Source organism: Oncorhynchus tshawytscha, linkage group LG05 (genome assembly GCF_018296145.1).
Source record: "Oncorhynchus tshawytscha isolate Ot180627B linkage group LG05, Otsh_v2.0, whole genome shotgun sequence".
Classification (NCBI taxonomy): domain Eukaryota; kingdom Metazoa; phylum Chordata; class Actinopteri; order Salmoniformes; family Salmonidae; genus Oncorhynchus; species Oncorhynchus tshawytscha.
The window spans coordinates 47054107-47342464 of NC_056433.1; the positions used below are offsets into that span (position 1 = coordinate 47054107).

Consider the following 288358-nt stretch of genomic DNA (forward strand, 5'->3'; position numbering starts at 1 on the left):
CAAAACCCACATGACAAGCCTAAATAGCTGCTAGACATACCTTAATAGGAGAAAAAGCTCCTGTAGAAACGACAGGATTCCTGGGACAGAGCACTGTAATGGCACGGTCTGTGATTTAGCGCACCATGCCTCAAACACTTTCCATGTACAATTATAAAGTGACCTGGTGGATGAGGCTCTAGCACTGAATAGTCAAAATTACATTTTGGGGAAGCCCGGCAGTGTTCAAGTTGAACCATTCACGGTCCAGGCCCAGAGTGCCAACCGTTCCGGGTGAGGATGGAAAATCTCCTTTCGCGCCTGGTATAGTAGGTCCCCACGCAGGGGAGAGGGCCACGGATGACCGCATAGTAGTCGAGTGATCTCTGCTAGCCACTTTTTCTCCTGACAATATGGCGCAATTAGTATGAGCGATGGCCCCTTCTCCCACACCCTAGCTAGGGTGGAGGAAATCAGGGCCAGTGGGGGGAATGCATACAGGAGGATGCGTGTCTACTCGTGCACCAACTCCCATCTATGCATTCCGATCCCTCGGGAAAAGAACAGTGGACACTGAATATTCTCCATTGATGCATAAAGATCCACTGCTGGAATGCTGAAGTGCATCCAAACCTGATTGGCTACCTCCGGGTGAAGCTTCCACTCTCTGTATAGTGGATTCCCCCTGGAAATTCCCCCCAGATTCAGTACTCCCGGTACATGAGTAGCTCTCAGTGACTGGAGATGCACACTGCTCCACACAATTAGTCTGTGTGACAGTGTGTGTAAGTGAGGGGATCGCAGTCCCCCTTGTCTGTTTATGTAAGCCACAACAGTGGTATTGTCTGTTCTGACTAGAACATGACGACTCTCCAGAAATGGGAAGAATTACTTTAATGCCAGGGACACTGCAAGGAGTTCCAGGCAGTTTATGTGAGTAGAACGGAGATGGGGTCCCCATGCCCCGTTGATTGTTCTGCCCTCGTGGGTCGCACCCCTTGAATCAGGGCGGGGTGACAGCGAATTGTAGTCTGTACCCCCTGTCTATTGTCCCCTGTACTCAATTTGACACTGTGCATGCCTGCCAATTCTCTCTCCGCTCCAAAGGCTGACCGGGCTTTCTCCCATAGATGGTGTAGCAGCACCCTCCGTCAGGGGGAGGGTGTACGAATGTCTGCAACGCACTGTGCATGTCCGTCTGGCTCGTAGTGGGAGCACACTTATGTGGCCTGTCACCACATAAAGAGTGGTAGTTCCCTCTGGCGGCATTATAGGTGTAATATTTGTGTTGTGGAGAAATGACCAGGCAGGAGACTGGAGTACAGTTAAGTTTTCGTTTAGTCAAAACCCCTCGTGCTCTACAGTTCCCGGCACCCCAGTGCGCATGTGCATTTCCTATTAGGTGTAGTAACGTAACACTGCCGTAATGCATTACTGCTTAGTAACAGCACAGTAACTAATATAAACAGATGTAGATCCCAGATACTACACTCCTCCCCCATAGTGTTTAACTCCCAGAGAACAAGGTAAATATGTTAGGTAACTACTAATGCAATATCTGAACAATGCATTCTTAAACATTTTTCAACTACTGGGTTGAAGCAGACTTTTCAGAGCCCAGCACAAATCCAGGGGATTATTCTGCCCCGTAGATGGAGTTTGTGTCCTAATAACTAACCCAGGTAATGTCCTTTTTCTTTCCTTTTATCTAGGACATATTACAGTGTTTATTTTACTGTCTGTTACCTCCTTAACCAGCTCAACTCACAGGTCAAGCTTTTGAGGTGCCCTTCACTGTCGAATAGGATATCTCCGCTCCTCCTGGGCTTCCTGTGGTGGGCCAGGTTCGGGTGGAAGGTCAGGCTCTGTCTCTCCCGTACGTCCACAGTCAGGAGAATAGTCCTGGGGGTCGTTATTGTTCTTGTTCTCTCGGTATGTCTCTGCTGGGGCGTTGGACCGTAGCAGATGATCCACATGAACGTTGACCTGGCGATGACCAATTTGGACTTGCTAAGTCAAAGGTCCTCTGCGTTGCAAGATCACACCTGAGTTCCACAGGCGCTTAGGGTGTCTGAAATCACGTACCATCACCATCTCTTCCTCTTTGAATTTGTGAGGTACCACCACCCTTGATCCCCACAGAACACACCCTTGATCAGTGGATAACTGGTCTTTCTTGTCGATGAATGGACGAAGGTTATCGTCATTTACGAAGGTTGGCCAACCGCCTAATGTTAAGTCCAAGACTTTGGAAAGCACTGGGTCTTTCCTTGTTTCCTCTGCTATGTCAGAAGCAGATATGGGCAGTTCATCAATGAGAGAGATCTGGAAGACTGATCTATCATCTTCACTGTCGGAGTCACTATTGCATGGTAGTCTTGATAGTGCATCGGCATTTGCGTGATCACTGGATCGTCTGTACTCAATCTCGTAGTCGTAGGCTAACAATATCAGAGCCCAACGTTGCATTCGAAGTGCAGCAAGGGTTGGTATAGCTGATTTTGGTCCAAGGATGGCCAACAGAGGCTTATGATCTGTCAGCAGTTGGAACTTCCTTCCGTAGAGGTATTTGTGAAACTTCTTCACTCCGAATATTATGCTCAGGGCTTCCTTCTCAATTTGAGCATAATTTTTCTCACTTGGTGACAGAGTCCGTGATGCAAATGCAATAGGGTGTTCTTCACCTGACGGTAGAACATGTGAGATGACGGCTCCTACTCCGTATGGAGATGCATCACACGCGAGTCTCAGCTTCATCTCTGTGTTGTAGTGGGCAAGCCACTTACTCTTTAGCAGACGCTGTTTGCAAGTCTTGAATGCTTCTTCGCATTGTGGGGACCAATTCCACTTTGTATCGGCCTGCAGCAGTTGGTGAAGCGGATGCAACAATGTGGACAAGTTTGCCACAAACTTTCCGTAATAGTTCAGGAGCCCCCAAAATGACCTCAGCTCTGAGATATTTGTGGGTGCTGGTGCATTTACGATTGCTTCCACCTTGCTGTTGGTTGGGTGCAGGCCTTGTGCATCAATCTTGTATCCAAGATATTCCACTGAGTCCTGGAGGAACTCACACTTGCTGCATTTCATTCTCAATCCATATTTCTCCAGTCTTGACATCACTTTGTCCAGCACTACAAGGTGCTCTCCAATGGTTGGTGCTGACACGAGGATGTCGTCCATGAAGCACACAACATGGTCTATACCGTCCAAGATCTGATCCATTATGTGTTGGAATATCGCTGGAGCTGTCGAGATTCCATAGGCCAGGCGATTGAATCTGAATAGCCCCTTGTGTGTATTGATGGTCAGACACTGTTCTGACTCCGGATCCAGCTTCAGTTGCTGATAAACGAATGCCAGGTCCAGCTTACTGAAAACCTTCCCACCAGCTAGAGTGGCAAACAGATCTTCAGCGTTTGGTAGTGGATATTCCTCTGGTAGTATGCAGCGATTTACTGTGACCTTGTAGTCACCGCACATTCTGAAGGTCTTGTCTTTCTTTGGGACTACAACAATCGGAGCAGCCCAGTCGCTCCTCGCTACTTTCGTGATAATGTTATTCTTCTGTAGGCGTTCCAGTTCCTTCTCTACTGCTTCCTTAAGAGCATAGGGAACCGGACGTGGTTTGTGAAAGATAGGCTTGGTTCCTTCTTGCACTCTGACTTTTGCTGTGAAGTCTTGTATTTCATCGTAGCCATCTTTGAAAAGTTCTTTGTCCAGCATGTTAGTGAGTGTAGCCTGACTCACTGGTTTGTCATTTCTGAGACTGAAGATTTCTCCCCAGTTCAACTTGATCTTTTGTAGCCAGTTTCTGCCTAGCAAGGCTGATTTTTCTCCTTTAACAATGACAAGCGGTAGCATCCACTCCTTTCCCTCATACCGGACTGGTACCTGGATCTGCCCTAACACAGGAATAGTGTCACCAGTGTAGGAAGAAAGGCGGATGGACGCGGGCTGAAGAGGGCAGTCTTTCAGTTTTTCTTTGTAGAGTCTCTCTGGAACCAGAGATACAGATGCTCCAGTGTCCAGCTGCATTTTTACTGGTTTTCCCGCTAACTCCATGTTGAGATAGATTCCATCTTTTAGTTGTTGAGCTGTGTACACTGTGAACAGTTCCACTACTGTTTCAGTTCTACCTTCCTCTTCTTGTACTGCGTCTGACACTTTGTGCGCTCTTGCTGTGTGTTTTGAGGCTTTACACACTCTCTGTATATGTCCAACCTTTCCACAATTGTGGCACTTTTCCTTTTGGAATCGACATTCACTGTGCTGATGATTATCTCCCCCACATCTGTATCAACTTGGCTTAGACCTTTGAGATGTGGGCTGCTTTGTTCTTGTGTTACCTTGAGGACGGGACTGAAAAAAAGAGTGACTTTTGTGAGCTTTTTCCACCACGTGCATCACTGACCTTGTGAACACCTTTCTGACGTTCTGCATGTCCCGATAGCTCAATAGTATCCCTGTGGGCAAGCTCGAGTCCAAGTGCTATAGGTCAGGTCCTTCTCTGACAGGAGCCTTCTGTGATATGCTTCACCTGTGAGACCACATACAGACTTGTCTCGGAGAGCATCATCAAGAAATCGTGCAAACTCACATGTACTTGCCAGCCTTTTCAAAGCAAGGATGTAGTCAGCCACGGTTTCCCCTTGACTCTGGTGACGTTGGTCAAATCTGAAACGTTCTGCAATGAGAATTGGCTTAGGCTTGAAATACCTTGAAAGAGTTTCAGTCAGTTCTGCATAGTTCAACTCCACTGCTTTTATTGGTTCAATGAGACCTTTCAGCAATCCATACTCAGTTGGACCCAAAACACTGAGAAATATGTCTGCTTTCTTTTCATCTTTGATTTCATTGCAGCCAGCCAACACTCAAAACGCTCCAAATAGGAATCAAAATCCTCTTTTGTAGCCCCAAACTCTGGTACTCGACCAATGGTTGCCATTTTCACAGTTAATTGTTCAGTTTCCTTATATTCCTTAATTTTCTGAATTTTCATCTAATTCTTCACTTCAGAAGTTTCTGCAATTACTTCATTCACTGCACTCATTTGTATTAATGTATACACCGTGTTACGTCTCTTCTTCCTTTTTTTTCTTGACAATATTTCTCCACTGAGATCGCCTAATTTCAATGGGTTCAATGACAGTTTCTTTTTTTTTTTTACCACCAGAGGGCAGTGTCGCTATTCTGGACTCCAATAGTCTTGCTACTTGGCAGCTCCTGAATACTGTACTAGCAGTGCTAGCAGTGCTTAGCCTTTTCTACTGGCGAAAGAAAATTTAAAAAATAACTGACGAATTACATAATTATTTTGAGTTTCATTACTCACGCAACATTCTTCCCTTCAAGCAATGTGACCATCCTCGTCGCCACTGTAATATTTGTGTTGTGGAGAAATGACCAGGCAGGAGACGGGAGTACAGTTAGTTTTCGTTTAGTCAAAACCCCTCGTGCTCTACAGTTCCCGGCACCCCAGTGCGCATGTGCATTTCCTATTAGGTGTAGTAACGTAACACTGCCGTAATGCATTACTGCTTAGTAACAGCACAGTAACTAATATAAACAGATGTAGATCCCAGATACTACAATACGGAGGCACCCTGTTTGTTCACACCCTAGTATGGACATTTTTTATGTGAACTGACATTGGGGTGTGTTTGTGAGACAAGAGGGGGGCTTTGTAGGAGCATCCATCTGAGCATTGTCTCTTCTCCTCTTTGGGCTGTACCCTGTCACCACCGACTGAAGTACCTGGGAACTTGCACCCTGGAACAGGCTCAGGATTGGCAGAGGGGATAGAACAGCGCTTGGGGGAGGCTGTTCTCCCTTCTTTGGCAATGGGGACATCGCTAGGCCATTTGCTTCTTCCTCCTGACCCCCTGGGTGTAGTTAGGGGCAGGCTGGCCCCTTGGTGCCATGGGTGGGAAAGGGAGGCTTCTTAGACCAGGGGCCCTTAGGGTCCAAGGTTCTCTGCTGCCCTGGGTTCGCAGCCTGGGGGGAATGGGGTCTGGGGATCTTAAAGGGCGGGGGAGGTCAACCTGCTGCAGCCTGGGTGATGGTGCGGCGAGGTACAGGGGCGGCACTGGGTTGTGTCTTCCTGGGCAGGCAGACCTTTCATCTTTTTGTCCTCGCACCGTTACATCTCGACGGTGGGACCGAAAAGGCCTTTAGGATATACTGGAGCATCCAGGATCTTCAGCTTCTCACTATCTCTTCTCACTTCTCTACTACCTGGGATATCATGAGCCCCATTGCTCTTCCTGACACCTGGACAGCGGCCTTGAGCAGACGCAGGTTGAGTTCTGTGGCAATAAAGATCTCATCCCATAGACCCGGCTCCGGTGTGACCACTAGCTCCTCCTGTAGCTCAGCTTGGTATCCCGAAATCACCGAGGCGGTGCGGAGAGCCCTCGCCGATGTGGTGACCGACCTGTAAACCTTCTCTGTCACAGACAACTGGAAGCGCTCATACTTGGTTGGTAAGGTGGGGCCAGTCGAGGTTATGGAGAACTTCTTGCTGGGGTGTAGATGGGAAGCCACCAGGGGTTCGATGGGGGGCATGTGGGCAAGCACAATCCCCGTCATGTTAACACAGTCCAACACCAACCCACCCTTGAACAGGGTTCTTGGAGGAGAAAGGTGTACTCCAGGCTCATTTAGCTTTGGGTATCCTCTTACCTTTGTAGTGGGACGTGGTGGTCTCTGCTACTGCTTTGGGCCAGGGAATCACCTGTTTATTTGCAGCGAGTTTACACACGTCCTGCAGATCCACACCCCTGCGTGACCGGTTTGGGATTCCCCGGCAGGAGGCTTGGTGGCCTGGCCTGAGGGGATGAAGGAGTCTTCATCTCCCTCCGATGATTCCGAAAGGAGGCTGTCGGAAAACCCTGTGGAGTCGTTGTCTCCACTCAGGAAGCCCAGCAGGCGGGTCATAAGGTCATTGCTGGAGTCTTCCAACAGCGGGGAAATGGAGTCAACCTGGTTGCCCCAGCTTGCGCTAGCCATCGCTCCATCACCTATGGTGAGCCATCGTTGACGCCGGCCCCCATATCAGGGTCCTGTTGACTCAGGCTAGATTGGCGTGTTAGCCTGCGACCGGAGGCTCTTCAGAGTGGAGAAAGCACAGTGTGGACAGGTGCCGGGGGAGTCTAATGCTTCTTGTGCATGTTGCAGCCCAAGGCAAGCGGAGCACACCGAGTGGGTGTCCTTGGCAGATATCTTGTTTCCACAGGAGCAGATTCGTGCAGGGAGATACTCCTCTTTTGGAGTGTCAGATGCTTTTGTCGCCATAGATTGGATGCTATGTTTTTAGTTGTCAGAAAAAAACTAGCGTGGTAGGGTAGTCCGATAACCCACTAATTACTAGCTATCTCCAACGATGGCTCTCGGTGTGATAGCCGAATACCGAAGGACAGGTTATAAAAGATAGCTCGGTGTAGTTAGTAAAAACCTTTCTTGCCAAAGTAAAAAAAAAAAGATAGCTAGCGTGATGCCTAGCTTTTCCAGTGTCTAGTCACTGTTTGGATACGGCTAACTTGGTTGTGAATGAGTTAGCCGTGTCACAGCTGTACCCGTTTCTCCCTTGAATAATCCTCCTTTAGCTATGGTGAAGGAAAATAGACAGTCCCGAGAATAGCGCCCGGCGAGCGAGTTGTAAGCTCACGTCTGTGGACAGTTTAGCTCTTTCTGGAAAATGCAGTAGTGTCGAGGTAAGCTTTCTGATGAAAAGTGAGAAGAGGATTTTGAATGACGCAGAGACGCTGCGTTCGGCCTTTTATAAGGTAGGAGGGACACCCTTCCCAGACATGGCTGGTGTAGCGTAATAAAGGCTTCTCACTAATACGCTGGGGACGCTGGGGATCTCATAAGTGAAACACCGAAACGAATACCTGAAAGAGAAAATTCATGCCCCTTGGGTGCTGCCATAGAGTTACATTAGAAGTGCCCATCCAAGAAGGCACAAGTTCATTGGCCAGAGATAAAATGACCTCAAATCACATTTTATCTTCAGTAGCTTTGATTGGACTGATCATGTCAGCATCATACTTTCAAAATCTTAGCTAGCAGTCATCATCATGAATGAAGTCGACAATCTACCGGCAAATCCTTTTTAATCCTTGTCATATACAGAGAAATAATGTAGATAAATTATAGATAAAACGTATCGGTTCTCATCGGCCATTGGATATAAACATTACACAACAAATTGGAAATCGCAAATTCAACAATGAGTGGTTTGGAAGGAATCAGTGGCAAACTGCAAACATTGCAAAGCAATCACTAGCCTGCAATTCAGTGGAGTGGGTGTGTGGTCTCAATTCTGGGTTTAAGGGTCTCTTTTACAAGTTTAAAATGATAAACATTCAACATTGGCCATACTGTCAATATAGTCTGATTTCTGCCACGCTCAAAACAACCGTTAACTCGGAACTGGGAAATCTGACTTCAATGACTTCAAGACAACTGGGAACTCTGGGGAAAAAATTAGCTCCGATTGGGACAATACGTTCTGAATGGTCATCTAACTCAAAATTGTAAGTTGGGAACTTGGGCCTCTTTCTAGAGCTACGACCTGAAGATCACTGACGTCATCATGATTCAACCTTGTTTTTTTTCCAGAGTTCCCATTTGTCTTGAAAGCACCATAAATCCAAAGAATGGCCAATGAAGGACTGCTGCTCCACCTTCCTAATCAAGTGAGCACAGCACAACAAGGTGAGTCCAAAAATGTATTGTACGCTGCTGCATAAATTATGTAATACTCAACGTCAACAAAACTAAGGAGATGATTGTGGACTTCAGGAAACAGCAGAGGGAACACCCCCCCATCCACATCGATGGAACAGTAGTGGAGAGGGTAGCAAGTTTTAAGTTCCTCGGCATACACATCACAGACAAACTGAATTGGTCCACTCACACAGACAGCATCGTGAGGAAGGCGCAGCAGCGCCTCTTCAACCTCAGGAGGCTGAAGAAATTTGGCTTGTCACCAAAAGCACTCACAAACTTCTACAGATGCACAATCGAGAGCACCCTGGCGGGCTGTATCACCGCCTGGTATGGCAACTGCACCGCCCTCAACCGTAAGGCTCTCCAGAGGGTAGTGAGGTCTGCACAACGCATCACCGGGGGAAAACTACCTGCCCTCCAGGACACCTACACCACCCGATGCTACAGGAAGGCCATAAAGATCATCAAGGACATCAACCACCCGAGCCACTGCCTGTTCACCCCGCTGTCATCCAGAAGGCGAGGTCAGTACAGGTGCATCAAAGCTGGGACCGAGAGACTGAAAAACAGCTTCTATCTCAAGGCCATCAGACTGTTAAACAGCCACCACTAACATTGAGTGGCTACTGCCAACACACTGTCAATGACACTGACTCTACTCCAGCCACTTTAATAATGGGAATTGATGGGAAATGATGTAAATATATCACTAGCCACTTTAAACAATGCTACCTTATATAATGTTACTTACCCTACATTATTCATCTCATATGCATACGTAGATACTGTACTCTATATCATCGACTGCATCCTTATGTAATACATGTATCACTAGCCACTTTAACTATGCCACTTGGTTTACATACTCATCTCATATGTATATACTGTACTCAATATCATCTACTGTATCTTGCCTATGCTGCTCTGTACCATCACTCATTCATATATCCTTATGTACATATTCTTTATCCCCTTACACTGTGTATAAGACAGTAGTTTTTTTGGAATTGTTAGTTAGATTACTTGTTCGTTATTACTGCATTGTCGGAACTAGAAGCACAAGCATTTCGCTACACTCGCATTAACATCTGCTAACCATGTGTATGTGACAAATAAAATTTGATTTGATTTGATTTGATTTGTAATATGCCAGGGAGATATGTATGCTGTGGCTAAGAAATGAATACTAAGTGTATGTTGTGTAGTAAGCTGTTAGTAGCCCATGTGCCTCAACCTAATAATTTTGTCTATTTTCCCCTCTTAATTTCACCTACTTTCTGACTTAGTGGTGCACATGTAGCCTATAACCAGTTTTAGAGAAATGTAATCATCGAATATTGTAAGAGCTTTCATTAGCTGCAAATATGACCCCTTTATTTATCAAAAGTTTCTGACTTGGTGTACAGGGAGAACACTAAGAATGGCCCATGTTCTGAATTCTGTCGCTGTACATTTCAAAAGTGCTAAACAAATAGTTATATTGACTACATTTGTCCTAGTCTTAATCAAACTACTGGATTGCCTCTTATTTGCTTGTCGTCCCATTATGCCATAGTTTGTACAGCTCAATTGTCAGTAGAAACCACATTTGTTTAAGCAAGTCAGCCATATCAGCTATGTTTTTTTTAAAGGCAGTAAATGAGGCTGAATTGACTGTTTTGCTGCCAAACAAGGCTCCGCTGATAGCCAGGTGTAACAGTGTTAAGTTGTTGGGACTGCTGTTGGGACAGCTTTATGTAGGCCCTAACAGTTTGTGGGCACAGTTTGTCACCGTTATAGTGCAATTAATATATTGTGGCTTTGCTGGCATGGATCCCCAACATTTTTGGTTGTTTGCCCCACCAAGATTTACATGCTCAAATCGCCACGGAGTACATCACACCACCACCTTTGACCATCCGAATGAAACGGGTGCAATAAAACCAAGACTACGGGCTCGCTCTCGTGCCTTGCGCCTGGAGCAGTGACTGCGCCGTGAACGTGCATGGAACCGGTGGGCTCGCGGAGGAGCTGTACCTCACACATATGTGAAGCTAGCCACAATAGTGGAATTTGAGGTTCGCCCTCAAAATAAAAGTCACCAATTGAAAGGGATTTAAAACGGACACAAATAGAGTAAGTGGAAATGCCATATTTTGACTAGATAATGCTAAACAGGGTCGGAATACTGTTATATAAATTCAACAAAAAAACAATAATTTGTTAATTTGACACCAGAAATGTAAAAATCTGTTGTAATTGCACTGTGGATGTATTACACTCCAGAATTGCATTGGGGAATACTTAAATGCACTGCACAGCCTAACTAACCTATGGATGTTGCACCCATGAAATGGAGTATCAACCTACTCAATGACACTAAAATAACCAACAGACTGACTGGAATTGTGTTCTGTGAGTGTCATTGAGTTGGCTATGCAACATCCATAGGCTAGGCTATACCTAAGCAATAAGGCCTGAGGAGGTGTGGTATATGGCCAATATACCACGGCTAAGGGCTGTTCTTGTTGCGGAGTGCCTGGACACAGCCAGGTTCTTGAATGAATCAGGTCTCTGCATATAAATACTTAGGGATATGTTTGGATGATAAACAGTCTTTTAAAATGCATATTCACAAACTTTGTAAACAGCTAAAAATCAAGCTAGGCTTCCTCTATAGAAACAGGACATGTTTGTCCCCTACAAATAGAAGACAAATTGTGCAAGCTACTTTTATGTCTGTTATAGATTATGGGGATATTACCTAGAACAACACGCTCTAGTGTTTGTCTATAAAGCAGTTCTGAATAAACTACCGTGTTATTTATCATCACTCATCAATATTAGAATTAGAATTGCTAAAACCGGGTCTCAAGCATGGATTACACTTGAGGGCCATGTGATTTCCACAGAGTTGGGTATGGCTGCCTTTTCCTGTTACACTCCTTGCCTATGGAATAGCCTGCAGACTAAACGTAAACTTGAGACTCTTGTCCCCCTTGCCCATTTAAAATGTTTATTGGAGGATTTGTATTTTTGTACTGCTTGTAACTGTTTCGGGTAATGCAAGTTCTTGTGCTGTTAGGGGAATAACCTGTGTGTAAATGTAATAATCTGCTGTTGTATTTTTTTTGTATTATCTGTGATAGTTTTGTTTAGTTTCTTAATCATTGCACCTAAACTGTATGTGTAAACATGTACACGCAGGGCCCAGCTGTAAAAGAGACCTCGGTCTTAGTCTGTGTTCCTTGTTGAAATAAAGGTCTAATAATAATACACCCAATGGACTGACTGGAAAGGTGATCCCTGCAATAAAAGCTAAGACGCTAATATGTGTGTAAACTCACAGTTGTGCTATGTGAGTGTCACTGAGTAGGCTGATACACCATTTCATGGGTGCAACAACCATAGGTTAGGCTGTTCAGTGCATATACTGTAAGTGTGCCCACAATACAATTCTAAAGTCTAAAACATCCACTGTGCGATTTCAACAGATTTTTACTTGTATTGTGTCAAATGAACTAATTATTGTATTTAGTTGAATTTATGTAACATTCCGACGTTGTTTAGCATTACGCAGTCCAAATATGGCATGATTCCACTATTCGTATCGGTTTGAATCACTTTCAAAAGTGGACTTTTATTTTTAAGGCAAATCGCTAATCCTTATCGTAGCTAGCGTCACACAGGTGTGTGTGCCTCACAGTGATTGTCTTGCTGCTGCAACTTGACAGCTACTCCTCCGGAGGCGGTCACTCTAAACAAGTAAGTTATCTACCTTCTGAAGACATTTAGCTTCGACAATTGCGTGTGATGAAAATGGCAATATGATATTCTTACTGACATTTTAGTTGTGACTTTGTTTTTACTTTATTTCTTGCGCGAGTATTCACCACTTACATTTGGTGGGTGAGCTGTTTTGAGTCATTCGCAGGCTAGCTAGCGTTAGCCAAACCATTAGCATGGCTAGCTAGTTCTTCATACCTCCTCATTGGCTAGCACAGATAGCCAGCAGGCACGTCCTGTTGCCCAGTATGTGTGCTTTCACAAATGACGCTAACGTTATGTTGTGACTCCTGATTTTACATTCACGTTGCATGATATTTTAAGTGTTAAACTGTCATTTTCGCTAATACATCAAAATGTAACGTCGCTAGCTTGCAACCTCACAATTGTGGCATGCTTTTATACGAAGTACTTGCTGGCTTAATTGCTAGTTTATTAGTTTTGAGAGGCTAGCTAGTTATCTAACTTAGTATAGACGCTAACGTTAGCTTTAGCTCCTATTGATGGTGTCTTATTCCCGGGGGCGTTTGTTTAGGTCCCCACGCTTGCTCAAAACGTTGACATGCATCGCTTAATAAGGTACGGGTGTGGAAACACAAGGAACGTAGATAGTTATCTTTTAAAATCTACGAGAAATCACAAAAGGTTATTTAAATTACTACACCTTTTATAGGGTTAGTGTTCCCACACGGCCATATCTTCATGTTACTACAGCCCTTGTTTACAGGAGACCGAGCTGACCACCTGTGTTATCTATATGTGTCGAATACTCATACTAACCGTACTTTTGTGACCTAAATTGAGGATATAGTTAGTATGCCGAAAGTTCCCGGATGTCGTACTACATTCGCCAAAATACAAAGTATACAAGCAGTGGACACGATTTCTGTGCTTTTAGGGCCCATAATGCAATTCTTCAGAAAATTGGCGTGGCTTCACATCGTTTTCAGATTTGAAGAAATTCAGGAAAATATGCAGCCCAAGTTCAACGACAGTGAATAGTAATTCATTGCTTTATCTAATTATGAGAAATGTTAAGAAAATGTTTTGCAATGTAATGACTTTTAAAACAAGTTACCTTACGCATTATGTTGGCTGACAATTTCTTAGCTACGCTCTCCTTACCACCCGTGTAGTAACTTAAACTCACCCCATTCCGTACAAATGTGCTCAACCGTAACATTCAAATGAGGCTACAAAGAAAACTAATGGGACTGAGTTGACTTCAAAATCGGGAGTGTGAACTAGGTTTCTATTCAAGCGTTGATTGACATGGTAATGGCTCTATAGTATTGGAGAAAAGTTGAAAAAACGGACCCTCCATTACATCTAGACGTGTCATGTCGTAACGTACAGCACACATAAAGCAACTACTTCTCTCATCCTTTAAAAACAAGAAATGGACAGTAAGGGGGGGATACCTAGTCATTTTTGCGTCATCATTGCATGCGATCATCATTCTCAAAGCCTCTGTTTACTTCTATGATCACTTTAGCACAGCCTTAAAAACCCGATTCAAAATTGACACAAACCTACAAATAGGTATGTAATGACACATTATATAAACACTTTATAGTGTTTTATTTACATTTTAGAGGCGATAAAGTGATAAGTTGGACAGATCGAGTGAAAAAAAGCACATTTCCCACACGACATCTCACCTATTTACTATCACGCATTAGTTTCGTTTCCTCACCCGCCATTTTTAAAAAGACCCGACGGGGTTCATTGCCTGCTTGAATTATGCAGTAACGGGCAGTGTTTAGGTCATGTAATTGATTCTGTTGGAAAGGGGAGAAATTGTGCTTTACAATGGTATTGACGTTACAGTTGATCTGGAAGTATTACGTTTTTGTGTCGCTAAAATAATGGCAATTGTACGGACCAAGGCGATGTACGTGTTTACGTTATATCATTACGTACCGGTATGTTAGCCAGCTACCTAACGTTACTTGGCCACTGATACATCAAACTGGCCAGTATATTAGCTATATGCTCTCTAACTACCCAACTTTTATTGACTTGATTATTCCCGTCATTCTTAGTTGAACTAAGTGGTTTAGTCTTGCGTTCTCAATGGACATTCAGGTGTGTTCGTAAATTCACACGGGTTATCTACTTTGATTTCAGAGCACTCTCGTCTGAGAGTAGGTGTGCCAGAGCACAGAATAACTGATGTATTTATGAACACTCAACACCACTTGCATATGGCCGGTGTCTGTAAAACGGTGGCAAAAAAACATAATTAAATTGTTGCCAGCAGCACAGTTACGGTCACCAACACTCTGGATAACATGAAAACAGCCTAACCAGCTCTGCTATGGTGAGTAAAATTGTCAGTGAGGTGTTCTCTCATTTGTGTCTGGAAGTAACGTAAACCCACGTAAACTCGTACATCGCCTTGGTCCGTACAATTGCCCTTATTTTAGCGCCCCAAAACGTAATACTTCCAGATCAACTGTAATGTCAATACCATTGTAATGCACAATTTCTCCCCTTTCCAACAGAATCAATTATATGACCTAAACGCTGCTATAATGTGTCATTACATACCTATTTGAAGGTTTGTGTCAAATTTGAATCAGGTTTTCTTAACGATAGTTAGCCAGTTGGCTTGTGACTGCCTGGCAGTGTGCGCTCTGAATGCTCCGAGAGCGAAACGGTCTGAATTTACAAACAAACAATCTGAAAATGCTCTGAATTTATGAACATCAAGAGCGCACTCTGGCACTCCAGATTGAATTTAATAACACACCTGAAGTCGTAAAATGTCTAGCTAGTAATTTGCCATGCTAGCAGAGTTTGCATGGCAACAGCATTAACTTCCGGTAGACAAGTGAAGCGCAAGTACGCTCAACTGAAAGGATACCGTTAATTTAGAGTATACTAAAATAAACTAATAGTATGTAGTATATGCGCATTAAGTATGTAGTATACAGTATGTTAGTATGGGTATTCAAACAGAACTTATATCTTGCTCAGAACACCTGTGTGTAACATTAAGCATATCTGGGGAGGAAGAGTACACACAGAATATGGATCTGTGTAAATCTGGCACAGTAGCTAGCTAAGTGTATTTTTGTATTTGTAAGGTTCTATCTCGCCAATATGAAAGATAAGGGGCATATGTTTCGAAAACCGTATTGCAAGCAATGATTGCTGTTCCTGAATGTTGAAACTCAGAATCGGAATTGTAGTTTACATGCAACCGTGGGTGAAACTAACAGCCGAAAACCTCTACTGAGATACTCAGAAAACCTCCACACCTATACTTAGCTTAGTTTCATTGAAACTTCTAGACATTGATGGTAACTTTCGACATTGTCCATCTGTCGTTTGGTAGCTAGCTCATGGGAGGAGAGTTGTCATACACAGCTGAGAATGCACTATAACCTGCAGAAACAGTCTGTAGTGTAGGCATGTCATTTTAAGATGACATTTATGAGATCATTCAATCTGAAGATATACAGCACCTACGCTGGCCTAGTTTTTTAGACCTGAGTTGAACTCGGGTCTGGTAACATATACCCACCTTGCAAGTAATTTGCCACCCTGTGCCTATGGTTGCTTGGCGACACTTTTCCCACATCCGAGCCTATATCCGTCAACGGTAGACGGTCCTGATTAGGATGTCATTGTTTTCATCACAGAGCAGTGCTCATGAAATAATTAATTCTATCCAAACCAAACATGGACTCCATGCTGTTCTTGCTTTGCACGCACACCGTTTTGTGTTTTACACCAGTTTGCCCTAGCTAATCAGCCTCGCAATATGGGCAGTGTGACGTGTATGCGCGCAGACATTGACATCCATGTTTGTTTTTTATTTAGAGGGGGCAATCCAATTGTTAGCTTCTAACAATTGGATTGAGTTATTTCTTGTGCACTGCTCGCCGACGCAAACGAGGACCTCCTAATCAGAACAGTCTACAGATTACGTACATACCTTCCAATGTGGAACACATGGTGCTAAACAGGTAGTCATTTGCCTCATCCTTAACTAGAACTCTTCTCAAATGTTATGAGCTAAGACAGAATGTTACTGTATAAGAACTGTACTTACTGTTGTTAACTGTATACATGAGGACGGCAAGCTCTATAGAGCTACCTCAGCACCCTGACTGTATCAGGTAGTGCAGTGCATACAACCTTATTTCACAAGTCTTAGTGACCTTATACCAGAAGAACAAATACAGTAGTGGAGTTGTTTATTCTACTGAACATGAGACATTTAGCTACTGTAGGTTCACACTTTGGCAGCACCTGATGTGTTTGCATTTTAAAGGGGTACTTCGGGATTTTGGCAATGATGCCCTTTATCTACTTCACCCAGAGTCAGATTAACTCATCGATACTGTTTTTATGTATCTGCATCCAGTATAAACAAAGTTGGAGGTAGTTTTGCAAGCCAATGCTAACTAGCATTAGCACAATGACTTGACATCTATGGTATCTACTAGCATGCTAGTTAGCAGTTGCGTTAATGAAATGAGTTCGTCTGACTCTGGGGAAGTAGAAAAAGGGCTTTATTGCCAACATCTTGAAGTACCCCTTTAAATGTTAACCACAGTTGCAAAGTGCCTCTCTCACACACACAGGCAGACAACTCAAGTTTAGGCTTAAATGACATCACTTGGGTCAAGGGTTATAGTATAAAGTCATGAGCCAAGACTGAACAATGTTGTGCAAACCAGCTGAAAAGTTATTATTAGGGAGGTCTCAACATTATGTGGCTTAATCTACAACTAGAAATGGTACGCTAATATTCGGCTATTTTAAGTACATGGGCCTAGCAGCAGTAGTTTGCTATTCTTTGGAAGCAAAAACGCTGCTTGGAGAAAAGCTACATGCAGTGCTCAAATGCTTACTCACTCTGTCTACCCTCTTCCTTTCCTTCTGAGGTTTCTGTTTCTCACCCTGTTTTCTAGCTAGAAGATGCACTCTTAGTCAACTGGTGTCAGGCAGGCCATGCAGAAGTGACAGACCTGTGTGTTCCCCACTTCACTGCAACTTATTTCCCAGAGGCAGGAAAGTTGCTGTCACTAGTTGCTGTAACCAAGCAGCAAGCCTCGCTCTCCACAGGAACTCAGGATGATGTCATAGCCCCGGGCTGTAGGGCTTTAGACAGACTTTACCCATTCTTAGATCAAGCTGATCCTAACTGTTATAGGTCTGTTTCTATTTTGCCCTGTTTATCAAAAGTGTTGGAAGAAATGGTCAATAATCAACTGACTGGCTTTCTTGATGTCTATAGTATTCTCTTGGGAATGCAATCTGGTTTCCGCTCATGTTATGGATGTCACTTCAACCTTAAAGGTCCTCAATGATGTCACCATTGCCCTTGAGTCTAAGCAATATTGTGCTGCTATTTTTATTGACTTGGCCAAAGCTTTTGATATTGTAGACCATTCCATTCTTGTGGGCCGACTAAGGAGTATTGGGGTCTTTGGCCTGGTTTGCTAACTACCTCTCTCAAAGAGTGCATTGTATAAATTCAGAACATCTGCTGTCTCAGCTACTGCCTATCACCAAGGGAGTACCCCAAGGCTCGATCCTAGGCCCCACATGCTTCTCAATTTACATCAACAACATAGCTCAGGCAGCAGGAAGCTCTCCTCCATTTATACACATACATGTTATTCAATCATTGCACCCACACTGCTCGCGCGCGCAACGAGCGTCTGCGTTGCCTAGCTCTAAAATAGAAGTCAGTTCTATTTTAGTGCAAGTGCATGTCCTGCCTCTCCCATCTCCTCATTGGTTTATAGAAGCAGATACTCATGAACTGAGTTCGGTCGGTCGTCGTGGTAATACTATAAAAGTTAGATGCCAATTGCCATATAACATCCAAAGAAGAAAAAGCCTGGAAAGAGATTACTAGAAACCATTTGGTTGATCTTTTTATGTGTGGATTAATTGTCAGAGTAGAGGACCTTGTGCATTTCAGCTAAAATAACAACTCAACATTTATATCCCAGGAAAAATTAGCTAGCAACAGCAAGCTAGCTAAATAGGACAAATTAGCTAGCTAAATTACCACAAATGTTTAATGCTTTTTGACCTGTCCCCAAATTAATATAATTGGTTCAGAGTTTTCAATATTTCATCCTTCGTGATCTCGTTTGGTGTGGGGGGGGGGGCAAAATCAATTTGTGCACGATGGTGTCCGGTTTGGGTATGGTATTAGTGTCCAATACGCTTTCTCTACCCTTAACCATGTTCTGAACACCTCCAAAACAAAGGTCATGGTTTGGTTAGAAGAATGCCCCTCTTCCCACAGGTGTTATTACTACCCTGAGGGTTTAGAGCTTGAGGTAGTCACCTTGTACAAGTACTTGAGAGTATGGCTAGACGGTGCACTGTCCTTCTCTTATCAAAGCTGCAGGGTAAATCTAAACTTGGTTTCCGCTATCGTAATCGCTCCTCTTTCACCCCACCCCAGCTGCCAAACTAACCCTGATTCAGATGATCATCCAACCCATTCTAGATTACGGAGACATCATTTATAGATCGGCAGGTAAGGGTGCTCTCGAGCGGCTAGATGTTCTTTACCATTCTGACATCAGATTTGCCAGCAATGCTCCTTATAGGACACATCACTGCACTCTACTCCACTGTACTCTACTACTCTACTCCTCTGTAAAATGGTCATCTCTGTATACCCGTCACAAGACCCACTGGTCGATGCTTATTTATAAAATCCTCTTAGGCCTCACTCCCTCATATCTAAGATATCTTCTGCTGCCCTCATCCTCCACATACAACACCCGTTCTGCCAGTCACATTCTGATAAAGATCCCCAAAGCACACGCATCCCTGGGTCACTCCACTTTTCAGTTCGCTGCAGCTAGCGACTGGAACGAGCTGCAACAAACACTCAAACTGGATAGTTTTATCTCAATCTCTTCGTTTAAAGACCCAATCATGGACACTTACTGACAGTTGTAGCTGCTTTGTGTGATGTATTGTTGTCTCTATCTTGTTGCCCTTTGTGCTGTTGTCTGTGCCCAATAATGTTTCTACCATGTTTTGTCCTGCTACCATGTTCTCATGTTGTGTTGCCTTGCTATATTGTTGTTTTAAGTCTCTCTTTATGTAGTGTTGTGATGAGTGTTTTGTCCTATATTTTTTAACCTATTTTTAATCCCAGGCCCCTGTCCCCGCAAGAGGCCTTTTGGTATGCTGTCATTGTAAATAAGAATATGTTTTTAACTGACTTGCCTAGTTAAATAAATACATAAATAAATAAATATATATATATATATATATATATCTCACAACTGGATAGGGATGCAAGGCCAATGAAAAGTTGTTGCCCCACCTAAAAGGATTTAGACTTGCCTTGAATAACCTAGATGGATCAGCTCAATTGTTTTAGACGGAAGCCTAATAAAACCACCCATGGGCCAAATTCGGCCCGCTGGCCGCCAGTTAGGGAACTCTTGGGTATGGTTTTATTTTGCTCTGACTGAGTGAAATGTTTAGGCTAGATGACTAATCTTTGTATAATTTGTCCCTGTACTTGCAACAATGGCTGCCTAGCTCTATTAGTCATGTGCATTTGAAGCGTGGGCTATCATTGGATGATCTAACTTACCTAATGATCAACACCTTAGCCTAAATGGGTGTAACCGATGAACGTTTTGGGTTTAGAGCTTCTTGTCTTATTGGGGCAGTACAAGGAGGCAGTTTCACCTGTAAGGCAGAAACTAAAGGGAAACCTCTGCCCACACAACCAGTTAGACTAGTTAAATGGCTCAAGTGTTGTCTTATGTGGTAAGGTCTATTGATGTCAATTGTTTTCACCACTCCCCAATGTAAGTATAGGTCTAAACTGTAGTGAACGATGTAAGACGGGTAGTTGGCCTACTGTAGCAAAGGCCTGGATTTGACCCTCTAGATAGCTTGTACTGTGTGTGCAGTAATGAATGTGTGAGTGAACTTGTGAAGCTGTTAGTTCAGGTAACCACATACAGACAAGTTTGAAACTAGGCCTACAGAGGAGGCCAGCTGTCTAAAGGCGAGCCTAATATCACCAGGGCACTACGCAGACTTTCTTTACAGGGAGCACGTGTGTACCTAAGTAGAAACATTTGGGTCCACAATGAAAGATAGTTGAGCTAATAAAGCTAGAACAGATCAATTTTCTAGGCGCACTGGTGCTCCTAAATTAACATTCCATATCGCGCAGAAAAATATTAAGGTGTGTAGACAGGATTGCACTTACAATCCTGTCTTTTTAAAAATTGAGTTGTCCTAACCTGTCACACTGCTGTAACAGTTGAGCACTGAATACCTACAGCATTTTGATATAGGTTAGGCCTCATCAAATCTTTTTTAAATCTCGGTACTTTAATTGCGTATAACTGGGAACATTCATCCTTTTACCCCTCTGCAGTTTTTAATGGATGTAATTGAATGAGTGTGATGGGAGCACATGACTCTGCAGCCACAGTTGTGTGTGTGTGTGTGTGTGTGCTCGCTCTTTCACCAGTAAGGGTTAAGGACCCAATCGCTTCACATAGGCTAGCTTATTCCACATGTTACACTTGGTTTGGCCTAGGTGGCTACTGGCTAGCAAACTTGTTAGCAAACAAGCAACCAAGTGGCTTCACTCTACCAGGCTAATAACAACTCCTGGCTGTCGCTGCGTCTGCTGAATTTCAAGGTAAATATGTCTTCAGAGTAAGGTCTTTGTATTAGAACAGCACTGCTTTTCACTCAACAGGCACCATAACAGGTCTTTGAGTTGAAAAACCAGCAAGGCCATGACTACAGTGTGAGACCACAGCTTGTAGTCTTGATAAGCTTCGCATGTGATGTAATTTTTTTTATACATTAGGCTGTGTAAGGTTTCGGTTCAGCATTTCTCTAAAAGCCTATTCCTGCCTGGTCTTTGGAATTACTGTAAAGCAAGTTACAGACTTGAAATATCTTTTTACTCCGTCAGTGCACTCTCTCTCGGCAACGTATTCCGATCATAACTCTTGTGGGCGATACCACTGATGCTCAGCCACAACATTGGTCACCCAAAAAACCAGGTTTGATTTGATCTTGTCAAGATGTGAGTGTCAGGATAAACAACAAGGCTATCACAAGCTATGTTTATCCTACAGCTCTTGTAAGAGCAGAAAAAAACTATGCAGTCCTCAAACAGGAGTCATCATCCTCTACATCTTCAAAACAAAGTGAAGAGCCAAGGCCTGTTTTTGTTAAACTGATAACTCACTGAAGTAAGCCTTTGAGGTCAAACGTTAGACCTAAGTGTAATTTGACTGCTGAATCGACAATATCTATTTCAGATATAGGGCTTTGAGGGACGGAAATGTCAGGCTTGGGTACTCTGTCAGCTTAGGCAGGATGCCCTCCACTCCAGTTTTAAATTAGGCCTTTCCCTAGGTGACTGGTGATTTGTGGGATGACCCGTTCACATTTAATATGATTCAGTGAGTCTCTCGTTTGATCTTTATTTCTAGCATCTTGGTTACTCCTGTAAGGTAATAATTGGAAATTAATTTGATAATGCTTCTTCACTAGATACTGTCATGATGTGACAAACTGAAGGTTACTCCCTTCTTAAATGCGTAATGTTAGACCTATGTAGGCTAGGCCTGGGCTATACGCTTTCTATACCATAATTACAATCCAACTGTACTGAAATGCATGTGTTGTGTTTCATTCAGGGCTGCAGCAGCAGGAGGCTGAGCAGAAGGGCACTGTGAGGCGAAGCAGCGGACAGAGTGGCAGAGCGCTGGCCCCTGGGGCTCCTGGCTAACCATGGACGACACCTCCTCTCTGGGCAAAGTGAGCGGCTCCACTGAATCCGTGGCCACCGTCACCAGCGAGGAGTTTGTGCTGGTGCAGCCGTCCGCCGGAGGATCCCCCTCGGGCTCAGAGGGCAAGCCCAGACTCAAGGTGGGCCTCCGCCACGACACTCACACACTTATCTATTCATTTGATCAGTCACACAGACAAAACATGGACACACACACACATAATTATAACAAAATGATTACTTCTATTGATTATTCCTATATAATTAATTCTACTAGAAAGCAATTGTCTCTTCTGAAAGCCAGGCTAGTTCACACACTATTTTTTATTTAATTGTTATTTAACTAGGCAAGTCAGTTAAGAACAAATTCTTATCTACAATGCCGGCCTACCAAAAGGCCTCCTGCGGGGACGGGTGCCTGGGATGGAAATAAATACAATATAAATATAGGACCAAACACACATCACAACAAGAGAGACAACACTACATAAAGTGAGACCTAATACAACAACATAGCAAGGCAGCACATGACAACACTGCATGGTAGCAACACAAAACATGGTACAAACATTATTGGGCACAGTCAACTGCAGAAACGTCAAGAAGGTTGAGAAAACAATACATCACACAAAGCAGCCACAACTCTCAGTAAGAGTGTCCATTATTGAGTCTTTGAATGAAGAGATTGAGATAAAACTGTCCAGTTTGAGTCTTTGTTGCAGCTCGTTCCAGTTGCTAGCTGCAGCGTATTGAAAAGAGGAGCGACCCAGGGATGTTTGCTTTGGGGACCTTTAACAGAATGTGACTGGCAGAATGGGTGTTGAGGATGAGGGCTGCAGTAGATATCTCAGATAGGAGGCAGTGAGGCCTAAGGGTTTTTTATTAATAAGCATCAACCAGTGGGTCTTGCGATGGGTATACAGAGATGACCAGTTTACAGAGGAGTATACAGTGCAGTGATGTCCTAATAAGGAGCATAGGTGCCAAATCTGATGGCCGAATGGTAAAGAACATCTAGTCGCTCGAGAGCACCCTTACCTACTGATCTATAAATGATGTCTCCGTAATCTGGAATGGGTAGGATGGACATCTGAATCAGGGTTAGTTTGGCAGCTGGGGTGAAAGAGGAATGATTACGATAGAGGAAACCAAGTCTAGATTTAACTTTAGCCTGCAGCTTTGATATGTGCTGAGAGAAGGACAGTGCACCGTCTAACCATACTCCCAAGTACTTGTATGAGGTGACTACCTCAAGCTCTAAACCCTCAGGGGTAGTAATAACACCTGTTGGAAGAGGGGCATTCTTCTTACCAAACCACATGACCTTTGTTTTGGAGGTGTTCAGAACATGGTTAAGGGTAGAGAAAGCTCATTTGACACTAAGAAAGCATTGTTGTAGAGCATTTAGCACAACATCCAGAGAGGGGCCAGCTGAGTATAAGACTGTATCATCTGCATATAAATGGATGAGAGAGCTTCCAACTGCCTGAGCTATGTTGTTGTAAGTTGAGGATAGTGTAGGGCCTAGGATTGAGCCTTGGGGTATTTCCTTGGTGACGGGCAGTGTCTGAGACGGCAGATTACACTACACAGGGTTTCACCTCTCAATTCCTTCCTTTCCTCAGATGTCCTGCAATGGGAACGAACAGCTGGAGAGAGCCATGGAGGAGGTGCTGGATGACTACGTGGTGAAAGAGGAGATTAGTGGAGGAGCAGTAGCAGAGGAGAGAACAGAGGCTTTTCAGGAGTCATTGACCTCCATCGCCCCCGGTCCACAGACACGACCCCAGGGCTTTACGCTGGACCCAACACCTGCAGGTACTGTCGGCACTACACCTCTCACCCCTTAGGGCAATGAATCAGTCTGTGATCTATGGAAAAGTTAACGCATGAGCATCTCAATGTACAGAATCAGACATGCCATATCAAAATATCTATATAGATTGTTTAATTTAAAAAAAAATATGTCTCACATACACTGCTCAAAAAAATAAAGGGAACAATTAAACAACACAATGTAACTCCAAGTCAATCACACTTCTGTGAAATCAAACTGTCCACTTAGGAAGCAACACTGATTGACAATAAATTTCACATGCTGTTGTGCAAATGGAATAGACAACAGGTGGAAATTAGAGGCAATTAGCAAGACACCCCCAATAAAGGAGTGGTTCTGCAGGTGGTGACCACAGACCACTTCTCAGTTCCTATGCTTCCTGGCTGATGTTTTGGTCACTTTTGAATGCTGGGGTGCTTTCACTCTAGTGGTAGCATGAGAAGGAGTCTACAACCCACACAAGTGGCTCAGGTAGTGCAGCTCATCCAGGATGGCACATCAATGCGAGCTGTGGCAAGAAGGTTTGCTGTGTTTGTCAGCGTAGTGTCCAGAGCATGGAGGCGCAACTTGTTTTGTACATAATGTTGCTTCTACCGTCTCTTATGACCGAAAAGAGTTTCTGAACATCAGAACTGCGATTACTCACCTCAAATTGGGCAAAGTTTTTCTTTAATGATTCGGATGGGAAGGATATACTCCAAACACCCGAACAGGCCCTCATCCCCGTCATTCGCTGGAGAAGGAAACTGAGATTTTGCAGAAAGAGATCAGGGTGCCTTGTGATTATCAGGCGACGAGTGGCTAATCTGCCTTTGCCCTCCGTACTGCTATCTGACGTTCAATCGCTGGAAAATAAATGGGACAAACTGAAACCACGTACATCCTACCAACGGGACATTTAGAAACTGTAATATCTTATGTTTCAGTGAGTCGTGGCTGAACGACGACATTAATAACATACAGCTGGCGAGTTATACACTATCGGCAGGATAGAACAGCAGCCTCTGGTAAGACATGGGCGGGGGCCTATGCATATTTGTAAACAACTGGTGTACGATATCTAAGCAGGTCTCGAGGTCTTGCTCACTTGAGGTAGTGTGGTCTACAGCTTATCATGAGATACTCTATCTACCTAGAGTTTTCATCTGTATTTTCTGTAGCTGTCTATAAACCACCACAGACCGGTGCTGGCACTAAAACCGCACACTAAATGAGCTGTATGCTCATCCAGAGGCGTCGCTCCTAGCGGCCGAGGCTTTAATGCAGGGTAACTTAAATCAGTTTTACCTTATTTATTGTCAGCATGTTAGGAAAATAACTCTAGACCACCTTTACTCCACACACAGAGATGCGTACAAAGCTCTCCCTCGCCCTCCATTTGGTAAATCGGACCAAAATTCTATCCTTTACAAGCTAAAATTAAAGCAGGAAGCACCACAGACACGCTCTTTAAGAAAGTAGTCAGATGAAGCAGATGCTAAACTACAGGACTGTTTTGCTATCACAGAATGGAACATGTTCCGGGGATTCTTCCGATGGCATTGAGGAGTACATCACATCAGTCACTGGCTTCATTAATAAGTGCATTGATGACGTCGTCTCCACTGTGACTGTACGTACATACCCCAACCAGAAGCCAGTGACTTTCGTTCATCTGCGCTGAACGAAAGGGTCGAGCTGCCGCTTTCAAGGAGCGGGACTCTAACCCGCAAGCTTATAAAAAATCTTGCTATGCCCTCCGATGAACCATCAAACAGGCAAAGCATCAATACAGGACTAAGATCGAAACGTACTAGACACTACATCCAGTCCAATCCTGTACTCCCTGTTCACTCATGACTGCGCGACTCCAACACCATCATTAAATTTGCCGATGGCACAACATTGGTAGGCCTGATCACCGACGAAGAAGAGACAGCCTATGGGGAGGAGGTCGAGACCTGGCTGTGTGGTGCAAGGACAACAACCTCTCCCTCAACTTGATCAAGACAAAGGAGATGATTGTGGACTACAGGAAAAGGAGTACCGAGCACACCCCCATTCTCATTGACGGGGCTGTAGTGGAGCAGGTTGAGAGCTTCAAGTTCCATGGCATCCACATCACCAACAAACTAACATGGTCCAAGCACACCAAGACAGTTGTGATTAGGGCACGACAAAACCTATTCCCCCTCAGTAGACTGAAAAGATTAGTTAAGGGTCCTCAGATCCTCAAAAGGTTCTACAGCTGCACCATCGAGAGCATCCTGAAGGGGTGCATCACTGCCTGGTATGGCAACTGCTCGGCCTCTACCGCAAGGCACTACAGAGGGTAGTGCGTACGGCCCAGTACATCACCGGGGCCAAGCTTCCTGCCAGGACCTTCTATACCAGGTGGTGTCAGAGGAAGGCCCTAAAAATTGTCAAGGACTCCAGCCACACTAGTCATAGACTGTTCTCTCCGCTACTTTGAATAATCCTAAATATAAAGTATATTTTGATTTGTTTCACACTTATTTGGCTACTACATGATTCCATATGTGTTATTTCATAGTTGTGTTGTCTTCACTACTATTCCACAATGTAGAAAATAAGTAAAAGGGAAAAACCTTGAATGAGTAGTTCAGTCCAAATTTTGACTGGTACTGTATAGGCTTTTGCTGGCTGCTCTGGTGACCTCAATGTTAAATAACATTTTATCATAGCTACATGATTTGAAGAATAGTTTCACATGCTTTATGTGCAGTAGGTAAAATCAGTAGAAAAGATACACAATGTCATCTTATCATCAATTGTTACTGAGTAGTATCATTGTGTACTGTACTGGCCATACAGACAAGTAGAGGTCAATGTGCACTGGGACTGTGTCACAGGGCTGGCTAACCAAAACACAGCCCATCTACAGCAACAGGCTACAAAATACAGTTGCATTGTTATAAGATGCATGTCGTGTATCTATTTGAGAACAAATTCTCTTCTTCAGTCCAACCTGGTGGTGTGCAAGTCAGCAGTGCACTTCCAGGTGCTGCTGTTCTGTCCTCATTGTTTCACATCCTGTTGTTGAGTGAGAAAGCACAGGTTAGACATGACTTCCTCTTTCCACAAGTGGCTTCCTCAGCTACAGAGGACTAGCATTGTGGTTTGTCCTCTGTACAAAAGTACTTTGTTTTAGTTTTCACTGTTATTTTGTTACATTAACATTTTACATACATGGTACTTTTAAACACAGTATGACATAACAGAAATATAGTTTTTTGATATACACATTAAACATTATATTAGATGTGACAGATTGGGGGAGGAGTGGCCATATATGTAAAATCAAATTTCATTGCGTTCAATCTCTAAATATTTAGTGTTCCCAAGAAATTTGAGCTCCTGGTTGTAGATGTGTTCTGGTTTATAGACGCATTTATTTGTTGCTGGGATTTACTGCCCCCCTGCTGCCATGGCAGGTGCTATATCTGAGTGTTTTAAAGCCTTTTCTGTCCTCGGAGTTTGTCATTTTAGGGGATTTGAATCTGGATTAGTTAACCCTGCCCACAGATCAATTTAACCTCTTAAATGTAGATTTACGTGTAAATAGACCTACCCAACAGTAACTGGTATTCATGTGTAATTACATGATTCTGACATGCCAAAACTTGGTTTATTTGGAAAGAAGACCTCTGGTAGATTGAGTAAATTATCAGAAGATGGATAGGAGTTAGTTCACAAGATCAAGCACACACAAAATAACCTTTTTCTGTTTTGAAAGTCATCTTTCATTGACCAGATATATGTGAATTATTGATGACAAGAGCTGGAAATGCATCAAATGGCTTCCACAACATGTGAACAATATCAGGAAAAAAAATGGAATTGATAGACCTAACAACTAGAAATGGGCAGATGTTCTAGTAAGTGGTGTCAGGTGTGGTCACGGGATGTTGCCAAGTGTCCCTAAACCTCTCCAAAGTGGTATGTCTGTAAATTAGGTAATTTCAGTGCTATTACATATTTTCAATCCCTAAATGCTATTTGTTAAGTTTAAAAACACAATTTCTACCATATCAACCTTACTAAAACATTGTGGTGGTGTTATGGGGTAGGTGGTTAGAGCATTGGGCCTGTAACCAAAAGGTTACTAGATTGAATCCCGAGCTGACAAGGTAAACATCTGTCGTTCTGCCCCTGAATAAATAAGAATTTGTTCTTAACCCCCATGCCTAGTTAAATAAAGGTAAAATAAAAAAATCCAGGGTACATTCAAGTGTCGTTTCAACCTCTCCAAAGTGTCAGAATGTGGTAATTGCACTGTTTTTGCACACTGGATGTGCCTGAAAGATATTGTTCACTAAATAAATACATTTCTACAACACCAACTTCTCTCAAAACATTGTGGCGGTGTCTGGGGACATGCAGGGGATATCCATGTGTTTTTTCAACCTCCAAGGTGCCTGGACATTTAGCCTAGGCATATCCAATGTATTGGTCCCCTGTTTACAAAAAACATATAAAAGCAACATTTGATATATATATATATATATATATATATACTAACTACCGTTCAAAAGTTTGGGGGGCACTTAGAAATGTCCTTGTTACAATAACATCAAAGTACAGTGTAGACATTGTTAATGTTGTAAATGACTAGTTGCTGGAAATATCAGATTTAAAAAAATGGAATATCTACATAGGTGTACAGAGGCCCATTATCAGCAACCATCACTCCTGTGTTCCAATGGCACGTTGTGTTAGCTAATCCAAGTTTATCATTTTAAAAGGCAAATTGATCATTAGAAAATACTTTTGCAATCATGTTAGCACAGCTGAAAACGGTTGTACTGATTAAAGAAGCAATAAAACTGGCCTTTAGACTAGTTGAGTGTCTGGGTTGTGGGTTCGATCACAGGCTCAAAATGGCCAGAAACTTAGGTATTTCTTCTGAAACTCGTCAGTCTATTCTTGATCTGAGAAATGAAGGCTATTCCATGAGAAAAATTGCCAAGAAACTGAAGATCCCATACAACGCTTAACAGAACAGCGCAAACTGGCTCTAACCAGAATAGAAAGAGGAGTGGGAGGCCCCGGTGCACAACTGAGCAAGAGGACAAGTACATTAGTGTCTAGTTTGAGAACCAGGCGCCTCACAAGTCCTCAACTGGCAGCTTCATTTAAATAGTACCCACAAAACGTCAGTCTCAACGTCATCAGTGAAGAGGCAATTCCTTCTAGGCAGAGTTCCTCTGTCCAGTGTCTGTTTTCTTTTGCCCATCTAAATCTTTTTTTATTTTTATTGGCAAGTCTGAGATTTGACTTTTTCTTTAACTCTGCCTAGAAGTCCAGAATCCCGGAGTCGCCTCTTCACTGTAGTAGACTTTGAGACTGGTGTTTTGCACTATACTTCTGATCAATTTGACGTTCTTTTAATGGACAAGAAATGTGCTTTTCTATTAAAAACAAGGACATTTCTAAGTCACCCCAAAAAGTGTGCATGCATGCGTGTATGCTTGTGTGCATGCATACAAAAATGGCTTATCAAACACAAATTTGGTTTCACAGTTGTCCTTCACTAAAAAAGGTGCAAAAATAGAAACAAGCGGAACTATTTATCAAATGGTGTTGGTTTTTACATCCCAGGTGTAGATTATTTAGATTTCACTTTCACCTCAGCTTGTGCATCTTTGAAGCAGTTCCTCTCTGCCAGGAAACAAAAAGCAAACGGACATTTTAGACACAAGATCTGCCATTCACCCCCCCCCTCCCCATGTTTTGTGCAGTGCTTGCAGTTCTACCTTCTGTCTTTTGGCATATGTGTTGGATAGTGGCACTCGCCTTGAGTGGGGGGTCTTGTGATTGGTGTGAGGTTGCTTTGGGCCTCCAATTCAGCCATTTCCAATACCAGCTGCTCTTGGAAGGCCAACTGGAAGAGAGGGGTTTGACCTTTTTGCTTTGTCCATCTGCTTGTGGAGAATGAAAACCAGATTTACTGTAGCAATGTCCACAGTGGTAAAAGTCTTATACCACTTCCTGATCTTGTGGAGGCTACCACCAGGTCCTATCTCAAGCATCAGATAGGTCGATACCCACCATGCTGGCATTGTAGTCCTTCACAGAAACAGGAATTGGGCCTTTCTTCCTTTTTCACCCTCCTTGAGACATGGTTGTTATTGAATGCCTCATGATGTGTGGTGAGAATGGTTACTTCCTTGGTGTCCCTACACGTTGTGTAAAATAAACATTTTGACTCTCTGGGCTTGTGGTCAATAACGGTAGGTTACAGGCAGACAAATAAACATGCTCATGAGCTGTGGAGTCCTGGCTTTTGGTGTGTATCAACGTATTCCGTGTTTATTTTGTTTATGCTTCAGAACGCTAACCGGAATGTAGGTAGCAGCTGTCTTGAAATGAGGTCATTGGCTCGGCCTGCCCTTATACATTCGTATGCCCATATATGCTAGTAAATCACACTAAAGATTTTAAGGCACAGATCAATAGCCAAGATACTAAACTTTCTGCAGAGACACTGCTTTTGCAGATAACCTGGTATGAGAATGGTAGCCCCTATTTTATTCAATTCAATCTAATAGGGTCCCAAAATATGGGGACACTACATTTAAGAGTATATGCATTGATTTTAATCTGACTCGATTTAAATCAAAACCCACGTGGCGAAATGTGAAAAACCCTGTTAACTCATCATTGATTGGATTTTAATTCTTAATAATAACCCCCATAAATGTTTGTCTAGTGAAGTATTTGCATTTGATCTCAGTGGTTCGTTCTCCTCGAGGGTTTTTACTAGAGGTCGACCGATTATGATTTTTCAATGCCGATACCGATTATTGGAGGACCAAAAAAATGCCGATACCGATTTACTTGGCCGATTTTATTATTTTTTTTATACGTATTTGTAATAATGACAATTACAACAATACTGAGTGAACACTTATTTTAACTTAATATAATGCATGAATAAAATCAATTTAGCCTCAAATAAATAATGAAACATGTTCAATTTGGTTTAAATAATGCAAAAACAAAGTGTTGGAGAAGAAAGTAAAAGTGCAATATGTGCCATGTAAGAAAGCTAACATTCAAGTTCCTTGCTCAGAACATGAGAACATATGAAAGCTGGTGGTTCCTTTTTAACAGGAGTCTTCAATATTCCCAGAACTTTTAGGTTGTAGTTATTGGAATTATAGGACTATTTCTCTCTATACCATTTGTATTTCATTAACCTTTAACTATTGGATGTTCTTATAGGCACTTTAGTATTGCCAGTGTAACAGTACAGCTTCTGTCCCTCTCCTTGCTCCTCCCTGGGCTCGAACCAGGAACACAATGACAACAGCCACCCTCGAAGCAGCGTTACCCATGCAGAGCAAGGGGAACAACTACTCCAAGTCTCAGAGCGAGTGACGTTTGAAACGCTATTAGCGCGCACCCCGCTAACTAGCTAGCCATTTCACATCGGCTACACCAGCCAAATCTCGGGAGTTGATAGGCTTGAAGTCATAAACCGCTGCTGGCAAACGCATGAAAGTGCTGTTTGTAGGAATGCTTACGAGCCTGCTGCTGCCTACCACCTCTGTCAGACTGCTCTATCAAATCATAGACTTAGTTATAACATAATAACACACAGAAATACGAGCCTTAGGTCATTAATATGGCCAAATCCGGAAACCATCATCTCGAAAACAAGACGTTTATTCTTTCAGTGAAATACGGAACCGTAATTGAGATGTGACAATTTCACCTTGTTAATATTGCCTGCTAACCTGGATTTCTTTTAGCTAAATATGCAGGTTTAAAAATATATATTTCTGTGTATTGATTTTAACCCACTGTTCCTAGGCCGTCATTGAAAATAAGAATGTGTTCTTAACTGACTTGCCTAGTTAAATAAAGATTACATAAAGGTGTAAAAAAAAGAAATCTGCCAAATCAGTGTCCAAAAATACCGATTTCCGATGGCTATGAAAACTTGACCTCTAGTTTTTACATGACATGTGATTTAGCTTCTGTCTCCTGTATTCATTACCCTAGAAAAAATAATCCTCTCTGTTTATTCCTCTGGCAGATAACATACCCCTTTTAAACAATTCAGTCCATGATAGATCTAACCCTTGGTTTTCTTCTGAGTAATCTGAGTTTATTCAGATGAGAAATAAGGCCTGGGCCAAAGCAAGGTTAACTGACTCTAGTGGACTTGCAATATTAGACAATTGAGAAACAGATATCTCTATTTAAGAAAGCTAAATCAATTTACTTTTTAAGCTCCATCTTTTGTCATCCTTCTAAATTTTGGAAAACAGTAAACGCACTGTACAACGAACTGTACAAGTTCCTCTTCTCTGCCTAATCAAGTAATGTCTGACTCTGGTGTCATAACTGAGAAGAATGGGATAAGTTATGCTTTTAATCATCATTTCATCTTGGCAGGCTTTTTATTTGAGTAAAACAGTGGTTTAATTGATCCTGGTCAGTCAATCAACTGCTTTTGTCAGCCTCTAGCTGACTCGATGGTTAACCCATCAACTTCTAGTGAATCTTTGTTTTCATTTCAACAATTTACTATCTGATGTGCTAGATGCCTTGCTTAAATCCACAGGGGCTGATATGCTGAATCCATTTTTTTCTGCAGCTCTCTGCCCCTCTGATTGCTGAATCATTAACCTATATTTTTATCTTGAAGATTAGATCAGGTACTATCCCCAGGGTTTGGAAGGCAGCCCATGTACTCCCCTTTTCACAAAGCTTTTGACTCTTGTGACCTAAATAATTATTTGTCTATTTCTAAACATTCTTGCCGAGCTAAAATATTAGAATCCTTGATTCATTCTCAGCAAATAACTTTCTTATGTTTGAAATGTATTCTAAATGTACATCAGTCAGGTTTTAGACCAGGTGAATCTGTTAATGAATGTTGTGGCTGTTGAACAAGTTGAGGAGACTAAGTAACTTGGTGTTACCTTAGATTGAAAACTGTCATGGTCAAAACATATATATTCAGTGGTTGTAAATAGGGGGAAACACATCACTCCACAAAGCAAGTCCTGCAGGCTCTAGTTTTATCTTGATTGTTGTCAAGTCATATGGTCAAGTGCTGCAAAGAAAGACCTAATAAAGCTGCAGCTCGTGCTGCTCTTCATTGTAATCAGAGGGCTAATATTAATACTACCCATGCCAGTCTCTCTTGGTTTAGAGTTGAGGAGACTGACTGGGTCACTTCTTGTTTTTATAAGAAACGTGTTGGAAATTCAATTGTTTGCTTTGCCATCTTACACACAGCACTAACACACACACACTTACCCCACCAGACATGCCACCAGGGGTCTTTTCACAGTCCCCAGGTCCAGAGCAAATTCAAGGAAACGTACAGTATTATACAGAGCCATGAGTGCATGGAAGTCCCTTCCACCTTATAAAGCGCAAGTGAACCGCAAACCTGGTTTAAAAAAATTAAATAAACCAAATCACGGCACAACGCCTCTCCCCCATGTGACCTACTTGTTGTGTGTATGTACTGACATGTACAGTGCATTTGGAAATTATTCTGACCCCTTGACTTCTTCCACATTTTGTTACGTTACAGTGTTGCTGCAAAGCTCTTTTCAGGTCTCTCCAGAGATGTTCGATCAGGTTCAAGTCCGGGCTGTTGCTGGGCCCCTCAAGGACATTCAGAGACTTGTCGGAAGCCACTCCTGTGTTGTCTTGGCTGTGTGCTTAGGGTTGTTGCCCCGTTAGAAGGTGAACCTTCACCCCAGTCTAATGCCTTGAGTGCTCTGGAGTAGGATCTCTCTGTACTTTGCTCCGTTAATCTTTCTCTCAATCCTGACTAGTCTCCCAGTCCTATCTGATGTGGAAAAACATCCCCACAGCATGTTGCTGCCACCACCATGCTTCACCATAGGGATAGTGCCAGGTTTCCTCCAGAGGTGACGCTTGGCATTCAGGCCAGAGTTCAATCTTGGTTTCATCAGACCACAGAATCTTGTTTCTCATGGTCTGAGTCCTTTTGGTGCCTTTTGGCAAACTCCATGCAGAACTCTGGAGCTCTGTCAGTGACCATTGGGTTCTTGGTCACCTCCCTGACCAAGGACCTTCTCCCCTGTTGCTCAGTTTGGACAGCTCTAGGAAGAGTCTCGGTAGTTCCAAATGTCTTCCATTTAAGAATGATGGAGGCCACTGTGTTCTTGGGGACCTTCAATGCTGCAGTAATGTTTTTGGTACCCTTCCCCACATCTGTGCCTCGACACAGTTCTGTTTTGGGGCTCTACGGACACTTCTTTCTACCTCATGGCTTGGTTTTTGCTCTGACATGCACTGTCAACTGTGGGACCTTACATAGGCAGGTATGTGCCTTCTCAAATCATGTCCAATCTCAAATCATGTCCAATCAATTGAATTTACCACAATTGGACTCTAATCAAGGGGTAGAAACATCTGATCAATGGAAACAGGATGCACCTTCGCTCAATTTCGAGTCTCATAGCAAAGGGTCTGAGTACTTATCTAAATAAGGTATTTCTGTTTTTAAATATTGTTATATTTGCAAACATTTCTAAAAACTTGTTTTTTGCTTTGTCATTATGGGGTATTGTGTGTAGATTGAGGGCCAAAAGTGATTTAAAACATTTTTCAATAAGGCTGTAATGTAACAACGTGGGCAAAGGGAAGGGCTGAATACATTCCAAATGCACTGTATGTAATTAATCTGTAAAAGACACCTTGGGCTCAGTATTATCCCTGATAAAATAAAAGTGAAATACCCGGTATACATGATATGTAGTGTTTTCTTGATCATAACTATGACAGATCATGAGCTTTAATCCCAGCCCTCAGCCACTCTCAGCCCATCCCACCTATTTCCGTAGACCACCCTCTCTTGATTTCCATTTTCCTCTGTACTACTTTAGCATTAAACTTTGCATCAAGTTACTTTTATCAAAAGCTAAATTATAATAGCACCAAATAATAATTTTGTAAATTCAGGTACCATTTTACTGAGTATTTACCTAGGATTAGGCAACTCATTTATTCCACAGAGCTAACCTTGTCTACCCTATCATTCTAAGCAATAAGTAACCTTTGACCTTTTGTCTGTCTGCCCCTCAGTGGAGTCAGTGTGTCCTCCCGCAGGGCAGGGCAGTCCTCCAGTCCAGGAGGAGGACAGTGTTCAGTTCAGTAAGCTGTCCTACCTGGGCTGTACGTGGGTGAAGGCCCCTCGCAGTGAGCCCGAGGCCCTGAGAGCCATGACCACGCTACGGGCAGAGAGTGCCATCCCAATTCCCATCACCCTCCATGTGCCCAATGTACCCGAGGGCTGCGTCAGGTCAGTCATATAGAGACTCTACTATGTGAAGTGTGTGTGTGTGGTCACTGTGGGTAGAGCGTAGCAACTCTGTCATGTTTTGCCCTCTGTGCTCAACATGTGTCAGATCAGTTATCACATGCACCAATATACTGCACCACTGCAGTGTATATATGAATGTGTTCTATTTTTTTGAGCTCTGGGGCATTTCTCCTGAAATAACAGACCATATGCTTGCAACTAGGCATGGGTGGTATCCAGATTTTCATACAGTTATACCGTCCTTTTTTCATCCCGGGATTTATGGTATTACCGACATAGCACACAAGGGGCACTAAAAATGCGAGGAAAGACTATTAGGCCCCTTATTACAAGAATGCTAATAAGATTTGCGCAAAGTAATAGTGAAACGTTAATGAGCGAAAACAAACACAACTAATTGCAAAGACAGGCAAATCCCAACATAGCTAGTAGCTACCAAATGTCATTTTCGGTGAGTGTGGACATTTACAAGCAAAAGTGAATGAGAGAAATTGTGCAAATGAACAAAGTTGTGATGCATGCTATTCTGAAGGAAGAGCTTGTATACCTGGAACGGATGGGAGAAGAACAGAAGAGGAGAAAAAACACTAGTAGGAAGCACAGTTGAAAAAAAGGCAACTGTACAGAACTCTTCCAGAGCTTTTTGACTGCTAGCAGGAAGCCATTATAAGATATCTGGGGGCAAACATTTAGCAATGGATTGCAAACAGGTGAAACTTTATCACCTCATGTGCGCTGCGCTGCACAACGGAGACTCACTGACAGATATTGAACACTCCTGCTTTCTCCCGTTGTGCTATTTACAAACAAATGTGACTGGCTCCACTGTTCTGAGGAACAGTAAGCTTCATAATGGAAAATAATTTAAAACCTTTTTATTTAACTAGGCAAGTCAGTTAAGAACAAATTCTTACATACAATGACGGCCTTCCCCGGCCAAATCCGGACGACGCTGGGCCAATTGTGCGCCGCCCTATGGGACTCCCAATCATGCAGCCTGGATTCGAACCAGGGACTGCAGTGAAATGCAATGCCTTATACCGCTGCGCCACTCGGGAGCCCCAACTGGAGATCAGAAGTCAGCTTGCAGGCCCTGGGCCACCACAGACGTTGCCAGAAAGAGGAAATTAAATAATGAACCATGTGGTTATGAAATCTCTTTCTTATTGCTTTTGCCAGATGAGAAGCTCACACGTCATTTGTGGGAAATAACATGACTGATTACATCAGAGGAAATTAGTACAAAAATAAAATAAAATACACTAACGTCAATGTGTATGAGTCTTAGGGGGCCAAGTCTTAACTAAACAACTTCTAACTCCTACTGTACACACTTATGGAGAGCTCAGAGATTTTGATTGTTCTAAAAACTTTGTGGGGACTATCCCAGATAAAGAAAAGCAGTAGCACTCAGATCTTTGCCAAAATGTCAACCAATTGTATGTCCCTGTTAATGTCACTATATTAGGCACAATCCTTTTTCTAAGATCTATAGGTCCGATTGTTTTTGCAAGGAACATTTCAATAGGATTTGCCAGGCTTAATGACTTGAAAGTCGTCTCCCATGCCTCAGGATCGTGGACCAGGCATCGGGCACGGAGATCGCTTCTTTCCCCATCTACAAGGTGCTGTTCTGCTCTCGGGGTCGCGAGGGCTCCATCGAGAGCGACTGCTTCTCCTTCACTGAGAGCTACCGTAGCTCTGAGGATTTTCAGATCCATGTCTTCTCCTGCCATATCAAGGAAGCTGTGAGTCACTATTCTATTTATTGTCTGGATAATCATTATTGGTACAGGGAGCAATATACAGTAATGGTGTAAACATACACTTGATTTGGAGGTAGTCAAGATGGCAACTGAGGTAGTCAGGGGAAGGTGATCCGTTTGGCATTCCCTCTCTTTACTAAAATATGCCTCTTAATAAGGAAAGAACTCGACTCTAAAGTTAAGAAATAACTGAAACATTATGTATGCAACTGCATGTTATGGCAAATACTAGATCGAGAAATAAAGACAAACAAACACGGCGATAAACGCAGTGAAACAAGGCAACCATGGACCAAGTAGCTGACGAGGCGACCATGGACCAAATAGCTGACGACTCGACTAAAGTGAGTTTGGAGACACTAACAGAAATTCACTGGCAATGAGAAACTAATGCCGATGAAGAAAATATCCAACGATGGGTCATAAATCTATAATGTTGATGCAAACTTATTTGGAAACATTTATATTAATCAAATGAGTCTCCCAAGATACAAATACCTCTATTAGAAGGGTACAGGACTAAAATACAGTTTTAAGTATGTCAGTGGACCGTGAAGTTAATCATACTACCAACTATCACTGTCTGGCGCTCAGAAGTAACGAATACTATGTACACGTTGGAATTGACTAATATTTGGAGGCTTAAAAACCCGGATCTCGTAAAATATACTTAATCGGATTGATTATTTTCTGGGATCCATTTCTATTGTGCCAAAAGGGAAGAAAAAAAAAGGTCAAACTTAGGGGATCTGAAAAACTATGATCAGTCAATGGGAAATATCATTATACTCTTTTTGGGCAATATCAGTAGTGTTAAAAATAGGGAGGTTCAGGACCCTCGTAAAACAGGGTGGGTTAAACCAACATGGATTAACTCTTAAACTGGGTTAAATCAAGGTTTATCTATTAATTCTGTTGCACCAAATTTTAAACCTAGTTTTAAATGAATCCTCGTTAAATTAAATCCTTCCTGTTACACCCTTCGTGAGTTGAAAACAAAGTAGCTAGCCTACTTGACAATTGAAGCCACGAAGTTGCTGTTCCTTGATAAAATAATAACAAAGTAACGTTAGAACTACTGCAACTCCATCATGAAAGGTTCTCATGGGTTGGCTGATTTGAAATAAAATCTGTTATTTGCCAGTACTAGACAGAAAACTAATTAGTTAGCTACTGTAGCTAGCTAGTTCATAAACCAAGCTAGCTAGCGTACGTTTATTATTATTATTATTATTATTATTATTATTATTATTGTCATTGCTTAACTTTAATTAGCCCTTTTTTGTTTGTCTGCTTGCCACCTGAACATGGCACGTCAAAGAAGTACACATTTCTCCACCTATGAAAAAAAAAATATTGTCGGAGTGAAAAGACAACCTTCTATTCTAATAGACTATAAAGCCTCCTCTCTTCCTACAGGTGAGCCGGATCCTGTACAGTTTCTCCACAGCGTTCCGCCGCTCCTCCAAGCCAGCCCCTGACGTGAGGGACTCGGCCCTGCCCCTCTCCCCCGACAGTGACCTCTTCAGCTTCACAGTCTCACTGGAGGTGCGGGAGGACGACAGCAAGGGAAACTATAGGTCAGCATGAAGCCACTAAATGTGCTCACACACACACACACACTTATGCATGCTATGGGGTGAAAGCACTCACTCACTCACTCACTCACTCACTCACTCACTCACTCACTCACTCACTCACTTTAACAGACCTTTAAGCCAACAACATACTTTATGTGACTGTCCGTCTTCATCTTCCCCCATTCTCCTCTCCTCAGTCCAGTTCCCAAGGACCGGGACAAGTTCTACTTCAAGCTGCGGCAGGGCGTGCAGAAGAAGGTGGTGGTCATGGTCCAGCAGATGAGCAACCAAGAGCTGGGCATTGAGAGGTGAGGGGCTACTGCCTATTTGACCCTTCTGTAAGGCCTTCTGAGCTGCATACACTAGACAGCACCACTGTCCTATACTGTAGCATGCTGTTCTTGATATGCACAAGAACACACACCCCCTCTGGGTCATATTGGTAAGTACAAGAGGGAGACTGTGGTAAAGCTTGACTTAAGGAAATATTATGCAATAGACCCCCACATTTTTTTTGTGTGATTTTTAGTTTGAATGTCTTTTTCATGCTGAGTCATTGGAAATGAAACAATGAAGATAAGATCAGCTAACACATAGTCATTCGAGAATTGCACAGTGAAGAGCCGGAAGAGCGAGTGTCCTCATTTCACTCTATGCTAGTCTAGGATAAAGTCATTGTGATGTGAGTATGTTTACAGGTTTAGACTGTAGCAGTTTAGCTTCCTTGCTTGAACAGTAACAGCTTCCTTTGTCAGTCTGTTTTGTGTCTTCTGAAAGGCATTTAATTACTTAGTTACAGTTCATTTGGAAAGTATACAGACCCCTTGGCTTTTTCCACATTTTGTTACATTACAGCCTTATTCTGAAATGGATTAAATGGCTTTTTTCCCCCTCAATCTACACACAATACCCAAAAATGATAAAGCAAAAACTGTTTCGTAGACATTTTTGCTAATGTATTACAAATAATAAAAAAATCACATTCAGCTCTCACTGTATTTAGCAGAGGTTATTATCCAGAGTGATTTACAGGAGTGAGTGCATACATTTGTGTACATTTTCGTACTGGTCCCCCGTGGGAAACTAACCCACAACCATGGCACTGCGTGCTCTACCAACTCAGCCACACGGGACCAGGCAGACGCCTTACATCCTATTTTTTAGTTTCAACTGTCTTTTTTTTAATGTTCATATCTCCTTTAAGCAGTGACGGTGTGTCATTCTGCCTACTCGTTTTGCTCAAGTGGCTTACCTAAACAAAAATTGTGTGTGTGCGTGTTGTCATGTCAGTTTCTATAAATTACATTTTATTTGTCACATGCTCCATAAAGAACGTGTAAAACTAACAGTGGAATGCTTACTAATGGGCCCTTCCCAGTAATGCAGAAAAATTGAACAATTATAACACAAGGAATAAATTAACAATGAGAATTGATAACTTGGCTTTATGCACAAGTCCATGTGCAGGGGTATGAGGTAATTGAGGTAGATATGTACACTGAACAAAAATACGAAGGCAATATGTAAATGTTTCATTAGCTGAAATAAAAGATCCCAGAAATGTTCCATACGCACAAAAAGCTTATTTCTCTCAAATATTGTGCACAAATTTGTTTACATCCCTTTTAGTGAGCATTTCTTTGCCAGGATAATCCATCCAACTGACAGGTGTGGCATATCAAGAGGCTGATTAAACAGCATGATCATTACACAGGTGCACCTTGTGCTAGGGACAATATAGGCCACTCTAAAATGTGCTGTTTTGTCACACAACACAATGCCACAAATGTCTCAAGTTTTGAGGGAGCGTGCAGTTGGCATGCGGACTGCAGGAATGCTCACCAGAGCTGATGCCAGAGAATTTTATGTTAATTTCACTACCATTAAGCCGCTTCCAACGTCGTTTTAGAGATTTTGGCAGAATGTCTATCTGGCCTCAACCGCAGACCACGTATGTTATTGTGTGGGGGAGCGGTTTGCGGATGTCAACTTTGTGAACAGAGTGCCCCGTGGTGGTGGGATTATGGTATGGGCAGACATAAGCTATGGACAACGAACACATTAGCATTTTATCGACGGCAATTTGAACGCACAGAAATACCGTAACTAGATTTTGAGGCCCTTAAATTAAAAAAAGAAAAATAAGCATTTTTACTATCTGTGACCAACAGATGCATATCTGTATTCCCAGTCATGTGAAATCAATCAATTAGGGCCTAATGAATTACTTTCAATTGACTGACTACCTCATATGAACTGTAAATCTTTGAAATGGTTGCATGTTGCGTTTTATTTCAGTATACATATAGTAGGAATAACGTGACTAGGCAAAATTATAGACAAATAGCAGTAACAGCAGTGCATGTAATGAGACAAACACAGATAGTTAGTTAATCAATAGCTACTGACTAACTATTTAGCAGTCTTATGGCTTGGGGTAGAAGCTGTTCGGGGTCCTGTTGGTTCCAGACTTTAGACTCGGTATGGTATGGTGCATCGGTATGGTTTGCCATGTGGTAGCTGAGAGAACAGTCTGACTTGGGGGGCTAGAGTCTTTGACAATTTTTAGGGCCTTCCTCTGACACTGCCTGGTATAGAGGTCCTGGATTGCAGTGATGTACTGGGCTGTACGCACTACCATGCAGATGCCTTACCAAGCGGTGGTGCTGCCAATCAAGATGGTGTAGCTGTAGAACTTCTTGAGGACCCTTGACAAATCTTTTCAGCCTCCTGAGGAGGAAGAGGCGTTGTCGTGCCCCCTGCACATATGTGTGTATGGACCATGATAATTCCTTAGTGATGTGGACACTGAGTAACTTGAAGCTCTCGACCTGCTCCACTACGGCCCCGTCGACGTGGCTGGGGGCATGCTTGGCCCTCCGTTTCCTGTAGTCCACGATCAGCTCCTTTGTCTTGCTGACATTGAGGGAGAGGTTCTTGTTCTCTGACGACCTCCCTTGTAGACTGGCTCATCAGAGTCGTGCACGGCCATGCAGTCGTGGGTGAACAGGGACTACAGGAGGGGACTAGGCATGCTCCCATGAGGGGCACCCGTGTTGAGGGTCAGCGTGGCAGATGGCATTGCCTACCCTCACCACCTGGGGGCGACCCACCAGGAAGTCCTGGATCCAGTTGCAGAGGGAGGTGTTCAATCCCAGGGTCCTGAGTTTAGTGATGGGCTTGGAGGTTACTATGGTGCTGAATGCTGAGCTGTAGTCTATGAACAGCTTTCTCACATAGGCTTTCCATTTGTCCAAGTGGGATAGGGATGTGTGGAGTGCAGTAGAGATTGCATCGTCTGTGGATTCCGTAATGCGAATTGGAGTGGGCCTAGGGTGTCTGGGATGATGGTGTTGATGTGAGTCGTCACCAGCGTTTCAAAGCATTTCATAGCTATATGGTGGTCTGCTTGAAACATGTAGGTGTTAGACTTGGTCAGGGAGAGGTTGGAAATGTCAGTGAAGACACTTGCCAGCTGGTCAGCGCATGCTCTGAGTACTCGTCCTGTTAATCCGTCTGACCCTGAAGCCTTGTGAATCATTTTTTTGGTTTAATTGAACCTTTATTTAATTAGGCAAGTCGTATAATAACATTCTTACTTACAATGACGGCCTACACCGGCCAAACCCGGACGACGCAAACCCGGAAGAGTCTATGGGACTCGCAATCACGGCCGGTTGTGATGGTCTGGATTCGATCCAGGGTGTCTGTAGTGATGCTTCAAGCACTCGGGAGTCCAATAATAGTAGCTCGCACAAGTAAGTCATGCCTTCTTACATCAGTAATGTCATGTGTAGGAAAGTTCTAGGTCAACCTTATGAAGGAGGGGGGAAATCAAATCTCTTCAGATGAGTATCTTTGTTCTGTGGAAGCATAATAAATGGTTTATATTCTTATGAAGTAGTGATTCTCAGCGCAACCACTTGATGGCGCACCTATCATAAGAAACAGGCACACAGTGGTCCCTGTCTCCAAGTGATATTGATATTGGCACTGCTTTGCTGTAGTTCATTTTGGATTCTTTGAATTTATAAATAGACCCATGCATATTCACCCACACCAGCATTCGACTAGAGTCTTCAGAATTGGGTCACTGTAACAAAATATACCTGTAGCTTTGCTACTGCCACGCTGATGGAGAATTTTTTTTTAATTATTTGATTTTATTCAATTACGAGTCTCTCAGCAAATACCTTTTTGTCTTTTATAAGGAATCCAAATTCTGCCAAAACCCAAACTTTGGGTTTTAAGAAATGATGAAAGGTGAGTTGCAGTGCCCCCTTGAGCCATTGGCCCTGACCTGTGTTCCTCTCCCTCAGGTGTTTTGGGATGTTGCTGAGCCCAGGGCAGAAGGTTCGGAACAGTGACATGCATCTTCTAGACATGGTGAGCAGCAATCACGGTGGTTTCCTTTATTCACATAACCAGGTTCCAGAACAGCACTCCCATGTCTATGTACTGACCTATCACTGAGACTAGTTATTTAGTCTTTCGTTGACTTTAGTGTACTCTTTATTGGACAGGTTAAACAGAGTTGAATTGGAAATCAATTCTTTGGCTTTTGGTTGGAATGGCTTTGCCGTTTGAGGCCTGTTGACTGTGATTGTATGTCATTGCCCTGTTTGTGCCTATGTGAAGGAGTCCATGGGGAAGAGCTCGGATGGAAAGTCGTATGTGATCACGGGCACATGGAACCCCAACATGGCTGCCTTCCAGGTGCTGAATGAAGACACACCTAAAGGTGAGAACCATCCCTCAACCCTGTCACCAGCCTATCTTACTTACGCATGCCATTGTCAACCAGCCTGACACACTAGCATACTTTAGCATGTCATTGCCAACCAGCATTTTCTGACTCTTTCATCAATTCTAATGGACATCTGCCTAATAAAGCAGAAAACAACACAAATGGAAGCTCCTATACTATTATAGTGTTTATCTTACTATTTTCATCTGAGAAGATGGATGGCTGAGATGGCAAATTAAAGCCTAATTTCTGATATTGACAGGGGGAAGGCACTTATTTGCTTCTTTTGTTTTTTTCTGCTATAGACCCTGCAAACAATAATGAGTTGTTAGGATGTCCTGGGACGTCACAAAATAGTCGCCTTAAGTCGTCACGATTGTTGTAATGGTTCCCTGGAGGTTTTGTGTAGGTCCTGGGGACTTCCCTGAGGACGTTTTTAGGAGTTCCTTCGGATGTTGTCTAATGGTCCCCTGGAGGTTTTGTGTAGGTCCTGGGGAATTCCCCGAGGACGTTTTTAGGAGTTCCTTCGGATGTTGTCTAATGGTCCCCTGGAGGTTTTGTCTAGTTCCTGTCACGTGATGTTCCCAAGGGAATGTTCTCTGGGGTCCTGTGTGTAGTTCCCAGGACATCATTGAGGACCATGTCGGGACCTTTTTTAGAATGTTTTCAGGACCATCATGCCACGTCCTAAAGATTAGTAAAATGAACGTCCTGACATGGTCCTCAGTGATGTCCTGGGAATGTACATTGAACTAGACCAGGGTCCCCCCAGAGAACGTTCCCTTGGGACCAACATTCCACTTTCTTAGAATGTTCTCAGAGCGTCAGTGGGATAACGTCGCACCGAAACCCTTACGGTACCGTCACAATGTTCCTAATGGGAACGTCACAATGTCCTCAGGACGTCCCCTGTTTGCTAGGGAAAGCCTATTAGATTAGCAACATTGTGGTTGTGCTCCAGGATTGGTTTAGAGCGCGAGCAGCGTTCAACCTCAGTGGTTAACAGGGTCAGAGACTGAGGAAAGTGGATGTGGAAGACTACTGGTGCTGAGCTTTTCATTTGTGCTAATTGTAGCTAATGGCCCTGTCCATGTGGTACCAGACTCGACCTATATAGCTAGCACCTTTTTATTTGTAATGATTTCTTTTTTTGTACTCAACCAACACAGGACATTTCTTTTAAAGGCATTTCAAGTGACTTAAAATTGTGGTAACATTTCTTACTTTGAACAGTCACAAAATAGGCACTGCCTCTAACATTTGATACCAGCTATTCCTTATGATGGCCTGCAAAATAAATGATATATGCCCCAAACCAAATTGGCTGTCTGAAAACATGGGTGGTTTGGACACCTTTTCATATATCAGGTCCCAGTGTAATGCACAGTAAGATGCTGCCAAGCGCTGCAAGACCTCACCTCACTGAACTCATTATATCAAACAAATTAGCAGCGCTGCAGAGTTGCTGACTCGGAAGTCAGGAAAGTTTGACTTAAACCTATATGGCAGCTTGTCAAAGCAACCCAGCTCAGGGGAGTTAGGTAGTCCAAACTACAAAGCCACGATTCCTCCACAAAGGAAACAAACCATTCACTAGTAGAAAAGGAAGTAGGTAGTTGTGATAACTGGCTTCCAGAACATGCATGTAAACATTGGATATTACTGTTTGTGTAAATAATAAACCAGAGCCAGAACATTTAGTAATTATACGTATAGATTTTAACTGATATACTGTAGCTAATGGTTTTTGAAATGTAAAGCTAAGGAAGACTTCCCACAAAACATGAACATTATTTGTTACTTATACAAAAACAGCCTTCTACCATAGACTCAAGACTCTGATTCTACAGTATTAAACCACACAGCTTACTTCATGTCAAAACTGGGAGAGAGAAGACTTCTAAAAACAATGGCCCTAGCGGTCTCAACTAAATAAATCCTTCTTTGTTGTCAGCGATTTGGCACGCAGGGAAAGTAGTCCTGTGGTATCGGAAGCTTGAAGGGATGCCGTTTCCTAAAACATCTTTCTAAACCAACATGCTATGCTTGACTTTTATCATAATTGGAATCTATTTTTAGGCCATCCTTTACAAGGCAGTTTTGTAGACTTTTTTTTCCCTCCCCCCTGGTTAATTACAATAATAAAACCTTCTCACTGTGAAATGGGTTATTTTTCCCTCTGTTTCATAGCTCGGCGATTGCTATCTGTGTGTTTATTTTTCTCCCAATCTGTTTTTTTTCAACCCCAGAAATTGGATGTTGCAAGATCTGTTACCCCGGACGTAACTTTTTCACTTGGATGAGGCTGGTGGTACTAGAGGACAGCTTAGATTTATGCTGCACTACATTGCGATATATCACACACAGCTTGTCTCATGCTGTGACTTGGAATGCGGTTTCCTTAGATTCAAAATAATTCGTAGATATTTAAAGATGCTGGGTTTCTTGGTTGTAGTTATATGATTCTAGTTTTAAATTGGTCTGCTGTCTCTTTCTCTGGGAAGGGTGAGGTAAGAGAATAGGTGTGCTGCTGTCGCTAGTTTGACAGCTGGTGGTCGTGGTGGAATCCAAGCCCTCTGAGGAGTACACGTTTGGTCTACCTAATTAAAACAGCAGGCAATATATTTTCTCTGCGTTCTATAAACATACAATTAAATCAAGCTAATAGCCTACCATTTCACTTTGTCCACTTAGTGTGTCAACCCGCAACGCCCACTTTAACCCAGACAGATGCAGTATACGTTCTGGAACTGCTGTTGGCACTACAAACACCCCCTCCAGTGTGTGACCTTGTCCTCTCTGTGGTGGTCTCTCTCCAGATAAGCAGGTGTACATGACCGTCGCGGTGGACCTGGTGGTGACTGAGGTGGTGGAGCCGGTGCGCTTCCTGCTGGAAACCCTGGTGCGCGTCTACCCGGCCAATGAGCGCTTCTGGTACTTTAGCCGCAAGGCCTTTAGCGAGACCTTCTACCTCAAACTCAAACAGGTAAATAAATGGGCAGTTAATAATGAATAAATATCCCAAATATCTCAACCTCCATCACACACATAATAAATATCCCAACCTATACCTCATCGCACATGTAATAAATATCCCAACCTATACCTCATCGCACATGTAATAAATATCCCAACCTATACCTCATCGCACACGTAATAAATATCCCAACCTATACCTCATCGCACACGTAATAAATATCCCAACCTATACCTCATCGCACACGTAATAAATATCCCAACCTATACCTCATCGCACACGTAATAAATATCCCAGCCTATACCTCATTGCACACGTAATAAATATCCCAGCCTATACCTCATTGCACACTTAATAAATATCCCAACTTTTACATCAATACACACGTAATAAATATCCCAACTTTTACATCAATACACACGTAATAAATATCCCAACTTTTACATCAATACACACGTAATAAATATCCCAACTTTTACATCATCGCACACGTAATAAATATCCCAACTTTTACATCATCGCACACGTAATAAATATCCCAACTTTTACATCATCGCACACGTAATAAATAGCCCAACTTTTACATCATCGCACACGTAATAAATAGCCCAACTTTTACATCATCGCACACGTAATAAATAGCCCAACTTTTACATCATCGCACACGTAATAAATAGCCCAACTTTTACATCATCGCACACGTAATAAATAGTCCAACTTTTACATCATCGCACACGTAATAAATAGCCCAACTTTTACATCATCGCACACGTAATAAATAGCCCAACTTATACCTCATCAAGACAATACAAAATTTTGGATTTTGGTTCTTTTATAGGAGGTATGTTGTATATTCTGCTTACTAGCTCTCGAAAGGCCATTTGGTGCCCAATCTGCTAGGGCATAAAGGCCATTAACCAACCTAGGCAAATTTGATTTGAAAACCGAAAAACCGTACCGATTCTGTTAAGAAAAACACAAGTGTATGTAAATGTACATAAATAATTAGCCTACCCTGTCCAAGTGTAGGTGATTAACTTATGCGTATTGTCTACAGTCTCATGTTCAGACCTATGCTCAAATCAAATACATTTTTATTGGTCACCTACACATGGTTAGCAGATGTTAATGCGAGTGTAGCGAAATGCTTGTGCTTCTAGTTCCAACAATGCTGTAATATCTAACAAGTAATCTAATAAATTCATAACTACTACCTTTTACACACAAATGTAAGGGGTGAATAAGAATATGTACATATAAATATATGGATGAGCGATGGCTGTGCGGGGTAGGCAAGATGCAGTAGATGGTATAGAGCATTATATACATGAGATGAGTGTTGTAGGATATGTAAACATTATTAAAGTGGTGTTATTTAAGGTGACTAGTGATACCTTTTTAAGTCCATCTAATAAAGTGGCCAGAGATTTGAGTCTGTATGTTGACAGCAGCCTTTCTATGTTAGGGATGGCTGTTTAATAACAGTCTGATGGCCTTGAGATAGAAGCTGTTTTTCAGTCTCTCCGTGCCCGCTTTGATGCACCTGCACTGATCTCGCCTTCTGGATGATAGCTGGGTGAACAGGCAGTGGCTCGGGTGGTTTTTGTCCTTGATGATCTTTTTGGCCTTCCTGTGACATTGGGTTTTGTAGGTGGCCTGGAGAGCAGGTAGTTTGCCCCCGGTGATGCTTTGTGCAGATGTGCTCCCTCTGCTGTTTCCTGAAGTCCACGATCATGTCATTTGTTTTGTTGACGTTGAGTGAGAGGTTATTTTCCTGACACCACACTCCAAGGGCACTCACCTCCTCCCTGTAGGCCGTCTCGTCGTTGTTGGTAATCAAGCCTACCACTGTTTTGTCATCTGCAAACTTGATGATTTGAGTTGGAAGCGTGCATGGCCACGCAGTCATGGGTCGACAGCGAGTACAGGAGAGGGCTGCGAACACACCCTTGTGGGGCCCCAGTGTTTATGAACAGTAGGGTGGAGATGTTGTTTCCTACCTTCACCACCTGGGGTGACCTGTCAGTAAGTCCAGGACCCAGTTGCACAGGGTGGGGTCGAGACCCAGGGTCTCGAGCTTAGTGACGAGTTTGGAGGGTACTATGGTGTTAAATGCTGAGCTGTAGTCAACTAATAGCATTTTTACATAGGTATTCCTTTTGTCCAGATGGTATAGGGCAGTGTGATGGCGATTGCATCGTCAGTGGTAAGCAAATTGGAGTGGGTCTAGGGTATCGGGTAGGACGAAGGTAATATGATCCTTAACTAGCCTCTCAAAGCACTTCATGATGACAGAAGTGAGTGCAAAGGGGGCGATAGGAACAGGAACAATGGTGGCCATCTTGAAGCATGTGGGGACAACAGACTGGGATAGGGATTGATTGAATATGTCTGTAAACACACCAGCCAGCTGGTCTGCGCATGCTCTGAGGACGTGGCTAGGGTTGCCGTCTGGGCCGACATGAGGTGCATGAAAATGTAGCCAAACCTTTAATGAGACTTTTAATTAAATATATACTGTGCCTTCGGAAAATATTTTGTTACGTTACAGGCTTATTCTAAAATGGATCTAAAAAAGAATCCTCAGCATCTACACAAAATACACGATAATGACAAAGCAAAAACAGGGTTTTAGAATTGTTTTCAAATGTATTAAAAATAAAAACAGACACTTTGCTATGAGACACGAAATTGAGCTCAGGTGCATCCTGTTTCTATTGATTATCCTTGATGTTTCTACAACTTGATTTCTGTATAGCACTTTGACATCGGCTGATGTAAAAAGGGCTTTATAAATGTGATTGATTGGAGTCCACCTGTGGTAAATTCAATTGATTGGACATGATTTTCATGTCAGAACAAAAACCAAGCCATGAGGTCGAAGGAATTGTCCGTAGAGCTCCAAGACAGAATTGTGCCACGGCACAGATCTGGGGAAGGGTAACAAAACATTTCTGCAGCATTGAAGGTGTCTCAAGAACACAGTGGCCTCCATCATTCTTAAATGGAAAAAGTTTGGAACCACCAAGACTCTTCCTAGAGCTGGCCACCCTGCCAAACTGAGCAATCGGGGGAGTAGGGTCTTGGTCAGGGAGGTGACCAAGAACTCGATGGTCACTGACCGAGCTCCAGAGTTCCTCTGTGGAGATGGTTTTCCTTCTGGAAGGTTCTATCTTTGCAGCACTCTACCAATCAGGCCTTTATGGTAGAGTGGCCAGGTGGAAGCAACTCTTCCGTAAAAGGCACATGACAGCCCACTTTGGAGTTTGCCAAAAGGCACCTAAAGACTCTCAGACCATGAGAAACAAGGTTCAATGGTCTGATGAAACCAAGATTGAACTCTTTGGCCTGAATGCCAAGCGTCACATCTGGAGGAAACCTGGCACCATCCCTACGGTGAAGCATGGTGGTGGCAGCGTCATGCTATGGGGATGTTATTCAGGGGCAGGGACTGGGAGACTTGTCAGGATCGAGGCAAAGATGAACGGAGCAAAGTACAGAGATCCTTGATGAAAACCTGCTACAGAGTGCTCAGGACTTCAGACTTGGGCGAATGTTCACCTTCCAACAGGACAACGACCCTAAGCACACAGCCAAGACGACGCAATAGTGTCTTCGGGACAAGTCTCTGAATGTCCTGGAGTGGCCCAGCCAGAGCCCGGACTTCAACCTGATCGAACATCTCTGGAGAGACTTGAAAATAACTGTGCAGCAACGCTCCCCATCCAACATGACAGAGCTTGAGAGAATCTGCAGAGAAGAATGGGAGATGCTCCCCAAATACAGGTGTGCCAAGATTGTAGCGTCATATCCAAGAAGACTTGAGGCTGTAATCGCTGCAAAAGGTTCTTCAACAAAGTACTGAGTAAATGTGATAGTTCCGTAAAAAAATTCTCAACCTGTTTTTGCTTTGTAGTTAGGGGGTATTGTATGTAGATGGATAAAAAAATCCTCAATGTTAGAATAAGGCTGTAATGTAAAACAAAGTGGAAGGTCAAGGGGTCTGAATACTTTCCCGAAGGCACTGTGTATATACAGTACCAGTCAACAGTTTGGACACACCTACTCATTCAAGGTTTTCTTTATTTTGACTTTTTTCTACATTGTAGAATAATAGTGAAGACCTCAAAACTATGAAATGGCAAATATGGAATCATGTAGTGACCAAAAAAGTGTTATACAAATCAAATTATATTTTAGATTCTTCAAAGTAGCCACCCCTTTCCTTGATGACAGTTTTGCACACTCTTGGCATTTTCTCAACCAACTTCATGTGGTAGTCACCTGGAATGCATTTCAATTAAGATTTGTGCCTTAACTTAATTTGTGGAATTAATTTCCTTCTTAATGCGTTTGAGCCAATCAATTTTGTTGTGACCAGGTAAGGGTGGTAGACAGAAGATAGCACTATTTGGTAAAATACCAAGTCCATATTATGTCAAGAACAGACAGCTGAAGTAAGCAAAGAGAAACAACAGTCCATTATTACTTTAAGACATGAAGGTCAGTCAATGTGAACATTTCCACAACTTTGAAAGTTTCTTCAAGTGCGGTCGCAAATACTATCAAGCGCTATGATGAAACTGTCTCTCATGCGGACTGCCACAGGAAAGGAAGACCCAGAGTTACCTCCGCTGCAGAGGACAAGTTCATTAGTTACCAGCCTCAGAAATTACAGCCCAAATAAATGCTTCAGTGTTCAGAGGAGACTGTGTAGAAGTAGTCACCCTTTTGCCGCAAGTCATGGATTTTCTTTTAGGGATGCACTACGGCCACACGGGGGCATCGATGGACATGACCGTCAATTCGGTCGGGATATTTGAGGCCTGCACACATCCACACCCAATCCCCCCCGAACTCCTCCAATTAAAATGCATGAGAGCGACGACGTTCTCGACGCATTCAATTATCACACCCAGCACACAAGTGCATCCCCGTCCTGTCCGGTCCTTCCGCAGGTGTTTAGAAAATCAAAACAAGCCCCTAAGTCAGTAACATAAGCCCCTTGCCTCCTTGTTTGAAAGGGATTTTTCCTCTCCACTCCAGGCTTTGAATGCGTCCCAAATGGCAGCCTAGTCCCTATATAGTGCACTACTTTTGACCAGGGCCTTGGTCAAAAGAAGTGCACTATTTAGGGACTAGTTTGTAATTGTGGACATTAGCCTTTGTTTCATTGGGAGCCCTAATACGAGGCAGCCACTCATTATCACACTAGTAATTAGGGCTCTGCCTGTGTGCCTCTCTATAGTTAGCTCATCAGCAGGCAGCAAAGAATGGCGGCTGCTGTAGTTAAAAGTTAATTAAAAGATAGCCATTCTAGTGTTTACACTAGATTCTAATCCCAGCCACTAGCTCCAATATTATTTGAGTACGATTTGTATTTGTTCCGGGGGGGGGCTCTCATTAAGGCGTTGAGGAATTAGAGGAGCCGTTGTCGTCGCCCTCTCTGAGCATATTTTGCGCCTTGGCTCACGAGGAGATAGAAAGGGTTTGGTGATTTTGTTAGTGGAGGATCCTACCCAAGGTCTAAGTGGTATTATTGCGAAGCTTATTGTGACTTATTTGTACTACCTAAACCTTAATAAATGCCAATGTTCTCGTATATGTCATGTATGACTGTTGATAGCACTAGCCAGCTATGGTAATGCATTGCCTAAAAATGTGTTAGGTGTATAGTCTTCAATTATGGCATATATATATATATATATATATAGTGTTGTCATGGATCCACCTCTCACCGCAACTGATGAGACCAAACAACCCCAGTAGCAACAACAGTGTTACAAAACCCCCAATGTGCAATGTAACAAAGCCCAACTTTAGAAGTGACCTGCATAGGCGAGTGAGCCCAATCTCTCTGTGCTCTGATTGCAGCAGGCTCCCTGTGAACCCTATTACCAGACACTCTGGCCAAAAGCCGTCTGGTGCGATCCATGGCGCTCTCTGCCGCCGCTCAATTTAATTTCCTCCTGTACGTGTAATTATATTTTTCCGTGGTTCCCCTCGGGTGGTGGCAAAAGGTGAGGCTAACTTTAGACAGATTTTGTTTCTGAAAATATTTGAGGATACCCAAAGAGAGACTGTCGCATCAGCTCTCACTCTGAACATTATTTTTTTTTCAGCGTGTAGAATTGACTCGTCAATTCTGCTGCAGTAGTAATGACCTGTTTAACTTTGTTTCTTGGTGCTGTGTCAAAATGAATCCTCCCACTGTATTATTTCTGCACCATATGTGACTTTGTGTGTGTGTGTGTGTGTGTGTGTGTGTGTGTGTGTATATAGGGTGGTGGGAAGGGTGGCCAGGGTGATGCCATGTTGGAGGTGGTGAGCCTGCAGAGGGAGACTGAGAGGAGCAACGGGGGACGAGGCCGTCTGGCCTCTCCGGCTGAGGAAGAGGAGCCTGAGGAAGGTATTGAACTCTCGCTCTCTGTTTTCATCCTCATTTCATCATCGTATCTGTCTCTCTCTTTCCATATTTGACATCCTCTCTCTTACCTCTCGCTCTTTGTATCTATCCATCCATATACATTGCCCTGAAGACTAACTAAGAGTGCATTGTTGTTTTCTTGGCTAGCCTTTCAATCACCTTCCAAGGTCAACATGAGAACTTGCACACCTCTCCAGGTAAAATGCCGTGGCACATTGAATTCCATCCGCCTCGGCACATTGAATTCCATCCGCCTCAGTCACACGGGCGACATAATTGTATTACCTAATATCGCTTGATTGAAAAATACACTATGTCTACTGCCGTAATGCTGAAAAACTTGCTATGTTCAATTTCAAAGAAAAACGACCTGCGTCTCAGAGCTTACTTAGATTGCTTTTAGAAAGAGTGTGTACAAGGTGAGAGAAAAAAAAGAAATAGATTGCTTTGGCACAAATAGCTTGTTGGAGGAGCATTTGTTTTATTTATATATTTCGGGCAATTGTTTCTCCTCGGTGGTGGGACACCTCATACAAATGAGATCATCTGTCCAGATATTCCCCCTGAATTGAACGTTATCAACACGTTGGCTCACTTTGCATTTTCCTGAGGCTCACCCCCCTCTTCGTATCTGGCGGCCATGAATCAACTGTGAAGTTTAATTTAGTGTGTGTGTGTGTGTGTGTGTGTGTGTGTGTGTGAACCGCTGTGAGGGGGAGGTGTTAGCAGGTGTGGATATTTGTGTGGGGGAACGTTTGTGTGTGTGTTCGCGCTTTTGTGTCTGTGTGTTTGAGGCGTGTGTGTGTCTCAGACAGTGGGGAGTTTTTTTTTTTTTTTTTGGGGTGTCGAGCGAGGCTGAGGCAAGACAGAATTCCAGAAGCTTTGGATGGGTTCTGGAGGCTCACCGGTTTCACTGGAGCACAGTCCAATCCGGTTAAGTAGGGTTGACTCATTGGTATCGCCGCACTGCTGCTGTGGGCTAAGACCACCTGGTACCCATCTCGCCCTCCCTCCCCGGCTTGACTCAACACTACACAGCTCTGGAAGGAACACACTGCCTGCCACTGGTTTATTACCGAAAGGATTTCCCTCTTCATTTTAGGAATGCTCATTCTGTGTTTTCCCATTTCCACCATCCTTTTGAAAATATGAATATTGAATGAGTAAGGTTTTTTAATACATGAGGAGTAAGAAAACAAAGGGTTTTACATTGCCAGTGTAACAGTATAGCTTCCGTCCCTCTCCTCGCCCCTACCTGGGCTCGAACCAGGAATACAACGACAACAGCCACAGCATTACCCATCGCTCCACAAAAGCCGCGGCCCTTGCAGAGGGGAATAACTACTCCAAGTCTCAGAGCAAGTGACGTTTGAAACGCTATTAGCGCGCACCCCGCTAACTAGCTAGCCATTTCACATCGATTACACCACATTAGGCTGATAGGCATGAAGTCATAAACAGAGCTGTGCTTGCGAAGAGCTGCTGGCAAAACGCACAAAAGTGCTGTTTGAATGAATGCTTACGAGCCTGCTGCTGCCTATCATCGCTCAGTCAGACTGCTCTATCAAATCATAGACTTAGTTATAACACACAGAAATACGAGCCTTAGGTCCTTAATATGGTAGGATCTGGAAACTATAATTTCAGTGAAATACGGAACCATTCGGTATTTCATCTAACGGGTGGCATCCCTAAGTCTAAATATTCTTGTTACATTGCACAACCTTCAATGTTATGTCATAATTACGTAAAATTCTGGCAAATTAGTTCGCAATGAGCCAGGCGGCCCAAACTGTTGCATATACCCTGACTCTGCATGCAATGAACGCAAGAGAAGTGACACAATTTCACCTGGTGAATATTGCCTGCTAACCTGGATTTCTTTTAGCTAAATATGCAGGATTAAAAATATATACTTCTGTGTATTGATTTTAAGAAAGGCATTTGTGTTTATGGTTAGGTACAGTCGTCCAACGATTGTGCTTTTTTCACAAATGCGCTTTTGTTAAATCATCCCCCAGTATTGCATCGATTATATGCAACGCAGGACACGCTAGATAAACTAGTAATATCATCAACCATGTGTAGTTATAACTAGTGATTATGATTGATAATTTTTTACAAGATAAATGTAATGCTTGCTAGCAACTTACCTTGGCTTCTACTGCATTCGCGTAACAGGCAGTCTCCTTGTGGAGTGCAATGAGAGGCAGGTGGTTAGAGCGTTGGACTAGTTAACCGTAAGGTTGCAAGATTGAATCCCTGAGCTGACAAGGTAAAAATCTGTTGTTCTGCCCCTGAACAAGGCACTTAACCCACCGTTCCTAGAACGTCATTGAAAATAAGAATGTGTTCTTAACTGACTTGCCTAGTTAAATAAAGGTATAAAAAATCTGCACCCAAAAATACAGATTTCCGATTGTTATGAAATCAGCCCTAATTAATCGGCCATTCCGATTAATCGGTCGACCTCTAATACAAGACACAAAATGCATCCTCAGACATCTTTCTAGGGATTTAATGACTAGTGAAACTAAACAAACCCTCTTCTTATTACAGCACTCTAAGTACACAAACTAGAGCCGCCAGAAAATGTGTAGCGAGCTGGCATTTCTCCCAGTACTTTTCAATCTGGTGTGATGCCCGGCACATCACTTTCAAAGCAGCAGCACAGAACACGTTTATCAGACATAGTCATTAGTTTATGACTTAAAGAAGAAAACCCTTTTTTCACACTTATTTTGACAAGTTGACATAGTACCTCCCCCAATTTCAGCCTGCTTTATCTAGCGACTACGACCCTGTCCCAGTGTCACCCCCCACACTTGCTACGGCAGGTGGATTCACTTGTCAGTCACAGTGGTCTCCTAGCTGCAGCCTACAGAGCCTCATCAACCACGCCTCTCAACAGCTTAGTTGCATCTCGTTTGACAGTCTGCATTCTGCACTTGGTTTCTTTTTTTCCGCTCACTCTCCTCTCCTGCCTGAGATGTGCCTGTACCAATCCGTCGAGACTCTACTCCCCGCTACGTCAAAAGCGAATGTATGGTCCACAGAGGACTTCCAATGTGTGACTGCCCAATATGGCATGGACTTGGGCAGAAACCAGCTTGCTGTTTTACCAGAGCTAAAGAGAGGCAAGGGCGGCAGAACAGTGGATGACATAATGAATGAATTAAAGGGCATGGGAATGGTTGGCCGGCTTACCTAGAATTAGCTAAACTCATCCATATTTTTTTGTGATACCAGCATCAGAACGACTGCCAAAGCACAGAGGCTTAACAGTATGGCTATTCTTCAACCGGACAGGTGGGCAGCGCTTTACCTAAATAAAATAAAGGAATATCTTTGCACTTAAATTAGCAAAAATAAAATACACTTTTGGAATGTTTTAACCTATAAAAAGATCCTTCAGCTTTTGGAGCTTAAATAAAGACAATGTAACCCTGCTTTGCATAAAGCTTAGACTTCCTCCAGTGACAAAAAAAAAAAGTTTCCTGTTGAAAAGCGGTATCCCAAGTATAAATACAGTAAAGTATACACACTTCAGAAAGATGCCACGTAGAAATATTTAACCATTTTAATTAAGCACTGAATTAATGGAAGTCTTCGTGTATAGGCCCTTCTCCTTCAGTGTAGCTCACTGCCCAAGCAAAGCATCAATATAAAATAGCCTACAGGCAGTGAGCAGACCCGGTCAGCTTAAATAGACTGCCAATAAGGTAGGCGGGATTGTTACGCGTCTCTAATTGCTGCCATCTCAGCTGATGCGTCAGCCTGAGGTGGGGCTCTTGGTTTCCCTCCTGAACTGGTTCCGCTTAATTTCAGAAAGAAAATGCCATGTAGAAATATGTTTAACCATTTATTAAGCAATGAATAATTCAAGTCTTGACATATAGGCTCTGCTCCTTCAGGGTAGCTCACTGGCCAAGCAAAGCATAAATATAAAATAGCCTACAGGTAGTGAGAGCGGTAAGCTTATACCCTTCCCCAAAACAGCAAAACCTTACGCCAGCCGACTGTGTAGCTATGCCAGACATCACTTGACCAGCTAAAGTAAACCTACGAGGGCCTCCTGAGCGCGGCGGTCTAAGGCATTGCGTCGCAGTGCTAGAGGCGTCACTACAGACCCAGGTTCGATCCCGGGCTGTATCACAACCGACTGTGATCGGCAGTTCCATAGGGCAGTGTCCGAGGGTTTGGCCGAGGGGGCTTTACTTGGCTCATCGCGCTCTAGTGACACCTTGTGGCGGGCTGGGCACCTGCAGGCTGACCTGTGTTGTCAGTTGAACTGTGTTTCCTCCGACACATTGGTGCGGCTGGCTTCCGGGTTAAGCGGGTGGGTGTTAAAAAGTGTGGTTTGGTGAGTCATGTTTCGGAGGACCAATGACTCGACCTTCGCCTCTCGAGCTCATTGAGGAGTTGCAGCGATGAGACAAGATTGAAATTGGGGAGAATGGGGTAAAATATATAAATAATTGCATAAATATAAAGTCAACCTACAATCGCAAGAATGAATACTATGTTGGAATGTTAACCATATATGGCTTAAACTGAACGACTTATGACTCCTATCCCTCCTGACGTACTGCCGGGTACCCTCGATTTAAGGCCAGATAGTTCACACGTGCCAAGATGAAGCTTATCTGCCTATCTTGCCAATGTAGCAGTGTGAACCCAGCTGCCCTAGAGACGCACCGCCCGGTGCTCTCACTGATCTATACGAGGTGCCTGATCATCTGTGGCCGACATGAAATAACTATCATCTAGTGGGCTCCCTAGTGGCGCAGCATATCAGTGCAAGAGGCATCACTACAGTCCCTGGTTCGGATCCAGGCTGCATCACAATGGGCCGTGTTTGGGAGTCCCATAGGGCGGCGCACAATTGGCCAAGCGTCGTCTGGGTTTGGCTAGGGTAGGCCGTCATTGTAAATAAGAATTTGTTCTTAACTGACTTGCCTAGTTAAATAATGGTTTAAAAAAAAAAAGGGAAAAAAGAAGCACAACCTAAGCAATATGCACGGAACTTGACTGCGATAACAACCAAAGCAATGATATTGACTGTTAGCTGAACCTTTATTTAACTAGGCAAGTCGGTTAAGAACAGATCTCTGAACGCCGACATAGCGATCTATATAAGGCATGGAACTCGCAAATGAACTCATCACTTTTGACGTCCATAATCTCCTTGGCGTTTCATCTTCATCATAGTGTTCATAGGAAGCAGAGGACCAGTAACCCATGATCTCCAGTGTGGATGCAGGGACAGGGATTTTTACCCGATGCAAAACGGATAAGCTTGCGTATGGCTAAGGATATGGCCCCGCAGGAGGAGACAGAGCCGTGATGAAAAACCAGTATCTTGTCATTGGTTTGCCTGCATCGGTGACGAATAATGGATCACCCGGAGTGGCCAGTGGTCGCCATTGCAGGTAGTGTAACATGGAAAAGAGGACAGAAAGGAGAGTTAGTTTGAGCAATGATACCTTTACCCTTCCTATCAGTTTGGGAATGCTTACCCAACACGGTGAACGTGAGTCCCTGATTAAATCGTAAGACCATGCAATGATTAAAGAGAAATTAAAATGAATTGTATTTTCCTACTGTAAAAGACAACTGCCTCAAGTACAAATGATTGTATGAGCCGAACACCCTTAACATGAATCTATTTATATAGAGTGAGGGTGATAGTGACCTTTGTCGTTGCCTGAAGATTGCTCTTTTGAAGCCCATTTGGCAGATGCAACATAGCTAATGGACCACAGGCCGACAATCATGATCATATACCAATACTGCAAGAACTCGGGTAGGTTTCAAAATCCTCAAACATTTTAAATTGTAGCATGGTAGCAGCAGAGGGTTAGAGAGAAGTAGCAGCGGCGACGCAGAATTGGTTGCCAATAGCTCAGAGCTATCCCTTGGCGCTGACGATGGAACCAGAGCCGCGATGAGATCCAGTGTCTTCTCACTGGTTGCAAGCATCAATGTTGAACAGAAGTTCGCCAGCTGCTGGCCGTGCTCAGCATGCAGGCAGCGTAACATGAGATAAAGCAGTGTTAGTTCCGGTGATGACAAGTGTTCCACATGTGAGCACACATAATGCAAACAGAACTTAATGCAAACAGATCACGCAAAAACGAAAGGGAAGGAACATTTGAGTGTGTTCAGACTGAAGCACCCCTTGAAGCCATCATACAGACCGCATCTGGAAAAGTGTATTTTTGAACACCATTGCCTTAACGTGATTTTCAAACCTGCGCTACTGAGAGAGGAGATACTCTTTTGATATGCCTGACTGAATTTGGAATAGAAAAGACATGCGTGGTTATATAACAGAAGACATTGTACAGAGAGAAGACCATACCGTAGACTGCTGTATGGTACAGCTCAGCATACCATCACGTAGCAAAAAAAAACACACAGTATTACTAAACCCGAAACCGCAGCTAAACGTTAGCTACGTACCCACCTTATCTAAATAGCCTAATGTCATACTGAAATTGCTCAGCAGTAGCTGATGCGTCTGCAGCGTGCACAGTTGGGAGTGACCTGATGATCAAAACCTACAAATAGTCTACCTGAGTTGAAGGCTTACCGGCAGATACCATTAGACATAGCCATGAGAGAAGAATAAATTACCTGATAACGAGAGTGAGACCCCATAGATTACTAGAATAAGCCTAAAATAAGCTCTAAGAGACCTTCCCAAAAAGAGGCAATGAATGCTTGATCACTAACACTGATCGCCACGTGGGTGTTAAGCAATCCCACCACATGCTGGGTAATCCTAGTATAAACAGCCCATCTAACATGGTTGCAGCCTTGATTAGTCATCGCACAGCTATACGGCGTCAGCTCCCCCACTAAGGTCCAGGGTGATAACTTAAAATCTGAAGAGGAAAAGTTAGGATTAAGCACAAGTATTAATTTAAAATGAGGCCTCAATCCTATAGAAAATTTGTGGGCAGAACTGAAAAAGCATGTGCTGGCAAGGAGGCATACAAACCTGACTCAGTTACTCTAGCTCTGTCAGGAGGAATGGGTCAAAATTCACCCAACTTATTGTGGGAAGCTTGTGGAAGGCTACCCAAAATGTTTGACCCTAGTTAAACAATTTAAAGGCAATGCTACCAAATACTAATTGAGTGTATGTAAACGTCTGACCAACTGGGAATGTGATGAAAGAAATAAAAGCGGATATAAATAATTCTCTCTACATTTATTCTGACATTTCACATTCTTAAAATAAAGTGGTGACAGCGGGACAGTTATGTACATGCATTGGACAGACAATTGTAGCGTAGGGTGTGAGATGCGACTGAAATTTCTCGGGTGAGGAGAGAGCTTGGCATGAAGCGCTGGGCATCTTGTTGTTATGACATGCATTAGCTATCTTAATTAGGCCCACAGAATTATACCTACAGAGGAGCGACTTCTATGAAGGAACTATGAATGTTGTTGAACTTCAGAGAGTTGGCTTAACCTGGGGTGGCAGGTAGCCTAGTGGTTAGAGCTTTGGGCTAGTAACCGAAAGGTTGCAAGATCAAATCCCTGAGCAGACAAGTCAAAAATCTTGTATGCCCTTAACCAACAGTGCAGTTCAGAAGCTAAAGTAGATAATGCTTCGGAGGGGATGGTAGCCTTCACACACACACTTGCAAATATATGTTGCGTTTTTTTTGGGACTAGAAAAAAAATGTCCGGAACGTAAAGTTATGTTATTAACCAGTTCCCTTATTTTTAAAATAACTGTTGTGTTTCTTGAATGTATTTTAATGGTGTAACGGCGTTCGTCTGTTGAAAGAGGAGCGGACCAAAATGCAGCGTGGTGGTTACTCATGTTCTTTAATGAAGAAGAACAAACGAACAAATACAAAACAACAAACGTAACACGAAAACCTATACAGCCTATCTTGTGACAACTAACACAGAGACAGGAACAATCACCCACAAACACACAGTGAAACCCAGGCTACCTAAATATGGTTCCCAATCAGAGACAACGAGAATCACCTGACTCTGATTGAGAACCGCCTCAGGCAGCCATAGACTATGCTAGACAACCCTACTCAACCACAATCCCAATACCTACTAAAACCCCAATACAAAACACACCACAAAATAAACCCATGTCACACCCTGGCCTGACCAAATAAATAAAGAAAACACAAAATACTAAGACCAAGGCGTGACAAATGGTTTTTGTTTCTGTTCCCTGAACTGGTTCCAATTCCTGCTTTAAATCCTACCCTGTCATGTCACAGATTAAAAAATAAAATATGACCTTGATTCTCATCTTTTAAACCACAGATCATGGAAACGTGCCATTTTTACATATGTAGACATGGTATGGCGCTGGAGATAATGAATATGAGTTTGAAAAGTGGCGGAATTGCCCTTTAACGTTGTGTGTGTATAGAGTGAGATTCATATTTAAAGACATAAATTAGGGTTGCTGGGACTTTTTTGAATGAGTGCAAAACAGAAGAAATAACATCACCATTTGGACTCCAAAGGTGCCCAGAACACACATTCCAATGATCCAACAATGTAAACGGAGGTGGCTTTTCTGGCTTCCTGCAAGCACAGCTTTTCCTACACTGCACTTCTCATTTTTTCCCGGGACAGCACGCTGATTCTTACTTGATGATGGGCTCTTGATTGTAAGCGGTTGGAATGGTCTTTGGACAAGTTTTGTTAGCAAGCCTTGTTATCCAGGGAAACCTACAATAAGTACATTTACAGCACATTGTTACAGTAAGTTGCAGCTTGAATGTGCTCTGGGTACATTTTCTGCATTCTGCTGGACCTTACTCTGCTCTGCTGGAGTGGTACCATTCCATTCCAACTGCAAAAAGAATAATAGTTGCTTCTGAGTGAGATGTCTGCCCACACCTGTCTTTTGAACCTTGGTACCTCCTTGGCGTTAGAGAGGCACTCTCCAAGGCCGGCACGGTGTTAAAAAAAAGCCTTGCCAGGGAGGAGAAGCCATTCACAGTCAAATGTACAAGCATTTCTAAAGGTTCTGCTGTGTTCCAGCTGCCGGTGGAGACGGTCGTGAAAAGAAAGCCTTTCAGGGACTTCTAGCTGGAGGTCAGTCGCCATTGTAGACGGGACTGAAAGCTTTCCCAGTGTGTGAGGATGCTGCTGCTGCTGCTGCTGCTGCTACTACTGCTGCTGCCTGCCTGCACATTTCTTGCCAGTCACACGTGCGCATACATTTTCTTGTATTATTGTAAATTACAATGTGCAGCAGTGTGACCCAGAATGTCTCCTTTTTCTCTATTTTTCAGTCAGCACACTGATTTTTATTTTCAATGTGCTATTTTATTTTTCACACGTGCACGTTCACATGCATTCACACAGCAAACATACAAGCACATGCATACTCATGACCCTACTGAATGGGTGGCAATATACACACCCCCAGCTCAAACCCTCTGCTCATGTGCTCAGCTCTGTACCTCGCCTATGAGATATAGGCTTTGTATGCAGCGAAGTCTGTTAGAAAGACCATATACTCTGAATATTCACTGAGTGTACAAAACATTTGGAACGCCTGCTCTTTCCATGACAGAGACTGACCCCAGCAATGCTCCCTGTAAGCAGCACATTGACGAGCAGTAGCCCCAAGGCTGCTGCGCAGCTCCACCCGGGACTGCCATGCAGAAGAAATATCAGTCCACAGAGCGAAGCATGAGATTGAACTTCACCTAACTTTCTAGAGCAGTGGGCACCAGCCGGATTGACTGGTCGATCTTCAAGACATTCCTAGTCGATCGCCAAACATTTTTGTTTAAAAAAACAACGGTAAAGCCTTGTTTCTATTTTCTTTTTAATTCTCGGGCTGTTGGCAGTAGGTGCACCCTACTAGTAGGTGCCATTTTGAACCATTTCATGTGTCTGAAGGTACAAATTCTACCTTCCCGGTGGTCCCGGAGAGCAAATCAAGTGCAATAGCCCTACCGCTCGCAAATTGAATGGCTCAGAATACCGTGTCTGCAGTAAAGTAGCAGGCATAAAAGAAAGCTACAGCGAAGTTGATACTGTGAGATTTCAAAACGTTTAAAACCATGACTAGAGAGAGACTGTCAACAAATACAGCAACGAGCTGCTGTTTTTATGATTGAGTTCATGTTTAAGTTCTTACTCAGCACTGTCAACACTTTGTATTCAACACTTTAAAAAGCCATAAAATGTGCTTTCTTCCTATTTCCATTCATCTCTACAACAAGCATTGCAGCAGGATAAATGAGTGTATCCATAGGCTTGCGTTGTTATTATTAGCGGCTTGCGTCTTTTTGAATATCAAGGAATATTTCTCTTTTCTTTTTCATATGAGTAACGACATGAATTTGTGCATAAGGCAGAAATAATGCGGTGTGACTCGAGTTTTGCCATCAGCTGGAAGATAGTCCCTTTTTTTGGTCAGTGTCAGTGGAGGAAAGGGAGAGCGGAAGGACTTTGAGAGGCAGACCCTCAGTCTGCTGCTCTCCCTCCTCTGAGACTGACCATCAGTAAAATGACCACCCAGTAAAATGAAAAGCTCACTCCACTGTGCCTCACAAGTAATACAACAATGGATCTATTACCGGGGTGATCATATTGCCTACCTAATATTTAGACATTTAATTGGAAAAAATGTCCTAAACAACAATACATTGGCAGGCAATTGAAGCAATGATAATGTATTGGGTCTTTAGCTTACTGCACAAACCTCATTGCTATAGTACTGTTTTTAATTGGTTAATGTTGCATAGGCTTACGTTTAAAAACAAATCTGATTGGTAGATCTCGGCTTGCATTTTGACTCCGTGATCTTGACTCAGAAAAGGTTGGTGACCACTGTTCTAGAGTTTTCCCTGTTAACACTATCAACGTTTCCCTTTACTGTGGCTATTGTGATCGAATCAATGCAATATTAGCCACATTCAATGCAACATACTGAAACAAAATGAGCTATGCCAGAGATTTTGTAGGCAGAACACATCGGAGAAGGGTTTTATTGTATTGACACACACGACTCAGCCCGTAGTCTACACAGACTGGTGCAGCATAACCGATCAGAGCAGCAGAGCTGCTTATATGAAATTGACCATTGCCATATGGATCTTTGACATTTACTTTGAACCGGACTGTGTTTACAGCATGAGCGGTCGTGAGTAGATGCGCTTGTTTTGATATTAACGTGAGAGCTGCATGTAGCCACGTGTGCACATTTGATTCATATCCTTTGCTAGTTAGTGAGTTATTAGCCCAATTATAGATCATTTGTAGCCAGCAATGGGGGAGTGATTTGCTTTCTACATTAGCACAAAACATATTTCGAGACAGCTTAAAAAAGAGTCAGGTAAAGATATTTTTTGTTTAAAGAGGCAGTGTTTGGAGACAGGCTTGAATAAGCCAAGTAGCCAGTAGGCAGAGGGTAGCATCATTTGTCTGATTCTCTGTAATAATGGTATGGGAATAATGCATTTTATTTTGTAAAGTTGTTTCTTGCATCAAACAACACATTTTCAGTCACCTCCTTGTCTGAAGGACAAGTAGATAAACAGGTTAAGGTCAAGCCCTGCATGGTTTTTATTTTTATTTTTTTATTCTCATGGAATGTAGGCCTACATTGAACACTACACACTGGCTGCTACTGTAGGCTGAATGATAGAACAGCTATTTCCATGTTATGGGATGTATTTTCTCCATTGTTTTTGATGGTAGGCCACTCTGGTAGGCCTGCATTATGATCAACTAGCCACAGTTGCCTACTTGGCCACTGTTAACTGTAACTTAAAGCGGGTACAGACTCAGTGTTCACAGTAAATGCTCGCTGGAATTTGCACAGAATATTCACAATTGTCAAGTTTGCGCTCAGCAGACCAGACAGGGAACATTGCTGACCAGGTGAAAGCTATGGTGTGTATGTGTATATATATATATATCTTCAAGACAATTGAGACATGGATTGTGTATGTGTGAGGGTGAATGGGTAAGATACAATTTTGAAGTGCCTTTTGAACGGGATACGGTAGTAGGTGCCAGTTTGTGTCAAGAACTGCAACGTTGCTGTGCTTTTCACGCTCAACTGTTTTCCGTGTGTATCAAGAATGGTCCACCACCCAAAGGGCGTCCAGCCAACTTCACACGAGTGCTGGAAGCATTGAAGTCAACGTGGGCCATTGTACCTGTGGAACGCTTTCGACACCTTGTGGTCCATGCCCCAACGAACTAAGGCTGTTCTGAGGGCAGAAAGGGGGTGCAACTTGATATTAGGAAGGTGTTCCTCATGTTTTGTGCACTCAGTGTAGTTTGTAAGATATAGGCCCTCTATGTTGTCTATGAGATGAATGCCATGTTTGTAGTCTGCGTTATAGGCTCTGTACACAGCCTGTGAGATATAGGCTTTGTTTGCAGCCAAGCATTTGAGGAAGACAATACATTCTGTATATAGTTTGAGATATTGATTAGTGCATGTAGTCTGAGATACAGTGCCTATAGAAAGTCACCACCCTTAGATTTCTGAAAATGTTATTGTTGCAAAGTGGGATTAAAATGTATTTAACTCTGGGCTTTCTTGTCAATCTACAAAAGAAGACTGTCAAATGAAAAATAAAACGCTAATATACCTTGATTAGTTAGGTGTTCATTCCCCTGAATCAAAACATGTTAGAAACACCTTTGGCAGCAATTACAGCTGTGAGTTTTTTGGGGGGTAAGTCTCCAAGAGCTTTTCTCTGTCAAGGTGATGGGTATCATGGCTAGGTAGCAATTTAAGTCTTGCCGTAGATTATCAATCAGATTGAAGTCAAAACTGTAACTTGGCCACTCAGTGTCTTCTTGGTAAGCAACTCCAGTGTATATTTTGCTTTGTGTTGTAGGTTATTGTCCTGCTGAAAGGTGAATTGGTCTGTGCTTTGCTCCGTCACGTTTTTCATCCTGAAAACTTCCCGGTCTTTGCCGATGTTAAACATGCCCATACCTTGATGCAGCCGCTAACATGCTTGAAAATAAGGAGGCAGTTATTCAGTGACGTGTTGTTGGATTTGCCCCAAACATAAGGCTTTGCATTTAGGCCAAAAAGTGTGTTCCTTTGCAGTATTACTTTAGTGCCTCGTTGCATGTTTTGCGTATTTCTATTCTGTATATTTTAATATTTTTCACTCTGTCATCATTGTGGAGTCACTACAATGTTGTTGATCCATCTTCGGTTTTTGCTCATCACAGCCATTGAACTCTGTAGCTGTTTTCAAGTTTCCCTTCCTGTCCTGCAGCTCAGTTTAGAAGGACTTCGTCTTTGTGTCTGGGTGGGTTTAATACATCATCCACAGCACAATGATTAATTTGACCATGCTTAAAGATTTTTTCAATATCTCATTTGTCATTGTTAACCATCTAACAATCACTGCCCTTTATAAGGCTTTCCCTGGTCTTGGTAGTTTAATCTGTGCTTGAAATTCAATACCTATCTGGGGGACCTTTTAACCTCTTGATTCTAGCCATCCCGGACCCGGGCTCGTGAATACAGCCTCAAGCTCATTACCATAACGCAACGTTAACTATTCATGAAAATCGCAAATTAAATGAAATAAATATGCTAGCTCTCAAGCTTAGCCTTTTGTTAACAACACTGTCATCTCAGATTTTCAAAATATGCTTTTCAACCATAGCAAAACAAGCATTTGTGTAACAGTATTGATAGCTAGCGTAGCATTTAGCATAAGCATTCAGCAGGCAACATTTTCACAAAAACAAGAAAAGCATTCAAATAAAATCATTTACCTTTGAAGAACTTCAGATGTTTTCAATGAGGAGACTCTCAGTTAGATAGCAAATGTTCAGTTTTTCCAAAAATATTATTTGTTTAGGACAAATCGCTCCGTTTTGTTCATCATGTTTAGCTACGAAAAAAACCTGTATCCAGGAGTGTAATTATCCCCGCAGCTCATTAGCATAACACAACGTTAACTATTCATGAAAATCGCAAATGAAATGAAATAAATATATTAGCTCTCAAGCTTAGCCTTTTGTTAACAACACTGTCATCTCAGATTTTCAAAATATGCTTTTCAACCATAGCAAAACAAGCATTTGTGTAACAGTATTGATAGCTAGCATAGCATTTAGCGTTAGCATTCAGCGGGCAACATTTTCACAAAAACAAGAAAAGCATTCAAATAAAATAATTTACCTTTTTGAAGAACTGGATGTTTTCAATGAGGAGACTCTGTTAGATAGCAAATGTTCAGTTTTTCCTGAAAGATTCTTTGTGTAGGAGAAATCGCTCCGTTTGGTTCGTAACGTTTGGCTACCCAAAAAAAAACGAAAATTCAGTCATCAAAACGCCAAACTGTTTTCCAAATTAACTCCATAATATCGACTGAAACATGGTAAACGTTGTTTAGAATCAATCCTCAAGGTGTTTTTCACATATCTCTTCGATGATATATCGTTCGTGGAAGTCTCCTCTCTCCTCTGAATCACATGGCTGAAAGCGTGCAGCTGAAGATTACGCACCAATTTCGACAAAGGACACCGGGCGGACACCTGGTAAATGTAGTCTCTTATGGCCAATCTCCAATGATATGCCTACAAACACGTCACAATGCTGCAGAAACCTTGGGGAAACGGCAGAATGTGTAGGCTCGTTCAGGGCGCATTCACAGCCATATAAGGAGACAATGGAAAACATTGCCTCAAATTTTGCTCATTTCCTGTTTAAAGTTTCATCTTGGTTTCGCCTGTAGCATCAGTTCTGTGGCACTCACAGATAATATCTGTGCAGTTTTGGAAACATCAGTGTTTTCTTTCCAAAGCTGTTAATTATATGCATAGTCGCATCTTTGTGACAAAATATCTTGTTTAAAATGGGAACGTTTTTTTTATCCATAAATTAAAAGAGCGCCCCCTATATCCAAGAAGTTAGATGTTTAATGTATGGGGACAAAAGAAGGGGGCTAGTCATTCATTCACTTTCACATTCTTTTTTATGAACGCAACAAAATGTGAAAAAAGTTCAGGGCGGTTGTAGACTTTCTATAGGCGCTGTAGCCTCCGCATGTAGTCTGTAGGATCTGAGATAAAGCCTCCGCATGTAGTCTGTAGGATCTGAGATAAAGCCTCTGCGTGTAGTCTGTAGGATCTGAGATAAAGCCTCTGCGTGTAGTCTGTAGGATCTGAGATAAAGCCTCTGCGTGTAGTCTGTAGGATCTGAGATAAAGCATCTGCGTGTACAGTCATGGCCAAAAGTTGAGAATGACCCAAATATTAATTTTCACAAAGTCTGCTGCCTCAGTTTGTATGATGGCAATTTGCATATACTCCAGAATGTTATGAAGAGTGATCAGATGAATTGCAATTCATTGCAAAGTCCCTCTTTGCCATGCAAATTAACGGAATCCCCCCCAAAACTTTTCCACTGCATTTCAGCCCTGCCACAAAAGGACCAGCTGACATCATTGTCAGTGATTCTCTCGTTAACACAGGTGTGAGTGTTGACGAGGACAAGGCTGGAGATCACTCTGTCATGCTGATTGAGTTTGAATAACAGACTGGAACCTTCAAAAGGAGGGTGGTGCAGAAACGGAATAGAGCTAAGCACAGGCAAAGTCCTAGAGGAAAATCTGGTTGTCTTTCCAACAGACACTGGAAGACAAATCCTTTTAATTTTTTCTCTCTCCCCAATTTCGTGGTATCCAATTGGTAGTTAGTCTTGTCTCATCGCTGCAACTCCCGTACGGACTCGGGAGAGGCAAAGGTCACGAGCCGTGCGTCCTCCGAAACACAACCCAACCAAGCCGCACTGCTTCTTCACATAATGCCCACACCAATGTGTCGGAGGAAACACTGTACACCCGGTGACCATGTCAGCGTGCACTGCGTAGGAGTCGCTAGTAGGCGATGGGACAAGGACATCCCTGCCGGCCAAACCCTCCCCTAACCTGGACGACGCTGGGCCAATTGTGAACCGCCCCCATGTGTCTCCCATCCTCCTGCGACACAGCCTCTACTCAAACCCAGAATCTCTAGTGGCACTGCGATGCAGTGCCTTAGACCGCTGCGCCACTCAGGAGGCCCGTGCTGGAAGACAAATCCACCTTTCACCAGGACAATGACCTGAAGCTCAAGGCCAAATATACACTGGAGTTGCTTACCAAGAAGACATTGAATGTTCCTGACCTAGTTACAGTTTTGACTTAAATCTGCTTGAAAATCAATGTTAACACTTGAAAATGGATGTCTAGCGTTGACCAATTTGACAGATTTTGAATATTTATTTTGAATAATAACGGGCAATCCAGGTGTGCAAAGCGCTTCGACTTACCTGGAAAGAATCACAGCTGTATTTGTGCCAAAGGTTATTCGTAACGTTTATTGAATACTTATCTAATCAAGATGTATCAGGGTTTCATTTTCCAATAATAATGCAATTTTTTTTATTCCTCTTTCCAATTTGACAGAGTATTCTGTGTAGCTCGTTGACAAGAAAATTCCAATTAAATCCATTTTAATCCTACTTTGTAACACAACAAAATGTGGATAAAGTCAAGGGTGTGAATACTTTCGGAAAGGCACCACATTATGTTTTTTCCTTTGTAGCCAATCACCCTGCTTGCATGGAGCTGTCTGCTCCACAGCCACTCAATGTGTGAGACAGCCAGGTCCGCTTCAGACCTCATCGCGCTCGAGTGTGTGAGCCAGACGAACGTGTGTGTGTTTTAAAACGCGAATAAGGGTACTTCTCTCAGCTGTTATTGGGAATCAGAGCTCCATCATGAGAGGAGAGCATTAGGCTGCCCAGTTTACAGCAGCCCAGGGGACTGCAGCTCTGGCTTAACACTGGACTAATGTTTGATGACTTCCATTTCAATTTGGATTTAAAATTAGAAATGGATACATCTAACTGTTAGTTTTTAACGATAATAGCAGTGTTCAAATGATACATTGACTCTTTGAAATGTCCGAAGTCTCTAAGGGGTGCCCCACATATCTTTTGACGATTGTGATTGGGGCTCATTTTGATATTTCTAGTTGTTATACAGTGGCCCCACAATCCCCTAGCCCTGCTGTAATTCAAACCCTAATAATAGCATAGGCATTCAATATTGTTCACAAATCGCAAACCTCTCATAATAGAAGACTGGTTGTTCCTGACGAGCCAGAGATGACAAACTGGCCTCTGATATTAAACTCCGGTCCTTGTGTCTTCGGCAGATAGTGACAGCGAGATCTCCAGTGGGACCGGTGATGTGTCCAAAGACTGCCCTGAGAAGATTCTGGAGTCCTGGGGTGGAATCCTCAACAGATGGTAAGACTCACAGGGAGTGTGGCAGTCATGATGACCACAATTGGGCAGTTGTACTGAAAATGTATGGAATCATTGAGTTGAGGAAGATGATGAAGGATTGCATGCATGGGCACACTTTTTCCACAGTAGAGATGTAGCGTTCATAAACATTCATAAAGCCTTCATATGCGTGACGATATAAGTCATACTGTATGTACCATATGGCTGCTCCTTTCACTGAGATTCATCCGTCGTTGATGTACAACACTCTTTATGCGACTGTCATATACACGTCATCTTCTCCCTATGCTTTGTAACTAACCGTAGGTGTATCTCACGAGAGACTAAATGCAAGTCCTAACCGAAAGCTGTAGAGAACTGTTTTATTACTTGAATGAAACGCGTTCACTGTATACATTTTCCGATCATGTGAATTGGTTTGCATTATGTGTGGTCACGTTAATAACATTATTTCAAGGGGCCTCCATTTCAGTCCTCATAAAAATAGACCCAGGAACGCAACATTGATAATGGATATCCCCGCCCATGCCTGTACTGTAGATAGCCTTTTACCCTGATAAGAATTTGCTGCTTTTATGAAGAGTAGAACTCAATGTCTTCATATATATCAGATTCCTAACTACCTCTGTGGTGTGTGTGTCAGGCATGGGAACCTGTCTGTGCGACCTAAGGGCCTGACGGCCCTGGTGAAGCCTGGGGTCCCTGAGGCCCTCAGGGCTGAGGTCTGGCAGCTCCTCTCAGGCTGCCAAAGTGACCAGGACCTGCTTGATAAATACCGCATCCTCATCACCAAGGTAAGGCGAGAAAGGCACGCGCATGCGTGCGCATGCGTGCGCATGCGTGCGCATGCGCACGCGCATGCGTGCGCATGCGTGCGCATGCGTGCGCACGCGTGCGCACGCGTGCGCATGCGTGCGCACTGAGACACACGCAAGCACACTGAAACACACGCAAACACGATGAGACACACACAAGCACACACCTATTTATCGACATCATCTCACGCACAAAGATGTTCACTGATACTAACACCACACTCACACGCTGTGCTCAGTGAATCACATGCTTAAAGACACGCACTCGCACACGATTCGTGATTCTCACATGTATTTGAATGTACTCCAGTTTTGTTGTCTGAAGTGTAAAGGTTGAGAAGTTGCCTTCAAAATGGTTGCATGTTGGCTGTAATTAAAATGTAAGTGTTGCAGAAATTAACACAAGAGTTAGGAAAATACGTGTACTGTATAACCATCATGCAAATTGTCATTTCGAGCGCAGAGACAATCCTTAAAGACGTTGGTGTGAAAAACATGCTCTTCAACTTGGGGTCGGGAAAGTGTAGTAATGATTTGCATCAACGTGCCCTGCAGGAAATCTCTCTCATACCTATTCCAGTAGGTGCCACCTTGCAGTTGTCCCTCGTTCCCCTGGAGAGATCGAAGGACTGTCACAACAGGCCAGTAAATTAGCTCCATAAAGAGCCTTCCGTTTTAGAATTGGAAAAACTTCATGGTCCACACAATTTGGAAATGTCATTGGCTTCACCATGACATGATTGACATAGAAACAGCATTGAAACATCAGAAGCACATCATCGTCAAAGTCATTTCAGTTGAACTTGAATTTGCCCGACAATATCAGTTCAACTAGAATATGCCAGATTGTTTCGATGCATCTTGAATTAACCGGATCATTTGAATTCAACTTGAGTTTTGCCAGATCAGTTCAGTTCAACTTGAATGTGGATGGTCTGATCCCACAGCGAGCCGAGTTGTGCCTTTAGCTAATTCTCTTATGTTTCTCTTGGAGGTATGCTGGTTCTGATGCCAAGTATGGGTGATGGCAGGAGTTTTCCCACAGTAAAAAGGCACTACTGTTAACTCTGGGACAATTTAACAGTCCTCGTGGTTTAAATACATTTTTGGGGGGGATTTGGTTTGACAAGGGGATAGGGAAGGGACATTGGGACACTCGGATTTGAGTGTCTGACAACAAGCAGTATGGCGCTTTCAAAATCTGGGACTTTAGAAAAGGGTCCAACTCAAATGTAGGACTGCCTGAACACTAGACTTGAAATACAATTAAGTTGACTATTAGCTTTAGATAAATATAGCATTTTGAATCGCTCGCTGCACAAGTACAACATGTGTCTAGTATGTGGCGGAACAGCAGTGATATAGTTTCACGTTTATTTCTTCAGCCTTCAGAGATGTAGAGTAGCGGATCTCTGGCATCCTGACCTTCTTAATGTGTGCTACTAGGCAGTAGCCCAGTCATTGTGTGTGACCTCCTTTTACTACACAGACCACGGTTCTATCACCCAGTGTGGGGCGTGTGGAGACCATGTGTCAGACAGAGAGGCTAATCCTATCAGCCCCACTGTTGTCCTGGCACTAAAATGCCACAACTAATGTGAAGCATCATTCTGTGTACTCTGTCTGACAGATACACCCACATAACCCCTAACCAGGCTTACCCACAGCCCCAATTCATTCCACCTTGACTGGTCTCTGCCTAGTCTCTTATCCAACGGCTGGTAGATCATGGCACAAAATCTATTTTGGAGCAGCCATGATTTTTACTACCGTAGAGCTAATTCCAAGGGACTAATATATTTTTTTGCATGAGGACTTGTGAGGAGGTTAAGTAGGCGACAGCCCCTCACTTTGGTGTATAAAACAATACTCATTCCTTTCAGGAGAGGGTCTTAAAATACAACGCACTCTGTGATCATTTGCCTGAAATAGAGGGATTGAAGAGAGCGGGAAAATGGATCCATAAACTAAAGGTTACCGCTCGCGCATGGGGCACTATTATTATTATTATTTTTTTAATGCCGAATGAAACGCAACAGGCTTCTCCTTTGACATGTATTTATGCTGGGCTGTCGTCGTCTCTTGCCTGCCGGTATAAATTTACCCTCGCCTTGCGTCTTTAACCCAAAGCCTCAGTTCTCTCTCTCTTCCGCTCTCTCTCTCTCTCTGTCTCTCTGTGTGTGTGTGTGTGTGTGTGTGTGTGTGTGTGTGTGTGCCCAGCCGCCTTGCCTCCCACGGAAGCAGAAAATAGCAGCAGTCCAGATGAGCTCCTAAATATACCACAACACTAGCTTACGTAAGGAAGGTTATGTTACAGAATATCTTGGTGAGCGTTCACTCAATCATTGTAATTCTTTGAGTGTGCTCCCTTCCTTATTGCATGTAATGATATTGATAGACTGGGTGCCCGGTGCTATTAATAGCCAGCTAAAATCCCAGGGGGGGGCTCGACGTCTGCGTTATTAATGGGCCGATCTCCCCTCAATGATGATTCTAATGCTGATTGAATCCCAAGGAATTGTGCCGTGGCTGGTTATGGGGGTATAAATCAGGGCACATTTCACTCTGCTTTCTGATGGTGACACTCATATTTGACAGTGACTCAGAATTGCACGTGACGCTAGACAAGACGACACTGGGTTGGGTTGTACTGCAGGAAAAGGGATTTATTGGGAGGAGAGAGGGCTGTTCTCTGCTCTTGTGTATTTTCAAGTCATTTTTTGAGGCTCACATTGAATGTTTTTGGTAGGACGTGTACAGTATAAGAAACGTTATCCGGCAAGTTGCCGTTGACTTTGTCGAAGCTAATACTCAGGTGTCTGGGTTGCCACAGCAGACAAATCATGCCTTTTTTGCTCTGCAAGAATTCACGTTTAAGTTTTAAACTTTTGTGCCATTATTATTATTATTATTATTATTATTATTATTAGTATTATTTTTTAAATAAAAAATGTACTTGGCTGAATGTCATTTTAAACAAGCGTTTTCTCCGAACATAAAGGATGTTTTTGTTTGTGTGGTTCCCTGGTAGCCTAACTCCTGGATACCAGTTTTGATATGGTTAAGTGTCGTACCCTCTTCACTTTAACATTACATGTAGTCTGCATGCATTCACACACACTCTTCCTCGTTGTCGGTCTTCAGATTATTGCTAAATTGCAAATAACTCAGTTCCCAGTCTGTGGCACTTTGTTGGGAGTAGATTTTTCACAACCTTTTACTCTCCCTGTGTGATCTTTCAAAGGTGTGCTGCTGTTGAACCATGGCTTTAAAAAAAGATTGAAAGCTATTTGGAGTCTGCTCCTCAGAAAGGCACTTACACTGTAGTGCTGCCAATTCACATTACAGTTAGAGTTCCTCTGTCGGGATCAATCAAAACCAATGACAAAAGTTGGATGGAGGTTCAAATTGGAAGTCTCGAAAAATAGTGTTGGCCTGTCTCTGAGATTGGAAGTCACCGATGTCTGTGGAAAGAAATGATTGTTTTGCCAGAATGAAGATTGATTTTTCATCTTCTGTGATTATCAGGTATTTCACGATTCACAAAACTTAAATTGACATCATTATCAATATTTCAATTATTTGCTCACTAGGCCTATCTATATCTCGAATGTACTATGAGAACAATATTTGATAATTACTCTTTTTACAATTGCAGGGATGCACTATACTGATTTTTTGTTGTTGTTTGTTTCTCTAAAGAGCCTGTATGATTGGATGAAACATGAAAAACGTATTCTGCAGCTCAAGCCACAGTTGGTACAGACAGACTGTCCCAGTCCAAGGAGTAAAATCGCTCTCTTCAGAGGCTGTGCCGCTGTCAAGTCTCACCTGGATCCCACTAATGCATTCTCTTCCTCTTCTTCAGGCCCGCAATGAACAACAGTTCAGTCTTTCTGAAGGATATAATTAAATCTTCGATGAGGGACCTTTGTCTTTCTAAAGGTGCTTCAGCTCCATTTTTATGTCATATTTTGCCCGCACTCCAGCTAGCTCTGCAGTGGCATTTAGTGAGTCTGCAATCAAAGGTAGCATCAGGAGTGTAGAGTCGGACTAGAATTAATCAGACACCCACGCGTGGTAACCCACAGACAATGCTGTACAAATGTAAACCGGGGGGGGGGGAGCTGCCATGGAAACACGCTTGGATTTGAGTTCATTCTACTTGTGATGCTCTTCCGTGCCCATATTCTGTTTGTCTGATTTAGACCCTTCTAATGTGATGCTCCCAGATACTGGCTTGACTTTGCTGCTCTTTGAACTCATTTATCATTTTGTTGTTACTATGGTAATAAGACATTATTCATGATTAACTTTGGCAGGCTGTATTAATTTGTCCCATTTCGGCTATCACATTGCCGCAAATTGGTTTGGAGGGTGACAGAGCTAAGCGCCTATTGATTGGCCTCCAAAAATGCTAATCCTAAAATGCTAAATAAATAAACCGTTCTCAAATTGCCTACTTCCCTGGTCAATAGACTACTTGCTAGATTAGGTTTTAAGATAATGAAGATGGAATTTTGGTGGCGTATCAATTGAAATGATTACTGTACTCAATTGCGCCAAGAGCAGTGTTCGTACGGTCAGGTAAAGTCATGGAATTTTTAAATGGTGTTTTCCAGGTCTGGAAAAGTTTTGAGAAACACAAGGAAATTTATTTAATAATTTCTGTCAATGTAGTTTATTTAGGCACAGTTCGTAAATATTTGATCAATCAGATAAAAATCTAAATATCAGCCAGGATCGGAATGACACTGGCACATCTGTAGTGCGAGACGAGCGGCCTTTGCTCAAGGAAAGGGAGACAGTCGTACATTGCAGCAGCAGGTAGGCCTAGCCTATAACATATGATAGAGATGTATTTCAACCGTCTTTCGGTTATACAAAGTTGATTTACTTTTTTGAATGATTCATTTAAACAATAATTTTTTGACAAAACGTATGATTCACTTTGCATTGTATTAGTTGGGATTGGTTTCAATCGCGTTGAATCAAAATAATTTGTGAATTGTGAACATACATTTTAGGAATAAAGATTAGATGTAGCCTTTCTTTTGGATTAGGCAATGCGATTTCAAAACTTATTTTGTAGATACAGTGCATTCGGAAAGTATTCAGACCCCTTCCTCTTTTCCCCTTTAAAAAAAATATGTTACAGCCTTATTCTTAAATGGATAAACATTAAAAAAACTCAATCTACACACAATACCAATAATAAGTGAAAAGAGGTTTTTAGATTTTTTTTTTGCAAAATACAAAACAGATACTTTATTTACCAAAGTATTCAGACCCTTTGCTATGAGACTCGAAATGGAGCTCAGGTGCATCCTGATCATCCTTGAGATGTTAATACAACTTAACCTGTGGTAAATTCATTTAGTTGGACTTTATTTGGAAAGGCGCACATCTGTCTATATAAGGTCCAACAGTTGACAGTGCATGTCAGAGAAAAAAAAACAAGCCATGAGGTCGAAGGAATTGTCAGTAGATCTCCGAGACAGGATTGTGTCGAGGCACAGATATGGGGAAGGGTACCACAAATTGTCTGCAGTTTTGAAGGTCACCCAAAACAGTGGCCTCCATCATTCTTAAATGGAAGAATATTGGAAACACCATGACTCTTTCTAGACCTGGCCGCACAGCCAAACAGCAATCAGGGGAGAAAGGCCTCGGTCAGGGAGGTGACCGATGGTCACTCTGACAGAGCTCCAGAGTTCCTCTGTGGAGATGGGAGAACCTTCCAGAAGGACAACCATATCTGCAGCACTCCACCAATCAGGCCTTTATGGTAGTGGCCAGATGGCAGCCAATCCTCCGTAAAAGGCACATGACCAGTCCACTTGGAGTTTGCCAAAAGGCACTTAGACTCTCAGACCATGAGAAACAAGATTCTCTGGTCTGATGAAACCAAGATTGAATTCTTTGGCCTGAATGCATCTGGAGGAAACATGGCACCATCCCTACGGTGAAGCATGGTGGTGGCAGCATCATGCTGTGGGGATGTTTTTTAGCGGCAGGGACTGGGAGTTTAATCAGGATCGAGGCAAAGATGAACGGAGCAAAGTATAGAGAGATCCTTGATGGAAACCTGCTCCAGAGCTCTCAGGACCTCAAGACTATGGCACAGGTTCACCTTCCAATAGGGCAACAACACTAAGCACACAGCCAAGACAATGCAGGAGGGGCTTCGGGACAAGTCTTTGAATGTCCTTGAGTGGCCCAGCCAGAGGCCGGACTTGAACCCAATCGAACATCTCTGGAGAGACTTGAAAATAGCTGCATTGATGCTCCCCCATCCAACCTAACAGCTTGAGGATCTGCAGAGAAGAATGGAAGAAATACTTATTTAAATATTTCATTTTTTTAATGCATTTGCAAAAATGTCTAAAATCCTGTTTTTGCTTTGTCATTATGGGGTATTGTGTGTAGATTGATGAGGGAAAAATAGCAATGTAATCAATTTTAGAATAAGGCTGTAACATAACAAAGTGGAAAAAGTTAATGGGTCTGTATACTTTCCAAATGCGCTGTACTTCCAGTTGATTTGGGCATCCAAAGTATGGGACATTGCGATTTAATAGATTCTAGTCAGTCTGCAAAGTAAACACTTCAAAGGTAGCTAGGATTATTATGAGTAAACTAGAAAAGTTACATTTCCTGAACATTTGTGGGCTTGCGTCAAACTCAGTCAAAATATTTGTTGCCTACCATAGCCATTTGGTCTTTGATATGTTGAATTATTAAATTATTAAATTATTTTAAAAGGCCTAAAACGTATTAGGTTTTAATGTTGCAATGGTTTTTATCAAGGGTGGTCAACCATCCTCTAGGTAGGAGAGCTAATGTAGGTGCAGGCTTTTATTCCAGTCCCCCTCTTAACAAACTACATTTTAGAAATTAGCTGCTCAACTGGGCCTTGATAAACCGGCTCTGATGTGTTTGAGCAGCCTTGTTGAAAAGTCTGCACACCCAGTAGTTCTCCAGGCTGAGGGTTGGCCACATGTGTTTTATATAGTTGCCAAACAGGTTTACTACTTTTTGGGGGGGTTAAGTGCCTTGCTCAACAACAGGAGATGGTACATGGGATCAGAGAGCCGCCTCCCAGTGTTGGTACCACATTACGGCAATTTTTTTGTTGTTGATTGCATAGACGCTGCCAATTGGTGGGAATGAAAATTGGGTTTTAAGTCATGAAATTCCATCCGACAAAATGTGTATGAACCCTGCAAGAGGCAATTCTGAATTGTTGCATGTCTCTTGCAGTAGACTGTTTCAGCCTGTGCAGGTGAAATGGTTATGTAAATCTCTTTCATTTCACATATTCAAATAGATAATCTACACTTCTCCTTCCATCAAATTCATTTCTGGGATTCCTCTGGGTTTCAGCCCTGTCTTCTCTGTCATTGTTCCAGCCCTAGCCTACCCCTGTGTTCAGTTCCCGAGCTGTCATCCCTTTCTGCATGAGAAGTGCCCTTGGGCTCAGTGAGTATCTGTCACTCACAATACCCCCCTCAGTGTCTTCAGGCCAGCTGCACTACTGGGCCACAGCCCTGCCCACCAGCCCCCAACCCCCCCTTCACAATGAAGTCCTGTTTACAGCCCCTCAAGCACTATAGGGACTTTAATGCAACCCACCACCTTCATATACTCAACTCCTGTTCTCACAGCCCGGTAGGCTCCATTAACAGTGCACACCATGCTTTGTCTTCACCCCCCTGAAGAATCACTGACCTGAAAAACAAGAGATTTGATTTCTTGTCGAAGAAACACATGCTTGGTTTTACCGTTTGACACCAAAAAACACAATGGCGAAGAGGGGAAAGGAATGGCCGTGGCAACAATAAACTATGATTTTTTTTTTCACTTGTCATTCATCTGGGATATAGGATGCATGTTTCAGGGTGTATGTAATTTTTAAAAATGCTCCCGCCGAACAGATCTTTTCGCTTTTCATAAGATCATTGTGTTGTATTTGTACAGGAACAGAGCTGTGCTCAGTGCTGCTGCCCCAGAAATTACAGTTTGTATTAGGGAGAAACACACCAAAGCCCAAAACTCCTCTGGTCGTGAGTGTGAAGGCCACATCACAACAGTTCTCTGGCTGTCCTTGGGTCAGGCTGAGGCCCAAGCAAGAGCCAACTGCACAACTGGGAATCCAATGAGCTTTCTCTGACATATAATAATATAAGAGCTTGATGCAGAAAAAGTTGTATAAAACAGTAGTAAAAAAGGTAAATATAACTAAAATGTTTCTTGGGAACAGGAACAATGGTGGCCATCATGAAGCATGTTGGGACAGCAAACTGTGATAGGGATTTTTTAACATTTTTTAAACTAGGCAAGTCAGTTAAGAACAAATTCTTATTTTCAATGATAGCCTAGGAACAGTGGGTTAACTGCCTGTTCAGGGGCAGAGCGACAGATTTGTAGGTTGTCAGCTCAGGGATTTGAACTTGCAACCTTTCGGTTACAAGTCCAACGCTCTAACCACTAGGCTACCCTGCCGCCCTGAATATGTCTGTGAACACACCAGCCAGCTGCTCTGTGCATGGTCTGAGGACCATGCACAGGGATCCCATCTGGGCCGGCAGACTTGCGAGGGTTAACACGTTTAAATGTTTTTCTCACGTTGGCCACGGAGAAGGAGAGCCCACATGCTTTGGTAGTGGGCCGTGTCATTGGCACTGTATTGTCCTCAAAGTGAGAAAAGAGGTTGTTTTAATTTGTCTGGAAGCAAGACGTCGATTTCCGCAACGGGGCTGGTTTTCTTTTTGTAATCCGTGATTGACTGTAGACCCTGCAACATATGTCTCGTGTTTGAGCAGTCAAATTGCCACTCTACTTTGTCTCTATACTGACGCTTTGCATGTTTTGATTGCCTTGCGGAGGGAATAACTGCACTGTTTGTATTCGGTCATGTTTCCAGTCGCCTTGGCATGATTAAAAGCCGGTGGTTCGCGCTTTCAGTTTTACTCGAATGCTGCCATCCATTCACTGTTTCTGGTTCGGGAAGGTTTAAATAGTCACTTGGGGTACTCAGATGCACTTGCTAATACATTTGCTCACCGAGTCGGCGTATATGTCAATGTTGTTGTCTTAGGCTACCTGGAACGTATCCCAGTTCACGTGATCGAAGCAATCTTGAAGCATGGAATCCGATTGGTCAGACCAGCGTTGGATAGACCTGAGCATGGGCGTTTCCTGATTGTTTCTGCCTATAGGATGGGAGCAAAAAAATGGAGTCATGGTCAAATTTGCTGAAGTGAGGGTGGGGGAGGGCTTTGTATGCATCATGGAAGTTAGAGTAGCAATGATCCAGAATGCTACCAGCTTGTGTCGCGTATTTGATATGCTGATAGAAGTTAGGAAACCTTGTTTTCAGATTAGCTTTGTTAAAATCCCAAGCTACAATAAATGCAGCCTCAGGATATATGGTTTCCAGTTTACATAGAGTAAAGAGCATTCTCTCGCAGGTGTTCCTTTTGTCTAGGTGTGAAAGGGCAGTGTGGAGTGCAATAGAGATTGCGTCATCTGTGGATCTGTTGGGGCGGTATGTGAATTGTAGTAAGTCTAGTGTTTTTGGGATGATGTTGTGAGCCATAACCAGCCGTTCAAAGCACTTCATGGCCACAGACGTGAGTGCTATGGGGCGGTAGTCATTTAGGTCGGTTACCTTGGCGTTCTTGGGCACAGGGACTATGGTGGTCTGCTTGAAACACAGATTAGTGTCCCGCTCTAGACTTTAGCTCAGTGCAGATGTTGCCTGTAATCCATGGCTTCTGGATGGGATATGTACATATGGACACTGTGTGGATGACATCGTTGATGCACTTTTTGATGAAGCTGGTGACTGATGTGGTATACTCCTCAATGCCATCGAATGAATCCCGGAACATATTCTAGTCTGTGCTATTAAGGCTGTAGCTTGTCATCCTCGTCATCAGACCACTTTCGTATTGAGCGAGTCACTGGTACTTCCTGCTTGAGTTTTTTTTCTTCTTGTAATCAGGAGGATAAAATTAGGGTCAGATTTGCCAATTGGAGGGTGAGGGAGAGATTTGTAAGTGTCTGTGTGTGGAGTTTTTCTTTCTGGTTGTACATGTAACATGCTGGTAGAAAACTGATTTAAGTTTTCCAGCATTAAAGCCCCCCGCCACTAGGACCGCCGCTTCTGGGTGAGCATTCGCTTGTTTGCTTATGGCCTTATACAGCACTTAATAGATAAATAGAATAAATAGACTGCTATGAAAAATATAGATAAACTCTCTTGATAAATAGTGTGGTCGACAGGTTATGAGGTACTCTTCTTCAGGGGAGCATAACCTTGAGACTTCCTTAATATTAGAGATCGCACACCAACTTTTGTTGACAAATTGACACAGACCACCACCCCTCATCTTACCAGAGGTGGTTCTGTCCTGCCGATGCATGGAAAACTCGGCCAACTATTCTCGTTCAGCCACGACTCAGTGACACGTAAGATATTATTAGTTTTTAATGTCCCGTTGGTAGGATAGTCTCAAATGGAGCTCATCCAGTTTATTCTCCAGTAATTGCTTGTTCGCCAGTAAGACTGATGGTAAAGGCGGATTATCCACTCGCCAATGAATTCTCCCCAAGCTGTTCATTGACTACAGCTCTGCTTTCAACAGCTCAGTGCCCTACAAGCTCATCCGTTAGCTAAGGTCCTTGGGACTGAACGCCTCTCTCTGCAACTGAATCCTGGACTTCCTGACGGGCCGCCCCCAGGTGGTGAGGATAGGCAACAATACATCCTCCATGCTGACCCTGAGGGGTGTGTGCTCAGTCCTCTCCTGTACTCCCTGTTCACCTATGACTGCGTGGCCGCGCACAACTCCAACATAACCATTAAGTTTGCCGACGACACAACGGTGGTAGGATTGATCACCAATGACAATGAGACAGCCTGTAGGGAGGAGGTCAGAGACCTGGCAGTGTGGCACCAGGACAACAACCTCCTGTCCCTCAAAGTGGGCAAGACAACGGACCTTATCGTGGATTACAGGAAACAGAGGGCCGAACATGCCCACATTCACATCAAGGGGGCTGTAGTAGAGCATGTGTCTAGAGGTTCCTCTGTGTCCACATCACTAAGGATCTATCATGGCCCACACAGTCGTATAGAGAACACGACAACGCCTCTTCCCCCTCAGGAGGCTGAAAATATTTGTGAACGACCCTCAGATCCTCAAAGTTCTACAGCTGCACCATTTGAGAGCATCTTGACTGGCTATATCACTGTTTGGTATGGCAACTGCTCGGCATCCAATCGCAAGGCTCTACAGAGGGTAGTGCGTACAGCCCTGTACATCACTAGGGCCAAACTGGGGCTATGTACATCACTGGTGCCCCAAAAATGGTCAAAGACTCCAGCCACCCAAGTCATAGACTGTTCTTTTTGCTACCTAGCGGCAAGCGATACCGGAACACCAAGTCTGTGACCAAAAGGCACCTGAATAGCTTCTACCCCAAATCCACAAGACTGCTGAACATTCATCAAATGGCTACATGGACAATTTACATGTATTTTTATTTATTTAACCAGTTAGGCCAGTTGAGAACAAGTTCTTATTTACACCTGCAACCTGGCCAAGATAAAGCAAAGCAGTGCGACACAAACAACAACAGAGTTACACATGGAATAAACAAGCGTACAGTCAATAACACAATAGAGAAAAAGAAAGTTTATATACAGTGTGTGCAAATGGCGTGAGGAGGTAAGGCAATAAGTAGGCCATAGTAGCAAGTAATTACAATTTAGCAAATTAACACTGGAGTGATAGATGTGCAAGTAGAAATAATGGTGTGCAAAAGAACAGAAAAGTAAAAAAAAAACAATGTGGGGATGCGGTAGGTAGATTGGATGAGCTATTTACAGATGGGCTATGTACAGCTGCAGCGATCGGATAGCTGATGTTTAAAGTTAGTGAGGGAAATATAAGTTTCCAGCTTCAGCGATTTTTGCATTTCGTTCCAGTCATTGGCAGCAGAGAACTGTAAGGAAATGCGGCCGAAGGAGGTGTTGGCTTTGGGTATGACCAGTGAGATATACCTGCTGGAGCGTGTGGTACGGGTGGGTGTTATTATCTTGACCAGTGAGCTGACATAAGGCGGCAAAGACTTATAGATGACCTGGAGCAAGTGGGTCTGGCGACGAATATGTAGCAAGGGCCAGCTGATTAGAGCATACAGGTCTCAGTGGTGGGTGGTATATGGGGCTTTGGTGACAAAACGGATGGCACTGAGATGGACTCCATCCAGTTTGCTGAGTAGAGTGTTGGAGGCTTTTTTATAAATGACATCGCCGAAGTCGAGGATCGGTAGGATAGTCAGTTTTACTAGGGTATGTTTGGCGGCATGAGTGAAGGAGGCTTTGTTTTGGAATGGAAAGCTGATTCTAGATTTAATTTTGGATTGGAGATGTTTAATATGGGTCTGGAAGGAGAGTTTACAGTGTAGCCAGACACCTAGGAATTTGTAGTTGTCCACATATTCTAAGTCCGAACCATCCAGAGTAGTGATGTTAGTCGAGCGGGCGGGTGCGGGCAGCGAACGGTTGAAAAGCATGCATTTAAGAGTAGTTGGAGTCCATGGAAGGAGTGTTGTATGTCATCAAAGCTCGTTTGGAGGTTTGTTAACCTTTCTGGGATATGTGGGACGGTAGCGTCCCACCTCTTCAACAACCAGTGAAATTGCAGGGCGCCAAATTCAAAACAACAGAAATCCCATAATTAAAATTGGTCAAACATACAAGTATTTTACACCATGTTAAAGATAAACTTGTTGTAAATCCAAATCTTCAATAATGTTTCAACCGGATAATTCCTTTGTCTGTAGAAATGCAATGGAACGCAGCTAACTCTCACGGAGTGCGCGAGACTGAGCTCATGGCACTCTGCCAGACACCTGACTCAATCAGCTCTCTTTTCCCCCCTCCTTCACAGTGGAAGCCTCAAACAAGGTTCTAAAGACTGTTGACATCTAGTGGAAGCCTTAGGAAGTGCAATATGACCCCATAGACACTGTATATTCGATAGTAAAACTACAAACCTCAGATTTCCCACTTCCTGGTTGGATTTTTTCTCAGGTTTTTGCCTGCCATATGAGTTATGTTATACTCACAGACATCATTCAAACAGTTTTAGAAACTTCAGAGTGTTTTCTATCCAAATCTACAAATTATATGCATATTCTAGCTTCTGGGCCTGAGTTGCAGGCAGTTTACTCTGGGCACCTTATTCATCCAAACTACTCAATACTGCTCCCCAGTCCCAAAGAAGTTAACACAGTGTCCAAAGAAGGGCCAGACGTATACAGAATGGTGTCGTCTGCGTAGAGGTGGATCAGGGAATCACCCGCAGCAAGAGCAACATTGTTGATATATACAGAGAACAGAGTCGGCCCGAGAATTGAACCCTGTGGTAACCCCATAGAGACTGCTAGAGGTCCGGACAACATTTGACACACTGAACTTGATTTGACACTCTGAACTCTGTCTACATTACCCCCCTTTATTATTTATCTGAATTGTTTTGCACGGACTCCCTTGAACTGATTATGCACACTCACTAGACTCTACCAACACACTCACTAGACTCTACCCACACACTACATACGCTCACACATGCATATTGACGCCACATACTTAGACACACTTTCACTCTTAACATATGCTGCGATTTCTGTGTTATGTTGATTTACACATTTGCACACACTGTATATATATACTTTCTTTTTTTCTATTGTGTTATTATTCCATGTGTGTAACTGTTATTTTTGTCGCACTGCTTTGCTTTATCTTGGCCAGGTCGCAGTTGTAAATGAGAACTTGTTCTCAACTGGCCTACCTGGTTAAATAAAGGTGAAATACAAATAAATCAATTATATATCCTGATTGCCTAGTCACTTTTAACCCTTCTCACATGTAAATACTGAATTATCTCAACTACCTGGTACTCCTGCACATTGACTCGGTACAGTTGCGCCTTGTATATAGCCTCGTTATTGTTTTTGTGTTACTATTTCCTTTTTTATTTAGCAAATATTTGTGTTGGTTCTTAAACCTCTCTGGGATATGTGGGACGCTAGCGTCCCACCTGGCCAAAAGCCAGGGAAAAGGCAGAGCGCCAAATTCAAATAATTTACTATAAAAATCAAACTTTCATTAAATCACACAAAAAAGCTACACGTGTTGTGAACCCAGCCAACATGTCAGATTTCAAGAAGGCTCTTCGGCGAGAGCAAAAGATGCTATTATCTGAGGATAGCACCCCAGTAAACAAAGAGAAGCATATTTCAACCCTGCAGGCGTGACACAAAATGCAGAAATAAAAATATAATTCATGCCTTACCTTTAACGAGCTTCTTTTTTTGGCACTCCAATATGTCCCAGAAACATCACAAATGGTCCTTTTGTTCGATTAATTCCGTCGATATATATCCAAAATGTCAATTTATTTGGCACGTTTGATCCAGAAAAACACCAGTTCCAACTTGCGCACGTGACTTCAAAATATCTCAAAAGTTACCTGTTAAACTTTGCCAAAATATTTCAAACTACTTTTGTAATACAACTAGGTATTTTTTTACGTAAATAATCGATAAAATTGAAGACTGGATGATCTGTGTTCAATACAGGAGGAAAACAAACTAGCTAGCTTTCTGGTCACACGCCTCTATCTAACAGTACACTTCAAGTGACCCTCGTTCAAGATGGCCGTACTTCTTCATTACACAAAGGGAAAACCTCAACCAATTTCTAAAGACTGGTGACATCCATTGGAAGCGGTGGGAACTGCAAGAAGGTCCCTTAGAAATCTGGATTCCCAATGAAAACTCATCTACTAATAATATGCATATATTGTCTTCTGGGGATGTGTAGCAGGCAGTTGAATTTGGGCAAGCATTTCATCTGGATGTGAAAATACTGCCCCCTGTCACCAAGAAGTTAACAATGCACGGTTGGGAATGGGCTCATAAGTAAGCATTTCACTGTTAAATCTACACCTGTTGTATTCGTCGCATGTGACCAATAAAATTTGATTTGATTGATTTGAATTGGATATCTGTTCATGTTTAATTACTGAACCTACCTTTTACGTAGTCCTTTTGATTCCTAACATACGGCTTCTACAAGTAAACGTCACTGAGGTCTTTTTTTTAAAGATTTGAGTTCCACAATATAATATAACCAGTTGATAATACGGTTTCAGTTAATGAATCTTAAATGGCACTTGTTTTTTTATTGACTGAATATACACTGAGTGAGCAGGTTCTTAATGTTGAGTTGCACCCCCTTTTGCCCTCGGAACAGCCTCAATTTGTCGGGGCATGTACTCTACAAGGTGTTGATACACACAGGAAACTGTTGAGTGTGAAAAACCCAGCAGCGTTCTTGACACACTCAAACCAGTGCGCCTGGCACCGACTATCATACCCCGTTCGAAGTCACTTAACTTTTGTCTTGCCAATTCACCCTCTGAATGGTACACATACACAATCCATGTCTCAATTGTCTCGAGGCTTAAAAATCTTTCTTTAACCGGTCTCCCATTCATCTACACTGATTTGTGTATTTATCATGCGACGTCAATAAGGGATCATAGTTTTCACCTGGATTCACCTTGTCAGTCTGTCATGGAAAGAGCAGGTGTTCCTAATTTTTTTGTACACTCTATATTGGGCAATTTAGCCATTAGGATTTGTTATCTGTAATGGTTGTAGCAAATGAAGCATTTTTGCTCATTGTTGGTATAGATAAGTACAAACATTACTTTCCCATTCGAGTACTCGAAGGAAAATAAAGCATGCGAGTACATGAACAGTACAAAATGTTCAAATGCCCATCCCTAATTCTCTGCAGCCTTTGTAGAGAGCATATGGTAATTTCTCATTCAAATCTCCTTTTCACATAACGCCTATTGTGAAGCATTAGCACTGGGGTGACCTTGACTTCTTCTCCCGTGTGCCGCACTAGGTTTGTTTTTGTAATGCGTTGATATTTATACTCGTATTGAGTAGCTCGAAACTGATCTCCCCGCTCTTAGGCCCACTTACCTCCGGCTCTCTTTGACTGTTAGTCAGTGTTGGTGTGAGCTACTGTACACTATAATGGCCTGGCCCTTATTTACCCAGCCTTAACAAAGAGCCCGGACAGGGGCCTGCCCGCTTGTCCCAACACAGTAGCCATAGTGGCTGGGATCAAAATGCTCAGAGGGGGTGGGACAGGGAAGGGGATTACAGCCCTCGTTGTTTTTACAGCCCTCCTTTTTTTTTCTCTCTCTCTCTCTCCCTGCGAAATAATTATTAACGTAGCCTTCTGGTTGTGACCGTTTTTCACCTGTAGTCCAAAAGGTGAAGGACATCAGGTTATCCACTTCACCATGCCACTTTCTCGTCTGTTCTTATCTTCTTGGGAATCTCCGTGTTCAGTTTTATAGAGCTTACGCAAGTAGCTTTAAAAGTATAGCTTTCTTGTATATCCTAGTGTTTTCATTATTGTAGAGGTTAGTTGAGCCTGAACTCTGCAATGGTATACAGACCATCTACCTCTGAAACTGACCTCCTGCCTCCTCAATTTTCTGCCGCTTGTTACACTGTCTGCCAATGAAGGATGATCCCAACTAACTGAAATGCCTGGCAACTGTAACTAAGGGGCAGGCATGGCTGGGCTTGGTCATTGGTCGGAGCAATGGACTGGGGGCAGAGAGTCAGAGGGAAAGCCATATTGGGGGAGGGAGCTAGTTAATAGAAAATGGACTGATAGATTAGCCTAGTGATTTCAGATTAGTAAACTGTCCAAATGTAGCTCTAAAAACAAGAGGAGAGACATTAGAGGAGCGAAAGAGAGTATTGTGGCTGGGTTGGGAAAGGACCTCAGGTGCAGCCCAAATGAGAGGGGGTAGAGAGAGGGAGAGATCGGGTGTATCAGAGGGAGGGGTAGAGCGCGGTTCAGAGGGAACGGGAGAGAGTGAGAGCGAGCATGTGTGTGTGTGTGCGTGCAGGGTAAAGAGAGTGAGCGGGAGAACGAGAACGAGAGCGAAGGGAAAAGGAACTGTAAGCCAGTCACAGCATCTCTTTCCCACTGCACCAGTTGGTGAGGGACAGCTCCTCTCTCCAAAAGGTTCCTATTTATTTATTTCGTGCTTCACTCCAGGACTGCTTTGCTGAATGAAATTGTATTTCTGTCTCTTCGGTTATTCGTTTGGCGAAAGCTGAGTTCGGCTGGGGAAATGGAAATTAGAGGAGACGCACACAGAGGACAGCATTGAAACTGGAACTCTCTGTACTGGCGGAGTCGTTTCTCTTTTGCTGTGGCTTGGTTTTTGTAACAAGGAGCAGACGTACTGAGTGGAAGAAAGAGTCAAAAGTCCAGACAGCTGTGCCTCCCCTGAAAAACACCTCCAAAAAACGTATTTGAATGGAACGGGCATGTATATGTACTAATAATATCAATAATGGAAACATGCGCTTAAGAGGCGAGGCTGACGTAAAGAGCTTTCACCCTAGGCTGTAAACAAGCGGAATGCAGATTGATCCCACATCCATCTCAGCCGGCGCCCTGAACAGAATTTCCAAGGAGACACAGTCCGAGGAGCTCTGAGACACCCAGATGTCTTCTACCGGCTCCAGTATCTATTGATCCGATTGTGTGAGACTCCTGACAACTCCTACATTCTTTGCCTGAAAGATCCTCTTTTGCAACCAGCTTTTGCCTCTCATAACCTGGAGAACGAAAGTTTCAGAAAAGTGCGTGGATTGGGATTCCAGAGACCAAAGCCAGATTTGTGGCTACACACACACAGAACAGGATCCAGATTATTCTGCGCCTCCTTTGGCTTCTCTCTGATTGGGGAACATTGTAAAACATAATTCCCCCAGCGCTCTGTGGAACGAGAGCTGTAATATTAACCACCGCAGAGAGCCCTGTGTTTGTCTAGCGTGTCTGTGTTTTGATTCGGACAATAGCGGGGCGTACATGGGGTCCAGACACTGACCACGGGACCACTCACTACCCCAAAATAAGAGGATGTGCATACTACAAGACTGAGAAACAATTGCGGCTTGTCTAACAGCATTTTTGGAACTTTAGAGAGGACTTGAGGTATGAACCAAACACAATGGCTAACGGGGATGTAATTACTCGTATGAATTTGGGGTTTTCCCAGTGGATCTTTCTCTGACAGTAAACAAGCTATCTGAAAGTCGAAATTATACCGACACGCTAAATGTTTTAATACTATTTTCTCTTATCTATAGTCTCAAAATAGGAGTCACATGCTCCCTGTCTTATTTAATCTGCAGTAGGATCTGCACCAGCGCGCCCTGCCTGCCTGCCTCATGTTTCTCCCCCACATGCCGACTACCCTGCACCTCCTGTGCTTTTTGCCCTTGTGAGGACAACACCTGCTCTCCGTCCCCAGTCTCCCAGTGGCAGCCCTCTTATGAATCAGGAGATGTGGCCGCAGACTGTCAGGGAGAGCAATGGGGATCCCTGCCGCCGGGATAAATGCCTGGCATAGCACCGGTAGACCTTTTTCTGTTTTTGGAGGGAATATCTTTCTTCTTTCGACAATTACCCCACTGCCTCTAAGCATGACTGATCGAAAAAGTAGAGCCAAGTTGGCAGTCCTGCTTTCCTATGGGCTGTATTGATTTTCGTCAGTCAGTGTTCATTTGATTGAGACCCAGCTATGTGAGAGCCGAGGTGAAAGAGCGAGAGAGGCTAGAACTCCCATTTGCTGAGGGAGGCTACAGGCAGACAGGTCTTCAGTTACAGTCCATCTGCATCGTGGTTGGCACAGCACAAACCTGACCCACCTGGACCACGCCCAGAACAATGAACCAGTCAACATTGACGACAGACCTGGTTCCCACTGCCAACAGCAGCCTGGTGGGCCCAGACCCCAACCACTCCTGTCCCCTGGGCTGGGGCCAGAACGAGGGCCTGGAGGCCTGTGTCTTGGAGACTGCGGTCATCGTTCTGCTCACGGTGCTCATCATTGGCGGGAACCTGACGGTGATCTTCGTGTTCCACTGCGCCCCCCTGCTGCACCACTATACCACCAGCTATTTCATCCAGACTATGGCCTACGCCGACCTGCTGGTGGGCCTCAGCTGCCTGGTGCCCACCCTGTCCCTGCTGCACTACCCGGCCAGCGTCCAGGAGCCCATCACCTGCCAGGTCTTCAGCTACGTCATCTCGGTGCTCAAGAGCGTCTCAATGGCCTGTCTGGCCTGCATCAGCGTGGATCGCTACCTGGCAATCACCAAACCCCTGTCCTACAACCAGCTGGTGACGCCGTGCCGGCTCCGCGGTTGCATCGCCCTCATCTGGGTCTACTCCAGCCTGGTCTTTCTGCCCTCTTTCTTTGGCTGGGGCAAGCCGGGTTACCACGGGGACATCTTTGAGTGGTGCGCCCACTCCTGGCCCACCTCGGCGCTCTTCACAGGCTTTGTGGTATGCCTACTGTACGCGCCCGCGGCCCTGGTAGTCTGCTTCACCTACTTCCACATCTTCCGCATCTGCCAGCAGCACAACCGGGAGATCAGTGAGAGGCGAGCACGCTTCCCCAGCCAGGAGATGGAGGCTGGGGAGGGTGGTGGCAGTGGCAGCGGCGGGGGGCACCACGCGGGTCAAGGGCCTGACAGGCGCTACGCCATGGTGCTATTCCGCATCACCAGCGTCTTCTACATGCTTTGGCTGCCCTACATAATCTATTTCCTGTTGGAGAGCTCCCACGTGCTGGACAGTCCCGCCCTGTCCTTTGTAACAACCTGGTTGGCCATCAGCAACAGCTTCTGCAACTGCGTCATCTACAGCCTGTCCAACAGTGTGTTCCGCCTGGGCATGCGCCGCCTCTCGCAGACACTCTGCTCCTTCAGCCACTGTGCAGCCGACGACAGGGACTTTGGCGAACCCAAGCCCAGGAAGAGGCCAAAGTCCTGCTCCATCTGAGGCTTTGGAGGATATTGTTAGAAAAGCAGCGAATTTCAAAGGTTACATCTTTACAAAGCTGCTGAACATTTATTTGACAGGGCTGTCCCAAAGAGAGAGAATTTAGGCTCAGACGGTTTGTTTTGAAGGATACCAATGACTTTTGCCACAGTCATGCCAAGCCATGATTTACAGGCAATCGTTAGATTGCTGAGAGAGGCTACGTTGTTTTAAAGGTTTACTTTCTGAACAACTAAATGGATGAGAGATTGGTACTACATTTTGACTTTAAACCTGTGTAGTGGAGTTTAGCTGGTAACCTACTGTATGTGCATCCTTATGTAAAACCTAATTTGACCATGGTTCTCAGGCTTTGATGTTACATTTTTTTGTTCCTCGACAGTCGGGTAAAGTGCTTATAAAAATACAAAGTTAGAGGTCCTCAAAATGGATAAGCACTTTCCTCAAACATTGATGGTGACCTCATGATTTAAGCATCTCTGATTTCAAGGTAATGTGGACTAAAGTGTAATGAATTTAAATACCAATATTGGACTGCTACTATAGGTCTGTGTTCTTGGTGGGCACTCAAAGGCTGAATTAGCATAGACAACATCAACATGTAATCCTCATTTGCATACACTCCCTTTTTAGGAGTTAGTTGACATGGGGTATGTGTGTGCAAATGGCTGACTATTCACTTACTGTACATGCTCCTGGACAATGGTGTAAATAACAGCAGATGGGCTAGTGGCCTTGACCTGTTATGACAAACAAAAGTTTTGCGGTGTTTGCAGGTCTGTTAGCAAGCAGTCCGAGTGTTCAAAGACTTTCGGTCAGTCCTAAACAGAGAGATGGGGCACTCAATTTGATGAGTTACTCAATCTCCTAAAAAATATATTAAAAAAAAACCACACACACTAATGATTTAGTTTTATTAGATATTTCTATATTTTCACGTGTACTATTTCTTTAAAAAAAAAATCTTTGTCAATGCTTTCCTATACAGTAGCTGTTTAGGAAGCAGATCGAGGGATTGGTTCTGTCCACTAATGCATACATCTCTCTCTTAATCTTTGGTTGAGTTCAGAAAAATTTGCTTCACTCTACTTAAAGATCGGCGTCATATGTATGACTCTGTTCCCTCTGCTTTTCCACGCTAAGTGCAGAGACTGTTCCCTTTTTAGGGCCTTATTGTACAAAATACAGTGGGCATGTGCAGTAAATGCACCATGAAGACTGCCTTTAGTTATGTATTATACTGTTTGATACAGCGCAGGTGAAGTCATTCCAAGTTTTTCTTGTACATTCCCAGAATGGTCTTTTTTTATAGATAATGTAGAAAAATACATGAAGTGCACATTTTCAGTGATACCCAAGACTATTGTGAAATCCCTCTCTATTCTTATGGTGTAGGCCATTTGAAGTTAGACCTGTGTTGTCAGTGTGTATTTGACCGTGTGGGAAAAACAAGCAACACGGCTAACTGAACCCTCGATATCATGACTGTTTTTTTTGTTCAACATTATGCCACTTAACCTGTGTAGTCATTCCCCGCTTTCCATTACAGATTATTCTGTATATGTGCCTAAAGATATATTTTTCTGGAAAAGATATCACAGAGATTTACTTTCTGTTCATCTATACACAGGGACACAGTTCTGGCTGCATGCCATTTGCGTTTTGTAACGTGACCTTCATTTGACTTGAGTGAAGATCCATCATGCTTACATTTGCCGATACAGTAGGACCATCTCGTTTCAGCACTTTTCATGAGCTTATGAGGAGGTCAGAAGCTTTAATATTTGTAGCGTGATTCATCATTTTAGGGGGCATAATATAATCATAGGGGTTCTGAATTCTGCCTCAAAAGACTTCAAAAAAAAAAAAAGTACCCTCCCCAATGGTTGCTTGATGTCTGAGATGACATCTTCACATTACTGTATTTGATTTATTTTATCTTGTGTGGGGTGCATTTTTCTTATTTTTTATCAAATGGACCATATACAGTGGGGTCTGAAAGTATTGCCACCCTTGATAAAGATGAGCAAAAAATGACTATAGAAGGAATAATTCAAATACTGAGCTATATTGGATGCTCAACAACAATGGGGAAAATATATTATTTTCTAGGACTGAGATGTCCATTACAAAAAGTTGATTTAGTGGCAAATTATTTATTTTTGGGGGATTTTGATGTGTGCTTGGGGTTATTGTGTTGATGGAAGATCCGTTTGCGGCCAAGTTTCAGCCTCCTGGCAGAGGCAATTAGGTTTTTTGCCAAAATGTCCTGGTGCAGGATAAAGTTCATGATGATTTTGACCTTAACAAGGGCCCCAGGACCAGTGCAAACAAAATAGACCCATAACATCAAATATCCACCACCTTATTTTACAGTAGGTAGTGCTGAGTGATTAGTGCTTTTTGAGGTCGGTTGTGTTCCAATTATTTTAAAAAGTCATCAGTTTTCAAATATTTTTTTTAGACATGCGCAATGCATTGTGGGTTGAATGATGTAACAAAGCAGAATAAAACAAAAAGTCCCATGATGGTAGTGACTGCCCGTTCCTGCTTATCACTTATTAACCATTTTATTCAAATTACTTTAATAAAATATTTCAGTTGTGTATATTACATTTGTTTTATTTGTTGACTTTATTATTTCATTCCAAGTCATCTCATCTCTATAGAGCTGCTGCCTGACAAATCACAATTTTAGTAGTAATTCAAATTAAACAAGGCATACTTTTTATGACTGCTGAATACCAACTATCAATCACTTAGATCATGTATTTTCAGGTAGAGATGCATGCATCTTTCCCTCTTGATCGCACGTTCTGTGTTCACCCCATCTCCGTGTCTGCTCCACATAGACCAGACAAATAGGCACGCACGGAATTGATTATGGTCATTGTAGTTAATTACCACGTTTAAACTATGTAGAATATTTGCCTGTTTTGAACAAAATGGAATTCAAATAATTGAACCGACGTTGGTCAATTAGTTGTTTAGAAAACGAAAAAGAATAAACATTTTGGTTTATCGTGCAGCATATTATTTATAGGGTTATTTTCTGCTTATGCATTCTCATTTCGACACCAAACCCACCAATGGTGTCCGAGGTCAAAGAGCAATGTTTTCATCTGACCAAAGCACTGGTTCCAATCCAACTGCCAATACCATTTAGCAAACTCCAGGTGTTTTACATTTGTTGGAGGACATGAAAATAGAGCTCTTTAGCCACACACCAGTGGTGGGTTTGGCGTCTAAATGAGAATGCATAAGCAGAAAATAACCCCATACCTACTGTAAAATATGGGGGTGGATCTTTGATGTTATTAGGTTATTTTGCTTCCAGTGGTCCTGGGGCCCTTGTTAAGGTCAAAGACCGGAGCCAGACATTTGACAGCAAATGGATCTTCCAGCAAGAAAATAACCACAGGCACACATCAAAAACCACAAAGAAATGTTTAATTGGCCTCAAAATCAACATTTTGCAATGGCCACATGGAACGACAGATACTCCCCCAAGAAAATCTTATGGAAGTTTGTTCTGAAGTGTCTGTCCTATATCTGAGATTATATATATATATAACATTTTTTACCTTTATTTAACTAGGCAAGTCAGTTGAGAACAAATTCTTATTTACAATGACGGCCTAGGAACAGTGGGTTAACTGCCTTGTTTCAGGGGCAGAACGACCGTTTGGTTACTGGCACGACGCTCTAACCACCAGGCTACCTACTGCCCCAAAATATTTAAGAAAGATCAGGAAATGTATTTAACCCCTTATTTCTGTCACTAAACAGTCTCCATATATGCTTCCAAAAAAAACAATTCTGCGGTACCGGGTGACTTTCATACGAGTCTTGTGAGGCCTAGAGCAAAACCGACATGTAAGTGTTCATGAGAGACCTTTCCACGGTTGTAGCCCAAACTGTTCAGATGCTACAGACAGAAGTTGGCAGGTTGGCTGTACCGACTTCAGACGAGTCCCAAGACGCTTGTGGGGGTCGTAAACGGAGAACACCGTTGTATTCATGAGACTCATATTTCCATAGAGGGGTCATAATAGTTGTTAGGCCAAACCGTTTTGTGAGAAGACTGATTTTCGGGATGTCTCATGGTCTGACAAACACTGCCCTAGCTCTGTCACTGCAGATGCGGAAGTGCAACGTAGGCGGTTGCGGTGGATTGAGATGCATCTAATGCAACAAAAGAATATGTATGATGGATTTTTATGGGGATTTTTGTATTATACTAATTAGATTTACGTGGGGGGTGCGGACTTAAGGGGTTAAGAAATCTACCGTCATAGAGCTGGGACGATAAACAGAAAATCACCTACATTGCCTTCCTCTTACCGAAGCATTTTGCCTACGTTGGTAATTTTCGGTGATTTTTGCCAAACAACGTTCCTGTAGATTGTTCTTAAACCATTCTTTTTTTTCAACAGTAGTAGCCTATGCATTATGTTGATTCCTGCAATGAAAGTACAGTATCTAGTTATCCCGGTTTTGCTGCCGGCTGCTCTCGTTCCCTCTTCGCGCTGTGTGCACGGAGGAGGCAGAGATGCATTCTGAGAAGCACAATCATTATGACCGTTGCTCAAAGTGTTGTTCTAGTTACCGAGAGGAGAGTTGCAGCTTTCTGTGAGTCGATATAATGTATTTTTCACCTCCTAATATCGAGTTCACGGCACCACTTTACAACCGGAGTGGGGTGTAGTTAATATGATTTGAACGCACCCGGGTAGCAGAGCCGAGCGGAGCGTGTCATTTACAGCGAATAGGTCTACGTCAATTAGCCTAGGCCTAGCACTGGAAACTTTGTGTAGAACATTAGCCTACATTAACTGATAGATTAATCAATTAGCCTACATGGCTAATTGATTAATCTATCTAGCAACAATATCATAGTTAGAGTTAGCAATCTAGCTAAGTGTTTTGAGTTCCCCCTTCCTCAGGTGGCCAATATGCACAAAGATGCTGGAAAAATCCTCTGAAAAGCAAAACAAAACAAAAAATCTCATTGTGGATCCTATTTTGACAGGTTGAACATCAAAATGTCAATCATGCAAGTCATGGATATGTTAGATGACGTACCGTACCTTTTGAATCATAGGCTATCATCTCAGTTATCTTTCCTGGCCTGCTGCTAATGTAAAGTAACTGGCCATTGGAAGAAATATATATATTTGATGTATTTGTTATTGAGCAAAATAGTTACATATATCACAATATTACTTTTCGTCCATATCGCCCAGCTGTAGTACCGCCCCCCAAAATAATTTAGCGTAATTTATCGCTGATTTTATTGTTATTGCAAAAAAAATGTATATATTTATCGTGATTATGTATGTTTTTCCATATCTCCCAGCTCTACATCATCGCATTTAAGGAATTAACACCCAAATTGTTATTTTAGTTGACTTGGATTCTCTCTAGAATTACCCCCAGATGACTTTGTCTTCACACTAAAGCAAATCACTTGTGGTCAAGAGAATACAACAAACATTGTGAGATCTTTTGTGATATATGGTAAATCAATATTGTTGACAAGCTAAATTCTATCTAGGAATTGCTTTACAGTAAATCTTGTGCTGATGGTTTTGTGAGAATTAATTGATTCCACACCACAGTAACACTAGTGGAATGTAGTTTCATTCTAACAAGCAAGTTATTGTACTTATTGATAATGTACCACTTTAACTCGACTTTTTGTATTTAGAAAACAGTTTGTGGTTACTGTTATACAATTATATTGACACTGTAAATAAGTGTTTCCCAATTGAGTTTTCATGAAGTAAGTGTTACCCAATTAATTCAGTTTATTTTCTGCCAGTAGTTTTTTATACCCATGAGCCACTGAATAGGCTATTCACCTTTCCATATGTATTGTAATGACCAAACTAGTTTTTAATTTCTTTCTGATGTGAAGGAAATACAAAAAAAAACTGTCCGAAAAAAACTGATTTAAAGTGCATTCCTTAGGGTGTTGTATCTTAAAGATTTGATTAATACAGTACAAAGTCTATTTATTTTATTATTTCAAAATGGATACGCTACTTGTTAAATAAGAGTATGTATAGTGTGTCTGTCGGTTTTATCCTGCTGTACATATGTGTTCAGGCAACAAACAAAAAACCACAAAACAAATCTTATGACAAAATCTCGACCAGTGATGACTCATACCTTTGTTAATTCAACTAGGCTGCTGTAGCTATATGAAGTAAGATGTTTTTGATTAGACGACAAATCGAGAAATTACACAGTATCTATTTTTTTATTTCTGAGATTTTGTCAAAGGCTGTGGTTTTGCTGTTGATGCCAATCCAATAAAACTGAAAAATAATGGGATAAATAAAATCCAGAAATATTGCCTCTTTGAACACTGCCTTGAGTTCTTGATGTGTATATTAACATTTTACTGGTGGTGGGTTTGACTGTACTTTTGTAAAGTGATTTTTTTAAAAGCAGGCAATGATTGAAAGGCTGATTCGCCTGGCCAGTTTCTGGGATAAAGTACCAGTCAAACGTTTGGACACCTACTCATTCCAGGGTTTTCTTAATTCTTTTTTTTCTTCTACATTGTAGAATATAACACGTATGGAATCATAACACAAAATAACACGTATGGAATCATGTAGCCACCAAGTAGCCTTGATGACAGCTTTGCACACTCTTGGCATCCTCTTAAAGGTCGGTCAATCCTGAACATTTCAAGAAGTGCAGTCGCAGAAACCATCAAGTGCTATGATGAAACTGGCTCTCATGAGGACCGCCACAGGAAAGGAAGACCCAGAGTTACCTCTGCTGCAGAGGATAAGTTCATTAGAGTTAACTGCACCTCAGATTGCTTCCCAAATAAATGCAGACACATCTCAACCTCAACTGTTCAGAGGAGACTGCGTGAATCAGGCCTTCATGGTCAAATTGCTGCAAATCACCTCTAAAGGACACCAATAAAAAGAAGAGACTTGCTTGGGCCAAGAAACACGAGCAATGGACATTAGACCGGTGGAAATTTGTCCTTTTGGTCTGATGAGTCCAAATTTGAGATTTTTGGTTCCAACCGCCGTGTCTTTATGAGACGCGAGTAAGTGAATTGATGGTCTCTGCATGTGTGGTTCCCACCGTGAAGCATGGAGGAGGTGGTGTGGGGGTGCTTTGCTGGTGACACTGGTATTTTTTAAAATTCAAGGCGCACTTAACCAGCATGGCAAATTCTACAGCAATACGCCGTCCCATCTGGTTTGGCTTAGTGGGACTATCATTTGTTTTTCATCAGGACAGTGACCCAAAACACACCTCCAGGCTGTGTAATGGCTACTTGACCAAGAAGGAGAGTGAGTGAGTGCTGCATCAGATGACTGGTCTTCCACAATCACCTGACCTCAACCCAGTTGAGATGGTTGGGGATGAGTTGGACTACAGAGTGAAGGAAATGAAGCCAACAAGTGCTCAGCATATATGGGAACTCCTTCAAGACTGTTCAAGAAAGCATTCCAGGTGAAGCTTGTTGAGTGAATGCCAAGAATGTGCAAAGCTGTCAAGGCAAAGGGTGGAGATTTGAAAAATCTAAAATATATTTTGAAACACTTTTTGGTTACTACATGATTCCATATGTGTTATTTCATAGTTTTGAGGTCTTTGCTATTATTCTACAATGTAAAAAATAGTACAAATAAAAAATAAAACCTTGAATGAGTAGGGGTTTCAACTTTTGACTGGTACTGTCCATCAGCAAAATAACTTTTTAAGGATCAATTAATTCACATGGCGTATTTAGCATGCTAATGCTGTAGCTATGTACTGTGCATTCGTAAGGTTTTCAGAGCCTTTGACTTTTTTTCCTCATTTTCTTACGTTACAGCCTTATTCTAAATTGCGTTATAGTTTTTTCCCCCTCTTCAATCTACACACAATACCCCATAATGACAAAGCAAAAACACGTTTTATTTTCTTGCAAATGTATTAAAAATATAATAATGCATTTTCACATTTACGTAAGTATTCAGTCTCTTTGCTCAGTACTTTGTTGAAGCACCGTTGGCAGCGATTAGAGCCTCTAGTCTTCTTGGGTATGACGCTACAAACCTGGCACACCTGTATTTGGGGAGTTTCTCCCATTCTTCTCTGCAGACCCTCTCAAGCTCGGCCAGGTTGGATGGGGAGTGTTGCTGCACAGCTATTTTCAGGTCTCTCCAGAAATGTTCGATCGGGTTCAAGTCCGGGCCCTGCTGGGTCACTCAAGGACTTTCAGAGACTTGGCCCGAAGCCACTCCTGCGTTTTCTTGGCTGTGTGCTTAGGGTTGTTGTCCTGTTGGAAGGTGAACCTTTGCCCCAGTCTGTGAACCTGCTCCAGAGCGCTCAGGACTTCATCAAGGATCTATCTGTACTTTGCACTGTTCATCTTTGCCTCGATCCTGACTACTCTCCCAGTCCCAGTCCCTGCCACTAAAACAATATCCCCACAGCAAGATGCTGCCACAACAATGCTTCACCACACACGCATTCAGGCCAAAGAGTTCAGGCCAAAGAGTTCAATCTTGTTTTCATCAGACCAGAGAATGAGTCCTTTAGGTGCCTTTTGGCAAACTCCAAGTGGGCTGTCATGTGCCTTTTTACCGAGGAGTGGCTTCCGTCTGGCCACTCTACCATAAAGGCCTGATTGGGGGAGTGCTGCAGTGCTGCAGAAATGGTTGTCCTTCTGGAAGGTTCTCCCATCTCCACAGAGGAACATTGGAGCTCTTTCAGAGTGACCATCAAAATCATGTCCAATCAATTGAATTTAACACAGGTGGACTTCAATCAAGTTGTAGAAACATCTCAAGGATGATCAATGGAAACCAGATGCACCTGAGCTCAATTTCGAGTCTCATAGCAAAGGGTCTGAATTCATATGTAAATAAGGTATTTCTACTTGTTTTTGCTTTGTCATTATGGGGTATTATGTGTAGTTGATGAGGAAAACATTTTACTTAATCCATTTTAGAATAAGGCTGTAACGTAACAAAATGTTTAAAAAGTCTAGTGGTCTGAATACTTTCCCGAATGCACCGTATATCTGGTCTGTAGGGTTGTTTGTTGCCATTCAACTCCAAGGCAAACAGAGTTCATCTCTAGACCGAGGGTTAGCCGGGCGTTGTAATGCACACACAGCAAGTCGTGCTCTCTATCTGGGGCTGGATTTCAAAAGGTTACTGCCTGCAGCCTCTGAAAGGAAACGAGATATGTGCAGTTAGAGAGGAAAAATAATGTGACCTTTTTTTTTTACCTTCATCTAATGAGCACATCAAATGTTTGTCTGATCACAGAGGTCTTGGGACTTTCGGCGGTCATGAATAAACGATGAACCAGTTCACCCTTACAACAACTTCTCTAACTTCTCTTTTCCATTGACTTTTTAGTCATTTAGTGGACGCTCTTATGCAGAGCGACTTAGTGCATCCATTTTAAGGTAGCTAGATAAAACTATCACAGTGATGGTAAGTACATGTTTTCATCAAGGACAGTGAGAAATGAGTGCGTGTGCAAATAAGGAAAACATTTTATGGGAGTTGGGTGCCATTGGATTCTCTATTCTCCTTAGTTGGGTAGTTAGGGAAAGTGTAGTTGCGCCGTGCGAAAATCATAATCAGATAGCTTAATTTGAAATGCTTTTGTGGCTCTTTTTTTGGTGTGCATACACCGGTTAGGTGGTGTGTATCATGCGTACACAACTGTACTTCTCGTTGAAGACCGCAGGGGGTTGACTATAAAATACCTTTTTAATGGACAATGCGGGCTGAGGCTATGCAGATACTTCGCCCTTTCCTGACATTGGAGCTAATGCACACGTGTCACTGGCGCTCACACCATAGAGAGGCGCTCGCTATTTGGCAGCGCCTTCATTACCGCTTCACCTCCGCTGCTGCCGGCTAATATTTCACCGATGAAAGCTGGAGGCCAGATGCAATTTGTCTGGTGAAATCCATACATTCAACTCTTAAATCTTAGTCAAGTGGCTCACGCTCACTCTTTTCCCCTTGGTGTAGGACGTTTTGATTAGCCAGGCATTTGAACCAATTCAGACGGTAAAGGGAAACGGTTTGCTATGGTTACGCTGGGTAACACATTTTTCTTGTTTTAAATCAGTCCCTTCTCAGACTGGTGTTGAGCATGCAGAGAGCAGTGGCAGCCATTTTGACCTGCTCTCAGATGACTGTGTAGTTGTTACTGGTGGCATTTAGCTTTGTCCCTTTCTCTCTTTCTCTCTTTCTGACAGCCCTGCTGTGCTCGACTTTCTCTTAAATGGCAGAAAGCTGAGGAAGGAGTCTGGTGTCTCTGGGGTGCTTGGTCGGTTGATCACCTTCAATGTTCGGTGGCGCTCGCCCTCACCTGGCTCTCGACATGGCTCAGTGGGTGGCGGTTGCTTAGCTGCTGATATAGGCTTCACACACAGCCTTCAGTAAAAAAAACAGGGCTAAAGAGACACGGTGCTGACTTGCTGGGTTGAGTTGAGGCTAACTGGGAGTGAAAGTTTAACTTGGTTATTATTCCATGGAGGGTATTTTTTTGCCTATTTGTTACACAACAGAGCACACCTTTTTAAAGCTATTTCTTCCAGGAGGTCACATTGTCACCTGACCCTGTGTTTTCCTCAACATCGATATACCCGGAAGTCTGATCTTATTAGCTCGACCTCTTGCTGTGGTTTATGTTGCTCGGTTGTCTCTTCAACACATGCTGCCCCTCGCTCGCGTCAATCACATTGGAAACCTACCGGCATCTGTCTTTACTGTTGCGTTACACGGCTGAGGTTTGTTGTGTCAAGTCAACACATGGCCATATATCAGTGTTTCCCTTAAACCATTATTTGCCCTTTGCCTCATCCCTCCCTCTTCTGGCATATAGCTTGCTGCCAGCCTTTCATCCATATGCATGAAGCCCGAACCAAGAAGACCCGCTGAATATTCATGGACAAACCCTCTCTATGCCGACTGTATTATGAATTCCCTTTTATTATTAATCTGTGCAGCTGCACCGCTGCTGCCGAGGAGGGTCGCCTCGCCCTCCCATCAAACGCACTCCTGGTGAGCCGGCAAGGACGGTGTACTCGCGAGGATGAACACCTGCACCCCTCTGAGAGGTGAGGCGAGGCGGAGATGCCCTCGAATAAAAGATGAGCTATTCACACCCCTCATCAGAGACAATGGGCCTTTTCCATGCCTCCCATACAGCTGTAATGGCTACTCTGCATAAGGGGTTGGGAGCATCACCCCTCACACACACACACACACACACTATACCACCACTACACGCACACACTATACCACCACCACACCCAGCCCTATGCATTTTAGATGGGGCAGCGCTGCCTCTTTTGAAAGGCTTGGAGTGTGTTTAACCAAACAGGTGCTCGACCCCCCCCAACTTTACACGAGTGTCTTGGTGTGTGAAGGAGCAGCAGGAGTATCTAGTGGTTAACATTAGGTGACAACTGCAACGTCGGAGCCACTTCAGGGTCGTCTGTACCATCATGCCCACTTGACAAGAAGAGAAAACATCCTAACCCCAGGCACTTGTGTAGACCTGAGAGGATTGGGAAAGTGTGATCCATCTGGAGGGAATTCCACCTTACACTGGAGCTATGCTTTTACCGAATTCCTTATACATTTGCAGTCTTTTCACATCTACGCAAAGTGCCTAGGGTTAGGATCCAAGGATTCACTTGGAATTTGGGAAGAGTGGTCACTCATCCCAGACCACTATGTTAAAAAAAACAATTGTTCACATAAAACCTTCACTGCTTCTCCACCACCGTAACCCTATGATAGCTGCAAAGTTGCGGCACATTCAGAGGATCCGCGTGTGTGTGCGTGTGCGTGTGCGTGTGCCGTTCTTCCCTACGGCTCCAGAGCGCTGCTGACGATGGCAGATGAATGGCCTGCGGTCTGTTGACGCTAACGTACACCGACAGCTGCCCACTCGTTGCTATTAGGCTGGTCGCATGCCCGCCTCGCCAACTAGCGCCATCTGGATGCCCGTGTGGGTTATATCAGAGATATGGGGGTGGGGGGTGTTGGCGTGAAAGCCTACCACTATGTATACTACAAGCATGTATAATGTAGTAGATGGCGATAGGTTACTGTTGTACCCAGCTGGGAGGTTTTTGAACAGTGTTTTTCAGTGGTGATACCCTGTGAAGTGGGGATATGACTGTTTGCGTTTCGCTGTCAATGGTACAAGATGGAAGAAGGTTTGAAAACTGCCTGGGAAAATGGAAAGAAACAGACCTCACGAGAAAGGAGTGTTCTCATCTTTGGTTGCTGGGTTGGACTTGAACTAGTTCCCTCTTTACTGTGTACTACGTAGCTTGCGGAAATCGACAAAAGGGGATACTATATGGTAGTGGACTACTAAATGCACTATTGTGCCTAAAGCTTAGGGAACTTTCCACTTTTCAAAAGTTGGATTCTGGCAAATAATGAATTTGGTCTCAATTGTATCATCTGTCTTTTTCTGTTTTGTCTGTAAGCTCAATTGGAGAAAAATAACTTACAGAATCTCTCCCCTCTAGCACAATGCCGACTACATGGCTACCTCACTTATGAAAACCCATTTCGGCCAATGTTATTATTTGGGCACTATGCTTGCTGAGGGGAGAAGGCCAATGTTACAGATTTGGCTCTAATGTCCATATCTTCACATTAGAGCCAGTCAAAATGACTTTTTGGTGAACGTGCCGGGACATGATGATATTTTTAGCCTGATGATATTTGTTTTGTGTTGGTGTGCACGTGAGTGTGTTTTTATTTATATATATATATATATATATATATATATATATATATAGCTCTGCCCCACAGTGTGTCAGTGCGGATGCCAACCTCCTTCAGGATCGGCCCTAACTGCCAGGCTTCTGTGCCCTGCCTGACTGTAACAGCCCCCCTCCCCCATATCGTGCCCACATCTCCACAGGGTGGGGGCCAACCTTTAGAGAGACGGACAGATTGGAAAAATAGAAACAGAGAAATTGAGATATGGGGGAGGAGAGAGACATTTTGTTAACAAGGAACGTGGTGATATAGAGAGACCGAAAGAAGGACAGATGCTCAGCAAAAAAAAGATCCCCGTTGATAGAGCGAGAGAGATTGGGGACAGAGAGCATGTTTTTGTATCGCCATATTTTTTTGAATTTCTCTGTTCAAGCGCTGCTTTGTGAGGTATAGTGGTGGTTGAGTGATAGATTGACTCTGTGATTGATAGATTGCGGCAGGAGGAGAAGCTTTATTTCTTTCTCTCACTCCTTCGTTCCCTCGTGTTTTTCACGCCAACCCAGCATGCTGCTAAGCCGCAGGTGGACTAAGCCCGGACAGACCGACTCGGCCGATAGACAGACTCTGTGTCCACCCTCACCCGAATAAGAGCATCTAGCAGAATTAAATATGAACGTGATTATTGCATGAAATAATCTATTAACAATATTTAAACACCATAAGACCAGAGAGAAACCCGCAGCCGGCCCTCATGTGTCCCATTCTGTGATCCCAAAGGCAGTGTTTCACATGCTAATACGACCAGAGCACGGCATTATGCAGTTGATTAGCGTCCTCCAGCCGGCGTCAGTATGGCCACAGTCACGGCGGTGGCATTTGCACAGTGAATAGGGAACGTGGGACGTGCTCCCTGGTAGTTTTGTCGCCCAGGTTGGCTTGAGATGAGAATTTTCCCCCAAAAGCGCTGTGTTCTGTCCTTTGTTCTCACATGACCCGCACACTTCTCTTCTCAAACACTTTTCTCTACCACACATGGCAATCCTGTCCAGGTTAGCACTAGAGGATAACCAGGAAATGGAATTAGCCATGAGCACGTGCCGAATCCGATTGCCACACCCCTATAATATTATACTCACCACACAGTCAAAACAGCTTCAAAACATACAGGCTTTCTTGCGTAGACGTGTATATTTTGTATATATATATTTTGCGGCTGGTAGTGTTGGGCCAGTAACTGATAGGTTGCTGGTTTGAATCCCAGAGCCGGCAATGTGGAAAAAACATCTCGTTCTGCCCTTGAGCACCCCACAACTGCTCCCCGGGTGCCAATAATGTGGACGTCGATTAAGGCAGCCCCCTCACCTCTCTGATTCAGAGAGGGGTTCGGTTCAATGCGGAAGACACATTTCGGGTTGAATGCATTCAGTTGTGCAACTGACAATGTACTCCCATTCCCTATACAGCATAGACTCACCTCTCCCTCTCTCCACACAAAATGAACAGGGCACAGTGAGTCCACTGTGGTTAGAAACGGAGCAGGGTCACTGAGGTGAAGGAGAGTGTTTTATCAGGAAGGAAGGAAGGAGAGGGTGAGGGAGGGAGGGAAGGAAGGAAGGAAGGAGAGAGGGTGAGGGAGGGAAGGAAGGAAGGAGAGGGGGTGAGGGAAGGAAGGAAGGAGAGGGGGTGAGGGAGGGAAGGAAGGAAGGAAGGAGAGAGGGTGAGGGAGGGAAGGAAGGAGAGGGTGAGGGAGGGAGGGAAGGAAGGAAGGAGTGAGGGAAGGAAGGAGAGTGTGAGGGAGGGAGGGAAGGAAGGAGAGAGGGTGGGTGAGGGAGGGAGGGAAGGAGGGTGAGGGAGGGAGGGAAGGAAGGAAGGAGAGAGGGTGAGGGAGGGAGGGAAGGAAGGAAGGAGAGAGGGTGAGGGAAGGAAGGAAGGAGAGAGGGTGAGGGAGGGAAGGAAGGAAGGAGAGAGGGTGAGAGAGGGAAGGAAGGAGAGGGTGAGGGACGGAAGGAAGGAAGGAAGGAGTGAGGGAGGGAGGGAGGGAAGGAAGGAGAGAGGGTGAGGGAAGGAAGGAAGGAGAGAGGGTGAGGGAAGGAAGGAAGGAGAGAGGGTGAGGGAGGGAAGGAAGGAAGGAGAGAGGGTGAGAGAGGGAAGGAAGGAGATAGGGTGAGGGACGGAAGGAAGGAAGGAAAGGGTGAGGACGGAAGGAAGGAAGGAGTGAGGGAGGGAGGGAGGGAAGGAAGGAGAGAGGGAAGGAAGGAAGGAGAGAGGGTGAGGGAGGGAAGGAAGGAAGGAGAGAGGGTGAGGGAGGGAAGGAAGGAAGGAGAGGGGGTGAGGGAGGGAAGGAAGGAAGGAAGGAGAGAGGGTGAGGGAGGGAAGGAAGGAGAGGGTGAGGGAGGGAAGGAAGGAAGGAAGGAGTGAGGGAAGGAAGGAGAGTGTGAGGGAGGGAGGGAAGGAAGGAGAGAGGGTGGGTGAGGGAGGGAGGGAAGGAAGGAAGGAGAGAGGGTGAGGGAGGGAGGGAAGGAAGGAAGGAGAGAGGGTGAGGGAAGGAAGGAAGGAGAGAGGGTGAGGGAAGGAAGGAAGGAAGGAGAGAGGGTGAGGGAAGGAAGGAAGGAGAGAGGGTGAGGGAGGGAAGGAAGGAAGGAGAGAGGGTGAGAGAGGGAAGGAAGGAGAGAGGGTGAGGGACGGAAGGAAGGAAGGAGTGAGGGAGGGAGGGAGGGAAGGAAGGAGAGAGGGAAGGAAGGAAGGAGAGAGGGTGAGGGAGGGAAGGAAGGAAGGAGAGAGGGTGAGGGAGGGAAGGAAGGAAGGAGAGAGGGTGAGGGAGGGAAGGAAGGAAGGAGAGGGTGAGGGAGGGAAGGAAGGAAGGAGAGGGTGAGGGAAGGAAGGAAGGAGAGAGGGTGAGGGAAGGAAGGAAGGAGAGAGGGTGAGGGAGGGAAGGAAGGAAGGAGAGAGGGTGAGGGAAGGAAGGAAGGAGTGAGGGAGGGAGGGAAGGAAGGAGAGAGGGTGAGGGAAGGAAGGAAGGAGAGAGGGTGAGGGAGGGAAGGAAGGAGAGAGAGAGGGTGAGGGAGGGAAGGAAGGAAGGAGAGAGGGTGAGGGAGGGAAGGAAGGAAGGAGAGAGGGTGAGGGAGGGAAGGAAGGAAGGAGAGAGGGTGAGGGAGGGAGGGAAGGAAGGAAGGAGAGAGGGTGAGGGAGGGAGGGAAGGAAGGAAGGAAGGAGAGGGTGAGGGAGGGAGGGAGGGAAGGAGTGAGGGTGAGGGGGAGGGAAGGAGAGAGGGTGAGGGGGGAGGGAAGGAGAGAGGGTGAGGGAGGGAGGAGGGAAGGAGAGAGGGTGAGGGGGAGAAGGAGAGAGGGTGAGGGGGAGTGAAGGAGAGAGGGTGAGGGGGAGGGAAGGAGAGAGGGTGAGGGAGGGAAGGAAGGAGAGAGGGTGGGAGGGAAGGAAGGAGAGGGAAGGAGAGAGAGAGAGAGAGAGAGAGGGTGAGGGAGGGAAGGAGAGAGGGTGAGGGAAGGAGAGAGGGTAAGGGGGGAGTGAGGGTGAGGGGGAGTGAAGGAGAGGGTGAGGGGGGAAGGAGTGAGGGTGAGGGAAGGAGAGAGAGAGTGGGAGGGAAGGAGAGAGAGAGTGGGAGGGAAGGAGAGAGAGAGTGGGAGGGAAGGAGAGAGAGAGTGGGAGGGAAGGAGAGAGAGAGTGGGAGGGAAGGAGAGAGAGAGTGGGAGGGAAGGAGAGAGAGAGAGAGAGTGGGAGGGAAGGAGAGAGAGAGAGTGGGAGGGAAGGAGAGAGAGAGTGGGAGGGAAGGAGAGAGAGAGTGGGAGGGAAGGAGAGAGAGAGAGTGGGAGGGAAGGAGAGAGAGAGTGGGAGGGAAGGAGAGAGAGAGAGAGTGGGAGGGAAGGAGAGAGAGAGAGTGGGAGGGAAGGAGAGAGAGAGTGGGAGGGAAGGAGAGAGAGAGTGGGAGGGAAGGAGAGAGAGAGTGGGAGGGAAGGAGAGAGAGAGGGAGGGAAGGGAGAGAGGAGAGTGGGAGGGAAGAGAGAGAGAGAGAGTGGGAGGGAAGGAGAGAGAGAGAGAGTGGGAGGGAAGGAGAGAGAGAGAGTGGGAGGGAAGGAGAGAGAGAGAGTGGGAGGGAAGGAGAGAGAGAGAGAGTGGGAGGGAAGGAGAGAGAGAGAGAGTGGGAGGGAGGGAAGAGAGAGAGAGAGAGTGGGAGGGAAGGAGAGAGAGAGTGGGAGGGAAGGAGAGAGAGTGGGAGGGAAGAGAGAGAGAGTGGGAGGGAAGGAGAGAGAGAGAGAGGAGAGAGAGAGAGAGAGAGAGAGTGGGAGGGAAGAGAGAAGGAGAGAGAGAGAGAGAGAGAGAGAGAGAGAGAGAGAGAGAGAGAGAGAGGAGAGAGGAGAGAGAGAGAGAGAGAGAGAGAGAGAGAGGAAGAGAGAGAGAGAGAGAGAGAGAGAGAGAGAGAGAGAGAGAAGGAGAGAGAGAGAGAGAGAGAGAGAGAGAGAGAGAGTGTGGGAAGGAGAGAGAGAGTGTGGGAAGGAGAGAGAGAGTGGGAAGGAGAGAGAGAGTGTGGGAAGGAGAGAGGAGAGAGAGAGAGTGTGGGAAGGAGAGAGAGTGTGGGAGAGAGAGAGAGTGTGGGAAGGAGAGAGAGAGAGAGAGAGAGTGTGGGAAGGAGAGAGAGAGTGTGGGAAGGAGAGAGAGAGAGGGAAGGAAGGAGAGAGAGAGAGAGAGAGAGAGTGTGGGAAGGAGAGAGAGAGAGTGTGGGAAGGAGAGAGAGAGTGGGAGGGAAGGAGAGAGAGAGGGAAGGAGAGAGAGAGAGAGAGAGTGGGAGGGAAGGAAAGAGAGAGAGAGAGAGAGAGAGAGAGAGAGAGAGAATTCTGTCAGAAGAGTTTGGTAGGTGTTTATTGAAATGGAAAGTTCTTTGGGTCATTTCAAAGAACGACACATGGCGTAATTAGTGGTGTTAATGTCTTTCATTTCAATGCCGTTGCATTGTTTTGACGAGGGCCAATTGAGCACGACTGTCAAAGCCTCTGTCTGATTAGTTTGGAGAAAAAATATCTGTTGCATTTTCATGGAAACCAAGAGACGATCATCGACACCTATGATGATCGTTTTGCAATTAGTTAGGATCATGCAGCAGCTACATGTTCTACTTTGTGTGTTTGTGTGTGTATGCGCGCAAACACATGCTTGTGTGTTTGATTGTATGTGTATCATTGCGCTTCCCCCGCCATAGCTGCGGCAGTGCGCTTCCCCCGCCATATCTGCGGCAGTGCGTTTCCCCCGCCATAGCTGCGGCAGTGCGCTTCCCCCGCCATATCTGCGGCAGTGCGTTTCTCCTCTCTATCTGCGGCAGTGCGTTTCCCCTCTCTATCTGCGGCAGTGCGTTTCCCCCTATCTGCGGCAGTGCGTTTCCCCCTATCTGCGGCAGTGCGTTCCCCTCCCCCTTATCTGCGGCAGTGCGTTTCCCCCTATCTGCGGCAGTGCGTTTCCCCTCTCTATCTGCGGCAGTGCGTTTCCCCCACCTATCTGCGGCAGTGCGTTTCCACCTCCCTATTTGCGGCCCCGCGTTGCTCTCCCCTAGTAGCCAGCCAGCCTCGCCTCATCCGACTCTCTGGCCATTGTTTCCCTGTGAGAAGCCCAGCCAAGGGGATCATGTGTCCCAGGGCCCGAGATAGCCCCCAGCCATGGAATAACCAACTAATGTCATTAGGAGGCTGAACAAACAGGTTATGAAGGCCTGCAGGAGGGAGAGAGGGATGGAGAAAGAAGAGGAAGAGAAAGTGAACATTCAGTGGCCGCCTCCCTAAGGAGTCGACTTTGAGTTTTAGCGTCGTTTAATCAGCCAACAAGTGGCCACTTTGGAGGAGTGTGGTAACAGCCTCCCCAGGGGGTAGAGCGAGGGAGAGAGAGAGAGAGAGAGAGAGAGAGAGAGAGAGTGTGTGTGTGTGTGTCTAGACTTTTGTGACTAGTAAAGAGGGAACATTCACTGCAGCCTTTGAGCACATACGAGGATGGTCTGTGTGGGTTTGTCTGCCAATGTTAATGAGTAGTACACGTGTACCTGTGTGTGTGGGCAACTGAACATGTGTGTGTAAGTGGTTACGTCAATCATAATGTGACAGCAGTGGCTGCACAGATTGGGTGCGTGCATGTCTAATATTCCCCTTGTTTGAACTTGGCTGGTAGGTTTCACGGCCCGATGCTTGTATAGAGATCATATGAGGCTTGCCAAGTCAATCCCTCGGGCACTGTACTACAGTATATTGTGTCTGTGTCCTTTGGCGTTTTAAACATAACACTTCATTTGAGCGCAACGCTTTTTGTCTCTGCGCATGTGTGAAGTTGGGCCTACGTGTGTTTCACATGAACTCTGTGCTCCACAACATGTGCTCACACGCACTTGAAACGGGGGATACGTGTGGTTGTGTGTCCACCCGCCTTCACGCACAATTCACATGCGTTCTGACTCGATAATTTTAAGGTAGCACCTCTACTCCAGTTTGAGCACGTAACCCACTTTCTCACAATTCGCTTGTGTGCCAGCTACTGCTCACATCAGGGCGGACGACCAAGTCGGCTTCGGTTTGGCCACGTCTGGGACTGTGCAATGAGCAAAACAGACGAGTACAGGACAAGATGAACGGAGCCCGCCCTATGTCCCAAGTGGTGCCCTATTCCCTATATTGTGCACTACGTGTCACCAGAGCCCTGACCAAAGGCAGTGCACTCTACAGGGAACAGGGTTCCGTTTGAGACGCGACCCGTGTTTTTCAGGAACTCATTTCACACCTAATGACACCCAGCACAGAAAAAGGAGGTCACTGAAGTATAGGGAGAGGCACCAGACCATGATCTCCACTGCTCTATCTCCACAATTATACCAAATGCTTGTGTGTGTGCGTTTGAGAGAGCCTCCATCTATCTAGCCACCGAAGCCCACTCCTCCTGGAGCTGGACCAGGGAGGTGGATTGTTATTGCAGATTGCCTTTTGAAGTAGGTGTTTGTCATTGAATGTGGTGGTCAGATTGAATTATGGTCCACTATATTAGCTGATTGGTGTTTGGATGCGCATTAAGGTTGTGATTGAGATCTAGTTTGGTTTTTATGGGGGGGTGCAAACTCTCCCAATTCAGCATCCGGTGTCTTCGATTAAATGTATTAGAATATTTTCAAGTAACCAATTGATTCCCCCCTGAAATTATGTGTTTGTGACATACTGTGCTTGCAGGCATGTGTGTACTGTCTTTTTGTGTGTGTCGTGTTTACATGTTTACATACACATTTCTATGTTGGTTTCTGTTCCCATATGCCTGCCTACTGTATGTGTGTATAAGGGAGAATTTACATATTTCTGCGTTTCGTCTCTAGTGTCTCCCTACCGCAGCCCAAGACTTCATTGAAGTAGCGTAGCTATGGCAACGTGGAGCCACACTGCAAGGGAAGAGGTTTATGTGAAGTTTAAAAATAGGGAGTAATTAATATGGGTATTTGTGCCGCTCAGAAATAGCTGTGTTATTCATTCATGTATGCATATTTGGAGGATGTTTGACTGCTATGCGCAAATAAATAGAACTCCGACCAAGTTACAGTGGAGTGTAGAGAGGGGTCCACATAATGGCAATTTAAATGACACTATTATGGCAATAAAGAAGAATTGCCACTTGCCATTTTAGAACACATCATAAGAGTTGTTGATGTTGACTGGTCCCATCAGAGCCAGTCTCTTTCTGAACTTTGTCCCCGACACACCCTCTACAGGTTGAGTACACTCACAGGAAATTGTGTTGTACAAACACTTCTATGGAAACAATATCTATCTACACAAACCCTTCTAGAGAAACGATACGTATGATATATATGTGCAAAAGTATATGGACAATCCTTTAAGTTAGTGGATTTAGAGATTTCAGTCACACCCGTTGCTGATGGGTGTATAAAGTCGAGCACGCAGCCATGCAATCTCCATAGACAAACATTGGCAGTAGAATGGCGTGGCTGAAGAGCTCACAAGCTCCCGAATGGGACCTCAGAGTGCTGAAGTGCATAAAAATGGTTTGTCCTCGGTTGCAACACTCACTACCGAGTTCCAAACTGGCTCTGGAAGCAACGTCAGCACAATAACTGTTTGTCGGGAGCTTCATGAAATGGGTTTTCATGGCCAAGCAGCCGCACACAAGCCTAAGATCACCACGCGCAATGCCAAGCATTGGCTGGAGTTGTGTGAAGCTCGCCGCCATTGGACTCTGGAGCAGTAGAAACGCGTTCTCTGAAGTAATGAATCACGCTTCACCTTCTGGCAGTCCGACGGACACATGCCAGGGGAACGCTACCTGCCACAATGCCAACTGTAATGTTTGGTGGAGGAGGACTAATGATCTGGGGTGGTTTTTCATGGTTTGGACTAGGCCCCTTAGTTCCAGTGAAGGGAAATCTTAACGCAATAGCATACAACATTCTAGACGATTCTGTGCTTCCAACTTTGTGGCAAAAGTTTGGGGAATGCCCTTTCCTGTTTCAACATGACAATGCCCCTGTGCACAAAGTGAGGTCCATATAGAAATGGTTTGTCAAGATCGGTGTGGAAGAACTTGACTGGCATGCACAGAGCCCTGAACTCAACCACATCAAACACCTTTTGGATGAATTGGAACGCCGACTGCGGGCCAGGCCTAATCCCCCAACATCAGAACCCGACCTCACTTAATGCTCTTATGGCTGAATGGAAGCAAGTCCCCGCAGCAATGTTCCAACATCTAGTGGAAAGCCTTCCCAGAAGAGTGGAGGATGTTATAGCAGCAAAGGGGGACCAACTCCATATTAATACCCATAAGTTTGTAACGGGATGTTAGATGAGCAGGTGTCCACCTACCTTTGGTCATGTAGTGTTTCTCTCCTACACTGCTGCTCAGTCTGTTAGGAAGTGAAACAAAATGGCAATGGCTATGGATTCAATCAATTTTTTTGATTTGTCTGGATCTACCGAAGGAGCCGGTAGCTATTCCCTGTGGACACAGATCCCAGAAGAGCCAGGAGGAGATGCAGGACGTAGGACAGGCTGCGGAGTCACTTGAACTCTGCCCAGGCAGTGGTGGATGTGACTGCGAGAGGATATTTGCTGAGCTAATATGCTCTGTTGAGAGAAGACGCTCTGAGGGGGAAGGAGCTGATCAGAGCCCAAGGGGGAAAAAAATATATTTTAAATCTGCGTTTTAAAGCTGCGTTTTATTCGGGCTGCAGTGCGACTGAAGTAGTAGGTGGTTGAGCTGAGGAGGAGAGATGTTGAGCTGGAACCGCTCTCATACACAGGGGGTCACATCGATCTCCTCCAGAATGTCCAGACTCTCTGTGTCCCTTCGGGATCTGAGGCCTTACCCAGCATCACTGTCATCCAACAAGTCTCCTTTTAAGGTTAGGAATAAAAGAGCAACTGGAGAATGTATTGGAAGGAGGTTATGGCCATGGTAACTTGAAGGGTTCAGCTCAAATTGGAGCCCAACGCAGCACATTTCCAGTACATTTCCATCTGTTTCTATCTGAGGGGGGATACAAAGGTGACTGGCAGTTTTGGGGTCCTATCCTGGCCATCCAGAAAGATTTACCTACTACCAGGTGCTCTGTAGATATGGTCTGTATGTACTCTTTGACTTGGAGGTAGAGTGGAGTGGGAAAGGGCCTTGTAAATATACTGATCAAAAATATAAACACAACAGAAACCATCTCAGTGAAGTTTATCTGCGTGCTCGTCATCTTCACCAGAGTCTTGACCTGGCTGCAGTTCGCCATTGTAACCGACTTCAGTGGGCAAATGATGCTAACCTTCGATGGTCACTGGCACGCCGGAGAAGTGTGCTCTTGACGGATGAATCCCAATTTCAACTGTACCGGGCCGATGGCAGATGTCGTGTATGGCACCATGTGGGCGAGCGGTTTGCTGACGTCATCGTTGTGGACAGAGTGCCCCATGGTAAAGGTGGGGTTATGGTACGGACAGGCATAAGGTACGGACAACAAACACCATTGTATTTTATTGATGGCAATTTGAACGCACTTTGTCTTGCCATTCATCCCCCGCCATCACCTCATGTTTCAGCATGATTAGTGCACAGCCTCAAGGATCTGTACACAATTCATGGAAGCTGAAAATGTCCCAGTTCTTCCAGGGCCTGCATACTCACCAGACATGTCACCCATTGAGCATGTTTGGGATGCGCTGCATCGGCGTGTACGACAGCATGTTACAGTTTCCGCAATATCAAGCAACTTCTCACAGCCATTGAGGAGGAGTGGGACAACATTCCACAGGCCACAATCAACAGCCTGATCAACTCTATGCAAAGGAGATGTGTCGCGCAACATGAGGCACATGGTGGTCACACAAGATACTGACTAGTTTTCTAATCCACGCCCCTGCTTCTTTCTTTTTTTAACGATATCTGTGAACAGCAGATGCATATCTGTATTTCCAGTCATATAAAATCCATAGATTAGGCCCAAATTAATTTATTTCAATTGACTGATTTCCTTATATGAACTGTAACATAAATTGTTGCATGTAGCATCTATAATTTTGTTCAGTGTAGTTTATTCAGTGCACGTATTGCCTTTATCCCTCTAGGTAAATATATTTTTGCTTTTGATACTTAGTGGGGCAAAAAAGTATTTAGTCAGCCACCAATTGTGCAAGTTCTCCCACTTAAAAAGATGAGAGGCCTGTAATTTTCATCATAGGTACACTTCAACTACGACAGACAAAATGAGAGAAAAAAATCCAGAAAATCACATTGTAGGATTTTTAATGAATTTATTTGCATATTATGATTGAAAATAAGTATTTGGTCACCTACAAACAAGCAAGATTGCTGGCACCTGTTTGAACTTGTTATCAGTATAAAATAATACACCTGTCCACAATCTCAAACAGTCACACTCCAAACTCCACTATGGCCAAGACCAAAGAGCTGTCAAAGGACACCAGAAACAAAATTGTAGACCTGCACCAGGCTGAGAAGACTGAATCTGCAATAGGTAAGCAGCTTGGTTTGAAGAAATCAACTGTGGGAGCAATTATTAGGAAATGGAAGACATACAAGACCACTGATAATCTCCCTCGATCTGGGGCTCCACGCACGATCTCACCCCGTGGGGTCAAAATGATCACAAGAACGGTGAGTAAAAATCCAAGAACCACACGGGGGGACCTAGTGAATGACCTGCAGAGAGCTGGGACCAAAGTAACCAAGCCTACCATGAGTAACACACTACGCCGCCAGGGACTCAAATCCTGCAGTGCCAGATGTGTCCCCCTGCTTAAGCCAGTACATGTCCAGGCCCGTCTGATGTTTGCTAGAGAGCATTTGGATGATCCAGAAGAAGATTGGGAGAATGTCATGTGGTCAGATGAAACCAAAATATAACTTTTTGGTAAAAACTCAACTCGTCGTGTTTGGAGGACAAAGAATGCTGAGTTGCATCCAAAGAACACCATACCTACTGTGAAGCATGGGGGTGGAAACATCATGCTTTGGGGCTGTTTTTCTGCAAAGGGACCAGGACGACTGATCCTTGTAAAGGAAAGAATGAATGGGGCCATGTATTGTGAGATTGAGTGAAAACCTCCTTCCATCAGCAAGGGCATTTTGAAGATGAAACGTGGCTGGGTCTTTCAGCATGTCAATGATCCCAAACACACCGCGCGGGCAACGAAGGAGTGGCTTCGTAAGAAGCATTTCAAGGTCCTGGAGTGGCCTAGCCAGTCTCCAGATCTCAACCCCATAGAAAATCTTTGGAGGGAGTTGAAAGTCCGTGTTGCCCAGCAACAGCCCCAAAACATCACTGCTCTAGAGGAGATCTGCATGGAGGAATGGGCCAAAATACCAGCAACAGTGTGTGAAAACCTTGTGAAGACTTACAGAAAACATTTGACCTCTGTCATTGCCAACAAAGGGTATATAACAAAGTATTGAGAAACTTTTGTTATTGATCAAATACTTATTTTCCACCATAATTTGCAAATAAATTCATTAAAAATCCTACAATGTGATTTTTATTTTGTTTTTTATTTTCTAATTTTGTCTGTCATAGTTGAAGTGTACCTATGATGAAAATTACAGGTCTCTCATCTTTTTAAATGGGAGAACTTGCACAATTGGTGGCTGACCCACTATGTCGTGTTGTAAGTGCTGTAAATAATGATTTAAGATTATTATATTTTGGCACAGTAAGGTCTCCTTCGGTCTTCCTTGTCGAGTGTGCTTTGAAACCTTCACCTTGTGGTGTGTGCCTGTACTGGAGCATAGCGGAGTACACTGTGTTCTCATGTTGGCTTTCACAGCCGGGTCAGAGAGGTGAACTGAGACACTGACACCAGATGCTCACACACACACACACACACACTAATAAACCCATCCAACCTCGCAGCTTTACCCCCAGCTCACCAGAAGTGCTGTCCACCTCGCTCAATTAGCTTGCCCCCCAGACTGTCCCTCGCCAGGGAAAAGCTCAGTCCGAGCCCTGATGGGGAGGAAAGAAAGAACACAATCCATGTCCTCCGGTATAAACACAAATATAGAAATGTCAGGAGCCGGGGGATGCACTTTATCCTGTACCCTGTACCACCAGGCTGGCCCTACTCCTATCCTGCTCCAGCACCCTGCTTCACTCTGCAGAGTTGGTGCCAAGTGCACTCCACTTGGAATAAGCCTACAGTCCCGGACAAATTAGAATGCATCTCCACTCATTGGCCATTAAAACCACAATGACAACACTGCGACAGATGAGTTTGCAATCTGTCAAGACGGCCAGCTGTTGTACCCCCTGAGGACCCCCTAAAAAAATCCTAGCCTCGACAAAAGGACAAAGGTCGCCAAGGGACTTGATTTTTAATTAACTGACTGCCATTGTCTGAATATTAGCGGAATATATTACGGTGGCCTGGGGATGACAAATGAGACATGGTGGTGATCCAGGTGTCAGGAGCGATGTTACGTGTTGGCGCATGGTTTATAGCGGCTGGGGCACTCCAAGCAGTGAAGAAAGCGATCTCTCGCTCTCTCTCTCGCGCACAATGCTAGTATTGACTAAGTTCGAAGTGGTTGCGTGTGTGAGGTCTTTTGACGCGCTGTGTGTTTTCTCCCCACGACACACTTAATAACAAGCCGTCAGCATGATCACACGCAGCGCCACACATGCATAATGCATAAACGAAATGAATCTGTCTACACTGGCAAGGCTTAAAAGGCACCCGACCCCACCTCTCCTTCCTTCCTTCCCTCCCTCTTCCTCTTCTCTCACCCACCTCCATCCCCCTCTCTCACCTTTTTATTTGGTTGCTCTTCCTCAAGGTTGGACTGTGTGATCAGGCTAAGAATGCAGCTGTTTTTACATTTCAATTATGGGCTGCTTTGAAGTGCTAGATTTCACCCAGGGGAGAAATGGGCCAGATAATATCCCTTGTCAATCATCTGGCTCTACTCTTCTCTCTCAGCCTCCGTCTCTCTCACCCTGCCTGCCCTGAGCACAGCGGCAGCCTCCCTCAGTTTCTCTATGCTGCAGGTCTCCTCCAGAGGTTTGGCCAGAGGTAAATGCCTACCATAGTATTCAGTATCACATTGTCCTTGGATATTTTCCATTTGACAGTGTGATTAACCGTAACTGTATTGCCAGCCTTTAAAGCGGGGAAAGAAAATGGGACACCTTTGTTTTACACCGTTGACGCACAACACCTAAAGGGACAGTTGATGAACTGAAAAGAGGGGAGTGAATAAGGGAGAATGAGAGAACATAGATACACACTTAACGTGATCGAATGTTTTAACTCGTCGTCGTGCCATCTCATTGGGACGGTAATAAGCATGACAGTACCTCATGACTTCCCACAACCAGTTATGGATCAATGTCTGCTTTATATCCAGCCCCTCCGCCACGACCATGACCGAGAAGTGTCCTCTCCTTGGAAGGGTGCCGAGGTTTAGTCCTCAGACAGACATGCTCTCTGACACGGCGTGCTGCCTGTTCATCTGAGCCGCTGCACTACACCGCCCTGGCTCTCTCCCCTCGGGGGGGAGGGAGATGAGCGCTTTGGCATCTCCAGTGATCTGGGTCACGGCGCGGCAGGGTGGCCTGCTGGTGACGGCGCTGATCCCCTCAGCCTGGGATGAAGATGGGTGAAGGCATGCCCCGTCTTTCTGCCTCAGTCACACACGTCGACCAGGCTCCAAGAGACTCCCGGGCAATGTTCCATCCCATGCACCGTTAGGCTACAACGCTACTGAGAACTTTCTGGAAAGTTCTAGAAACGAGCTTAGTTAAATGGAACATGCGTTGGGCGGAGAAGACCTTACCCCGCACACATCAGCGGTCTGTCGGGCCATTTCGTTCCAAAGTGTTTACCGATGCGCAGGGCAAGCTAGTCACGCTTGCTCATTGAAACTTGTGCACGGGTCTGATAACCAGACCCACACTAACCAGGTGACATCCTAGGAACTAATGGATTAATTCTCGCTGCGTCTAATGTGCAATGCATTAGGGGGAGCTGTCTCATATGCACAATGCAGCTAGCTGTCTGGCTTACTGTTGCTCTCTCTCCGAGTCGCTAGGCAGGAGGCTAGCAGCGCTTGTCAGCCGGGATCTCTTGCCACGCTGATTGGACTGGCTGTCACGTCGGGCTTAATGGGCTCTGACGGCTTGCTCTCCTATCTGAGCCTCCACACACATCCCAGCAGTCCCGGCTCTTGGGGTTTAGAGGCATCGCTGCCTCCCAGCAGTGGATCTGAAACCCTTATTACATAAACATTGTTTATGTAATAAGGGCTCGACCCAGGTTCTGACTGCTCTGCTTGGAAGTACGCTTTACTGAACGCGGTCCTGTGTGGCCACATGTAAGCATGTCCATGGTTAAGCGATTCTCGTTGCCTTCTCCACTGACGCGAACATGTTTAATCTCTGATGAGTAACCTTTTTCATAGTTTGACAAATTTTACATATTTGCATAAAACCCATCCCTGACGTTGATTTCCATTCCCTCTGGAACCCTCAACCGTTGCACATTTTTGTTGTTGTATTTCAGTACTAGCATATCTTGGCTCAATAGAACGTCATCAAAATTGGGCTTTAAACTAGACAAGAGGATAGCAACACAGACCTCTGTCCCATATGTGGCATAATTATCCCCAACCACAACAGCCTGTGTGGAACCTTCCAGCAGTGCTCGAAGTGATCCCCCGGTGTGCCACAGAGGTGAGCCGGACTCAGATCAATGGGCTTGAAGGTCATCGGTTTTATCTTTCTCTTGTGACCGGGGGAAATCTGACAGGGGCCAGCGGTGGCTTGTTACCCGGGACTCGGCCAGCCAAACAGCAGGGCTTGAGCCGTCAACCCATAGAGCAAACTGAGAGGTCTAGCATCGGATTAGCCATAGCAATTGCGCCAGTGGAAAAAAACAGTGTCTTCTGTTTGCACGAGGCAGGTTTCTTTCACAGATGTTTGTCACTAAATGACCATTTAGAGCCCCCCTGCTCCCTAAGCTTATTTATGAAGCCTGTTTGTCAGGAACCATGGGGTTTACGATGCTGCGCACAGATGAGATAAATTTTCATATACACAGAAAGAGAAGAGGAGTAATTGAGTAAGCGATGGACTAAAAGAGAGCGCTGGAGAGATGGTGGGGGGCAGATCAAGGTCTCAGTCGTTGTATAATTAACTAGTGACTGCGCCAGGATCGCAGCTTCGATTACTGTCCTTCCCAGACACACAACACAACCCAGCCCTCCTCAGGGCAGCATTTGGCTCGTATTTATTTAACGTATCTTAATCGTGTTTTAGTTGAGCATAATTCCCTGCCTTTATCTTGCGGCGAACACATTGTTCACACACTATAATATCAGCATCGCCTTTTTACTGGTGCTGACCTCAATTTACCCTGCTGCTGTAGTACCCAATTCCCCGGCGCATCTGGCCTGAGGCGCTAGCGGCACTTCAGGTTTGCACCCGACTGACTTACCACCGGCTCTGGTTACAGAGTGAGCTTGTCGGGGAATGAGGCGATGGGTGTGGAGGTGTTAGCTGCGAGGCAGAGGGCGGTGCTTGACTTGGCAAAATCAGCACTTTTTATTTCGGGGTGGTAAATGGGTTACCTGCCTGTGTCGCTCGGTGTGGCTGAGTAATGCCTTGTCTTGCCAACAGGCCCCCGAGCTGCAATTAGAAGAGCTCTTCCTCTCGCTCTTTCTCTTTTTTTGTTTCTGTCTCCTTTTCTGTCACTGTCTACCCCCCACTCCAGACAGTTACTCCAAAGGGACTAGCAAGACAGCATGAGTCTCTCTCTCTCTCACACACACACACACACCACTCTGATCTAATCCTGCCTCAGTTAATGATTTTTAAAATTCCTGCATATTTATTATGTCATGTAGCGTAATGTGGTTCGTTGGGCTTCTGACCTTGTGTGAAACTGTTATGACGAGTGGGTGGAAGGGGGTGTTAGTGTGTGTGTCTGTGTCTCGAGAAACCTGAATGTTCTCTTTATGATAAGATTGTGTGGGGGAGGGGTTGTCTTTGAGCCCCTGGTAAATCTAGGTCACCCATAGTGCCACAAAGTGTTCCTACCATAACCATCCAGTACAGTATCCAGTGCGAGTATGACGGAAGCGGATCGGTAGCACCACCACCTGCGCTCTACTGTACTTTCCACCGACCCACGGATCATTTAGACAAAGGCCCGACTCCAAGCCCTTTGAATCGACTGATGAAATAAGTCCTGCACTAAGCAGCTTCAAGAAAATGGCCCCCTCTTTTGAAGTGATGAAGAACACACACGTGCACACCAATGCTGCATATAAACTCTGGATTGCTGATGCTATGTATTAGCCGGTGAGAGGCTTTGAAGCCACCGGTCGGCCATCTTGGCACTCCCCAGTAGGAGCAGTCCTCCATTGGAATGAATGGGATCCTGCAGTATTTCAATGACATGTTTCAAGGACAACATGATATGTATTTTAGTATTTTTGTTATAGTGGGGACAGTAATATTAGAACTTTCCAGAAATTGTATTTGAAGGAATTTTCTAAATATATGTTTTCATATCTTATTTTTTATCTTTAGCTCACGTAATACCATTTAAAAGTAAGCCGTTTTTATTTAACCTTTTATTTAACTAGGCAGGTCAGTTAAGACTTATTATATTAAGGGATCTGTAATAGAATACTTGTGGCTAAAATAAATATATACATTAATAAATGCATATTTAGAGCTTCCAAAAAATGTCGACAATGGTGAGGGAATGCCAAGATGGAGGCGTGCTGCCTTCAAAACATTGGCTCCCTGTCAGTGATCTAGTGTGTGTGTATAAATCCTTGGTGCACACACTCGTGCATGCTCTCATGTGAGCATGCACATACACATACATAATATATGCCCACACATCTCACATGTATATTGTATGCAGGCAAGCACGCATTGCCAATATCATTTGACCAATGCACAAGTGTGCACGCCCCCGAATCCAGCCTCCCCACATCCTGACGGCTCTCCCTTTTATCGCTCCCTTTCTTCAAGTGCAGGGATGACAAGCCAGTGGCACGGATTCAGAGACACCAAGGACTTTGTATCGGAGGGGGTAGCTCATCTGAAGAGTCACTCAGAGAGAGGAGACCTACTGTAGCCTTATTTACTGCCATTAGTTGACTAATGACGCTTTTAATTAGTAGTGACATGCGCCGTTAATTTAATCAAACTGTTTACAACTGGCCCTGTCAACGAGATTCCTCCAGACCCAGATTGATGTTGTCATGGTGCTGCACTTTGTTTAATTATTGGACTGCTTAAATAGTGGCGTGGGAGGGTGGGTTGTTGAGCGACAGAGTGCTTGTATGTTTCATGTGCATGCGAGTACATGTGCATGCTAGTATCTACGCTATTATTAAGCTCATATTATTATCATCTCTTTGGTGTTTGTGCTTGTAATGAAAGCATATCAAATGTTTAGTTCCAACCTACCCATAATGCATTGTCATACCTCCCCCTCCTCGTGTCCAATCTCGTTAAAGCAATACAGGTTGTTGTGTGCCATGCTGGCAGTGACAGTCAAGCCCTTCAACTGTCTGTCGTTGTTTGCTTCCTGAAATGAAATTAATCAGTTGCCCCCTAAACTGTTCTTAGCGTATTGGCCCGATATATGAAGAAAGCTACTAGCTACACATCCAATTAGCATTAGCTGGGCAGAAACAGCTGAAACACAGCAGTGTCCTAACCCAGTACTCTTTGAGCAACACTTTACTTAAAGCCTGCAGGTATCATACAATACTTTAGAACTTGGCATAAACATGTATGAACTGTTATAATGTATTATAAGGCTTCATTAGGCTGTATTCTGATTCTCGGTCTGGGGTTATGGGCAACATCTACCTAATGTGAGCTGAATTTAATTTTAGCCTGTGTGTTGGTGATGCCAGGCTGTGCCCAGTCCTATTGGGTTGATACAGTTTCTCTGTTGTTTTTTCCCCATGAAGAGGGGGGTGAAGACCGAATGTGCCCCTGTGGCACCGCTGCTGACAACCGTTTGACATTTGACCTTTTGGCCTGCTGTGACTCCATTGGCTCTTAAAGGCTCAATATAGTCACTGCAAATCATGGCCCAGAGTCTTATGAAATCCAACCCTGCTATGACTGGGCCTCTGAGAATTGTCTGAAATATCGTTCTTTTCCCACTGGAAGAAGGAATTATTGAATTAATGTATTTAGCTGAACACTTAGTGAGACACAAAAGGAAACTCAAGGGTATGTTAATATAAAATTGCTCTTTAATCAGATCATTTGGGGAAATTGTACCTCATCCTGGAAATGCTGGAGACCGGCTTTGATTGAAAAAGACCCCCAATTCCCCACTTCTAACAAAGAGCTAAAGAGAGAGGGAGAGGGAGATCAAGCCCAAATAAATACGCTTTCTGTTGGAGATGGAGAACGAGGGAATCGACCAAAACGCGCAGTCAGCAGTGCTTCCTCCACTTCACTTTAACTCCATTACACACAATTGAGTGTCATTTACTTCAGTGCGTTTGTTGCAGGTTGGCATTTATTGAGATGACTCATATACTGGAGGCAGCTCTGCAGAGTGGTCACTAGCTGGCACAGCCGTGAAGTCATGAAATCTGATTTAAACCTTAACCATAATGCTAACCCTAATGCCTTGCCCTAACCTTAAATGAATACCAAAAAGCTCAACCCATAAAAATGAATTTGTACGATATTGACTTTGCAGCTAGCCCATCTAGCAGAAACTGCTCCGTTCTGCCTCCGGGGCAAGACTCATGACAATGAACGTCAATCTGCACATTTGTTTTGACTCGCGCGCCTCTCAAACCTGCAAAGGCTGGCCTGTCTGGCAGTCCGTCTTCTGTGGTACACAAGTGAGCTACAGAGAGGGCGAATGAGAACGACAGTGTATTTTCCTCGTTCTTTCTCGCGCACTCTGTCACACGCACGTGTATAAGCGCACAGTCTATCTCACACACACACAGGCACAGCAGTCAGAGCCGTCAGGGTGCCGGGGCCTGTTTTATCTGCAGCTCACAGTGGGTAGTGTGAAAATGCCAGGCCGCCAGTCATCCTGGAGGAAGTGCTGCGCTGCAGATTAGAAGCCCAAGCTGCAGCAGCTGAGTGGAATGGGACACCACCGGGCGACGCTCACACAGCAAACGTTCTGAAAACCAGAAAATATAATTATCTCTCTCTTTCTCCTCCTTGGTCCGCTCCCTCTCTCTCTCTTTCTCCCTTGCTCGCTCAGGTTGTTCCTCAGAGTATGTTTTCCTTGTGCGTACTGTAGATATTTGAATAACACACGCGATATGGTTGATTTTAGATAAATTGTGTCCAATAGTCAAAGTTCCTCTCTTTGACTATGATTCTGGTTGTCTCTACTGAATGACTGGAACAGCTCGCTAGTCTGTTGAAGCTGATCTGCTTTGACACCAATGGAAGCAGTGCCTTTCTTCGTACATGCGAATGTGTGGTGCACGTGCATCTGTGTAAAGTGGTTTGTGGGGTCACACCGAGTTCTATTTCTTATGTGGTAGGTGAATGTAGCCTTTAGCGTATAAAGGCATAAAACAGTCCTTGTGTTGTGTGTTGCAGGACTCTGCCCAGGACGGAGTGATCACCAGAGACATCCACCGGACGTTCCCCGCTCACGACTACTTCAAAGACACTGATGGAGACGGGCAGGATTCCCTTTACAAGATCTGTAAGGTACGGATAGATGGCACTCTTTAAAAATAAAAAAAAAGATGTTTGTGGATCTTTCCTGTATTTTGTTGTTTTCTTAGGGTTTGGTAGTGAAGAGGAGACAGGAAAGATATGAGTATGAGTCAGGCCAGTGGGTGGGGATACCTGTTTCGATGTTTCTACCGCACAGATGCGGTAGCGGACTTTGTGACTTGCTTTTAGAGTTCGGAAACAAGCTACACAAATCCAATGTATGTTTTTACGAGTCCAAAATGAAGCTACGTGTGTCCCACATGTCGTTTTTCAGACAACACAGAAGCATGCTGTGGAGCAAATGTTGAGTGTCAGAAAGCCTCATCATCCTCTGTTACCATCTAGGCCAGTTGAGTGCCAGGCTCTCATTTGTATGCAAATACATGTAGATTGCCTCTTGATAAGGTTGGCTACATCTTGAAGAGACACACTTTTGTCTCCCATTTTCTTCCTAAAGTGTTTTATTTTAGGCGAGTTCAATGTACCTGTAATGTCCTTGTGAAGGATTGGGGTCAGGGCGAATATGAAAAAAAAAAAAAAAAAACAGCTGCAGGCTGTCCTACAGCCCCCCCCCCATGTCCCAAAAAATGTAATTCATTACGATCTAAAAGGCTAAAACTGATCGTAGAGCACGTTTTATGAGTACAGGCCCAGGTATAGAGGAAACAACAGGGTGACAATGTGAACATTGGGTCCAATTCTCCAGCATTCTCCCCATCACGTGATTGGTTGTACCCACTGTTCCTAGGCCATCATTGTATATAAGAATTTGTTCTGAACTGACTTGCCTAGTTAAATAAATTTAAAAAATTGGTTCGACTGACAAATAGGGATGTTGTCTATCACGGCCACCCCCATCCATCGAGCACTGTACATCCTTCAAGCCACGGCAAAGCGAGCTGAATGGCGACACTCCATCAAACTTTTCTCTATCCCGAGACAGCCTGGCGAGGTATAGCTCCGGGGGTGGCAGTTAAGCGTAGCGGTTAAGAGCGCTGGGCCAGTAACCGAAAGGTTGCTGGTTCGAATCCTCGAGCTTACAAGGTGAACAATCTGTTGGTGTGCCCTTGAGCAAGGCTCTAAGCTATAATTGCTCCTCTAAGTCGATCTGGATAAGGTTGTCTGCTAATGACTAAAATGAAATTACACTTGCATGTTATTTCTTTGCCAAACAGAAAACCAATTGAATTGGTGAAAAGCCTATATTTCATTTTTATATTAAAAGCAATGGAGGGTGATTCAAGATACCCTTGTAAAGCTTGTTACTGCAAGCAAGATGCATGGAAATGTCGGTTTCAATCCATTTTGTTAAGGTTAGCCGTTAACGCCAATAATTATGCCACTACATGGCATGAATGGTCATGATGACAACTGACGGCAAACCCTTTGTACACTACGAGCGGTGTTCTAACTTTAGATAGGTATGGTTGCTCAACTTCAATTTTCGTGCAAGGCTCCAATTGACATCAATGAATGCTTATCTCAATTCTGAATCGGGCCCTTTGATGGTACGAGTCACAAGCCAGGTAGTTACGTAGCAGCTTTTGTATTCCATTATGTCACGCTTAGGACATGGTTATGTAGACCCCTTAGGACAGAGGGTTCGAGTGAAGTCAAATGTATGCACTAGTAGGGCAGAAGGGTCAAATAGTAGTGCACTATTTTGTAGAATAGAGTGTTATGAGATGTAACCTAAGTACATATTGTCGTCTTTCCCTAGAGTAAAAGACGACAATAGATTTTAGGAGGGTGTTACGCCAACTGCTTACCGACTGCTGTTCTTTTAAGACGACTTGTGCAGGGAGCCATCTCTCTCTCTCTCTCTCTCTGCCCCCCCCTTCTCCCTCTGTTGTTAAATCTGCCCTTTGAAAACAGGGCTTTGCGTAGCTTTCCATCTCTTGATTGGCACAGCCAGATTAAAGTCGCTCAGGCAAAGACAGTCCCGAAAGGGTTTCAGCAAGAAACGGGAGGGCCGAGGCAGTCTCCTCAGGAAATATGCTTTCTATGCTGTTCATCTCCCAACTCAACATGTACTATCAGTGTGACAGCTGGTTATACTATATTAGTCTAGGCCAGAGATTCTTGAACTGGGTACTGCAGGGGATCTGATTTTTGTTTATAAAAAAATATATATATATTATTTATTATTATTAATATCGCTAGCTGCCACATAATACGATCTTGGATAACATTTTTATGTTTCTTTCTCTGTGTCCAGTAAGTTAGAGGTAGTTTCACGAGCCAATGCTAACTAGTGTTAGCGCAATGACTGGAAGTCTGAAGGAACAGTTGGCATGCTAGCTGTTCCTGTTCATCTGACTGGGGGGGGGGGAGATAAGACTTCATTGCCAAAATCTAACTATCCGGTTAATATGGCTGAAATTACAGTCAATGGAGATAATTATAGGTATTTTGTCTGTATATAAAATTCTTAGGTGGGCCGTCTAAATATTAATTTGAGATGGAAGAACAGTTTCACTATCAACTTAAACGACCAAAACCAGATAGAAAGCATGCAGAAAATATATATTTAAATATATACAGTGCATTCGGAAAGTATTCAGACCGCTTGACTTTTTCCACATTTTGTTACGTTACAGCCTTACTCTCAAAGATGAAATAAAACATGTTCCTCATCAATCTACACACAATACCCCATAATGACAAAGGGAAAACAGGTTTTTAGAAATGTTTGCAAATGTAATTCAAAATAAAAACAAAAGTACCTTATTTACATAAGTATTGATTGTTGCTATGAGACTCGAAATTGAGCTCAGGTGCCTCCTGTTTCCATTGATCTTTATTTTATTTTATTTATTAACCAGGTAGGCCAGTTGAGAACAAGTTCTCATTTACAACTGCGACCTGGCCAAGATAAAGCAAAGCAGTGCAACAAAAACAACACCGTTAAACATGGGATAAACAATCGTACAGTCAATAACACAATAGAAAAATCTGTATTCAGTGTGTAGGAGGTAAGGCAATAAATAGGCCAATAGTGGCGAAGTAATGAAAATTTAGCAATTTGCACTGGAGTGATATCATCCTTGAGATGTTTTTACAACTTGATTGGAGTCCACCTGTGGTAAATTCAATTGATTGGACATGATTTGGAATGGCACACCTGTCTATATAAGGTCCTATAGTTGACAGTGCATGTCAGAGCAAAAACCAAGCCATGAGGTCAAAGGGATTGTCCGTAGAACTCCAACACAGGATTGTGACGAGGCACAGATCTGTGGAAGGGTACCAAAAAATGTCTGCAGCATTGAAGGTCCCCAAGAACACAGTGCCCTCCATTATTCTTAAATGGAAGAAGTTTGGAACCACCAAGACTCTTCCTAGAGCTGGCTGCCCAGTCAAACTGAGCAATCCGGGGGGAAGGGCCTTGCTCAGGGAGGTGACCAAGAACGCGATGCTCACTCTGACAAAGCTCCAGAGTTCCTCTGTGGAGATGGGAGAACCTTCCAGAAGGACAACCATCTCTGCAGCACTGCACCAATCAGGCCTTTATAGTGGAGTGGCTAGACGGAAGCCACTCCTCAGTAAAAGGCCCATGACAGCCCGCTTGGAGTTTGCCAAAAGGCGCCTTAAGGACTCTGACCATGAGAAACAAGATTCTCTGGTCTGATGAAACCAAGATTGAACATCTGGAGGAAACTTGGCACCATCCCTTTGGTAAAGCATGGTGGTGGCAGCATCATGCTGTGGTGATTTTTCAGCGGGTGAGAGACTCATCAGGATCAAGGGAAAGATGAACAGAGCAAAGTACAGAGCGATCCTAGCTGAAAACCTGCTCCAGTGCCTTCCGGACCTCAGGCTGGGGCGACGGTTCACCTTCCAACAGGACAATGACCCTAAGCACACAGTCAATACAACGCAGGAGTGGCTTCTGGACATGTTTCTGAATGACCTTGAGTGGCCCAGCCAGAGGCTGGACTTGAACCCGGTCGAACATCTCTGGACAAACCTGAAAATAGCTGTGCAGCGACGCTCCCCATCCAACCTGACAGAGCTTGAGAGGGTCTGCAGAGAAGAATGGGACTCCCCAAATACAGGTGTGCCAACATACCCAAGCAACATAGCAACATACCCAAGAAGCAACATACCCAAGAAGTGTAGCAACATACCCAAGAAGGCTTGAGTCTGTAATCGCTGCCAAATGTGCTAAAACAGAGTACTGAGTAAAGGGTCTGAATACTTGTAAATGTGATTTTTCAATTTCCTTTTTTATTAATTTGCAAATTCTTTAAAAAAATGTTTTTGCTTTGTCATATTTTATTTGATCCATTTTAGAATAAGGGTGTAACGTAACAAAATGTGGAAAAAGTCAACACTTCCCGAATGCACTGTATATATATTTTTAAATAATATCTTTGAGAATTAACAATCAAATAAAAGCTAGACAGCCGGGGAGAATCACACACAAAAAACACACAAAAAAGTCATTCAGAGCACGTTGATTGTATGTTTGAGCAGAGGAACACAACATAAACCATGGCAAAATGCATAGAATTGCAGAAAATTAGCTTCAAAACTGCTTAATTGTCTCTCAGCTCCATCCCAAACTGTGTTGAATTGCTGGAAATTAGCTTCAAAACGGCAACATTTTCTCTCAGCCTCATGGAAAAATGTATATTGCAGAAAGTAGCTCTACAACAGCAACATTCTCTCTACGTCGCCAACATATAGTACCATTACCTTTCTAATAGACTACAGTGCCTTCAGAAACTATTCACACCCCTTGACTTGTTTCACATTGGTTGTGAAACAAATGTTCAGGTGTAAAAATCCACTTAAGTCATTCATACAAGTTGCATGAACTCTCTGTGTGCAATAATAGTGTTTAACATGATTTTTTTGAAGGACTACCTCATCTCTGCACCCCACTCATACAATTATCTGTAAGTTCCCTCAGTCTAGCAGTGAATTTCAAACACAGATTCAACCACAAAGACCAGGGATGTTTTCCAATGCCTCACAAAGAAGGGCACGTATTGGTAGATGGGTAAAAAATAAATAAAACAGATATTGAATATCCCTTTGAGCATGGTGATTAATATTAATTACACTTTGGATGGTGTATCTATACACCCAGTCACTACAAAGATACAGGCATCCTTAATAACTTTTCCAGAGTGGAAGGAAACTGCTCAGAGATTTCACCATGAGGCCAATTGTTACTTTAAAACAGTTAGTTTAAATTCTGTGATAGGAGATAACTGAGGATCAACAACATTGTAGTTACTCCACAATACTAACATAGTTGACAGAGTGAAAAGAAAGCATGTACAGAATAAAAATATTCCAAAACATGCATCCTGTGTCAAAGAAATTAAATATAAAGACTTATGTTTGGGGCAAATTCAATACATCACTGAGTACCACTCTTTATATTTTCATGCATGGTGGTGGCTGCATAATGTTATGAGTATGCTTGTCATCGGCAAGGACTAGGGAGTTTAAGAATAAAAACAAACTGAATAGAGCTAAGCACAGTTAAAGTCCTAGAGGAAAACTGGGTTCAGTCTTCCTTACAGCAGTCACTGGGAGACACATTCACCTTTCAGCAGGACAATAACCTAAAACACATGTCCAAATATACACTGGAGTTGCTTACCAAGACTACATTGAATTTTCCTGAGTGGCCTAGTTACAGTTTTGAATTAAATCGGCTTAAATCTATGGCAAGACTTGAAAAGGGCTGTCTAGCAATGATCGACAACCAACTTGACATAGCTTGAATATCTTTTTAAAGAATGTTTCTTGATATTGTACAATCCAGCTGTGCATGGCTCTTAGACTCACAGCTGTTATCGCTGTCAAAGGTGATTCTAACATGTATTAACTCATGGGGTGGAATACTTATGAAATCCAGATATATTAGTGTTTATTTTTCATATTTTGTTTTACACATTTTTGAATTTTTCGTACATTTTGACATTAGAGTATTTTGTGTAAATCGTTGGCAAAAAATTACAATTAAATACGTTTTAATCTCACGTTATAACAAAACAAAATGTGGAAGAAGTCGAGGGGTGTGAATACTTTTTGAAGGCACAGTATGTTACTTTACACTTCTTCTTCCAATGAACTGTGGGGAGGTCAAAATAATGGCAATGTCTACCAAATCTATTCATTTGAAAATGTTGATTATTTCTATCAGTGCAGTTGAATGGGAGGAGGCAGGTTAAAGAAGGATGTTTAATCATTGAGACAATTGAGACATGGATTGTGTATGTGTGCCATTCAGAGGGTGAATGGGCAAGACAAAATATTTAAGTGCCTTCGAATGGGGTATGGGAGTAGGTGCCAGGCGCACCAGTTTGTGTCAAGAACTGCAACGCTTCTGGGTTTTTCACATTTCCCGTGTATATGAAAAATGGTCCACCACTCAAAGGACAGCCAGCCAACTTGACACAACATGATAACAATTAGAGTCAACATGGGCCAGCATCCCTGTGGAATGCTTTCGACACCTTGTAGAGTCCATGCCCCGACAAATTGAGGCTGTTCTGAGGGCAAAGGAGGGGGGTGCAACTCAATATTATTAAGGCGTTCTTAATGTTTCGTATACTCTGTTTTTGTCTAGAACTGTGAAACTGCACAGGTTGAGCAAATTGAAAACACAAACAACAAACAGAACACCTTAACATGTCAAAAGGACTTTCTCTCTGAAACACTGAAATGCCTGTTGAATGCCAGAGATTTGGGAATTTACAGTAAACATTTAGTGTCACATTTTTACAAATAACTTCTTCAGTATGTTACATGCATGCTATACAAAGACACGCACGCACACACACACTGTTTCTTGTTCATTGTTTGATATGAAGTACCTATTGCCTAACGTTGTCCCCTCTCCGCTCTGTGTTCCAGGCCTATTCAGTCTACGATGAGGAGATTGGCTACTGTCAGGGACAGTCCTTCCTGGCTGCTGTACTACTACTGCATGTATGTGGGGGATCAAATGTCAATACAATGTCTATGGAACCAAAGAGACGAGTTGAGACTGAAGTCTACCCAAACAGTTCCAACAAAAATCTACAAAGACACATTTTTTTTTTAAAGTGTTGAATTGGCTCTGTGAAAATATTGCACTTATCCTGAGTGCACTTATTAACAGCCTGTATTAGGACTGATAGTGAGAACAATGGACAGGGAATGAAGGAAAGTTTTGGTTGAGCAGAGGGAGGAGTGAATAGGTAAACAACAGGCTAGTAAATCTGACAGGAGGATGACTGGAAAAAAGAGAGAGGGGTGAAGGAGAGATGACGTGAGAGGGAGGTGGGAAGGAGGGGGAGAGAGAAAGATGGATTGAGAAATGTGGAGAGGGACAAGTGCAGAGAGGATGAGTAATAAAGAAGAAATGGAGGGAGAGGAGGAGGGGGGGAGATCCCCTTTGGGAGGCAGGGGAAGTGTCAGGAATATTAATGGCTGTGCCTGTCTCAGCCCAGGACACACACACTGTCACCCAGATTAAATACCCACTGCTCTGTGTGGGTGGGTGTATTTCTCTCACGCACATTCTCTCTTTTGCTCTCGCTCTCACACATTGAAGAGGGGGGTGGACATAATCACACCCCGTGTATTTCACACTGACACTCCCACCTTCTGGCTTTTTTTTCAAACCCACCAGATTCTCACCTTGCTTCTCTTACTCACACACCTCATCCTCCTTTCTGTATAAGTCCCTCTCTCACTCTCCTCTTTTGCTCCAACCGTCTCCCAACTATTCCCAAGTGGGACAAAGAATGTTTGGAGGAAACGTCCCTCTTTAATCCACAGACAGACAACACTTTCAAGTGACAATAAATTCCACCAAGAATTTATCCTACTTATGTTTGTGGCAGTGCATTGTTTACTGAGAAAAGCCCTAGAGATTAAATGTCGACATTATATTTATCTTAACTACAGTACCAGTCAAAAGTTTGGACACGCCTACTCATTCCAGGGTTTTTATTTATTTTTTACTATTTTCTACATTGTAATCACCTAAAACGTGTTTAACCTCTTGAGCTTACTTGAGACGCAGACGTCCCACCTAGAGCTCTAGAAATGCACATGCGCGACGCTACATGCTAATAGTATTAGTTAAAACGCAAACGTTCATTAAAATACACATGTTTGGTATTAAAATAAAGCTACAGTCATTGTGAATCTAGCCACCGTGTCAGATTTTTAAAATGCTTTTCGGCGAAAGCATGAGAAGCTATTATCTGATAGCATGCAACACCCCAAAAGACCCGTAGGGGATGTAAACAAAAGAATTAGCATAGTCGGCGCTACACAAACCGCACAATAAAATATAAAACATTAATTACCTTTGACCATCTTCTTTCTTTGCACACCTTGATGTCCCATAATCAATACTGGGTCTTTTTTTGGATTAAATCGGTCCATATATAGCCTAGATATCGATCTATGAAGACTGTGTGGAAAACGGAAAAAGAGCGTTTCATAACGTAACGTCATTTTTTAAAAGTTAAAAATTCGACGATAAACTTTCACAAAACACTTCGAAATACCTTTCTAATGCAACTTTAGGTATAACTACACGTTAATAAGCTATAAAAATCATCAGGAGGCGATGTAAATTAATAGCCTGCCGTGTGGAAAAATGTCCGGAAAAACACAGAGACAATGCCTCGGGTCGGTGGTCGGAGAGAATCGGTTCCCTTTGGGCGGATCTACCAAGAATCAATTCAGATTCAAATGAGGAGACTCTATATATCCTGTGGTAGCTGTAGGTACTGCAAGCTTGGCCTCATATATTACGGTTCACCTTTAACAATTCATGGGAGTGGCGCATGGATATTTTTTTCCATCTCCAGTGATCAGATTTTCCTGCGCTTTTCGATGAAACAGACGTTCTGTTATAGTCACAGCCGTGATTTAAACAGTTTTGGAAACGTCTGAGTGTTTTCTATCCACACATACTAATCATATGCATATACTATATTCCTGGCCTGAGTAGCAGGACGCCAAAATGTTGCGCGATTTTTAAAAAGTAGGGGGGAAGCTTATTAACAAATCAAAATATATTTTATATTTGAGATTCTTCAAAGTAGCCACCCTTTGCCTTGATGACAGCTTTGCACACTCTTGGCATTCTCTCAACCAGCTTCATGAGGTAGTCACCTGGAATGCATTTAAATTAACAGGTATGCCTTTTTAAAAGTTAATTTGTGGAATTTTGTTCCTTAATGCGTTTGAGCCAATCAGTTGTGTTGTGACAAAGTAGGGGTGGCATACAGAAGATAGCCCTATTTGGTAAAAGACCTAAGTCCATATTATGACAAGAACAGCTCAAATAAGCAAAGAGAAACAACAGTCATCATTACTTTAAGACATGAAGGTCAGTCAATCATGAACATTTCAAGAACTTTGACATTTCTTGAAGTGCAGTCGCAAAAACCATCAAGCGCTATAATGAAACTGGCTCTCATGAGGACGGCCACAGGAAAGGAAGACCCAGATTTACCTTTGTTGCAGAGGATACATTCATTCGAGTTACCAGCCTCAGAAATTGCAGCCCAAATAAATGCTTCAGTGTTCAAGTAACAGACACATCTCAACATTGACTGTTCAGAGGAGAATGCGTGAATCAGGCCTTCATGGTCGAATTGCTGCAAAAATACCACTACTACACCAATAAGAAGAAGAGACTTGCTTGGGCCACAACATGAGCAATGGACATGAAACCGGTGGAAATCTGTCGTTTGGTCTGATGAGTCCAAATTTGCGATTTGGGGTTCCAACCGCCGTGTCTTTGTGGCACGCAGAGTAGGTGAACGGATGATCTCTGCATGTGTGGTTCCCATCGTGAAGCATGGAAGAGTAGATGTGATGGTGTGGGGGTGCTTTGCTGGTGACACTGTCAGTGAATTATGTGGAATTCAAGGCACACTTAACCAGCATGGCTACCACAGCATTCTGCAACGATACGCCATCCCATCTGGTATGCGCTTAGTGGGACTATCATTTGTTTTTCAACAGGACAATGACCCAAAACACACCTCCAGGCTGTGTAAGGGCTACTGAGTGATGGAGTGCTCCATCAGGTGACCTGGCTTCCACAATCACCCAAACTCAACCCAATTGAGATGGTTTGGGATGAGTTGGACCACAAGAGTGAAGGAAAAGTAGCCAACAAGTGCTCAGCATATGTGGGAACTCTTTCAAGACTGTTGGAAAATAATTCCAGGTGAAGCTGGTTGAGAGAATGCCAAGAGTGTGCAAAGCGGTCAAGGCAAAGGGTGGCTACTTTGAAGAATATAAAATATAACATATTTTGATTTAACACTTTTTGGTTACTACATGATTCCATATGTGTTATTTCATAGTATTGATGTCTTCACTATTATTCTACAAAGTTGAAAAAAGTATTTTTAAAAAATAAAGAAAAGACCTTGAATGAGTGGGTGTGTCCAAACTTTTGACTGGCACTGTATACCTCCTCTTCTTGTTTTACGTTGACATTTCTAAAATCAAATAAGTCCAGGAATAGAAGGAAACAACTTGACCTCCCGTTTCTCACACATCTTCTGTCATCCTGCTTTTCATATTCTAGCTAACCCTCCTCTGGTTCTGTTTGTCCTGTGGCTGTAGATGCCTGAGGAGCAGGCATTCTGTGTGCTGGTGAAGATCATGTATGAGTACGGCCTGAGGGAGCTCTACAAGAAGAACTTTGAGGACCTGCACTGCAAGTTCTACCAGCTAGAACGACTGCTTCAGGTTAGCATTCTTATCTTAGTGTATGTGCGCACGTCATCAGCACAGCGATGTAAAGTACTTAAGTAAAAAATACTTTAAAGTACTACTTAAGTAGTTTTATGGGGTATCTGTACTTAAAAAAAAAAAAGTAAAATGTTGGACTACTTTTACTTTTGCTTCCCTACATTCCTAAAGAAAATAAAGTACTTTTTACTCCATACATTTTCCTTGACACCCATGTCAGAGAGTAGGAGTGTTCCTCTGGCTATCCGTAAATACTTTTTTTTTTTAACACACAAATGGTGCAGTCTGGTTTGCTTATTATAAGAAATTTGAAATGATTTATACTTTTACTACTTAAGTATATTTTAGCAATTACATTTACCTTTGATACTTCAGTATATTTAAAACCAAATACTTTTATTAAAGTACTATTTTACCAGGTGACCTTCACTTTTATTTGAGTAAGGTCGATGCACCTTATTAAGAACACTGACTGACTCTATTCTTGTAAGTGCATTGAATTGGAGTTTAATTTTGTACGGAAATCCACTTTAGCCTCCTAAGTAGGCTTTTTTCAGCACCAAGCTGCACTGGGTTAGTATTGACAAGCACCCAAGGCTAAGGAGTATGAGCATTGATCGCTAAGGGTTGGCATACAGATGGAAGGAAGCCAGTGTTCACAGCAAAGAGTGTCTGCATCCAACTATTTAGGGCTTGGGTAGCTAACCCTGTTCCCGGAGTGCTGCAGGTACTGCAGGATTTTGTTCCAACTAGACACCACACCTGACCAACTGATCAGTTCAGTGGTTTGCCTAAATTCAACGCACCTGGTCTTCCAGGTCGGTTCAATAAAAAAAACGAAGTCCAGGGCCAGGGTTGCCTACCCCTGATATTGTGAATAGTGTGTCATTTGGGACATACTCACGGTTTCCTCCAACCCTGCTCTTCTTACATTTCCTCGTTACATTTCCACCCAAGATTTTCACACTGGGCTGGGTTTTGAAGTGTTATTGGTTTTGTGTTTGAGGGGTGTTTGGTCCACGAATCTGCACGATTGCACAGACATACATACATACATACATACATACATACATACATACATACACACACACAAACGCGCACACACACGCAGAATCTGACAAACACACACTTAGCATGATTAGCATGCTAAATGTTTCTGATCAGTGATAGATAAGTAAACAGAGTTGCACCGCCACTTATTTGCCCAACCAGAGATCAATTAACCAAATATACAGAGATTCAGTGAAACAAAATCACATTGATTGATTATCTGACAAGTCACAGTCTTTTGGTCGGGGAGCAGGCCTAGACTACTATGCGAGTGAAGAGTAAAATAATCGACTACTACGCTACATAACATGCTAGCTAAATGTTCTGATCAGTCCTGCCTATAGATTAACAAAGTAGACTAATGAAAATGAATACGCACCTCAACTTAGCTAGCTAACATTTTCCCTGTCTAATTGTAACCAAATATCTAAATGGAGATTCAGTGAACACAAAAATCTGACATTGATTTATCAAGACAAGTCCCCATGCTTGTCTCAAAGACCCCATGCTGTCCCAATCCAAACAGTGCTGAAATGATCATCTCGTTGACCACACATGGCTATTATTGCTTAGAATGTATGGTTGGAGGACTTTGGGAGTTCCGTTAAGCAACCATTTGAAAATATGTCTTAAAATGTGTTAGCCTATTATTGTAATGATTTTGTCCTTCAGCAGTATTTATTCCCACAGTAATTCTTTATAGTTCCATCCAGTTAATTCTTTATGGGTCCATCCAGTTAATTCTTTATGGGTCCATCCAGTTCATTCTTTATGGGTCCATCCAGTTCATTCTTTATGGATCCATCCAGGTCATTCTTTATGGGTCAATCCAGGTCATTCTTTATGGATCAATCCAGGTCATTCTTTACGGGTTCATCCAGGTCATTCTTTATGGGTCCATCCAGGTCATTCTTTATGGATCAATCCAGGCCATTCTTTACGGGTCCATACAGGTCATTCTTTACGGATCCATACAGGTCATTCTTTACGGGTCCTTCCAGGTCATTCTTTATGGATCTATCTAAAACGTGCATGCATAGTGATGGACCGTGGTCTTTGCGACGTGATGGGAGAAGTGACATGCCTCGCAAAGTTTAGAACTGCCATGAGGACTGTAACAGCCTAGTAACTGGCTCTGCCTAGGAACCATCATAAAGAAGCATCAAATCAGGTTTAAAATCTGATCCCAAAGTCGGACGTAGCTATGCTCGGCATGGCATTTAAGACCAACTTTATTTCTCTCTCCCTCTCTCTCGCTCTCGCTCTCCCTCTTCTGTCTTCTCTCTCATTGATTGATTGACTGACATATAGTACTTTTTCCTCTCTATATGTGATATACTCTTACTTACCCTTTTGCCCTCAGAACAGCCTCAATTTGTCGGGGCAGTTACTCTACAAGGTGTCGAAAGCGTTCCACAGGGATGCTGGCCCATGTTGACCACAATGCTTCCAACAGTTTTTTTTGTTTCAAATTGGCTGGATGTCCTTTGGGTGGTGGACCATTTCTAGATACACACGGGAAACTGTTGAGCGTGAAAAACCCAGTAGCGTTGCAGTTCTTGACACAAATCGATGTGCCTGGCCCCTGCTATCATACCCCGTTCAAAAGCGCTTAAATCTTTTTGTCTTGCCCATTCACCCTCTGAATGGCACACATACACAATCCATGTATCAATTGTCTCAAGGCTTTAAAAGAAATCCTTTAACCCGTCTCCTCCCCTTCATCTACACTGATTCAGCAAGTGACATCAATAAGGGATCGTAGCATTCACCTGGTCAGTCTGTCATGCTTTTCATGTTTTGTACACTTGGTACTGTGCAATGAACTCTCTCCTTGTCCAATCTCTAGGAGCAGCTCCCAGACCTGTGGTCCCACTTCCAGGAGCTGAGCCTGGAGGCCCACATGTATGCGTCTCAGTGGTTCCTCACACTCTTCACCGCCAAGTTCCCCCTCTGCATGGTCTTCCACATCACCGACCTGCTACTGTGTGAGGTAAGAAGTTTGACAACGTTGACCCAACACTGAAGGTCATTTTAGCACTACTCCTAACGCCAACACTTACCCAATACTGGTGGGGTTTACTCCTACTCCTAGTCCTGACTTCAACACTGGCTCTTACCTTAACCCTACTGTTAACCCCAACACCATAACCCTACTCCTAACCCAAGCTGCTGTTGGTATGCACTGAATTTACCCTTATTCTCCCCCTTCCATCGACCACCCTGGGCTTTGAACAACTCTAAACAACTCTTAGCTATTCACCCGCCTTTTTGTACCTCCTTAAAGCCAATGTCTCCTCTAGAGCAACAATGACCATGAGACGTGAGAACACCATTCTAGCACGATAAACCCCATCAAAATATCCAGAGGCCCTTCAAGATAGTAGTATACTCTCTGCCTGCTTCTCTTCTCAGCCCTTCTGTAGGCCTGGTACCACAGTAGAGAAGGGACGCTGTGACCTTTCTTTCTCTGTGATTGTCTCACTTCTTCTCCTCCTCCCTTTTTCATCAACCTCGCTCTCTCTCTGTGATTCTCTCTTTTTCCTGTTCTCCTCCTCTCTCCTTTCTTCATTCTCTCCCACCCTCTCTCGGCCCCCGGGCAGAACAATTAATAGTTTCCTTGGTGTTTCTCAGCCATTGAGCCGTGTGATGAGTATCTGCTTCTCTCTCCTCTCTGCCTCCCTCTAATATTTCTCTCTCTCTCTCCATCTCCATATCTCTTGTCTCTTTATTTCTATATGTTTTTCTCTAAAGTGGTGTCCCTTTCTTATTGTTTTTGGCTTTACCCCTGCCTCGATCTGATTTCTTTGTTGTCATTGTCACTTTTCACTCCTCTTTCCCTCACTCGCTCTCTCTCTCCTTTGATTGTGTGCTCCTGTGTTGTCTTCCCTTTCATTTGTCCACACCTCTCTCTCTCTCGCTCTCTATGTATCCGTGCCTGTGTGTGGTGCTAGTTGTTTGTTTGTGTGTGTTGTGTGAGGTGTGTGTGCAAGTGCGCCTGACTGTGTGTTTCTCCTCTATGTTAAAACCTCTCACACTTGCTGACTCAGTTTGACTCCAGCTCAGTTTGGCACGCTGCATGTGAGACTGTATTCTCACACACACTCACTCACTCCACACACACACTCACTCAGTCCACAAACCACACTCCCTCCCTCTATCTCTCTCTCTCTGACTCCCTGACACCCCAGCGCCACCTAGAGCCTTTTGAGAAAGAAAGTGAGAGATGGAAGGGGAGGGGAAGAGAGGGAGAGAGGCCCTTTCCTCAGTTATTAATAGAGCAGGGTAGATATTTTTAGCCCAGTGTTGCCATGTGAACGGGGTGTCGGAGCGATGGAGACAGGTGTTCCCATGCGGAGCTGACTTCAGCATCCACTCGCTCTCATCCTCTCTCACCCTCCCTCTCTCTTTCTGTTTCACTAGCTCTGCCTCACTCCTCTTTTTCGCCAGCCTTCTCCCTCTTTCTCACTCTGTCACACTCTTGCTTTCTCCTTCTGTCTTTCTCTATCTGTTAGTCTGTGACTCTTGTCCCTTACTCCTTCTTACAATTTCTCTCTCTCCCCCTCTCCCTCTGTCTCTCTGTCTCTGTGTGTGTCATTCATTAATTCGTCCATCTGCTTGTCACTCTGTGGCCATGATGCAGCCCCACCTGTCTGTGAGAGGGACTGTCTTGTTTCACTTCAAGAGTTTCCATGAACATAAGTGTAATGTTACCATAACATTTCCTCTTTATCGCCAGAGGGCAGTCTAGCGTGTAGACATACAGACTATATAATGTCACGGATTTAATGTTACGACGTCAGAGAGATGGGTTGATAGCAACACACATGCATTCCACTGTCACAAGTATCATTACGTCATTGTTTTTCAGTGTGTTTTTTCCCCGCCGTAGCTCTTAACACGGAAGTTGCGCGGCAGTTTCATAAGTCTTTATTAGAAGGAGTCTTTGATGTTGAAGATCATTTGAACCTTTATTAAGTCTATGACGAGAAAACCTTAACATTTGCTGGTTTATTGGCATGACGTTTTAAAGGGTAAAGCCGTTGACATGAACGGCCGTTGATATGACAGTTGATGAGATGACCCTTGATCCATGCCTTTTCTTACACCGGTGTGTGACAGATGTGTTTGGGTGACGGCCCGAGCTCTTTCTCTCTCTCTCTCTCTCTCTCTCTCTCTCTCTCTCTCTCTCTCTCTCTCTCTCTGTGTGTGTAGAGAATATGTTCTGTGACAATCAACAATATAATCATCATCTTCCCTTCCCCAGGGCCTGAACATCATCTTCAACGTGGCGCTGGCTCTTCTCAAGGTGTGATTGACTTCCTTTACTTTGGTTCATTTACTGGGGTTCCAATCAATTCCTTCGATTAATTTTTTTTATTTTTAAATGACAGACAAATCCTGTAATGGTATTGTACGAAGCACACACAACTCCGAGACCTAGACCTGGGCCTGTATTCACAAAGTCTCCGGAGTCGGTGTTTTGAGTCGGGGCTGGCATTTGCGACCAATGTTCCCAGGCATTTGCGACCTTTGTTCCCAAAGTTCCTGTTTCAATATTCAACACTGCCCCTTTAATTAAGACATACGCTTTTTACCTGACTGGATTTTAAAAGAAAGCTTGAAATGTAGCCTACACGTTTTGTGCTCTTGTATGAAGCAGTAACTCTCCATGTCTGACCTGTACTTATCTAGAACTGGGCTAATAACTCGCTAACTAGCAAAGAATATCAACAAATGTGCACACGCGTTGCTCTGCGCTCTGATCTGATTGAAAGACCTCTCGTGGGCTACCACCGCCAATAGAATTCTACTCCATTGCGGTCTGGCTCTGCCTACAACAAAATTACAGACTCAATCTTGCAAAAGTACATGTGTTGTGTTGCATTGAAAAGGGGTTGATATAGTCTTGATTCGGTCACAGAAAAAAACGTTGATCTATATGGTGCAAACTAATGGGGCAAACTCATTAGTGAGTTCAATCTCTGGCGTCTGTGCAGCATAGCATTACTTCTGCGCGGCAGTCCTGTAGGAAGTGCGCGACCGTGAGCAGCTTAGAAGGATCATTGTTTGCGACCCTTTGACTTGGCAGCGGGACACCAATTTTTTTATTGGTTGCTAGGTTCCCAGTGAAAAGAATGTAGCTGGTCACATTGGTTTTGTTTCACAATTGTTTGACAATTATTATTTTTTAATAATCAAGATGTATTCGAACAGCATTGGGTATGTAGACCAGGTATTCAAAATGTTTAGTCCGAAGTCTTGGTTGAATCTTTGGGATGCACAATTTAGTCATCATGTGCTATTTGAATGAACAGTTCTCAAGGCTTTCTCAAAAAAACTTCACAATTAAATGTTGACTGCAAAGTAGGCATACCTGGCAGAATGAAATCTAGATGATTTCTATCAATTGTGGGGCATTAGTTTTGCCATCACATGTAGCCTACATTGTACAGTACAAAAACACTGCAGGCCAAACAACGGTCTCTTGCTAGGTGCACAATTAAATTAAAGGTCAACAACACCCTCCATTTTTTAAAATGTTTATTGTTCCCAGACCTCAAAAGTGGACTCCTTGATTTGGTTTAAGCATTGCTGTGCCCTTACGCATTTGATATGGCCCTACAACGGTCTGTTCAAAAATCGCTAACAAAAATACCCTTTTTGAGATTGCGCAAAGGTTCTTCTCCCCTCCAAACAATCAATAATGATATTGGCAAATTAAAATGTAATTATTTGTATATGGAGGGAAGGTCATTATAGGCTACTTGCTCAGCCCGCAAATTAAAGATAACGTTTAAATGATGCATGCATCATCCGCTTTCAAAGGCCATTATTATTTTCATTCGGGCAAGTAGCTTTCAATTGGCACTGGACCTGTGTGTGTGTGTGTGTGTGTGTGTGTGTGTGTGTGTGTGTGTGTGTGTGTGTGTGTAAGATGCTTAGTCATTATTAGCCTTGTTCTGTATGGAATGTAGGTACGTTATGGGACACAGGTCAGGTCATAATCAATGCGGTCAAATGATGTAATACACTGCTGCTACTGTTTATTATCTATCCTGTTGCCTAGTCACTCTATCCCTACCTATATGTACATGTCTACCTCAATTAACTTGTACCCCTGCACTTTTACACGGTACTGGTACCCCCTGTATATAGCCACATTATCGTTACTCATTGTGTATTTATTCCTTGTTATTATTCCTCTATTTTTCTCTCTGCATTGTTGGGAAGGGCCTGTACGTAAGCATTTAAAAACTGAATCTACACCTGTTTACCATGCATGTGACGAATACAATTTTATTGGATGTAAGATCAGTTTTGCCTTTTAGATCTCAATGAATAAGATTATATGGACAGGGGGACCTTTTTGTTTATTTATTTTATTTATTTGTTTATTTAACCAGGTAGGCCAGTTGAGAACAAGTTGTCATTTACAACTGCGACCTGGCCAAGATAAAGCAAAGCAGTGCGACAGAAACAACAACACCGAGTTACACATGGAATAAACAAGCGTACAGTCAATAACAATAACCAGTGAGCTATACCTGCTGGAGCGCGTGCTACGGGTGGGTGTTGTTATCGTGACCAGTGAGCTGAGATAAGGCGGAGTTTACCTAGCATAGACTTATAGATGACCTGGAGCCAGTGGGTCTGGCAACGAATATGTAGCGAGGGCCAGCCGACTAAAGCATACAGGTCGCAGTGGTGGGTGGTGTAAGGGGCTTTGGTAACAAAACGGATGGCACTGTGATAGACTACATCCAATTTGTTGAGTAGAGTATTGGAAGCTATTTTGGAAATGACATCGTCGAGGTTCGGTAGGATAGTCAGTTTTACGAGGGTATGTTTGGCGGCATGAGTGAAGGAGGCTTTGTTGCGAAATAGAAAGCCGACTCTAGATTAGATTTTGGATTGGAGATGTTTGATATGAGTCTGGAAGGAGAGTTTACAGTCTAGCCAGACACCTAGGAATTTGTAGTTGTCCACGTATTCTAGGTCAGAACAGTCCAGAGTAGTGATGCTAGTCGGGCGGGCGGGTGCAGGCAGCGAACGCTTGGAGCAGTTGGAGGCCAGGGAAGGACAGTTGTATGGCATTGAAGCTCGTTTGGAGGTTAGTTAACACAGTGTCGAAAAAAGACCTGATCCTACCTCAGCACTCTTGAGAAGATTTTTGTCCTCCAAGATTGACACGGTGCTAAGGTTCATATGGGGCAGCAGGTAGCCTAGTGGTTAGAGCGTTGGGCCAGCAAGGTTTCTAGATCGAATCCCTGAGCTGACAAGGTAAAAATCTGTCATTCTGCCCCAGAACAAGGCAGTTAACCCACTGTTCCTAGGCCGTCATTGTAAATTTTACACTCCAGATACGGATCCACGACCACTCTCTTATTGCATGGAAGGAGTGACTGCTATGCCTTTTCACTGAAACACTTATCTGCAATGTTGAGTACAGAGTAAATGCTATGTCAGTCAGTATATGATGTAATTGGCTAGAATATGGAGGAATGTGGTGTGAGAAAGTGGAATAGTTTGCATATGTCTCCCTCTGCAGTCCATAGACTGTACTGCAGGGGGGAGATGACAACAGACAATAAATTCAAGAAAATATTCAGACCCCTGGACTTTTTCCACATTTTGTTGCCTTATTCTAAAATTGACAAAATAAAATATTTTCCTCATCAATCTACACACAATACCCCATAATGACAAAGCAAGAACAGGTTTTTAGAAATCCCTTGATTATCCTTGATGTTTCCACAACTTGATTTGAGGCCACCTGTGGTAAATTCAGTTGATTGGACATGATTGGAAAATGCACACAGCTGTCTACATAAGGTCCCACATTTGACAGTGCATGTCAGAGCAAAAACCAAGTTTCTCAATACTTATGTAAATGTGATATTTCAGTTTTATTTATTTTTTGTAAAAATTGTAAAAATAAACAGTTTTTGCTTTGTCTTTATGGGATATTGTGTGTAGATTGAGAAAAACAAACAATTCAATACATTTTAGAATAAGACCGTAACATAACGAAATGTGGAAAAAGTCAAGCGGTCTGAATATTTCTTGAATGCACTGTACATTATTCATATATTTCACAAACATGGTACTTTTATACACAGTATTACGTGACCGAAATGTTGTTTGATATACACATTGCACATTAAAAGGTACTCAGACATATACGATATACAGTTGAAGTCTGAAGTTTACATACACCTTAGCCAAATACATTTAAACTCAGTTTTTCACAATTCCTGACATTTAATCCTAGTAAAAATTCCCTGTCTTAGGTCAGTTAGGATCACTACTTTATTTTAAGAATGTGAAATATCAGAATAATAGTGGAGAGTGATTTATTTCAGCTTTTATTTCTTTCAGCACATTCCCAGTGGGTCAGACGTTTACACACACTCCGTTAGTATTTGATAGCATTGCCTTTAAGTTGTTTAACTTGGGTCAAACATTTCTGGTAGCCTTCCACAAGCTTCCCATAGTAATTTGGGTGAATTTTGGCCCATTCCTCCTGACAGAGCTGGTGTAACTGAGTCAGGTTTGTAGGCCTCCTTGCTCGTACACACTTTTTTCAGTTCTGCCCCAAATTTTCTATAGGATTGAGGTCAGGGCTTTGTGATGGCCACTCCAATAGTGGGTGCTTAGTCCCCTCCTGTACTCCCTGTTCACCCACGACTGCGTGGCCAAGCACGACTCCAACACCATTACGTTTCCTGATGACACAACAGTGAGATGAGACCGTCTATAGTGAGGAGGTCAGAGACCTGGCAGTGTGGTGCCAGGACAACAATCTCTCCCTCAACGTGATCAAAACAAAGGAGCTGATCGTGAACTACTGGAAAAGGGGGCAGAGAATTTCAATATCCTTGATGTCCACATCACCAACAAACTGTTATGGTCCAAGCACACCAAGACAGTGGGCACGACAACACAATTAATCCCCCAGACTATTTATATTGCCCCCCCCCCCGATGAAACAACAAATCAGGATATTGAATGATGCGCTAAATCGGCTAAATACTATATCGTTAGCAGATCCGTTTATGATGGTATCACTCTTCTATCACTCTACTTGTTTTGATGCCCCCCACGAGTGTTGGGATAGGAATGGCATTGCCGAGCTATCCGTATCATGCCGGCATCTTAAGGAGGTCACATTAATTTCAATTAGCAATATTTCACTGAGACTTAGGCCAAGTTGATGCTGCATAATGTTGTTCTAGAAACAAGGAGCATGTCGGGATGCATGGTGCTGCATTTCTCCTCTGTTTCAACACGTAGTGCAAGGGCATCGCAAAGAACGATCTCCCCTGTGTATCAGAGTACTGCAAATGCTGTGCTATTTCTGCCGAATGCAGGCTGCCTTTATGTTGACAACAAAAAACGAAACTCAATTGGTTGGACATTGTTCCGTTTTTTTTAGATGGACTGTGTAAATGATTTTGGAACGTACAATGGTCTCAATATGAAAACCTTGCAATTAAACCTGCAAATAAAACTAGAGTGGCTTGTTTGAATTCTATTTTTTTTTTGCTTGTCATGATTGCACTGCGAATGTGACTTTCCCATGTGATTCCGTTGAATCACTCAGAGGGGAAATGGGTTTCAGTGAGGATAACAATCAGGTCCACAGAAACCTACTGTATCCTTCTCTTCACACTACATCACACCCCCAGGTGGAAAGGGAAATTAAGAGAGGGAGTGATGGAGAGGTGGATGTCTTTGCCATTAATGATGGCAATAAAAGAGAGCGAGGGAGAGAGTGATAAAGAGGAAAAGACATCAGAAGAGAGAGAGGGAGATGAAATAGAAAGTGCTTTGTGGGAAGAAACCATGTCTGACGTGAACTAGCAGCTACTGGGCGGGCTATGGTCATAGCTCCTGTTTGAGCTGATACACTGTCTCTACACAGTCTCTCCTCTGGGATGATACCCCTATTACAGTCTGTTTGATTTTTACAAAGCCTCCGGCAACAACAGAGTAGTGCTTTCATGCCAATAACGTGTGTGTCTGTGTGTGTGAGAGATTGTATATGAAAAAGGGAGATACCATGAGGATAGCGATAAAAGTGTATATTTGAGGGCGTCGGTAGAGTAAAGGGGTTCCACTGCCTCTTTTCTATTGGTCAGGTATGACGGCATTCTCCCCAATGAGCCCCCCTCCTCTCTCTCTCTCTCTCTCTCTCTCTCTCTCTCTTTGCCCTCCCCTGCCTGTCTGCCATAGTCCATTTGGAGCGCACAGCAGCGGCAGTAGCATCTGTTAGCGGTTAGCCATTAACAGCAGTGCTGAAAAGGGGGAGGCCCCGTTACATTTGTTTTCAGGGATGTCTACCACGAACGCATCAACCCACAGACACCCTCTCTCACTCCCCTTCCCCCCCTGTCCTCCTTCCCTCTCTACTCCCCCTCGTCTTCTAGCACCTCTCCGCCTCAGTGTTTCGGTCACATGCTCCCTGTCTCTCTCCCTCCGTGTTTTGCGCGCATGCTTAGCCGTCCGCCCGCCCAGCCCCAGACCAGACTTCTGCATTGGAGCAGCACGAGCAGCAAGGTTAGCCATTAGCTGTTAGCATTGCAGGCCTTTTAGGTGGTGAGTGCTATAGGAGGGAGGAGGGAGCACTAGCGTTGTTTGCATCTCCACCTGCCTCGCCTATCCGTGACCCGACCTGTGGCTCCAGGGGTACCCTGCGCTCCTGTTAGGCTTTGGACACAGCAAATAGACCCTCCTGTTCTGCAAAGGACCTGGAAGGAAACCTTTACTTTGACCGGAAGGTATTCTACTCTGGCTGTGTTTTGTTAGGAAAGTCTACTCTGCTGGAGTTCTTAGGTGAAGGAGTCCCTTTTTTTGAAGCCTTGCTGTTTCTGCGAACAGAGGGCAAGGACTGTTTCAGTGCTCCTCTGTGGAAGTGAAGGATTTCCTGAAGAAGAGAGACCCACACAGGCTTGTGTGCCCAGTGTCCTGCTTAAGCTCACTGCCAGAGCCATCCTCTCTCCTCTGCCTCTCCCTGATCTAATGTGATCTCCAGCACCATGTCTGTTTCCTCTCTGACTCTTGAGTCACTATGAGGACCGTTCAGCTGTGCACAAACGCGGCTCCCAAGACGTCACATTCGGGACGGAAGCAGCTTCTGCCTAAGGCTGTGTGACTGATAGAAACACATTTAAACATAACAAGATTTAGTCTCTTCCTCTGCTTCCGAAGTGTTTTACATCAGAAAGGACTGCTCGGGTGTAAAGGGACAACATCATTTGGAAGGGATTTTTAAAGATGGATTTTTTTTTTTTCTGAAGCAAACTCAATCCATCTACTTTGCCTGCTGTGGCCTGTATGAATTTATCGTTACCCCAGGACTGGCGATATAAAAGTACCCCGCTTTCTTTGATGTCTTTTCTCGTTTATGCGAAGTCCTGGGCATAGGGGCTTGGTTGTGAGAGAGGGATTTTCTTCTCTTTGAAGGAGGAGAGTGGAGGATGATAAGTGGAAGACTCATCCCCTGTCGTCAGTTTAAACCGACTGTTTTGCTGCTAGGCAACGGCATGCCCATTTTTAGAATTTCTGGGGGGAAAAGCAGTGTGAAACAGGATCGGTATCTATTCAGAACTGTGCCTGTGTAATATTTATTTGGCTAGATCACAGTGATAGCACCCCATATCTACGTTGTGCTGGATGCTCTGGTCAGTTGTGAGGCAGGGACTATAGTGTTATCAGGCCTAGTGGCTGTGTCTGCTCCCTGACAGTGGTGCTTACTGAATGGACACGATGAACCCAACAAACTTACTGATTCTCTATGCTGCTCAAACCCGCTGGATCCTCTCTACCTTTTGAAAATAATTATGTTTATGGTCTATTTTTGCCGAGTTTTGTATTATTATTATTGGGGGTGACAGTCTATTGAGAGAAGCTCCCATCCAACACGTCGCTGTGTCTCACTGCCTGGAACGATCAACCTGTTATTTTCCCCTAAAGATCACTGCTGTCATTTGTAAAGTTTGCATTGCTAAACAGCCAAAGAAAAAAATCTTTGCTGGACTCTGACCTCAAGTTTTTGCCTGGGGTGACTGACCCTGATACGAACTTGTCACCGGCTACGTCTACGCTTTCGGACTGCACGCTGGAGTCGCCCTGCACCCTGGCCACCCTGGCCCCAGAGCGGGATCCTCCCTCCCCCTCTCGCTCTCCGCCCTCCTCTCCCTCCATTTCCCCCACCACCCCACCCTCACCCTCGGTGATGACGCCAGCGGTGCAGAAGGGCAGCTGGGGGGCAGAGGAAGGGGGTTCAGCAGAGGAGAAGGCTGGGGAGACGGACTCTGTCTGTAAGGTGATGGGGCTCCTGGGGATGGGCCACCGCCTCTTTGTTCCCCGACTACTGGCGGTGAGACTGGGACAGGGAGTGAGACAGGATAGGTGGGTGGTGGGTGGGTGGACAATCTTACCCTGCCGAGGGCTACTGCAGGCGTAAACCTGCTTCTCAGTGCAGTTATGTTTCAAAATGCTTTCGTAATGTATTTATATTGTTGAATTGTGTATATTGTTGAATAGCTTGGGCTGTGTGAGTAATTTTGGATCATCATTATGACAATGCATCGGAATGCCAACGGGTGGCGCTATTACAGTTATTGCCATCGTAGTCAACCTGTTCTAACTCTCAGTTGGCATGTGACACTAACAGATATGTTGTATCGAAGTAGTATTATTGCAAAATACTACTATTACAGAGTTTGACATTACAGTGTCATGCTTTCACCTTCTGGTGTCAAGGGAGCTAAAAATGCGACTTCCACGCTTTCTGTAACAGTCTTGCTAATATGAGCGCTCTGGTTGAGATTTACTAAGCACTTGTTCTGGGTGCAAAACAAAAAATGCTGCAACATCATACTATACCGTAATGTCTTATTCCTTCTTCAAAGCTCCCGAGTGGCGCAGCGGTCTAAGGCACTGCATTTCAGTGCTAGAAGTGTCACTACAGACCCTGGTTCGCTTCCAGGTTGTATCACAAGCGGCCGTGATTGGGAGTCCCATAGGGCGGCGCACAATTGGCCCAGCGTTGACCGGGTTAGGGTTTGGCCGGGGTAGGCCGTCATTGTAAATAAAGAATTTGTTCTTGACTGACTTGCCTAGTTAACTAAAAAATAAAAGCCTTTGCTTTACCTTTTCAATACCCTCTATAATAGACGGGTGCAAAGTTTGGGCCAAACACCAAGCAGATTTAAAGTAATGGATACTATACAGTGCCTTGCGAAAGTATTCGGCCCCCTTGAACTTTGCGACCTTTTGCCACATTTCAGGCTTCAAACATAAAGATATAAAACTGTATTTTTTTGTGAAGAATCAAGAACAAGTGGGACACAATCATGAAGTGGAACGACATTTATTGGATATTTCAAACTTTTTTAACAAATCAAAAACTGAAAAATTGGGCGTGCAAAATTATTCAGCCTCTTTACTTTCAGTGCAGCAAACTCTCTCCAGAAGTTCAGTGAGGATCTCTGAATGATCCAATGTTGACCTAAATGACTAATGATGATAAATACAATCCACCTGTGTGTAATCAAGTCTCCGTATAAATGCACCTGCACTGTGATAGTCTCAGAGGTCCGTTAAAAGCGCAGAGAGCATCATGAAGAACAAGGAACACACCAGGCAGGTCCGAGATACTGTTGTGAAGAAGGTTAAGGCCGGATTTGGATACAAAAAGATTTCCCAAGCTTTAAACATCCCAATGAGCACTGTGCAAGCGATAATATTGAAATGGAAGGAGTAGCAGACCACTGCAAATCTACCAAGACCTGGCCGTCCCTCTAAACGTTCAGCTCATACAAGGAGAAGACTGATCAGAGATGCAGCCAAGAGACCCATGATCACTCTGGATGAACTGCAGAGATCTACAGCTGAGGTGGGAGACTCTGTCCATAGGACAACAATCAGTCGTATATTGCACAAATCTGGCCTTTATGGAAGAGTGGCAAGAAGAAAGCCATTAAAGATATCCATAAAAAGTGTCGTTTAAAGTTTGCCACAAGCCACCTGGGAGACACACCAAACATGTGGAAGAAGGTGCTCTGGTCAGATGAAACCAAAATTTAACTTTTTGGCAACAATGCAAAACGTTATGTTTGGCGTAAAAGCAACACAGCTCATCACCCTGAACACACCATCCCCACTGTCAAACATGGTGGTGGCAGCATCATGGTTTGGGCCAGCTTTTCTTCAGCAAGGACAGGGAAGATGGTTAAAATTGATGGGAAGATGGATGGAGCCAAATACAGGACCATTCTGGAAGAAAACCTGATGGAGTCTGCAAAAGACCTGAGACTGGGACGGAGATTTGTCTTCCAACAAGACAATGATCCAAAACATAAAGCAAAATCTACAATGGAATGGTTCAAAAATAAACATATCCAGGTTTTAGAATGGCCAAGTCAAAGTCCAGACCTGAATCCAATCGAGAATCTGTGGAAAGAACTGAAAACTGCTGTTCACAAATGCTCTCCATCCAACCTCACTGAGCTCGAGCTGTTTTGCAAGGAGGAATGGGAAAAAATGTCAGTCTCTGTGCAAAACTGATAGAGACATACCCCAAGCGACTTACAGCTGTAATCGCAGCAAAAGGTGGCGCTACAAAGTGTTAACTTAAGGGGGCTGAATAATTTTGCACTCCCAATTTTTCAGTTTTTGATTTGTTAAAAAAGTTTGAAATATCCAATAAATGTCGTTCCACTTCATGATTGTGTCCCACTTGTTGTTGATTCTTCACAGAAAATACAGTTTTATATCTTTATGTTTGAAGCCTGAAATGTGGCAAAAGGTCGCAAAGTTCAAGGGGGCCAAATACTTTCGCAAGGCACTGTATATACCCTGTTCTATTGGCTGAGCTTCTCTTCTTGTCTTTTCCCCACAGACGTCTAAGGAAGACTTGCTCCAGGCTGATTTCGAGGGAGCACTGAAGTTCTTCAGGGTCCAGCTGCCGAAGCGCTACCGGGCTGCGGAGAACGCTCGCAGGCTCATGGAACAGGCCTGTAGCATCAAGGTAGGAACAATTTATTCGGTTTTCTGTTCCCCTGCAATGCACACACTGCACCGACCACTGGTCCAAAATTGAGCTCTGCTCAGAAGCTTATGTGTCCGACTGGGCGAAATCCGTTTTTTATTTCCATAGATGTGGAATTATTCAGCCTAGTTGACTAGGCCAGTCTGACTACTCAGCCAGGTTTGCTATCAGAGCCGAACAGATGACGGTTCCTTGTGAACTTTTTTTCCTTTATTGGTCTCTCATTATCTTCTATATCACGGGACACACCACATCTGTCTGTCTGTGGTTTTTTAATGTAAACTGTACCTACATCCTCCCACACGGAGAATATCATGAGGTCTGTGGTATTTGGGGAATGTGCTGAGGTCAGGAGGAGGCCCCAGTGGCCCAAGGCTACCTGCCTTCACACAGAGATGACAGGCTCAAGACAACCACACACACAAAACACGCATGCATATTGACACCACACACACGCATACATACATTCACATTCCTTCAGACTCTTCACATACACTGCTGCTACTCTGTTTATTATCTATGCATAGTCACTCTATCCCTACCAGTACCGGTGTACCACCTGTATATAGCCTCGTTGTTGTTATTTTGTGATACTATTTTTCCTTTAGTTTATTTGGCAAATGTTTCTTACTTTTTCAAGCTCTACATTGTTGCCTAAGGGCTCGTATGTAAGCATTTCACGGTAAGGTCTACACCCGTTGTATTCGGCGCATGTGACAAGTAAAATGTGATTTTGATTTACGCAGCAGCTCCCGTTAGTGTGTGTGCTCGCTTCGCAACTGTGTATAGGTGGAAAACCAGAAGGCAAGGGCATTTATACTCTCACAGGAAGGAAGAAGAGCGAAATGGAAGAGCCAATTCTCTCCATCTCCACCCATCCTGTATATATATCCTCTCTCCCACCCCCCTCTCTCCTGTGTATTTCTAACCACAGGATATCCTGAGTGTAGACACTCTGCATGCGCTATTATGCAATTATTTTGTTGCACAAGCTTATCTCTGAAAGATCCAGGAAGAAAGTGATCTGCCAAATGTTCTGCTTTCAACTCAAATGTTTGAGTCATATTACGTCACCTTCTCACATACTAGACATGTAAAACACACGTACTGCAGGTGGCTGCTGAGGAGGACGACTCAAAACGGTGGCTGGAATGGAGTGAATGGTATCAAACGCATGGAAACCACGTATTTTGATGAGTTCAATTACCATTCCATTTATTTCCGTTCCAGCCATTACTATGAGCCCGTTCTCCGACACCATCATGCGAGTCCAGAGGATGGTTTGAGACAGGCAGGCTCTAGGACCATGAGAGAGAGTCTGGGAGAGAGCTAGAGCAAGAAGGCGGGCCTTAAAATGACAGACATGCACAAGGTGAGCTGGACAGGTGAGTCAGCAGGAGTAGGAGAAGGAAATGGAGGACAACTCCTTAATCTCTTTAGTTTTGATTCGGGCCAGACAGTCTGTCTCTGCTCTTTTTCGACCAGCATCAGTGTTTGATTCTGGATGAACTGTGCAACGAGAGACTTTACCTGGCTCGGCCTACTCCTGTGTTCTGTGACTCTGTCTTCCTCACACACACACACACACACACACACACGCACACACACTGCAAGACTGAAGACACAACGTGAAGCCAGCCTACACTCTGAGCTTGCAAGGCTGTTTGTTTTGGTTTAGCTTTGGCCATTTGAACCAAAGAGGAAGATGTCAAATCGACTAGCTGCTCAAAGACATTCTCGACTGTGATTGCGGTGGGCCGTCAAGTCTCTTGGGAGCTAAAACGTGTAATAGGACCCTCTGATTGACTGGCTGTTAGGACTGATCTGGAATCTGCTTCGGAATACAGGGGACTTTCCAAGACTCTGGGGCATGAATGAATTGCCTGATCAAAACGCATCCAGCAAGAGATAATTAACTTACTGAGTGTGTGTGTGAGAGAGAGAGAGAGAGAGAGAGAGAGAGAAACGAGCCACAGCAGTAGCCCTCTCATCCTGGGATTTCAGTTCCTCCCTTCATTTTCCTCCGAAGTGACATTGTGCCTGAGGTGTTTTGACAGAGAAGAGGCTCCAGAATTATCCACTCTATTTTTGCATTTGTCCTTCTTGAACATGTTTTTTTCCAAACCTATTTCATATTTTTGTGGAACGAAAAAAGATTCTGGGGAAGGTGTGTGTGTGTGTGTGTGTCTGTCCTGTGCCCGTGTGTGCGTTCACTGCTCTCAGGAGACAAGCTCATGGAGTGAGTGTGAGAGAGAGAGAGATAATTTCATTACAGAATTTGGTGTCATTAGAAGCACAGTGTCTCCCGGCGACCACAACCGTCATACCCTGTTAACGGAACTGCACTTCATCAAGCTCTGCGTTGAATCAGCTGACACACCTCATTAATATGTCCAAAAAAAGGAAAGCTAGCTTGCCTGTTCACTTTACTTTGTCCTTTCATTTTTTTGTTGATGTCTAAAGCGGATCAACTTGACTGCTAAGCAGCTTAGGAGTCAAATTGATCACCTGCTAGTTGGGGAGTGAAGCATTCTACAAGTACCAACCCCACAGGATTATGGGGTGGAATTAGAATTTCACAGCCCTAAACACTCCCAAGGACAACTTTGAGGAAACTTCAAGACAGTTCCAGGACAAAAAAAGAAGACATAAAAAGGTCTTGAAAGGCCTAGCATTAGAAGTCCATTCAAAACCAACTCGGGATACCCACTGAAGACGCTTGATTTGATTGATTAATCTAGTTGCGGTTATTACATTTCTTCTGCCTGCTTTCAAAATTCCTCTGGGAGAAAGTTTCAGGTTCAGCTGTTTCACTAGTGGAAGAAGTGACAAGAGAGAGGGGAAGAGAAGGAGCGGTTACTCAAAATGCTACTCCCTTGAGAGAAGGAAGGAGGAGAACGTGGACAGTGCCTTTCCACACCAGGGAGATCTCCTGAAAGTTAGCTAGGCAAAGCCCCAGGAGGATCTGAAGTGAACAGTTGGGTCCTGAGGAGCCAGGCTGCAGGCAATGTAGCCTCAACTTTGGAAGTTTTTAAAAAAATATTGCCACCAAATGAGCTATTTTTTTTCTTCAGGTTTTTTTGGAGGACACAAACTCTGTGTGATGTGTGCAGACTGCAGTGGCACTTAACACGTTGAGTCATTGTGGTCGGTCGGGACAGTTCCAACACTTTCTCAGACACATTCGCTAAAACATAGAGTTGAAGTGTGTGTGTGTAGTTGAGTAGGAGTGCAACTAAACCAGAATATCTTACCAAGACCGAAGGGAGGTGAAAATAATACCCTGAGCGCAACCTGAGAGGAGCGGATCGCAGGACAAACAAATGGAGGAAAGCAAGAAAGAAGGAAGAGAAATAGCAGCCTGGCGGTTCTGAGGAAGAGGGGGGTGAACGAAAGACACACTAGCATCCTCTTAACACGCTTGAGAACACCAAGCAAGAAAAACCGAGAGACTGGCGTATGTGTTGTTATGCAGGGATCCTCCCTTACTCTCTCCTACCTCACTCCATTCCACCCTCCTTTAGGGGTGTGGCTTATACCCAGAGGGACAGTGAAAGAGGCCAGTCACTCCTCAAGCTCTTTGACTGACCTGTTGCCTCTACTGCTCTCCTCCACCCCTCCACTCCTCGCCTTCTTTCCCCCACCTGTGGAGCTGACTACTATCCTGTGTCAAGATGATGGAAGAGATCTCGATCACAGTGGCGTATGATGCCCATGTCATCAACCAGATCTATGAGGAGGATATCCTGGTTAGCCTGGTGGCCCACTCCAAGCCTCGCAAACCTGTGGTAGGTGTAAGTCTAGGTTAAGTCTGAGTCACTCCTCAGTCACTCCTCAGTCCTGGCTACTTCTGCCAGCCTCAACCGTCTTCACTTCTGACTGCACTTTGACTGCCTAAGAACCGCTGAAGGAAACACTGCTTGTTTGTGCAACAGCAAGAACACTTTGTATCATTTTTCAGCTGGCTTGTAGGATACCGTGTAGATTGTAGTGTGTGTCAGTCAGTCAGTCAAAATCTGGTGCCGGACAAGTGACCTGGAAGATTTTATTTTATCGGACATTTGAGATATTTCCCGGTCGTCCATTTTTTTATTTTTTTTTTATTTTTTTAACCTTTATTTAACTAGGCAAGTCAGTTAAGAACAAATTCTTATTTTCAATGATGGCCTAGGAACAGTGGGTTAACTGCCTGTTCAGGGGCAGAACGACAGACTTGTACCTTGTCAGCTCGGGGGTTTGAACTTGCAACCTTCTGGTTACTAGTCCAACGCTCTAACCACTAGGCTACCCTGCCGCCCCTGCATTGGGTACGTAATCCATTAGGGCGTCCGCCATCGCAATCAATAAACGAGGGACTATGGACAAATGAGACACATTTACGTGTCCTTAGAAACAGCCTGTAACAAATGACAAAAACACCTTTCCTTGTGTATCGATGTGTAGCGTATGAATAACTTTATGGCCTAATGTTTTGTTGGTTTTTAATTTCCTAAAACATAAATTGTGCACCGCATGGTTCAGCTGTCAGGGATTTGAGCACTAAATGCATCAGGACATTGCATGCATACAGTATAGGCCTATAGGCTTAGGAGCCCACTGTATGATATTAATATTTTAACAAGTGTATATAAAGTAAGAGAAGCTTAGGGCTAGCCCCAGGGAGAGCGTAATAGAAATATGCCTGTGGCATGCTACGACACCAACATACATTTCTTTGTATGATAGGCTACTGTGTCTGCTATAGAGAGATAGGCGTACAGGAGGCTAAATAGTTAATTTTCGATGCTAATATTTTTTTGTAAAGCTAAGCATTATTTTTTTTGTAGATTATAGGAGGAGCTCTGGTAGGCCTAAAACGTTCTTCCTCACCAAGTTCAAATGTCGGATTCAGTTGGAGCGCCAGTGCGCACAGCCTTTATATCATAGGCCTGCAGAGTAATAGGCTTATAGCCACACCACACCAAACCTTCACAAACATTTCTGAACTTTTGGGTAATATCAAAAGTAAGTCGAGCCATTGGGGAAATGCAAACATGATATTATATATTGCGGCAGACACAACATTACAGTTGGAACTTAATTTGGCGAAAGAAAATGTCTCAACAGAATGAAACAAAACACATCTAACACATGACAGCGATAGGATGAGGACATTTATTTAACTTAAACTAAATACGGAGCACACAAAGATCAAACTTAATTTAGCCAATGAAAATGACTCAACAGAATTAATCACACAAGGTTTTGCATATTTAAAGAACTAGTTTAGATGAATAAATAGGCTAACAATGATATACAATAATAAGAATAATGATAAAACAAATGTTTCTAAATGTGAAAAAATTTGTGACGGAAAGTTCCAAAATTGCATCCTACCTGAATAGCGAGTTTAAGAGTAGCCTGCATTTGGCCGCGCCAATGTTCTTCTCATCTTAATCCATTACAATAGTAAGAATTGTCCATACAAAGGACAACCCCTTTTTAGGCTTTTCACTATAGGCATACTTTCTAAATTTTGTTTTACTTCAATTAAAAAGGCCTCCATTTTCACAATCAACAGTAGCCAAGGCTCCACTCGCTCTCTCTCTCTTGTCTTAGCTGCCGGCGCATGCACGTACAACAGCGCACAAGGAGTGAGAGAATGATACTAAAGCTCAAAATCTGGGTGTATGATAGGTAACCTTGGACAATTTGGCCAGCTACAATTTCATTTATCGGCTCTTAATTTCTTTTATCGGCCAAAAGCCAGAAATTACCAGCTAACAGAAACCCTGGTATGAGTTGATGCACTGAAATGCAGTTTGAATTTGCATTGTAATTGTAGATATACACTGAGTATACAAAACATTAAGAACACCTGCTCTTTCCATGACATAGACTGACCAGGTGAATCCAGGTGAAATCTATGATCCCTTATTGACAGGTTAAAAAAAGATTGCTAAGCCTTGAGACAAATGAGACATGGATTGTGTGTGTGCCATTCAGAGAGTGAATTGGCAAGACAAAATATTTAAGTGCCTTTGAATGGGTTATGATACTAGGTGCCAGGCGCAGCTGGGTTTTTCACGCTCAACAGTATTCCGTGTGTATAAAGAATGGTACACCACCGAAAGGACATCCAGCCAACTTCCCACAACTGCTGGAAGCATTGGAGTCAACATGGGACAGCATCCCAGTGGAACCTTCATGCTTGACGAATTGAGGCTGTTCTGAGGGCAAAGTGGGGTGCAACTCAATTTTAGGTGTTCCTAGTGTTTGGTATACTTAGTGTATTTCAGTGGTTCAGTGTGTACTGCTAGTAGTCTTTTCCCTCTCTCCAGTCAGCTAAATTTCAGGATGCTAACCAAATTACAATTGTCAGATTGCTTCAATTAAAGAGTTATTTTCAGACTCAAAGGAGACCTTATTCTTCACTCAGCATGTCAAATCAAATTGTATTGGTCACGTACACATGGTTAGCAGATGTTAATGCTTGTGCATCTAGTTCCGACAGTGCAGTAATCTGACAATTCCCCAACAACAAATGTAAAGGGGTGAATGAGAATATGTACATATAAATATATGGATGAGCGGCATAGGCAAGGTTCAATAGATGGTATGCAATACAGTATATACTTATGAGTAATGTAAGATATGTAAACATTATTTAAAGTGGCTAGTGATCCATTTATTATTTAATTTTGCCTTTATTTAACTTGGCATGTCAGTTAAGAACAAATTTGCCTTGTTCAGGGGCAGAACGACAGATTTTTACCTTGTCAGCTGGCGGATTCGATCTTGCAACCTTTCGGTTACTAGTCCAACGTTCTAACCACTAGGGTACCTGCCGCCCCCATTAAAGTGGCCAGTGATTGGGTCTTAATGTAGGTAGCAGCCTCTCTGAGTTAGTGATTGCTGTTTAACAGCCTGATGGCCTTCACCACCTGGGGCGGCCCGCAATTGTCTGTCGACCTGTTGGGGCGGTATGCAAACTGAAGTGGGTCTAGGGTGGCCGGTGAGGTGGAGGTGATATGATCCTTGAATAGTCTTTCAAAGCACTTGTTGATGACAGAAGTGAGTGCTACGGGGCGGTAGTAATTTAGTTCAGTTAGTGGCCATCTTGAAGCATGTCGGGACAGCAGACTGGGATAGGGAGCGATTGAATATGTCCGTAAACACACCAGCCAGCTGGTCTGCGGATGGAGCTTGTGATGCTGTCTAGGCCAGAAGCATTGCGAGGGTTAACACGTTTAAATGTTTTACTCACGTTGGCCACAGAGAAGGGGAGGGGTGCAGTCCTTGTTAGCAGGCCGCGACGGTGGCACTGTATTGTCCTTAAAGCGGGCAAAGAAGGTGTTTAGTTTGTCTGGAAGCGTGACGTCGGTGTCCGTGACGTGGCTGATTTTCTTTTTGTACTCCGTTATTTCCTGTAGACCCTGCCACATACGTCTTGTGTCTGAGCCGTTGAATTGCGATAAACACATGTATGAACACGTGCATGTCTTTGTTCTTGTGTGTTTGTCTGGTCATCGAATTCAAACACAACCCAGTTTTCCTGACTTGGCTGTTTTTGAATCCTAAGCTAGTGCAGTGACAGTCATTTTGATATTAAAATGTTTTCAGCCAGGAAAGGCACCATTATGCAACAGCCTATTTTACACAGTGCACACAGTCTGTCAGGCTTATAGCAGAGAATACTGTGCTCGGCTCAGATGAAGAGCATGTGTTTCACATCGGTGATTTTTACAATTATCTGAATTGAATTTCAATGCGTTTGAAATGGTTGGAATTGGAATTTACCCCATCTCTGATGTGTCAATGAATGTGCATGCTGTGTCTTGGTGTACATATGAGGATTAGTGCGCCCTGAAACATCCACACACTGTGCATACTGTGAGGGTATAGTATTGGACAGGAAAATAACATTGGTCTGTAATCTCTAACTGTTGTGTGCCTACAGGTTCCAGCTCTGTCCTGGAAAGGAGTGGCTCTAGAACAATGCTTGTACGTAGTTTAGGCTATCTCTGGAGAGCTGAGCCTCTCATGAACTCTGGCCTATTTTGTCAGTGGGTCAAGTTTAGCTTACCCTTAGGTTGTGTCCCTATGGGCCCTTATCAAAAGTAGTGCACTACATAAGGAATATGGTGCCATTGACCCAGCCCTAGTTTATTTTGGTTCTCATTGCGCTACATAGCCCCAGCTGCCACCAATAGGGTCTGGTTCCAGCAGATGCTTTCTCACGCCACAGAAGCTGTGAGACATACAAGATGAGACAGGGTGTCAAATGGTGCAAGAGAGGATGGTGCTTTACCACCACCAACCACATGGGTGGTGAAATTGCATTTAGAATTAAAGTTATTAGCTAGCGACTAGTTAGTAGCACAGACAAAGAGGGTTAGTTATCAGTGTCTTTGCTAGTAGTACTAGCCACTAGCTGCTACCTACAGTACCTTCAGAAAGTATTCACACCCCTTGACCTTTTCCACATTTTGTTGTGTTACTTACAGAATTTTAAATGGATTCAATCGAGATTTTGTGTCACTGATCTACACACACTACCCCATAATGTCAACGTGGAATTAGGTTTTTAGGAATGTTTAGAAATCAAAAAATGAAAAGCTGAAATGTCTTGAGTCAACAACTATTTTGTATTGGCAAGCCTAAATCATTGAAAATGTGCTTAACAAGTCACATAAGTTGCATGTACTCACTCTGTGTGCAATTAATAGTATTTAACATGATTTTTAGATGACTTCATCGTCAATGTACCCCCACACATACAATTATTTGTAATGTCTAGCTGTGAATTTCAAGCACAGACTCGACCACAAAGACAGGTTATCCAATGCCTTGCAATGAAGGGCACCTATTGGTAGATGGGTAAAAAAAAAAAAAAAAAACGCAGTTGAATATCCCTTTTGAGAATGGTGCTGTTATTAAATACACTTTGGATTGTGTACAAATATGTCCAGTTACTACAAAGATACAGGAACCCTTCCTAACCGCTCAGGGATTTCACCATTAGGCCAATGGTGACTTTAAAACAGTTTCATTTATGTGATCGGCGATAACTGAGGATGGATCAACAACATTGTACTCCACAATACTAACATAAATGACCGAGTGAAAAGAAGGAAGTCTGTACGTAATACAAATATTCCAAAGCATGCATCCTGTTTGCAATAAGGCACTAAAGTAATACTGCAAAACATTGGCAAATAAATGAACTTTTTGTCCTCAATACAAAGCATTATATTTGGGGCAAACACAACACATCACTGAGTACCACTCTTCGTGTTTTCAGGCATTATGGTGGCTGCATCATGTTATGGGTATGCTTGTCATCAGCAAGGAGCAGCCAGTGTTGTATTATAAATGAAACCGGATAAAGCTAAGCACAGGCAAAATCCCAGAGGAAAACTTTGTTCAGTCTGCTTTCCAACAGAGTCTGGGAGACAAATTCACCTTTCAGCAGGACAGAAAACACAAGGCCAAATATGTGATGGAGTTGCTAACCAAGACTACATTGAATGTTTCCCAAGTGGCCTAGTCTTGAAAATAGATGTCAAGACTTGAAAATGGCTGTCTAGCAATGATTAACTACCAATATTGTACAATCCAGGTGTGCAAAGCTCTTAGAGACTTACCCAGAAAGGCTCACAGCTGTAATCACTGCCAAAGTTGATTCATAACATGTATTGAATATTGAATATTTATCGAATTAAGATACATTTAAAATACATTTTAGAATTATTCTTCCACTTTGACATTAACGTATTTTGTGTATGACAAACATGACAAATCTATTTAAATCTGACTTTGTAACACAAAATGTGGAAAAAGTTCAGGGGTAATACTTTGAAGTCACTAGTTAGCAAGCTAGCAGCTAGCTAATAGTGCTAGCAGCTAGCTAATAGTGCTAGCAGCTAGCTAATAGTGCTAGCAGCTAGCTAATAGTGCTAGCAGCTAGCTAATAGTGCTAGCAGCTAGCTAATAGTGCTAGCAGCTAGCTAATAGTGCTAGCAGCTAGCTAATAGTGCTAGCGTTACTAGCTAATAGTGCTAGCGTTACTAGCTAGCTTGCTAGCGTTGCTAGCTTGCTAGCGTTACTAGCTAACGCTAGCGTTACTAGCTAGCTTGCTAGCGTTACTGGCTAGCTTGCTAGCGTTACTGGCTAGCTTGCTAGCGTTACTGGCTAGCTTGCTAGCGTTACTAGCTAGCTTGCTAGCGTTACTAGCTTGCTTGCTAGCTTTACTAGCTCGTCGCTTGCTAGCGTTACTAGCTAGCCGCTAGCGTTACTAGCTAGCCACTAGCTTACTAGCATTACTAGCCAGCACTACCAGCTAGCCACTAGGCTACTACTGGCTCTGCTAGCAGGTGCTAAAGCACAAGCAACAGTGGTTGTTTGGCTGTAGGGATTTTTGGCATTAACATTATATAAAAATATCAAATATCAAAACTAAATTAGCTTATTTTGTCAATGTATTTTTTTTAAATTACATTTTGTTACCCCTTTTCCTTCCCAATTTCGTAGTATCCAATTAGTAGTTAGTCATGTCCCATCGCTGCAACTCCTGTATGGACTCGGGAGAGGTGAAGATTGAGAGCCGTGCGTCCTCCGAAAATCAAACCCGGAAGCCAGTCACACCAATGTGTTGGAGGAAACACCGTACACCTGGCGACCGTGTTAGCGTGCATTGCGCCCGGCCCGCCACAGAAGTCGTTAGTGCGCGACGGGACAAGAACATCCTTGCCGGCCAAACCCTCCCCTAACCCGGACAACGCTGGGTCAATTGCGAGCCCCCCATGGGTCTCCCGGTCACGGCCGGCTGAGACAGAGCCTGGACTCAAGCCAGGACCTCTAGCGGCACAGCTAGACCTGTGATGCAGTGCCTTAGACCACTGCGCCACTTGGAAGGCCCTACTTTTCCAACTTCGACACACTATGATACGAACACACTAACATAACGCCCTGGACCAGAGCCAATGCGTCGACTGGTATGTGCGTAGCACACTGACGCTCTGTAACACATTGAAAGGTTGCTCGTGCACATTCCAACTGAGATGCAAAAATCCAAAAATCACATGTGCTTTGCAATTCGCAGACCAGGGCAACTAATCTGCAGCTGGATGGTTCTTGCTGTCACTGCCTCCAATATATTTAGCTTGGCATCATTTTGAATTGGAAATATTTCATGTATTTAATGTATGGGATATTATAGCCTCGGGATTATATTTTGTATGGCATATTTTAACATTAGGAGTATATTTTATCATTGGGAATATAATCATGCCTTGTAAATACGTTTTGTATGGCTAGACAGAAAGCTACTTCAGAGATGGCGAAATTAATCTGGGTGATGTTTGAATTATCTATAGTCAGCAACATTAGAGGGTTATTTTACCTGTGTTTTTTGGGGTCTGAAGTTGTCATCGTGGAAAAAGTGAGGGTGAAATAGTGTTGTCTTCTGCCACTTTCAAGGCTGTCTGTGGTCAGATATGACTGAGCGAGAGAGGGAATACATGAGTGTGAGAGAAAATGACGGGTGAGAGAGGGTTTTTGTTTTTGAGAAGGTTCCATATGTTGCTATGTGTCATCTAATAATCCCATGGCAAATATGTCAGGGGGGAACTGAAGCTTTTAGTATCATTTTGTTTTTTGGCTAGTACTCTTCAAGTAATTTCTGCAAGGAACTTCACACACACACCCCTCAAGAGACAGTTGGGCTACTCATAGTCACTGTTGCTATAGCGAAGTGAGAACGCCATCAGCAGTAACAGTAATACATTTCTAGAAATCAAATAAATACCTAAATATTAATGTGATAATCTAAAAAGCATTTTGTGTGTGTAGAACATCCGGACAAGCCTCTGTGTGGCATATTCTTTTTATTTTTTTTAGATTTAAGCGCTGTCCTTTCATCAGTAGCTGGCTCTACATCTCTTTCTCTCGCTCTCTCTCCTATTCATATTGTTTTCAGATAATGTCTCCCTTTTCTCTCCTCTCTCTCCGTGCTGGTCTCTATCTTATCTTTGCAGGGCGTCACACCTGAACAATGCTGATGAGCTGGTCTTATCAACCACATACATTCAGTACCCATTTTAAGCTAACAAATACAACATAGAACCGGTTTGCCTGCTTAGATCTTTCTGTGGATTCCTTTCTTGTTTCTTACCTGTCTGTCAGGTAATGGGCCATAATATATTATATGATAACTGGTGTATGAGTTAATCACTGGGCCTAACATTCTATCAGGCTCAGAACAAACTCAGGACGATAACAATGTCTTTATTAGGGAATAGGATAGCAATAGGGTGTAATGCTATATTGTGTAACTGAGAGCACTTGAGAACTGCTTGACAACTCCAGTCACTGAGTAACTATGGTAAACTCGTGCAACCCCTACTCTCGCTTTATCCGTCTCTCGAATTCTCTCTTGCCCCCATCACTCTCTCTCTCTCACTACTGTACTTGCCATTTCTCTTTTGCTCATCCTTCCTTTTTGTCTTCTCTCTTTCTCAGCCAGAGAGCTCCTATCTCTTCCTCTCGTCTGTCTGCTCTCTATCTCAGACAGAGAGCTCCCATTTCTCCCTCCCTCTCTCGCTCTTTTTTTCTCCTTTCCTTTTCTCCTATCTTTGGCAGTCTCAGCCGGTGAGCTGTGCCCCCCCCCCCCTTCTCTAGGGGCATCTGGTGGCCGTATCCATGAACAAAGTCCCTCCCCTCTGTGACTCTTTACTCCCCAGACCTGTAATCCACATCCTAGCAGCAGCTACCATGGAAACGCCAAGGGCTGAGCAACCCTAGTCCCTGCACTCCACACAGCAGAAGAATACCATTTCCTTAGGCACAGGCCTGGCTGGCAGAGACCAAAGGTGTCGCCATGTTCTCTTGTATACACTGTGCAGGTGTATAATGTATCCTACCTTTTTTTTTTAAACAGTGTTCAGGTGTTGCAATTAGGATGAGTGCAGTTACTGCTGTCTTCTTTTTGAAGTAATGTGTTCATGATACTTCTGTTACTGTGTTGTTCATATCCTTTGTTTCTTGTGCTTCTGCTGGGAAACAGAGGCTGAAGTGCTGCATGGAGTAGGAGGGTCATTAGGTATCCCTCAAATGAACAGGTGTACACACAGTAAATGTGCGCTGCACGGAGTAGGAGGGTCATTAGGTATGCCTCAGAGGGTAACCGCACGAATGAGATGCAGACGGCAGCCATTTTGTGCCAAGGCTAAAGACGCCTTACAGTTGATAAAATTCCCTAGAAAAAGCAGCGGATAGGGGTACATTGATTTTGTTCGAAAGAAGAATGTTTCAACTGGGCCCACTGTTCTGTTCCATGTTGAAACGGGGGGAAAAAGAATACAAATTAAGCAAATCTAGTTTGGTGTTCTGTTGGTCCTTGGATCAGCAGATCACCCTGCTCACTGTAACCACAGCTCTGCGTTATATCCATTAGGGGAGACACGGAACTGTACCCAGTTTGAATTCCTTTAAAATACACCCTTGCTTCCTTTGTTCCTTGAAGGAATTGGATGGCAGCAAGTCATTTAATGCAAACGAATCCTTTATATATGCCGTCACTTACAGATCAGTGATTTAGCCTACCTCGGGTAAGGGAGAAAATTATTCATTATTATTGTAACAGAACCAGGGCCCTACACCTTATTCTTTAGCCTTGTTAGTGTCACCATCTTGTGGTCGAAGACATTACACTTTAAACACTTTCAATAAAGTTGAAGACAACCCCATCCACCAACACTGCTTTTCCCTCTCCCGTCACCCCTTCCAGGTGCCCACCAAGAAGCTGAAGAAGTTTGAGAAGGAGTACCAGACCCTGAGAGACAGCCAGCTGCAGCAGGAGGACCCCGTCGACCGCTACCAGGTAAGAAACAGACTGCTCCGTTATCTTAACTACTGCTCCAGGATCAGTTTACTCTTACCTCCCATTCTGACGTCACCTGTTAGGCGGATATCTGACCCTGTATGTGTGGTTAGGGGCCTCACTTCTAGTTTCTCCCTGTTCAGACACTACAATTACCCCGGTGTTTCCCATAGCTATTAGTGTTACTTCAGAGGCACCCCCCCCCCCTTACTGTAACTGTATACCCCCTAAAGACTTGGATCTCAGAAAACGGTTTGTTTGTAGGTATAGATGACGCTTCGGGAAGTCTTTGGTATCCTACCTAAAGAAACAACATCTAGGGGAAACGCTGATATCCTTCCCTGTAGACCCCAGTCCCACCCACTTTCTCTCTCCCCCCCTCTCTCCCTCCAGTCTCGGCTCAGGTCTGTGTAGAACACTGCGCTGATCGTGGCAGACTACGCGAGGTGTACCCAGACTCAGTGGAGAGAGACTTTTGTTATGAGTGGAGGCCATAGACTTGTGCTGGTCAAAGATGAGGAAAAGAAAAGATATGTCTCAGGGCTTTCCTCTGTTCATAAGGCCGATTCTGAGTAACGAAACCGAATCGCCTGCGAACCTCGTCTAGTTGTAAAGTGAAATTGACTGTGATGTGTGAATGAAACTGACATCTCACTGTTTGTCAGGACAACCTGCAGAGTTGTGTCCATGTGGGATTGATTTTAGTATTACTGTTCATGAGAGAGAGAAAAAAAACGGACATTGATGTTATAATTAGGCCGTGGCTGTTACAACCGGGCTTGGATGTGTTTTTGAGCAGGCTAATGTTTTGTACATGTGCTGTGCAAAACCCGTACCCCCAATGGCCTGCTGCCCTGGACAATTCGAATGGGCCAACGTCACAAAGTTTGTCACAAGGGCTGAATGTGACAGATACATGACAATTATAGGCATATCTGTTTTGTTTGTGCTTTTTTTTTTTTTTTTTCATTTTCGGTAAAGCTTTGAAAATTATTTCACGTTTTTAGTACTTCATGTGTGCTTTTTGAGTGTTATTCTTCACCATTTAAAGATGTATTTATTGAACCTTTATTTATACAGATTTGTCTAATTGACATAAGAATCTATTTTGAAAGAGAGACCTGTTCATATATTTTGAGTGTGTGAACCGATGGGCTTGCCCTGTAGTTGTCATGTCTCTGTCATGTAGGCTAGATTCCGTTTCACCTCTCCTTCAGCCCCTTATTCATATTTTTCACCAACTCTGTGACGTTCACCCCGTACGAAAGGACAGCAGGGCATTTCGGCAAGGGGTTTGTGTAGCACAAATGCAGAAAGTTACGCCGCCATTACAATTATTACTGACAAACGTTTGAAACGTTTTCAAGTTCATTGTTGTTTGGGACCATGTTCCTAAGTGCTTTTTATTTTTCTGAAGTTTTTATATAGTATTTTTTTTTAATGATACCTTACAGTTGAATTTTGTTGTACCTACTGCAAGACTCACGTTGTGTTTACGTTCATGCTATTCTGAATGTGATGCCTAAAGCACAGAGTTTTTATTTGTTCTGACCAGACACAAAATACAATAAAGTTTATTTTGTAAAGAAAATATGTTGGATGAGATTCTAAGCTGTCTTTCCAGAGAGCCTGAGTCACATGAGTTTGAGCATCCTCGTTCCTCATAACGAAAGACATGTAATGAAAGCAATTAGGATCCGTTTTAAGACTGCCACTGTGTTAGATGAAATGAGGCCACTGATCCGTTTGAAAATGTATCCTTTCCTTCCCTCCCTGAAGACAACCAATTCAACCATGTCAGATCAGATATGACCTCAAAGAAAGAATAAGTAAGGAATGCGTTTGAAAAGTATTTGGACAGGCCCCAACTGTTCACTTTAGTGTTAAAACTTAGTGGAGGTCTCATAACGTTTCCTATGGGTCCCTCGTCCCCTTCTCCCACCCCTAAACACATCAGCCTCTCTGAAACACAGGGAACGGATACAGGGAAGGGTGTGGTGGAGGGAAGTGGGAGGAGGAGACAGAGACCAGAGGGGGAGGGGTGTTTTGCAAGATGGTGTGGAATGAACTAACTGACCTGTGAGTGTGAGAGAGAGAAAGAACTGACCTGTGAGTGTGAGTGTGTGTGTCTGTTTTGCTGTAGTATTTGTTCCCAGCATCATCATTGTTGTGACTCTGGATAGACCACAGTAAGAGGAGAAAGGTAAGCAGACTCCCAAGTCTGAGTTTATGCAGCTTAGCTCAGTCTCCTGCTTACTGCCTGTTGTCGGGCTTCCTGTGCGCAAACGGTGCAGCGTTCTTGTTTCAGCCAAGATGCATCAAATCGTGAAGGGCGTGAACAGGATGGGGTTGGGTCAGGTGACTCAGCTTGGTCTCCATGACAACAGAAACATCTCCATCATTGTCATGTGAGCCCACTTAGAGGCTGACAATCAAACATGATGGTCCTGGTCATAAGATCCTTTTTTATGGGCAACAATTACTTTCTGTGCCTGCCTGCCTGCGTGTGAGCCTGCCTGTTATATTTGAAATGGCGTTGAATGTATGCCAGTTTGTTGCATTGGATTACTGGTTATACGGTTTGCTTGGTTATTGTATATCGATGTTTGTTGGTCCTTCTCAGTTCTATTTGAAGGACCGTTGAACAAGCCTTCGTTCAAACACTGAAGCGTCGGGGGGAAATGGCACTAAACCTAGTCAAACAGTACAACAGGGATGTGGTTGTTACTGTACAATAAGGGGCAGGAAGTTCAAATGAAGGTCATAACGTTAGCTGTGTACTGTGTGTGTGTATGTATGTGTGTGTTCTTGCTTGCTGTGTGTGTAGCAAATTAACTGTCGCTACGTTTGCAGAAAGAACAGGTTGTTGTGTAAGTGTTTCTCCACATACTGTGCATAGTCTTATTGTGTGTGTGTGTGTGTGTGTGTGTGTGTGTGTGTGTGTGTGTGTGTGTGTTGCCCACAGAGAGAGAACCGTCGTCTACAGGAGGCCAGCATGCGTCTGGAGCAGGAGAACGATGACCTGGCCCACGAGCTGGTCACCAGTAAGATCGCCCTGCGGACCGACCTGGACCAGGTGGAGGACAAGGCAGACGTGCTGAACAAGGAGCTGCTCTGTACCAAACAGCGCCTGGTGGAGACTGAGGAGGAGAAGAGGAGGCAGGCGGAGGAAACCGCACAGGTAATATAGCACACGGGTTGCCAGATCTGTCTCTGTTTAAGCCAGCGGTATCACAACAGCATGGTCATATTTTCATGATGACAATGGGGAAAGTAACTTTGGCTGTAGCAGAAACAGATCCGGCAACCAGGCTAAACGAAGATCGAGAATTGAATACAATTAAATTGCTAAGGTTCCCGGAAATGTTACAACCCTTGATAAGCCACCAAGTGTACAGACTGTTGTTCCAGCTTCAGCGCTGCTCATCAGGACAACCATTTGGCTGTATTTGGTGTGTTTAAAAACCCTGCAACTCCCCAGCGCCATCGCTCGGTGACCACTGCTGGAGGGCTGTGGAGGCTTCCTGTGAAACCTGCAGGACTTTTTCCTTCTCCCAGGTCTTAATTGTGGTGATAAGGATGATCAATGTTACGGTTGATTTTCTTTCTTCTTCTACAGCTATAAATCGACATGCTCTTTCGCATAGACATTAAATCAGTTATGATACCGTCGTTACCATTTTCCTGAGGTATAAACGATAAGAGGCACTTCACGCAAAGGTTACTCTCGTTTGTCTTGGTTTATGTCACATTGTCTCCCAATGTCAGTGTCCGGTGTCTGCAGAACGTAAAGTAGCAAAGTGCCTTCTTGCCCTGTCTGTCCAGATCAAAGAGGTGTTCAGGAGAGAGCTGGAGAAAGCTGAGTCGGAGATCAAGAAGACCACGGTCATCATCGCTGAATACAAACAGGTAGGATCCGGAGTCACGCCAGAGAGGCGAGCTTCGCGTGTAGCCGTCATTCTAACCGCGTCGCCTTCACTTTTTTCGACCCAGATACAATACAATGAATCCTAATCATCCTACAGTGTCCCAAAAGTCCCATTCAATCTTAATTGAGATAAAAAATCTTCTGTATTTGATGGTGTTCTGGTGTATCTCAAAGGTCAATGAAGGTGTCCAGTGAATGTGTAAATGCTTTGTAAACAACAAGTAAAGCCCTCAAAGTCAACTCTCGACCTCAAAGCCAGTTAGTTCCACAGTTTTAAAAAAGTGTTCCCCTCTAATCAAGGACTGTTCATTATCAGGTAGAACTGAAAAGCAGCAGGCTCCAGACCTTGTAGGGTAAGAGTTGAATAACCCTGCAGTAAAGGTTGTCCTCCTGTGTGTGTCCCCAGATCTGTTCTCAGCTCAGCACCCGGCTGGAGAAGCAGCACGCTGCCACCAAGGAGGAGCTGGACATCATCAAGGTAGTAATGATGCAGGGCAATGATGCACACAGTATGTGTTATGTGACACCATATTATTTCTAATATTTTAGTTGTATATCTCCTGTGTTTTTGTTGTACCTTGTTAATTTTTTTTTAGAATTACATTGTTATTGATGACTGCGTTGTTGGGGTTAGAGCTGTCACGAAAGGCATTTCACTGTACTTGTGCCTGTGACATTAAAACTTGAAGCTATGCCGTTATCTGTGTTATTGGTGTGCTGTGCTTTTGTGATCGATGGTTTTATTGAGCTGCTGCCTTGGTCATGTCTCTGACCTTAACAATGGGCTTCCTGGGGGTGGGGAAATAAATAAATAAAGTTGAAATAAAAAGAAATGATTATGATATGACAAACAGCGGTAGGCATTATGACAACAATGCGTAACTGTACGTGTTGCTTCCGGTACGTGCGTGCTCCTCCTCTCTCCCTACAGAGTAAGGTGATGGCGTGTGAGCGCTGCAGGGAGGTGTTCAGTAAAGAAGGTCCTCTGCAGATACCCCCTCCCAGCAGAGACAACAGGGACAGTGAGCTGGATGAGGAGAAGGACTCCCTGAAGTCCCAGCTCAGAGAACTGGAGCTAGAGCTGGCCCAGACCAAACTACAGCTAGTGGAGGCCAAGTGCAAGATGCAGGTCAGATTCTATGCAGGCAGCAGCACTGCGGTATCTCACTCAATGCAGGGTCGTTCCGTGTCCTTCCAGCAAGTCATGACACCCACCACTTCTCAGATTGTTCTGAAATCGTTTCTGTAGTTAGAAAAACCGATGAGATAAGCATTCCCGAAGCGTTATTGTGTTGCGAAATAATTTGATCTCTGAGAAATTAAGCTAATTGATTGCACCCAAATTGGCCATTTTTTTTATATTTTATTTGTAGGAATCATATTATCTTCTCTGTCTGACAGGGATCAGATTATATTTCAACGGAATAATGTTTCAGGAATGCTTATCTCACCTGTTTCTAACTAGAGAAACGAGTTCAGGACAATCTGGGTGTCGAAGTCCTCTTTCTTGTGCTTTTTTGAGGTGGAACGACTCTGTAGTACAATAAAGTAGTATATATACACGCCTTCTGACAGTTGGTCCGAAGTCATTGGATATGCGTGCTCTATTTTCTATCCCTTTTGACTATTCATGATGTATTATGGTGGCTGACTCATGCTTGCTGTGATGACTAATATTCAGGCTTGCTGTTATGACTATTCATGAGTAATATTCTGACCGTTTTATTCCTTTATTCTGTCCATCCTCAGGAGTTGGAGCACCAAAGGGGCATCCTGATGAACGAGATCCAAGCGGCCAAAAACTCCTGGTTCAGCAAGACCCTGGGCTCCCTGAAAAGCTCCGGGGGCAGCGCCTCCCAGTCCCAGCCCCCCTCCTCCCCCAAAGAGGGGCCCCCGTAAGCCCCTACAGAGAGAGGGGGGGGGGGGTCTACTACAGTATATGCACAGGAGAACTTATGAACACTAGCTAAATAACACCTGAGACAATGCAGTATTTCGTTTCCCCGGAGGGGGAGAGATTGCCACAGAACAAAGTTTGTCCTTTACACATCTTCCTCTCTCTCAAGCCACTCCACTGGCCCAGCCACCCTCAGTCACTTCTTCAATTCAGCTTTGATGAGACTTGACTGTGTCACGTGTCATCCTTTGTGGTGTGTGAAACCAAGATGGAGAATGACTGATAAATCTAGTGGGTTGTCATTTACACTGTAGGCCGGGGCTCAGAATTCTCTTCAGCAAAATGGGGTCTTTGAAGTGAGAGGATTGCAGAGTGCTATAGGAACTCTGTAGGTCCTTCGCAGCGCCATAGTGGACATTCACTACAGCAACGCCACCTAGTGGTTATGTATCGCTACTGCTGAGTATAGCTTATCAGCAGGATATGTGGCTGACTGATATGCTGAGAACTTTAACAAACCTAAATGCTTTGGCAGCCTTGACCCCGACTTGCAAGGATTGCGCAGCAGTTTACCGTCTTCATTTTAGGAATATATATTCGCTGCTTAAACAAAGGAAACTACTTATACAAGCATCTTCTGCATAACATATCTTTACAGCATTCCAAAAGGGGACACTGCATTCAGAATCTAAAAACAAAATCTTGTTTGTTCTTTATAGTAATATTACATAAACTATGTTGTCCTATAAATATGTATAACTAATTATTGGTCATTTTTAATCTTGTACAGTTCTAAAACAAAAAAGGAAGAAGTGCTCTGTACATTGTTTTTTTTTTACTGTTTAGAATTTCAATGTCGTCTTTGTAGATGTTGACATAACTAAGCACAGTGTGTAAAGGTCTGAGTCAGGTGCATCTCTGTTCACCCAGAAGTCAAATCCTAGGTAAACTGCGTGACTAACGTCTGTTGTCCATGCGTTTTGGAAATGGAGCGTTCCCGGCAAGAACGAGGTCTCCATCCTCGCTTAAGGAAACTCGGGCCAAAGAGTTTTATCCGAAAGACCGGAGGTAACCTAACTAATGTGATGGCTACAGTACGGTTTAGGAATGACCCGTCCCATCTCTTCTTTTGGCAGCAGTAATCTGACTCTACCTTGCTGCTTTAACAGGACCCAACAGCTACTTTACAAAGCCGGACACTCACCTAACCATGTCCTGTGAATTGGGGCAGTATAATGTACTACAGACACAGTTTCCTATTGCATATGAAACGTCATGACGATCCAATTAAAACGCACAATAGTATTTCACACCTCTGATCATTTTTTATGATGAGGTGAACAACATTCCAAAACGTCTGTCCAAGCCAAGGTGCCCATGTGGTTAACTAATATGTTGGAAACTCTCTCAATAGCAAAGCCCATGTGGTTTAGCATATGTTGGAAAGACTTTCTCAATAGCAATGCCCATGTGGTTCAGCATATGTTGGAAAGACTTTCTCAATAGCAAAGCCCATGTGGTTTAGCATATGTTGGAAAGACTTTCTCAATAGCAATGCCCGGTCATTACACTCAGTTTCTAGAGCCATATAAATGGCTGTTTTTTTGCTGTCTCATATCACTGCTCTGTGTATACCTGTATGAATTCACACACTTGTATGTGTGTCCAGCACCGACTAGTTCCTGTTGAAATGGTTTGCTTCCTTTTTTTCGACGAAGCAGTGATTTTTTCTTTTTTCTTAAGCCCAGATCCATGTAAACGAAAGAATCGGAAGAAAGCCGTCTCAATATATTATACTCTGAAAGGATCGTCACCTGTGCCATGATGACATACCTGCCCGCCATTTTAAGAGCAGGATGCTACTACAGAGGGATCCGGGTCACGTCCCATTTGTCTTAACCCACTTCCTTTCCTCACCTCCATTCCTTCGTGAACACGGATCTGAAAAACCTTGACGGTTGATTGAATGTAATATGATGCTGTCCAGGCGTTTCGCCTATTAGTGGTTACAATGGAAAGGTAAAGACATAAGGAAGCCAGTTAAGAGTCATTTAGGACACGGCCATGTTTTTCGATGTGTTACGTGACGGATTTCAAGGCGCTTTAGCCAGTGTCATATTAAGTTTAACGAGGTCCCGGCCTCTGTATGTTATGTGCACTAACATTAATATGGTAAACACTATTTTAAATGTTAATTTTGTTATTCAGAGAACAAATCTACTTTCTTTTGTTATAATTCCTATTTTTTTTGTTGTTGAGAAGACAGTGGGCAAATTATAATCCAACTACAACGATGCAAAAAAAATAACTTCAGATTCACAATATTGTACAGTAAACTATACTTCAACCGTTGTTCTGCTTTAGTTTCCAACATGTTGGAGTTGTCCCTCCATTTTCCTCATCATTCCCACGTGAATCAGTGACATGCTCGAACTCTAATGGTATTTTCTGTACTGTAATCGTCTGACGTACATCAATAAAATTCCGTTCTCTGTCCACCAATTTTGATTGTTTCGTTTCATGGTTTTTCTTTTCTCCAGTTCAAACAAAATAACAAAGCGGAGACCCTGTCACATGTTTTGCTAAACAGCTGAGGTAGTTTTAACCATATTTTGAGGAAATCGTTTTTTTAAAATTACATTGTTCACAAAGAATGGAGTAAAATGTGCATATTTTGGGCTTTGATTGGGTACGACCATTGAACTAAGCTCATGAGATGTTTCTATATATTCTTACGAATCAATGTGTATACACCGAGTGTACAAAACATTAGGAACACCTGCTCTTTCCATGACATAGCTTTCACCTGGTCAGTCTATGGTCCCTTATTGATGTCACTTGTTAAATCCACTTCAATCAGTGTAGACGAATGGGAGGAGACAGGTTAAGGCATGAGACATGGATTGTGTCTGTGTGCCATTCGAAGGGTGAATGGGCCATACAGAAGATGCCTTTGAATGGGGTATGGTAGTACAGTAGGATTTGTGTCAAGAACTGCAACGCTGCTGGGTTTTTCACGCTCAACAGTTTCCCGTCTGTATGAAGAATGGGCTGCAACTCAATATTAGGAAGGTATTCTTAATGTTTTGTACACTCAAACATGAATGATATACACTTAAGTCCAAAAATCTATGAGGCAACGGCAGATTGCCTCTTTAATCAAATCAAACGTGTGGAGGAGATTCTCATATCAGCAGCTTGTTATAAAACTGATGTAACCCTCCCAAGGCAATATTGGACTTGAAAATCAACATTTTATTCCTTTTATATCAGCACACAGCGACTACCATCTTTAAAATATATTTCTGTAGAATGCAATAATCAAATCCAATTCATTTAGATTATTTTGATATGATGAAACATACAAAAGGTATAGAAGTGTACACCTCCACTACACTCCCCCTCTGACTGATGTTAAATCATCTCATGTTTTCTTAAATATGTCGTCTTCCCCAAAAATATTAAAAGGTAGGGTACATTTATTTTTAGAAATGAAAAATGGGAAACTGAGAAACTACAAAACAAACACAACTGTTAACTACATCCCCACCAATCCCCAAATAAAGCATTTTTAAGCAATAATAATTATCAGTAAAATATCCATACTTTATACATAATTTCATCGGTGTAAATGTATGGTTTATACATGTGTTAACATGTCAGCAATATAATCCAATTTGGCAATGAAAGCAAGTGAGAATACATGTTAGCAGGTGAAGGTAGGCCCTTAAATTAGAAATGGACTATTTTAATGACACACTTCCATTTGATCAGTTATTTGTGTTCCATCGAGAACATTCACCTCGCAGGTTTTTACCTGGCACTGACAATATCATTCTAATGTTGCAGAAAGAGACTGCCTCGCCTGATACAGTACCTCAACTCATCTAATCATTTCTTTACAGATTTTGCTTCTACTGGGTTGGAAGCCCCTGTACAAAAAAGGAGGTAGAGAGACTGGTAGCTCCAGTGAGGTTGTTGAGATGATTACCATGTATGTTCCTTCATCAGATAACTACCACAGAATGAGGTTTTACAACCCCTTTTTGGGTAAACAACTGAATGAGAAAATTGGTTTCAGCCTCAAATTAAGCTCCACTGTTCAGCCATATATATATTTCCAAAGGAATAAAAGTGCAATTTGACTTAGATAGTAAACGACTAGCAGTGTGAATGCTTTTTTGCGATCTATATAGATTAATCTGATAATATACAGTGCAAACATTGGATCATTACAATTAATGCAAAATACACCGTAACTATATTCATAAGCTCACAAATACAATATCTTTACTACCTGAATGCTATGCAAGAAGGAGAGGGTTATGTACAGTATATATATATCCACGTATTTGCATATGAAGTCAGTAGATTCCAACATTGAATAGTAGAAAGGTGTAGAGTATACAAAGTATGAAATCAAGTTGTCTTTTCAAGTGGCATTTGAAGAACAATAAGTCTCGTTCAGAGAGGCCTTAAAGTAGAGAAGTTTACAGCAAGTCGGCAACAGTTGAAACCAAAGTCAAAAGCTCATTTGCACATCCGTTACGAGTCTCCAAACTCGTTGTGCACAGCAAGGGAAAAAAAAAATATCAAGTTATGTATAGCACTAGTCTTTTGTCCCGGATCAAAACGGATATGAGGCGAGATCTGAACAAAGACATCCGTTCCTCCATCCTTTCTCCTCCGTGTTGTCATCTACCATCTCATACTACAGCAACAACGGCCATCAGCCATCTTAGAACAACGGTCGGAGCTCCTAGGTGAGTGTCGCCACCCTCTTTCTCTTTAGTACCTGCCACTCACTAACACTGGGTCGTTTTACTGCCAGACTCCACCCCCATGGTGAATCCATTGCCAAGGCTCTTGGGGCTTGGGGGACTGGTCTGGACTGGGGAGGAGGTCTCCCGCTTGGTGGAGGCGGAATCCATCGAGGAGCAGCTCTTCTTGGGCACCCTGGGCCGTACCACCGCCGTCTTGGGGATGACCGACATCTGTCTCTGTCCATCAATTCCCCTTAGTGGGGGCCTGGTGGGCAGACAGGTGGGCAGACAGGTGGGGGAGGAAGCCCCAGACAGTAGAGGAGGGATGGGTCTGGGATTGCGTGGCGGCAGGGGCGGAGGGCACTGGTCCTCCTCATCCTGGGTCAGGGTGGTGTCTGTGCCCTGGTTGGCCTGGCCCTCCTGGGGGTCCTGATCCGGGGGAGGGTCCTGCTGCATGCTGCCCTGCCTGGAGGTGGTCTTGTCGGATCCGGGAATATCGCAGCTGTCCGTGCGCCGCCGGGAGCCCTCGTGCATGCGGCTTGTGGCCACCACGGCCTTCATGATAGCCTGCAATCAGAGAAACATGGCACACCACTGTCAGTCACCAAGCCTGCCACGAGCCATCTTATTGCAATGTAATATTGGCAATAGAGAAGACAATTCCTTGAGGCATAGATCCCAATTAAGACGGTGGTAGAGCCACAAGCTTACATTTCCAGAGACAATCAGAGCAACATCCAACCATTCAATTTTTTTTAGCATAGGTTTGTCAATGATTCCAGCAGTGCTTTCGTTTCCATTTTAAAAAAGAATGCATGTTTACTTGATTCTACAAAATGAATCCCATTGCTCACCTTGAGTTTGCGCCGGGCGTTGAACTCCTGTAGCTTCCTTTGAGTGGTGTCCATGTGGGAGAAGCGGGCAGCCTTGCCCAGTACCCAGGGGTGCTCCAGAGCCTCCTTCACCGTCAGCCTCTTGTGATGGTCCTGCACTATCAGCTTACTGACCTAAGGGGGACAGGCAATGGGACAGGTTGTTATTAAACATAATTCAAAACCAAAAAATGAATATGCATAACCATGCTAATATAGAGTATAACCAGATTTGCTTGAATCTGGCCCTGAGCAAGTTTTTTTTTTTTTTCAGAGAAACAGGGGAGATTATTTTTAATTGGGAGTTCATGATTTTTTTTATTCATCGAAGTGAAATAGTTGTGAAATATTAAACAGAATATAGTGCAGGGGTCGGCAAACACACGACCCGCGGGACTTTTTTTTGGGTGAGAAATTATTTAAATAAAATATTTTGAGGCTTAGTTGTTGTCAATTTGCACTGTACAAATTATTAGAATTATGTTTCGGCCCCCAACCATCCGCTCTGACCAAAATTGTCCCTCGGCTGAATCTAGTTGCCTACCCCTGAGAATGGGTGTAACGCAACATATGCTCAGCAGTAATGCATTTTCTGCCATATGGGTTTTCCTCTGGCCCTGATGAAGCCCGAGACAAATTGCATTCTCCTAAAATAAAGGGTAACATATATTTTCCTAAATTTAACAAACCAATATATTGTATTTGTCAAACCAGTTGTGTAAAACATGTATTAAGGGCCTGCAATCAAATAAAAAGAACAGACGTTGTACATTTACAGTATTTACATAATTCAATCATTAACAAAGAAAAAAAGAAAGCAGAAACAGCACACTGTTATTCATAAATAAAGCCTCTGGAGTGCAATGCTTCGCATCGAAACTCACCAAGTCCTTAGCGTTGAGGGAAACCTCATCCCACCAGGGGGAGACAAACTCATAGTCGCAGTTGAGGATCCGGCTGTACATATACTGGTCTCCCCTCGGATCAAAGAAGGGTTCAAACCCACACAGCCTGAGGGGAAAGGCAATATTTCCCTCTGATTATTTGTTTCGCCACTTTCACTACTTGTTTTAAAGACATGCGTTTTAAAGACATAAGACCCCGCTCTAATAGACTTGCAACGGTGTACTACATCAGAAATCCATATGACATGAGGAAAGGGCGAGATTAGCTGCGATACTGTAATGAGAGGACTTCAAATTGCCAGCTACCCACTCTGAGTACATGCAGATCTTGGGACAGATTTTTAAATGTTTTTTTAACTCACAAGATGTACAGGATGACTCCCACTGACCACATGTCCACTTCAGGACCATAGGCATTGCCTCGGAGGATCTCTGGAGCTGCAGGGGAGAGAGTGAGGTATGGAGGGCCAGCTGTCAGCTCCCACACAGGACACTTCTTTTTGACTCATATCAGTCTCTCAAACACTATGTACTATCAATGTTATTTCGGTTGATGCTGTACTCTATAATCTCCATTAAAGCATGCACTACAGTATATCTGTAAATAAAACTTAAACACACTATATATATATATATATATTTGTTTGTTTTGTTTTGTGGTTGAGGATGATTTATTTGACTGATAGCGATCCCACAATGTATGTAATATATCTCCAGTGCTTTCAGGAAATATTCATACCCCTTGAATTCTACATTTTGTCCTGTTACAACCTGAATTCAAAATGGAGTAAATAATTTTTCTCTTTCTCACACACCTATCTGCACACAATACCCCATAAGTGAAAACATGTTTTTAGACATTTTTACAAATTTATTAGAAATGAAATATGGAAATATCTCATTTACGTAAGTATTCACACCCCTAAGGACCTTAGGCAGTGATGACAGTCTTTCTGGTTAAGTCTCTAAGAGCTTTGCATACCTGGATGTTTTTTTACCCATCTACCAATAGGTGCTTTTCTGATTTTAGCATTAAGGCCTGCAGTTTGAGCAAGGCTTTAGAGACTTACCCAAAAAGACTCACAGCTGTAATCGCTGCCACAGGTGATTCTAACATGTATTCACTCAGGGGGTTGAATACTTATTTAATAAACAAAAAATTACAATTAAATTAACTTTAATCTTTAACTTTAACAAAATGTGGAAAAACCCAAGGGGTGTGAATACTTTAAGGCACTGTATATAATATTGTAATGAAACAGGCAGGGAGTGTAGCGCGAACCTTCTGGTCCGAAGCCCTGTGCCATCGACTTGTGCCACGAAGGTATGCCTAAATTTGCCTAAATAACTACCGCCCCGCCCCGTAGCACTCACATCTGTAGCCATGAAATGCTTTGAAAGGCTGGTCATGGCTCATATCAACACCATAATACCAGAATCCCTGGTCCCACTCCAATTCACATACTGCCCCAACATATCCACAGATGACGGAATCTCTATTTCACTCAACACTATCCTAGCCCCCTGGACAAAAGGAACACCTACATGAGAATGCTGTTCATTGACTACAGCTCAGCGTTCAACACCATAGTGCCCTCCAAGCTCATCACTAAGCTAAGGACCCTGGGACTAAACACCTCCTTCTGCAACTGGATCCTATACCTCCTGACGGTCCGCCCCCAGGTGGTGAGGATATATCCGCCACGCTGACCCTCAACACAGGGCCCGTAAGGGGTGTGTGCTTAGTCCCCTCTTGTACTCCCTGTTCACCCACGACTGCGTGGCCACACACAACTTAAACCCCATCATTAAGTTTGCCAACGACACGACGGTGGTATGCCTGATCACCAACAACAATGAAGGAGAAGGTCCGAGACCTGGCAGTATGGTGCAAGGACAACAACCTCTCCTTCAACATGAGTAAAACAAAGGAGCTGATCATGGACTACAGTAAAAGGAGGGCTGTGCATGCCCCCATTCACGTGGGTTGTGGTGGAGCGGGTTGAGAGCTTCAAGATCCTTGGTGTCCACATCACTAAGGACCTATCATGATCCAAACACACCAACACAGTTGTGGAGAGGGCCCGACAACGCCAATTCCCCCTCAGGAGGCTGAAAAGACTTGGCATGGGACCTCAGATCTTCAGATTTGGCATGGGACCTCTGCACCATCGAGAGCATGGTTGCATCACCGCTCGGTATGGCAACTGCTCGGCATCCGACTGCAAGGCGCTACAGAGAGGTAGTGGGTACGGTCCAGTACATCACTGGGGCCGAGCTTCCTGCCATCCAGGACCTCTATACCACTTAACCCCTACCTACATGTACATATTATCTCAATTATCTTGACTAAACCGTACCCCCGCACATTGACTCGGTACCGGTACCACTATTTTTTTACTCTGTATTGTTGGTTAAAGGCTCGTAAAGTAAGCATTTCACCTGCTGTATTCGGCACATGTGACATATACAATTTGATTCGAAGAGTTGATATCCGTACTTAGAAACCAGAGTCGCTACAATATATATATTTCCTAGCCAAACCCGGATTTCCCCTTTTAAAAGTCACACACTGTAGTTTCCATTTCCTTTCATTAGTGTTACCTTACAATTTGTTTTGTTATGGCTCAATGGTAAGCACCGAACAATAACCAGTATGTATGGTAGTGTGACTCATCTCTAGCACACGACACAGTACACAACAACAGACTGGTACGAGCCTGATCCTACAATTGTATTCTCATTAGGATAACTGTTATTCCATAACTCACCGCAGTATCCAGGTGTGCCACACACCGTCTTCATGGTCACTTGTTCATCTATTATCTTCGAGAGGCCAAAGTCAGCTGTGAAGATCAGATAAGGGTTTAGTCTCATTGGCCTTATCGTCTTTTATTCTGTATCATTCATGTACTGTATGCCACAGAGGAATAGTTGATCTTTACAAGACCACTACTTGTGAATTATGGGCAGGAGTTACAAAAGAAAGCAAAGTAACACATGCCATATCACAGGAATGTCTGGTCCTGTGTGGCTCAGTTGGTCGAGCATGGTGCTTACAACGTCAGGATTTAGGGTTTGATTCCCGCTGTGGCCACCCATACAAAACAATGTATGCGTGCACTACCGGAAGTCACTTTGGATAAAAGTGTCTGCTAAATGTCATATACACTTGTGTTTTTATTATTATATTAAGGTCCAGATCCCAGACCAGGCCATATTCCTGCAAGAACTCCTACCAGTAATATTTTCTCATCTAAATATGAGAATAAATAAATAAATAAAACATTTGGCATTTTCATATTTTGACCAAACTGCAAACGGTGGCACTCCCCGTCAGTGCCACCACCTATTTAGCTAGGAAATTGTCCGTTTATCAAGGAAGGTGTCAGTTCTGTAGCCTTAGTCTACAGGTACGTGTGGTTACCTATCTTAAGCCGGGCGTCCAAGGAGAGGTCAGCGTAGAGAAGGTTTTCCGGTTTCAGGTCACGATGCACCACCCCATTCTCATGCAGATACTGTGACACAAAACACAAAAGAGCAAAACAGTTGCAACCTTAGTTGAATCCACTGACTGTAAATCGCCCTGAATAAGAACGCCTGTGAAATGACCAAAAATGTCAAATGAAGTGCGTCGCTGGGAGCATGTGTCGATACTGAAAGGATGGAAAGAAAGGGAGTGCTGCGCTCAGATCAGCATCATCCATTCAAATCTTTCCTTAACATTATAATTATTTCACAATACCGATGAGGGATCAGCACCTAGCGAGATATTACCACCTACGGCTGCAAATATTCAAGCGACTTATTCACGCTTTCCTGAACCAGTGTTTGTACATTAGAGACCTCTCTGACGCCGAGGAAGCTCAGATTCAAACTCCCATTCACCCAGAAGTGGCACCACAGAACCCAGTGGCTTGGTGGGGGGGAAAAACTATTCTGGGGCCCGTAGTTTTTCCTGATCGTGTAACCTAACCTAATAAAACTCTAAGATCTTATACGGTATGATGTGATTCATCTGTTGTAAAAAAGGATGCAGAGAGAAAAATATAGAGATAAGAACAGAAGGATTAAATACACAATGAGTAACAATAACTTGGCGAGATACAGGGGGTACCAGTACCAAGCTGAAGTGCAGGGGTATGAGGTAATTGAGGTAGATATGAATAAAGTGACTAAACAACAGGATAGATAATAAACAGTAATGTATGTGATGGGTGAAAAGAGCTGATGCAAAAAAAATGGTTTACGCAGATAGTCTGGGTAGCTATTTGGTTAACACTTAAACTAACTATTTAGCGGTCTTTAGGCTTGGGGATAGAAGGTGCTCAGGGTCCTGTTGGTTCCAGACTTGGTGCATCGGTACGCTTGGGGTTTTACTTGGCTCATCGCGCTCTAGCGACTCCTTGTGGCGGGGCCGGGCACCTGCAGTCTGACCTCGGTCGTCAAACGGTGTTTCCATGTTGGTGCGGCTGGCTTCCGGATGAAGCGGGCGGGTGTTAATTAGCGCGGTTTGGCAGGTCATGCTTTGGAGGACGGACGACTTGACCTTCGCCTCCCGAGCCCTTTGGGCAGTTGCTGCAATGAGATCGAAATTGGAAGGAATAAATGAATAAAAATAGGCCTATAGCCTACTGTTTATATTTACATTCAACTCGGTTTTTATTTAAAGTATATTTTTATATGTCGCTTGTTTGTATCAATTGCAAAGACACTGGCAGCTTTGTATTTATAGTCATATTTTGTTCTGAAGTTGTCGGCGTCACAGAAAGATTGATAAACCATGTGATTCTATGTTTAGCGGAGACCTGTGTATGAAGTTACGTGGAAGGGCATAAAAAAGCATCTAACGACACACTTAGCTGTTCAATATGTGGTCTGAGGCAGGAGTTAGATTACGAGCATTTTCAAGTGCAACGTTAATAACGATGGTTTTGGGAAACAGCTCTAAGATTTAAACGATGCTCCTACGAAGGTTCTTAACAATGAACGTAGCCTTAAGATGCTTTTGGGAAACCGGGCCCTGTACTGTTGTCAAACCTGACCTGGGCCCTGTTTCCCAAAAGCATCTTAAGGCTACGTTTTTTTGTAGTTGTAATTATCTCTTTATTTAAATGTCCCTTTTTTTCTAATTTGATCAGGGTTTACACAGACAATAAAAGAAGCGCACCACACAGACAGAGTACAGGGAGTTAAGTAAAAATACAGTAAAACAAATATCATAAAATTCAAAGACAGCAGTATCATTTATATGGGCCATTTATGGGCGGTGTTCTACATAATGGAGACCATGTTTTCCAGAACTTTTCAGTCCTCTGGTGCAGGTCAAAAGTGAGTTTTTCTAGGGGAAGAATAGCAGAAGCCTGGAGAGAGGCCACATCCTCACAGATGGTATTTCTGGTGTGGAACTCAACAGCAAAATTCATTTTGGGGCTAAATAGACGTTCAGATTCAGGCTCAAATACAATGTCACAGTCAAAATAAAGTAGGTTTAGGTTCGGTGAAAGAGCAAATTAATTATCTAAGATCTTCTGAATGAACCTCATGCCAATAAGACTGGATTCTATTACAGTCCCAAAATACGTGCATATAGGTGCCAGTAGCTTGTTGACAGTTGAAACATAAATGTGATGCATTCTGTGAAAGTCGAACATGTCTAAGTTCATCGTTTAGTGCATTTTTATTGGATAAGTATTAGAATAAGCTGCCTCAATATTTGCAGCCGCAGGTGGTCATTACTTTCTAGGAGCTGATCCGTCGCCAGTATTGTGAAATATTTTGAATGTTAAAGGTACGATTTAACTGGAGAAAGCTGATCCGAGAGCGGCGCTCCCTTTCTTTCGATTCTGTCAATATCGACACATGCTCCAACAATACACTTTGCGACCGTTCTCTCTGCGTGGTGTTTTGGGAAACGCTTGCTACATCTTCTGCTGTTATAGGAAAGATAAATCGTTAAAACCCTTGTAAGCCTAAGTTTCATCTCTATTGGGAAACCGGGCCCTGATCAGTTCAAATGCAAGCCGGTGTGGCACTTGTTTCAAAATGAGTTTGGAATGACGTTTTGAAATGCCAAAACAACCATTTTAAAAAATGGTCTCTCTTCCCATTAGCATTTTAGTTTAGATTTTTGTCTTTCAAAATGGGGTCCTTCCCACCTTTTCAGTCATGCTTTACAATATGTGAGATCCTAAGCGGTTACCATCTCTGACCCTCCCCCACGGTACAGGCCAGCAGAGCTCAGGGACATTGATTACTGTTTGACCGAGCCAAGCCTGGACTGATTGTAAATCAATAGTAATCATCTGACAGAAATATGCTACTGGATCAATACTCAAGGTTACAACATGATTTATCTCTGAATGAGTCACAATTCAATAGTGTTTAGGGTTGGAGCCAAAGCCTGTCCCCACACCGGTCCTTTACTAATTAAGATTGGACAGCCTTGCTGTAGATGTTATAAATGTTATTGCTATAGCCCTACCCAGCAGCATACTACTCTGCATCCAGCTGCTGGCTTGTCTCTGAAGCTACACAGGGTTGATCCTGGTCAGTCCCTGGATGGGAGACCAGATGCTGCTGGAAGTGGTGTTGGAGGTCCAGTAGTCATTCTCCCCTCTGGTCTAAGGAGATCCCAGGGCAGTGAAGGGGATATTGCCCTGCATAGGTTTTTTTGTCTTTCAGGATGGGATGTTACAACTGGTATCCTGACTCTCTGTGGTCACTAAAGATCCCATGACACTTAGCGTAAGAGTAGGGGTGTGAACCCCGATGTCCTGGATAAATTCCCAATCTGGACTTCTTACCATCACCGCCACCTAATCATGCCCTGCTTCCAATTGGCTTATTTCTCGCCCCTGTAACTCTTCCCCAGGTCGTTGCTGTAAAATAGAATTTGTTCTCAGTTATCTTACCTGGTAAAATAAAGGTCAGTAAATAAATAATACAATACCTGCCTATGTATTGTCATAGCCCTAGTAATCAAGGGCACCCCAACCCAGAAGCTGCCACAGTTGTGTAGCTGGATGTTGAGTTCTGTCACCTTTAGATACGCAGTCAGTGGTAGTCAAGTACATTTTGTCCATCTTAAGCACACTTTTACCACAAGAACAAATCAGTTTATGTTCACGTCAATGATCACAACTGTGTGGACTAGATGACAGATCTGTACAGGCGTTGACACTTGAAGAACAGAGAGAATGTCAGAGGCAGAATGTCAGAGGCAGCAGAGCAGCCTAAAAATAATTTGGGATTTTGGCAGTGAAGCCCTTTACAGTGTATATACAGTACTTCCCCAGAGTCAGGTGAACTCATGGATACCATTTTTATCACTGTGAGACCTGAGGGACACAGCCCAATCAGGGCTTCACTTGGCAGGATTTAATTGAAACTCTAAATGAGCAGCCCCTGATCTAAAATTGACTTAACAGACGGGGCCCATTGCTGCAGTAGCTCAGAAGCTCTCTGACTGCTCTCACCATCCTATTCCTCAAGAGTCAAGAGAGTTCCGACTCTGACTACTGGATCGGTTGCAGTGTTGTAAGGTTACCATGAAAGCGTCAAGTGAAAATAAAAGGAAACATTGCCCTTAAATGGTGGAACTATGAAAATAATGTGTTCAAGAGCAACTGAAGGGGCGGCAGGTAGTGGTTAGAGCATTGGACTAGTAACTGAAAGGTTGTAGGATCGAATCCCCAAGCTGACACGGTACAAATCTGTCGTTCTGCCCCTGAACAAGGCAGTTAACCCACCGTTCCTAGGCCGTCATTGTAAATAAGATTTTGTTCTTTAACTGACTTGCCTAGTAAAATAAAGGTTAAAAAAGAGCAACTTAAGGCAATAAACAACTTATCTGGTAGGAAAAGGCCTATTTCACTTCCTCAAAATCCCCAGAATGAATCTAAGACGACAAGAAATCTGTAATTAATTTTGTCTAATTTTGTTTAATTTTACACATCACTAAGGTGTTTGAGGCAGTATTTCTCAAGTTCCAAAAATTGCGATGGGTTGTAATTACATAATGTAAACAACGTGAACAAGCGGCGCAGATTACTGTTTGATTTGAGAAGCGTGCTCCTCCCTCACCACTTTTGCCCGTTCACGCCATAGCCCGGTAATCTTAATTAAACTCCCTCATTGTTTGGAGAGAGCCTAGCATTGTTTTATCTCATACTCCACACTGCTTTGGTGGAAATGTTTATAGAGCCAATTCAACAGCTCAGACACGAGAGGTATGTGGCAGGGTCTACAGTGAATCACGGACCTCAAAAGGAAAACCAGCCCCGTCGCGGACCACGATGTCTTGCTCCCAGACAAACTAAACAACTTCTTTGCTCGCTTTGAGGACAATACAGTGCCACCGACACAGCCTGCTACCAAAACCTGTGGGCTCTCCTTCACTTCAGCCAACGTGAGTAAAACATTTAAACGTGTTAACCCTCGCAAGGCTGCCGCTCCAGATGGCATCCCTAGCCGCGTCCTCAGAGCATGCGCAGACCAGCTGGCTGGTGTGTTTACGGACATATTCAATCAATCCTTATCCCAGTCTGCTGTTCCCACATGCTTCAAGAGGGCGACCATTGTTCCTGTTCCCAAGAAAGCTAAGATAACTGAGCTAAATGTCTATCGAGCTGTAGCACTCATTTCCGTCATCATGAAGTGCTTTGAGAGACTAGTCAAGGACCATATCACCTCCACACTACCTGACATCCTAGACCCACTCCAATTTGCTTACCGCCCCGATAGGTCCACAGACGACGCAATCACACTGCCCTAACCCATCTAGCCAAGAGGAATACCTATGTAAGAATGCTGTTCATCGACTACAGCTCAGCATTTAACACCATAGTACCCTCCTGGATTCCTGACAGGCCGCCCCCAAGTGGTGAGGATAGGAAACAACATCTCCACCCCGCTGATCCTCAACACTGGGGCCCCACAAGGGTGCATTCTCAGCCCTCTCCTGCACTCCCTGTTCACCCATGACTGCGTGGCCATGCACACCTCCAACTCAATCATCAAGTTTGCAGACGACACTAAAACGGTAGGCTTGATTACCAACAACGACGAGCCTACAGGGAGGAGGTGAGGGCCCTCGGAGTGTGGTATCAGGAAAATAACCTCACACTCAATGTCAACAAAACAAAGGAGATGATCGTGGACTTCAGGAAACAGCAGAGGGAGCAGACCCCTATCCACATCGACGGGACAGTAGTGGAGAAGGTGGAAAGTTTTTTAAGTTCCTCGGCCTACACATCACGGACAAACTGAAATGGTCCACCCACACAGACAGCGTGGTGAAGAAGGCGCAGCAGTGCCTCTTCAACCTCAGGAGGCTGAAGAAATTTGGCTTGTCACCAAAAACACTCACAAACAGCATCCTGTTGGGCTGTATCACCGCCTGGTACAGCAACTGCTCCGCCCACAACCGTGAGGCTCTCCAGAGGGTAGTGAGGTCTGCACAACGCATCACCGGGGGCAAACTACCTGCCCTCCAGGACACCTACACCACCTGATGTCACAGGAAGGCCAAAAAGATCATCAAGGACAACAACCACCCGAGCCACTGCCTGTTCACCCCGCTATCATCCAGAAGGCGAGGTCAGTACAGGTGCATCAAAGCAGGGACTGAGAGACTGAAACAGTTTCTATCTCAAGGCCATCAGACTGTTAAACAGCCATCACTAACATTGAGTGCTAGCCACTTTAATAATTAAAAATTGGATGTAATAAATGTATCATTAGCCACTTTAAACAATGCCACTTTATATAATGTTTACATACCCTACATTACTCATCTCATATGTATATACTGTACTCTATACCATCTACTGCATCTTGCCGTTCGGCCATCGCTCATCCATATATTTGTATGTACATATTCTTATTCATTCCTTTACACTTGTATAATGTAGTTGTTGTGAAATTGTTAGATAACTTGTTAGATATTACTGCATGGTCGTAACTAGAAGCACAAGCATATTGCTACACTGGCATTAACATCTGCTAACCATGTGTATGTGACAAATAAAATTTTATTTGTTTCCATTGGACCTTTAATATTTTTGTTGGATTATTAACAGGGTTGAGTAGGTTACTTTCTAATTGTAATCTGTTACTGTTACTAGTTATCTGTCCAAAATTGTAATCAGTAATGTAATTTTTGGATTACCTAAACTCAGTAACATAATCTGATTACATTCAGTTAATTTTTGATTACTTTCCCCTTAAAAGGCATTAGACTTATTAGCAGCAGTTGCAAGGGCACATTTTTCACTGGTTGTCCACTGGTTTCAAAAACAATGATTGATAGGCAGCTTAAACTTCTTGAATGCAACCATTATTGGGTTGAAATACACATTTAGATTCGTGAACAGCCGTCCACAACAACCACAATCCTTAAGGCGCAAATAGCTAAATGAGAGAGCAGCAGTGTGACCCCCAAAGGTGCGGACTCCGGCCGCAAAACCTGAACCTATACGGGAGAGTCTGGGTGGGCGTCTGTCCGCGGTGGCGGCTCTGGCGCGGGACGTGGACCCCACTTCACCATAGTTTTTGTCTGCCTCCTCAACCACCCCGTGGCCTCTTAAGAGCAGCGACCCTCGCCGCCGACCTCCGACTGGGGACCCTCGCCACGGGTCCCGAATGGACGGGAGATTCCGTCAGCGCCGGACAGGCGGGAGACTCCGGCAGCTCCGGAGTGAAGGGCGATTCTGGCATCTCCTGGCTGACTGACGGCTCTGGCGGCTCCTGGCTGACTGACGGCTCTGGTGGCTCCTGGCTGACTGACGGCTCTGGCGGCACCTGGCTGACTGACGGCTCTGGCGGCTCCTGGCTGACTGACGGCTCTGGCGGCTCCTGGCTGACTGACGGCTCTGGTGGCTCCTGGCTGTCTGGCGGCTCCTGGCTGGCTGGCGGCTCCTGGCTGGCTGACGGCTCTGGCGGCTCCCGGCTGGCTGACGGCTCTGGCGGCTCCCGGCTAGCTGACGGCTCTGGCGGCTCCCGGCTGGCTCCCGGCTGGCTGACGGCTCCCGGCTGGCTGACGGCTCCCGGCTGACTGGCGGCTCCCGGCTGACTGGCGGCTCTGGCGGCTCAGGACAGACTGGCGGCTCTGGCGGCTCAGGACAGACGGGAGACTCTGGCGGCGCTGGGCAGGCGGGAGCACCTGTAGGGAGGAGACGGAGAGACAGCCTGGTGCGGGGGGCTGCCACCGGAGGGCTGGTGCGTGGAGGTGGCACCGGATAGACCGGACCGTGCAGGCGCACTGGAGCTCTTGAGCACCAAGCCAGCCCAACCTTACCTGGTTGAATGCTCCCCGTAGCCAGGCCAGTGCGGTGAGGTGGAATAGCCCGCACTGGGCTGTGCTGGCGAACCGGGGACACCATGCGTAAGGCTGGTGCCATGTACACCGTCCCGAGGAGACACACTGGAGACCAGATGCGTAGAGCCGGCTTCATGGCACCTGGCTCAATGCCCACTCTAGCCCGGCCGACACAAGGAGCTGGAATGTACCGTACTGGGCTATGCACACGCACCGGGGACACCGTGCACTCCACCGCATAACACGGTGCCTGCACGGTCCCTCTCGCTCTCCGGTAAGCACGGGAAGTTGGCGCAGGTCTCCTACCTGACTTTGCCACACTCCCCGTGTGCCCGCCCCAATACATTTTTGGGGCTGCCTCTCGGGCTTCCAGACGCGCTGCCGTGCTGCCTCCTCATACCGGCGCCTCTCCGCTTTCGCTGCCTCCAGCTCTGCTTTAGGGCGGCAATATTCCCCTGCTTGTGCCCAGGGTTCCTTGCCGTCTAAAATTTTCTCCCAAGTCCAGGAGTCTTGTGTTTTCGGCCACTGCTGCTGCCCGTTACCACGCTGCTTGGTCCTCGTGGTGGGTGTTTCTGTAACGGATTTCCTCCTCTTCGTCTGAGGAGGAGTAAGGATCGGACCAAAGCGCAGCGTGGTAAGTGTTCATGATGATTTTTTAAATTAAAACTCAGAACACTAAACAATAAATGACAACGTGAATTTACAAAACCGAAACAGTACCGTGTGGCCCAAACACGCACACGGAAACAAACACCCACAAACCAAAAGTGAAACCCAGGCTACCTAAGTATGATTCTCAATCAGGGACAACAATTGGCAGCTGCCTCTGATTGAGAACCATACTAGGCCGAACTCAAAAAACAACATAGAGGAACAAACAGACTGCCCACCCCAACTCACGCCCTGACCATACTAAAACAAAGAATAAAATAACAGAACTATGGTCAGAACGTGACAACTGCTGTCATCCTTACCTCCAAGCATTTATTCAAGTTGGATAATCTTTGGATGCTGACAGCAGTCATACCATTGGAAGACACAGCTTGGACTGTAGCGTAAAAAAAAGCCTATTTAGCAAACTTCTTTTCTGAATTTGAAGTAATCTAGTTTTTCAAAAGTATCTGTAATCCGATTACAATATTTTTGCTGGTAACAGTTACCATTTTTCTTTGTTAATCCCTTACATGTAATCCGTTACTCCCCAACCCTGATTATTATTAATTAATTTATTGACTTGAATTATTTTCCATTGGATTACACATTTCCTTGGACTTGCACTTCAGGTAGGACTAAGGTTGTCCGTTATTTAGATGTAGCTCTCCGCAGTGTTGACCCTGACAGGTCTCTTCATTTGTTGATGATTGAATTAGACTTTAGTTCCTTACGTTGAACCCCCATGACAGAGGCAGACCTCTGTCACACTTGTGTGTAAAGAGAAGACGGACAGCCCCGACTTTAAAGTACTCCTTATGTCATTTTTGAGGTATCTGTACTTTACTATTTATATTATTGACAACTTTTACTTCTACTTTACTACATTCCTAAAGAAAATGTCCTTTTTACTCTACACATTTTCCCTGACACCCAAAAGTACTTGTAAAATGTTCAATGCTTAGCAGGACAGGAAAATATTCCATTCACTCACTTATAAAGAGAGTATCCCTGGTCATCCCTACTGCCTCTGATCTGGCGGACTCACTAAACACACACGCTTCGTTTGTAAATTATGTCTGATTGTTGGAGCGCGCCACGCTCTCGTGAATTTAAAAAACAATACAATTGTGTCGTCTGGTTTGCTTCATATAAGGAATTTGAAATGGTTTATACTTTTACTTTTGATACTTAACTATAATTGAGCAATTACATGTACTTTTAAAACCAAATACTTTCAGACTTTTACTCAAGTAGTATTTTACTAGGTGACTTTCATTTTCTATTAAGGTATCTTTATTCTTACTCAAGTATGACAATTGGGTACTTTTTCCACTACTGGTCTCAACATGATTGTAATAAGGTCAGGACCTCTCTAGTAACCTATGCCACTGGGCCTCATCAGCCACACACAGAGGCCCTGGGAGGAGACATATAATGACCTAGTCAAAATATAGCCCTGTTTCCACCGTGAGTCCCGGGGCGGCTAACAACACCCACGCGGCGCCACGCTCTCGTCATTATTGCACACTTCCCTTCCCGGCTGTGAACGCCCAGACTCATTCCGGCAAATTAACCAGCGAAGTCTCCGAGAAAGCCTGTGGTTAAGCCCCAAAGTCTGCCATCAGCTACTGTAGCTAGAATGGGCAGTAAGTGCCCAGCCTGACTACTATTAGTTCTAATGGAAAACTCTTCACTCCCCTGCCAGGCTGGCTATTGATGGGCCTCCACGCAGAACCTTTTGAACCCATCTCCCCTGAGATGTTCTGGCTCTCTGTCTGCCTGGGAGAAAGGTTGTAAATTACAATCTGTGCTGCTGTGCACTAGCCGGGCTGGGATGGCTGGGGAGGGCCTAAAGTGTACGAATGAGTCATGGCGGTGTCGATGGTTTATTAAATTTGTGTACCGGGGCTTTTGACAGATGTCGTTTTTTAATGAGATGACAAAAAAAAACAGAGTGGGAGCAGGCTGCTTAGATACAGCATGCACAGAATTATGGGGGGGGAGTGTTCTCTATGGTGATTAGTTTCACACAGACTTGAGGATAAATTATGTTGAGAAATTTTTGGCTCATTTTGAAAAATGTGAGGGGAAAATGCCATGGTTAGTCAGGGCTGGTTCTACTCCCCCACCGCACGGGCAAAACATTTTAGTGCCCCACCCCCCCTCTTGACGTAGGAGAGAAAAATTGGACGTTCTAAAGTCAATTTCCTGCAATTCTACCCATTTTTCCATGACTTATGCCATGATTTCTGAGTGAGAGTGACTAACAAAATCAATGGGGGGCCCCCTGGAGGTCAGGGCCCCTGGGCACACGCACTGTGTGACCGGTCGGTATTACTACAAGTTTAGATGGCTGGCTAGTCTATTTTCCAATCTAAAAATGGTTAGCTGACATGGCTAACTGAATGACTGTCAATGACTGACATAAGAGAAAAATACCTGATGCACAAACAAAATTCGAACTTGCACCTTCTACTTGTATTCTACTATTCTAACTCTCAACAGTAAGTTGAGACCCCAACTTAGTTCTCACTTATGTCACTTATACCTGCATGGTTTCATGGAGTATTGATTAAATTGGCCTATTTCATTGGCCTATTACTGAAAAACATGTATGAAATGAAAATTGATTTATAGCCGGTAATTAAAAAGTGCTGGGCCTCTATATCTGCTTGCGATCATTAAAAGTGCCCCTGCATAGGTGTTTATGACTCAAAACCTATTAACGGTGCTCCATAACCCCACAGAATGCCCTATGCACGGAGGCTATATGCCAAATAAAGAAATCATGTAATTACACAATAAGAAGCAATAAACTGTATTGGTTCTGTGCAGCTTCATCATAAGATTGTTTCGTGGCAGTTATGATGTATACATGCGGTAGCATATACACTCAGCAATCATAAATGTCAACATCCTGAAAGTAAAAGTAGCCCTTATCTCTGTCATGCACACGTGCGAACACACACACACTCATAAACACCTGATGCACCGACGCCCACTCCCACCTGGAGCGAGCACACATGGATAAGATGTATCCCACCACACAGCCACCAGTGTTAAGCATGCTTTAGAAATAGAGGTGTGAACGTTAAAACTTCAACGGAATTGGGATTGTTAATGTTAAGAAAAAATCCCTGACCCAAAAACAGTGTTATTCACAGAGAGTTGTTCTTTAGGAGGTCCTTCACGTGTGAGATAAGTCAGATGTGTGAAAAAAATCTATTCACGATGAGAAAAAATGTGTTGAAGCCTTTGAACTTGGTGCTACAATGTTCTATCTGCAATCCAATCACACAATGCTGGGTTGTCAATCAAAATGCTGGGTTGTCAATCAAATATTTGTGATGTACTTTTTTGAGTCATGAAAGCGGAAGACATCGCAAAGCAGTTCTGAGATCTGAGACTTGCAAAATATCTCAGAACCATACAGATAGAAGACATTGGGGGCTTAGCCCAAAGCCAGCATGGGGGATAAAAGTAAACAACTGTTTTTAATAGTAATTTCACAGGCTTTTTCACCTCACCTGCAAATGATTTGTAAACCATGTTTTACTTTTTCACTGTCTGTATTTCAGCTCTTATATTTTGTGCAAATAAAACTGAATTAAAACCTATAGAGAAGCATGAAGTGTGACTGTCTCTGTGCTCAATCCACCTATATTCTCTTTCCATGTGCCCTCTTCTGTTGCTGTCTCAGTGTCTTGTTTGTTACTGTCTCCTATGTCTATCCTTTTCTCTTATGGCCTGTTCTGTTCTTCTGGTGTCTCTCCATCATATCCTATTCTTCTATTGCTGTCTATGTGTCTTGTCTGGTTTCACTCTCCATCATTTCCTCTTCTTTTGTTGTTTCTGTTTCTGTGTCGTGTCTAGTGTGTCTCTAGTTTGGGGTACTGGGGTAGCTGAACTTGTTTTGGGCCTGTGTCTGGGTCACCTAAATCATCCTTTTCCCTACCATTTGCCCCTGGCTGCTGCTGTTGTAAGTGTTCCACTAGATTGCTGTTCTCATCTGTCCTCCTTTGCTCATCTGAAAGCTAGAAAGGTAGGGGTGAAACATGTCATTTAGTTAGTTTTAAAGGGCGACTACACGTCTTGATTTGGCCTCGTTTCAGATTTGGTTCATTAACAAAGGCTAGCGGCCATGGCTGAAATTAAACGCGAGCTGGTTTCGGGGTTGTGATTTGATGTGGGTGTGTGTGTGTTCGCAAGGTGGGAGGAGTTAGCCAATCTTTTTCACCAATTAGCTTCAGCTGGCTGGTGTGCGACCTGACTTTGACTTTGGATAGCCTATCTCTGGGGCTAGTTAGGGACCGTCAATAAATTACACATGTAAATTGGACAATATTTTCATGTTGCACACCTCTTAGTTCTCATTAAATGCTTTTAATATTTGTATATGAATTTCTACAATTTATAGTTCGTTTCAGGTTTTTCAGTTACCGTATACTGACACGACCAGGGCAAGTCATCTGTAAGGAAAAAATGTCGTGTCTACGTAACAGTGCAACACAACTCCAAACATGATAGATAAGAAGCTACATAGCCCCTAGACTATATGAATATAAAGAGACATGAGCACAAAAAAATGTACCTGTACAATGGAATAAGTTATAAGACCTCTATTATTCATTTCATTTGGTCACTTCTACCAGGTCATTTGAGATGTTAAGATTACATAACCTTTTGAGGATAACTTAAGGGCCTCTGTATTTTTCACTGTTTTGTTCACCTTCAGTCGAACCACAAAGCTGGCCATCTTTTCCCCTCTCTTCATGGCTGCCCTTCCCTTCTAAGTTCAAGTTTGATTATTCGTCACATACACATGTTATACATGGAGTGCACAGAGCAATGAAATGCATACTTGCAGGATCACCTTTCGACAATGCAACAACAGAAAAAGTAATTAGCTAAGTGAATGAAAAGAGTAATAAAAATAAAATCTCAATTAAATCATTTCACGAAGTGAATAAATGGCAGTTTTTTAAAAATAGTTACATAGCCTATATGGAAATAACAGACATGAGCTATGCATGTTTACCTGTAGAATGGAATACGGCCTGTATGATTATTTTACTTTGTCAGTTTTACCACTTTAAACAGGGTTAAATATAATGTTGTCGTAAAGTTCCGCTTCAGTCCACACTATCAGAAGTCCCAAAACATTATCTTCGGTCTGAGCTCGACACGCTAGCTACAGATACGAAACCCATCAAATACACTTGCTGGAAATAAACACTTTGTCTTAATATCATGACTTGTATCGACATTCTTTGCTCGCTCATTCACTATATACTGTTAAATAACTCTGACACCCAATAGTTTAAGGATGCTGAGTGCTAGCGCTAGCTTATTAGCATTAGCCAACCTTTATGTTGGGAGAGACTAGCTCGTTAGCTATAAACCTGTGGCGAATTCTTTCTGGCTTTTCTGCCCTCCACCTCATTCATTGCTGCCTCAACTTGCTCAACCTGCTAGCTTTTTTTTGCCACTCTTTCGGAAGAAGTTCTGAATATCAATATTTGCTCTGTTCTATAATTTGTCAGTAAAACATGTTTTTTAATACTGCATATAGAGCAAGTGATGTGTGGTTACGGAAACTCATATCAGACCTTTTTACCTCTGAAAGGTTCGTGGCTGGATCAAAAACCTCTGAAGCCCAGGTCTAATGATGCCACTGGATATAACCTTATAGTCCCAAGTCCTTGATTATTCATATCATAAATTCTGGTCCTCTTTTGCAATTACTTCAGTTTTTTTCCAGCAATTTTTCAGAAAGCTCTTTATGGTATAAACAAATAAATACAGGTGCCTTAAAGCATGTTTAAGGTCCCATTGGCGAAGCATTGCTGTTTTTGTCTTGTTCTATATCAATACGAAAACCTCCATAGAAGGAGTATTTCACTACAATGACAAACATACCAGATTTGATTGATATCTAGCAAGTAGTTTACTGACTTTGGGTGTCTACATGTGGAGGCTACCATGATTACGGATAACGACGAGTCAGAAAGTTAGAGGCATAAATAGCATACACCCCCCTTCCCTGTTATTGTAATGGTGAGAGGTTAGCATGTCTTGGGGGTATGATATTTGTGCATCTGTAACTTTCTCACTTATCATTATTCACCTGTTGCATACCGTTTTGTTTGTTTGAACAATAGTAGGAGAAAAGACCACCAAATTAAGTTTCATCAACTGCCTAAGGACCAGGCTAAACGAACCTCATGATTTCAGACTGTACGCCGCGGTAATGATGGAAAGCTGTGGGCTCCGGTTACTTGATACATCTATGTGTGTTCGAAGCACTTCAACACCGGTAAGTCGCTAGCTAACACTTGTTTGTATCTAACTAGCTTATGTGTATTGTCTGTGTAAACCTGGAAATTCCACCAAGTAGGTGGAAGGCTACTTTGGGCCATTTGGTAGGGCTATCTCCCCAGCTGGTCTACAGCAAGTTGAAAGCACATACAGTGGCTTTGGAAAGTATTCAGACCCCTTGACTTTTTCACATTTTGTTAGGTCACAGCCTTATTCTAAAATGTATTAAATTGTTTTTTTCCCCTCGTCAATCTACACAAATACCGCATAATAAAAAATAAAAAACACATTTACATAAGTATTCAGACCCTTTACTCAGTACTTTGTTGAAGCACCTTTGACAACGATTACAGCCTCAAGTCTTCTTGGGTGTGACACTACACTATAAGCTTGGCACACGTGTATTTGGGGAGTTTCTCCCATTCTTCTCAGCAAATCCTCTCAAGCTCTGTCAGGTTGGATGGGGAGTGTTGATGCACAGTTATTTTCAGGTTTCTCCAGAGATGTTCGATTGGGTTCAAGTCCGGACTCTGGCTGGGCCACTGAAGGACATTTGGAGACTTGTCCCGAAGACACTCCTGCGTTGTCTTGGCTGTGTGCTTAGGGTCGTTGTCCTGTTGGAAGGTGAACCTTCGCCACAGTCTGAGGACCTGAGTACTCTGGAACAAGTTTTCATCAAGGATCTCACTGTACTTTGCTCCATTCATCTTTGCCTCGATCCTGACTAGTCTCCCAGTGCCACTGCCACTGAAAAACATCCCCACAGCATGATGCTGCCATCACCGTGCTTCACAGTAGGGATGGTGCCAGGTTTCCTCCAGACATGACGCCTGGCATTCAGGCCAAAGAGTTTAATCTTGGTTTCATCAGACGAGAATTTTGTTTCTCATGGTCTGAGAGTCTTTAGGTGCTTTTGGCAAACTCCAAGTTGGCTGTCATGTGCCTTTTCCTGAGGAGTGGCTTCACTCTACCATAAAGGCCTGATTGGTGGAGTGCTGCAGAGATGGTTGTCCTTCTGGAAGGTTCTCCCATCTCTAGAGCTGTCAGAGTGACCATCAGGTTCTTGGTCACCTCCCTGACCAAGACCCTTCTCCCCTGATTGCTCAGTTTGGCCAAGCGGCCAGCTCTAGGAAGAGTCTTGGGGGTTCCAAACTTCTTCCATTTAAGAATGATGGAGGCCACTGTGTCTCGGAGCTCTACGGACAATTCCTTTGACCTCATGGCTTGGTTTTTGCTCTGAAATGCACTGTGAACTGTGGTACCTTATATAGACAGTTGTGTGCCTTTCCAAATCATGTCCAATCAATTGAATTCACAACAGGTGGATTCCAATCAAGTTGTAGAAACATCTCAAGGATGATCAATGCAAACAGGATGCACCTGAGCTCAATTTCGTGTCTCATAGCAAGGGTCTGAATACTTATGTAAATGTGGTATTTTTGTTTTTTGCACAAATGTATAAAAACCTATTTTCGGTTTGTCATTAAGGGGTATAGATTGAGGCTTTAAAAAAAAAATATCCATTTTAGAATAAGGCTGTAACGTAACAAAATGTGGAAAAAGTCAAGAAGTCTAAATACTTTCCGAAGGCACTGTATAGGCAAGCCAACAGGATTAAACTTTTCCAAGTACCTAAACCGTTCAAAGGGCAGGCAAAGACGGGAAGTAGTTGCGCGACATATCTAAGACTAGCGAATTAGATAGAGATGAACTTCTCTCACTAGCCAGTCAGCTAACCGGCGAAAACGCTAAGGGTTAACAAACAGTGACTTAAGTATAATGTGGCAGCTTTACTGTCAGTGTTAGCAGGTCGGGTAACAAATTGGAGTGGCAGAATAAGTATCATGCAAATCGTTTGTTGTTGTGACTGCCAAGTGTGTTAACAACGACACGTGAAGCTGCTGAAAACGTTTCTTGAAACGACAAAAAAGCGTCACTAGTTATCTTGGGATGACACCAAAGTTAGGCTAATTACATGGGAGTAACGGGAGTACCCTACTCGGGGGGCGTGGCCACATTAAGCCACGCCTCGCTGTGTGTATCTACAAGGCGAGCTCTGTTGTCGAGTAGAAAGAACGTCATTGCCCCCTAGTGGTCATATGCAATAGGATGCAGTAGGACCATATTTTGCATTGCGAATTCATATGGAGCGATAAGAAAAATGCATACAATTCTAAACTGGGAAAAGCGATAGATAAATTGCTGTTTACAATTTTTTTAATTCTCCACTTGTCACATCCTTATTTAGAAAACGAAAGCAGTGGCCATATGGGCATCACAGCAGCGGCTTGATCACACAGGCACGCACTCGCTAGCACTGTTACATAACAGGCAGCCCACATTCCTGCTGCCTGCTGCCTCTCTTGGTCAGAAGATTAAGAGGCTGTTAAAAAGAATTGCTATGGCTCTCTGAGAGGATTATTTCACACTTTCAGCTCACCAAACACACATACGCACGGATACACACACACACACAGTCACTCAAACACAAGTACGTTCACACACACACATCCGTCATTCCTCTAGCTGAGACCGATGCTACATCTGACCCACATCTACCACGTGTGTGTGTGTGTGTGTGTCTGTGTCCAGCCAAGCCCTTAGCTGCTTGTATTCTGGGATTACAATACATTCTAAATAAAGGCTCTCACACTAATCTTCTGGTTAACATTCATTGGTGCCATTGCCAAGTCTTAAACCCCAAAACAATGTTTAGTGGCATTTTTCCACTGACAAAATAATCATGCTCTATTTTTGGGAGATATCATTCTGCCTGCAACAGGGCTCAGCGCTGCCTGCAACAGAGCGCAGTGACTGACTGCACATACTAGCTCACTGGAAATGTGAAATAGGAAGCATATTGAACTTTATGCTAAAATGCGATTAGACTTTAGAAGTGTGTGCAGTGCTGGACACAGATAAGACCAAACCTGAAACAAATGGAATATTAAGCCTAAAAGTATGCGCATGTCCCTATGCAAAGTACGGATAAGAGACCTGTCTCAACTGAACAAGCCTCATCAAAATGACAACACTGAAAAGTCTCTCAGCTCCATGTTGACCTGTTTTCTATTGAAGCTACTGCAGATCAAATTTCATTTGTCACGTGCGCCCGAATACAACCTCACAGTGAAATGCTTACTTTTACAAGCCCTTATTAACCAACAATGCAGTTTTAAGAAAAATAAGTATTAAGATGATTGCCACCATAGTGAAAGACAACATATTGCAGCAACAGCGTCTCTACTCTCTCTTCTCTGCACAGAGGGGGGTGCTGTGCATCTCAGAATTCTTAGCAAATTCCAAAGCATTTGGTGAAATAAGGCACATTTCTACTCCATAGCCCATCAGTGTCCATTCAATCACATATCTTACCGCCACTGCCTCCAGAATCTGCTTGATGACATGGGCAGCATCTCTCTCACTGTAGTAGCCTCTCTCCACAATCCTAAAAGGGCAGAAAGAGCCTAACGGTCAAACACTATATTTAGGAAAACAGCCCTAATGTTGGGAACAAACATCATTATGTTGTCATCCAGAGTCACATGTATTTATTTTCCAAGCTACAGCACACAGTGTTTTACAAACACTAGGTTTTTAAAGGACCAAATAGTGTGCTTTGTGTTTTCATTTTTTGCCACGGAAGAAATATTGCTATGCTGGTATTGTCAGTCGCGATAATAGGTACTTGTTACTGTCAAACATTCATAAGCCTATAAGATGATAGGAGGATAATGAGTTTAACAGACAATTTAATTTGGCTATTATACAAAAACAATTTTAAAAATTGAGAAACAGACTCATATTGATTATTCATGATGAGTTTTACAGATGGGTGGGGTATTTGCTCAAACCACAGTGTTCTAATCGGTTTCCTGGCAACAGTGCTGGTGAGGGCCATTACAAACATAATTTTCTATTCCTTTTATGCTCTACATCTCAATAACGCCTGTGTCATAAATTGCTGCTAATGACAAAGCAGGCCAATGGAACAGGGGGACTGAGTGAGGCCACTGACTCCACCTCTGGCCCCGCCGAAGTGAAACCAATTTCAGCAGGGATATAGGGTTGAGACGGGGATCGTAAGGGTGGTATATTTTGGGCTTATGCACCTGTCAAAGAGTTCCCCTCCAGTTACCAGCTCCAAGATGAGGGCGATGTCTGTCTCTGTCTCAAAGATCTCCTTCAGGCGGATCTGAGGTCCAAAAGCCACAGGTAGAGGGGAAGACGAGATTGAGAACTCGCCAAAAATGTTGACAAAGACATAATAAAAAACATTAATGTTACTAAGGTCCCCATTAATGTTCCTTTAATTCACATTCTTAGAAATGTTTTTTATTTTTTTATTTTTTTAACAATACAACATATCAAAAACATTGGAGTTGCTAGTATCCTACAAGTCACCACTATTGTTCATGTCCATCATGGCCTGAGAAAAGATAACATTTCAACGTTTATAAGCGGCGTATTGGATCAAATAAAGTGACCTCTTACAATATTCGGGTGGGAAAGTCGCAGCAGGACACCAATTTCAGTCCGCACTATTTTCTTGTCGATCTGAAATGGGAAGAACGAGAATGAGAGCCCCCATTATCATCCTGTCAGTGTAACTATAAAATGGCCGATGGACTCACAGTCTTCTTGAGGACCTTTGCAGCATAGGGCTTCTGTGTCTTCTTCTCCTCCGTGCGAAACACCACTGACGTGGCCCCCCTAGGAAGAAGGTCAATCGGTCAACGTCGACGGCTACGATTGAAATGGTTCTCTCCATGGGGCAATGATTCAGCATTGTATCTCAGGTTCTACTCATGAACTACTTATGAATCATAAGTAAGTATAATGTCATTTGCTCATCAAACGTAACACTCAAAAGCTGACATCCACCTCAAGCACTACAATAACAACTCCACGGTGAACCATTCGATGCAGCATCCATCTACATGCTTATTGCTAACACTGATAAATCAAACAGTTGTGGAGGAAAACATACAGGAAAGGAAAGTATTTTAAAGCCATGGCACGATTTACATGAGAGGGTAGAGGGTAGCACTAAGTACGAGCTGAAACTGCGAGTAATCTGTTAATACGTGACTGGGCTGTGTCTCGTGTTGTCTGTTGCTTTTAAATCGACTTGGGAATCTAGAGATAATGCCCAGGCCCAGCGTGTATCTTTATTAGTTCGAACTAGGGAAAGCAGTAGCAGCAGAAGACACAGCAGCAGCAGAGCTGTGGGTTGCCTAGGACAACTAGAGCACCACATGTATCTTGCTTCACTTGAACAGTCTATATGACCTCACACATACAGACGGTTATGTGTTCTGGTGCTCTATCTATATGATATACGTTCATCAGTAGAGTCCCACTGTTTCATATCTGTATTTTGGTGTATCTCAACATTGAAAGGGGTATTTTTTTTTATCAATGTGTGTTCAAATTCAGTTGAGCCGTTGAAGAAATAGAGGCCTTTGTAGCAATAGTATATTCTCGGGATTTACTAATCCGCTTCGATACCGGTATACCATCATTAAGTGAGCCATCGATATGTACATGTGTACAATCATTACTATTCAATACCGCCAGCATAACTGGTATTTTGGTCAATTAGAATCAGATGTCGATTGTGTAAAACTGAACTAGGTCGTTATTAAGAGGGCGGTCAGAATAAAACCACACAGTGGAATAAGGAGGGAGTACTGGCAGCAGCCAGCAGCTATCTAATCTGGGACTTCCCCTCAGTAGTATCCCTATGGGGGCACTCGGCATTTGCCCTGCTTAGGAAATGATTCCCTGTTTCCTGCTACTGCTAAAACAATCCAGGCATAATCATCCCCCAGCCCTCTCGACACCACTCTCATAGCTGTAGGGTCTCCTTGGTAACCAGGACAACTCTCCTTGAAAAGTAGACCCCTAACAACTGTGCACACCCTTATATGTGGAGGCTGGGGGAAGCTGAGAGTAGGCTGTGTATGTTTACGTGCATGAAGCAAGTACCAGTGGCTGAACTGGCCTATTGTTTACGATCGATCTGCCGACTTGTAGATGGATCCTCAAATGTCGATCACAGATGATTCCCTCAGTAAACGTCCGTATCTGAGTCAATATGCGCTGTTGGTGTTCAATTGTTACTGCTAATTCTAGCAAACGGTGGCCCTACTTTAAGTAATAAACATATCATTTGATTTGGATCTAGTGTTATGGGTTTGAGTCCTGTAAAGGGACGTGCGGACAGCTTTCTGAACACTTGGTATACAGTTTGTTATACCACTGACAGTGAGATCTCTCCCTGCTGTCTCACACGGAACTCCCGAAGGGACAAAATTGGTGCCTGTCCATTATACATGCAGTTGCGGGTGAGGAGAAGAGAACTGTTACATACATTTAAGTGTGGCGTGAAATAAGGTTTCATATAAAGGCACAGATAAATTGGTGCTGCATACTGTTCCACAGTATATCCAACGGAAATATGACACCTGATTCACATTATATGGCCAACCCTAACTGCACTGTGCCGTTTCAGATATTCTCTCACACTGTCCCAGCAACTACGGAAGATGTGCAACCAGGCCAGCCCAGTACAGCTCTGCTTGGCATAGATTATTTTTCCCCCTTTAGTGTGAATTAGCAATTACAGTGAGCCGGTGTTTTGAGTCAGAACCATGGACATGGTGGGATATCGTTGTTTACGCCTGCTGACGAATGTCTTCATCAAACGCATGAATACCCAGAAGGGCTCCAATTGCCACTCCATCTGTCAGTCAGACCCCCAAACTTCAACAGACCACTGACACCCACTCCAAGTGACAAATATTGACATGTTGACATTGTCAATCTGGATGTGATGTTAGAGTGTATTTAAGCCAGACTCGTGTGGATGGAGGGGAGGGGTCAGAGGTAGTGGGAGATTCCATATAGAGCCTCTGAAAATGGTCCGTAACACCTGTTTCCTCCATACTTGCACTAATCCCTTCACGTTTCACTGTTGTCCAGTGCTAAGCCATGTGTTGCTCCCATTACAATGAGAGGTCATATCCATAGCAAACACAGTGGGCTGTTTACCCCTCTGACAGAGTGAAGATCATGTTTTGACACATGTTGATTGTGTCTTGGCATCAAGGTTAGTAGGCTACTTATGAGGTGAGATGATGGGAGAGAAATTGTCACTTGTTAACAGGAGGCGCTATCCATGGTGCTGAACTATGCATATGCAATTGATACCTCGTTCTGAACTGGTCTAAAATATGTGTTCTGTCAGAGAATCAAACCTAATCCATGTGTAATACACAGTAGATAAATACTGAAATTGTAAACATGGTAATTTAAAATGTACACTCTAGCTATAGCCATAACCTAATGATATACTATTGGATGAAATTCCACTGATATGTTTTTCTGCATTACATGAACCAGAAGCAAGCCCTTTTGATAGTCATGAAGGTCATGATGCTGGTGGTATTTACTGCATGCATTGGAGTCAATAAAGGCACAAACTACAGTACTCTACCTTCCCAGTTCTGGACCCATGGTGTAAAATTCATCCATGGAGACATCTCGGCGCGAGCCATCGACCCAGTATTCCACCGGGGTGGCACCGGAGCGTGAGGTTGGCATGTTGATGTTGGCCAATCACACAACACACAGGATTCCTGAGGAGCGCAAAGCCCAAACTCACACTACTTGCCCTCTTTTTAAGATTAAATCGTAATTCTCCGTTTAAATAGAAGGAAGAGAAGGCATTAGTCCTGTGTTGTTGAGTTGTAGTTGGTTAACTTCTCTCACCGTTATATTAAGTCAAAGATCAAAAATAATCCGGATGTTTACGTTTCCAGTAAAGCAGCGAAATATATAGTTAGCTCCGATATCAAAATCCTGCAGGCTTCGGCTTTACATCTCACCCTTAGTCACTATGCTATATACCACATTACAAAAAAACAGCCATTATTATTCTATTATTGCAATATATCGACACAATTTCATTCGCGCATTCATAGCTATCCTTTACTCGAAGTTTACTGTGCCATATCCAAATGTGTCGCAGCTTCCATCAGGCCTCCCTGTGTGAGTGCCCGAATCCATAAACCTAGTAGCCTAGGCTTTGATCTTCTGCAGCACAATCCCACCCACGACAGCTCACTGATTAAAACATCACTATATCATGCAACGAACCACCTCAATTGTCCATGATACCAGTAGCGTCTGAGGTTAGAATATTCCATGGTCCGAGGTAGAAAGCTTTATGGTACTAATTAAATCATGATCCGTCAATATGTTTATGTAGTTGCTGTCTTACAATTTGGCAAAATATAGATTTCGTCTCGCGGCAGATGCAGGCTGCACTATTGGTCTTTATGAACGCCCATCCAATGATCTGCTCGCTATACAATATTTGGTATTTCTTTCATCCTCGGTTTGGGTTGGGTAGGTGGTGGCGGTTAGGCTGGTGTTTTCGGTGTTGGGGGGCTAGAGGGAATCTCAGCTCCACGCCCTCCACAGATTTCTTCCAATCAGTTGCATTTTCACCACAATCACTATCTGCGCTGCAATTGGTACACAAAACAGTCAATCAAAACCATGTTATTACGCGTGTATCCCACCTGTAAAGCCTTGGTCCACATATGGCATTGTATAGGGTATATGCAACCTTACATTTCAACGAGCAGACCATTCTGAAAATACTCGACTGATTTTGGATGTCAACAACGCTGGCAATGTCTTTTAATTAACTGATGTGTGGAGGGAACCCCACGTCTAATAGTTGGCTTCATTATCTTTACTAGAAAGGGGTGAAATGATAGAATAATAGTCTGAATGTTTCATGTGATAATCATGTTCTGCTGTGTACTGTATGCATGCTGAGTTCAGCCGCATCAACTCGGTGGTTATTATAGGTCGTTATCAATATGGTGTAGAGCGTTTGATTTGACTGCTGGGGGGGGCAAGGATAACTCCAGCTCCGCTAAAACCATTGACAACTACTTGCTGTTTTCGAGGGGATTGCTGAATGCATGTTATAACTATTTGGTTTAAATATCATCACCTCTTGAAGTGCATAGTCAGAAAGACACATTAACGAGTATTCCACATTTAGCTCTATCTTCAGAGTTACACAGCAAGTATCGGCATGCTTTTCATGATCAATAAACATACTAGAAATAAGCAATGACGCACGACGGGTATGCAGGGTTTGAGAGTAACGGATCCGTTACATGTAAGGGATTACAAAAACGGTAACAGTAATCAGATACATTATCAGCAAAACTATTGTAATGAGATTACAGATACTTTTGAAAAACGACATGATTACTTCGAGGATTACTTTTAAATTCAGAAAGGAGGTTTGCGAAAAACATCTTTGACACTTCTCTCTTTTTTCTCAATGACATTCAATTCAACATTGAAAAAAGGGGTAAGTTTGTTCCACCTGAGCGAGTCTGACCCGAAGTCAGAGACCACTATGATGACACACCACATGTGTTTGATGGATCGCGGGAAAAGAGCAGGAATATGCTTTTGTAGGCTACAGTCCAAGCTATGTCTTCGAATGGTGCGACTGCTGTCGGCATCCAAAGATTATGCAATTTGAATAAACGCTTGGAGGTAAGGATGACAGCGACTGTGTAGTCTACGGCGATACGGATATCACTTATTATTGCTATCTACATAGCGCATTGATGCGAATCACACTGCTGCTTTCTCATTTAGCTATTTGCGCCTTACGGATTGTGGTTGTTGTGGACGGCTGTTCACACATCTAAATGTGTATTTGAACCCAATAATTGTTTAATTCAAGAAGTTTAAACTGCCTATCAATCATTGTTTTTGAAACCAGTGGACAGTCAGCAAGTGAAAAATGCTCTCTTGCCACAGCTGCACAGTGCGGATCCCAGGCTATGGAATAGAAGTGGGGCTTTTATTGCTACATTTTTATTGCAAACTTTTGAAAGACTTAAACGGGCAATCTGTAGTTGCTACATCCATTTTTGGACTTATTGTTGGAATTATATATACACTACCATTCAAACGTTTGGGGTCACTTAGAAATGTCCTTGTTTTTGAAAGAAAATCACATTTTTCTGTCCATTAAAAATAACACCAAATTGATCAGAAATACAGTGTAGACATTGTAAATGTTGTAAATTACTATTGTAGCTGGAAACAGCTGATTTTTAATGGAGTATCCACATAGGCTTACAGAGGCCCATTATCAGCAACCATCACTCCTGTGTTCCAATGGCACGTTGTGTTAGCTAATCCAAGTTTATCATTTTAAAAGGCTAATTGATCATTAGAAAACCCTTTTGCAATTACGTTAGCACAGCTGAAAACTGTTGTCCTGATTAAAGAAGCAATAAAACTGGCCTTTAGATTAGTTGAGTATCTGGAGCATCAGCATTTGTGGGTTCGATTAAGGAGGGAGCAGAAGGTGGAAAAGAGACTTGGAATTTAGCAGCAGACACAGAAGAAGAGAAGGTAGAGAGGAGGAAGTGGCAGGATGATGGGTCCTCCAGAAGTTTAGTTTCCCTCCATTTTCACTCAGCTTCCCGCAGCCCTGTTCTCTGAACACTGCAGTGAGTCATTGGCCGTGTCCGAAATCTGGCTACATACTTAAACTGCATACTGTGTACTAATCTTACTACAAACTATTTGAAACATACTATTTAGTAAAAACGTTTTCAGTTAGCAACAAATATCAACATACTACTCATCCATACTAAGAAGGTGTCATGAAATGTGCAATCATGCTTGCTCCCCGCTATTCATGTATTCTGGTAGGGCGCATCCCCTATTCTGATTATCAGCTCTTGTCGAACACTTGTGGTTGTGAAAAACTATTATCTTCCTCAATAGTGTGCAGGGAATTCTACTAGATGAAAAGCTGAAATGAGTATGACATCCTGGCATTTAAAGTATAGTAGATTTTCAAAATTTCACATACTATGAGACTTTCTTTTTTTTGCATACTCAACACGACCTACTATTTAGGACGCAAGTATGGGTATTTGGACACGGCCACTCATCCACGGTGAAGGAATGGCGGGTTCGGCTGGCCAGGAGGAAAGGGGACAGTGGGAGTCAAATGAGGCAGAAAGGAAAGAGAGTTGGGTCGAAGAGGCAGCGTTAGGAGACAGGAGTGAGAAGGATTTAGCAGAAGGGAGAGATGATAGGATAGAAGAGGAGAGAGTAGTGGGAGAGAGAGAGCGAAGATTGTGACGGCACATGACCATCTGGGTAGCGGCTGAGTGGGTAGGGTTGCTGGACAGTTGCTATCAGCTGTTCAGATGTTTCTTCGCCAGCACACATCTTCAAGCCCGGGAGCTTCTGGTTGTTTGAAGCAGCAGAAGCAGGTGCAGAGATGCTACCACATTGAGACTCTTCGGACTAAAATGTAGCATTAAATCCTCTGAGCATCCTGAGGGGAGACAGAAGGGAATAATGGGCTCATTTGTGAATAGAGACAAAAAAATTATAATAATTAAAAAGGATTTTGTGAGGTCATCTGATCAGGAGTACTATTAATGTACTCTCTTTATAAATAGTTTTTCTTGAAATATTATAATATGATGCCAAATACTTTGTATAACGACTTTGTCAGTGTGCTTTGGACCTCAATCAAAGACCAAAGAAATGTGACTCAACAAGGGCAATGAGTCTCAACTTCAGATTTGTTGATTTTCTATTTATTTGCAATTAATAAAAGTACAGATTCAGAGCTTCATAATGACGTATCACAATCTGCAATTGGCGTACTTTCCAGGAAGTAATGCTGACCTCCCTTTTGAAAGTTGAACTCACTTTTGATAAAATGGCCTTCAAAGATTTTGTGATTGTTTTCACACTTGCCCATCAGAATCCTATAGCAACGATGTATTTAGAAAAAGGGGTTATTGAGTTGTAGATTCTGTGATGGTTGCAGTCCTCAAAGATGAGGTTGCATTCAATCTAATTAATCAGATCAATGTATTTACTGCACACGAGGGTGGGGTACTGCTTAGTACAGTACAGTACCTTCAGAAAGTACTCACACCCTTTGACTTTTTAATTTTTTTGTGTTACAAAGTGGGATTAAAATGGATTTAATTGTCATTTTTTGTCAATGGTCTACACAAAATGTTGAAGTGGAAGAAGTATTCCAACATTTGTAAAAAGAAATAATAAAAAAATGAATGAAAAATAAAACACTAAATCTTGATTCGATAAGTATTGAAGCCCCTGAGGGAATACATGTTAGAATCACCTTTGTTAGAATTAAGCTCTGTCAAATTGGTTGTTGATCATTGCTAGACAACCATTTTCAGGTCTTGCCACAGATTTTCAAGCAGACTAAAGTCAGAACTGTAACTCAGACACTCAGGAACATTTACTGTCTTCTTGGTAAGCAACTGCAGTGCAGATTTGGCCTTGTGTTTTAGGTTATTTTCCTGCTGAAAAGGTGAATTCATCTCCGAGTGTCTGGTGGAAAGCAGAGTAAGGACTTCCTCTAGGATTTTACCTGTGCTTCGCTCCATTCCGTTTCTTTTTTTATCCTGAAAAACTTCTGTCCTTAACGATTACAAGCATACCCATAAAATGCTGCAGCCACCTCTATGCTTGAAAATATGGAGAGTGGTACTCAGTAATGTGTTGTATTGGATTTGCCTCAAACATACTGTAACACTTTGTATCCAGGATAAAAAGTTAATTGCTTTGCCACATTGTTTTTGCATTATTACTTTTTTGCCTTGTTGCAAACAGGACGCATGTTTTGGAATAGTTTTATTCTGTACAGGCTTCCTTCTTCTCACTCTGTCAATTGGGTTGTATGGTTCACCAATCAGCAGGGCCTTGATTGGCTCGTCAACAGTAACAATGGATGGTGTGGGACCATCAAGCGAGGTCCTAAATGATTTAGGGATGTCCCCAGAACTAGCTGGGAACTAGACAAAAATCTCCAGGGGACTATGACAGAACTTCCTATGTTTTAAACGTCATTGGACACAGGACGGTTCTTGTAACGTCCCCATGAAACGTGTCTAGAACATTAATGTCTTATATTCTGAGAACATGACAACCAATGTTCTATGTTTGATGTGATGTTGATAGAATATTCTCCTAACCCTCAGAAAAATGGACAACATTAATATTGCATATTCTGAGAATGTTAACCTTATTCTGGGTAAGTTCTGTTTGACATTGAGGGAATCTTCTCCTAACTCTAACACCAACACATGCTAAATAGGTTCTCAGGAGGTTTCGCTAACATACATAGAATGTTCCCATAACTAACTGATAACTGGACACTCAAACATCAGGGGAGCATTACGGGTAGACATTGCAAAAACATTCTCTCTCCCTGGAATTGTTGTAACTCGCATTATTATCCTGTTTGAAATTCACCCTCATTGCCAAAACTTTGCAGCATAATTTCAACTGAATCCAGACCATTTTCATTCCATTCAGAGCTTTTTTTATATGTTGTTCAGACTGTATTATCACCTCTGATGTTCCTGGCTGTAACGGTCGTCGTATGAAGGAGAAGGTGAGGACCAAGGTGCAGCATGGTATGTGTCCATATTTATTAAAAGGAACACGGAAATAACAAAAATACCAAAGAGAAACGACCGAAAACAGTTCTGGCTGGTGCAGACAACAGGAAACAGAAAATAATCACCCACGAAACACAGTAGAAAAAAGGCTACCTAAATATGGTTCTCAATCAGGGACAACAATTGACAGATGCCTCTGATTGAGAACCATACCAGGCCAAACACAGAAATAGAAAAACTAACATAGACAACCCACCCAACTCACGCCCTGACCATACTAAAACAAAGACATAACAAAAGAACTAAGGTCAGAACATGACAGTACCCCCCCACCCCCCAAAGGTGCGGACTCCGGCCGCAAAACCTGAACCTATAGGGGAGTGTCTGGGTGGGTGTTTGTCCGCGGTGGCGGCTCTGGCGTGGGACGTGTACCCCACTCCACCATTGTCCTTGTCCACCTCTTAGCCCGCCTCCGTGGCCTCTTAAGAGCGGCGACCCTCGCCGCCGACCTCGGACTGGGGACCAAAGCTCCGGCTCCGGCAGCTCCTGGCTGACTGGCGGCTCCGGCTGCGCAGGACAGACGGGACACTCCGGCAGCGCAGGACAGACGGGACACTCCGGCAGCGCAGGACAGACGGGAGACTCCGGCAGCTCAGGACAGACGGGAGACTCCGGCAGCTCAGGACAGACGGGAGACTCTGGCAGCTCAGGACAGACGGGACACTCTGGCAGCACTGGGCAGGAGGAAGACTCTGGCAGCTCAGGACAGACGGGAGACTCTGGCAGATCCGGACTGGAGGGAGACTCTGGCAGCTCAGGACAGACGGGAGACTCTGGCAGATCAGGACTGGAGGGAGACTCTGGCAGCTCAGGACTGGAGGGAGACTCTGGCAGCTCAGGACTGGAGGGAGACTATGGCAGATCCGGACTGGAGGGAGACTCTGGCAGATCCGGACTGGAGGGAGACTCTGGCAGATCCGGACTGGAGGGAGACTCTGGCAGATCCGGACTGGAGGGAGACTCTGGCAGATCCGGACTGGAGGGAGACTCTGGCAGATCCGGACTGGAGGGAGACTCTGGCAGCGCTGGACAGGCGGGAGCACCTGTCTATGTGAGAATGCTGTTCATCGACTACAGCTCGGCATTCAACACCATAGTACCCTCCAAGCTCGTCATCAAGCTCGAGACCCTGGGTCTCGACCCCGCCCTGTGCAACTGGGTACTGGACTTCCTGACGGGCCGCCCCCAGGTGGTGAGGGTAGGCAACAACATCTCCACCCCGCTGATCCTCAACACTGGGGCCCCACAAGGGTGTGTTGTGAGCCCTCTCCTGTACTCCCTGTTCACCCACGACTGTGTGGCCACGCACGCCTCCAACTCAATCATCAAGTTTGCGGACGACACAACAGTGGTAGGCTTGATTACCAACAGCGACGAGACGGCCTACAGGGAGGAGGTGAGGGCCCTCGGAGTGTGGTGTCAGGAAAATAACCTCACACTCAACGTCAAAAAAACTAAGGAGATGATTGTGGACTTCAGGAAACAGCAGAGGGAACACCCCCTATCCACATCGATGGAACAGTAGTGGAGAGGGTAGTAAGTTTTAAGTTCCTCGGCATACACATCACAGACAAACTGAATTGGTCCACTCACACAGACAGCATCGTGAAGAAGGCGCAGCAGCGCCTCTTCAACCTCAGGAGGCTGAAGAAATTCGGCTTGTCACCAAAAGCACTCACAAACTTCTACAGATGCACAATCTAGAGCATCCTGTTGGGCTGTATCACCGCCTGGTACGGCAACTGCTCCGCCCACAACCGTAAGGCTCTCCAGAGGGTAGTGAGGTCTGCACAACGCATCACCGGGGGCAAACTCCCTGCCCTCCAGGACACCTACACCACCCGATGTCACAGGAAGGCCATAAAGATCATCAAGGACAACAACCACCCGAGCCACTGCCTGTTCACCCCACTATCATCCAGAAGGCGAGGTCAGTACAGGTGCATCAAAGCTGGGACCGAGAGACTGAAAAACAGCTTCTATCTCAAGGCCATCAGACTGTTAAACAGCCACCACTAACATTGAGTGGCTGCTGCCAACACACTGACTCAACTCCAGCCACTTTAATAATGGGAATTGATGGGAATTGATGTAAAATATATCACTCGCCACTTTAAACAATGCTACTTAATATAATGTTTACATACCCTACATTATTCATCTCATATGTATACATATATACTGTACTCTATATCATCTACTGCATATTTATGTAATACATGTATCACTAGCCACTTTAAACTATGCCACTTTGTTTACATACTCATCTCATATGTATATACTGTACTCGATACCATCTACTGCATCTTGCCTATGCCGCTCTGTACCATCACTCATTCATATATCTTTATGTACATATTCTTTATCCCTTTACACTTGTGTGTATAGTTTTGGAATTGTTAGTTAGATTACTCGTTGGTTATTACTGCATTGTCGGAACTAGAAGCACAAGCATTTCCCTACACTCGCATTAACATCTGCTAACCATGTGTATGTGACAAATAAATTTGATTTGATTTGAATGGGGAGTGTCACTGCACAGCTATTTTGAAGTCTCTTCAGAGATGTTCAATAGTGTTCATGTCCGGGCTCTGGCTGGGCCAGAGAGAGAGAGAGAACTATGAGATCAGGACAAGTGATGAGGTGGTATATATATCTATCGGTGTATGGTTAGTTTAGTGTAGAGATTGTACTGTACCTTCACATAGAACCTGAGATGGTGTTCCAGTCCCTCCTCATGGGCTACGATATGAACCATCTCTCTGGAACAGGAGGAACAGCCAGTATTACTCCTAGCTAACAACATCGTTCAAATATTGTTGTAGTTGTGTTATTATAACATTTTGCCTATGCCACCGTTGGCAGATTGCTTACTGCCAGATTGCTTACTATGGTTTGTCAAACTTTTAAATCAATGGTTCCCTTTCAGTCTGTCAATTTCGGTACAACATACTATGGGGGAGTCGCACTCTCGTGACTTTGGTTGTTGAAGGATCTACAATCACGCCTGACAAGGCCAATGAAATCCGTGCCTCGCTGAAAGCCCCACCTTCCACAGTTGAATCTGGATTCATTCCTTCAATTATTCCGCTCTTCAACTCAGTGTGAACAGGAATGATTTGGAACACAACACTGTCTTGCGCTGCGCCAACTAAACTGTCCGATAGTGGTAGAGTGTGCTCACGCCCTGGACGTTGTGTGCTGAAGTTTGTATGGTTCTCATAAGTTTCCTAATCACAAACAATTAGATATTCTTGTAATTTGATTGGCCTGGCTATATAAATAAGTACATTGGCTAACGTGATAGAAGTGACGAAGGCTAACAAGTTGGGTTCGGGTTTGCGACCATGCCCCAATGAATTAAAAGAAACTCATGTTTGTTGTCTTGTATGTCTCAGCCAGGAGACTAGGGGACGGAAGGGCACTGTTCCTTAATAGTCTGCGGCACTGGTTTCTGATAGTGACTTCCTCTTCCGGGTGCCCGTACCTCGGCTGAGTCCCATTCCCCATTCCTATTTTCAATACCTGGAGTTGGAGGGAGTAGACAAAGCGGGGCTTGCGTGCTCCTCCGATGAGGAAGTAGCCCCCGAGCAGCTGTGTTGCTCCAATGTGATTTGTTACAGAAAACGGGGTACAACATCAGCCATTGCCGGAGCCCTCTGTGCTCATAAGGGGGCTGGGTCTCATGCAGGCTGTACAGTCTCACGGATGCACAACATGTGTTGGAAGCTTGTCCATGTTTACTGCCTCTCTGGTACCCCGCGTTCCATGGTGTTAACGGGGTTCAAGGGGTATATCAATCTCCCCATGTTGGGAGTAATAAATTGGATGATTCGCTCTGTCCAAAAGGGGGCACCCTTCCCACATACTGGGATTCATTGCTGATTTCTGCTTGTAGCTCACTAGTCTGAGATGTCTAGTGATACAGGTAATGGGCCCTGTAGGTGATTTGTGGTTGGTAGCGGAGTCGAGGGAACAAGCAGGGTTGGACACGACCATGCCATTATCCCACACACAGTCTCTGTGGTTCATCTGAACTCCGAAATGAGCTGTCTTTCTCCAGCTCAGCAATTTTCATTCCTGGGAATTAGATTTGATTACGAATTGCCCCGGTCCGTTAACATAGAATGGGTCAGTTTTCCAGAGAGCTGTCTGTCCCATCCCCAGCTAAGTTACAAGGCGCTCTGTCGCCTCTAGGCTACGTATGACTGGTCGGTAAGGTAACCTCCATGATAACGTTTTTTTCCCCTTGGTCTATTTTTTTATGTGTGTGGTCCAGCAGCTACCGGAATGCATATTATTGCCTAAATCGAGCGAAGCTCGTTGTTACAACAGTACACCCAGGTGGCACTGCCAATCGGGGTATGTCACTGATCGCCAAGGCCCTTGTACCCAGAGTGGGTCGGGCTTTAGGTAAACCTTGGCACATAAACACAGTTTTTTCAACCCCAAGTCCCACATTGTTCACGGTGTCAAAGTGTTGTGTCTCCTGCTTGTGAGTTTGATGAAAAGTTTCCCCTCTCCACATTCAGACACAGTTTTCAAGAGTGGTGGAAATGGAAAAAGAAGCCATCGCTCCCAGTCCACAATCTCTCTTCAGATGACACTTCACTGGAGGCTCGCTGTTTGCGTCGACCAATGGCATGCAATACGCATTGCCGCCCTGGATCATGCAAACAGTGATGTCAGGGCACAGGCTACAAATTGTTGTGTGCCCCCACGCTCCTGCAGCGTCATCATGTTGCCTGTTCCCGGACCCTCAGCAGCCGTTTTGAGGGAGGAAATATAATCTCGTCTCCAGAGGAAGGCAATCTGAGTGGTTCCTATGTCGAAGATCCAGGATGACTGGAACAGATGGTATTTTCTGGTTCCGAAAAGGTACGAGATGTTGCGTCCCATTCTAGACCTACGTGCCCTCAGCGAGCACCTCGGAGTCTAAAAACTCTGAATGCCCACGAGCCGCCGGCTATTACAGCCAATTGGCTGGTGGCGGCAAAGTCAAGGGGCAAGCAGTGTTACACACATCCATGCTACTGTCCCATATAGAGTCTGTAGGCTTCCTAAGAAACCAGAAAAAGTGCTGTCTGACTCCATCTCAGCACATTCCGATTCTGGGTCTCGAGCTAGACTCACTCGCGTATCATGCTTTTCTATCCTCACGGATGGTGTCCGTCCGAGTTCTGTTTTCGCCAGTGCATACACCTACTGGGGATGATGTCTTCTGTGACCGAAGATGTTCCCCTGGGGCTATTGTTGATGTTGCCCTTCCAGTGTTGAGTGCTAGCCACTCACCTTGACAAATCTCACAGCCTAAGTTGGTCGCTTCGGGTGTCCCCATCAGGCCTACGGGCCATGACCCAGTGGTGGGACCCTCTGCTATTGTCAGGTGGCTCCCATGGCATGAGTTGTATCCTGCACAGTGATCACCACAGACGCACCCCCCCAAAGGCCAATTAATTCGGGGGAAATGGTGCAGAGCGCACTGCAAATTAATCACCCGGAGTTCCTAACGGTGTATATGGTGCTAAAGCCCTTCCCCCTGCTTTTGGTGGGCCTGTTTGTGCTGGTCAGAACCGACAATATGTCAGTGGTGGCGTGCATCAACAGATGACTTGTCTCTTTCCTGCCTAACTTTTGCTCGCTCCCTATTGCTGGGGAGCACTGGGCACATGCTCTCGCTTTGGGCGACTCATGTCCTCGGTTGCATCAACTCGGGTGCAGATCTTTTATCCAGGTGGGACCCTCTCTCTCAGAAGTGGAGGCCACACCCCTGGGTTGTCTCCCAGCTATGGGACATTTTCGGGCAGGGCTAACAGATCTTTACACATCGTGAGAAAACACGCATTGTAGCCTATTTTTCTTGATGAGTGACCCGAGTGCCTCATTGGGAATGGACACTCTGGCGCCCCCCAGTGGACTCTCGTTTATGATTTATGGTTCTGATTCCGCCCAGAGCTTAACCCTGATTCTTATTCTCAGGTTCACGGAGATAATTTTGCCTCGGCTAAACGTGTTAGGGACCTCCACTCGTTATCCGTTACACCCTTCCTCTACTCAGTTCGCCCCTGGTGACTCTAAGGTAACATTGTGTCCAAATGCAGCCTTCTCCCCAAAAGTCATGGCTATGCCCTACAGGTCCTTTAGCTTTTGGGCTATTTCCCTTTTTGCCTCCTCCTTTTGCTTTTGAGGAGCAACAGAGGTTACATTCCCTGTGTCCGGTGCAAGTTTGATGCACGTCCATTGAACACTGGGATATTTGGTTACGTGAGCAGCTTCTTGGTCTGTTTTGCTGAGCCAGCTTGCTGCAGGGCGTGCTCTAAGCCCATGGCTTTAGTTTTGAAAATAGTCCGATCTTTCTGTTGCAACCATTACTTATAACCTCTTACTGCAGCCCGAACTCATACTATCTTTCATACCTTTGCTCATCTCTCAGTGGTTCCTGGCTGAAATTAGGTGGATTGTGCATTGACTTCTCACTCTTTGATGAAAGCAGGCTGGATGTGGGTGTCTCTGCTCTGAGCTTCAGGACACTGAAGAAAACAGGGAGACAGATCTCGTTATAATTTCAAGAAATGTACAACCATTAACTAAGCTTGTGGATTGCCCATACAATAAGTGTATAACCTTTCAAGCTGCAATGTAATTTGGCAACTCGTATTATCATTGTATAATTGTACAATCTTTAATGATTATTTCAGCCAAATGGCAGCCCTACCATATTTTAGACGCTGTGGTCCCTTCCCCTCTCTCCCCTGTGAGATTGTTTAAGAGGCAGTTCTCCCCTCCTCTCTCTACCCACAATGACTTGTTTTAGAGGCAGTCGTCACTTTTAACAAGAACCGGGAACAAAGATAAGACGTTCAATGTCTTCGGTCTACGAGTCAATTACAAAGTAGATACAAGATTATGCAGAACATTTATAATAACATCTTGTAATGATGACATCAATAACAGTCTTATAAGAAGTGCATTTCAAATTATTTGTGTGTTCAGGCCTTTAGAGGGGTACAGTCGAGGAGCTTCAGTTTTTCTGAAAACTGAATCCAAGAGTATGCACAAATTCCCTCAATTATAAAAACTTTAAAAACCTGTCTTACGGAAACTAAGTTAAACGGAAACTAGACACTATTTTGGATGCTTTTCCAGTCTCCCTACATAATTATGAGTAATGAGAGGGTGTTTCAGACATAATTATGCAGTATAGCTGTATTTAAAAAACAATTGCGCTGGGAGAGTTCAACCAATGATGTCATTGATTAATTGAGTCTGTTGTCTGATCTACAAATGAACGTTTTGTAGCAATTATTGTGGCCTTTGTGTTTTGCCGATGAGTAGATATGGTTGTCCTTGTTCAATAGAACCATTGGACTTGTCTCAATGATGTTCTTATCACCCGGGACATTGCAGGATATCTAGGTTGACACATTTTCCCTGGCTTTGTAAAGAGATAAAGCCTGACGGGAGGCATACTTCCTTGTTCCCACCCTCGAAGTCAGGCTTTTCAAAACGGGGACGGTACATGTTTACAGGTTCACTGTCTATCCGAGATTGCTAAATGATTAGCTACAATGGCTGCTTCTGATGTTTCCTCTTTTTAGATGTTCCTTTTGTTAGAGTTGCGTAAATTCGAATCTGGTATCAGGATAAATATAACAATGAGTCACCGATTGTATACTATGTATTTTTTATTAGCTAAGTAATAAATGGCAAATGCAACTTTCGTATATACGGGCTCACTGTAATACCACGCAGGGCAGAACAGAGAACTGACAGGATGTACGTAAACAGTGTTCTTATACTGTGATAGGCCAACAGACGTGTTGGGACAATGTCTATCACAGTAGAGGCTGGGCGTGGTTTAGACTTGCTCAGCCTATCGCAGGCACTCAGGCGGGTCCCCGCCTCTTGGCGCTTCTTGGAGTCCTCCCTCCGTCGATGTATAGATTCTTACTGTTCTGATATCGCAGCCTAGTTAGAACAGTTGCTCAGTTCCTGCTATTGTGTTGTTCAGTATTTTTCCATCTCAGTTAAACCTCGTGATGACCACCCCTCCCTATCACAACTTTGTAAGATACAGCAAGTCACACCATGTGCTCAATATTGTTACATATAAACACAAGGACAAAGCATCTGCTGGGCTGTTATCTACAGTTTTGCAACATGCAGGTCACACCATGTTACTCAGTTCTTGTCACACACAAACAGGCAAGTAGATGTAGCAAGCAGTTGTTTACTCTCATGATGATGCTCAAGTGCACAAATGCAGATACTTCACACAGCCAACATCAGATAATATATAATCATAAATATATATGGTAATAGCTATAATGTAAAACACAGAATCCCACACTTTACATAGGAACATACAGCCCTATTTATTTGAGCTGGAATACACTGAAGAGGAGTTGAGACGAAGAGAAAAACATTTTGCGAGATCAGCAAGCAGCAGCGGCAGCCTAGGCCAGCTGGACCAGGACTCAGGAGGGTAAATGACAAACGAGTAAATTGTTTTCCTGTCGGTAACTTGCTAGTAATATAATCTCTCTTTCAACCAAGGCAGTGTTGTTCAGTACAGTACAATTTGGTGATCAATTCAGCCATAACGGGGCTTGCTAGAACCACTACAAGCCAAGTTTTGTGTTGTTTGCTCCACCTAAAATGTACTGCAGTCTAATGTTACAGCTAGCTACTGTAGCTGACGTCAAGCCTAGCTGGCCTCGGTGCCTCTCATTACGAGCAAAACTGGATAAATATTTTGACGATGATGATGGCAGAGAGAAAATAAAGGACTTTTGCTTGAGTAACCATACCTGTGTGTTGTAGCTAGCTAACGTGTGTCTGGGAGATGTCTCATGCTCTACGTCATGCTGCTTAGGGTAGGAATAAAGACGGTACACAACGATTTCCCATGAGTGTGTCAGAGCATTTTCATCTTTCTCGCACAGACAACACCGCTTGGATAGAAAGAAGTTGATGACTCTCAAGAGGAGATGTGAAAGGTCCCATAACGAAAAATTCCCCTTGAATCAAAGTGACTCCGAACAACCTCACTGCACCACCCAAACACACCCTATGCAAGTATTCCCTTTGTAGAACTGTAGTAGTTATTGTAAGCATTAGTATTATATTTTTTATTCTACTGTATATATGTCATACATTGCCATGACTGTTCCTGCATACTGCTGTGTAAACTCACCTCGGTCTCCAGAGCAAATCAACTTTGTCTTGAATACAAGTCATGTCCACTTATTTGCTATATTGACAGACTATTGACAGACTAATTTACTTGCCAACACATTTGTCTAAATGATACACCAACTCCCTGCCTAATTTCTTTTATCCAAATACATTTCGTGAATATCACAATAAATTGACCAAGACGGTGACGTCCACACTTGATTGGTTTCTGATGTAGTTGGAATAATTTAGTCACTTGTCAGTACACTTGAAAACAGAATATGATATAAAACACCGGTAAACATATCTACAACAGCTAGCAATATCTATACCACAATGCAGTTATGAGGAGCATACTAGGCATTCTATATTATACGACAACATCAGTCTAACTGAATATGAATGTTGGGTTGGTTGAATGTTTCAAGCAATCTGAGGGCATAAGCATCCGAATTGGTGTCCCTCTCCTTGAAAGCGGCAGCTCTAGTCTTTAGCTCGGGGGGATGTTGCCTTGTATCAATACGAAAGGTCACTGTGGGGACGAGGCTGTTGATTCATTTATTGATGAAGCCGGTGACTAACTTGGTGTACTCCTCAATGCCATTGGAGGAATCCATATTCCAGCCTGTGCTAGCAAAACAGTCCTGTAGCATAGCATCCGCATTATCTGACCACTTCCGTATTGAGCGAGTCACTGGTACTTCCTGCTTTAGTTTTTGCTTGTAAGCAACAATGTTGTATTATGCACATGTGACATAACATTTGATTTGATTGTAGTTTAAGCTTCAGCTGCTGTCCTTTAGCTACTGTAGGTCTACCCATCAATTCAATATGGTTATTTGTATCATTCACTGATATTGTTAATATAGGCCTACTGCAAAATTCACCAAAGCTCCGTCTTCCCTGGCTGTCTGACCCTGCTGGGACCCCCGTGACCATCTGATCCCGCTAAGACATGATGAGCATTGTGTTGTGTTCTGACTGCACTAGAGGGCTGCATTCCCGCGAAAGTCCTGCTGGACCTGCGGTTCGCAACGGAAATCATTGTGGCACGGTATGAGTTTTTCATGCTGCGGGCGGGAGTGGGCAGTCAGACAGACTTCTTTGGGATGAAAATATTTAGTTGTCCCACAGATGATTTGGAAACGTCCTCTTTCTGCTTTGTATGCGTTAGCCTACCTATTGTATTAAAAGCGCATGTTTTTCACATTAGTCACACACTCAGAATTCGCTGCTTCAACTTCAGTAGCCTACCTCTCCTAGTTGGGTGTGAGAATTCAAGTGCGCCTAGTATGTGTGGTCTCTTTGAAATAGAGTTGGATGCCTACATGATTGGAGAATCAAGTGGCAGTTAACTTGAATATGACATTTACTTAAATGATTAGACTGTAGTTTACTACAGTGTCTGTAAATACATATTGATAATGAAAAGAAGTGGAAGTGCTTAACCAAATAAATAAAGGTTTAAAAAAAAAAATCAAACCAACGTGAGTCGAAGTGCAATCAAAAAAAAAGTATTATCATTGAAAAATAATAGGTTGGACTACTATGTTGAACAAGCTTTGTGCCTTTTCATTGTCAATAAATATTGATTATCCATTTATTTGTATCTGCCTGAAAATCCTCCTCCTAAAAGGTAGGATAAATCCTATAGGCCTAAGAAAAACGTAGCAAGTGGCGCTGTCATAATTCTTACTTTTTCCAGTTCAGTAGCTACACCTGCAAGATCAGGTGCGTGTGTGGTCTCAATTAAATAGAGTAGGCTATAGCCTATGTTTGGGCGGAGAAGCACAGGGCAGTTCATCTTTCCAGGGAAATGTACTTCCTAAATAGGCCTATGATTAGGCTATAGTTTAATACATTGCCTAGATATAGGCCTAAATATTGATCACCTATATTTCTCAGTCTGAAAAACTTCCCACTCCTAAAAGGTAGGCTCTAAAAATAGCTCGAGAAAATTCAAGTCTCTCCAACTCTGCTCTCTTCAATCTACATCTATCATATTGGCTGATAGATCTGTCACGCCCTGATCTGTTTCACCTGTCCTTGTGCTTGTCTCCACCCCCTCCAGGTGTCGCCCATCTTCCCCACTTATCCCCTGGGTATTTATACCTGTTTTTTCTGTCTGTCTGTTGCCAGTTCGTCTTGTTTGTTCAAGCCTACCAGTGGTTTGTTTCAGCTCCTGTTTGGCCCTAGTCTCGCTTTTTCCCTCATCTTCCTGGAATTTGACCTTTGCATGTCCTGACCCTGTACCTACCTGTCTTTTACCCTGAGCCTGCCGTCCTGTAACTTTGCTCCACCTCTGGATTACCGACCTGAGCCTGCCTGCCTGCTGTCCTGTACCTTGGCCTGTGCTCTGGATTATCGACCCCTGCCTGCCTTGACCTGTCGTTTGCCTGCCCCTGTTACAATAAGCATTGTTACTTCACACAGTCTGCGCTTGGTCTTACCTTGATTCCTGATAATATCAAACGAATACAATTGTATTTTATTTGTCACATGTGCTGAATACAACAGGTGCTCTAGACCTTACAGTGAAATGCTTGCTTACAAGCCCGTAACCAAGAATGCCATTTTAAGAAAACAATACAACAACAAAAAAGAATAAGAAATAAAAGTTACAAATAATTAAAGAGCAGCAGTAAAATAACAATAGCGAGGCTATATACAAGGGGTACCAGTACCGAGTCCATGTGCGGTTAGTTGAGATAACCGGTTAGTTGAGATAATATGTACATGTAGGTAGAGTTATTAAAGTGACTATGCATAGATAATAAACAGAGCGTAGCAGCAGTGTAAAAGAGGGGGGGCAATGCAAATAGTCTGGGTAGCTATTTGATTAGATGTTCAGCGGTCTTATGGCTTGGGGGTAGAAGCTGTTTAGAAGCCTCTTGGACCTAGACTTGGTGCTCCGGTACTGCTTGCCATGCGGTAGCAGAGAGAACAGTCTATGACTAGGGTGGCTGGAGTCCTTGACAATTGTTTGGGCCTTCCTCTGACAACGCCTGGTGTAGAGATCCTGGATGGCAGGAAGCTTGGCCCCAGTGATGTACTGGGCCATATGCCAGTACTACCCTCTGTAGTGCCTTGCAGTCGGAGGCCAAGCAGTTGCCATACCAGGCAGTGATGCAACCAGTCAGGATGCTCTCAATGGTGCAGCTGTAGGACGTTTTAAGGATCTCAGGACCCATGCCAAATATTTTTAGTCTCCTGAGAGGGAATTGGTTTTGTCATGCCCTCTTCATGACTGTCTTGGTGTGTTTGGATCATGTTAGTTTGTTGGTGATGTGGACACTGAGAAACTTGTTGCTCTCAACCTGCTCCAATACAGCCCTGTCGATGAGAATGGGGGCGTGCTCGGTCCTCCTTTTCCTGTAGTCCACAATCATCTCCTTTGTCTGGATTACGTTGAGGCAGAGGTTGTTGTCCTGGCACCACACGGCCAGGTCTCTGACCTCCTCTCTATCGTTGTCGGTGATCAGGAGCCTTATTTATAAAAAAAATATATATATTTATACTTGAATTTAGTCGTAAGATCATTTCCCACGGTGTGCTTACGTTCCATTCATAAAAGATACTGAGCATAAAAAAACCTAGCTTACGCAGGTTCTAAGAAGCTCGTTTGTAATTTACGCACCTGTGATCTATAAATCTCAAATTAACTTAAAATTGACGGCACCTGAACATGCCTTACAATCAGTGATTTCCCCTTATAGAATGCTAGCACAACTGAGGGATTAGTCAGGAATAGCCATGGACCAAAAGAGAAAAGCAAACTTTTTGGAAGACGAGATCACTTGTGGCAGGATGCGGCTAAATGATGTCTGTGATATACCCGACCTGTCACTCATTTCCCTCTGGAATGTCCCAGTAGCGAGGAATCCCAGAGTGGACACTACTTGGACAGATACAGGCATGGCATGAATATAGCATGTCTTCCTTTCCCGTTAAGGGGCTAAATCCATGCACAAATCTAACAGAACATTTATTGGGAGACGATAGCGACTTATAAGCCATGGATCATCATGCGCAAAAAAAGTCATTTGAGAAAAGTCTCTGAAAACACTCTCCCTTCTAAAAGCACGGTTTTCAATATCTTCCTTTAAAACTACTACTTACGCAGACAACGTGGTTGTTAACACTATTACTTACGCAGACAACCACGTTGTCTGCGTAAGTCATACTTAATAAGATCAAAATTGATAGTAAATCCGTTTTATAAATGAGGCCCCAGATCTACGACTGTTGTGTCATCAGCAAACTTAATGGTGGTCGTGTCTGACCATGCAGGGAGTACAGAAGGGGACTGAGCACGCACCCCTGATGGGCCCCTGTGTTGAGGAACAGCGTGGTGGATGTGTTGTTACCTACCCTTACCACCTGGGGGTGGCACGTCAGGAAGTCCAGGATCCAGTTGCAGAGGGAGGTGTTTAGTCCCAGGGTCCTTAGATTAGTGATGCGTTTTGAAGGCACTATGGTGTTGAACGCTGAGCTGCAGTCAATGAATAGCATTCTCACATAGGTGTTCCTTTTGTCCAGGTGTGAAAGGGCAGTGTGGAGTGCAATAGAGATCGTATCATCTGTGGATCTGTTGGGGCGGTATGCGAATTGGAGTGGGTCTAGGGTTTCTGGGATAATGGTGTTGATGTGAGCCATGACCAGCCTTTCAAAGCACTTCATGGCTACAAACGTGAGTGCTACGGGTCGGTAGTCATTTAGGCAGGTTACCTTAGTGTTTTTGGACACAGGGACTATGGTGGTCTGCGTGAAACATGTTGGTATTACAGACTTCGACAAGGAGAGGTTGAAAATGTCAGTGAAAACAAATGCCAGTTGGTCAGCGCATGCTCGGAGTACAAGTCCTGGTAATTCGTCTGGTCCTGATTTCTTATAAGCTTCTGTGTTAGAGTCCCGCTCCTTGAAAGCGGCAGCTCTACCCTTTAACTCAGTGCGGATGTTGCCTGTAATCCATGGCTTCTAGTTGGGGTATGTACGTAAGGCCACTGTGCAGACGATGTCATAGATGCACTTATTGATGAAGCCAGTGACTGATGTGTACTCCTCAATGCCATCGGAAGAATCGCGGAACATATTCCAGTCTGTGCTGAAAAACTGTCCTGTAGCTTAGCATCTGCTTCATCTGACCACTGTCTTATTGACGGAGTCACTGGTGCTTCCTGCTTTCGTTTTAATTTGTAAAGGAATCAGGAGGATAAAGTTATGGTCAGATTTGCCAAATGGAGGGCGAGGGAGAGCTTTGTACTGTGTGTTGAGTAAAGGTGGTCTAGAATTGTTTTCCCTATGGTTGGACATTTAAAATGCTGATAGAAATTAGGCAAACTCATTTAAGTTTCTCTGCATTAAAGTCCCCGGTCACGAGGAACGCGACCTCTGGATGAACGTTTTCCTGTTTGCTTATGGCAGAATACAGCTCATTCAGTGTGGTTTTAGTGCCAGCCTCGGTCTGTGGTGGTATGTAGACAGCTACGAAAAATACAGATGAAAACTCTTGGTAGATAGTGTGGTCTACAGCTTATCATGAGATACTCTACCTCACGCGAGCAAAACCCTGAGACTTCCTTAGATATTTTGCACCAGCTATTGTTTACAAATATGCATAGGCTGCTGTTCTGTCCTGCCGATAGAGTGTATAACCCGCCAGCTGTATGTTCTTAATGTCGTTGTTCAACCACGACTCGGTGAACCATAAGATATTACAGCTTTCAATGTCCCGTTGGTAGGCTATATGTGCTTTCAGTTCGTCCCATTTATTTTCCAGCTATTGAACGTTAGTTAGGAAAACGGAAGGCAAGGGCAGATTAGCCACTCGTTGTCTGATCCTCACAAGGGAACATGATCTTTTTCCGTGAAACCTCCCATCTGACTCATTTAAGAACTCCTCTTCCAATTTGAGATGAGTAAACCCAGTTCTGATGCCCAGAAGCTCTTTTCGGTCATAAGAGACAGTAGCAGCAACATTATGTACAAAACAAGTTACAAACAATGTGAAAAAACAAACAAAATATCATGGTTGGTTAAGAGCCGATAAGACGGCCTTACGCTCCAGCACCACCTTGCTTCTTACTACTGTTTACTTTGTAATTCAGCTACTTTATAAGCTACTTCATAACATATAATTTGTTTGGCAAATCCGTAACATATTGTCCGAATTACAATTCATAACATATCATACAAATTGTCATTTGCACCATATCATACGAAATGAATGATGGACATCCACAAATGAAAACATACCATACGAAATGTAACATATCATACTAATTGGAGTGTTTGCAGATTTACGTTTAGTATGTTACGTCTGCCCCTGAGTCCAGGTTGACACCTCAGATTAAACATCTTCTTCAGCTGTAGTTGCACCTGACTGCCTCTGCTACACTTCAAAACAAAAAGTTGCCTTTCGATTTGAAGACCTTGCTGCTCCAGCTTCAAGAGGTGGGGCTGTTCAAGGAACAAGGTTACAGTCACAAGACTGTGCATGTCCCTCACTGCTTGAGTTTGGAAACAAATTAACAAAATGGTGTAATGTATTTTAACAGTAAATTGATGTCAATGGTAAACATTCAACAGTCAACTTGTTGTGGAACTGATATTGCGTATCTGTTATATTCCCATTTAGAGTAAAAGTTTACTGTGTTTTGAAATGTGAAGCAAGCTTGAGAAATTCCACTCTTGTTCAGAATCGATTCACATAATTTTAGAAACTGAGAAATACCTGTAGAATCAAAATCAACCATGGCCACTAGATGCCAGCAAATACCAAGGGAATGGTTCATCGTTGAAAAGGTACGTAGAATGTGTACCTTTTTTAAAGAAAGAAACCCTCTTAATTTGTTGATATTACAGCAGTCCCAAGACATACAATTAATTTATTTCATTGCCAACACTATTGTTTAAAAATGTTAAACCCTGTCCCCTTTCTTGATGGACAGGCCATCCCACCACTTAAGTTTACAGTTATGTCCTGTAATAATGTTATGTATAAATGTGGATTCCTTCACATCCCTTCTCTCTGACCGGTGAATCAAAACACCTCTTCCTCGACATCAACTTGAAACAGGGCAAATATACTCTTTCCATTTAGAAAATGGGAAAATGAACTGAAATACGGAAGTGTACGGTATGAATGAAAGCGTTCAGACATCCAGAACATCCAAATGGACTTCCAAACACATGTGTTCCTGAAAACATGTTTGGAAAATGTCTCCTCCCACGGTTTGACAGCTGATTTCGATTTAGTAGGCTACGGTGAGCCTTAAAAGTGTCCCACAAGGAGAGAGGGGGAGGGCCGGCCATGTTCCCCATTATCTCCCCACCACACTCTCCTTCTCTCACTTACCAATATGTTATACTTAACAGGATTTTACTGGTTCATAAAGCCGGGCCTGAAAAATATTGATACCTCTAATTGACTCCAATGTATTAGAGAGGCGCACTCCCAATTCGACTCTCACAGGCTTACTGGAACTATCTAGTGCAATTATCCATCTGGTCCAGATTCTGTGAATCAAATGACTGCATTTTTCAGACCACTGTAAGCCCCTGAAATTGCGCCAGCTAATTTGACATAATAAGGGGCAGGCCTATTAAGTGCACAGCCAGTCTGCTTACATGGGGTCATCACGGCTATACAGAGCTATTTTCTGGCCCCAGACAATAGTGTCATGGCTATTTTCTCCTATTTTTGCCTGTGACAGCAAAATGTCTCTATGTACCTGTCTGTGTGGGTTAGGGACAGTGAGGATTTTTTATGAATTCCTACATTTGGTATCTTGGAATTTTTGTTACATTTACTTGCACTTTCGAGGACTCAATTGTATGTTTTTATCCAAATGATCATAGGATTCCTTCCATTGATCAACCTTGGGATATTCTTTTTTCCCAACGTCATATTTTGAAACAAAACTGGTAAGAGCGATTTGAATAATATTCAGATTTAAAGTGCAAGCAAAAAAATGTTTTAAAAAAACTAAAAACTCAAATCAGCTAGTTTTATAAAGTGTAAATTCCAAGTTCCTTGATAATAATGACATTGACCTCTAGCCTGTGTTACACAACCCCACCATCATTTAGGGGAGACTGTATATTTTATATTTATTCATAAGATGTCACAGCTATAGATTTCTACACAAGGAATAAATCCTATATTTATACGTGAATCCTTCCCTTCTCATAAGCATTGCATACAAATAGCTAATGTCAGTTTGTCACATGTTTACATGCAATATACCGTGACTTACTTTTTTCCCCCCGACTTATGCATAAATGCCCTACTTAGGCAAATTGTTTTCTTGTGTAGTTCTTGTGTACATTTTGTTGTGGGAGAGCAGTTACTCCTAAATTTCAGGAACATATTATGGTTTTCATCCAAGATGAGCCATCCAGCAAAACAGAATGGACAAGCAACAAGAAAAACATTGAGGTCCATAAAGATCTGTGTGTGTGTGTGTGCACGTGTGTGTCTGTGTGTGTCTGTGTGTGCACATGTGTGTCTGTGCTGTGCATGTGTGTGTGTGTTTACATGTGTGTGTGTGTGTGTGTGTGTGTGTGTGTGTGTGTGTGTGTGTGTGTGTGTGTGTGTGTGTGTGTGTGTGTGCGCGCATGGGCTAGCATACCTCTATTCTCCTACAGATGATTAAGGCTGAACTAAAGGAAACGCTTGGCTGTGGACATATTTTGATTCATTGTTGATTTTTACAGTGACTGCCCCAAAAATAAACAGGTAATGACACCCAACACACAACACCAGCGGATCCTGTGTGCCAACCAGAGGGCACATTCTTCCCCCTTTTGACACTAATGGTTGACTGAACAAGTAACTGGAGGAAAATGAGCTTGTATTTGTTTTCTGTGCAACACACAATAGGGCAATTATCGAATGAATTATCAAAACATTTAGAAGACCAGTAATTCTACTGTGTAGAGGTTAAGTGGTGTGGCAGACAAAATATTGCACCGAGGCTTCCAGGCCTCTTGGGGCATTGAACCTAGACTGAAGCTCTATGATGCACTTAACATGGGGACAAGAATATACAGTTGAATTTGGAAGATTACATACACCTTAGCCAAATACATTTCAACTCAGTTTTTCACAATTCCTGACATTTAATCCTCGTAAAAAATGCCCTGTCTTAGGTAAGTTAGGATCACCACTTTATTTTAAGAATGTTTAATGTCAGAATAATAGTAGAGAGAATGATTTATTTCAGCTTTTATTTCTTTCATCACATTCCCAGTTGGTTCAGAAGTTTACATACACTCAATTAGTATTTGGTAGCTTTGCCTTTAAATTGTTTAACTTGGGTCAAATGTTTCGGGTAGCCTTCCACAAGCTTCCCACAATAAGTTGGGTGAATTTTGGCCCATTCCTCCTGACAGAGCTGGTGTAACTAAGTCAGATTTCTACCTATTTTGTGAAGTGCACCAGTCCCTCCTGCAGCAAAGCACCCCCACAACATGATGCTGCCACCCCTGTGCTTGACGGTTGGGATGGTGTTCTTCGGCTTGCAAGCCTCCCCCTTTTTCCTCCATACATAATGATGGTAATTTTCTTTCATCAGACCAAAGGACATTTCTCCAAAAGGTACGATCTTTGTCCCCATGTGCAGTTGCAAACCGTAGTCTGGCTTTTTTATGGCAGTTATGGAGCAGTGGCTTCTTCCTTGCTGAGCGGCCTTTCAGCTTATGTCGATATAGGACTCGTTTTACTGTGGATATCGGTACTTTTGTACCGGTTTCCTCCAGCATCTTCACAAGGTTGATTTGCACTTTTCGCACCAAAGTACATTCATCTCTAGGAGACGGAACACGTCTCCTTCCTGAGCGGTAGGACGGCTACGTGGTCCCATGGTGTTTATACTTGCGTACTATTGTTTGTACGGATGAATGTGGTACCTTCAAGCGTTTGGAAATTGCTCCCAAGGATGAACCAGACAAGTGAAGGTCTACAAAAAGAATTCTGGGGTCTAGGCTGATTTCTTCTGATTTTTGCATGATGTCAAGCAAAGAGGCACTGAGTTTGAAGGTAGGCCTTGAAATACATCCACAGGTACACCTCCCACTGACTCAAATGATGTCAATTAGCCTATCAGAAGCTTCTAAAGCCATGACATCACTTTCTGGAATTTTACAAGCTATCACGCCCTGACCATAGAGAGCCTTTTAATGTCTCTATTTGGTTTGGTCTGGGTGTGATTTGGGGTGGGCATTCTATGTTTTGTGTTTCTATGTTTTGGCCGGGTATGGTTCTCAATCAGGGACAGCTGTCTATCGTTGTCTCTGATTGGGAACCATACATAAGGTAGCCCTTTTCCCTCCTTTCTGTGTGGGAAGTTGTCTTTGTTTGTTGGGACTATAGCCTTGAGCTTCACAGTTGTTTTTGTATTGTTTATTGTTTTTGTCGGCGTCATCCTAAATAAAAAGGAATATGTACGCTCACCACACTGCACCATGGTCCAGTTCTTTCGACAGCCGTGACAGAACTTCCCACCACAAATGGACCAAGCAGCGTGGTAAGGAGGAATGGACATGGGAGGACATTTTGAATGGCAAGGGATCCTGGACGTGGGAGGAGATCCTCGCCGGGAAGGATCGCCTGCCCTGGGAGCAGGTAGAAGCAGAGAGGAAGGCGAAGGCAGCAGCTAAGGCAGAGCGGCAGCGTTATGAGGGAACACTGCTAGCAAGGAAGCCCGAGAGGCAGCCCCCAAAATATTTTGGGAGGGGGCACATGGGGAGTGTGGCAGAGTCAGGATTCAGACCTGAGCCAACTCCCTGTGTCCCCATGTGTCCCCACTCCCTTAGCGTGGCGAGCATGTGACTGGTCAGGCCCCGTGCTATGGGTTGATGTGCACGGTGTCTCGGTTGAGCATTCATAGGCCGGTGTGCTCTGTGCCAGCGTCCTGCGTTTGCCAGGTGGAAGCGGGCATCCAGCCAGAACAGGTTGTGCCAGCTCTGCGCTCGAGACCGCCAGTGCGCCTCCACAGACCAGTGTATCCGGTGCCACGGCCAAGGAAGAAGCCTCCTGTATGTCTCCCAAGCCTGGTGAGTCCTGTGCCTGCTCCCAGAGTCAGGCCTCCTGTGTGTTTCTCCACTCCAGAGATGGCCTCCAGTCGGGCGCCCCCAGAGACGGCCTCCAGCCCGGCGCCCCCAGAGACGGCCTCCAGCCCGGCGCCCCCAGAGACGGCCTCCAGCCCGGCGCCCCCAGAGACGGCCTCCAGCCCGGCGCCCCGAGAGACGGCCTCCAGCCCGGCGCCCCCAGAGACGGCCTCCAGCCCGGCGCCCCCAGAGACGGCCTCCAGCCCGGCGCCCCGAGAGACGGCCTCCAGCCCGGCGCCCCCAGAGACGGCCTCCAGCCCGGCGCCCCCAGAGACGGCCTCCAGCCCGGCGCCCCCAGAGACGGCCTCCAGCCCGGCGCCCCCAGAGACGGCCTCCAGCCCGGCGCCCCCAGAGACGGCCTCCAGCCCGGCGCCCCCAGAGACGGCCTCCAGCCCGGCGCCCCCAGAGACGCCCCAGCCCGGCACCCCCAGACGGCCTCCAGCCCGGCGCCCCCAGAGACGGCCTCCAGCCCGGCGCCCCCAGAGACGGCCTCCAGCCCGGCGCCCCCAGAGACGGCCTCCAGCCCGGCGCCCCCAGTGAGGGCGCCCAGTCCCTGGCCCGGGACGAGGGTCCCCAGTCCGGGGTCGGCGACGAGGGTCCCCGCACCCGAGGTGCCACCAAAGTGGGGTGAGCCAGTGGTGGAGCGGGGTCTGCGTCCCGCACCTGAGCCGCCACCGCGGATGGATGCCCAACCAGACCCTGCCCTATAAGTTCAGGTTTTGCGGCCGGAGTCCGCACCTTTTGCGGGGGGTACTGTCACGCCCTGACCTTAGAGCCTTTTAATGTTTCTATTTGGTTTGGTCAGGGTGTGATTTGGGGTGGGCATTCTATGTTTTGTTATCTATGATTTTGTGTTTCTGTGTTTTGGCCGGGTATGGTTCTCAATCAGGGACAGCTGTCTATCGTTGTTTCTGATTGGGAACCATACTTAGGTAGCCCTATCCCTCCTTTCTTTGTGGGAAGTTGACTTTGTTTATGGCACATAGCCTTTAGCTTCACGGTTTGTTTTGTAGTGTTTATTGTTTTGTTCGGCGTCTTTTATAATAAAGAGAACATGTACACTCACTACGCTGCACTATATGCATTATATGGACAATGACCTCTACTACCGTACCTAGTTCAAAGGCACAATATCTTGTCTTGCACATTCACCCTCTGAATGGCACACAAAATCCTTTTAAAAAATCCTTCTTTAACCTGTCTCCTCCCCTTTGTCGACACTGACTGAAGTATATTTAACAAGTGTCATCCGTAAGCATAGTGGTGACTGCATCATGTTATGGGTATATTGTAATTGTTAAGGGGACAGTGGAGTTTTTCAGGATAAAAAGAAACGTAACGGAGCTAAGCACAGGCAAAATCCTAGAGAACCTGGTTCACTCTGCTTTCCACCAGACACTGGGAGAGGAATTAAACTTTCAGCAGGACAATAACCTAAAACACAAGGCCAAATCTACACTGGACATGCTTACCAAGAAGACTGCAAATGTTCCATAGTTGCCGAGTTACAATTGTGACTTAAATCTACTTCAAAATATATGGCAATACCTGAAAATTGTTGTCTAGCAATGATCAACAACAATTTGACAGAGCTTGAAGAATTTAGAAAATAATAACGGACACATGTACAATCCAAGTGTGGAAAGCACTTAGAGACTTACCCAGAATGACTCACAGCTGTAATCACAGCCAAAGATGCTTCTACACATAATGGACTCGGGTGTGTTTGTAAAAACAAGTTTTCACTTCGTCATTATGAGCTATTGTGTGTAGATGGGTGAGGGAAAAATCAATTTAATAAATGTTTATTTCAGACAGTAACACAACAAAATGTGGAACCAAGTCAAGGGTATGAATACTTTCAAAGGCACCGTAAATATACATGATTATATATCATATACAGTACCAGTCAAAAGTTTGGACACCTACTCATTCAAGGCTTTTTCTTTTACTCTTTTCTACATTGTAGAATAATAATGAAGACATCAAACTATGAAATAATACATATGGAATCATGTAGTAACCAAAAAGGTGTTAAACAAATCTTAAATATATGTTATATTTGAGATTCTTTAAAGTAGCCACCCTTTGCCTTGATGACAGCTTTGCACACTCTTGGCATTCTCTCAACCAGCTTCATGAGTTAGTCAACTGGAATGCATTTCAATTAACAGGTGTGCCTTGTAAAAAGTTAATTTGTGGGATTTCTTTCCTTAATGCGTTTGAGCCAATCAGTTGTGTTGTGACACGTTAGGGGTGGTATACAGAAGATGGCTCTATTTGGTGAAAGACCAAGTTCATATCATGGCAAGAACAGCTCAAATAAGCAAAGAGAAACAACAGTCGATCATTACTTTAACACATGAAGGTCAGTCAATCCGGAACATTTCAAGAACTTTGAAAGTTTCTTCAAGTGCAGTCGCAAAAACCATCAAGCGCTATGTAGAAACTGGCCCTCATGAGGACCTCCACAGGAAAGGAAGACCCAGAGATACCTCTGTTGCAGAGGATAAGTTCATTAGAGTTCACAGAGTTCAAGTAACAGACACATCTCAACATCAACTGTTCAGAGGAGACTGTGTGAATCAGGCCTTCATGGTCAAATTGTTGCAAAGAAACCACTACTAAAGGACACCAATAAGAAGAAGAGACTTGCTTGGGCCAAGAAACACGAGCAATGGACATTAGACCGGTGGAAATTTGTCCTTTGGTCTGATAAGTCCAAATTGTAGATTTTTGGTTCCAACCTCTGTGTCTTTGAGAGACGCAGAGTAGGTAAACGGATGATCTCCGCATGTGCGGTTCCCACCATGAAGCATGGAGGAGGAGGTGTGATGTGTGGGGGTGCTTTGCTGGAGACACGGTCTGTGATTTATGTAGAATTCAAGGCACACTTAACCTGCATGGCTACCACAGCATTCTGCAGTGATACGCCATCCCATCTGGTTTGGGCTTAGTGGGACTATCATTTGTTTTTCAACAGGACAATGACCCAACACATCTCCAGGCTGTGTAAGGGCTATTTGACCAAGAAGGAGAGTGATGGAGTGTTGCATCAGATGACCTGGCCTCCACAATCACCCAATCTAAACCCAATTGAGATGGTTTGAGATGATTTGGACCGCAGAGTGAAGGAAAAGCAGCCAACAAGTGCTCAGCATATGTGAGAACTCTTTCAAGACTGTTGTAAAAGCATTCCAGGTGAAGCTGGTTGAAAGAATGCCAAGAGTGTTCAAAGCTGTCATCAAGGCAAAGTGTGGCTACTTTGAAGAATCTCAAATATAAAATATATTTTGATTAGTTTAACACTTTTTTGGTTACTAAATGATTCCATATGTGTTATTTCATAGTTTTGATGTCTTCACTAGTTTTGATGTCTTCACTATTATTCTACAAAGAAAACGCCTTGAATGAGTAGGTGTCCAAACTTTTGACTGGTACTGGTACATGTCATTTGAATAAGTAAACAATCATATCTGAAGAAGATATGCAGTTCAACTACAGTGAGTAAGGGGCAGCTCATATGCTACTGTAGCATACAGCATTTACATTTCGAGCTCCCGTGAAAGATCAAGGCTTCCACTGTGACCGTGTTAAAAAATGAAAGGGCAATGTGGGTTTGTGTAGAAACGCAGTGACAATGACCCTGAACGTCAGAGCGCCACAGCATGCTTTGCTGATAAGCTCCTTTGAATCATACAACGCCATTGTACCAGACTTTATGAATTATATATAGGCTTCTATCTACTGATTCATGGAGAACCCCCCCCGCCCAGTTTGTGTGCGGAAGCGAATTTAGCGAAAGCTAATTAAAGCCCAGAAGTGTTTCATGTTTTGTTTCCATGCATTTAGGCTCGTTGGCTGGTGAATAATGAGCAACGCAAAGCGAGGGAATCAATTTTCCAGTTACAGAAGCAGAATAAATAGAGCCGGTGTGGTAAACAAAATGAAACACACTCACACCTGAGACCCGCTGGATAATAGGAGTGCAGGCCCCATTTAGGAATGAATAGTGAGTACTTGCTGCCCCCAAAGGAGGCGGTGAGTGAGCCACAGACCTGGGTTCAAATACTATTTTAAATCATTTCAAATACTTCATCTGTACTTGATTGAGCTTGCCTGGCTTAATTGACCCCAAAACGTCAAGCCCCACCCCACCTACCTGCCACTCCAGGCAGGCTAAATCAAACACTCAAAGTATTTGAAAGATTTTGAAAAGTATTTTAACCTAGGTCTGGTGTGCCACTACTACCTCACTCACAGCTCAAAACATGCTTTTTCATCTTCATTCCATTACACGCGACACACACCTCAGTGTGTAAGGTGAACATGAAGTCTTATATAGGCCTAGAGGCATCAAATGGAGAGGGGGAATGTATTGTGCTCATTCAATGTCCGATACATGAAGCGTGGTTGTATATGGTTGGAAAAGGGTTGATAAATGACCTTTTTTCAACCATGGTTCATGTACCCCCTGACATCAACTGAGTTGGAGCCTTTCAGGATCACAATCAATCAACAATATAAATGTTACTAACAGTGCTAAAAAAAATGTTTTGGCACTCAATTACACTGACTGTTGAAGGCCAGGAAAAGCATGCTTTGACATCCCTGACTCATTTGAGGACCTACACTTGATGATTATGAAATATTGTTGTATCCAGATCAAGCCTCTCATCATTCTACAAAAATAAAAAGGAGATGAGTTATACATTCATGTTAATCTATGATGGCACAGTGCCTAGAGAGCACACTGACATTTGAGTCTGCCATTAGTATGGTGCTCCTACGATTCTGCATTTTACTGTCCTTATAAAGAACATTGCATGTTTCGCCAAATACAAATAGGAAAGCGATTCTTCTAGTCTTTGAGCCTGTTGTTATTACAACAACTAAATACTTCTAGTTTCAGTTAAGTGTCAGTCTATCTCGATGGTATCTGAAGATAAACGCTGATATTACAAACATCAACTTCCTATCTGGAGTATCCTTCTTCACCATCGGTGTCGAGTGTAAAACAGTTAAATCATTAGAAAAAAAGAAAAAGGAAAGGAGGGGGAAATAATCTATTTGGTCCTTTAAATAGTTTACAAATCTCCTAGTGACAGGCAGCCCTTACTAAAACTGCCCGTTTAGGAAGAGAGTAAGCCGGGCAAAACAGTCCCTGGGTACATTTGCATTTATATAGTTTCCACATAAAAATCACACAACACATTTTTATCTTAATTAGGACCTAATAAAGACTGGCTATCAATGCCAATCCGGAATATTAATGGCGTCCCGGCACGGCAGTGCAAGCTGCCGCAGCACCACACACACACACACACACACATTCACACAGTATTTTCTGCTTCAGCACGCTGTAGAGCCAAGGCAGTACAGTACACCCACACACACTGAACGCTCTCGGCTCTCCTCTCTTTGTCCTTTCTCTTTCTTTTCTTCCCCACATCCTTTCTTTCCCTCCCCCTTTTTCAGACCACCGGTGCCACTCCTTCCATCCGATCTGTTGGGGAAGATGACAGATATTTTGTTGTGCTATATCATCGGTTCTCTTTCCCTCCGTGTATCTTATTTAGGTGCGCCGCACTCTCTCGCTGGCATGGGAAAAGAGCTTACTTCAGTTGGAGAGAATCGAAGTCACGCAAGACGCCTGGGCCCAACTGTTCGAAGCAGTCAATCACGTTGGGTCGAGCCTGACAGGCTGCCCTTTCTCCTTATGGTCCTGGTAATGTTCATAAGTTCCCAATCATGTCGCCAGGGGCTGAGCGGACAGATGCACACATGTGCCACTGGGCTGGATTTTCTTTCCTCTGTACGAATATCAGATATATGGCGCAGGCAATCACTCTGAAGTCAGTCATTTTCCTTTTTTTTATTAGCTAGCTAGCATCCATTACTTTTCATTTCTATCGGCAAAAGCGACACGTGTTGCGTGGGAATCGATAGTCTTATATGAGTGGGTGACGAATATTGTGTTTATAGAACCCCAAAAGCCCCATATCTTCAAAGGCGGGGTAGAAGAAACCTGTTTCTGTCATGCTGCCAGCTGTTCAACAGGTACTAACCAGAGGCCAGGGATTTACTCCAGCACTGTAGGGTTATACTATATGATGGATTTGTCTTTATGGGGAGAATTACTCAGACTCGTTGTCTTGCTTTGCAGGTAACAGATGGAGCTAGCGTCGTTCTCTCTATAAACTGTATTCCATTTCTACAAGGGTTTGAAATGGATGCTTTCAAAAGCCCGAAAGGGTGGAGTGCTATAGAGGTTTTGGTTTGACGCTATAAAGTTCATATTTCAAAGATATAGTAACTCAACTCTCTGGGTGAATTTGACAAGATCTCCAAGTAGGCCAACACTGACAAATATGCCATACTAAAGTCCTGTAAAAGTAAACTAACATTAAAGAAAAATTAACTTAGGGTACATCAAATCTGAATTGAAAGTCGGCTTGCACCTCTGCTGGTGTAATATGCCAATAATATGGTCAATTAGCGGGCACTTTTATCCAAAGCAACTTACAGTTACCACATACTGAATGGCCCGTGCTGGAATCAAACTCATAACCCTGTTGTTGCAAGCACTGCGTTTTAACCAACCGAACCATCGGTAGGCCACCTCTCATTGCTAACGAGGGAGAAAGACCATAAGGGGCATGTAATGAAACAACATTTGTTTTGACAGACATATCCTCAGCCTTGCCGTCTGGGCTCCAGGGGGTTGCGTAAAGGTGGAGACAACATGATCAGCCTAGCAAGACAATGGACTGTGTAACACTGCCTGTTGTCTGGGATAATGAACGCCCCACCCAGGGGAACCAACCACTGAGCTGTTGCAGAGGTCACCACCTCCCCACAGATTACAACACTAATGACGCTTACCTGACAAGTCATTTTTTCTAGACGTAATATGTCAACATGGTGCGGGTTGGATATTTGTGTTTGTGTTCTTTCTAATGTGTCTGATGCTAAAATAAATACACTGGTATAGAATTTAGAAATCTGTCAATATGAAGATGTTCTCTACAGATGTAGGATCTTAATTTGAGCCAGTACGCTACAGCAGGAAAATAATCCTGGAAGCAACAGGAAATGTAGATTATAGTTAATGGACATTTTTGTAGGGGTTGATACATTTTTCGTTAGGGCAAATCAAGTCAGACTTTTTAAAGTGGAAATGACAAGCTTTAGATGCATTTTAAAAACTCAAATACACTACAAGTTAGCATTTCCTGCAAATTCTCAGCAACAAAAAAATGATCAAATTAAGATCCTGTATGTAATTACTTTGTTTGGGTGGGTGGTCATGGCAATCCCTGTCAATATTAATAATCTCCAACTCACATATTGATCTCGTCCTTTTGTTCTTCTTCCTTGTCATTATCTTCATCTCCATTGCTGAGTCACTTGCTATTTCGGCCATTTTGTTTTTTCAGCTGTAGGTTCTAATAAATAGGGACATCATGTTTTTATTGAATGTTTTTTGTTTGTTCGGAACCTCCAGACAGACAAAACAGACACCTGACCAGACATAATAGATGGGATGTGCGAGACGGTCCTCGGCCATCTTGGCAAACAGTCCTCCGTCCAGACAGTTAATTTCTCTGTCAATTTATAATTTATCTCATGTAAGTGCAGTCTCGTCTAGCACTTCGAGCGGCAGACAGACAGACAGGCTGGTGAGGAAAGGGTGCTGCGAGGTCTCCTTCGAGGCCTTTGGTTTTACAGCTCGTTTAAACAAATTAAGCTGACAGGACAAAGAAGGAAAGCTGTTGAAAATGCAATTCTTGCTGGGTTACGAGACCATTTGCAGGGTGAAAATGACATTGATTGGCCTGATGGAGAATGAAAAGTACCTCAGAGAGATATTACCTAGCCTAAACGAGAGATGGGGAAACGCTGATAGCTGCAGGAGGCAGGTTGTTGTCATCCTATACCCCGGTCACAATATTGGGAATTTACGATTCTAACTTTCTAATTTTTGTGGATGGTGAGAATGCCAGTTCTTGCTCATTCTGAACTAATGCTCTGCACAGCACAGGGCCTCTCAAAAGCCATTGCAGCAGCAAAATCCTTCCATGTCTTTTGTCCATATTAAGTAGGGCTCTGAACTTTTTTATGACCATCCCTTTGTAGTACGATGGGGGGAAACATCATATAATCACCCCTACTTTGCATCGGGTGCTCCGGGGTAAATGGTGTTCAAATGGAGCTCCCCTCCATAAAACAGTTAGGTCACGTCCCCCCCCGTCTCTTCTCTCAGTCCTCTGGCACTTTCCCCCCAGGATTGTACAGCTTTTGTATTGATTGGCAGATTTGGTGGAGTTCTTAGGATGGCAGAAGGCAGAATCCCATTGGCATACACGCCGCATCCCTAATACACTAACAATGGTATTGATTATTCCGGATGCACACATAGCAAAGGGAAGGTTTTACATTAGACAAACTCATTTACAATTTAGCTGATTATTCAGAGGGAGGAAGCACAGGGTCTGCTTAGACAAGTGTACAATAGATAGATAGATAGATAGATAGATAGATAGATAGATAGATAGATAGATAGATAGATAGATAGATAGATAGATAGATAGAAAATGACTATATTGTTTTTTCTCCCCCAGTAAGTTCTCAAGGCATTGAGGTATTAATGAAATTGCAAGTGAAGCCTGAAAACGCAACAAACTTTGTAGATAATGAATAGAATTTCACTTGTGAGGCACAGTGGGATGCTTTAGAAGAAAGGTGGAAAAATAAGCTTTGACAGTTTTTTGTTAGCGCTGAGCAGAGGCAATATGCATTCAATAGGTGGTATAAAGTACAGCAAATTTTCTGCGACCAACAGACATCAACCAGAGCTGACGGCAAATCTTCTCAATATGGGAAAAGTAGATCAGCGGGACTGCACACCTCCTGTTGTCATTGTTTTCTGACATTATTTTGTGAAATTAGGTAAACGTTTTTTCCACAGAAAATAAAAGATGGGGAAAGGGTCTTCATTCCTGTCATTTAAGAGTCATCTTTCCCACCTGTTTTCTTAAGTATCCTATGAATCTAATGTATGACTCTCCTGATACCTGCCCCCCCCCCCTCCTTTTTCTTGCATCATCAGTAATTATTTCCACTGTGGCCAAAAGATTATCATCACCCCGTTTAAGATAAATGTGAGGAACGAGAAGAACAGGGGAAAAAAATGTGGCCCCAAATACAGTTACCGCAGGAAAATAACCTCGTCTTGGAACAGCTCCAAATCTGATTGCTTGGCAGTGGGTTTTATTGGCGAAGCGTTACAAAGACACATTTCCTCATGGGGTCTTCGAAGAGGCCTTATTCATTCACCACAGAGAGTACAATTGTTAAGGCACTGGAGTGTTCCAGGTTTGGTTCTAACAAAAGAGCAGGAGGAAGACAAAAGACGATTACAGGCATGTGGGAGAAGGTCTGTGGAGCACTGATGACGAGATGGTCTGTTTCCTGTCAGGAGTGTGTGTGTGTGTGTGTGTGTCTCAGAAATCCACTAGGACGTGTAGGCTATGTCTGATTTAAAGCCGAGATAGAGCCAGGGGAAACTGTTTGCCACACTCATTATGCACCCAACAGCAGGCGATTAGCCATCAGGTCAAGGTAGTTAGGCATGTATTTGAAGCAACTCCACCGATATTACATATGCACAGCCGCTTGTTTTCCCAGTAGTTATTACCAATGCCACAGAATTCTGCAGTCCTTGATTGCATGGATCAAGGAAATCTAAGGGGTGAGATCAGGGCACCCTGACCCCTGCCAAAGGGCAGGCGGCTGAAGCACGTATTGTACTTCTCCCATGAACACAAGCCCCCCCCCCTCGTCTGTCTTTCTCCCACTCTCTCTCTCTTCCTCTTCTCCCTCTCTCCTCCTGGAGCACTTTGTTTTTTGTGGGCTTCCTCCTGTGTGGCTTTCACATGCAAAAGAGGCCGAGAGCACGCCAGGATGTAAAGCGGAGAGAGACTGGTGGCTCCAACTGCAACTGTGGAAGAGAGCGCGCCGTTCCCACACTGTGGAGGGACTAACCCCCTCCTCCTCCCCGATTTCCCCCCCGCTGCCACCACCCCACCCATCCCCTCTCCCCTAGAAAAAAAAGACATCCTTGAACCCAGAAGGCCTTCTTAAAGTTCTGCTTTTGTTTATGTAACTCGTTCAACTCGCTCCTCGCTGTAATACGGCCCGGCTCGGAGCCTGGCTAAAACAACAACAAGCCCGATTAGAGGGGAGGACACGGACGGATTCAAACGGCATATTTTGTTACCTCTCCTCAGAGGATCCCGTGTTTTTCGAGGATCCCGTGTTTTTCTGTCCTCTGCTGGTGCGCCTAGGAGTCATAACATGATGGATATTCAATTCAGCAAGAGGATCCTTTTACCGAGACAAAGGATACACATATCAGTAGACGTGACTGTGATCTAAGCCCACCTGCAAAGTCCCGGAAGGAAGTAGGTGGGCTGGTGGGTGGGTGACAACATGTGTGTGTATGTATGTGTGTGTTTGTACATGTGTGTGATTGTGTGTGTCGTGTGTGTACGTGTGCATGCATGGGCGTGTGTTTGTATGTGGCTGGTAGAAGGTACTGTACATGTCTCCACAGAACTTTCTTCAGCGGGGGATTGGATGCTTTATCACCTCCATAGGCATTGTTGGTTCCTCTCCATGCTTCTAGAAAATGTCTTCGGGGGGGATCATCCTCTCGCAAGGTCTCCCGAGGCCCAAATTGTATTCCATTGTAATGCGTTCTGTCAACCAAAACGGGGCACTCTCCGAGATATATCGACCACGCGGGCCTGTTTTCCCCTGTAGACATCATCTTTTTTATTACATTTGTCCCAAATGGGAGTGGGGCTCAACGCTGTTGTGTACAGTCGCTGTCTCATGAACCAATATGGCTGTGCGGTTGCATGAGGTAATTGTTCTGGAGGCCTCTGGGAGACTATGTGGAGACAGGGTTGGAGAATTGGAATCATTTTTCTTCATCTTTTTTTGCTTGAGACCCCTTTCCCCTGACACAGGGGCAGGATTCTGTTCTCTGTTTCTTCTTTTTTTTGTGGAGAAAGGGAGGGGTAAGCGTATTAACAGTGTACAAGTGTGTCTGTCTGTGTTTTCTCTTGAGGAACCATCATAAATTCCAAAACTTGTAATGGCATGGATTCACAATTTCACACAAGCACAAGCATGGCCTATCAAGCGTTATGGGCAGAGTGAGAAAAGCTTTCTTACGTTGACATTTTAGTCATTTAGCAGACGCTTTTATTCAGAGATACTTACAGGAGCAATTAGGGTTAAGGGCCTTGCTCAAGAGCACATGACTGATTTTTCACCTAGTGGGCTCTGGGATTTGAACCAGTGACATTTCGGTTACTGGTAGTGCTGAGCGTTGCACTGACATTTAGTTTTTGGTTACCTTGGCTACCTGCCTCGATCGCCTTTGTCTTCATCCTTTTTGAGGTTTTCCTTTTGTTTGAAGGTAGATGTCTGCAGTGGGTATGAGTGATATTCTATGACCCTCTTTGAGCAAAGACAATTGACCTACCTTTTAAAAAAGGAGAGGGCAACGTTTATATAGAAGAAAAACAACCTGTGCCATCTCTAACCTGCGCTTTGTGGCAGCGTTTATATAGAAGAAAAACAACCTGTGCCATCTCTAACCTGCGCTTTGTGGCAGCGTTTATATAGAAGAAAAACAACCTGTGCCATCTCTAACCTGCGCTTTGTGGCAGCGTTTATATAGAAGAAAAACAACCTGTGCCATCTCTAACCTGCGCTTTGTGGCAGCGTTTACATAGAAGAAAAACAACCTGTGCCATCTCTAACCTGCGCTTTGTGGCAGCGTTTATATAGAAGAAAAACAACCTGTGCCATCTCTAACCTGCGCTTTGTGGCAGCGTTTATATAGAAGAAAAACAACCTGTGCCATCTCTAACCTGCGCTTTGTGGCAGCGTTTATATAGAAGAAAAACAACCTGTGCCATCTCTAACCTGCGCTTTGTGGCGGCGTTTTTTTTTCTCCAGAGTAATGGGGAAACTGTGTAAGTCACTCAAGGCTATACTAGCAAAGAGTTGAGGGGCTGAGAGCAAGCAAGAGAGGGTAGGGGTGGGGTGGGGTGGGGTAGTTCTCTTTTCGGTTGGATTTGTATATGCTCTGAGGTAGGGTCACCCAAAGTTCAGAGACAGTTTTCAAGTGGAAATAATATGTCTGCCTGTGTGTGTGTGCATGACTGCGTGTGTGTCCGTGTGTGTGTGTTTCTATGTGAGAAACTATCTGGCTAGCACTGGTGACCTCGACCTCAAATTGTTCCCTCGTCAGAATAAGAAAAAAAAAATCTTTGGGGTTATTTGTTTCCTATTAGAAAAATAGACTATTTTTGTCTACCGGGTTTAAAACTGCATAATGTATTTCCTAGCTATAAGAGTGTGTCAAGGTTAAATTGGTTCATGACAGGTCGTGGATTAAAAGTAGGAATATGCTTATCAATTGACGAAATCACTGCACACAGCCAGCAAGCAGCCACAGCAGCTAGCGAGAGGCAAAACACAGGAACCAGCCAGGCCTGTGGAGGTGATAAAGCATCCAATCCTCCACTTAAGAAACTTACCCACAGTAACCTGCTTGCCTCCCTCCCTCCCTCCTCCCTGCCTGCCTGCTTCCTGCCTGCCTGCCTGCCTGGCCGAGCGTCGCCCCAGGCCTCCCCAGCCCAGCGATCTTGCATAATGCATTGTCTACATTGCATTAATAATGCAGAAGGTACATCCAGATTTGCTGGGGCCCACGGGAGCCCCAGACCCTGTTCCTTTAGTTGAGTGAACATTCAGAGCAGAGCCTTGATCACACCTTTTCTTGGGTGTGTGTGTGTCGGGGAGGGGGGACAGTATATGTTTCTGCAGTTGGAGACTTATTAACATTTGTTTGTACTTGATTTGTGTGCAATTACGCATACAACCACAGACTATTTCATTCATGGTTTTGTCCTGTTCATTCAGTGTTTTGTTCAATTTTTTTATTTTAATTTTCTTGCTAAAACAAGTTTGAGGGCAAACCTTTGAGCCTCTAAATGGGCCTGTCATGCCAAATAATGTCCCCCAGTCAAAAAGTGTCCCCCCCCCCTGTGTCACAATGGGATTAAATAAACTATTAGTGCCCATTGCTATATCAACAGTGTGATGACCTAATGATTCGAATTAGGGAGATCAATACAGCCTAAATGACATTCTTTTCATCCCCACCCCCCTATGCAAACAAGGCTGATATTTGCGAGTTATGCAAACAAGGCTGATATTTGCGAGTTATGCAAACAAGGCTGATATTTGTGAGTTATGCAAACAAGGCTGATATTTGCGAGTTATGCAAACAAGGCTGATATTTGCGAGTTATGCAAACAAGGCTGATATTTGCGAGTTATGCAAACAAGGCTGATATTTGCGAGTTATGCAAGCAAGGCTGATATTTGCGAGTTATGCAAGCAAGGCTGATATTTGCGAGTTATGCAAACAAGGCTGATATTTAGTTATGCAAACAAGGCTGATATTTGCGAGTTATGCAAACAAGGCTGATATTTGCGAGTTATGCAACAAGGCTGATATTTGCGAGTTATGTAAACAAGGCTGATATTTGCGAGTTATGCAAACAAGGCTGATATTTGCGAGTTATGCAAACAAGGCTGATATTTGCGAGTTATGCAAGCAAGGCTGATATTTGCGAGTTATGCAAGCAAGGCTGATATTTGCGAGTTATGCAAACAAGGCTGATATTTGCGAGTTATGCAAACAAGGCTGATATTTGCGAGTTATGCAAACAAGGCTGATATTTGCGAGTTATGCAAACAAGGCTGATATTTGCGAGTTATGCAAACAAGGCTGATATTTGCGAGTTATGCAAACAAGGCTGATATTTGCGAGTTATGCAAACAAGGCTGATATTTGCGAGTTATGCAAACAAGGCTGATATTTGCGAGTTATGCAAACAAGGCTGATATTTGCGAGTTATGCAAACAAGGCTGCGCCTCAACCTGTTATTTCGGCCTGTTTGTTTCCAACGTTTTATTTTGTTTTATTTTTACTTTGTTCATAAGAATGTGTGTCAACACCTGCTACCAACTAGCTAGCTAGGTTGCAATGGAGCCCGCTTCGCCTGGAAAAGCTAACAAACGTTTCCAGCGCCGTAGAAGCTGTATATTACGCTCTTGTCCGGGACAATATTGACAATCCGGAGTTCCAATGTGTCAACTGTTTGCTTGTGGAAGGTTTCCAGGAATGAGGAGTCTATCCTTAGCAAGCTAATTTCAATACTGTGCGAACTTGTGGGGAAAAGCAAAATGGAACTTTCTCATTCTCAATTGCTGTGGTCGCTCGGGCTTGATGGATGTATCCCCACCTTGTCATCATGAAGTCGTCTCCATCTACTTCTGCTCCTCCATCATGTAGTGGAGTAGACGGAGAACAGCAAGAGGATGGTTACAATCAGTGCTGGTCCCATGTCACAAGTCGTGGAAACCGAAGGCAGCGGCATGCTGCTAAGCAGACTGGAGTGTCTGCGAGAGGTCCGGAGGAGATTAACATGAGGAATATCTTTGCCGCCCTGGTGCCCGATCTACCTGGGCCTTCAACGCTGGTACTGCCTGTGTCTGCGACGGCTGCGCTGACTCCAACTACACTGACTCCAGCAGCATCGTCGTCGAGTTGGGCTCCTTTCCCTCCCTCTGGATCTGACAGGGCACAGCCTGCTGTGGGAGGTCTGCACCCATCGCCGGGAGCTGCGGGCATATGCTATTTTGCTCCTTGTCGGCCCGTGAAAGGTTCCATGAAATTGTGTGAGGGATAGGAATGTATGGATTTCTCCATGCCCTTCTCCATTGAAGGCCCGAAAAAGTAAATCTTTTTGTCTAATAAAACTACATATTTTTAATGGTGAGCCGAGCGTTGTGCCTTTTCCTGTCCAATGCAGTTCAGTGGTGAGAAATGTCTCAGTCCGAGTGCAGGACATCAATAAGCTGCTACCAAACATTTTAAACCTGCATCAGGAAATTGAGTCTATCATAGTTCATGTGGGATTATTATTATTATCTCTGCTTGACACCAACAAACGCCCCATAATATCTGGCCCTGTGCCCACCCTAAATCGTGGCATTTAATGTTTCAGCAGCCCTCCATAACTGGCTATAAGACTATTGCAGCTCTGTGGGTGTAACATTTATTGACAATTTTGATACTTTCTGGAAACAAAGCTTGTTTTACAAGAAGGATTGGATCCACCAAATCATTTGGGTTCCTGAACCCTTTCACAACATTATAAGGCTGTGTTGAGACAATGACTTATCAATGACCCAGGCCCAGCTCATTTAATGCCCACCATTGTGTCGCTGAGTTGTAACAATGCTTCAGAAAATGTACACTATCCCAAGGGCATTGGAAGAGACAATGTAAGTAGCCTAATTTATGTCCCTTAACCTGCACTAACATGAATAACATGAGCATGTCTACTTCTGCTACGCTTCCCAGTGAAACAACGAAAACATTCAATCATCCCAGAAAAGTGCTAAGAAATAACCCACGTTAACATATGTAGCTTAAGAAACAAGGTAATAATTTGCTAGTAACAGATGACATTCATATTCTGACAATGTCTGAAACTCACTTACATAATACCTTTGATGATACAGTGGTAGCAATACATGGTTATTACATATACAGTGAAGACATAAATGACAGTGGTGAAGGTGTTGCCGTTTATATTCAGAACCACATTCCTGTAAAGCTTAGGGACGATCTCATGTTAAATACTGTCGAAGTAATAACTGTTGAGGTAATATGGCTACAGGTTTATCTGCCTTACCTAAAGCCCATTCTTATGGGAAGCTGCTATAGACCACTAAGTGCTAACAGTCAGTATCTGGATAACGTGGGAAATGCCTGATAATGTATGTGATATCAACAGAGAGGTATATTTTCTGGGTGATTTAAATATTGACTGGCTTTCGTCAAGCTGCCCACTAAATAAAAAGCTTCAAACTGTAACTAGCGCCTGCAACCTGGTTCAGGTTATCAGTCAACCTACCAGAGTAGTTAGAAACAGCACAGGAATTAAATAATCAACATGTATTTTATTTATTTATTTAACCTTTATTTAACCAGGCAAGTCAGTTAAGAACAAATTCTTATTTTCAATGACAGCCTAGGAACAGTGGGTTAACTGCCTGTTCAGGGGCAGAACGACATATTTGTACCTTGTCAGCTCTGGGATTTGAACTTGCAACCTTCCGGTTACAAGCCCAACACTCTAACCACTAGGCTACACTGCCACCCCACATCTGATCACATCTTTACCAATGCTGCAGAAATGTGCTTTAAAGCAGTATCCTAATCCATCGGATGTAGTGATCACAATATAGTAGCCATATCTAGGAAAACCAAAATTCCAAAGGCTCGGTCATACATTACGTTTTGTAGTGGTTCCTATGTTGTTGATGTAAAGAATATTTGTTGGTCTGTGCTGTGTAATGAGGAGCAACCATTATACCAGTTACTAATAACCATGCACCCATTAAGAAAATGACTGTAAAAACTGTTTAATCCCCGTGGATTGATAAGGAATTGAAAAATTGTATGGTCGAGAGGGATGAGGCAAAAGGAATGGCACATAAGTCTGGCTGCACAACCGATTGGCAAACGTACTGCAAATGGAGAAATCATGTGACTAAACTGAATACAAAGAAGAAGAAACTATACTATGAAACAAAGATAAATTATATAAAGAATGACAATAAAAAACTTTGGAGCACTTTAAATTAAATTTTGGGCAAAAAGGCTAATTCAACTCCATCATTCAATTGAATCAGATGGCTCATTCATCACAAAACACACTGATATTGCCAAATACTATAATGATTTTTTGATTGGCAAGATTAGCAAATTTAGGCATGACATGTCAGCAACAAATGCTGACACTACACATCCAAGTATAACTGATCAAATTATGAGAGACATGCATTGTAATTTTGAATTCTGTTATTAAGTGAGTGTGGAAGAGGTGAAAAAATAATTGTTGTCAATCAACAATGACAAGCCACCGGGGTCTGACAACTTGAATGGAAAATTACTGAGGATAATAGCGGACAATTGCCACTCCTATTTGCCATATCGTCAATCTAAGCCTACTAGAAAGTGTGTGGAGAGAGGGAAGCAAAAGTAATTCCACTACCCAAGAATAGTACAGCCCTCTTTACTAGCTCAAATAGCTGACCAGTCAGCCTGTTACCAACCCTAAGTAAGCGTTTGGAGAAATAATTTTTGACCAGGTACAATGCTATTTTACTGTCGCATAGCTAACTAAAAAGCAGCATTCCCCAAGTGAGGATGGCTTTCACTTCAGCAGTAATAAATTCATGAACTTCTTTGAGGAAAAGATCATGATTATTAGAAAGCAAATGACAGACTCCTCTTTAAATCTGCGTATTCCTTCAAAGCTCAGTTGTCTTGAGTCTGCACAACTCTGCCAGGACCTAGGATCAAGAGAGACACAGTGTTTTAGTACTATATCTCTTGACAGAATGATAAAAATAATCATGGCCTCTAAAACTTCAAGCTGCATACTGGACCCTATTCCAACTAAACTACTGAAAGAGCTGCTTCCTGTGCTTGGCCCTCCTATGTTGAACATAATAAATGACTCTCGATCTACCGGATGTGTACCAAACTCACTAAAAGTGGCAGTAATAAAGCCTCTCTTGAAAAAGCCAAACCTTGATCCAGAAAATATGAAAAAACGAATCAGCCTATATCGAATCTTCCATTCCTCTCAAAAACATTGAAAAAGCTGTTGCGCAGCAACTCACTGCCTTCCTGAAGACAAACAATGTACACGAAATGCTTCAGTCTGGTTTTAGACCCCATCATAGCACTGAGACGGCACTTGTGAAGGTGGTAAATTACCTTTTAATGGCATCAGACCGGGGCTCTGCATCTGTCCTCGTGTTCCTAGACATTCGTGCTGCTTTTGATACCATCGATCACCACATTCTTTTGGAGAGATTGGAAACCCAAATTGGTCTACACGGACAAGTTCTGGCCTGGTTTAGATCTTATCTGTCGGAAAGATATTAGTTTTTCCCTGTGAATAGTTTGTCCTCTGACAAATCAACTGTACATTGTGGTTTTCCTCAAGGTTCCGTTTTAGGACCACTATAGTTTTCACTATATATTTTACCTCTTGGATGTCATTAGAAAACATAATGTTAACTTTCTCTGCTATGCGGATGACACACAGCTGTACATTTCAATGAAACATGGTGAAGCCCCAAAATTGCCCTCGCTAGAAGTCTGTGTTTCAGACATAAGGAAGTGGATGGCTGCAAACATTCTACTTTTAAACTTGGACAAAACAGAGATGCTTGTTCAAGGTCCCAAGAAACAAAGAGATCTTCTGTTGAATCTGACAATTAATATTGATGGTTGTACAGTCGTCTCAAATAAAACGGTGAAGGACCTCGGCGTTACTCTGGACCCTTATCTCTCTTTTGACGAACATATCAAGACTGTTTCAAGGACAGCTTTTTTCCATCTACGTAACATTGCAAAAATCAGAAACTTACTGTCCAAAAATGATGCAGAAAAATGTATCCATGCTTTTGTTACTTCTAGGTTAGACTGCTGCAATGCTCTACTTTCCGGCTACCCGGATAAAGCACTAAATAAACTTTAGTTAGAGCTAAATACGGCTGCTAGAATCCTGACTAGAAACAAACAAATGGATAATATTACTCCAGTGCTAGCCTCCCTACACTGGCTTCCTGTTAAGGCAAGGGCTGATTTCAAGGTTTTACTGCTAACCTACAAAGCATTACATGGGCTTGCTCCTACCTATCTTTCTGATTTGGTCCTGCCGTACATACCTACACGTACGCTACGGTCACAAGACGCAGGCCTCCTAATTGTCCCTAGAATTTCTAAGCAAACAGCTGGAGGCAGGGCCTTCTCCTATAGAGCTCCATTTTTATGGAATGGTCTCAACCTTTAGGTCTTTACTGAAGACTCATCTCTTCAGTGGGTCATATGATTGAGTGTAGACTTGCCCAGAAGTGTGAAGGTGAACGGAAAGGCTCTGGAGCAACGAACTGCCCTTGCTGTCTCTGCCTGGCCGGTTCCCCTATTTCCACTGGGATTCTCTGCCTCTAACCCTATTACAGGGGCTGAGTCACAGGCTTACTGGTGGGTTGAGTCACTGACGTGATCTTCCTGTCTGGGTTGGCGCCCCCCCCCCCTTGGGTTGTGCCGTGGCGGAGATCTTTGTGGGCTATACTCGGCCTTGTCTCAGGATGGTAAGTTGGTGATTGAAGATATCCCTCTAGTCGTGTGGGGGCTGTGCTTTGGCAAAGTGGGTGGGGTTATATCCTTCCTGTTTGGCCCTTTCCTGGGGTATCATCGGATGCGGCCACAGTGTCTCCTGACCCCTCCTGTCTCAGCCTCCAGTATTTATGCTGCAGTAGTTTATGTGTCGGGGGGATAGGGTCAGTTTGTTATATCTGGAGTACTTCTCCTGGCTTATCCCGTGTCCTGTGTGAATTTAAGTATGCTCTCTCTAATTCTCTCTTTCTTTCTCTCTCTCGGAGGACCTGAGCCCTAGGACCATGCCTCAGGATTACCTGGCATGATGACTCCTTGCTGTCCCCAGTCCACCTGGCCGTGCTGCTGCTCCAGTTTGAACTGTTCTGCCTGCAGGTATGGAGTCCTGACCTGTTCACCGGACGTCCTACCTGTCCCAGACCTGCTGTTTTCAACTCTCTAGAGACAGAAGGAGTGGTAGAGAAACTCTTAATGATCGGCTATGAAAAGCCAACTGACATTACTCCTGAGGTGCTAACTTTCTGCACCCACCCAACTACTGTGATTGTTATTATTTGACCATGTTGGTCATTTATGAACATTTTGGCCATGTTCTGTTATAATCTCCACCCGGCACAGCCAGAAGAGGACTGGCCACCCCTCATAGCCTGGTTCCACTCTAGGTTTCTTCCTAGGTTTTGGCCTTTCTAGGGAGTTTTTCCTAGCCACCATGCTTCTACACCTGCATTGCTTGCTGTTTGGGGTTTTAGACTGGGTTTCTGTACAGTACTTTGAGATATCAGCTGATGTACGAAGGGCTATATAAATAAATGTGATTTGATTTAAACAAATTGACAGAATTTTAGCATGCTTATAGGGAAGATCATTCAACAAACACGACACTTACACAAATGACTGATGATTGGCTGAGAGAAATTGATTATAAAAAAATTGTGGGAGCTGTTTTGTTAGACTTCAATGAAGCTTTTGACATTATCGATCATAGTCTGCTGATGGAAAAACTTTGGTTTTATGACATTACACCCCCTGCTATAATGTGGATAAAGAGTTACCTGTCTAACAGAACACAGAGGGTGTTCTTTAATGGAAGTCTCTCCAACATAATCCAGGTAGAATCAGGAATTCTCCAGGGCAGCTGTCTAGGTCACATACTATTTTTCAATCTTTACTAATGACATGCCACTGGCCTTGAGTTAAGCCAATGTGTCTATGTATGCGGATGACTCAACACTATACACGTCAACTACTACATCGAGTGAAATCACTGCAACACTTAACAAAGAGCTGCATTTAGTTTCAGAATGGGTGGCAAGGAATAAGTTAGTCATAAATATTTCCAACACTCAGACATCATTTACAAAAGATGCATTGGTGTTTAGTGAGTCCGCCAGATCAGAGGCAGAAGGGATGACCATGTGTTGTCTTGATTAAGTGTGTGAATTGGTCCATTTTCCTGTCGTGCTAAGTATTCAAAATGTAACGAGTACTTTTGAGTGTCAGGTAAAATGTATGGAGTAAAAAGTACATTATTTTCTTTAGGAATGTAAGTGAAGTAAAAGTTGTCAACAATATGAATAGTAAAGTACAGATACCTAAAAAAAATGACTTAAGTAGTACTTTAAAGTATTTCTAACTAAGTACTTTACACAACTGCTCTATTATGATACATTTTTATTCAGTCTTGCATAGCTCATTAGAATACCCTTGCGGTTGAATATCTATTGTAGGTCCTAGGAAACAACAATGAATAATATGTAACTAACAAATACCATCAAGGGATACCTTAAACAGCTGTGAAACAGCTATGGTGGAGTGGGGTCCACGTCCAGCGCCAGAGAAACAGCTGTGATTACTTGGGGTATAGTTGTGTCATCCATTTATTTTCACCGATTTTTAAAAAAAAACATTTTTATTTTTTAAAAATTTTTTGTACACTCACATGGCAATAATCGACTAAAATACTGAATTCTGGTGTGTGGAATATAGAGGAGGTGGGTGCTGTCTGGGTGGGATGTATAACTTAGTGTCTGTAAACTTCTGACCCACTGGAATTGTGATAAAAATGAATTATAAGTGAAATAATCTATCTGTAAACAATTGTTGGAAAAATTACTTGTGTCATGCACAAAGTAGATGTCCTAACCGACTTGACAAAACTATAGTTTGTTAACAAGAAATTTGTGGAGTGGTTGAAAAACAAGTTTTAATGACTGCAACCTAAGTGTATGTAAACTTACGACTTCAACTGTATGTACTTTTCAACAGTTTTGGATGGTATAGTCTACCGCAAGCTGATCCCCCTCTGACTCAGAGCATAGAGAATCTGACTGATCCGAACTCACTGGCTCTAGTGGATGGGGGGCTCGGACAACTGATGGTAATAAAGCTTAACTAAACATACTGTCTATTGGTCTTCACCGAAGTGTAGGGTGTAGGGGCTTTCAGTGGTCGACCATCCAGCTGCTCCAACTGGAGAAGATTGTCTGCTTCCACCGAGGTAACCCTAGGAAGACAGAGAAAAATATCAGTGTTAAGGAAACTAAAACTAGCTCCAGGTTATTTTGTGTGCAAATGCAAATAGTTATTATCTGAGATTTGTATTTTCACCTTAATGGATGGTGACCACAGCTCGAAGCGAAGGAGCAGGGAGGTTTCCCAGATCTCGCCTTCCTTTCGCCCTTCTTCCAAACTAAGTAATTCACCTGTATGTCGAATCACATGGACTCTCTCTTGATTCTCCTCTGGTACCTCTCTTTCTGTTTCTACCGCGCCTTGTCAATGTTCAGTCAGCTTGATTGATAACAGGAATAAATGCAGATATATTTCATATCCCAAATACATATCTCTTGGAGGGCCAGAAAATAAATTAACAGCGGACAATCATTTTTGCCAGGTCAATAACCTCCACATCCTTCTCAGTCCGTATCTGAAGGTAGTCCTCGAAGGCGTTCTGATCTGGATCAACAACTTCCACCACATCAGGTGGAGTTTCAGTGATCTGAAAGCACGTTATACAAAAATAGCAATAGCAATAGACAAACAACAACAACACTAACTCAATCACAAATTGACGACTACAGTATATGCAATGTGGATCCTGTCCGTACAGCAAGTGATATGAAGAGTACTCGGTGGAGGCCTGGACACTACTGTTGTGTGCAAAGATAATTACCTTCAGGTTGTCCTTCCACCGTTCCTGGTACCTGTCAAACATGTTCATAAGGATACTGACACACACACACATTCTATAATATTGAACTCTGCTGTGGTCAAATTAAGCAACCATTACAAAACAACTTATCAGGGCAAAATTTGAATTTGACACTGACCGATCATGTGCCATGGTGAATCAACTTAGATGGGCTTCAACTCCTGTGCCACAGTCTTCACCCTCTCAAACCTCTGGCAGGCTAGACAGGGTACTGACCTTTAAGCACAAAGTGACAAATTGAAACATTGTGTGCTCTCTGATATGACATTCATTGAATTCATAATAATTTCAGATATAATAGAATGTGATTGATAAACAAAAGGTTATTTCACTTGCCCAGCTGTCCACCTCCTTGACAATTCCACGCCAGAAGAAGCGTAGGTTGATATTGGCAATCATGTGCTTCACTCTGAAATGGCCAGCATGCATCTCGGTCAGCACGGGCTCCTTCTCCTCCTTAGTAAAAATCACCCTCCTGTGTGGCTGGCCATCCTCCCCACGTAGGTACATATGATTGCCTCACAAGTTGGAAGGGAAGAGTTGTTGAAATACTCAAGTCTAAGTACATTTACACTGCTATCTTTCTCTCTCTGTTTCTCTTTGTATTCCACTCTCTTCCCACCTTTCTCTCTCCCTCTCTCACTTTCATCCTTTCTTTCTCACTTTCTTCCTCTCCCCTTCTCTCTTTCTTTGTCTGTCTGTGTCTGTCTGGCAAAGACACCTAGTTAAGGGCATTTGGAATTACCATAATTGCGTATACCTATCCATTTTATTGATCAGGTTTAACTTATAGTTAGATACCTCAATATGACAGACACATAACTAACGTAAACTCATGTAAACTCGTACATCGCCTTGGTCCGTACAATTGCCCTTATTTTAGCGCCCCAATAACATAATACTTCCAGATCAACTGTAATGTCAATACCATTGTAAAGCACAATTTCTCCCCTTTCCAACAGAAACAATTACATCACCTAAACGCTGCCCGTTTCTGCATAATTTAAGCAGGCAATGAGTCCAGTCTGGTCTTTTTAAAAATGGCGGGTGGGGAAGTGAAACTAATGCGTGATAGTGAGAAGGAGAGATGTGTGGGAAAATTGCTTTTTTTCACTCGATCTGCCCAACTTATCACCTTATCGCCTCTAAAATGTAAATAAAACACTATAAAGAGTTTATATAATGTGTCATTACATACCTATTTGAAGGTTTGTGTCCATTTTGAATCGGGTTTTTAGGGCGGTGCTAAAGTGATCTTAGAAGTAAACAGAGGCTTTGAGAATGATGATCACATGCAATGATGACGAACAAAATGACTAGGTATCCCCCCTTACCCCCGTCACTGTCCATTTCTTGTTTTTAAAGGATGATAGAAGTGCTACACCTGGTGGAGAGACAGAAATAGTTGCTTTATGCGTGCTGTACGTTATGACATGACACGTCAAGATGTAACGGAGGGTCCATTACCATGTCGATCAACGCTTGAATAGAAACCTAGTTCACAGCCCCGATTTTGACGTCAACACAGTCGCTACAGTCCCATTAGTTTTCTTTGTAGCCTCGTTTGAATGTTGCGGTTGCGCACATTTGTACGGAATGGGGTGAGTTTACATTATATGTATAACTAGCAACATGTAGATCACCAACTAGCTAAATGGAAAATGGTTGTTGAAATATGGTTGTACAAATCTAAATCCGTCCAGGTATCTGATAGAAGTTAATTGCTTAACCCTGAATTTCTCTGCCCCTACGAATGTTGCACATCTTGTCGACATCAGTGTCATAGTACTTTGCCTGGTTGGAAAGATAAAATCTCCTCGAGGGATGCCATTGAAGTGCAAGCTATATACAAACAGAAAGCTACAATAACAGTTAGCTAGCTAGCTAATGTTAGCTAAATAAAACTGTCTGGCTAGCTAGTGTAACGATTTTCTTCTTCCTCTGACGAGGAGTATGAAATATTGGACCAATGCGCAGCGTGGTAAGTGTCCCTAATGTATTTATTAAACTGAACACAGAAAACAAAAAAACAAGAGAAATAAATGAAAAACCAAAACAGTTCTGTATGGAAAACACAGACACAGAAAACAAATACCCACAAAGCATAGTGGGAAAACAGGCTGCCTAAGTGTGGTTCTCAATCAGAGACAACGATCGACAGCTGCCTCTGATTGGGAACCATACCAGGCCAAACACAGAAATACAAAACCTAGACTACACAACATAGAATGCCCACCCCAACTCACGCCCTGACCAAACTAAAACAGAGACATAAAAAAGGAACTAAGGTCAGGACGTGACAGCTTAAATTACTTATTCTTATTTAACAATATGTCGTATATAAAGACACCTATATGGTAAAGAAAGTGTTCTCTTAGGTAGCCACCGTCAAAAACACCGTCCTTGGAGAGCAATTCTGAGGTAATAATTTTGCACAGACTGAGCGGGTGCTTATGAGGTGAAATAGAACGAGAACTGACCACATCCTCTGTCCTATGCCACTGGTACGAGGTAAATTAAAACCAAGCAACCAGCATTGCAACGGATGCTTTGGTTCACTAGGTAGGCCGGTCAAAATGTTGCAAGTTCTAGTAACAGCACTAGCAACGGAAGATAGAACTCATCAAATCCCATTGTGACACAGGGGGGGACACTTTTTTTGCAGGGGGACACTATTTGGCATGACAGGCCCACTGGCATCTGTATGAGTGAATGTGTGCTCATGCATGAATGTGTGTGTGTGCACGCGTGTATATGCATGAGTGAGTATGTCCATGCGTGTGCACGTATGTGTGTGTCCGTGTGTGTAACAGGCCTTTTTGAGATGCATTACCGCGGAGGTGAGAGGGGGGGAACCTGACACGAGTGCAGCCAGCCATGTTGGAGGGATTAGTGATGCAGGGAAAGATGCAGGCAGCCTGTACTGTTTGACCGCTGGCCTGTCGATGAGACCTGATTATCAATGAGTACAGAAGAACCCACCCACCTCTCTTTGCTCCAACCCCCTCTCCATCCTCTTCCCCCCATCTGAGTGCCCTCTCCCGAGAGAAACACTCCAAGCTCGTTAGAGCAGACAAAGGGAAGGAGACAGGAGAGAGAGAGAGAGAGGAGGAGGAGAAGGACCATGTCCAGTGGGGAGAAGAGAGACAGAAGGAGAGAGGGAGCAATACAGTGTGAGAGAGAGAGAGAAAGCACCAGGAGGGGGTCTCAATCACCGTCAGGCTCCCCAGAGAGAAAGAGAAAGAAAGAGAGAGGAGAGTGGGAGAATACATGGACCAGTCACTCTACATGATGCCCCAAAAGACTGTGCCCCCCCCCACGCTTCTTCCCCGCTACTCCCAGTTGAACTCTAATTGACAGGTTAATGGGTAGGAAAGGCGTGCTGGCACAGGGGGCAAGCACATCGTTAGGACTACTGCCTTGTAATTGTGCACTGCGCCGATGCTTGACAGTTGACACCTGGGTAGCAAGTCAGAGTTATTCTTTACAATACACAGCGCCACAGGCTGACAAGAGTTATAGATTATCAGAGTTTGTTGTGTACTGACTCGGTAAGGGAGGAAAGTCAAGCCAACGCACGCACGCCCACATGCAGGTAGACATACACACACTGACGCGCACTGAGAACGTAACGTTATGACTTTAACTATTGTTCCATGAAGGGAGGAAACGATGTACAACACAACCGTAGGGAGTCGCACTCTCGTGACTTCGAACTGAAGAACTTGTGACTCGCTGGGAGCGCCGCCTACCACAGGTGATAACCCTAAGGCTGGGATTCATTCCTTCAATTTAGTACCGCTCTTCAAACAGGTGTTGTACCTCGTTTACCGCCTTCAGGGAGCAGTAGTTATTGGCATAACGTTACGTTGCCTTTCAGTCGGTACTCTCCGTACAACACAAGTAGGGGGAAACGAAATCCCGCCCCAACAGATACAAATGAAATGACCAATGTCAGACCACCCAGACCTCCATCCCGCCAGATGTGTGTAGTCTGGGTATTGCGCACAATGTGCGCTGCCTAATGACACTCTCCTGTCCCAACTGTGGGCTACACTGGGAGCTGTAAACATCCAAGTGATAAAAGTTCACAAAGGTTTGTGGTGATGCCCAACTCGTCGCAGCACAAATACTGTAAAACTAAATAAATAGCCCAGGCGTGTATTTGTTCACTCACAACCTGTGCTTATAATAAACAGTCTTCTATTTGAGCCAGGAGTCTATTTCCTTCATGCACACAGCTTTTGCTCAATACAATTTTGAAATGACCACCGCACTGTTTACTGTGACGAATACTAGTATAAACATTATAAGAACAAATCCATTGCAGATCAGACTTGTAAAGACTAGGCTGCCTATTATACACCCCCGATTTCGCGCTTCAGTACTATTCTCTCACTGGTTGCACCTAGTTGAGCCTTTTATCAATGTAGTTGCAGTGAGATCACAGCAGAAAGACTTCAGTATTCAACGTTTGTCCCGGTCAGCAGGAAGTCGGGAGATGCCTTCAATACCGTTCATGAGGGGCAATGTTAGCGTGTATTACTTTATTCTTAACCGTCAAGTTTTTTTTACACTCGTACCAGTATACGGTTGAAAATTGCAGATTTGGCAATTGTCATACTTGAGTAAAAGAAAAGATACCTTAATAGAAAAATGACAAAAGTAATAGTCACCCAGTAAACTACTAAAAATATTTGGTTCTAAATATACTTAAGTATCAAAAGTAAATGTAATTGCTAAAATATACTTAAGTACCAAAAGTAAAAGTATAAATAATTGTATTTATCGATAGCCAGAGGGACACTCCAACACTCAGACATAATTTACAAACCAAGCATTTGTGTTTAGTGAGTCTGCAGTAGGGATGACCAGGGTCCTGCTAAGCATTCAAAATAAAACGACTACTTTTGGGTGTCAGGTAAAATTTATGGAGTAAAAAGTACACTATTTTCTAAAGGAATGTACAGTCGTGGCCAAAAGTTTTGAGAAAGACACAAATATTAATTTTCACAAAGTTTGCTGTTTCAGTGTCTAGATATTTTTTGTCAGATGTTACTATGGAATACTGAAGTATAATTACAAGCATTTCATAAGTGTCAAAGGCTTTTATTGACAATTACATGAAGTTGATGCAAAGAGTCAATATTTGCAGTGTTGACCCTTCTTTTTCAAGACCTCTGAAATCCACCCTGGCATGCTGTCAATTAACTTCTGGGCCACATCCTGACTGATGGAAGCCCATTCTTGCATAATCAATGCTTGGAGTTTGTCAGAATTTATGGGTTTTTGTTTGTCCACCCGCCTCTTGAGGATTGACCACAAGTTCTCAATGGGATTAAGGTCTGGGGAGTTTCCTGGCCACGGACCCAAAATACCGATGTTTTGTTCCCCGTAACCACTTAGCTATCACTTTTGCCTTATGGCAAGGTGCTCCATCATGCTGGAAAAGGCATTGTTCGTTACCAAACTGTTCCAGGATGGTTGGGAGAAGTTGCTCTCGGAGGATGTGTTGGTACCATTCTTTATTCATGGCTGTGTTCTTAGGCAAAATTGTGAGTGAGCCCACTCCCTTGGCTGAGAAGCAACCCCACACATGAAGGGTTTCAGGATGCTTTACTGTTGGCATGACACAGGACTGATGGTAGCGCTCACCTTTTCTTCTCCGGACAAGCTTTTTTCCGGATGCCCCAAACAACCGGAAAGGGGATTCATCAGAGAAAATGACTTTACCCCAGTCCTCAGCAGTCTAATCCTTTTGCAGAATATCAGTCTGTCCCTGATGTTTTTCCTGGAGAGAAGTGGCTTCTTTGCTGCCCTTCTTGACACCAGGCCATCCTCCAAAAATCTTTGCCTCACTGTGCATGCAGATGCACTCACACCTGCCTGCTGCCATTCCTGAGCAAGCTCTGTACTGGTGATGCCTCTATCCTGCAGCTGAATCAACGTTAAGAGACTGTCCTGGCACTTGCTGGACTTTCTTGGGCGCCCTGAAGCCTTCTTCGCAACAATTGAACAGCTCTCCTCGAAGTTCTTGATGATCCTATAAATGGTTGATTTAGACGCAATCTTACTGGCAGCAATGTCCTTGCCTGTGAAGCCCTTTTTGTGCAAAGCAATGATGACGGCACGTGTTTCCTTGCAGGTAACCATGTTTGACAGAGGAAGAACAATGATTCCAAGCAGCACCCTACTTTTGAAGCTTCCAGTCTGTTATTCGAACTCATTCAGCATGACAGAGGGATCTCCAGCCTTGTCCAGGGTCAACACTCACACCTGTATTAACGAGAGAAACACTGACATGATGTCAGCTGGTCCTTTTGTGGCAGGACTGAAATGCAGTGGAAATGATTTTTGGGGGATTCAGTTCATTTGCATGGCAAAGAGCGACTTTGCAATTAATTGCAATTCATCTGATCAACTCTTCATAACATTCTGGAGTATATGCAAATTGCCATCATACAAAGTGGAGCAGCAGACTTTGTGAAAATTAATATTCATGTCATTTTCAACACTGTTGGCCACGACTGTAGTGAAGTAAAATAAAAAGTTGTCAAATATAAATAGTACTTAAGTAGGACTTTAAAGTATTTTCACATAAGTACTTTACACCACTGAGATTTGGGCACTGATGGGTTTTGACTGACAGCCGTTCTGAAATTAAGCACTGCACGTGAAAAGAAGTTGCTTCCATCCCTCCAGCTAATTGGGCATTTTTGTAAAAAGATTTGTTATCGGAGTGAGGGAAATGCTGTACTTTAAGGGGACTCTATGTATTTTGAAAGATAGATGTTAAGGATTATAATTAATACTGCTTTGATGTCATACAAGCAAGCAAAAACCCCAAGTTAAACAATTTAAAGGCAATGCTACCAAATACTAATTGAGTGTATGTAAACTTCTGACCCACTGGGAATGTGATGAAAGAAATAAAAGCTGAAATAAATAATTCTCTCTCTCTACTATTATTCTGACATTTCACATTCTTAAAATAAAGTGGTGATCCTAACGGACCTAAGGCAGGGAATTTTTACTTGGATTAAATGTCAGGAATTGTGAAAAACTGAGTTTAAATGTATTTGACTAAGGTGTATGTAAACTTCTGACTTCAACTATACATAACACAATGATGTGAATCACACTGCTGCTCTCTCATTTACCTATTTGTGCCTTATGGATTGTGGCTGTTGTGGATGGCTGTTCACAAATGTATTATGTTTATTTGAACCCAATAATGGTTGAATTGGGGAAGTTTAAGCTGCCTATCAATCATTGTTCTTGCGACCAGTGGACAGCCAGTGAAAAACAAGTTTAATTTAAGAAGACCACAAGGGGGGATTTTATTGCTCAATCGAATTTGTGCCTATGGTCCAAAACATTTCCATAGGCCTAATTGACACATGCTCAAACTCACTCACTATTGATAGACTTAACTGCAAATGATTGAGATATCAAAGGGTCACCAACAAAAGCATAAACAATAGGCCTATTGCAAATGAAGCATATGGCATTCATTTTTCACATGCAAATAGCACTTTTCGGTACAGCTCAAAACATGCCATTCCATGAGAGCAGCATTTCATTAGGAACTCCAAGCAATGAGCACAATCAGACTTCCATTCGTTTTTTTTGGTTTTGCTCGGGGAAAACAATGTAGCTAATCTATGTTAACATATTTCCAAGTCCTATTGTGGAAGATCAAAGGGCATTCAATTAAATGGAGTGAGTGGAAAACCCGAACAGACTTTGGTTTTTAATGTAAAGATTTAGCTTCATCGTATTATTATCTGGAAGCCGACATAACGTTGGGTCACGGAAGTAACGTTGGTTCTCTTAGCAGAGAGCGCTAAATGACCTATGGGAACTCTTTACCCTTCACACGATTTGATTGAGATGCTTAATATCAAAGATGTTTACAGTCACACCCTTTATGTACCCACGTGACCTGTCACTATAAAAGGCGGCGTGACGTGACATACAGTCTGTTACTTCACTCGAAACCTGCGGAGGTCCGTAACCCAACGTTCTCTTTCGTTTTCATAACGGGTCAACAAACAACCAATGGGAGAGGCTGGACCAAAGAGGTCGTGCGGACAACAGAGTGGGATAACTCACCATTTAACTTAGTCCAGATGAGTCCCTGGGACGTCCTTGCATCCACCACAGGATGCAACAGAATATAATTACCCAACAAGGTAACATGGAATGTTTTATACAACCATACAACCATATTCACAAGCAAGCTGAAAGTTAGAACTTACAACATGAGGCTTCAAATCAAATCAAATTTATTTATATAGCCCTTCGTACATCAGCTGATATCTCAAAGTGCTGTACAGAAACCCAGCCTAAAACCCCAAACAGCAAGCAATGCAGGTGTAGAAGCACGGCTTCAATTGTGTGCAACAACACCAAGAGTTTAAGGCCTCTGTATAGAACATCCATCTCAGTGATGGTTGATAAGTATGTGCAGGACAATTGTAGTTTCACTTATCTGGGTTGAGAGCATGCCGTGTGTCCAGCACCACAGACTCCACTGATGGTGTGAACATAACATTGAGTCTGGGTGTTGCTCAACTTGCAGCAGCACAGATAGTCCAGGGAAGCCCTTCTGAACAGGGCCCATGAAGTGGTCAATGTCCCTGGTGAAGTGTGCTACCACACCGTCTGGAATTAGTCTACCTGCTGTAGCGAATGATTTTGACCCTGCATTGGTAATCCAATTTGGATTTTATGTTCTCCCCATAACACACAAAAAAAGCTGTTCTGTTTGATTGAGCAGTTCTTGTTGCAGCAAGACAGGCAATCAATGCCCGAACCGGGAAAAGTGTATGTAACTCACGACTCTCCTGTGAGGAGTGGGGAGGTGGGTGAAATGCTGTTATGATTAAGGGCTGGTTAGCATGTGATGATGAAAGCACCTTAGGTAAGAATACTGGATTTGGCCGAAGCACAGCCTTAAATCCATCTTCTGCCAAAGTGAGGCATGACGGATGGGCAGAAAGCACATGTAACTCTCCAACGGCGCTAGAGAGCCTCTGACTCTCTCATCTGTCTCAGCTTCCCCGGTTCCAACCATTCTGCCTGCCCTGACCCCGAGCCTGCCTGCCGTTCCTCTATCTACCTGAATCTAACCCGTTTAGGAACCTCTGCCTGTCCTGACCCCGAGCCTGCCTGAGGTTCTGTACCTTATTGACTCTGCCCTGAATTACGGGCCTCTGCCTGCCATTGACCTGTCTTTTGCCTGCCCCCTGTTTGGGCCAATAAACATATGTGACTCTAGCTGTCTGCATCTGGGTCTTATCCTGAGCTCGGATAACTGCCAGGCCGGCAGGCTGGGACTGGACAATGCTAGAGCTGCGGTACATAGCATCACCATCATCAGAGTGTTCATAGTCTGTGTCATAAGTGGGAGGCTCTTGTGGACAATGGTGGAAATACATCCTGTGTACAGCACTGAATCAGTGTGCAAAGAACAGATTTTCACATAAGAGAAGTGTGATCCAAGAAAAAATTCCTTGCGGACAAATAGTAGCAATCACCTTCGGAAGTAAACCTCTAGCCGTGAGATTGGGGGGCCATGCCCAAAGACATCAAATCTCTGGCCAAGGGTGCCAAGCCTGCCCGTGCGCCTGGAATAACCAATCCCTTTGCAGTGGGAGTTGTACAGTACATAGCTACCACAATTACCTCGTACCCCTGCATATCGACTCGGTACTGGTATTCCCTGTATTTAGTCATGTTATTTTCTACTCCCTAAATATAGCCATGTTATTTTTACTTGTTATTTTGAATCGTTATTCACTGTCACTTCAATATTTTATTAAAACCTGTTTGGGATGATGCGAATTTTCGCAGCTTTTTGTTAAAAATCGCGCAACATTTCAGCGCCCTGCTACTCATTCCAGGAATATAGTATATGCATATGATTAGTATGTGTGGATAGAAAACACTCAGACGTTTCTAAAACTGTTTAAATCACGGCTGTGACTATAACAGAACGTCTGTTTCATCGAAAAGCGCTAATGTAGGTTTCAAAAAGTCTTTATAAGGTTTCAGGAAAATCTGATCACTGGAGATGGAAAAAAATATCCATGCGCCACTCCCATGAATTGTTAAAGGTGAACCGTAATATATGGGGCCGAGCTTGCAGTACCTACAGCTTCCACAGGATCTATAGAGTCTCCTCATTTGAATCTGAATTGATTCTTGGTAGATCCGACCAAAGGGAACCGATTCTCTCCGACCACCGACCCGAGGCATTGTCTGTCTTTTTTCCGGACATTTTTCCACACGGCAGGCTATCGAATTTACATCGCCCACTGATGATTTTTATAGCTTATTGACGTGTAGTAATACCTAAAGTTGCATTAGAAAGGTATTTCGAAGTGTTTTGTGAAAGTTTATCGTCGACTTTTTAACTTTTAAAAATGACGTTACGTTATGAAACGCTATTTTTTTCCGTTTATCACACAGTCTTCATAGATCGATATCTAGGCTATATATGGACCGATTTAATCCAAAAAAAGACCCAGTATTGATTATGGGACATCAAGGAGTGCCAAGAAAGAAGATGGTCAAAGGTAATGAATGTTTTATATTTTATTGTGCGGTTTGTGTAGCGCCGACTATGCTAATTATTTTTGTTTACATCCTCTACGGGTCTTTTGGGGTGTTACATGCTATCAGATAATAGCTTCTCATGCTTTCGCCGAAAAGCATTTTACAAATCTGACTCGGTGGCTAGATTCACAACGAGTGTAGCTTTAATTCAATACCTTGTTTGTGTGTTTTCATGAAAGTTTGAATTTTAACGAAAACGATCAGTGACGCTCTAAAATATCCGCTGATTTGATCCCCACAAGGGAACATCCTCCCTAACAAGTTTTAACACTTTTTTGGTTACTACATTATTCCATATGTGTTATTATTCTACAATGTAGAAATAAAGAAAAACCCTTCAATGAATAGGTGTGTCCAAACTTTTGACTGATACTGTATATATATTTACATTTGTATTAACACCCCCCCCCCCTTTTTGTTGTTGTTTGTACAGCTTTTCAGCTACATATACTGTACATAAAATGTACATACACATTTGACATACGTGGTACTTTTGACTATGGCTTTCCAAATTGCCCAACACTGCTATTTGTAACGTTAACTTTAAGTGAAGGTTGTGATTTTTTTTAACCATTCCTGAACCTGTGACCAGAAACAAGCTACATAGAGGCAATACCAGAATAAATGATCTACAGTAGTGATTCTGACTCGTTGCAGAAAAATCTACAGAGCTGAGATTGTTGTATGTTCCATATATATAACATTATGTTGGTGGCAAGAATTTTGTATAATTTTTTTTATTAAGCGTTGAATCAGCAGCTGTCAAAAATGTTGTCCTCAACTGAAACTGGTATATATTTATATTTTATGTCAATCCTTTTAGCAAATCTGTATCTTTAATACACGGCAGACAAACAAGTTCCCTACCTTCTCCCTCTTCCACTTGCCTCTTCCATTTGTGTGGTAATGCTGCAATCAGTTGATTGTTAGTTTGTATTGATAGAAAAACTTGAGTCATCAGCATACACTGACACTTTGTTTTTTTCCCCTGGATGTAATTTTAATAGCTAGCATTTCGATGGCCATAATAAATAGATATGGAGACAACGGACAGCCCTGTTTATCTCCTCTTAAAAGCTCAATACTTTCTGAGAAGTAACCATGATTTACTATTTTACACCTATTTTACATAACTTTAACCCATTGTATAAGAGATTCACCGAAATTAAAGTACTCCAGACATTTACAGTGCCTTGCGAAAGTATTCGGCCCCCTTGAACTTTGCGACCTTTTGCCACATTTCAGGCTTCAAACATAAAGATATAAAACTGTATTTTTTTGTGAAGAATCAACAACAAGTGGGACACAATCATGAAGTGGAACGACATTTATTGGATATTTCAAACTTTTTTAACAAATCAAAAACTGAACAATTGGGCGTGCAAAATTATTCAGCCCCTTTACTTTCAGTGCAGCAAACTCTCTCCAGAAGTTCAGTGAGGATCTCTGAATGATCCAATGTTGACCTAAATGACTAATGATGATAAATACAATCCACCTGTGTGTAATCAAGTCTCCGTATAAATGCACCTGCACTGTGATAGTCTCAGAGGTCCATTAAAAGCGCAGAGAGCATCATGAAGAACAAGGAACACACCAGGCAGGGCCGAGATACTGTTGTGAAGAAGTTTAAAGCCGGATTTGGATACAAAAAGATTTCCCAAGCTTTAAACATCAAGGAGCACTGTGCAAGCGATAATATTGAAATGGAAGGAGTATCAGACCACTGCAAATCTACCAAGACCTGGCCGTCCCTCTAAACTTTCAGCTCATACAAGGAGAAGACTGATCAGAGATGCAGCCAAGAGGCCCATGATCACTCTGGATGAACTGCAGAGATCTACAGCTGAGGTGGGAGACTCTGTCCATAGGACAACAATCCGTCGTATATTGCACAAATCTGGCCTTTATGGAAGAGTGGCAAGAAGAAAGCCATTTCTTAAAGATATCCATAAAAAGTGTCGTTTAAAGTTTGCCACAAGCCACCTGGGAGACACACCAAACATGTGGAAGAAGGTGCTCTGGTCAGATGAAACCAAAATCAAACTTTTTGGCAACAATGCAAAATGTTATGTTTGAGCTGTTCGAGCTGTTTTGCAAGGAGGAATGGGAAAAAATGTCAGTCTCTCGATGTGCAAAACTGATAGACATACCCCAAGCGACTTACAGCTGTAATCGCAGCAAAAGGTGGCGCTACAAAGTATTAACTTAAGGGGGCTGAATAATTTTGCACGCCCAATTTTCCAGTTTTTGATTTGTTAAAAAAGTTTGAAATATCCAATAAATGTCGTTCCACTTCATGATTGTGTCCCACTTGTTGTTGATTCTTCACAAAAAAATAGTTTTATCTTTATGTTTGAAGCCTGAAATGTGGCAAAAGGTCGCAAAGTTCAAGGGGGCCGAATACTTTCGCAAGGCACTGTATATATACATTCTAGTCGTACTTTATCAAACGCCTTTTCAAAATCTGCTATGAAGACCAGGCCTGGTATCTTTGTTTCATAATGTTCAATTGTTTCAAGTAATTGTCGTATATTACCTCTAATATACTGTATTGTCCATGTAAAATACCTGTCAGATCAGGATGAACAATATCTAGTAAAACCTTTTTTATTCTATGCGCTATGCATTTCGCCAGCATTTTTGCGTCACAACATTGAAGTGTAAGAGGCCTCCAGTTTCTTAAATGGACTGGATCTTTATACTTACCACCTGGGTCCTGTTTCAGTAGTACTGAAATCAGACCTTCTTGTTGAGTACCAGAAAGTCTACCATTTTTATAGTAGTAATTAAAACATGCTAATAATACATCAAAAAAGGTCTGATATACCTCTGCTTCAGACATGAGTCTCCCCATAGCTGTGTTGTACCGAGAGTGACGACTGAAAAGGAACTTTGCACTGAAAGCTTTCTTTAAAATGGGAACTGCACCTGCTGATTTGGCCTCCTTTTTTGGCTTGCTCCTCGAGAAATTCTGGCAGCCATGACAGAAGCCAAACGTGAGTTGGCTTGGGGTTGTGGGGGTTTCTTGGGTGTGTCCTTGCCACCACCAAGACACACCAATCTATAATAACTTTTCCTGCATCTATTTTTCCCCACTCAATCACAACAAATCTCCTGTATTTTGAGTTCAATAACTACTGGCAGATGTATGGTGAGATGACAGAGGAAGCTTCGAATAGGTCAGTAGCCTACAGCAGTGGTTCCCAACCAGGGGTACTAGGACCCATGGGGGTACTCGGCCTATCCAAAGGTAGTACTTGAGAAGACTCATGAGACCAGGTAAAATGCATATGAGGGGTACTTCAAGGGTACTCCGGGAAGAGCAAAATTCTGTTGGTAGTACAGTAACCGAAAAGGTTGGGAACCAGTGACCTACAGAGTAATATGAGAAGAATGCAATTGCAGAATTTATGTAGATATTCTAAATTAAGTGTTTTGATAACTTTCAAATGTAGTAACAGTTCCAACAACCTTTACGTAATACCGTAGAAGCAGTGTTCAGCTAATATAACAATGATACAGATATCATGCCTAATGACATTTTGTCTGGTGGTAATGGGGCTACCTTGGCTAACATGTCAGAGTGGTCATACCTTCCAGTGTGGTGTCCGGTATACAACAGGAGTTCCCTGATCTTGGTGCAGAATACATGGTGTTTTTCTCATCTCATATTGACTGATCCCATCCAATTCAATAATTTAAAAAAAGACAACACAAGTAAAAGCTGTGTAAAATGTGAATGCTGAGTGCCAGGTCTCTCTCCATTTAGAGACATCAGTATCAAGCCTGTCTGTCAGTCTGAACTTCATCACATCATCTTACAAGTCTCCATACATGTTTCTATGAACACATACACACATAGTCATTGTTCTATTACCAATGGCAGTTAGGATAGGTAATATTTTACACACAAACAGGTACTAGTTGAAGTTTGAACAGGTCAGATAAAACCTTTCCTATTATGGTCTCCCCATCAAACGAACAAGGCTGGCATCTGGCAAAAGCATCCACAGTCCTCTCCATTTGTAGAAATAGGTCAAGTTGAGGCGGAGTTCATCAGTGACACATAATAAAAAGGGTGTCGCAAATAATGGACATTTCTTCTGGACTGCATTATTAGTAATCACCTTCAGTCCCACAGTGTGGATGCCTTGAGTGCCAGGTCTCTTTCCATTCAGAGACGTCAGTATCAAGCCTGTCTGTTGGTCAGGACCAAGTCTCCAAATGCTGACTCCATAGATGCATCTGATAACACATACACAGTCCTTGTTCTATTAGTAATGGCAGTTAGGATAGTTGATATCTGACAAACAAAGTTAGAACAGGTCAGGCTAAACCTACCTAATTCAGGTCTCCCCATCGACAACCGTTGGTGTGCAGACAAGAGGAGAGACTAGAGGTAAGGTCATTGCCCGCACCCCATTGACAGACATGGCAGCGTAGATCAGCTCCTGACTCCTCTTCAAAGATACTGGTTGGTCACTCACAAACACACATACAGAGTACTGATTACATTATCAATGGTGGTTATGATTAGCATGGTGGAAGCAACCTGATCGCTGCATTCACATTTTTAATCATCTTCAGATAACATGGTATGTGAAGAGAAATAGAATGGTATATGCATCTACCAGGCAATGCTATGAAGGTGGATTGGGGAAAAACTCTACTGTTTTGACCTTTGACCAGGTCGAAAGTCACCAACCTGATTCAAGTGTCCTCCCTGTTCCATTTCTAGGACTGCTCATAGGCGAGGGCATGTCTGTGTGATGTTGAGGGTCCCCTTGCTGGTCTTCACTATGTTGCACGTTCGGCTGCAAACTGGACATCTCTTGAGCAACTACAGCAGGCAATCCTCATAAACAATGTACTTCCTTATCTTATGAGGTGTTGTTGACTGGGAGGGCCGGTTACAGGGTGATAAATATAGACAGACAAGTTGTAACGTGCATTTTGTAATAAAGAAAGGACAAAGCTTTTTGATAATGCTTTTCACAACCTAAATGACTCAACACCTCGTATCTGCTTGGCTGGGTAATTAACCTACTCGGCTCAAGATATTTCTAGGTACTCACTAATTACCACGGCCACAAAGTCAGAAGGCCTCCTATTTCTACAATTTCTCTTCTTAAAATGTGATTTAAACCTAACCTTAACCCTAACTACACTGATAACTTTCTGCCTAAAATGACAACCAAAAAGATATTTTCTGTTTTCATACATTTTTACTTACATAGCCAATTTTTACTTTGTGGCTGTGGTAACTAGTGGAAACCCCTAATTATATGCTTTATAGATGCAGAAGGTTGGTGGCACCTTAATTGGGGTGGACGGGCTCGTGGTAATGGCTGGAGCGGAATCAGTGGAATGGTATCAAATACAAACACATGGCCTCCACTGATGTAGACTGACTGCAGCTCCAGATTAGATTAGATTCAGGCCGGTGACGGTGTTAAGGTTTGTTTCTTTCTCCTAGTTCACTGCATTAGTCAGATTCAGACATGAGTTAGCCACCACCATCCATTATTTAGTTTTGCCATAGACAATACAGAATCCACTTGTATGAGCTATTAAACTAACTTGCAAATCTGACTTGTAGGCTAACATTAGCTAGCTTGACTCACTTCATCAATTGATAGCTACCTACATAACCAGCAATAACGTTATCAAACACTGTTAGCGAAGTTATACCAGTATGTCTGGTTACACTCACCACCACTGATTGTTGCAAGCTAGTGTTGCTGTCACGCCCTGACCTTAGTATTCTATGTTTTCTTTATTATTTTGGTTAGGTCAGGGTGTGACATGGGTAATGTATGTGTTTTTGTACTGTCTAGGGGTTTTGTATGTCTATAGTTGCCTAAATTGGTTCTCAATCAGAGGCAGCTGTTTATCATTGTCTCTGATTGGGAACCATATTTAGGCAGCCATATTCTTTGGGTAATTTGTGGGTTATTGTCTTGCCTGTGTCTGCAAATTTATATTTTAGCGTCACGTTCGTGTTGTTATTTTGTATAGTTTGTTTAGTGTCCGTCTCTATTAAAAGTAACATGTATTCATATCACGCTGCGCCTTGGTCTCCTCCATTCAACGATCGTGACAGTTACTGGTCTAGACTTGGGGACCGATGAACTCCAACCACCTAGCTATTCAGCATAATAGGGTCCTTCGGCAGGGCATACCAACCATAGTTGGCTGTGCATCCTGCTGAAAGCATGCACGGGCGAACCGGAGCCAGAGGCATGGTCAATCTGTATAGGGCTTTTCAGTCTCAAACGGCTGTGCTCCTTTGAACACATTGGGGGGACGATGAAACAACGAAGCTCAATTCAATGAAGGGAAGTGAAATGGGTGGAGGGGCATAAATACACATGGAGCTTTGGTAAAAGGGGCACACATTTTCAAAAGGACAACTTGGTTTTTAGGGGCAGTCACTCATTACATTTTGGCAATGATTAGCACTTCCATGCTTCTGTTGCACATTTTGTAAATTACTTTTTTGTTGATATCCATTTTGCATGGAGCAGCACATTAAAATAACAGCCGTTTTGTCAGACAGATAATCATGACAACCGATTAAAAAACCACTGAGAGGAGTCATTTACATTTATAAATACTTCAGTCTATAAAACGCTAATGTAAAATACATGAATATAGTACATCATGCATTAGTATTACATGAATACAGTATGCATTAGTTTGATGTGTTATTTTCCTTCCAAACATTATATTTTACCATATTGCTTAGTCTATCACTATAATACTTCTAGGTCTGATCATCAAGAAGCCCCACAACAGAAGAGGGGGAGAGAGAAGAGGGTGGGGAGAAATAGAAAAAAGGAAGCATCTAGCAAGATGGAGAGAAAATGGAGAGAGAGAGAGCTAGCTAAGCTAGGGAGCCATCTCCATCTCCACAGACCCTCTTTCTTCTTCCCTCCTCCCTCCATCAGGGCCCTCTCTTCCTTCAGAAGGGGTAATGCAGCAGAAAAAGATAGTCGATTGAACACTCACTGGGTGTGAAGACATGAAAAGAAGAGGAGATGAGGAGGAGAGGCCCAATGCATTCCCATAATGACACAGCCCACTGCCTCCTCTCAATAGGATCAATGACCGCAGGGGAGCACGTCCTAAGGCTGGCCCCTAGGCACTGTATGGAGATGGAGGAAGAAGCTGCCCCTAGCCACAGATCTAGGATCAGATTACCCTATTCTCCCATTCTAACTCTAACGGAAATGAAGAAATAACAAATCTGACCCTGTATCAGGGGTAATGGGCCATTTCTAGCTTCACCCTCTTTGGATGAGACCGTTGCATTGTGGAGACAGGTGGAGGAGTGGGCCAGACATGTTGAGGTGGGTATAAGCAGAGCCTTCAGTGCCTCTGTTCTCTCCATTGTTTTGCGATGGGTGGTGTCGCTCTTAGACAGTGTTAGTCCCTTGACCGACAAAGTAGTTCAGACAAAGTCATGCTATCTGACGTCAGGACATCAAATAATTGATTATGTTAGCTTAAAAAGGCACAATCTGTAACTTTTTCATCTCTAGTCAAAAGTTCTCCCCTGTGCAAAAAGGGTGGGTTTTGACTAATTTAGCCTTGGCTTCCAGGTTTCACTCACATTGTTCTTGGGAGCCTGAGGAAGTTAATATTGGGTATGAGTGGAGCGCTGATTGCCAGCGGCTGCTGGCTAATTGGCTGTGAGTGGATGCGATTTTTCAAAAACAACCACCCCTTCCATCCCTTTTCAAAAGCGCAGTAAGCTAATTTAGGGTGCAAAAAATTATATTTGAAAATGTATTTTGTTTTTGTTAGATTTTTTATATAATTTGGTTGTAATGACACTACCCCACCTGGGCACCATTGAAAATGATTGGTTTTCGAATCGTGCCTATTCCAATTGTCTTATGAAACTGCTACTGTGATACGGTATTTCAATTTGAGTCGCCAATCCCTCAAAACCAAAGACGAGCGGACTGCTTTTCATAAATGGTTTTGAAATTTGAATACGAATGAGACAACAAAAAATGGTTAACTTAAATGTGTGTCGACTTCATGTATACAGGTAATTGATGTCGCAACAATAACAGCGTTTCCATCCACAATTTACAAGTACAGTCATGCCGTATAAAATACAATCATGACAATGATGGAAACAGGAAGTGTCAGTACAATTTTATAAATGTTGACCGACAATTTATTCATTTGACATGGTGGGATCTTTTTGTGTCGGTAAATTTAACTATGTGACGAATTGCGGTGAAAATTATTTATTGTGCAATTGATGATAAGTACATTTGCAGTAACGTAATTCTATGTTCTGAGGCTATGTTGTGTAGTCCTCCCACTATGTGTTGAAAAAGCATGCACAGTTTAGGCTACAGGGTGGTGAAAGTGCACAGTGATGAGCTTGATGCTCCTTTCCAATAAATATCAAGGGTCTTAATTTGTAGGCTAGTAACATGATGATTGGTGCTTAACTGCCAATTAAAAAATAAAAATGATCTTGCTCTTATCCATCCCATCATATTACCTAACCCATCCAGCAAAATGTTGTCAAGAGAGCATGCATGAAAATGTTATGGAAACACATTAAACTCATATTTATTTTTATTTAGTACATAACTTAAGAGCAAAAGGATTTCCTATGTGCGCTATAGCATCACACACAGCCATTTATCTGCAGCAAAGTCAATCTGGTGAAAACAGACCTCTGGTAGGGAAATGCACGCATGTTGTTATGCAGATTTTAAATAATATATGCATGACAATCTGTCGCAATTTGGATGGAAACCTAGCTAATGAGACAACTTGTTCAGCTGCAGCCAGTGTTCATAGGTTATAGGTTGCATGTGCTGGGAAGTAGTTAAAAAAACACTGACAACAGGGAAAAGTCTCAAACACACACACACACACACACATCCCCCATGGGAGTCCATAGCACTCAACAGGTAGTTACCATTGCACCACGGGTTCCCAGCTTTCCTACGGGCCTATGGGGATCCAGGCTGAATATTGATATTGTGCTTGGCCCTAGGCTTCTCTCTTTTTCTCCTTGGCATGCTAAGTAAGCAGTTGGGCCGTTGGGGGGAAAGGCAGTGGCTTTCAAATGATTCCCAGCTCTACTGCTCCACGATCTTCTGAGCCCCCCTACTTTCCCTCGGTGCGCCTCCCATACTGGTCCCATCCCAACACTGTCTGCCCCTTTTTGGTTCTGTTAATTAGAGATAAGGTTGGCATTGTTGAATCTCTCACTTATTCTTGCCTTCATCCTGCCTATATTTCACAGAAAAGGGGCTGAGGATTGAGCAGCCATGACTTAGATCTTAAAAGATTTCTGAGGTAATTGATATCTTAAAGTTTAATCCAATAAGGCTAAGTAGAACCAAAAGGTCACTTGTGACCACAAAAACAAAGTTTTAGGCAGGCAGAGAACAAAACGATACTATTAGTAAGTAATCTTCTTATCATGGTCTTCAAATAAATCTAGATTAAAGAGAGTGATAAATGATTGGCGCTTGGGTGTGATCTATTTGACTTTCAGCCAAAGTAAAGGAAAGTCAAAAAGAAGCCCTTATCTTTAAATCATTAGGATTATTGTTGTTTGATAAATCAGTCTTTAAAAATGTGAATTTACTCAAAAGAAAGAGAAACCAATCAGAGCAGACAGTCAAGGGATATGCTACTTTAAATGATCAGTTATGACCCTAACTTTCATCGATTGACTAGAATTACAACCGATCATTTTTGTCTCATAAACTCTCCAGGAACATTTACCTCAAGGAAAACACATTCCCAAAAATGCTAAACTAATAAAACACTTGGTCTAATGGGGACCTTCCTTGTTTTTCGAGCCATAAACGTATACAGTAGGTCTGGGAGACAAGGTTGGGGACCTGGGGCAAGATGGAGGGATGATTGGTGGCCGGAATAAACCCCAAGCACAAGGGCCAGGCACCTGTCAGTCAAAGAGCAAACAAAAAACAAGAACAGGAGTAGGAAGAAGAGGAGGAAGAAGAAGATAAGGAGGTCCAAGCCGAAGAGAAAACACACATTCCACTGTCTGTTTAATAGGATGTCTTCCCTGACTCTGCCTGGGGATCATATATTCTCAGTGTGAGCCAATCCGTTATTCACTTGCACAACCTGCTTCAGTCCTATTTGGAGGGCACCTACGGAGGCAGATAATTCGCCAGCGGCATGCAGAGTTTTATATTAAAAATCACAGAGGAATACCTTCAGATGACATGATTTGTGAACTGGGATTTCCATAAACTCAATTAATCAGGATAATATATAATTTTTTACTGTGTGTGTTTTGCATGCATGCGTGTTTAAATGTACATCAGGCGCTAATATGATTTCTGACATTGCATATTGATGATTGCACTGGTCAGTAAACCATTTTGTGTACTTACAGTTTTGAGAGGAGGTGATTTGAAGTGAACAGAAAAATAGGACCTAGTGGCGATTTTATAGCCTTGTATGTGGGGGTTTTAGTGGAAGTGAATATCCCAAACCCCCTAGTTCCCAATCTACTACCACACCACAGGAGCTGCCGGTGTAATTCCAGACAGATTGAGTCAGTGTTGGACTAAAACATGGGTTTCATTGCACAGCATAAGTCACATTCATCATCTATAAATTGGCCTGTGTTTCCTACAGGCCAGCATGGCAGGCTTTTACTTCAAGGTGAAATGCAAACTGCATTAAAGTGGTACTACTAACAACTACAACTATGTTTATGGTACCAGTCCATTGAAATGACCTCCAATATTTCCAATACTTTCCAAAGTTACATAATTATCCAATATAAATTATTTGACTTGGTCATGGTTTTGCACACATGGCGGGGAAACAAGACTTTTATCTTGTTCCCATTTTTGTTCCTTTTTTTTAAGCGAAAGACCAAAAATAGTCGTCGCAGGGACGGGGTTGATGAAGAACCCAATATAGCGGGAGAACTTCTCTATTAGACACACCCAGAGGAAAACTTAACACCTCCCACACTATATGATCATATATCTACCTTCATGTTTTTTTTCTTCTTCTCAGCGTTTTATTTCTCCGTGGCTATTTAATCCCCTTCTCTCCCTCCCTTTGTAACTCAGCGGTATTACAACACCCACGGGATAGGCCTCCGTACGCAGTAATATAAACACTTTTGCAGCTGGAAGAAAGAAAAAAAGAAGAGAAAAATAGCAGGATCAAAGGATAACATCTAGAGAGAAACCTTCCAAAAAAAAAAAAAGGAGCCAGTAACCAAAGCCAAGGTGGAACAGTAAAAAAAAAAACACGGGAGGGTTGTGTCCCCTGTGGTGCGGGCTGCAGTAAAAACAGACCGGGGTCTCTCTTCTTTCTCCCTGCTCGCTAGCCACCGTCTAATGGAGTCAGCAGGCTGGCAAGGACACTCTGTGGCGGGCGACGAGCCCTAGCTGGTCTCACGGTGGTCTCGGTTCGCCGCCACGAGACATCTCACGTGGGACCGGAGCCCGGCATTCATTTCATCGCCTGCCCCCCGCTCCACTTTCCTGAGCCTTGCCAGTAACTCAATCATTTAAAACTAAAAAAGACTGTCTCCTGAGGTATTACAAAAGTACCGGGTTCATTTCTAAATTACAAATGTGCTTTAGTATGATTGCATGTGACATGTTCCCTGAGAGTTATACTGTAGGAGATTTCCCCCTTCTTGCAGCTGGTGCTCTTGAAGAGGTTTTAATGGACAGTTAATTAATTGAAGTGCTTTTATAACCAAGTTTCCATCCAACCTTTTTATGTAAGTAAAGTACATGCCGGATAAAACATTTCAAGACACAGGCCCGATGGAAACAACTTTCCAAAACCAAACACGCTCGACAAGGTGGGATATTATATCTGTAAAATATATGATGCAAGAAATGGCGGTGGAAACGTTGAAATATTGATATAATAACCAACACATTGAAGTAAACTTGAAAACACTCAATGATATTATGTGGTCATCCCACTACGACTAGGGAAAGCATACAGTGTATTAGGCTAAATGAAATAAGTTATAAATAAGTAGCCTATACCCGCAATTTATCTGCGAGCTGTTGGCTAGAGAGCATGTGCCAAGACCAGAGATTCGCTATGTAAAGCAAGAGTTCTTCTTACAAAACCATAATTAGAGTTGAAAATGCAATGGAAACCCATTTAACTGCACAGGTTATTTTGTAAGTGCACTACATCATCACGCTCAGTTCTCTGCAACAAGTCAATTTGATGGAAACATCTCTGGTGGGAAAATGTGTATATTGTCTTCCTGGAGATTTTAGAATATTTGCATGAAAATTTGGATGGAAATTAGCATAAAATGGTACTAATTGAAACAATTGGGTCAAATGAGGTCAAAGTTATCTGTGAGGGTGGTGACCACGTGTACGGAGTCCAGCTTTTCGAGACACACACGTCGCAGCAGCGTGTACAAACACACACGTGCTGTCACAGGCATGGACAGGAAGCGATAGCACGGAATAACCTTAATCCTTAGAGAAGCCAACACGTTTTCCTTCGGCAAAGGCCTGTGAAATCATAGAAGAATATTAAAGTTAGGGAATCTGGTCAGCTTTCATTTGAAAATGTGTGAGCGCATGTTGTTGCAGAGATAATAAAACCACCAGTGTATGCGAAACTCTCATCTTCTCTGTGAAAAAAATATAAGGGATGGTAGAAAAAAAGAATTCATCAAAGAATTACTATGGGACACCGGGCACATCACATGTGTTACACTCCACATATACAGTATGCATATGTGGGATAAAGCCAAAGGAAAGTCCATAAATACAAGCCATTTATAGTGGCAACAGACGTTGAATCCAGACCAAAATCATAACCTTTTATGAATTCATCTGAAGCCCATCCCAATGATCCAAATCTGATGACAGCCAGGGCCTCAATCCATCACAGATTGCAAGTCGCTTACCTCTCAAAAAATGTGATTTCGCAGAATTGCTGCCCAACGTCCACTTACGTGTTGCAGTATGCCATGCGTCTCAGCCAAACGTTCCAATCACACATCCATCTTCCTGGTCTTGGTGTGCGCTGAGGCCCCCAAGTGGGCCCCCAGAGCGCTGAGGTGGGTTGGTGTTCCAGCCTCAACAAAAGCAGACTGTGTGGCAGTGGCTGGGGGGCTTCAGGGCCCCTCTCTGCATTAGGGCACAGAGGAAATGGCTTCACTCAGCACCTGGCCACTGCAAGAATGCTTTACGCCGTGTGGGGCGATCAAAGTGCGGACTAAGTCAGGGACCTAATAAAAATAAAGAAATACTACCTTAAACCCAGTCAGTCTGAGAGAGAGAGAGAGAGAGAGAGAGAGAGAGAGAGAGAGAGAGAGAGAGAGAAGGGGGCAACTAGCGAACGAGAGAAAAAAGGGGAGAAATAAGGTAGGAGCCGAAGGGGGCGGCAACCAAACAAAATCCTCCAGGGGTTGACGTGGTGACTGACAGTGAGGTTGGGGAGTGGGAGGAATGCAGCGTGTGGCCTTGTGGTGGGAGCGACGGGACACAGAGAAAGCAAAGGGTGACCCGAGGGACACTGTGTGCTCAAACATCTTGACTGGAGTTCAAGGATGTGTCTGTAGCAGCAGACTGGTGTGACGTGGGGCTGCATGGGGAATGAAATTCCTTTTGAAAGGTCTCCATGAGATACATTAGAATTACATTGTGGCTCACAATTGGTTTGCTGCTCTGTTTTGACTAGAGACAAATTATGGTTTGTTTTAGCAGAGCCTTTCTGTCAAGGGTTTAACTCCGGTTCGGTCGGTCTGCTATTCACTGACTACATTTTTGTTGTTTTTACATTGAATTAAATGTGCCCCGAGAAGACGATACCGAGTGGCCTAAAAACCAAACAATAACCAACTCTTTTGGTCAAGATAGTTACACCAATTGACAACGTGTTAAACATATTCTGCCTAAAACAATCAGACAAACAAATCCCAGCAACCCAGAAAGGAAATCTTCCCACTGGACGCAATGTGATTTCATTGAAACAACTTGGATTTTTTTTTGATTCAACCAGTGTGTGCCCAGTGAGTTGATAAGGTTTTGTGGGTAGACGTATGAGAAAAAATATTAGAACAAGGAGCGGAAGCAGGGCGGTAGCACCACCCACCGCTCTCTGCAAGTTTTGGTCAAGTCTATGGACCAAATGTCCCCCTCCCTTCCGAATTTCGAAAGCTGCACACACCTGCTAAAATGTGTTTTGTCCAAATAACCAGTGACCAAAAACCAACACACCGGAACTGTCACACCTGCTTAGCGCTCCCCCTCTCTGGCTCTCGAGGGCGCCAGGCAGCCATCATTACGCACACCTGTCACCATTGTTATGCACATCAGCGCTTCATGGGACTCACCTGGACTCTATTACCTTATTGATTGCCTCCCCTATATCTGTCACTTCCTCAGTTTCTTCCCTGTGTCTGCATTAATGTGGTTTTGTTCCCCCTGTCCAGACGCTGTCCTTGTTTTGTTGCATGTCGGTTATTTATTAAATATTCACTCCCTGTACATGCTTCTCGTCTCCCAACGTCTGTCCTCACAGGAACAATTGTTGCTCGTATTCGTCGCAATCAACAGACTGTTGACATTATAGTACCAATTATGTTAGGTAGTTTGCCCACGAGAGATTACAAACAAACAATCAACTTAAACACTACATCATTTGAAAGACAAGCACTATAAATCGGTCACTTCATGGGAGACAGAATAAGACACTGGGAGACAGAATAAGACACTGGGAGACAGAATAAGACACTGGGAAGTGGGAGACATGGGAGACAGAATAAGACACTGGGAGACAGAATAAGACACTGGGAGACAGAATAAGACACTGGGAGACAGAATAAGACAATGAGAGACAGAATAAGACACTGGGAAGTGACACCACTTGATCAAGTCACACAATAAGCCTAAACTACAGAGTTTGCTGAGAAACACACACGGAGCCGTTTAACATAGATTCCGACCTCGCACAAACCACGATAGTATAGACAGCAGGGGGACGGGGAAGTAATTGAAGGATTAAATTCACACATACACAAGAACACACATATTACTGTCCCATTGGAAATCTCACGCCATCTACTCGATACGGTTCTGGCGATAGAGGTAGGAGAAAATATAATAGAGCAAGGAGCGGAAGCAGGGTGGTAGAGCCCCCCACCTCCCTATGAAAGTTTCGGTCAAGTCCATTGGAATCAATCAGTGCTGAGAGGCATGTACACATCTGCTAGGCAATCAGCAATTAGTGTTAGTACTTCAGTCTCTCCCAGTATTTCAGCGGCAGTCAAGCGGCGGTGTTGTCGCTGAAACGAAAACTGTGGCTTAAACCAGAGAACTCTGCTACTCCAGCTGCTCTCTCTTCATCTGACTACTTGTTTTCTCATAGTCCCAAGAACATCTGGTCATCATGGTGGTGGCACAGGGCTACTCATTTATCCTAAGTGGAAATATATGTTTTCCCCTTGCTCACCTGTCCATCTCCTCATTTGAATTCCATGCTGTCACTGTCACTTGTCCACTCAAGCGTAACATTGTCATTTATCGCCCACCAGGTGCCCTTGGAGAGTTCCTCAATGAGCTTGACACCTTGATAAGCTCATTTTCCTGGTGATGGCTCACCACTCTGTGTCAACCTCCTGACATCTGGGTATCTCACTGCAACCTCATATGCCATGTCTTGAAATACGCAGATAGACGGATTAAAAGTAAACTTACATAGTAAAACTTCTGAAAGCCAACTTTCTAACTCTGCCCATAACTTTGGGCTTTATAGCACTCCCAGAAGGCATGAATTATTGAGTCATTGTTAGTTTTACAATTAAGATATGACTCTGTTGTTGTCCTCTGCTGTTGTGGTGTAGAATTGGTTGACTGTAATATGTTAGTTTACGTTCCAACACTCCCTCCATCTTGCGCCAGTATCAGTTATTTTTAAGTCTTGGTTATAAGGGCTCAGGGCCAGACCCAGATGCAGACACGGGAGGCAGATGGTTTGAGTGTTTGATATTTATTAGTGCCAAAAGGGGTAGGCAAGAGAATAGTCGTGGACAGGCAAAAGGTCAAAACCAGATCAGAGTCCAGGAGGTACAGAGTGGCAGGCAGGCTCGAGGTCAGGGCAGGCAGACTGGTCAGACAGGCAGGTACAAAGTCCAGAAAACAGGCAAGGGTCAAAAACGGGAGGACTAGCAAAAGAGAGAATATCAAAGCAGGAGCATGGGAAAAACTCGCTGGTTGACTTGAAACAGACAAGACGAACTGGCACAGAGCGACGGGAAACACAGGGATAAATACACCAGGGAAAATAAGAGACACCTGGAGGGGGTGGAGACAATCACAATCAGATCAGGGCGTGAAACTTGGTTCCAATTGTTGTTGTTTTTGTCAGTTGGATAGGTTCTCTGCAAGATTTTATAAATCTTACCTGTCATGTGAGTATCCTTTTCTGACTCAAATCGGATTCCCTTAACATTTCTCTGATGTCCAAAAAGATTTCAGATCTCTATTTCGTGATATGAAACTTTTAAGTAGCATGCATTTGAAAATGTCTGACATTGGTCAGTCCAAAATAGTTTTTGAATTCTGTTGTGGAAATAAATGTATTTCCTATTACCAAGTAATTTACGGTTTCTGTGCAACGGCAACAACAAATATATAAAGATAACTTTATCCCATTACTCAACAACATGAAAGCAGATCTAATTAAATGGCACAATCTTCCCATAACTCTTACAGGTAGAATAAACCTTCTTAGAATGGCATTGGCTCCCGAAAGTTTTTACATTAGTTTTCAGTCATACCAATTACTCCACCGAAGTCATCCTTTAAAAAAGTATTAGCAGTCATAACAGACTTTATATGGGCATCTTCCTAAGTCTGAGGGTGGTTTTAATCTTCCAGACTTGGAATTGTATCAACTCACCACCCAAGGCTTTTACTTGCGACATGTAGTTAAATGCACTAAAGAGGAACAATGGGTACATACTGAAGATGCGCATGCTCATCCCCCAGAATATTTTCACGTGTCTATTTCCAAAGGATAAAGCTAAGAACATTAACAACCTCATAGTTAAGAACACTAGCAATTTGGAAGAAAGTTCAACGGATTCTACAAGAACCAATATCACTCCTTAAAAACAGTCCCTATGGAACAATCCTTGGAAAGCTTTTCAGAATTCACAGATAAATTGGCCCACATGGAGAACTAAAGGCATAGAAACCATAAAGACGCTTTCTATCACTCTACATTTCAAGACTCTGCCTCCAACCTTGGGAAACTCTTCGCCACCTTCTCCTCCCTCCTTAATCCTCCACCACCCAGCTTAAACTGATAGATTTTGATGGGATAACATTTTTTAAAAATGTTACTTAGATTGACGCAAGGTGCCTCAACAGACTCTTAAGGATGTATCAACAAGATGGACGACGAACTCCCTCCCTCTAATATCATTACTCTGCAGGTTATAGCCAATGTACAGATTCAGACAGAAATGACCGATCCTGTTCTTAGTGGATAGTGGATGGTGTGCAACACTTTAGATGTTACCAACCTCAACTACAGCTGGATGATAGGGAATGAGACATACAGTGGCCCCCAGCTAAATCTCTCTTCCAATCGAGGGAAAGATCACATGGATGTGCACCACCAGTGGAGGCTAGTGGGGGGAGCTATAGGAGGACGGGCTCATTGTAATGGCTGGAATGGAATAAATGGAACAGTCTCACATTGCACGTATGGAAACCACATGTTTGTCCCCGTTCCATGTAATCCCATTCAAGCCATTACAATGAGCCCATCCTCCTATAGCTCCTCCCACCAGCCTCCACTGATGTGCACTGCCTCCAACCCAGACAGTGAGAAATCTACCTCTGAAATAGGGTAGTGGATCTGCAGTCAATAGACTTTCCGACAGGCTACAAATGTTTTAACAATTACAACATTTTGTTAAGCTTGCATTCAATTGCCACTCTCTGTTGTTCACAAGCTTCCATTCTCCCTATTACAAGGTGATGTATGGCTGATTTAAGAAAAAATCATCAACCCTGTTACTTTATCTGCCACTCAATAGGTAGTTAATATTGTACTTTTTTTATTTAACCACTTGATTAAGTTGAACATGTGCTCTTTATGACAGAATGTAAAAAATTTGGTGAAATCTCAAAAGGCCCCGAATTGGTGTAACGACCCAAGTGTTTACATTCCCAGACCACCCAGGTGTTTACATTCCCAGACCACCCAGGTGTTTACATTCCCAGACCACTCGGGTGTTTACATTCCCAGACCACCCAGGTGTTTACATTCCCAGACCACTCAGGTGTTTACATTCGGAGACCACCCAGGTGTTTACATTCCCAGACCACTCAGGTGTTTACATTCGGAGACCACCCAGGTGTTTACATTCGGAGACCACCCAGGTGTTTACATTCCCAGAACTTTCGTTAAGTTGGAGAAAATATTCTCATAACACTAAAACTGTCCAATTGTGTTTATTATGTATATTCGAAATTTGTGTATTTCATGTTCACTAAAATTGGTAGAAATTTCTAAAAACATGTTTTCAGTTTGTCGTTACTAGGTATTGTGTGTAGATGGGTGAGAAACAACATCTAGTTCATCCATTTTGAATTCAGGCTGCAACACAACAAAATGTGGAATAAGTCAAGGGGTATGAATACTTTCTGAAAGCACTTTATGTTGCCAAAACACAAAAACTGTCCAGTTGTGCTCATGATTACAACGATTACAAAGAGATGCTCAGCCTTCTTAACACCACAATCGATCAAACAAGTCCTGTAATCTCTAGTTTGATCTCATCTTGATTATGGCCCGGTCAAGTGCTGCAAAGAATGACCTAGAAAAGCTGCATCTGGCCCAGAACAAAGCAGCATGTCTTGCCCTTCAACATACACAGAGGGCTAAGGGACAGTTCAATATTAACTGGGGTGGGGGGGGCTTTTGTTTTTGCTTTGGGGAGGGTAGTGTGTTTTTTTTTTATTGGGCACAGGAGAGGGTTGTGTGTTTTTTCCCTGATTTACATTCACCATTTTGCAGGTTCTACTATATGATGTCTTCCATCCTAGCCAAATGACATAATCTGCTTGCATGCATCAAGATGTTTTGGTACTTCCCTTACGCACTATGCATTTCCATGTGCTAACTTTTACTATACCACAGGTCAGTATAGTTTACCAGTCTAACTGTCTATCCTGCCCTCTATCCGTAGTGTCAGTCGTGGTTTGTCCAGATCTGCAATAGGTTAACTAGCAATCATACCACACATAAAAATCATTCATATCTGTACCAATTTTCTATATAAGTCCACAAGATAGAGCAATAGCTGATAGGCAGCGGATACTCCAGGTGGGTCATTGAGCATGAAAGAACGGTGAAGACACACAGCTGATAAAGCTCCCCTATTGATCTGGTTTAGGGGCAATAAAAAACCCTATGTGACTCTTTTCAGGAGACTGTGCATATGTCACGCATCACTACTTCACAGGAGAGCCACATAGGGTTTTATCATTCCAATTGTTAGATAAAACACTAGCTAGAACTTGATGGGAATCTTAGGTAATGTTCTGGGAATGTTCCCGGTTTGCTGGGTATATTACATACACTCTCTGCAACCTCTGATTGGCTTGTCCGGACACACCTTCAATATTATTATTGTTTCCTCCCAAAATAAAAATGCAAATGTGAGCTGATGTGAGCTTTTCTTTTGCATTCTGTGGACATAAAATACATGAAGATGATTTGTGAATTTCTCGGTTCAATTACGGAATTGTTCAAAAAACCATTAGCAATGTTTTGTTCATAAATTGACTGAAATTAATTTCCTGAAATGACACTGACCCAAGTCCTGTAACGAAGGAGCGTATCATGGCTGCAGAGCCCTTTCTCCTCAGTGGTAAAATGTGGAGAATTGTAGATCCTGACCTACAATCCTGGCTTCCGCCCTCATCTGACCAACCACTGGAATGCCCCCAAAAAAGAGTGAAAAAAACCCTCAACAACAAATGTGCCTGAATAAATATTAATCCATTCTTAAATATTCATTTTCACATTGACATTTGCATCCTGCTTTGGTCATATTTCTCAGACACTTTTTTGTTTCGGGAACGTCTTGCCTCGTGCCACTTAGGCCTCTGAAAGATTCATGCTGGGTTTGGTTCGGAGGAGCTACACTACCCCCCTCTCCCTCTCTCTACCTGAACCACTAAGCTGGTAGAGGATGATGACATGGGCAACACACAAGCCACAAAAGCAGCTCTGGTTTCTGACCATGCGTGTGCTCACATCTTCACACCTACTGCTAGACCAGCTCTGAGTGTGCGTGTATGTGTGCACGTGTGTGTGTGTGTGTGTGTGTGTGTGTGTGTGTGTGTGTGTGTGTGTGTGTGTGTGTGTGTGTGTGTGTGTGTGTGTGTGTGTGTGTGTGTGTGTGTGTGTGTGTGTGTGTGTGTGTGTGTGTGTGTGTGTGTGTGTGTGTGTGTGTGTGTTAGGTCGAACAACTTGGCCCTTCTCCATTATCAAAGCTCCATCAAATCCTGTCATTTTACACCTGTCTATTGCTTTACAATATACGGGCAAAAATAATAATCTAAGAGGCCATCAGAATGAACAAGGGTGAGAACTGAAGACTCACTCATGCCCTCCCTTGAGTCATAACCACAAATCCACCATATGCCAATTTTGCTATAGTCTAAAACCCGCTCAAATTGGCATCCAACCAACATGTCTGTCTGTTAGTATTTCCCTCCTTATTCAAGGCTGCATATTTCTCCCTGTTCTCTACCCTGGAACCACACCTCTTCCTTCCACCTTCTGATACTTTTTCTTCTCAAGGCCTTTCACTCTGTCCGTTAGTTTCTCTTAGTTTCCTAGAGGCAGCATTATCAAGCTCTCTCTCTGGTTTTGTGTAACACAGTGATTATATTGATTCAGGAATATCGAATCATGACAGGACTTGCACAACTTTGACCTTTTCCGGTATGCCTATTCATGCCGGGTAGGCCTAAAATTCGAGAGTAAACAAATCTTATATGCTCTGTCAATTTCCACAGATTGGGAAATCCTTAAAACATATAGCAATATAAACAACAGGAGTGCAAATCCACTTTCAGGTGGGCCATGAGGTGTGTCGATATTTAACAAAACGAGCGAAATGGCAAGGCAAAACGATGTCAAGTGAGGAGAGCACTACAGTGTGGCATTTGGGGAGTCAGGCTTCCCAGTTTCCCATCTATCATTTGTGCAGCTAGGGTGGTGGTGGGTGTCTCCACAGTGGTAATGTGACATGTTCCCTGGGAGCAGGCATGTCAGGGGCAGCTAATGAGACCCGAAACACAGAGCCTGGAGTCAGGTGTCAGAACTGTGTACATGACCCAGTGTAGGAGAGGCATCATCCAGGCCCTACCTACCTACCTACCTACCTACCTACCAAACATCCAGAATAAGAATTCTACTCACCTCATCCAAACTCCTTCCACCCTTCCAAACAGATACAATTAAGGGGTGATTGACACCGTGTCTTTTTTTAAGGGGTGAGAGGGTAGGGGGTTGAAATCCCCAAACCCCATGACGCCTTGTTGACTTCAATCATCACGCCTGGGCTGTTTGAAAGGTGGCAGCTGAGGTAGATCTCCAAAGCAAAACAGCCATTTGAATTTCATTTCAATCCTCCACCCCTGAACCTTATTGCCACCCTGGCACTCCATTTATCTCCCCGCTACAAGGGATTATGACACCCCGCTGATGCGCTCCCTGGCGGACACAAATTGGATATTTAGTGTTAAACGTCAAGGTTAAACGACCTTGTCTTCAGAGGCACGCCGCCTTAGAAGTGGGTTAGACAAGGCATCCCCAAGACTTTTTGATCTATCTATCTTTCTATCTATCCATCGATCGGTGGCATTTTCTTCCATTTCTGGCGGAATTGCAACCGTTGCTATGTGCTTTCAGTATTATGGGACTTCTTGTGCTCCGGAGCACATTGAATTAAGGAAGACTTTCGGTGGAGTTTTGTCCTTGACGCGTGGTTGGTATATGGGTTGCTGTCTGTTGATTGGTTGTCTGTGAGAGGTTGCCCAATATTCTATATTTTGTAGCTGAACATTTAATTGAGTGTGTGCGTGTATGCGTGTGTGCGAATGCCATGGCTTGTCTGCAGATAGCAGGGCTGAGCTGCCAATAACCATCTGCATTAAGAGATACTGTACTCACTTTCTCTGTCCTTGAGGTTTGAACTTTGCTCCATTCTGGACTCTCACGGATCAATAGGCCGGCTAAGAATATCAACGTCCCTCTCAGAAGCCTGATCTCAGATCAGTCTAAAGGTAGAGAACAAACTGATCGATGCATCAACACTTGGCAATTGACAGCTGACTCGCATTGACGGTAAAGACAGCCTGACAGACATCTACATTTGGGAGGGCCTTCTGTAGACCAGTATTCCACTGGTCTACAGGCTCAACAATAACTGAGGACACAGAAGGCCAGTTTTCTGGACCCAGATTAAGCTTAGTCCTGAACTAAAAAAACATTTTCAATAGAATTTTAGAATAAAAACTGCACCCTATGTGATAACTGGAGTTCTCTTGAATAAATAGTCAAAAATATCAGACAAACGTTGGGAGTTTCAAGAAGTATAGGTTATTATTTGAAGGGTGTTATATAAAGGCTTGAGCTAGTTCACTGCTATTCACTACTGTAAATTAGACAATTACATTGTCTGAACATGGAGCAACGTCATGTGAAGCGTTCAAATGTCCAGCATTAAAAAAACTCCAACATATATAGGAAACGTGGGTGAATAGGCTAAACTGGGTTAAAGACATCAAATGTCTTCGGAGCACATGCTTCACAGCCCTAATGTTAAATTACGACTATTTACTTTTCACTGGAAGACAAGAAATAAAGAACGGAGAGAAAAAAAAGCATCCCCCAAACTCCCGTCAGTGTTCAATCACAACTTCAAAGTGTAATTGGTCTTTTCATCTGTCCCTGTAGAACTGGAATGGTAATGAGGGAAGACAGGTCTTAAGATTAATTGTCTCGCCTTTATAGTCGTATCTTGCCTTTGGTTGGGCAATCGCCTCGCACATCTGTGAGTCATTACTACCCGGCGCAGGGTCTCCACCTGACATGGGCAGGGGCTGGGAATACTTGGACCGCACTAGGCAAAAGACTGGTCATATATCTTATCGTACCCCCATTCTGAATACAGCCAATGTGCCCCACTTCCTAAAGTTACAATAAAGGTGGAAGAGGACAGTCAGTTGATGTCTAGGATCTGATCTAGAACCTGTTGACCAAGGACAATCCCTGTGGGAATGACTCAAAGGATCTTAGATCCAAGTATTGTAAGAATCATCTCGGGTTATCCCTGATCAGACGAAACATTAAAATGGACTAACGCCAAAGATGATCGGCACTGAAATAAGTTCAATTCGGGCTAAATTCAGCACTCAATTCTAGGGAGAAAGAGCATCATTAAATTACTATCCAAGATAAATAAGGTTATACAATTAAACATAAGAGGACATTGGAGTATTACTTTGCATTGTCTCTTAAGAGTTTACTCCATGTATCATGGTAATCCCTGGTCGTCTGATACATCAATCCTTTCATCCTACAACTCCTATTAAATTAATTTAATGGAGACTCCTAGTCAAAGTCTCTCTACCTCCCAAGCAGACCTGGCCACTTATTCCAATCTCAGTCTGTGCTATTGTTTGTCTTTCACAAAGGTCAGCTATCTGCCCATAACCACGTCTGTTCACTGTCAGTTCACTGTCTGTTCAATGGCTTTATCAGCCTGAGCTGCCGAATGAGGAAAATTGGGGAGGATTTTATCTCAAGCTTTCATCAGTTGGCCAACATGATGGGCTTAAATTACTCCAATGTTTTTTTTCTGTTGTTGTTGTTGTCTTCAGTGAACGAAGTGCGGGGGGGGTAGTCATGAGGTGGTCACCTGTAATGGATTTCAATTAACAGGTGTGCCTTGTTAAAAGTTCATTTGTGGAATTTCTTTCCTTCTTAATGCGTTTGATCCAATCAGTTGTGATGTGTCAAGGTAGGGGTGGTATACAGAAGATAGCCTTATTTGGTAAAAGACCAAGTCCATATTATGTCAAGAACAGTTCAAATAAGCAAAGAGAAATGAGAGTCCATCATTACTTTAAGACATGACGGTCAGTCAATCCAGAAAATTTCAAGAACTTAGAAAGTTTATTCAAGTGCAGTCGCAAAAACCATCAAGCGCTATGATGAAACTGACTCTCATGAGGACCGCCATAGGAAAGGAAGACCCAGAGTTACCTCTGCTGCAGAGGACAAGTTAATTAGAGTTACCAGCCTCAGAAACTGCACCCAAATAAATGCTTCACAGAGTTCAAGTAACAGACACATCTCAACATCAACTGTTCAGAGGAGACTGAGAATCAGGCCTTCATGCTCTAATTGCTGCAAAGAAACCACTACTAAAAGACACCAATAATAGCAAGAGACTTGCTTGGGCCAAGAAACAAGAGCAATGGACATTAGACCGGTGGAAATCTGTCCTTTGTTCTGATGAGTCCAGACCAAAGGACAGATTTTTGGTTCCAACTGCCGTGTCTTTGTGAGACACAGGGTAGATGTGTAGTTCTCACCGTGAAGCATGGAGGAGGAGGTGTGATGGTGTGGGGGTACTTTGGTTGTGATACTGTCAGTGATGTATGTAGAATTTAAGGCAAACTAAGCGAGCATGACTACCACAGCATTCTGGAGCGATCATTTGTTTTTCAACAGGACAATGACCCAACACACCTCCAGGCTGTGTAAGGGCTATTTGACCAAGAAGGAGAGTCAGGGAGTGGTGCATCAGATGACCTGGCCTCCACAATCACCCAACCTCAACCCAGTTGAGATGGTTTGGGATGAGTTGGACTGCAGAGTGAAGGAAAAGCAGCCAGTAAGTGCTCAGCATATGTGGGAACTCCTTCAGGACTGTTGGAAAAGCATTCCAGGTGAAACTGGTTGAGAGAATGCCAAGAGTGTACAAAGCTGTCATCAAGGCAAAGTGTGGCTACTTTGAAGAATCTAAAATATAACACATATTTTGATTTGTTTAACACTTTTTTGGTTACTACATGATTCCATATGTGTTATTTCATAGTTTTGATGTCTTCACTGTTATTCTACAATGTGGAACATAGTAAAAACAAACTAAAAACCCTTGAATGAGTAGGCGTGCCCAAACGTTTGACTGGTACTGTACGTCTCTGTGTGTGTTCATGTGTGTGCCTGTCTGTGTGTGTGGCAGGAGATCTTCGTCTGGTAACTTCCTTACTTCCTCTGAATACTAATGGATCAAGCAGGTTCCCCTTTGCACTCCAGAGGTGACTGGGGATTCAATTGGGCTCCTTTTAGTGTGTCGAAGAAGAAAGGGGGGGGAGAGTTGACACCATCATCATGTCAAGAACATGGCATTCCCATACAACACCCTCAGGCCACTCTCCCTTTGGTTGCAGCGTTTTTTTTTGCCACCACTTCAAACACTCAATTACCGGGTCATCTGGATTGCAGGAGACAAATGACAAAACACTTGATTCCGAAAAGCCAGTCTCTCTCCAGTCGCCTATGAATGACTAATTCCATTTCCTCCTCATTGTGGCGTTTGTTGCTGGAGGAAAAAGTGTGTACAGCGGGTGGGGGGAATGGGTCATTGTGTATCTGATAGCGTGCTGACCGAGGCAGTGAATATATTCCTTCAAATACCGCCCCCCCCCCCTCGCTGTTTATCTGGGTTTGTGAGGGATCAAAATCTCAGTTGAGCGTTTTCACTCAGCACAACAACAACCCGGAAAAAAACCTAAAGTGACTGTAATTTCGGTAAGTGGATTTTAACGGCAGAGATCGTATGTGGGCCTTGCTAATGGACCATCTCCATCTTTGCCAGCTGTTGTG

The 288358-nt window shown here is 43.5% G+C and overlaps 4 protein-coding genes and 2 long non-coding RNA genes across 11 annotated transcripts; 3 read left to right on the forward strand and 3 right to left on the reverse strand.

Moving 5' to 3' along the window:
* The first annotated feature begins 12327 nt into the window (after window positions 1-12327).
* Window positions 12328-173001, forward strand: LOC112250681 (RAB GTPase activating protein 1-like). Of its 5 annotated transcripts, XM_024421026.2 has the most exons (25): window positions 12328-12456; window positions 22161-22392; window positions 23878-24070; window positions 35172-35388; window positions 36983-37157; window positions 38595-38755; window positions 38953-39063; window positions 43075-43141; window positions 43394-43496; window positions 46322-46488; window positions 52762-52888; window positions 70112-70205; window positions 70849-70999; window positions 123840-123953; window positions 130842-130916; window positions 134574-134699; window positions 137602-137745; window positions 140020-140061; window positions 150664-150792; window positions 164582-164674; window positions 167640-167855; window positions 168500-168583; window positions 169009-169080; window positions 169534-169731; window positions 170352-173001. In XM_024421026.2, the coding sequence occupies exons 2-25, from the start codon at window positions 22255-22257 to the stop codon at window positions 170499-170501; spliced, it is 3147 nt and encodes a 1048-aa protein (XP_024276794.1). In that variant the 5' UTR covers window positions 12328-12456; window positions 22161-22254; the 3' UTR covers window positions 170502-173001. The 5 variants fall into 5 exon arrangements, with proteins under 5 accessions (XP_024276794.1, XP_024276795.1, XP_024276796.1 ...); XM_024421027.2 differs by lacking the exons at window positions 167640-167855; window positions 168500-168583; window positions 169009-169080; window positions 169534-169731; window positions 170352-173001 and adding an exon at window positions 165068-167378; XM_024421028.2 differs by lacking the exons at window positions 12328-12456; window positions 22161-22392; window positions 23878-24070; ... (13 more) ...; window positions 137602-137745; window positions 140020-140061 and adding an exon at window positions 146062-148137.
* LOC112250682 (G-protein coupled receptor 52-like) lies at window positions 86796-94592 on the forward strand. Its single transcript, XM_024421031.2, has one exon. The coding sequence runs from the start codon at window positions 89880-89882 to the stop codon at window positions 90996-90998; it is 1119 nt and encodes a 372-aa protein (XP_024276799.1). The 5' UTR covers window positions 86796-89879; the 3' UTR covers window positions 90999-94592.
* Window positions 173002-173940: 939 nt separating the features above from the next.
* On the reverse strand, window positions 173941-203741 carry LOC112250683 (calcium/calmodulin-dependent protein kinase type IV). 2 transcript variants are annotated; one of them, XM_024421033.2, is made up of 12 exons: window positions 203108-203741; window positions 202833-202974; window positions 199966-200044; window positions 199826-199888; window positions 199444-199526; window positions 198707-198779; window positions 180467-180557; window positions 179811-179885; window positions 177402-177477; window positions 177019-177145; window positions 176117-176269; window positions 173941-175829 (listed from the first exon to the last, which is right to left on the reverse strand). In XM_024421033.2, the coding sequence occupies exons 2-12, from the start codon at window positions 202937-202939 to the stop codon at window positions 175305-175307; spliced, it is 1452 nt and encodes a 483-aa protein (XP_024276801.1). In that variant the 5' UTR covers window positions 202940-202974; window positions 203108-203741; the 3' UTR covers window positions 173941-175304. The 2 variants fall into 2 exon arrangements, with proteins under 2 accessions (XP_024276801.1, XP_024276800.1); XM_024421032.2 differs by having other exon boundaries at window positions 202833-203741.
* Window positions 203742-211610: 7869 nt separating this feature from the next.
* On the reverse strand, window positions 211611-217015 carry LOC121846600. Its single transcript, XR_006083521.1, has 3 exons — window positions 215627-217015; window positions 215328-215441; window positions 211611-211673 (listed from the first exon to the last, which is right to left on the reverse strand). It is a non-coding gene; the product is annotated as an uncharacterized LOC121846600 (long non-coding RNA).
* Window positions 217016-229203: 12188 nt separating this feature from the next.
* LOC121846580 (vegetative cell wall protein gp1-like) lies at window positions 229204-229740 on the forward strand. The gene has a single exon (XM_042322703.1). The coding sequence runs from the start codon at window positions 229204-229206 to the stop codon at window positions 229738-229740; it is 537 nt and encodes a 178-aa protein (XP_042178637.1).
* Window positions 229741-265790: 36050 nt separating this feature from the next.
* LOC112251785 lies at window positions 265791-267562 on the reverse strand. Its single transcript, XR_002953713.2, has 3 exons — window positions 267102-267562; window positions 266738-266878; window positions 265791-266641 (listed from the first exon to the last, which is right to left on the reverse strand). It is a non-coding gene; the product is annotated as an uncharacterized LOC112251785 (long non-coding RNA).
* Window positions 267563-288358: the final 20796 nt, after the last annotated feature.

Coding starts and splice junctions, on each gene's coding strand:
- LOC112250682 (XM_024421031.2), top strand. CDS start 89,880: ATGAACCAGTCAACATTGACGACAGACCTGGTTCCCACTGCCAACAGC.
- LOC121846580 (XM_042322703.1), top strand. CDS start 229,204: ATGGCCTCCAGTCGGGCGCCCCCAGAGACGGCCTCCAGCCCGGCGCCC.
- LOC112250683 (XM_024421033.2), bottom strand. CDS start 202,939: ATGCCAACCTCACGCTCCGGTGCCACCCCGGTGGAATACTGGGTCGAT. Junction 199,527..199,825: donor GACTTTCCCACCCGAATATT/GTAAGAGGTCAC, acceptor TTTGGACCTCAG/ATCCGCCTGAAGGAGATCTT. Junction 177,478..179,810: donor TGGCACACCTGGATACTGCG/GTGAGTTATGGA, acceptor TCTCCCCTGCAG/CTCCAGAGATCCTCCGAGGC.
- LOC112250681 (XM_024421026.2), top strand. CDS start 22,255: ATGGACGACACCTCCTCTCTGGGCAAAGTGAGCGGCTCCACTGAATCC. Junction 24,071..35,171: donor GCTGGACCCAACACCTGCAG/GTACTGTCGGCA, acceptor TCTGCCCCTCAG/TGGAGTCAGTGTGTCCTCCC. Junction 169,732..170,351: donor AGGCCAAGTGCAAGATGCAG/GTCAGATTCTAT, acceptor GTCCATCCTCAG/GAGTTGGAGCACCAAAGGGG.